Source organism: Bufo bufo, chromosome 5 (assembly GCF_905171765.1).
Source record: "Bufo bufo chromosome 5, aBufBuf1.1, whole genome shotgun sequence".
Classification (NCBI taxonomy): Eukaryota; Metazoa; Chordata; class Amphibia; order Anura; family Bufonidae; genus Bufo; species Bufo bufo.
This window is the reverse complement of record NC_053393.1, coordinates 517,821,567-518,109,924: the sequence shown is the minus strand read 5'-3', so window position 1 is coordinate 518,109,924 and position 288,358 is coordinate 517,821,567. Positions and strand designations below refer to the sequence as shown.

The 288,358-nt window shown below is 44.9% G+C and overlaps 3 protein-coding genes across 4 annotated transcripts; 1 reads left to right on the top strand and 2 right to left on the bottom strand.

Moving 5' to 3' along the window:
* Positions 1-15,481: 15,481 nt before the first annotated feature.
* On the top strand, positions 15,482-32,968 carry PTER (phosphotriesterase related). Its single transcript, XM_040434517.1, is given in 5 exon segments — positions 15,482-15,928; positions 23,182-23,394; positions 23,396-23,448; positions 25,799-25,943; positions 32,161-32,968. Coding segments are annotated over 5 exon segments (1,053 nt in total). The 5' UTR covers positions 15,482-15,496; the 3' UTR covers positions 32,371-32,968.
* Positions 32,969-44,289: 11,321 nt separating this feature from the next.
* Positions 44,290-76,902, bottom strand: C1QL3 (complement C1q like 3). The gene is made up of 2 exons (XM_040433047.1): positions 76,309-76,902; positions 44,290-44,616 (listed from the first exon to the last, which is right to left on the bottom strand). The coding sequence occupies exons 1-2, from the start codon at positions 76,900-76,902 to the stop codon at positions 44,437-44,439; spliced, it is 774 nt and encodes a 257-aa protein (XP_040288981.1). The 3' UTR covers positions 44,290-44,436.
* Positions 76,903-147,494: 70,592 nt separating this feature from the next.
* On the bottom strand, positions 147,495-287,818 carry RSU1 (Ras suppressor protein 1). 2 transcript variants are annotated; one of them, XM_040434512.1, is made up of 9 exons: positions 287,739-287,818; positions 287,351-287,467; positions 284,028-284,078; positions 257,835-257,955; positions 256,892-257,010; positions 254,320-254,402; positions 253,189-253,303; positions 219,425-219,557; positions 147,495-148,327 (listed from the first exon to the last, which is right to left on the bottom strand). In XM_040434512.1, the coding sequence occupies exons 2-9, from the start codon at positions 287,457-287,459 to the stop codon at positions 148,225-148,227; spliced, it is 834 nt and encodes a 277-aa protein (XP_040290446.1). In that variant the 5' UTR covers positions 287,460-287,467; positions 287,739-287,818; the 3' UTR covers positions 147,495-148,224. The 2 variants fall into 2 exon arrangements, with proteins under 2 accessions (XP_040290446.1, XP_040290448.1); XM_040434514.1 differs by lacking the exon at positions 287,739-287,818 and adding an exon at positions 287,602-287,640.
* Between the last annotated feature and the right edge of the window lie 540 nt (positions 287,819-288,358).

Below are 288,358 nucleotides of genomic sequence, written 5' to 3'. Positions count from 1 at the left end.
CACAATTATACTGCCTCTCCGCTACAATATTGTTTCTCTTTTTGAAAGCATTAAGGGAGGTTTGGGAGAAACACTTCAGATTTTGTAGCAGTTTTTTGAGCCAAAGCTGAATCCAAAAGGAAGGATAATTGTAAAGAAAGGACATATATTTCTCCAGAAAAAAAAAATACATGTCCAAAATGTGTGACCGCACAAAAACCCCCCACAAAAAAGGCTTGTAAAAAAGAAACCAATAGAAACTACCGCAAAACAGGACGGAGGCCTTAGCGTGAGACCACATGGTCCGATGTTGTGCGTATTAATGGCTGCATGATTTTGCTACACTGTATAGGCATGAATTGCATTCGGTTTTTGCCACGGAAATGTCTGTGGATTTCACCCTATCCCTTGTAAAAAGTGAAATCCGTGGTGGAGGACCGTTGACATGCTTCAGAAGTCAAATCCGCACCGCAGATCAGTTTTCCACTGCTGATTTGTTACAAATTTTCTGGGACTGTATAACACTGAAGATTTGCTGCATATTCACCAGGTGTGAACCCACCCTTAGGCCTCTTACTGAATCAGTGAATCGGTCTCCATGAACAGCATACATATCTATTGATTTTAATGTGAGTATTCACACATGAGTGGTTTTCCACGGACCGTGGGTCCATGGTAACACTGTGGAAGCATGTCCCTTGTTTGTCTGTGATTATGGATCCCTCATGCACATTATAGTCATGGGTCCATAAAAACCATGGACACAACACGGATGCCATCCATGTTTGGTCTTTGCTTTTCATGGATCTTTACTAGGAAATAAATTTTCAGCCCATGATTGTCGGGGAATACAGATGACACATGGAGAGCAAAAAACAGATACATGGCTCCTTCACAGACCTCTTCATGGATGAACCACTGACCTTCTTGCCATGGATGTCATCAAGGACATGGACATGTGAACGAGGCCATATAGTTATTTACTTGCTGATAAGAAAAAGTATGTTAGTAGAGATGGGATTTTTAAAGAACTACTGCTCGGAATATATGATCCCTTTCTTGACTCTTGTATTTTTGTGGGACAAGTTGTACTTTATAAAGTGGGTTTGAAAACACGCGATCCGATAGTTAATTCTTTTTGTTTGCTTTTACATTTTTTTAAACTTTTTAAACTTTATTATTATTTCCTCCCCCCCCAGGGGACTTGAACATGTTCTCATTGGATTGCATATGCCATAGACATCATTACTTTACTATTGCAGTCTATGACAAAATCCCTATGTTCCTATTAAGCTCTGCCTGAGACAGGGCTTAATAGGAACTTTACAATGGCAGGCCTGAAAGCCTTCTGAAGGCATCTTGTTGCAAAAGTAACCAAACAGCTCCTGTGATCTTGTCGCAATGGGGGCGTTAGGTCATTAAATAAAGCCCCCTACCTCTAAGCAACAGCTCAGATGGCATGGTTGCAATTAACCATTTCATCTGGGGTTAAATGTGCCTGCTCGGAATAGTCTAAGATCACAGACACTGCCAGCAGGCTATGGCGCCCGCTCAGCTCCTGTACAGACGCCGTATTTAAAGACCCAACTTCTGCCGTACATGTATGGCGGATGTTGGGAAGAAGTGACAAAATTACTGAAGGCTTCCTTCAAACATGGGGGCAGGTTTAACAATGAAGATGCGCTGGTATGCACACATGCCTTGTGCCATATCTGTTAAGTGTCTTGAAAAATTAATTTTAAAACATTTTTTTTTGTCATGTTGAACATTTTTGCACATTTTTTCTGGCATTTTTCCCTTCCTTGAGAGAAGCTTATGGGAAAATTTGCTGAAAAATTGGTCAGCCAAAGAGAATGGGTGGTGGCAGCAGCGAGGATGGTGGTAGTGGCAACTGGCCCAAGAGGATGCGAAGTGTGACAGCAGTGAGGATAGTGGTAGTGGTAACCATCAAAATAAGATGGGAGTGGTGGCACTAGTGAGGATGGTGGTAGTGATAACTCACGATGGCAATCTTTCTCCAGCTCTCCCTGAGCTGAGCTTCTAAACTGAAGAGAAGAACACACCCTTTCTTCTATCTGGGACACACCCTACTTTGGGGCTCTCATGGTGCCCCTGGTGTTGGTGGGTGTCATAGGGTGCAAAGAAGGGATCCCTTAAAGGGACTCACCACAGTGGCAATGGTGGTACTGGGGGTCCAATGAAGAAGTATTTTTTTTTTTTTTTTTCTTAATAATTTTATTTATTTTTTTTTTTACCTTTACCTGTAATTGAGGCTGCATGTTCCCTAGACAAAGGCTTTATTCACACACCAAGGTCATGTCTAATTTTTTATTTTTTTTTGCTGCAAATTTTCCTAGAAAAATCAGCAAATCGTAGCAAGCACCGCAACATGCTTGTGACATGTAAATAAACCCTAAAGATGGCAAAAATCTGACATTGCAATTTTCCCATAGATGGATTACCACACAATAGAACAGGGTCCGGAATGTTATGGCCAGAATGCAAAGTCTACAGTGTGGCCATATTATAAATCCGGTCATAAGCTAAATTTCTCTGTACAGATACCGAAATATAATAGCATTCCATGACTATTTTACAGTTGCTTGGTCATCTGGCCATTTATCAATGTCCTAGTCCTGCTGGTTCCTAAGGGAAGATGTAAAGTTACAGTACCTGTATTAAAACTTTAAAAGTTGTAAAAAAAAAAAAAAAAGTTGGTCTTCTAACTTGCGGACAGTTTCAGATACATTCGGTCTACAAGACTGGTTATAAACACATTCATCTCAGGCTGTAAAATGTTCAGCTTCTCAGAATGAAGTCCTCTGGCTCAGTGATAAAACCTTATTCTGACTCGTAAACATTGACGACATGAAGAAGTAGAGCAATATTGTAAGGGGGAAAAAAAATCACTTTCACGTTTCTTTTTGACATTTGCAGATTGGAAAATTCTGCAAATTTATCAATACTGTAAGTGCAGGCCTGGTGGATGTATTTTAGGGAGCGCACAATAAATGTAATATTCTCTTCTAATCTGGATTATTTATCAGTATCGAGCGTTGTTTTCCTGCTGGCAAATTTGTCTGAAATCTCAAGGGTACGCGGAAAAACATAGCCGGATTAAATGGGACCTTGTGAAGCTGCTTTCTTAGAGTCACAGTATAATATTGTATCGTAAACTTAAAGCCATGGGGAAAAAAAAAGATTAAACAAAAAGATTTAAAAAAAGAAAAAAAGAATCCTGGGTTATCTCATGACTAATGTAAACAATTAATATCAGACATCATATACAGTAGTACATGACAATCTCTTTCAAACAAAGCTAGAACCAGCTCTGTACCTCACTAGAGATGTCCCGAACTATTCGCCGGCGAACAGTTCCCAGCGAACATTTTCTCTGTAATATAATTGCAGTTGCCTGCCAGTGTGTGTCAGGCCCATAGACTGTACTGTGCCCACTGCCCACCACTCATATAGGGTGGCACAGCACCTTGCAGATAAAAAATTCATTTACTTTTTCCTCTGTAATATAATTGCAGTTGCCTGCCAGTGAGTTTTAGGCCCACAGACTGTACTGTGCCCACTGCCCACCACTCATATAGGGTGGCACAGCACCTTGCAGATAAAAAAGTCATAAATTTTTTCCTCTGTAATATAATTGCAGTTGCCTGCCAGTGAGTGTCAGGCCCACAGACTGTACTGTGCCCACTGCCCACCACTCATATAGGGTGGCACAGCAACTTGCAGATAAAAAAGTAATTAAATTTTTCCTCTGTAATATAATTGCAGTTGCCTGCCAGTGAGTGTCAGGCCCACAGACGGTACTGTGCCCACTCCCCATAACAGTGCATCATCCACAGATCCCCCCATAACAGTGCATCATCCACAGATTCCCCCCCATAACAGTGCATCATCCATAGATCCCCCCCATAACAGTGTGTCATCCACAGATTCCCCATAACAGTGCGTCATCCACAGAGCCCCATAACAGTGTCATCCCCAGACCATTAGTTCAAAATCCACCAGAAGCACACCTTTTTGTTCAAAATATTTTTTTTCTTATTTTCTTCCTCAAAAACCTAGGTGCGTCTTATAAAGCGAAAAATACGGTAATTAGGCTTTCAACCCTGTATTATGGAGCTATAGACATTCCATGTGCCACCATACGTTGCCTCCATACTATGGAGATATTCTGCACTAGAAACGTTGGGGGTAATTTATTAAGACCGGCGTTTTAGACGCCAGTCTTAATAGCCCCTTTAGCTGGCGACGGATCTACCGAAGTTATGAAGAGGCGCCGGCCTCTCCATAACTTCGGCGTATCCATCGCCAGTCTAAATGTAAGCCAGCTTCCTTGCTGTCTTACATTTAGACCATTTTCTACGCTTAAAACAGGCATAGAAAATGATGAATGAGACGGGCCTGTCGACCCATCCACTTCCCCGGCCACGACATGCCAACTTTTTAAAAACCTTAAAAGGTAACTTTTGCGCTGCAAGCTGTGCCAGAAATACACCAAATATAGGCATATTTCTGGATAGTAAATGACCCCCTATGTATTTAGCAAAGAATGTTTCCTTAAATAGTACCAACATGATCAACCCTATTAAACCAGGCATATTGCCTGGTAGAGTTGACCGGCATAAAGACTTTTATCCTTTATGCCGATGTCGGCTTCAGTCCACCGAGGGGAGGTGGGCCTAGCCTCTCGGTGCTCCTCAGCTTTCCAGTGCTGGTCACATCTCATTGTGAACTGTATAAAGAATAAAAGTCTATTTTCTCAGGAATGCCTGAACTGATTTTCATAAGACAGGATCAACCCTACCAGATATTATGCCTGGTTCAGTAGGGTTGATATAGTAGGTCCCCATAGTCTGCTGCGAGTGGCACATTACAGCTCTGTATAACCCAGTGGATGTACAGAATAGGACTGTATGTATGATTCTGAAGCCTAAGGTATCAAGGCAGCTTTCTTGAGTACAAAGAAGGAAATAACACGTGGAGCTCCCAATCATAACGGTATTACAAACGTCTACAGTTGGAGTTTTTTAGCTAACATCTCCAAAGATTATGATTATACAGAATTTGCCTTTGAGGAGCCTTTGAGTTACCTCCTTTAGTTGCAATAGTCACACTGAGAAGACAGGTTGGCATTAGCAGGAGGTACTCAAACCCACATGCAGTTGTGCATATATATAGGGGAGCAAATCCTGCACTTGTGGCCCGTTGCTAATGGCAATCCCCAGCAAAATGCAGGATGCCCGCGGCGAACCACAAGTACCACAATAGACATCCTACACAAGGTAACAAGTGCGGATGTGATAATTAATATAACAATATAACAAAATAACAAAGACAGGTGCACTCTGCAGTCTCACTAAACCCTCAAACTGATTTTAAAATTGAGAGATTAGTCAACATGTCCTACAGTGTAGAACATGTCTAAGCCCGGGCACCACGCCAAGGTTTCTCAAGTAGCCCGGGACCTAACACTCTCCTACCTGAGCCATATGGGCAATACCAGGAGCCAGTGGGCAAATTACAGGAGCATCAGGCCGACTCACAAACAGCTCACCTTGTTACCTCCAGCATGTAGCCATGCTTGCAATGGGAGGAGGGAGGACTCTGCGAGTCCCACTCAAGACTGGCTGATATGTCCCAGGCCTAACAGGTGCACCTAAATGTGGCCTGTAAATAGAAAACAGGGGTTTTGAGGGTTTAGTGAGACTGCAGAGTGCACCTGTCTTTGTTATTTTGTTAAATAGTCACACTGGTCAATTTATTACGAGGTTGCCATTACACAAATATGAGCCTCCATCTCCTGCTAGTTGACCCCCTAATTCAGTCGATGTAGAGGAGACTTTCTTCTGGTGTTCTCTTTGATATACTGTAATTTTGGTGGGAACACATTTCCTAATACATTAGCAGAAAATGAAAAAAAAAAACACCTTGAAAACGTTAAATGAACTGGGACCCTGCAAAGGGGACCAGGTAAGATTGCTTCCCTCTACAGGTGAGGCCACAAGAAGGGGGTCTGCCAGAAAACCCCAAGAAGATGAACCGCGTCATTTAATGCAATTGAGCTGAGCTTGACAAAGTATTAACTGCCACCGGTGCTTGGTCAATGATCACACACAAGGTGGTGCCCCTTTATTTTGGGTTCTGCAGCAGGATATATCATGAGGCAGGGGCACATTAATACTGGGTGGCATCTTTCCTTGCTGTGATACAGGCGGCCACTCTGGCTGGATATCCTCCTGGAGTATATCATTACAAGCTCTTGCAACTTGGACCCGTAGTTCAGCCAAGGTGGTTATTGGCTGCTGTGTTGCCTCATCCAATCCAAGATTTTCTCCATAGGGGAGATATCTGGTCTTCGAGCTGGCCAAGAGAGGTGCTGGATACCCTGAGCATGCTGTGTGGTGCGGGCAGTGTGTAGCTGGGCGTTATCTTGTTGGAACAACACATCTACTAACTGAGTAAAAAAAAGGCCAGTATGACTGGTTCCACGATGTCCTGAACTTACTAAAGACTTGTCAATGTTCCCTCCTTGAATATCAGAGGGATACATGCATTGTAGCTGATGGCTCCCCACATCATGACACCTGGTGTTGGTCCTGTGTGTCTCCACACAATGCATGATGGAAGTAGGTGCTCTCCAGCCCTCCTGGGAGTTTTGATGCTGCCTTTATTTGTGCCAAAGCAGAACCTTCTTTCATCACTGAAGACTATCGTTTGCCATTCATGCCACCAATGGGCTCTCTCGGCGCACATGAAGGTGCTCTTGGCGATGATGAGGGGTCAGTGGCAAACAAGCTATCAGAGTGCATAAATGCAGTCCTGCATCAAGATGTTTTCTTATGGTCCGGGCAGTCACTACACAGGCTACTAAACTTATGATGAGCTGTCCTTTGTGTTACAGCAGCTCTTATACCACCATCTTGGTATGCATCTGTCTGTCTTCACTGTCCAGAACCCTCTCTATATGTGTGGGTGCCTTCCTTCACCACTGTCTACACCACCGATACAGAAGCTTCTCATCCAACTCTTTATGACATTTGATGGATGGACCATCCAGCTTTTCGAAGTCCCCTTATTCTGCCCTTTTCACAGTCCTGTAAGAGAGAAGGTGAAAAACAGTGCTGTGAGACAAAATCAACAGTGATGCCAGACACAAAAGTCTGTGGAGCATCTGTATGTAAAGTAAGGATCTTGGAAGTTTGATCACTACATGTAAGGCTACTTTCATACTAGCGCTTTTGCTGGATCCGGCAGGGTTTAGCAGAAACGCTTCCGTTACTGATAATACAGTACAACCATCTGCATCCATTATGAGCAGATCCGGTTATATTATCTGTAACATAACCAAGACGGATACGTCATGAACTCCATTGAAAGTCAATGCGGTACGGATCCATTTTCTATTGTGTCAGATTGTATCAGAGTTAAACAGATCCGTCCCCATTGACTAGCATCGGGGGTCATGCTGGATCCGTCTTGCTCCGCATCCCAGGACGGAAAGCAAACTACAACATATTGCGGTTTGCTCTCCGGTATGGGAACGCAACTAAACGGAACGGAATGCATTTTGGTGCACTCCGTTTTGTTCAGTTCAGTTTTGTCCCCATTGACAATGAATGGGGACAGAACTGAAGCATTTTTTTCCGGTATTGAGCCCCTATGACGGATCTCAATACCGAAACTAAAACGCTAGTGTGAAACCAAAAGTCACCAATGCCATATTGTAAAATTGTATCTGTCAGCAGTTTTGTGCCTATGAAACTGGCTGACCTGTCACATTTGTGCTTGGTAGCTGAAGACATCTGTGTTGGTCCCATGTTCATATGTGCCCGCATTGCCGAGCAAAATGAAGTTTTAATATATGCAAATGAGCCTCTAGGAGAAACGGGGGCGTTGTCATTACACCTAGAGGCTCTGCTCTCTCTGCAACTGCTGTGTCCTATCCACTTTGATTGACAGGGCCAGGCAGGGGAAACATCATAATGCCTGGCCCTGTGAATCAAAGTGGAGAGGGCACGGCAGTTTTACATCAAGACACGGAGACTCCTATTGCTTTCCCTTTCTTTACTGTCCACCAATAGCAGCAAAGAATACATTTCACAAAATTAAGAAAAAAACATGTAACCATGGTAACAAGGTCCCACCCCTGACAGCCCCCTATAATAGGCAGCTCCTCCTCTGGACCTTCTTCTTTCTTTGCTGCTACCACCAGATAAGTACACCTCTGTTTGATACCTCTTGAGGTGTCTATTGTCTATTGCCTTGCTTGGCTGTATTATCAGTATTGGGGAGGTTTTTATTCGCCTCCCTTCCTGATTTGGCCCCTTGCTACCCATTTGCTGACGCCTCCCTTGTTCCCCTAAACTCCGTCACCCTTTACACCGGCTCTGCCCGCCCCTCTTATCTTGAGTGTGCTCCGATACCCTCTTCCTCGCTGCGCTTACCCTGTTGGCGCTACTCCTTTATTCCTCGTGGCCGTGGGATCTCGCGAGATCTCGGCGGCCATCTTGCTCGCCTTTTTTCTCCTTGCCTGCGGCCCCGAAGTCTCGTGAGATTTCGGCGGCCATCTTGCGCCATCTCCTTCGTCTGCCCCGAGTTCTCGCACCGCCTTCTCGCGAGATCTCGGCGGCCATTGTTCTTACACCTCGCGGTTAGTCAGGTGCGAGCCCCAGTCTCCCGCTACTGCTGCGCCGTTTAGGGTGATTAACCCTTTTGTTATATTAGGTATTCCTGGTACCCTGTTGTTCTATTCCTATTCCCCTTGCGGCCATCAATTAGTGTCATGCCTCTCTCAAACCCCCCCCCCCCCAATACAAATAGCCCTCCCTCATCCCCTGAGGGCACTCTGCAGTCTGGAGGAGATGCCCAGGCACTGGCTTTACAGCGCTCTGTGTCTAGTGCCATCATGGCACCCATGGGATCCATGTCCTCTAACTTGTCCCAGAGTATTTCACAGGCCTTATCTGCTCACCCTCCTGGAGGGACCCTACATTCGGACCCCTCTACTGCTCGGCAGCCTACCAATTTGAACCCTCCTGTATCTCAGGAGACAATGACTGGTGTGCATACGGCCACCCTTGAGAACGTGCTGAGATCACGTAAAAGAGCCTTACCGCGCCAGGCAGAACGGTACGGCTATGGAAATGCGCTAGAGCGCAACATGATAGTGAGTCTGACTCCGAAAAGGGTTCAGATGAGGAGGCTTTCGCGGACGCTAGTCACGATTCGGAGGTGGAGACCCTTGATCCACAGTCGGCCCATAGCTGCCCCACTCCGTCCACCTCCCGGGTCAAGGATTCTGCTTCCTCCTCCGCCAATAATTTATCCACCTCTCTGGTAGACCCAGCGGGTCAACCCATGTTTGATCCGGATGCCCTCCATCATCCTAGATCGGCGGAGTGGCTTCCGGCCGATCACGTGGGCAAGTACTTAGAACATTGGGTTCGGCGTCCCCTCAGTAAGGAGGCACGCAGTAAACTCAGATCGGAGTGCCCCAGGCCTTTAGTCCCCAATAAAGTATGCGACACTCCTGTAGTTGACCCCAAGGTCACCCAGTTTCTCTCCAAGTCCGGCTGGAACCCCCGTAAAGTGTTGGATTCCACGCTACGCAGTTGCCAGGACAATGCTTGATATCTTTGGCCCCTTGGTCAAGTTGTTTGAGCTAGCCGAGGTTACCAGAGCGGAGAACTCTCTGGTAGATCCGGAAGAATTAAGGGGCTGGGTCTAAAGAGCGTTTTGCATCGCAGCTAACGCTAATACCTCCCTAGCCATTGAACGGCGCAAAGCCATCTTATTTAAGATTGACCCAAAATTGGCCAACCTTGCCCTAACTGAGTCAGGCAAGGACGCCCAGGGCCCCTTATTTGGGGACTCTTTTATCAAAGACCTGAGTGGTTGTGGGGGCCTTTACGGCACTAGATAAGGCCCAGTCCTCTATGAGGAGAGTTTTTTCAGGACGGGTCTCCACCAGGGCCGGCAGTAGCAGGGGCCGCCTGTCCGGCCGATCCAGTTTCCACGCCCGTAGCACGGGCCGAGGCTCCTACAGCCAGAGACCTCCATTCCAGGAGCAGAAGAATCCATCACCCTTCTTCCCGGCCAGAGGGGGCCAGTGGCGCTCCAGGTCATTCAGAGGAACTCCCAACTCCAGGAGACCTTACGGAAAGTCCTCCCCCAGTAGAGAGTTTTTCGGATCCTTACATCGGGGGCAGACTCCGTAATTTTTTCCATGCCTGGTCAGCCATCACGTCAGACCCCTGGGTCTTGACCACGGTCAGGGGGTTCCATATCGAGCTCATAGACTCCCCAAACCTAGTCCCTCCTCCTCTTGTTCTGTCGCGACCCGATTCTGCGCTCATAGACTTAGAACTTTTGTCCCTCTTTCGCAACCGGGCGATAGAGAAGGCTCCCCCGGCTCCCTGGGGAGTCATCAGCAATATCTTCCTGGTGCAGAAGAAGGGTGGTCAGATGCGCCCTGTCATAGATCTTCGGGCTCTGAATGCAGTGGTTCGCTATCGCCACTTCAAGATGGAAGTGATTCACCTACTCCGAGATTTACTCCTTCCGGGGGACTGGATGGTGAAGTTGGACCTCAAGGACGCTTACTTAACAGGTCCAATTTCGGCTCCATCCAGAGACCTCCTCCGTTTCCTATGGAGAGGAGAGTGCTGGCGTTTTACCTGCCTTCCGTTCGGCCTATCATCAGCGCCTTGGTGCTTCACCAAGCTGATGCGTCCCGCCATGTCCTGGCTACGCAGTCGGGGCGTACGGCTGATTGTATATCTGGACGACATCCTCCTCATGCATCAATCCCGGACGTCCCTGCTAGAACACCTTCATTGGACTTCGGATCTCCTCTCATGCCTCGGATTCCTCCTCAGTCTGGAGAAATCTTGCCTTACCCTGTTACAAAGGATAGAGTTTTTGGGCTTCACCGTGGACTTGATTGCCGAATCACTCAGTCTCCCGACAACCAAGTTACGCTCTATACGCAAGGAGCTGAGGCACGCGCTATCCGCTCCCCATTTGTCTCTATGCCACCTAGCCCGAATCATCGGCCTATTGGCTTCCTCAATTTAAGCCGTGTTCCCAGCTCCATTGCATTACCGCGCACATCGCACACCTTCGTTCCGGTGCAGCGTTTGCGGATGCGGTGGTTCTGGATTCGGAAACTCGAGAGGAACTCCATTGGTGGATCAACAACCTGGAGGCGTGGAACGGCAGGGCCATTTTCAGTTTCCAGCCCGAATTCACCGTAGAGTCGGATGCGAGCCTCCAAGGCTGCAACGGGATCTCTACAGGCGGCCGTTGGTCGGAAGACGAGGCACTTCTCCACATCAATGCTTTGGAGCTTCTGGCCGGCTCCTTTGCCATTCGGAGCGTCACCAATGGGATTGCCCACGTGTGCATCAGATTACGTATGGACAATGTCTCGGCTGTACGGTACGTCAACCATTTGGGCGGTACTTGCTCTGCGACACTGGCACGTTTGGCAAAGGAATTTTGGTCTTATTTCCTCTCCAGGGATATCATGGTTCAGGCGGACTACCTTCCGGGTCTCCACAACAGTCGTGCAGATTGGAGTTCCCGATACTTCATAGACGGCAGCGATTGGAGACAGGCTCCGGAAATCTTCTCGGCAATATCACACCTTTGGGGTCCTTTGGTCATAGACCTATTCACCTCGCGTCTCAACACTCAGCTTCCTCGCTTCTTCAGCTGGCGCCCGGACCCGGAGGCGGAGGACACTTTCCTTCAGGACTGGTCCGATCTTCTTCTTTATGCGTTTCCACCTTTCGCAATGATCCCGAGGATGCTGCTGCAGACACGTCGCCAGTTGGCCGACCTGGTGGTGGTGATCCCGTTTTGGGGGACTCAGGCTTGGTTTCTGGCCCTTCTGGAACTCATCGTAGACGTACCTCTTCTGCCGAGTCACGTAGATCTTCTCCGCGACCCTCAGGGGCTTCACCACCCGCTTCTGCTGGACGGATCCCTTCAGTTGCTAGCATGCCGGATCTCAGGACACCCGGAGAGGTCGAGTGCATTTCTGATACAACTAGACGCCTCCTGGACAACGCATCGTCTCCCGGCACCAGAAAATCTTATAGGGCAGCCTGGAGAACTTGTGCTAGCTGGTGCGTGGAAAGAGACCTGGATCCCGTTTCGGCACCTGTTACTCACCTGTGACAGTTCCTCAACTCCTTATTTGAGGCAGGAAAGGCTTATCGGACGATTAACCTCTTTAGGTCTGCCATTTTCTCTACACATCAGGGTTTTGAGGGCACCCCGGCGGGTCAACACCCTTCGGTTTGTCGCTTATTGCCTGGCGCTCGCATGGCTCCCCCTCCCCAGCCTCGATTTACTACGACTTGGGATGTTTCGTTGATATTATCCTTCTTTTCTTCTTGGCCAAGTAATCCGGAGCTCTCTTTGCGACAGCTCTCGGCCAAATTATTGGTGCTCTTTTGCCTTATTTCTTGCAAAAGGGTCTCCGACGTTCGAGCTCTCGATCATGACGCCAGGTCATTTACCCCTGAAGGCGTCACCTTCAACATTTCTCGACGTACCAAGGCCAACATCAGGTTGGTTTCTTATGCCAGTTTTCCATCTTTGCTGGCTCTCTGTCCGGTCGCCTGTCTACGGGAGTACGAATTCCGGACGAGGACTCATCGTTCTCCTGCGGTTTCTCAACTTTTCCTTTCCATTCGCCATCCTTTCGGCCTGGTTTCCAGCCCTACTTTCGCTCATTGGATGAAGTGGGTTATGTCCCTGGTTAGTGTGGATACTTCCATCTTCTCCGCACATTCGGCGAGAGGTGCGGCCGCCACCTCTTTGGCGATTTCGGGGGCGCGTTTGGAGGACATCTTACATTTAGCTAACTGGTCTAGGGTCACGACGTTCAGGGAATTTTACTTTCGTCCTCCTCCTCATGTGTTTTCCTCTATTATTGACCAGCTTTGAACTTGCAATAGGAGCCTCCGTGTCTTGATGTAAAACTGTATGATTTTCCTAGTCTATGACGTAAAGTCATGGTTTTATTAAAGACAAGGAGGCGAGTATTGCCCACCCATTTTTGCCCTCCCTTATTGATGCTAATGGACATTTTGTTTTGTCTTAAGATAATTATCTGTCTTATTTGTTATGCCTGCATTTCTATGATTTTGATTGGCCAGCGAGTTTGGTGTCTGCGCACTATTTATGTCCCTATATTCTCCGTTTTTTCTCCTTTCAGGATGAAGTTTCTTCTGAGCTCGACATACCGCATCTTTGTTCTTCTTCTCACAAGTTGGCCAAGTTGGCTTTGTGATGCTGTTCTACTGGTTCTGAGACTTTTTTTTAAAAAAATTTCCTCCAGTGACACGATTCCAGTTCAGGATTCGGTTCGTGGTTCCAGTTCGTAGTTCCGGCCTTGGTGTCAGGTTCAGAAAAAAAGAGGAAGGTCCAGAGGAGGAGCTGCCTATTATATATTTTCTTAATTTTGTAAAATGTATTCTTTGCTGCTATTGGTGGACACTAAAGAAAGGGAGAGCAATACTCGCCTTCCGTGTCTTTAATAAAACCATGACTAGGAAAATCATGCAGTTGCAGAGAGAGTGGAGCCTCTAGGTTTAATGGCAATGCCCCTGTTGCTCCTAGAGGCTCATTTGCAGATGCACTTTAATCTTAACTATTTCCTGGTGTTCTTTTTTTATTTTCTGGTAGTGCTATTTTGCCAGAATTTGAATTTTAAGATTGTGGAGTATGTTGAGCTGTGTTATAAGCAAATATATTCTCAAATATATATATATATATATATATATATATATATATATATATATATATATATATATACTTTACCTTTAAATACCTATAATCAAGATTACAAGTTTGGTATCAGTTGGATCTGTTAGACATTTTTATTGAAGACCACATCAGGATTGTACAGTACATGCATATACATCATACAGATTCAATGTGTCATTGCACCATGGAAAAATATTTCCTTGACTCTCCAGTTCTACCTTCCACATTGTCTTCCTTTCTATTGTATTTTTAAAAACCATGTAACAGATGAAAGAAAATGAACACAGCTTCCCTCTTCCTCAGGGGACCGCACAAAGGCCCCCCCCCCCCCCCCCCCCCCAGCTACATCTTCAGTCTTTCCAGTATAACTTTAGGATCATTGTGTTATAACAAGTCGTGTATTCAAAAGAGCTCTTGAGTGCCCATATTTCATCCTGTGTAAAAGAATGTACAATATATTTTTGTTCCATTTTTTTAAAAATCCCTTTTTTTGTTTGAGTCTTTCTTTGTCCACTTTGTATATCAGCAGTAAATGGTTGTGTTATTATCTCTCTCATTGCCAGTGTTGTAACCGGTGCCACAGGAAACATTTTTAGGAAATTGTCCTATGTCATGCGGGCAATAAGGAAAAAGTTGTGATAAAGTAGAGTGCCACCTGCTAAGACTCATGTGGGCAGACCCGGTTTCCCAAGGAGTCATGCATTCCTATACCAGCTATGCACAAATCCAGACCTGATTGCATGTTCCTGCACAGAGGTGTGCTAATTAAATTTCCAGGAAGGTAAATAAATTAGTTCAGGTGACCAGCAAGAATAAAATGTCGTTTGTGAATTGCTATTCTGACCTGGGTGCTAACAGAGGGATATGAGACATCCGCTCTCCAAATCACATGGGGTGTATATGGTGTAGCCATCTGTACTAGACAAAAGAACATGTAATATTTAAAACCCCAGGCATAATTCATATTTGGGAATAATTCACCAAGATATTCATAATCAAAAGAATCAGACACTTCTCTGTTTGCAAGTCCCAGAAGTTTCGGCTTTGGGGAACCTGATCATCAAATATCGGTTCCAGTTCTTCATATTCCATAGGCATGTGTGATATCCCTAGACTGGTAAAAATATGATTGGAAATCTGGTGGTTATAGCATCTTTCTAGGAGATATCTACCAAACATTATGGCTCAGTCTACAACTGAAATATAGCTGGGGACTTTTGTGCATATAATTACTCAGCCTCTAGCCGCATAACTAAGAGGAGGGCTACGTGGGCTGGGCCTGGACCCTTTAAAAATATCTCAAGAACTAACACACAGTCATATCCCAGATATACACCTAGCTTGTAGATCTGATGACCATCTGTGGTCATCGTGACAGTGATGACAGGTTCCGTTACGTTTGGATCATCTACTGTCAAATCTCTGTGGTGTAATGGTATCTCGATGTGCCAAATATCATGTATACATTTTTGTACTTCTTTCTACAAATCCTGAACATCTAAACATTCCCAGAGATAATTTTTAATTGTTTTTGTGTTCATTATCCTTTTGCTATCATGAAATAATAAGACATAATAAAATGAAAAAATAAGACATAATAATTCTTCATAGCAAATGCATATAATGAGATAAAGCTTTAGTTACAGGCGATTGTATTGACTAGATGTTTCTTACTCATTGCATCTTCACTTTCTCTTCTAGTCATTTTGGAGTAAAGAACATGTCATCTTTAAGCGGCAGAATACAGACCGTTTTAGGGCTCATCCCCCCAGATCAGCTTGGATACACCATGACTCACGAACACTTGACAATGACTTTTGAATGCTGCTATTGTCCACCACCTGCACATCAAGCCAACTTGTCCGATGGACCCATCATTATGAAGAACTTGTTCTGGCTAAAGCAAAATCCATACAGCAATAAAGAGAACCTTCTCCTGAATCAGGAAGTGGATGCCATAAAAGAAGAGCTCATTGCTTTTAAGGCCGCCAGTGGAGGCTGTATAGTGGAAAACACCACTACTGGAATCAGCAGAGACGTAAAGACGCTTAAAATGCTTGCGCAGGAGACTGGTGTCCACATTATCTCGGGGGCTGGATTCTACGTGGATGCAACTCATAGTCCTGGGACTCGGTCAAATTCTGTTGAGCAGGTACATAAAATAATTGCTAGACATACTGTATGGCTAGACTAGACATATGGCTTATTATTATCATCATTTTTTACCTTAATAATTGCTTGCTGTGAATAACCTTCTATCATTATTGTATTGCTATCAGTGAGATAACAAATCTTTACCTATGTATGATGCCTATTGGGACACTGTGTTGAGTGTCCCCTGATGAACCCAAATAATTACTTTGGGCGAAACGCGTTGGTATTATGGGGCCTAAAGCTATGTGCTGTCAACTTTTATGGCTTAGGTGACCGCGGCAAAGAACCTAAACTGGTGAACAGTGTACTTGGCATCCACTGGATTATTGCTATATATTTTGAGTATTTTTTATTGCATATCTGTACATCTCAGAATTGATTGGAACAACATTATGTATTCAGCATTTATTATTTTATGTATCTAAAATAGGCCACTGAAAATACGCATTGGGCACACTATGAAAGTTTGCCTGTGTCACCTGTCTTCAGGGCCATCCTAGGGCGTACAGGAGGTTACTGAATACGGGATTGCCCCTATCGGGGCGGCCATTCCGTTCTTTAGGCAGGGATATATAGAGCACAGGGTGAGCACTAGGGAAAGGTCCCTAATTGATTGCTATTACCCTACCTAACGAACAGCCCCTTCCAGTATCTTGGAGGATTTAGGACTACCGTGTCCCGATTGTATTTATCATTATTTGATTTTTGTACTTGTTTATTTGTTTGTGGGGTTGTTTTAATGAATGTATTAAAGGCTACATTTTAGATTTGGGTGGTACTCTGTGAAAAATGTAGAAAAATGTGTCATACTTTTTTAATCTTTGAGACAAATTTAATTAGCTTGCTGAATGTACATTAGAGAGGTTGGAAAGCTGAAAAAGAAGATTTTTGTGGCACAAACAAGAGTCATATGCCATGAAATGGGAGGTATCCATCGAAATGTTGATGATGATGATGTCATCACACTCGGTGGGATCATATGATTTTGCGCAGGATCTTCAATCAAGACGGTCGAGGAGGCCTCTTCGTGCTCAAATGGATGAGGTGAGTATGAATTTTTTTTAAATCGCCATTTCAGGGAGAATTGATTCGTTACCATGAAGCACGAGAAAATTCTGAATAGAATTTTTCATAAAATTTGGATCAAAGTCCACCTCGGATACTTCGATTCGCTCGACACTATAAACTATTAATGAGAAGTTGTTCTGAATTTACAAACTTGTGTTGTATAGATCTGTACTACAGTGTCCACTGAAATCATTAGTCCCCTAAGTTCCTCCATACGCCTCTGAAGGTATACAGTACTATGATGTACAAAGGGGTTTTTATGACAAATGGAGCCACGTTTAGTCATAGATTGTCTTATGGAAGTATTCTGGTCTAGAATGGTGTGCTGTATAGAGGCGCTATATAGCAGCACATTGAACGTCTATGGCTACCTAAAACAGAGCAGTGCACATAAGGCCTTTTGGTATAAAGTTCATGTGGATCTCCTGTGCCACTTGAACAGCTTTGGCTTGGGGCTTCTCCGAAGGGCATTATCTAAGTGGAGACCTGGTATTCACCCTTTTATCCATATCTGGACTGGGATCTGAACTTTGCTGCAGGGTAACCACCAGGCCATTACTTCAAGTGGCAGCTGAATGACAGAAGTTCAGGAACACTGATGTGGAGCACCAAGGGATCAGGCAAAACTGTAGTCAGGGACAGGGCAGGCAGTTTGTGCTATCTGATAAATCTGAGATCCAAAATAGGGTGAGAACGGAGATCAGGCAGCTAAGGGTCAAATTCAGAAAACAGGCAGATGTTGGTACACAGGCAAACGTAGAACAGCACACCTTTGCTGGACGCTAGCAGACCTGTGGGAAGTTACCTTAAGTACCCGAAGGTGGCCAGCCATGTATTGATGGCCTTTCCTAAGTATAGGTCATCAATATTATACTCTCTAAAAAGCCCTTTTTATCAGATTTCAGAAGACAAATCCTTTTTGCTGTAAATGGAAAGGGAAAATGGGAGATCTGTTACTTCACAACTAGGCTCCAAGAACCCAGTGGGAGCCCTAATGCCAACCATATTGGTTGTCACTCATCAGTTTTTTTCCCCATAAACAGATAAACACATTTGCCATTTGTTTTCAATTTTAGACAGAAATACTTATTATGAGTGGATTGAAGAAAAAAAAACAAAAAACAAAAAAACACTGCATTGTTTGATGCAGTTTTTTGAGCAAATGTCAGAAGTGAATCCAGCAGGACGGAAAAGTATAATACCTTCCTTTATATTTCCTATCTCTTATGTATACAAGAATACCTGCACTAAAAACTATGAGGTACACAATAGCCTGTAGAAGTCCGGTGTGCATTTATACCCCTCCTAGTAGCTAAACGGCACTCAGAAAAGTTATGTTGCACTGCTAAGCTCTGCCCTCTCACACGCTAAGGTCTGCCCTGTCACATGGCTATGCTCCGCCCCATCACACTGCTAAACTCCACCCATTACACCGCTAAGCTCCACTCTCAGCTCTTAGCATGGCAGCCTAGGCACTTCTGTTAATGCATACATCTGGAAGGGGCCCTTTTACCCTTGGGTCCGTCTGCAGTTGATCCAGCTCCACAGACGGTATTTTATTTTTATTTTTTTCAGATAACCACTTGTGACCAACAGCAGCCCCCCTGATCTCTGGGTCTTGAAGCCTGTGCTTGGTTTGTGTTGTGGTAAAGTCTACCCCTGAGGGCACTATTATTTTTTTCCGCTGTTTTGGCTGCTGTGGTGCTGTGCAGGGCAGCATACTAAGCTGACAGATCGGCTTGGAAGATTAGTAACACCGTACTTGGATTCCAAGTCTTAGACACGTTCATTAAAATGGTTATGTGGATTTTATGCTCTATAATTTGAGGAACTTCTGTACTTTCAGGGCTCATTCAGGCTGACAGGATCTTCCTTGTTCTTCATTTCAGCCGGTAACACAATGAGTCTCCTATTAGTGGGGAAATATAATGTCATATGCAGAGCAAATTTCCCGGTCGCACCTCTCCCTGCCATTAAATGTCAGGTTATTAAGGTATACTCTGCGTTAGCGCATCCTTTTAATTAATCTTGGCAACACGGTATTAAAAAAAGAAACAGGCAAATCAGTTTTCCTTCCAAAAGGACCAAAAAAATGAGTGTTACACTAACAGCTATCCTTTTAACCCTTTCAGGACCAGGCCTTTTTTCTTTTTTAATTTGACGTGTCACTTTATGTGGTTATATCTTTGGAATGCTTTTACTTATCCAAGCTATTCTGAAATTGTTTTCTCGTGACACGTCGTACTTCATGATAGTGGAAAACAAAACTTCAATCAAAATATTTTATTTTTATTTATAAAAAAAATAAATCCCAAATTTGCCAACAAATTGGACAAATTCGCAACTTTCCAAATTTCAATTTCTCTACTTTTAAAACAGATAGTGATACCTCATAAAACAGTTATTACTTTACATTCCCCATATGTCTACTTTATGCTTGGATCATTTTGTTGTAAATTCCATTAAAAAAAAATTGAGGACGTTAGGAAAATTTCCTAAACCCACTTTTTTAAAGGGGTTATCCAATGTCATAAACAGCCCCCCCATGTGCCAGGCCCCTCACACGGAATATACTTACCCCACTCCCTGCGCCGCTCCTGGTCCCCACACCACCGCTGCTGCTTCTCCCTGTACAAGCCTCCCTAGCGTCACCCGCTCATCCCAGTCACCGCCTGACATTGGCTGCTCCCCCCCCCCCCCCCGAAACCGGATGTTTTCATCCATGTACAAGGAGAAGCAGCAGCGGCGGTGCGGGGACCAGGAGCAGCGCAGGGATCAGAGAGCGGGGTAAGTATATTCTGTGTGAGGGGCCCGGCACATGGGGGGGGGCTGTTTATGACATTGGATAACCCCTTCAAGGACCAGTTTAGGTCTGAAGTCACTATGTGGGGCTTACATAATAGAAACCCCCATAAATGACCCCATTTTAGAAACTACACCCCTCAAGGTATTCAAAACTGATTTTACAAACTTTGTTAACCGTTTAGGTGTTCCACAAGAATTAAGGAAAATGTAGATGAAATTTCCGAATTTCACTTTTTGGGCAGATTTTCATTTTAGTCAATTGTTTCCTGTAATAAAGCAAGGGTTAACAGCCAAACAAAACTCAATATTTATTACCTTGATTCGACAGTTACAGAAAACACCCCATATGTGGTCGTAACTGCTGTATGGGCAGAAGAGAAGGAGCGATATATGGTTTTTGGATGGCAGATTTCACGGAAATAATTTTAAGTTGCCATGTCACATTTGAAGACCCCCTGATGTACACCTAGAGTAGAAACTACAAAAAAGTGACCCATTTTGGAAAACTACGGGGAAACTACGGGATAAGGCGGCAGTTTTGTTGGTACTATTTGGGTTACATATCATTTTTGATTGCCCTGTATTACGCTTTTTGTGAGGTAAGGTAATAACAATTGGCTGCTCTGGCACTGTTTTAATGTTTTGTGTTTTACAGTGTTCATCTGACAGGTTAAATTATGTGCTATTTTTATAGAGAAGGTTGTTATGGACGCAACAATATCAAATATATATGTCTACTTTTATGTTTCTTTGTTTCAGTTTTACATAATAAAGCATTTTTGAAACACAAATCATGTTTTATTTTCACCATATTCTGAGATATTCTTTTTTATTTTTTGGCCGATTGTCTTATGTAGGGGCTAATTTTTTGTGGGATGAGATGCTGGTTTCATTGGTACTATTTTGGGGTACATATGATTATGCGATCACTTGGTATTACATTTTTTGTGATGTAAGGTGACAAAAAATGCTTGTTTCAGAGCATTTCTTTTTTTTTTTTTACGTCGTTCAAGTGATTGGGTGAATCATGTCATATTTTTATAGAGCCGATCGTTACGGACGCGGCAATACCTAATACGTCTGTTTTTATTTATTTTTTCTATTTTTTTTACAATTTTATGTGTTTTATTATGGTAAAGGGTCAGTTTTTTTACTTGAAACTTTATTTTTTTTATTGTGGAAAACGCTTTTTTTAAACTTTTATTTTTAATTTTTATTTTTGTCCCACTCTGGGATTTCAACTTCTGGAGGTCTGATCCCCATCTTCTGTAGAATGGAAGGCATCGGGCTGCCTTCTCTGCCATTGGATCCCCGTCACTGCAGTGCAGGGACCCGATGGGGAAGTGGAGAGAACCTGTACCCTCTGTAAACCACCTGCATGCTGCGGTCAGTTTTGACTGAGGCATAAAATGGGTCAATACGCCGGCATCAGTGTTTTCATCGATGACGGTGTATGCAGCAGGAGCCCAGATGTCAGCTCCTGCACCCGCCCGATCAGCCTGCAGTACATGTACGGCACTGGTCCTTAAGTCACGTCCACCAGCACTGTACATGTACTGTGGGGGGTCCTCTGCGGTTTAAACAGGCTATAAAGCATTACTTTTCCAATAGCTAAGTTAACATCCCATCTGCAAATAGATCTTTTTATGGTCATTACCCTAGAGCAGAAGAAAATTGGCTTAGCTAGCTGAGAGGCCTTTATTGGGGTTTAGATGTACTCTTTCTCATTATGGAGAGAGCCTAGTATGCCTGAGGAGTATTGTAGGTCAGGTAACACTGCTCTGGGTTTCTGAGAAAATGTATGCAAATTAGCATATATGACTTCTGCTGACATCAGAGAGACTTAGCTTTCTTTTATTTTTGGAAGAAAAGCTAATTTGCATATATTTGAGTTTGTCAAAAAGATGTTCAAATTAACCTTTCCTCCAAAAAGAAAGCTAATCAGATGTAAGATATGCTAATTTGCATATACTTTTTCCAGAAACCCACAGCAATTCTGCCTGGCCTACACACGCATACTAGGTACTCTTTCATAATGAAAAGAGTACTCCTCCAGACATTGGACAAAGGTAGCTAGATATTTTCTCGTGCTCAATGGTAATTGCCTGAAAAGAGCTATTTTCAGATGAGATCCTGGCTTAGCTATTAGCAGAGTTATGTTTTACAGCCTGTTTGAAAGGCTAAGCATTGATTTTGATAACTATGTTACATCTGCTGGTATAAATCACGCAGGTTTTCCTCTCACTTTGAAAGTAACATTGATTTGCACATCTCTTTAAACATGAGCATTCCATTGGGCCTCTCTCTTATTCATCTAAAATAAATCTCAAGAAATTAGATTTGTCAGAATCTGAATTTTTTTGAAAATTCAGGATGAATTCTGAATCAATGGATTCTGTTTGCTAGTAGGAGCCTTGATGCTGTTGGGCCACCAGCGATCTTGCACTTTAACCTCATGCACACGGCTGCAGTTTTGGCGGCTCGGATACGGAACCATTCACTTCAATGGGGCCGCAAAAGATCCGCATCCGTTGATCTGTTCCGTGGCCCTGCAAAAAAAAATATAACATGTCCTATTCTTGTCATCGCTTTGCGGACAAGAATGAGGCATTTATATTAAAGGCTGGCTGTGCCGTTCCGCAAATTGCCCTTGCATTTTTCTGTTTGTGGGTCATTGCACCTGATATTTACAAAGAAATGCGCTTCATGACAAGGTAATTCGTCATGTAGCAAATTTTTTTGTACAACTCGTCGAAGCAGCCAAATCAAATTTAGAGAACTTTGTTCATCTCTACATTTGACCACTGGCAGCCAATCATTGGTCTCAACAGTGTGCCTTTGAAGCCAGTGATTGGCTGCAGGGGCCATATTGCTGCTGAGGTTATATCAAAGCTGCCCTAAAATCAATGACCAGTGTTAAGGACTGGAATAGCAGGGAATAAACAGGTAAGTAATGCTTATTTATTATTTTACACCACCATCTGCCGCAGTTTTTTATAATTTTGGGCAAACCCTTAAACTGGACCTGACAAGTACTGGATTATAAAAATACTGTGGATTATCAGATGTTCACACAAACCTAGAAACATAGAATGTGTTGGCAGATAAGAACCATTTGGCCCATCTAGTCTGCCCAATAGGTAGTTGGACCATATGTGAACCTCCGGGGAACACAGGTCCAAAACGTATTTCTGATCTAAAATCAATCATGACCACTTTTGCTTTTTATTTGAAGAGGTTTCATCATTGTGGGATTCCAGATACTTAAAAAAAAATGCTGGACTATTGGATGCCCGGTTGAAATGTGACAGTATTAACAAATTTCTGCTGCCTTCGTTCTAAGATGCTCTTCTCGTTCTGTCTCCATTTCCTCCTCAGCTGACTGAGGTTTTAGTTGATGAAGTTCTCCAAGGAGCAGATGGGACAGATATAAAATGTGGAATAATCGGAGAGAGTGGATGCTCTGGCCACTAACTGACAGTGAAAAGAGAATTCTTTCAGGCGACGGCTGAGGCTCAGACACAGCTTGGATGTCCTGTGAATATTCATCCTGGCAGAAACAGCGAGGCTCCCTTCCAGATTGTGCGCATTCGTACAGGAGGCAGGGGCTGATATCTCCAAGACTGTGATGTCTCATCTTGATAGGTACTGTAGATGTAAGCAGTGCGTTCCCTTGTGGTAGTCATGTTTTTTTCTCAAGGCGCTTCTTGATATAAGGCTGATTATTTGTCTATGGTAAGGACAGTAACTGTATGTACTAAAATGCCCATATCAGATGCTTTAAAGTTCTAAGAAGACACAATGTGTGAAAGTCACTGGAAGGCCCAAAAAAACGATACTGTATAATTGTAATATTTATTTGCATGGTAACCCTATTTACTGAGTTCTCTGCACCAGCCATATAAACAGCTCTGTGCCTAAACACTAAATGAAACAGCTCTGCCTGTCTCTCTCGAGAGCAGAACTCCCAGCATGATCTAAAGCTCCAATTAGCAGACTAGTTACCCTACATATAAAAACTCAGATGACTAAAACCGCTTCTTAGCAGTCCTTAAAGGCGGTTATTCTATCAAACAACTTAACCCCCATCCCGATCAAGGATAAGGGATAAGTTTCTGATCAGTGGAGATCTGAATGCTGGGGACCTCGCTAATCAAAAGAACAGGGACCTGTGTTCCTCCCTCCTCCCCATTTGAACAGAGTGGGTGGCACAGACTACAAGTGCTTGGCTATCTCTGGCAGCCCCATAGAGCTGAACGGAGCGACTGCACATGTGTGACCACAAATGAGGGAGCATGGACCCCTGTTGTTGTGATTGGCAGGGGGCCCAGCAGTCAGAGCCCTGCTGATAAGACACTTATGCTGCGGATAGCGGATAAGTTATCTTAATGAAACAACCCCTTTAACCCCCTAAGAGGCTTGCCCAAGCTCATCTAAAGGTTTGAGAAAAGGACCTAACAGTTCAGCCCTTGCTGAGTTCATGCAATAGTGTGAGGGCTGCTTTAACTCTTCATATCTTGAGCTCTGTAGAAGATAACTTTATGCAGCACGCCAGACCTGCAGGGTATTGCGATTGGGAGGTCACGGTTATGGGCAAGCGAGGGTTACTCACAGTTCTGAAGACGAACCCTGGGCAGGCATGCGACAGTGAAGGAGAGGCTGGCACAGTAGTCCTCTGAGGCACTCTCTGTATTTAGGGACCAGGCCTGGTGGTGGATGAGGTGCCCTGGATGTTGCAGGTGTTTTATGTGCCTAGTGCAAGGTCCCTTTAAGATTCGTGACGCCAGTGCCTGTAACGGTGGCACACCGATTTATAGCAATAATAAGTGAGGTACACAGATGGTATGGTGAACCAAACTTTGCTTTACTGGAGAACAGTCCAACCTGGTACAATAAGATGGTAGTACGGTCCCTTACATCAAGTGCTTCACAAGCAGGCTCATTTCAATACTGGCAGGTATAATCTTTGCAATATACTCAGAGGGCAATAATAATCCACACTCAGACTAGGCTGTACCTTCTCCTCAGATAGTGTACACTGTTCCTTAGAACTTCTGTCTGGCTTTTATCCCAAGGCCCGGATACCTCAATGCTGGCTTTTATCCTTGGTAACAATCTTCCTCCCGTATTTATCCTTGCATTTACTTAATGATTCTTCTGCCCCTCAGCTTACTTGTCTTAGCTGGACACACTGGCTCTGCTTGGCTTGTGGGTACTGCAGGTTTCTCCCAGGAGGAACATCTCTTCTACTGGGGTATATTCTTCTTGTGCTATCATGGGCTCAATGATACTTCAGGCAGGCTATAATCCTTCACTAGCCTCCTGGTGGCAACTAGAAGCCTGGACTATCTAGCTGCATGTCAGGAGGAGGCCCTCAGCATATCTCTGGCTGGTGCCTTCTCACTTCTGTCTCCACAGACTCCTGACTACAGACTAACCCCTCCCTGTCTGGGCCTGAACATTTATACTATGGGCTCCCTATCTCCCTCTAGTGTCTAGGATGCCTAACTACACCCTCATAGGCCTGCTATGCATGACACAGGGGAAACAATACACACAAAAGCACATAGAAAATACATTAAAATGCATGTTGGTCTGGAACTCAGTGCAGCAATCATTTAGTACTGCAGTTGGAGCCATTTTGCCCATGGTAGGACAACCATGCAGGACCCAGTAACCCAGGCCTAACAATGGCCTAACAATGCATACAAATGGAAAAAGTAACTTCATTATATTTTACTCACCCGTTAAGAGTAAAATTACCAGGGGAAATTAAATCTCCTGTATATCCAGTATGAAATGTATTATGGAGATCCCGCTCGAGCCTTAATTGTCCTGGGTAACGATATCCATGTAATTAATCTGGGCGCGAGGAAAATGACCACCTTATATAATCACTACCTGGCTGTTTATATAGAGAGACTTAATCCTTCTTAATAGAAAATACCTAATGTCAACATGTAAGTAATAACACCGTCACTTCTCTTCGTCCTAGGACTATATTTGATGAGAAGACGCTGCTGGAGTTTGCCGCACTGGGGTCGTACCTGGAATATGATTTGTTTGGAACAGAAATGCTGAACTATCAGTTTAATACAGCAGTGGATATGCCCAGCGACAATGACAGGATCAGAACGTAAGTACGGGCACCAAAACTGCCACCGCCTGATAGCTTTCTAAAAATATATTACTCGCAATGTAAATGGAACCTTTAAAAGAAGGTTTACTGCAAGCCTGGGAGGAGCAGAACGGAGGATGGGGGTGGTAGTGGCTCTGGCAGCGACAAGGCAGGAAATGTAGATGCTGTGGCGAATGATGCTAGAGGAGTGGAGGTACATTCAACCAGGGCCGGCGTCATAACCCGGCATCCCCGGGCAAGTGCCGGGGCCCAATGCTCCTGGGGGGGCCCACTGAGCTGCTATGAGCACTTCCATCAATACAGATGGGAGCTCTCACTGCTGTCATTTCACATACGCAGTACCCCTCTGGTGGGCCCTCTGAGCTGCAGAGACTCAGAACACGCCCCCTCTACACAGGACACACCCCCTCTACACAGGACACACACCCTCTACACAGGACACGCCCCCTCTACACAGGACACACGCTGCCTGAGGAGACTGGAGAGAGACCGCACGGCTGGAGCTGGAGCAGAGAAGTGTGGAGACAGTCTGTGAGTGAGTCTGCACTGTGACTGTCTCTTCTCTGTGGGACAGAAGGAAAGGGGGGGGGGGGGGGACACTGCTGCTTCATTCTATTTAGTTGTGTTACTGTTTTATTAAGCTGATTGTCTCCATGACACCTGCCCCCCCCCCCATATCCTGTCCTATATCACCCTCATGGAGCCCCTTCTGTCTCCTTTCCTCCCTCATGTATCCAGAGCTCCTGTTTCACCCTCCTATCTCCTATTGCTGCCCTGCACAGACCTCCTGCCACTACTTGTATGAATCCCCCTCAGAGCCCCTTCAACCTACTTGCTGTGTCCACCCCTCCTGTCCATCCAGGGCCCTGTCTTACTCCTCTGCCTCTCATTATGGTGGCATCTGAACCGCATTCACCATAAGGACCTTCTAACATCACAGGGTCATGTGACTGTGCCCCCCCCCCCGTACTGTGCCCCCCACCCCGTACTGTGCCCCTTTATACCCTGCATTGTGCCCTCTTACCACACTCTGTGCAGTGCCCATAGTCATTCCCTGTACTGTGCCCTCTTATACCCTTTTATCCGGTCACTGTATGGCGGTGTTATCACTATATGGCGGTGTTATCACTATATGGCGGTGTTATCACTATATGGCGGTGGTATCCAATAACTGGATGGCCATAACTGTATCCCTTTCTGCCCACACCACTTTTTATAGACCTGGCATGAGCGGGAAAAGATACAGATTGCGGTGTTAAAGACCTTTGCGCCACATCTGTGTCAGAAATACGCCTAATATAGACGTATTTCTATATAATAAATGACCCCCTAATCGTATGATTATTCGGGGGTAGGGCTAATATCTTTATATTATATAGATTCTAGTGTATTATACTGTGCCCTGTATTTTCCAGTAGAAAATGATCCTTGGGAAGCACAGTCCTCATCCCTGACCACCAGGACCAGGTAGCACTCTGTCAGTACATGGCGGCCTCCCCTCTCCGCCACGCTGCTCCGCTGTGTACTGGTGCTTATTCTGACACTAGGGCTGGGTTCACATCACATTTTTGCCATCCATTTAATGCATACTGAAAATGTATGCGTTCACAGATGCCTCAGACTGATGCCGTACAGTGACGTCCGTTCACCACACAGTTCCATGGTAAAAAAACATATACGTTAACGTATGCATTTTTTACTTGACTCTGCAGGATACAAAAACGTGGAGTGCTGCACATGTGTATACATCAAACCGATAGGAAAAACGTAATGTGAACACACATTGGGGGGGAGGGGGGCGTACTAAATTTCGCTGTGGGGCCCAGTCAGTTCTAGCTCCATCACTGCACAGCTCCTTCTCTCCTCCAGGCCTGGCTCACTGCTGCAGCGGGCCGGAGGAGAGAAGGAGCACAGGGAGCTGCGGTTAGTGAATGACAGGACCACCAGCTCCCCTGCAATGATAGGTATGTGAGGGGGCCACTGGGGGGTCATTCATTACACTGTGAGGGTCCCTTACACAGTATAATGACTCCCAGTGCCCCCCATTTAGTATAATGATCCCCATTGACCCTCCATTTAGCATAATGACCACCAGATCCCCCATTAAATATAATAACCCCTCGTGCCCCCTCCATACAGTATAACCCCCAGTGTGGGGGCGACTGGGGGTCATTATTCTGAATGGAGGGTCACTGTGGGGTCATTATACTGTGAGGGCCCTTTACATAGTATAATGACCCCCAGTGTCCCCCATTTAGTATAATGATCACCAATGACCCTCCATTCAGTATAATGACCCGCAGAGCCCCCTTCATACAGTATTCCCCCCGTGTGGGGGCTACTGGGGGTCATTCAGGGCCGGCTCCAGGTTCATGTGGGGAGCTGGGAGCTGCGGTTAGTGAATGACAGGACCACCAGCTCCCCTGCAATGATAGGTATGTGAGGGGGCCACTGGGGGGTCATTCATCACACTGTGAGGGTCCCTTACACAGTATAATGACTCCCAGTGCCCCCCATTTAGTATAATGATCCCCATTGACCCTCCATTTAGCATAATGACCACCAGAGCCCCCATTAAATATAATAACCCCTCGTGCCCCCTCCATACAGTATAACCCCCAGTGTGGGGGCGACTGGAGGTCATTATTCTGAATGGAGAGCCACTGTGGGGTCATTATACTGTGAGGGCCCTTTACATAGTAAAATGACCCCCAGTGTCCCCCATTTAGTAATGATCACCAATGACCCTCCATTCAGTATAAATACCCCCAGAGCCCCCTCCATACAGTATTCCCCCAGTGTGGGGGCTACTGGGGGTCATTATTCTAAATGGGGGCGACTGGGGGTTATTATTCTGAATGCAGGGCCACAGGTGGTCATTATACAGTGGGGGGGGGGGGGAATTGGGGGTTCATTATACTGTTTGAAGGGCCACTAGTAGTCATTATACTGTATTGGGGCCACTGGGGGTCATTATACCGTGTAGGAGCCACAGGGGGACATGTCAATGTAAAAAAATGCCTCATGGGGGCCCACTGGATTTATCGCCCCAAGGGCCCACATGAAACCTGGAGCCGGCCTGCATTCAACAGTTCCAAACTGTTCACAGTGCAAATCTTCGCTGATGGCAATGTATAGACAGCAACAACGTTGGGGGTTGTAGTATGCCTTCCCTCTCTTTCTCTCTCTCTCCAAACTCTCTCTCTGCAAAATTTAAGATACTTTGACACTAGCATTTCTCTTTCGGTATTGAGATCCGTCATAGGCTTTTGCTTAAGTTGTCTGTACTTCTCAGGGTGAATGGTACAGGATTAAGGGATGGTGGGTAAGGCCCTGTCAAAATGTGGAAAGCAATTCCTACTCTGCAAGCCCTCACCAATATCATTAATAAGTAAATTAAAACGAAGAGGGCACAACACCAATACTGACTCCTGTGGCAGCCCACTGGTAAATGTGACCTCTCCAATACTAACCCCCTGTGACAGCCCACTGGTAAATGTTACCTCTCCAATACTGACCCCTGTGACAGCCCACTGGTAACTGTGACCTCTCCAATACTGACCCCTGTGGCAGCCCACTGGTAACTGTGACCTCTCCAATACTGACCCCTGTGACAGCCCACTGGTAACTGTGACCTCTCCAATACCAACCCCTGTGGCAGCCCACTGGTAAATGTGACCTCTCCAATACTAACCCCTGTGACAGCCCACTGGTAAATGTTACCTCTCCAATACTGACCCCTGTGGCAGCCCACTGGTAAATGTGACCCCTGTGACAGCCAACTGGTAAATGTGACCTCTCCAATACTGACCCCTGTGACAGCCCACTGGTAACTGTGACCTCTCCAATACTGACCCCTGTGACAGCCCACTGGTAACTGTGACCTCTCCAATACTGACCCCTGTGACAGCCCACTGGTAACTGTGACCTCTCCAATACTGACTTCTGTGGAAGTCACTGCTGAATGTGAACCAATTTGAGACTGTGCTCTTAAAGATGGCCTTGGTAAGCTGCTCTTAGAAATTTTATTTTTTGTTCTAGAACAGGGATCAGCAACCTCCGGCACTCCAGCTGTTCTGAAACTACAACTCCCAGAATCCTCCTTTCACTTCTATGGGAGTTACAAGAACAGCAAGAAAGTGTGCACACTGGGAGTTGTAGTTTTACAGCAGTTGGAGTGCCGGAGGTTGCTGATCCCTGTTCTAGAATGAGCACATGGTGTTAACCATAGCACGCATTTTGTGTAATTCCCTTTAGACAGTTGGTTCTTAGTGGCAGGGTCCTCTCTCTTTTTGCCTCATTACTGATTTCCATTTGCTTTCATAATTGATTATTTTGTATGATGTTAATGCACAAAAAACTCAATCAGCAGATTTTTTTTTTTATATTTTCTACTTATTTTTGCAATTTGGTCAACATGATTTGCTGCTTCTTGAAACATTTACTGCCATAGACTCTTGTCTATATTTTAACGGTATTGAACGCTCTGGTTAATTGAAGGGTTTACAGATGTTAACCCATCAAAGCGCCTGGCAGTCAATTCCAGCACTTATTCTGCTAATTAACTTGATTAATCGCAAGATTCTTCCTTCATTGACTTGTTGGTATCTTTCAGAGCAGCTACCGACTGTATATTTATCAATAACTATTGAGTCACCAACCGTCCGTAATCTACCCTCTTATTATAACCATTGTACTGACAGTTCTCTGCTTGCTAAACTTGAAATATAGCCATAACTGTAAATAAGTATTGAAAACTGCTGCTCTTCTACCTAAGTATCAAAAAGCTTTGCGACCATTGCAAAGGATCTGACATGGTTGATTGTGATGGTCTTAAGGTTGCTTGTGACTTTTCCCATACTGTAATTCACGGTTGGCGCTGTGTTGCCCTAGCTAGTAACAAGATCCACAGTAACAGTTGCAAAATTACCAGTAAGAAGTGAGCATTGGTGCATTTTTAAGTGGGTTCTCCCTGAATGATGTACCTCTGTTGAGGTTAAACAATTTCTGAGTGGTCCTTATGCTGGGCCAGCAGCCTAACAATCCACCTGAGGTTTCACCAGAATCGGGTTGTGCCAAAGTGATTATTACTGCTTGCCCGTGCTATGTGTCTCTGTGGGTCTCTGGGGTCATTACCATAGTCTGCCCCTATATTCCACAGGGTTGCACCAGTCACTTAGTAGGGATGCTGCACTGTGCCTGCTGCTGCACAACTTCACACTGTTGACTTTGTCTCCATCTCACCGGCTAGTCTCATGGTGGCTTTAAATTGCCTCTCGGCATAGCTCACTAGCAGTAGATCCCTCTGCCATCAGACTCAATCACTGCCACATGCCACTACTCTGATGTCAACTCTATGCTTTTATCAACTCTTCTGCCACCTCTTCTCAACGTACTAGCACAATGCTCAGAGTCAGAACATTTGCCAGTTAACATAGTAACATAGTTTATAAAGGCGGAAAAAAGACATCTGTCCATCTAGTTCAGCCTGTGTCCACCTAGTTCAGCCTGTAAAAAAATGGAGTTAATGCTTGCACCTCGTTGTGCATACTATGGTGCCTGGTGCTCAACCATATTGGCAGGGTCTGGAGGCCCTCAACAGTGCATGGGGCTACCAGAGGCACAAGATGCAGCACAAAAAAATGGAAAAAAGAAAAACAATAAGCTTTAACGGAGAACAAACACAATTTACCATACGGTTGAATTATGAGGATTACCCTTCTCCTACCATTGGATCGGAAGTGCCACAGTTCCTGTGCGAGAAAATTCTGCGTCTTGCCCAAGTGACGTGACATGAGGCATGAGTTCTCTATTCCTGGTCTAGGTTACTGTTGGATCATACCAATTTTCCATCTTGATACTTAGATGCCATTATTGCCCCTTCACTTTCTTATTGTTGAATCTTAGATTCTGACCTTAGCCTAAAGCTCGAGAGGCCTGTCTTTGGAAGTTCTTCTAAGACGTATAAAAACTTTTTAGAGGAGTAGTTTCAAACTCCTTGGAGTAAATTTGTCATTCTGGCCCTTGTGGTAAGACCTTCTGAGATGTTTCCTCTTAGTGGAGTGCCGATGGAGTCTAGAACCTTGGGCTTGCTTTGCAAAATTTTCAGACTATTATTTTTTAACGCTTTCTCCTCATTTCTTAACTCCTTTTGATTGTGTCATATTTCTCTTCATGTTGATGAAGTAATGTGACCACTAGTGTCTTTTTGTTTTCAGGATCGGCTCCTGGTCAATGAAGGCTATGACGAAAGGATTGTCATCTCTCATGATATACATACCAAAAACAGGCTGGTAAAATATGGAGGACACGGATACTCACACATTCTCAACAATATTGTACCCAAAATGCTTTTGAGAGGCATAGCCCAGCAAAGCATCGATAAAATATTGTTAGAGAACCCCAAAAGGTGGCTGACATTTAAGTAAAGGCTCATGATTGGGAGAATTTAAAGGTTTTAGATATTTCAAAAAGATTTCTAAAAAGTTCTTCACTTACATTTAGAATTACCAAAGTGATTCATTCCTATGGCAGAATAGAAAGAAGTGTGGCTTGAACACCGCCAGGCTCCCTGGCTCATCCCTACCTCCTTTAAGATATGTTTTCCACCGACCGTAAGTCATCTGCAAAGAGGTTGCCAAGTAGATGCTACCTGACAATGGCTCTAGCTGTTCGACAGTTTAACCCTAGTAACCAGTCTGTCTCAATTGAGTAGCATCATGCTGGGCTGGTATTTTGGTGGCCTAGGCAGACTAGGCAATCTGTGCCGCTAAATGTACTCTATAGTCCAGTAATACCAATTCAATTTCTATTTGACAGCCTGACACATGTTCCGTTTGGCAGGTCCTTTTGGCATGTGCCACACATTGTTGTACCCTTAAAGGGGTTGTAACATGAAATATATTCTATATTGTTCAAACCAGGACCTAGATCTGAATACTTTTATAATTGTACGTAATTAAAAATTTAGTAAAGCCACTGACTTATTCAATATAATGTATCTGTATAGCGCAACCTGTTCGTCATTTTCCTTATTTCTCTGTCAACCTGGTTGAGGCGGTCGCACATGCTCAGTCCCATCCTTCAACTGCCACCAGCTTTATCTACTGTTAAAAGCTGAGACACTAACAGAGAGAGAGAGATCTGCTGCAGAAAGGACATGGCCCTGAGCTATGATAAGGAGAGAAATGCAGCAGAAAGGACATGCTGTCTGAGCTGTGATGGGGAGTGAGCTTCAGCACAAAGGACATGCTCCTGAGCTGTGATAGGGAGAGTTATGCAGCAGAAAGGACACCCCCGAGCTGTGATGGGGGGAGAGCTGTAGCAGAAAGAACACACCTGCTGATAAAGGACATGCCCTCTTAGCTGTTAGCTCGAAATAAAGTTAGCAAAGCAATTAGAGGAATGAATGTGGAGATCTCTGGACCCATGCCAGGTACAGGGCTGGTTCTAGCTTTTTTTTTTAGAAAGAGGTTGTCATGTACAGATTTTCATGTCTCACATTAATCATGGGAAAACCCCTTTTAAAGGAAAGTGTAGCCTGTTGTGTTTTCCTGTACAGTTGATCAACTTCTTGATGAGATATGTCTGTGGTGTTCAGTCATGGCCAAAAGTTTTGAGACTGAAACTCATTTTTGGTTTTCAGAAAGTTTGCAGCTTCAAGTTTTATGTAGCAATTTGTATTAAAATCTATGTAGACCTTTGGGCGCAATTTTATATGATTGCATTTTACTCATTTGGGGCTAAAAATCATTTTTTTCAATTGGTCTTTACTAAAAATATTGAGCTATTCTGTCACAAAAGGTTAACTGTTTTTCTACAGTAGCTGTGTGCATCTTACTTTCACTTTGTGCCGGTCATCTAATAACTCTTATCTTTAAAGGCTATGTACACCTTTGGAGTCATTTTTTTTCTATATTTGCATTTAACTTATTTTTGGCTACAAATCATATTTCCAATTGGTCTTTATTAAAAATATTGAGCTGTTCAGTCACAAAGGGTTAACTGCTTTTCTAACTGTGTGACTGGTACTTTCACTTTCACTTTGTACCGGTCATCTAATAAGCCTTATCTCTAAACTAATGAAAGGTCATAAACACTTATTTAAGCCACATTCTTATCAGTAAGATACGATTGAGCTTTGATGAGTGTTTATAGGGTCTGAGAGCAGAGATAAGGAGCCTGTCAGCTCCCTGCCTGATGCAGCAGAGAGAAAATTCAGATGCTAGTAGGCATCTCAGCTCTGTACAGAGAAAATTACTCCATATTTTTAATAAAGACCAACTGAAAAAAAATATTTTGTACAAATGGAATGATAAAAAAAATTGCCCCCAAAGGTAGTACATAGCCATTAACTCAGAATGTTATCAAGAGTGATCCGATGAATTGCAATTAATTGCAGTCATTCCTTGCCATGAAAATTAACTTAATTTTAAGAAAACATTTTCACAGCATTTCAGCCCTTCCAAAAATGATCTGCGAACATCATTTCAGTGATCTTCTCATTAGCTCAGGAGAAAGTGTTAGCGAGGACAAGGCCGCTGATATCACTCTATCATGCTAATTGAATCAGAAGAGCAGTCTGTTTAGTTTAAAATGGGTGATGATGCTTGAAATCTTTGTTTTCTTCTGTTAACCATGTTTACTTCCAAAGACACATATGCATTCATCATTGCTTTGCACCAAAGGGGCTTTACAGGCAAGGACACTGCTGCTTGTAAAATTGCAATTCAGTCAAACATTTATAGGATCATGAAGAACTTCAAGGAAAGAGGTTTAACTGCTGTGAAGAAGGCTTCAGGGTGCCCAAGAAAGTCCAGCAAGTGGCAGCTGTCTCCTAAAGAGAATTTAGCTACAGGATCGAGTCACCACCAATGCAGAGTTTGCTGAGGAATGGCAGCAGGCAGGTGTGAGTGCATCTGCCCGTAGAGTGAGGCAAAGGCTTTTGGAGGATGGCCTAGTGTCAAGAAGGGCTGCAAAGAACATCAAGGACAAACTGATATTCTGCAGGAATTACAGGGATTGGACTGCAAAGAATTGGGGTAAAGTCATTTTCTCTGATAAAGCTCCCTTCACACATCTGGAAAAATTATTGTCCGTAGAAGAAAAGTGAGCGCTACACGAGTGCTGTATTATGTCAACAGTAAAGCATCTTAAGACCATTCATACGTGGGGTTGCCTCTCATCCAAGGAAGTCAGCTCACTCACAATGTTGCCTAAGAACACTGCCATGAATAAAGAATGGGATCAAAACATCAACTTCTCCCAATGATCCAGGAGGAATTTGATCATGGAAAATGCTTTGTTCAGCATGATGAAGACCATGTCACAAGGCAAAAGTGATAAGTAAGTGGCTGTGTGAAAAAAAAAATTGACATTTTGGGTCCATGGCCAGGAAACTCCCCAGATCTTAATCCCGCTGAGAACATGTTGTCAATCCTCAAAAATTGATTGGAAAAACAAAAACACAGAAATTAAGATAAACTCCAAGCACTGATTAGACAGGAATGGGTCGCATAATTTTAGGCTACTTTCAGATGTGCGTTTTTGCTGGATCCGGCAGGGTTCAGCAAAAACGCTTCCGTTACTGATAATACAACCGGCTTGCATCTGTTATGTCATGACCCTACAATGTAAGTCAATGGTGCCGGATCCGTTTCTTTGGACACAAAAGAAAACGGATCCATCACCCATTGACTTACAATGGTTTAGAGACGGATCAGTTTTTCTTTTGTGTCCAAGAAAACGGATCAGGCACCATTGACTTACATTGTAGGTCCGTCTTGCTCCGCATCCATGTCTGACCAAAAACGCTGCTTGCTGCGCTTTTGTGTCCGGTATGGAATTCACAACCAAATGGAACAGAATGCATTCTGGTGCACTCCGTTCAGTTCCGTTTTGTCCCCATTGACAATGAATGGGACAAAACGGAAGTATCTTTCCTCTGATATTTGAGATCCTGTGATGGAAAGGAAAAAATGCTGATGTGAATGTAGCCTTAGAATTTGCATGCCAGGATAAAATTTCGGAAGTCTTGAAAAAGAAGGGTCAACACTTGAAATATTGAGGTCTTTGTATAAACACGATTGAATTTGTCAATAAAAACGTAAAAAACTATTAAAATCCTTATAATTGTACTTCAGTATGCCACAGAACATCTGACAAAAAGATCCAAAAACACTGAAGCAAAAAACTTGCGAAAAGCAAAACTTTTGGCCACGACTGTACATTTTCATATGTCAGGGCATATCGGGTAAATTTTCCTGTTTGCCAAATGTAAACTATACAAGAGCCTAAAAAAACCAAATGAAGACAATTCTTATATCAGGATTACAAAAATATGGATGTTTTCCCAGAAACGGTGCTATACCTGTCTACAGGTTGTATGTGGTATTGCAGCTCTGGACCATTTCACTTCGGTGGAGCCGAGTATCTATACCAGACACCCAACCGTAGTCAGTTGTGGTATTGTTTTTAGAAGAAAGCAGCCATATTTTTATAATCTCTGGACAACCCCCTTAAAAACTGAAAGAAGAACACTTCAGTAATTTCTATGTATTTTATTCTTCTTTTATAGTTTTTTGGACGACACTACCACTACTGTATATCAAGCTTTGTTTGTTTTAGTTCTTTATTTTTGTTGTTGTGCTTTCCAAATTTTCTTCCTTTCTTTCTACTCCCCATTTTGTAGATGAAATCTTAATAAATGCTGAAAAAAACAATGCACAAAACCACACACAAAAATACAGTACAATACAAGCACAAAGAAAAGAAAAGAAATGGCTTTGGATGTTTTAAAATCTGGATTTCTTTCCAGGACAGAAATAAACACTTGAAACAATTGTCTTGTAAAAGAATGAATTGAATTCCTATGAGCAGCGATAACCGCGGCTACTCTGAAGCAAGTAATAATAATAATGCACAAGTTGTAGAAAAGTAAAGTGATTTCAATTAAATGACTCCCCTCTGGAACAGTTTGATGTTCTTGTAATATTGATGATGCTTGTAATTACCCCCCGCTGTTCTTTAATTAATGCTTGATATGGAGCACAGCCATTTAAATTACTTTCTGGCAAAACCTTAGGACACTACCTTTTATTTAAAGACTGTGGACAAGTCTACAGCGTATGAGATATATGTACACCCAAAATTATTTTTATAAAATACGGGGGATGGACATATAACATGTGCACAGGGGAGGAGGAAGAGGGGACTGTTCTAGTTATAGGAAATTATAGCAAATATCTGCTATTCCCTGTCCCTGCTTTCATACTTCTCATCTGCCAAACAAGGATATTGTATTGTGATATAGTTATGGGGGTTGCAGCAGTTGCAAGCAGATCCTACAGGCCCACTCTACTGACTCTCATCAATCAGGCAGACCACTCATGAATTGCTTTGCCAGATAATAGAGAGGACTGTGCAGCTATACACCTTACAGCTGCACGGTCCTCTCTATTACCTCATTGCTTTTCTATCTATGATCAGTGCGAGAGGAAATGGAGGACATTACAACCTGGGCAAAACTGGAGCCTCTACTGCTCTCCACCAAGGGATATAAACATTATACCTTTTGTTGCCCCTAGACCACCAGGGGGTTTTACATTAACCCATTCATTTCCCTAGACCACAAGAGATACCGAATGGAATTCCTCACTACTCTAGACCAACAGGGATTTATTAACTTGATATTGACATGAACTTCCTTGCTGCCATAGATCACCGAGTATACTGACATTAACTTCTAATACGAACGACTCTGCTGTTTTAATCTGTGTACGTTCACTTGTGGTTAGTTACTGATTAGGATGTTATCACATCGAAACGCGTCAGTTAATCTGGCTGTATGTGTTTGAAATCTTATTAATAAGCTCTTTTCATATGATTGACGAGCCCTACAATGCTGTTAATTTGGGGAAATGGTAAGAAGAGGATACATGATGATGATCAGTAAGCAACACTGCATGGTGCGACCGCAGTCTAGGGGGGACTCTGGAATAGTACCGTAAGTGTGGTCCAATGGGAACTTTATAAAGACAGACTGCAAATTATCTCCTATTTATAGTCGGGTGGAAGAACAGGAAATTACCATTCATTTAATTATCTTAATCATGAAACTTATTTAGCATACGGTTCGTCTCGCATTTCTGACAAAGTAAAACTTAGTTACATTAATCACATTTCAATCATTAGGGAAGTAAAGTGTCCTCAGGGGCCTGAGGATCAAAGGGGCACAATAGTACTGAAGAAAACCACAGAAATAAGATAATAATGCACTTAGTAAAGTAGATGCAAGCATTATATATGGACAAAGTCCTCACTCTGATATGATAATATCTGAGACACTTAGTCAATATATTTTGATCAAAACACATCTAAGCCCGCCTACCAAGCACCAAGGTGGTCTCAGGTCAGGCGGGTCCTACGCTAAACCTACCTAAGCCATTGGGCTTCTATGTTCAAGAGCGCAGACGCCGCACATATGGTGTGCTGCTCCTAGTCACCTCCATATGCATCAAGCAACCAATGGGAGGAGGAGTAAGCACATCTATATGTGCGGCGTCTGCGCTCCTGAACATAGAAGCCCAATGGCTTAGGTAGGTTTAGCGTAGGACCCGCCTGACCTGAGACCACCTTGGCGTTTGGTAGGCGGGCTTAGATGTGTTTTGATCAAAATATATTGACTAAGTGTCTCAGATATTATCAAATCAGAGTGAGGACTTTGTCCATGTATAATGTTTGCATCTACTTTACTAAGTGCATTATTATCTTATTTCTGTGGTTTTCTTCAATAATATGGCCAGGGACATCTGCACATTTGTATATCATATCGTGCAGGATGTTTTTAGCTTAGTTTTTTCTGTGGACTTTTTTTGCACAATAGTACTGGCCTCAGAGACTACCAGAGAAATGATGTTGAGGTGCTTTAAAATAGGTATATTACCATTTACCCTTTGACTATTCTAGACCTCCAATTATTATTTGTAATCTTTTCACTACTCTAGACCACCAGGGATATCATGCTTGAATGTGACATCTTAAAGCCCTTCATGACCCTTGACCACCAGGGTTATTACCATAACTCTGTTCACCACTCTAGATCACCTTCAATATTACTATCAAAACCTTCAGTACTCTTCACTACCAGGGTTATTACTCAAGGGCTTTTTTCTATTTCTTATTCACGGTTGAGATTGGAATACCCGTAGTATGAGCCGCCCAGAGGTATCAACCAAATGGGCAATGCTGTTTCTATATTCACTTCTATGGGATTTATGGAAACAGAGCAGCACAGCCCAATTGGTTGTTTCCGTAACCCTAGCCATCTCATAGGATGGATATTTTATCTCAGCCGTGAATGACTGAGATGGGAATCATCCTTTTAAAGGGGCTTTCCAGAACCAACCTATTGATGACTATCCATAAGATAGACCCTCTCTGATCTGATATCGATGACCTGACACCCAGCACTACTAATGATTAACTATTAGAGGCAGATACGGGTCTGGAAGTGTACAGAGCTAAAATACCACAGCGTCGTCCACTATGTAGTGGCCATTCTTGGTACTGCAGCTAATGCTCCTAAGTAAGTCGATGGGAGGTTAGTGGTCACTACACAGTGTCCTGCTGCTTACTTCCGGAACCATAGCTGCTGCTAACATCTGATCGATGAGGGTTGCTGGGTATCAGACCCCCACCCATCTGATATTGATGATCTATACTGTGTATAGCTCATCAATATTGATGTCTTGGAAACACCCTTTAACAGTAGACCACTAGGGAGATAACTCGAGATGAACGAATTTCAGGTTATGAAATTCACTCACGCTTCGTTTACTGGTAAAAGGTGAATTGCGTTATGGATTCCGTTACCACGGGGCATAACGCAATTCTATGACAGAATGCATAACGGAATGCCTTTAGAGGCATCCCGTTATTCATTCCGTCATAATAGAAGTCTATGGGCTGCAAAACGGATCCGTCCCGTTTCCGTTATGAAGGGATAGTCCTCTCCTGCATAACGTAAACCGGACGGATCCGTTATGCAGCCCATAGACTTCTATTATGACGGAATGAATAACGGAATGCCTCTAAAGGCATTCCGTTATGCATTCCGTCATAGAATTGCGTTATGGTCCGTGGAAACGGAATCCATAACGCAATTCACATTTTATCAGTAAATGAAGCTTGAACGAATTTCAAAATATGAAATTCGCTCATCTCTAGAGATATCCAATAACCCCTTGACTGCCCTAGACCACAGATTATTAACAAAAAAGTAGGGGATAAGTATCTGACTGGTGGGGGGTCTGACCTAGCCTGTAGATAAGTTAATAACAGTGCAAGCTGGGCGAAAATCTATATGGTCACCATGGCACAGAGTCACCCTACTTTTTACGACATCTCCCAGTTCCTATTCCATGCAGTTGTCATTGGGGATTCTAGAAAAGCTGGGTGATATGCTGACTCTTATTCTGAGATATCTATTACTAGCTCTGTCTGGAAAAGAATAAGAAAAACGGACAAAGAACTCTTGGTCCCGAATCAGTGAGACGCCGGGCGTATGGCAGCCTGCATCTTGCCCTCATTAAACACTGAAAATAACTTAGGCTAGCTCCTCTGTAGTTTGGAAGTGTAATTTTCGGCTGCCCTTCTGGAACCGTATTATAACTCTGCATCATCTCCTACCATGACAGTGGGATATCGATCTAAGAACTGTACAGGCATGAAAAATTCACCAAAGCCTTTGCATCCGAGCCTTCTATCATAGCCCTTCCTTTATAGGTTTTCATTCAGTAAAATATATTAACACCGTCTTCGGTGAAATTTGTTAAAGTGATGTCCTACATGGATATCAGACCCTGGATGATGTATATGTTGTAATAGCTGCCATAACAGTGCCCATACGCTTATAATCCAGCAATCGCAGACCCCATAGTTATGCTCAGTTACACCTTCCCGCCACTCTACTACTATATTGTTATGCAGGTGTCAGTCTTCACTGTAGTTCTACCATTCTGTTCATGAATCAGGCGACTCACTCTGTGTCATGCTGTTTGCCACCCTGATTACATGTGATTTAAAAGGTTGACATCAGTGATGGCCAGTTCGCCGAAGAACACTGCGAACTGGCCATCACTGGTTGACATATCGATGACCTTTCCCTAGTAGATCATCAATATCAGGTCAGCAAAGGCCAAGTCCTGCATCCTCCACCAATCAGCTCCGGAGTCAGGTATCAACCACTGTTGTAGTGGCTTGCCTGGTTACTGCAGTGAGATGCAGGGACATTTTTTCATAATGATTTTCACTAAATTCCAGAACCCAAAATCAATTAAGATCTGAGACCAGACCCCAAATTTAAGACAGAGCTTAGACCCCAAAATTAATTCGGACTTCAAACCAGACTCCAAAATTAATTTACACCCCAGCCCATGCCCCAACATCAATTTAGACCTGAAACCAGAACCCAAATACAATGAAGACCCAAACCCCCAAATTAATTTAGACTCACTTCCAGACCCCAAAATTAAAAATCAGATCACCAGCCAGAGCCCAGAAACAATTTAGACCCCAGCCCAGACCCCAAAATTAATTCAGACCCTAGCCCATACCCCCAAATCAATTTAGACCTGAGAGCAGACCCCAAATATAACACTCCATTCCAGACCCCTAATTTAGACCACCAGCCAGACCCCAGAATGAATTTAGATCCCGCCCCAGACCCTAAAATTAATGTAGACCCCTGTCCATACCCCAAAATAAATTTTTGACGCAAGTCCGACCCGTCTCTCTCTGACCTCTATGATCCGGGGCTGCTGCGGGCTCCCTCTGCGTCTGATCTGAGTCCTAACTGCTGCATTCCACACTGGCCAATCAGCTTTTAGCAGAGCAAGGATCCTGCTGCTGATTGGTCAGTGTATCGCTGGCAGGCAGCAGGGCAGGAGGCTGGAGCAGGCTCAAGCACAGCACAAAGGCGCGCACCCGCCTGCGCTCACGTGCTGCCCGCCATCTGCTGCCCCCATGACAGTCAGCCAGCTAGTGCATTTTTTGCGGGAGAAGTTGTACTTTAATATGGCATACAATGTAGTGTAAAGCGGTCAAAAAAAATTCCAAATAGGGTGGAAATTGAAAAAATAAATAAAAAATTCCACCGTTTTACGGGTTTTGTTCCTACGCCATTCCCTTTGCGGCAAAACTGACCTGTGCCCTTCATTCTCTGGGTCAGTATGATTACAACGATACCACAAATGTATAGGTTTTTTATGTCTAAATAGCGTAAAAATAAATTAAGACTTTGAAAAAAATGTTTTATTTACATTTTTACATCACCATATTCTGACACCCATAACTTTTTTATAGTTATATCTACTGAGCTGTGTGGGGGGCAAATTTTTTGCGGGATGAACTGCATTTTTTGTTGATACCATTTTAGAGTGTGTGTGACTTTTTGATCGCATTTTATTACATTTTTTGGGGTAAGAGAAGCGATGAAAAAATGGCGCTGTAGCAAAGGGGTTTGGGTGCGGGGGATGGGCTATGACTGGCTTTAGCACAGTGCACACAGGCAGGAGGAGCGATGTGTATGCGGGCTCCTGCCCTGCACTCGTTCAGCATCCACTGTCCTGTGCCCGCTCTGCTAAAGCCTGACATTGCCCATCTATGCCCGGCTTTACCAAAGCAGACAGGCCTGAGCAGTGATGTGTGCTGTACATGGCTCCCATACAGCACTGTCATATCAGCGGTGTATCAGAGTAAGGATAATACAGCGCTATACGCACTTGAATTCCTTTTTCTTATAAGTTTCTAACGGTTTCAGTAGAACAAACCCCTTGCATTTAATCTAACGTGTGCCCAGCTTTCACTTTGTATTGTAATTGTCAAAATGTACACTTTGGGGGTCATTTATTATTTGATATATTAGATTATTATTAGATAGACCACAATTTTTGGCATACTGTATATCTGTCGCAGATTTGGTCGCAAGGGGGATTTGCGGCCGGACCTGCAACTTTTCCCCGCTCATGCCAGGTCTAAAAAAGGGGGCGGGCTGGTTGGCCCATCTCATTTATCATTTTCTACACCCGTTTTAGGCAAGGGAGCTGGCGTACATTTAGGGCGGCGGTGGATGAGCATAAGTTATGTAGAGGCGCCGGCACCTCTACATAACTAAGGTGCAAGGGGTATTAAGACCGGTGTTTTAGACCCCATATCTGGAACGCAGTCACATGACCCCATCCACTCTTCTCCTGCAATAAATTGTAAATGGACAGATGGGCACACATTAGATTAAATGAAAGAGGTTGATAGAAACTAGAAAAATCTGGTTTGAATCATAATCCTTAAAAAATAATCAATCATGAAGGTCGCTGTAATTGTGTCATGTATTTCTTTTACCATTGTTGCTCCTATTTTCTGTTCTGGACTGTGGTCACATGACCGTGTCCATGCAGCTGGAGAGAGGGGAGTGTCTATGTAACTAGCTGGGTGGGAGGAGCTATAAACTAGCTTGGCGTTGTTAGGGGCGGTACTGGGGGTGTGGCAGAGAAAGGAGAAGTGCATCATGGGTTTGGTTGTATACAGGAACAGGAAGTGCTACATACAGGATGGAAACAACCAAAGGGATTAGTTTACATGGTCAAATTGAAAAAACAAAAAGCATGGGGAAAATGTACATGTACATGAGGTAAGCAACTTCACAAGCCTATCTATTAAACACTGTGGAAATCCTTTAAAACCCCTTTAAGGCCGAACAGCTGCAAGTTACTCTTCTGGACTCAAGGGCACATATTCATTCAGCCAATGAAATCTTATCCCCTATAGAATAAATACAATGTGCTTTCTGAGTATTAAATATAAACTTTATATGAACAAGTGTAGACGCTTCTCATTTCTTCAATATATGCATTTAAAATGTGATTTAGGAGCTTCACAGTTTCATCATGGCTTCTCCCATCAGTCTCTCCAGCTCTTCCAACCTTTACTAAATATTGGCGCCGATACCCAAATGTGGCCATTATCACGTTATCATAACAGTACCGGGGACCGTCCCCGCACCATAGCACTCATGAAGTCCAAGCATTACACTGGCAGGCAACTCACAAAGTCCAAAGCTGACACATGGGTATAACAGCAAGGATATAGGATATTGATACCATATAGTTACGGGGGTCTTCTTTTTTTTATAGATATATATATATATATAAAATCGGTATTGTATAGGATTTCATTCGCACAGGCACAGACAGGGAATTTCGGCTTTGGTGGTAAAGGGTGTCACATCTGTGTAACTTGTACGACATATATGTATATATGTATTATGTATAGACTTTTGAGGTGTATAGAGGTAAGTCAGGTAGCAGTGGATCTCCATACTTTATAGGGTCCATAATAACAAGTGTCTTTCCAGCACTATCGAGTCTGCAGCCCAAAGATTTTGCCACAACGGGGCTACATATGGGAAGATACAAGTCTTTGCCATAGGCGAAATATCCTCAATCAGCGTAGATGATAAATCCTGAGAATGTGCTATATTTGTTATTGTTACCGCCATGAGCTTTGCCGCCATCCAGTTTTATATATACTTCGTCGCCAGGCTCTAGGTGCAGGACTACGCTGTTGCTGGCATAGTCGTAATTCTGGTCGGCATCCTGTGCGATTGCGCTAGCCCGGACCTGTGCAGGAGAAGAACAAGAATGAATCATTCATATACAGGATTGGTTCACTGCCAAGATACAACACCATATGAATGCTTGAAAAGACGGCACACACCGGCTGCCAAGGAGCTGGCAAGCTGGAAGGCATCTTTTCAGAAATTCAGAAAGTAGTGTTAAATTTTTTCAAGAGGAACAAAAAGCATAGATCCATTGTACAGTGATTCACTATGTTATGCTTAGTGCAGGGCTTGAGTGGGTGGAGCAAAACTGTAGATAGAATTCCTGTTTCATGCTCCGCCCCTCAGACTCTGCAACAATTTTTGCAAATGTGGTAAATCAGAGAGAGAATACCAAGAGAATGTAAGTTCTCATTACAAATTTGAAGGATCATGGACCACCAGTCAGACTTTTATGGTATATACAGGATGCTTCTAACAGGGCAGGGGCAGATTGGCCATAAACCCTACAGGGAAATTTCCCAGTGGGCCGATGCCTAGGAGGGACACCCAGCCGGGTTCATAATGAACTGATTTTCTCTTTTGCACCTGACCAGCAGCCGCAGGTTCCCTCCTGAATTCAACTGTGTTGAAGTCCTCAGGACAGTGATACAGTTGAATACTGTGGCACAGATAGCAGTATTTTTTGCTGCACTGTGGTATTTGGTTCAGCTGGGGCAGTATATTGCTCTGCATTATGGTATTGCTGGGCCTGGCTACTTGTGTTGTCCTTGCCTAATTATGTTGCTCTGTCTTCTGTCAATTTGTCCCCACCTGCAACATAGGGCCACTTTTAGTTCCCAGTCTGCCCCTGTAAAAGGGAACATCACTTGTCCCTATGGAATGGGGGACCACAGGCCCTAATTTCTCATGCACTTCTCACCTCCAAATCCCAAACGTGTACAGTACACTAGATCCAGCTACATTCCCTAGAATACCTGCCCATGATACCATTGTATTATTTGGCTGCTATATACTGTAGTATGCCAAAAGAGTGGCCAAAATAAAAGGTAGCTTCCAACCTAATGCTGGTCCTGGGTATAATTATATGTGTTTTCGAGTGTCTGAAGATAAGAGAATATCTGGAGGAAACTCACACAAACTCAGGAAGAACGTTGTGTCAGATCTTGCATTTGGTTAGAATCAAACTCAGAATCCCTGGATTGCAAGGCAACAGTGCTAACCACCGAGACACCTTATTATCCAGTGTCAATATTTCACGCATCCCTGAAGACCACCATACTTTTCTCAGTTGTAACTTTGGTCTTACTCCCAGACCTCGAGACTGCATAACATGTCAGAGTTTTGATAATGAGCCTTTCATGGAGTCCTGGCCCAACAGGAATCCATATATATTTGTCTATAACAAGTTTCAAACCAAGGTGGTAACCCTATAACTTAACTAAAGCAAACCAAGGTAGGATCCCATACCCTAACTAGAGAAAACCATGGCTGAATCCCACACCTTAACTAGGGCAAATCAAGGACTAATACCACCTTCATTACAGCAAACCAAGGCAGGATCTCCATACCTCTGAACCCGGACATCCCTCCATTTTCACCCAGGCAGCCCCCCTAACTTGAGCATCTGAACAGTTCATGCTCCGATGCTCTTCTTTGCCCTGTGCTATATCGCGCAGGGCAAAGGCATTTTCAGGACTTCCGGTGATGTACCGGGGCTCTCCATGGGGCTGCCAGTAAGCCCGGTGACATCACTGGCACTGATGGGCGGGATTTAGCGCTGCCCTAGCCAGTAAAACAGCTAGGGCAGCGCTAAAGCATGGCCATCAGAGCTGGTGACGTCACCGAACACACTGCCGGGCGGAAGCTTCCACCCGGCAGTGTGTTGCTGTAAACAAAAGAGCCCGTGCCCTGCGCGATGTAGCGCAGGGCAAGGGAGCGCATCGGACCATGAGATGTTCCGATGCTAGCATCAGGGGGGCTGGCTGGGTGAAAATATGGGTATGTCCAGGTTCAGCTCTGAACCCAGACAACCCCTATAAACAGAACAAATCAAAGGCAGAATCCCACACCTTAACAATGGCAAACCATGTACTAATTCACACCATAATTAAACCAAACTAAGGTGGGATCCCATACCTTAACTAGGGAAACCAAAGTAGGATACCATATCCTAAGTAGGACAAAAAAAGGGTGAATACATACTGTCGCTGCAATTTAGGAGTCCCAAACTAGGGGACTACACCTTGTACGTCTGTGAGATTTAAATTGGTTAATACTTTTCCCCCATATGCCAGGGGATGTGGTCAACCTAAGAATCAAAGACCCAGAAACTTTGCTGGTTAAATGATTCTCTGCCAGGCAACCGCCGTAGAGTCAATTTTATTAGTTGTACATTGTGGGTCTAGCCCCCCCCCTCCTCCCCCTCCCCCTTTAGCCATCAATTTTAATATGTCCAATCACAAGTATTTATTAAAGCAACCAATCAGAAGCATAATAGTATGGAAAAATACATTAAGCCAAGGTGGGATCCTATACTTTAACTAAGACAAACCAAGCCAGGATCCCATATCTTTTTCTAGAGCACAAACAAGACAGAATCCCATACAGTACCTTAACTAGAGCAAACAAAGCAGGATCTGCAGTACCCCAGAACAGGATCACTGCAAATGGTAATTGACATACTGGTATATTATTAAATGAAATGTTCTGATTTATTACATTTGTACACCTAATAGCATTGTATGGACAGTTTAGGGTTAACACCTTGGCTCATCCTGTTAGGTTGCCAGGCGATGGACTAACTGTTCATGTCATAAAGGCACTCTGTTCTCAGCTGTGCCACAGTGAAGAGCTATATGTGCAAGTTCCTCAGAGCTAAACCCGAGCTCAGAGAACCTTCATCTCTGAGACTTCTACAGCCAAGGAAGCAATTTTATCCTCAAAAGTGCTCAAGATAGAAGGAAGTTAGAAGGTCCATAACCTACAATTCTGTCCATTGGAATCAGTCAGCAAGGTATAGTGCACGTTTATTGCAAAGAGACTTTACTGCTGTGACAGGGAACATTGCAAATGCATCCTTCCACACTTCGAGATGGTTTTGTCAGCTGTATCTCAAATCTTCACCCTTCAGTCTGGGAACTTGCAGAAGCATTTAACAAGAACAGGGAGAAAGAATACTGCAACCACCATCATTGCTGCTGTCCGCATGCTGCTATTGGGGAAGAATTGCACTGCGTTATATGTCTTGGAACCGTTCCTTGTTAGTTTCAGATATACTACTACTCCTATTCTGCACTTTAGTAAAGAGAGACTTATTTATTGATACCAACTGGCCTGGTTACTGACTCCACCATTCGCTGGGCATTGCACCTGCTCTCCTGCCTTGCACCCAGACCAACTAACATCAAGGGCACCTCAACTACCACAAGGCAGGAGCCCCAATACCAGGGTGCGCCCAAAGGACAGAGAGGGTGCACCTTCCAGCCACTGCACGGCTCTAGGGAGAGCCAGAAGTGCTATGAGAATTATGGACTACAACCACCCTCATGGCCACAACCACCACTCCTATCCTCCATGCTCTACCCAGCGCGTCGTTGCAGATCCCATACTTTACCTAGGACAAATCAAGGCAGGATCCAGTATTTTAACTAGAGCAAATACTTGGCTGATCACATCTTTTATGCAGGCATGCATTTTCCGTAATTTTGTCAGCAACAAATGCCCTTGGGAAAACAGGACATGCATGGGGATGAAAAATCGTACAAATGATGACTCATCCCTATACAGTCAGATGAGCAGTTCAGCTATTGTAGCTATAAGCCTTCACAGCATAAAGTCCAAATAAATAGCCATAAAGCCACAAAATACACAGTGCCATATGGCATCCAGATAACAAATTATATACAGCATTTAAATAAATAGTTTTACAGCACATATGTCAATATCTCTTGAGCTTAGTGAAAGGGCAATGGTGAGATTCTGGGGCAGAAATGGGATTAATAATAAAATCCCTGCTGGTCTAAGCCAGTGAAGAGATTAATTTCAGCATCCCTGGTGGTCTAGGGTAGGAATACTGTCAGCGTCCTTGTGGTCTAGGAAAATGACGAGGATACCTCCAGGGTCCCTGGTGGTCTAGTAGGTGATGCTGGGATTATTATTTCATATCTGGTGTCCAATACTCAATGAATGTCCCTGTTCCCTCCCTGCACTTATCGTGGAGATAGCCAGCGAATACACACTGCCATATAGCATCCATGTAACTGATTTTATACAGTGTCTAAATAAATAGTTTTATAGTATTTATGCCAATATCATTGATGTTTGAGGATAGTGAAGTGGTAATGGTAAGATTTCTGGTGCTCTAGGGCTGTGAAAAGGTTCATAGTTGAATCCCTGGTGGTCTAGGATAGTTAACAGGCAAATGTCAGCATCCCTGGTGGTCAAGGGAAGGGGCTACTGCCAGGGTCCTTGGTGGTCTAGGAATGTGAAGGGGCTACAATTTCATACTGGTGTCCAGTGGTTTATACACCCTCTAGGCTCCAACATTTCACTTGTAAAGGGAAGTTGAATACTGATTGTTTAGCTTCCTGTTCTATCCCTGGAAAGGGGCTACTGTTAGGGTCCCTGGTGGTCTAGGGACTTGAAGGGGTTGCAATTTCATACTGGTATCCAGTGGTTTATACACCCTCTAGGATCCAACATTTCACTTGTAAAGGGAAGTTGAATACTGATTGTTTAGCTTCCTGTTCTATCCTTGGAAAGGGGCTACTGTCAGGGTCCCTGGTGGTCTAGGGACTTGAAGGGGTTACAATTTCATACTGGTGTACAGTGGTTTATACACCCCTCTAGGCTCCAATATTTTACTTGTAAAGGGAAGTTGAACAATGATCATTTAGCTTCCTGTTCTATAAGATAATCAAACCTCTTCAGAGTGTTATACATAAAGTACAATGTATTATGGAAAAAACTGTCTCCAAATCTGTCACGTTCCATGTCACATGGATTTATTCACTGTCTTTTTGCTATCATTGCAGTGTGTTTGTTTTTTGAGGTTTATCACTGCTGTCTCCCTGTAGCCAGGTTCTGATGTAACCCTTCTCCCTGTTCCTTATTGCTATTTTACATATGTGTTTTAACATCTCCTGTTGAACCCTGGCAAAAAAACAAACCCTAATGTTAGTGCATAAACAGCACTGGTCGGTAAAGACAACCATCCATTGCCGTATTGTCTTATGAGGCTCACATTCCAGCCTGGATACGGAATCGGAACTGAATCGCTTGGATCAGTAAATGCATTCCAAAGATATTACCACATAAAGTGACACATGTCAGATTTGAAAAATGGAGCTACTATAGGTTCTGGATTTTGATATCGGTTGAAAAAATACATAAGTCCATCAAGTTCAACCAAGTGATAGGTGGGGATGTGAATTTTGGAAAAAGAGAGTAAGACTCAGATTTCTACACATTTTCATAAGCATTAATGTCATTTACTTTTAAGAATTCATCTAAACCCTTTTTAAAACTGTCCTCTGTTCCTGCTGTGACCACGTCCTAAGGTAGACTATTCCACAGATTCACAGTTCTCACAGTAAAGAATCTTTGACGCTTCTGGAGACTGAACTTTTTCTTCTCCAGTCGGGGGCAGTGCAGTATACTTGTATAGGTTAATCATGTCCCCCCCTTAGATGTCTCTTCTCAAGACTAAATAAATGTAATTCTTTTAATCTTTCTTTATAACTAAGACCCTCCATGCCCCTTATCAGTTTAGTCGCTCTCCTTTGTACTTTTTCCAGCTGCAGTGCATCCTCTCTATGTACTGGTGCCGAGAACTGGACTGCGTATTCCAGATGATGCCGCACCAGCGCTTTGTAAGGTGGTAATATTACATCCCTGCCCCGCGAGTCCATGCCTCGTTTAATGCATGACAATATCCTGGTGGCCTTAGAAGCAGATGACATTGTATGCTGTTATTTAATCTACAAGTACACGTCTTTACTAATGACTCTCCCAGTGTTACTCTTCCTGGGAAATATGAAGCACAGGGATTATTACTACCCAGATGCAGAACTTTACATTTACCCACATTGAACCTCATTTGCCAAGTTGATGCCCAAACTGTCAACTTGTATTTTATGGACATCTTCCATATATAGCTTGTTATCTGCAAAAATAAAAACTGTGATATTAATCCCATCCTCGATATCATTAATAAATAAATTAAATAATAGGGCACCCAGCACTGACCCTAACCAGTTTTCAATCCAATTTCAAACAATACTTTCTAAGCCTATATACCTTATTTTACCTATTAAATGTCTATGAAGGATAGTATTTAATAGCTTTGCAAAATCCAAGAACACTACATCCGCAGCCGCCCCTCTGTCCAGGCTTCTACTCACCTTCTTATAAAAACAAATTAGGTTAGTCTGACAACTTCTGTCCTTGGTAAACCTATACTGGTTGTCACTTATAATATTACCAGTTGCATACTCCTGGACATAGTCCCTTAAGAGTCCTTCAAACATATTCCCCACAACAGAAATTAAGCTTACTGGTCTATAATTACCTGTGAAAGACCTAAAACCTTTTTTGAATATGGGCACCACTGCAGTGATCACCTCCATCCACTACACAATGGACAGAGCTGAGTAGTTCTGGTGCCAACTTCCAGCAACAAAGCTACAAGGAAACAGTTGATTATGGGGGGGGGTGATTTTTGGGATCTCGCCAATTTGATTTCAATAGCCTATCCCGAGGCTAGGCTATCAGTTTCAAAATCCTAGAAAACCCCTTTAACGGTATGGCTACACAGTCAAGTTTCTGCATTCAGTTTTGGAAGCCAAAATCAGGAGTGGATCATAAAAGGAGAAAAAGAACAGATACGACTTCTCCTCCTTTTTGAATTCACGCCTGGTTTTGGCTTCCAAAACTGCTTGAAGAAACATGACAGCATGACCGTACCCTAAAAGTTTAAAGGGAACAGATCATGTGTGAACTATAATGGTGGCCATATTGGTTGTCAATCCAGTTCCTTTGAAACTAAAAGACATCTAACATTTAGCTGTATCTGTGATCACTGTTCTGAACTCAATACCTAGGTTGAAATGTGATCTCCTTAGACAATATGGCTGATCAGTTTCACCTGATGTCTATCAGACAATGTTCAACTCCACTGATCAGGCATGTATGAAGAATCCAAATTAGGTTTATTCCAGGCAGAATCCTTGTAATTATGCACAAACAGTACATTAAAAAAATATTTTTGGCCAGGATTCAACAAGACATGTGGACAGTGCTGTAGCTTGAACTACAACGGCTGCCAGCACAGCAGGAAGGGAGGGATCGGTTACATCAGAGCCTGGCTACAGGAAGCTTGGAGGGACAAACTTCACAAATAGCAATAAGATAGCACATATCAAACCATGAAGACACGGGCCATGACAAGCATTTTATCAGAATGTTTCCTTTACCTTTAAGGCTTTAGGCACACAACCGTATTTTGTATCCTTGTCCGATCCGCATTTTTTTGCAGATTGGACATAGATCCATTCATTTCTATGGGTCCACAAAAAAAAAAGGACCGTACATGGTCGTCCTCCTTGTTCCATCGGCATTTGTGTGTCCGTTCTGCAAAAAGATGGAACATGTCCTATTCTTGCCCGCAAAAAAAAATAAATTGGCGCAATACGGACATCTTGGGCGCAATACGAACATCGTGTTGTGCGGATCTGTGTTTTGGGGGTCATTTATTAAGACCGGCATTTTAGACGCCCATCTTAATAAAACCCTGGTACTGGCGGTGGATCACTGACGTTATGAAGAGGCGCATCCAGCGCCAGTTCTAAACACAGGACAGCTTTCTTGCTGTCTTACATTTAGACCATTTTCAATGCCTAAAACAGTAGTAGAAGATGATGAATGAGACGGACCTGCCGTCGTGTCCCCTTGCCCGCCTATGCCACGCCCACTGTTTTAGACCTGGCGTGAGAGTGGGTAAAAGTCGCAGACTGTGGCACAACTGACCGTAGCGCCGCAATCGGCGCCTGAACTACGCCTAATATAGGCGTATTTCAGGTTAATAAATGACCCCTCATATGTTTGGTCCACGACGTCCGATCCATATTTTTTGCAGATTGGATATAGACACATTCATTTCAAAGGGTCAGCAAAAGATGAGTATGGTGTCCGCAACCAGGCGGCCATTCTGCTGTCAGGCAATAGAACATGTCCTATACTTGTCTGTTTTGTGGACAAGAATAAGACATTTCTAGAGGAGATAAAAAAATACAAAAATGGTGGCATGCACACGCCTGGGCTTCGTGTTTTGCCGTTCCGTGATTTGCAGACCGCAAAATGCATACGGTTGTGTGCATGAGCCCAAATAGTGTGAATAGCTAGAGAAATACATCTTACATATACATTCACAAACAAGGCCAATTTCTGGTAGTGCGGCCGGAGCAGACATGGCCGGAAAAGACATGGCCGGAGCAGACATGACCGGAGCAGACATTTAACAAGTAATTTGGTCTGTTGAATGAAGGGATCTAGAAAAAATCCAAACAACTCGACCCTTTAATACTAAATTTAGAATGTCTGATAAAAGTATCAGGATTCTGAGGCTTTTTCAAAAACGATCTCATGTTGTGAGCGCACTTTAACATTCCTAGCAGTGTGCAAGTCAAAGTAAGAAGAGAACAGTTCAGAAAAGACTCAGCTGAGATGTATCGGTACCTCCAGCTTTCATCCCCCTCCACGTCTTCTGTGTTACCCACACTGCAAATGGAAGAGTGCGCTCTGTAACTAGGTCACAATTCAGACATGTGCCTTTCATCGCTCCTGTCCAATATCAGCGGTTGTGATCAAAACTAAAGAGAATCTGCTGTATTTCCGCAGGTGAGCTGGTAAGTGTGCAACACCCCAGAGGTGCATTACAACCTTTACGCCTCTCTACTATCTCCTCTGGTTGACCTAATGTCATCTATGCACTTATTTCCAGATCCTGCAAAATGTGTATTCCCATTTCCTTGTTTTGTAACTGTTTAAGTGTAAAATACCTGGTTTACCAGCAGATGGCGGCATACATGGCATAACTAGTTTACCTAGAATGGGACCCCTCTTTCCATTCTAGCTCTCTCTAAGAGAGGGAGGAGTTTAGTTAGTTAGGGAGAGTTAGTTTTAGCTTACTCCCTGCTAGGGGAAGGCTGTATTTAAGCCGCAGAGCACCTTTAGCTCTGCTGCACATACAGGTGAAACTCGAAAAAATTAGAATATCGTGCAAAGTTCATTTATTTCAGTAATGCAACTTAAAAGGTGAAACTAACATAAGAGATAGACTCATTATATGCAAAGCGAGATATTTCAAGCCTTTATTTGTTATAATTTGGATGATTATGGCTTACAGCTTATAAAACCCCAAAGTCACAATTTTGAGGTACCCTTTGCTCAGGGGGTATGGATTGATCACCTGACTAGAGTGTGACACTTTGAGCCTAGAATATTGAACCTTTTCACAAAATTCTAATTTTAAGTTGCATTAATGCAATTCATTTTTAATTTGCATTACTGAAATAAATGGACTTTTGCACGATATCAAATTTTTCGAGTTTCACCTGTAGAGGCAGAAGTCTTAAGCCTCCGAAGCCAAGGAGGAAGTTCCCTGGATAAAGTTAGAGACTGACCAGATTACAAAGTTAAGTTGCAGCATACAGCAGAAAGGAAAGGAAAATATTCCTATTTAATCCTGTCACCACAGCGGAGCCAGAGAGCAACAGACGTAGCAGAGCCGAGTGTGTTTGCCTGCCAGAATTAATGCCAAAACTTGCTGGTGACCAAGACAAAGCTGGAAGGTTGTTTCCTGATGAACGTTTATGCAAGTAAAGCTGTTGTTCAATGTTATACCAAGTCTGGACTCCATTTATTTCTCCATCCCTTCCACCAACTACCCATTGATTTGCTTCGCACGACCGCGCCTGGGATTCCAGCGTATCCAGGTAGGAGCACCGTGACACGTGCAACACCATCAAGGGACATTTAGGCCACCAATCACCACTCTGGCATTCCTACGCTGGGTACCACCATATCACTAGAAGGGGCCCTGTGCCCTTGTTGCTTCAATGCAACTGGCGTCATGACAAACACTTTTCTCATCTTAAAGAGATCCCATGGACATTGACCCCAGTGCGCTGCAAGTGGGCCCTGCTCGTGGATCTGCATAAATTTGACCTAAAATTACATCAGATTTTTACACAAGGTCTGAAAGTTGATAAAGATAACCAATTCAAACAAATGAGTTAAAAATATTAGACTTGGTCATCTATTTATTGAGGAATATGATCCAATACCACAGGCTTGTGAGTGACAAAAGTATGAGAAGCTTTGCTTTCAGTAACTGGTGTGACCTTCTTGTGCAGCAATAAATGCAACAAAATGTTTCCAGTAACTGTTGCTTAGTCCTGCACATTGGCTTTGAGGATTTTTTGCTCATTCCTATCCGAAATAGCTTCAACTTCAGGTCCTTTAACAACATTTCTATTAGATTAAGGTCCAGGCTTTGACTTGGCCATTCTAAAACCTCAGCTTTATTCTTTTTTAACCATTCTTTGGTAGAACAACTTGTGTGCTTAGAGTCGTTGTCTTACTGCATGGTCCATGTTCTCTTGAGATTCAGATAAAATTTGCTGGCACAATTCATTGTTCCATCAATGATGGCAAGCAGTCCTGGCCCAGATGCAGCAAAACAGTCCTAAACCATGCTACTACCACCACCACTGTGTTTCACAGATGGGATGAGGTTTTTATGCTGGAATGCAATGTTTTTCTTTATCCAAACAAAACTTCTCATTTAAACCAGAAAGTTCTGTTATAGTCTCATCCACCCAAACCTTTTTCGATAGCCTTCTGGCTTTTCCATGTGATCCTAGCAAACTGCTGATGGACAGCAGTGTTCTTTTTGGGAGAGCAGTGGCTTTCTCCTTGCAATCTGCCTGAGGGACCTTCTTGCTCAATGTCCTCCTGATCGTGGACTCATGAACATTGTCAATATCTAATGTTAGAAAGACCTTTATTGCTTAGGCTTGGTTCACTGTTTATCTTTCCGTTCTTCTGATCTGTCCACCTGAGGACACCATGGAGTTTTTTTATTTACTTATTTACGTTTTATTTTAAATTCAAAGGCACTGGACCTATTGAAAATGTGTTACTGATGCTGAGTATGACTGATGCGCTAGAACGGAAATCTAAACTGTGATGTGAACTCGGCCGTAGAGGTTACCTTGGGTTCCTTTGTGACGTTGTGGACTACTATACACTTTGCTCTTGGTGTGATTTTTGTTGGTCAAGCATTCCTGGGAAGGGTAAAAATAGTCTTGAATTTCCTTCATTTGTACAGTCTGTCTGACTGTGGATTGATGGACTTCAAACTCTTTAGAGATGGTTCTATAACCTTTTCCAACCCGATGAGCATCAATAACTCTTCTTCTGAGGTGTCATAATACACTACAAATATGTGAAGGTCAGACTTTGATAGATCCCTGGTCGTTAAATAAAACTATTCACACCTGGTTGTTGTGATACCATTGATTGATTTGATCAATACGTTTGGCACTTATAGATATGTGATATTAGATAATTTTCCTCAACTCATTTGACTAATTTGTTTGATATTGTTATTTTCATCTACTTTTAGGACTTGTGTTAAAATCTGATGTAGTTTTGGGTCAAATTTATGTAGAAATATAGAAAACTCTAAAAGGTTCATAAGCTTAAAGCACCACTGTAGATCTTTGGGCCTGTACTGTACCTCTATGTCTTTACAATCCTGCAGAATGCTGAGGGCCAAATTTACTAATCCTGTAAAATCCTTGCACCAAATGGATGAAATTATACTGAAAGCCCATCCACCATTTATACAGTGTATGTGCACATCCATTACAGAGAAATTCAATTAAGAATAATATAAAGAATAAAATTGAGTGGCTCCAAAGTCACTGTTTGCCCATACATGCACATCATTTCTACATAAGTTCCAGAGACAGCCGAGTACATTTCTGGCTATTTCCAGAACTGAACTGGAGATGAATGGAGCTGCAGTGTGCATGCTCATTTCAGGGGGCTCCAAGGGGCACAGGGTCTCTGTTCTTGTGATCGGTGGTGGCCGCATCTAAAAGTTATCCCCTATCCTTCGATTTCCTCTATTGAATGGACACCATGTACAACTATAAATCTGAAGCAGATATCTTCAGATTTCAGTCAATGTAGGATTGGCACACTCAAAACATGCGGAGCCCCACGGAGTTGAAACAGTTTATTATAACTACGTTTGATAAAATATGATAAAATACAATAAAATACATAAAATAAATTAAACAATGGTAGTAGTTTTGTAATATTCGAATCAACTTATTGCAGACAAAGTATCCTGGATGTTCTCAATAGTGGATGGGTCTGCAATGACATACAATAGATGCTTAACTGCAGATCCTAACAACAGGGTGTTGTCTTGCAAATAAAACGCACTCTAGGTCACTACAGTCCATATGTATACAAGTCACAAATATCCAGGAGGTTGCATCAAACTCCGGTTATATTCATATGCAAGAAAAACGCACTGAGAGACTCTACATGCAGAAAAGCGCATACAGTGATTTCCTATGCAGGCACTATATTCCAACATATAGTTAAAAAAAATATAATTTAACTCACCTTAATCCACTTGTTCGCGCAGCCGGCATCTCTTCTGTCTTCTTTCTTCAGGACCTGGGTAAAGGACCTGTGGTGACGTCACTGCGCTCATCACATGGTCCATCACATGATCTTTTACCATGGTGATGGATCATGTGACGGGCTATGTGATGAGCGCAGTGACGTAATCACAGGTCCTTTACCCAGGTCCTGAAGAAAGAAGACAGAAGAGAAGCCGGGCTGCGCGAACAAGTGGATTAAGGTGAGTTAAATTATATATATTTTTTTTTAACCCCTCCAGCGCTATTTTACTATGCATTCTGTATTCAGAATGCTATTATTTTCCCTTATAACATGGTTATAAGGGAAAATAATACAATCTACAGAACACCTAACCCAAACCCGAACTTCTGTGAAGAAGTTCGGGTTTGGGTACCAACCATGCCGATTTTTATCACGCGCGTGAAAAACGCATTACAATGTTTTGCACTCGCGCAGAAAAGTCACGCATTTTCCCGCAACGCACCCGCATCTTATCCGGGCAAAAAACATGACGCCTGTGTGAAAGAGGCCTTAGAGACCTATTATTCTGCCAGATTTTGGGGGTCCACTAGGGGGTCATCTAGGATTGAGAATGGGAATTTATGAATGGTGTTTGCAACCAGGAATGAGCGAATTTCATATTTTGAAATTCGTTTTCGGTTCGTGTTGTGGTATTTTCTGAATTGCATTATGGATTCCGTTACCATGGACCATAATACAATTCCATGACAGCATACATAACGGAATGCCATTAGAGGCATTCCGTTATTAATTTCATCATAATAGATGTCTATGGCCTGCATAACGGATCCGTCCGGTTTCCGTTATGCTGGAATCCTCCCCTGCATAACGTAAACCGGATGGATCCGTTATACAGGCTATAGACTTCTATTATGACGGAATGAATAACGGAATGCCTCTAAAGGCATTCCGTTATGCATTCCATCATGGAATTGCGTTATGGTCCGTGGTAACGGAATCCATAACGCAATTCAGTAAATACCACAACACAAACCAAAAACGAATTTCAAACTATGAAATTCGCTCATCCCTAACTGCAACCTTTCCACCTCAAATTTGAGACTCAGAAATTTGTGCAGACATTTGTGCTCAGATATTTTCAGGAGTTCAATAGCAGTTAATGGAGAAATATGTACGTGCATCGTATGCTCTACATTCATGGCGGGACCCCGTTCTTGAGATTGGGAGTTGGTCCCACTGGTGAACCACACTGTTGGACAAATGACCCAGATGGGAATACTCTTTTAATAATGGAAGACAGAGCTATACTAAGTGACCACTAGTCTTGCCATTAGCTGTAAATACAGTGCCCCAGAGAACCACTGAAAAGGGTTAACATTTGCTATTAAGGATTAATGTATTTTCACTGTTGCGTAATGTGATTCCAAGAGCTGAAATTGGAAAACAGGTTTGTTATTGTGCCATACTCAGAAGGAGGCTGACTGGCCACGCCCCCTCTCAGGGAGAGCTGTGTCATTTGATTTCATCAGCCACAGAGTCTCGCCTAAGCATCCAAAGTGTGAGGAGCTGCCTGGATTTGTGCAGTGTGAGGCCTACTACAGTCGTGGCCAAAAGTTTTGAGAATGACACAAATATTAGTTTTCACAAAGTTTGCTGCTAAACTGCTTTTAGATCTTTGTTTCAGTTGTTTCTGTGATGTAGTGAAATATAATTACACGCACTTCATACGTTTTTTATCGACAATTACATGACATTTATGCAAAGAGGCAGTATTTGCAGTGTTGGCCCTTCTTTTTCAGGACCTCTGCAATTCGACTGGGCATGCTCTCAATCAACTTCTGGGCCAATTCCTGACTGATAGCAACCCATTCTTTCATAATCACTTCTTGGAGTTTGTCAGAATTAGTGGGTTTTTGTTTGTCCACCCGCCTCTTGAGGATTGATCACAAGTTCTCAATGGGATTAAGATCTGGGGAGTTTCCAGGCCATGGACCCAAAATGTCAACGTTTTGGTCCCCGAGCCACTTAGTTATCACTTTTGCCTTATGGCACGGTGCTCCATCGTGCTGGAAAATACATTGTTCTTCACCAAACTGTTGTTGGATTGTTGGAAGAAGTTGCTGTTGGAGGGTGTTTTGGTACCATTCTTTATTCATGGCAGTGTTTTTGGGCAAAATTGTGAGTGAGCCCACTCCCTTGGATGAGAAGCAACCCCACACATGAATGGTCTCAGGATGCTTTACTGTTGGCATGACACAGGACTGATGGTAGCGCTCACCTTTTATTCTCCGGACAAGCCTTTTTCCAGATGCCCCAAACAATCGGAAAGAGGCTTCATCGGAGAATATGACTTTGCCCCAGTCCTCAGCAGTCCATTCACCATACTTTCTGCAGAAGATCAATCTGTCCCTGATGTTTTTTTTGGAGAGAAGTGGCTTCTTTGCTGCCCTTCTTGACACCAGGCCATCTTCCAAAAGTCTTCACCTCACTGTGCGTGCAGATGTGCTCACACCTGCCTGCTGCCATTCCTGAGCAAGCTCTGCACTGGTGGCACTCCGATCCTGCAGCTGAATCCTCTTTAGGAGACGATCCTGGCGCTTGCTGGACTTTCTTGGACGCCCTGAAGCCTTCTTAACAAGAATTGAACCTCTTTCCTTGAAGTTCTTGATGATCCTATAAATTGTTGATTGAGGTGCAATCTTAGTAGCCACAATGCCTGTGAAGCCATTTTTATGCAACGCAATGATGGCTGCACGCGTTTCTTTGCAGGTCACCATGGTTAACAATAGAAGAACAATGATTTCAAGCATCACCCTCCTTTTAACATGTCAAGTCTGCCATTTTAACCCAATCAGCCTGACATAATGATCTCCAGCCTTGTGCTCGTCAACATTCTCACCTGAGTTAACAAGACGATTGCTGAAATGATCTCAGCAGGTCCTTTAATGACAGCAATGAAATGCAGTGGAAAGTTTTTTTGGGATTAAGTTAATTTTCGTGGCAAAGAAGGACTATGCAATTCATCTGATCACTCTTCATAACATTCTGGAGTATATGCAAATTGATATTATAAAAGCTTAAGCAGCAACTTTTCCAATTTCCAATATTTATCTAATTCTCAAAACTTTTGGCCACGACTGTACATGCCAGAGGACAAGTGCCAGAACCCTGGGCAAAGAAAGCAAAGAATATTTTATAGACTGTCTAAAGGGCATCCAGGTTTAATGGCAACACCCCCGTTGCTCATAAATCATTTTTCTCAGCAATGAGGACACATTTGAACATGGGACCAACACAGATGTCTTCAGCTGCCAAGTGCACATGTAACAGGTCAGCCAGTGTCATAGGTACAAATCTGCTGACAGATGCCCTTTAAAGGGGTTGTTTCATCTCAGACAATGGGGGCATATCATTAGCATATCCAACTCTGGGACCCACACCTCGTAAACGAAGCCGGCAAAGTCCCGGACGGCACACTGCTCATGTGCGGCTGCCCTCCATTCATTTATATGAGGCCCACCGTCGCTGGCTCAGATATTTCGTCGGCCTGATAAAAATGAATAGGACCGGTGGTCGTGTGCTCCCATTCATTTCTATGGGGATTCCGAAAATAGCCGCTCGGGTATTTTTGGTCGGCCAATAGGAAGGTTTGGTGGTGGCCGGACCCAGAACCACCGGCCAAGACTTTGCTGGCCTCGTGTTAGGCTTCGTTTTAGAGATAGGTGATATCCTAGCGATATACCCCAATTGTAAGGGATGAGAATACCCCTTTAAGTAATAATTTTTTTGCCAAAATCAAACCAAGCAGACACTCCAAAAAATTAAAAAAAAGTAGACAAAGTCACATATTGATACATTACCCACTAAGCCATCTGTAGAATTAGTAAATCTGCTCCAGAATGTCCATTAGATTACAGACTTGCTCAATTCATCCTATAGCAACATAGATATTTACCGACTTCCCAGCATGCTCTGCTCTTCTCTTAGCGTAGATATTTTCTGATGTTTCCAAACCTCCATAATTTAGCTTTTCCGTATAGCATTAGCATAAGTGTAGGCTATCACTTCCAGCCGGCGTCTGTTATCCTGTAATGGTCATGAAGCGCGGCAGCGCTGTACACTGCGCTGCGCTGAGAGCATCGAGCTTTGTTGCTGTTATTTTATATATTACCAATTCTGCCCTTCATGCATAATAATGAAAATTTTGAGACGCGAATTCCTATTTACTCTCACACTAAGAAAACAAAAGTTCTAATTTTGCTGTCTGGAAGGTCATTACATCGCCTGGCAAAGGCTGCAGATATCAGCAAAACGCTTTATACTCCTTCCCAGTAAAAATGCCAGGAAATGATTTCGTGTTTTTTATTGTTTAAGAAATAAATATTATAAGACGTGATTCACCAGCCACTACCGGTAGTGTAGGCACCACAACTCCTTAAAGGGTGCAGATCTATATTAAAGGTTTTCTCTGGTAATTTTATATCCATGTCCTATCCTTTAGGGTGCATTCAAATTGGGTATCCGCAAAACATGGATGCCAGCCGCGTGCATTCCGTATTTTGTGTCCTGCTCTATGATAGAAATGCCTAATCTTGTCTGCAAAATGGACAAGAATAGGACATGTTCTATTTTTTGGCTGCGAAACGGACATCCTGTCTGCATCTTTTGCGGCTCCATTGAAATGAATGGGTCCGCATCCGATCCACAAAATTGAAAAGTCATGTGAATGGGCCCCATCAATATAAAAATCCCCAAGAACCCCTTCATAGGGGCTGAATATTTGGCACCCAACCCCTCTTCCCCCGTCCCTGCTAATCCTAAGGATAGGCCTTCAATACTAAGATCCTTGACAACCCCTTTAAGGACTTTCAACAGGCTATTGTCATATATAACACTAATGGCTCATCCTTTAAAGGGGTTGTCCAACCTTTCGACCTTTTTTTCACCTGCTCCTCAACTCTCCATTCTGCGATCATCCTGTTTCCAGTTCTGTAAACCTCTGGATGGACAGGGTGACGTGCTTCACTGCCACAAATGATTGGCCTTAGCAATAACGTACGCCTAAGCGGCACAGGATCAAGCTGTGGTGTGACCACTGAGGCCAGTCATCGGCTGCAGCTGTGCAAGTGAACCTGTCTGGAAGCTTACAGTCTGAGGACTGGAAAATTGCAAAACAGAACCAGGGAGTCCGAATAAAAACAGCAGGGACCAGGTGAGTATGATTTTTTTTTATACTAGGTACAATACGCTGCAGGGGCTAGTTAAAACAGGAATAAGGCTGGACAACCCCTTTAAAGGCTATGGACACCTTTAAGATGGTTTGTACCTATGTGGTTCCCTTGAGCCAAAGAAGGTGCACTACACAATTACAGGTTGTAATCTTCATGTCTTCATTCATTTATTTTCAGCCCTCTTGATATTAAGTTTACAATCTGCTTTTAGTTTCAGACTTTTTAACATCTGGACGTGTCCCTCCCAGGATTACATGCTGGATCTGTGTGTCCAGGATGCTTCTGCCTCCACCCTTCAAACTGCCTTATCCATGTTTTCATTCCCATCTACAGTCTGTGTGAGTTATCCTCCTTGGATCCTCTCCGCCTGCTTCACATTCTGATGTGCTGTGTACAACCTCTTCCCCCCTCCTTGCTGCTATCTCTAACATAGAGAGAAGGGAGGGGGAGAGCAGAGAGAACTAGTCTTCAATCAAATCATTGGTGGCATAAACATTAATCGCACAACAGGACCACAATGGTGCAAAAACGTTGATACCCCAACACCTTTACAAGAGCACCAGGAGTTGGACCCTGACAGATTTCACACTGATGGGATATTATAAGCACAGGCCATTAATGTTTTCTTCATCCAAGAATGCAATCTTGGACGTGACCCTTTGACCATGTTCGTGACATGTAGCCATCCGAAACCGAAGCTGAGGGTTTAACCTCTGCCCCCTTATCTCTGCTTTGGCCGCTGACAGAGATATCGCATTCAGGTTCTATGCTACAAACATGCTAATAGTTATAGTAAATCCGTTAGAGATTTGGAAAGACTGCAATATGGTCAGAGATTGACTGAAAAATGTCTCGGTCCCTGGTCAATGAAGGTCGCCATGTCCACTGCTATTGGAAGACACAGCCAAATGATAGGATGCAATGGAACTGGGGCCTGGCAATGACATCAGAATGCCAGAGACTGACAAGCAAACATTTTCTAATTTATCATGGTATGCTATGTGTAAAATAATGCTTGGAAATACGTAGGAGCTCTGTATAAGACACTATGGCTTGTGGCTTTGGGCCCCTTAGGTACTGTCTAATTGCCCAAAATCCAGCAAACCCTGGTAATGGTTCTTTACAATGAAGAACTTTGCACACCTGCCACTGGAACCAGAGTTTGGGGGCCAAATGAAAACATACATGAGGTACGGTATATAACAAAGTTTACAAAGGATAACCATCTGGTCTCATGGCAGTACGTAGATTGTCTATAGGTCCAACCCCAGGGAACATATTCTCCAAAATAATCTTCACTAACTGAATTATTAGTAACCAAACACACAATGTAAGTATATCAGGGAATCACACATAATGCAATCTGTTAATATATTAGCCACGGTAATTCTAACCCAAGTCAACATTTAGCGTATGTCAGCTCATTATGATTGTGGGTGGTTGACCTCCATGACTGCCTCCCCCCTTAACCTTAACCATGAAGGTCTTATCACATACTATAGTAGAAAAAATGCCTTTAAGAACACTTGGTGGGATAAAGATAGGATATAGAGAACGACTAAGATTAAACACTCGTATCTCTTCAAAGACACGTCAACAGTAATTCACACATTTGCATCTCCTTAGTCAAAATCCTCCAGACACCTGTATGAAGAGGAGAAACCACATTTACACCAATGACAGACCGGGCAGAGAAATTACAAATTATATAAAAGCATTGCGCAACGTGCCAGAGGCATAACGAAGCTTCAGGGCCGCAATACAAAACCTGTAACAGGGGCCCTGACCCCTGAGGAACCTCTACACCCCTTAGAACTAATCCTCTGCAATCCTCTCCCAAAACGAGAATGGTTTACTATATCTTACCAGTAAATGCCATCAAGCTCGTAACCTCATGTGGACCTTTCTCCTTTTTTTGTTTTTGCTTTGCTAGTCTTTGCTCCACTCACCCCACCCCGGTGTTATGGTCGCCTTGAACCTAAAGTAACAGGATCTATGAAGCTGAGGTCATGAGCCTCATACTCGTGCTAGGACTTGTGGTCACAATACAGGTGCAGAAATGTGCCTGTATTGAACTTATTGAATTGGCCTAAGACCTCCATTTAGTGAGCAAAAGGGCATGATGAGCCCCATCAACTCAAGCATCTGCAAGGTCCGTTGACCCCAACCTTCTGTCTCCCCTGTATTGTCTTCTGATATATATCGAAAATCAGAAGATGAAATTTAAAATCATATCTCCATCTTTTAATACAATGTCATTTTCAGGTCTACAATTTTGAACAAAAAGTTTTTTTAAGACAGGGTGATTCACAAAGAATGGTGCAAAACTATAGCCTCGGCATTCATAACTTAGAGAACGTAACACAAATCTATTAACATGAGAAGACACACTATCTCTCTGAGTGTTATCTATACACTACAAATGTTTGCTGTGAGCTTCAATCCTGATCCAGCCCTTTGTAGGAGGTTGGGTGGGAAGCTAGGATCCCCCCCAGCTCTGCTAATCTAGACTAGAGTTCAGAGAGGAAGGAAGCTGTGCCTTCTTCTTAGACCTCAAGTTTCAGAGACTAACCGATCTCTGTGTGAAGTACAGAAAGAAAGATAAAGGAGAGAGAGAGAGAGATAATTGGAGAACTTGGAATCTGTGTGGTCAACCATAAAAGTCAGCAAGGTAATCTGCTACTACAGCCATTTAGACTTTGCTGCAAGTGAGGGACAGCAATAAGACTTCTTACCTGTATATGTTCTGGCCAGATATGCCTTCAAGACCCCACAGTGGACATTACAGCCATTATTGCCAGAGTACTATTTCCAGCCACAGACAACTTTAGCCCAGATTCTAGGGTTCATGTAGACTGACCTTCTCAGTGAGAAGAAAAGTAGATTTATCTTAAACCTGCCCCTCGTGTAAAGGTTTAAACTAACGAAAGGGAGATTCATGAAAACTGTCAGGGCTTTACATTTGCACCGTCCTTTTTGAATTACCCTGTATATATTTATAGTTGTTTTTCTGATACAGAGCTCTGCATTCCCTCCATACACAGAGTTATGGCTAACTGCTGACACAAAAGTCACCAAATTTTGGACAAATGGCTCTTTCCGCACACAACCTTTTGGAGATCTCCCTAAATTGACAGATTAAAATGAAACATTCTGTTTTTGTTTGCTTTTTGTTATTAATAAGGCCTCTTTCCCATTTGCTCTAATGATTTCCATTATAGAAGCAGAACAAAAAAAATAATGAAAGTGACCCGAACGGTGCCAAACAGATCCCATTGACTACAATTTTTGTTCGGCAGTGCGCTGTTTTTTAGTGGAGAAAAAGTCCTGCATGAAGAAATTTTATCTCCCTTGTCTTTGATGGAATCTGCCTTGGAGGCTCCAAATGGAACCTCAGACAGGTGTGAACAAGGTAAGATCATGAATGTTTGACCTAAGGATCCTTGATTTCTTGACCAGTGATTCTGTGTCAGACACATTACAGGGCCCCATCGTCACAGTCTGCCTGCCGCTTTATTAAGCAGGGTTCAGACATGTCTTTTTCATATAGGTTTTCACCTTTTTCTTCTCATGTGAACATGTGGATGGATTTATATGTGGGATCTCTATTCATTCACATAATATTGTACAGGGGCTCTAGAAGCCGTCTATACATTCAGTATATAGTAAATAGTAGAGGGGAGAAAAACCATGAAAAATACATTATAGTGCCTGCAATTCTTTCTGAACCCAGAACCACTTCATAAAAAATAAAAGCTTGGCAACAGTCCAGAAATTATGGTGAATAAATTTGTGTCTTTATACAGCCGAGGCCTATCTATCTATCTATCTATCTATCTATCTATCTGTTATCTATCTAACTCTCCATTGTGTTATGTTCCGGCCTTGTGCTAAAATAAAAAATAAAGTTTCCCCCATCTATTTCCCCCCTTAAAACAAATGAAATGTTTGCAAATTTATTAAAAAGGAAAAACTAAAATTTTGCCTGGACATAAGTACTCAGACCCTTTGCTGTAACACTTGACATTTAGCTCTGGGGTCTCTCATTTCTCTGGATCATCTTTGAGATGTTTCTACAGCTTGATTGGAGTCATATCAGAGCAAAAACCAAGCCATGAGGAGGAAAGAACTGCATGTAGAGCTCAGAGACAGGATTGTGTGGAGGTACAGATCAGGAGAAGGGACAAATACATTTCTGCTGCACTGAAAGCTCCCAAGAGCACAGTTGCCTCCACAATTCTTAAATGGAAGAAGTTTGGAACAACCAGGACACTTCATAGAGCTGGCCGCCCCTCCAAACTAAGTAAAGGGCCTTGGTCAGAGAAGTAACCAAGAACCCAATGGTCACTCTGGCTGAGCTCCAAAGATCCTGTGTGCAGATGGGAGAAACTTCCAGAAGCTCAACCATCACTGCAGCCTCCACCAAGCTGATCTTTATGGCTGAGTGACCAGAAAGAAGCCTCTCCTCAGTCAAAGACACGAAAAAGCCCATCTGGAGTCTGCAAAAAGCACCTACAGGACAGTGAGAACCAAGATTCTCTGGTCTGATGAAACCAATACTGACCGTTTTGGCCTCAAGTCTAAGCGGCATGTCTGGAGGAAACCAGGTACTGCCTATCACCTGCTCAATAACATCCTTACAGTGAAGCATGGTGGTGGCAGCAGGAAGACTGGTCATGGATGAGAAGAGCTGAATGAAGCAAAGTACAGAGATATTCTTAATGAAAACCTGATCCAGAGTGCTGTGGACCTCAGACTGGGCTGAAGGTTCACCTTCCAACAAGACAATGATCCTAAGCACAAAGCTTAGACAACACTGGAGCGGCTTAGGGGCAACTCTGTGAATGTCCACGAGTGGCCCAGCCAGAGCCCCAAACCCAATCGAACATCTTTGTGGAGATCTAAAAATGGCTGCCCACCAACCTGACAGAGCTTGAGAGGATCTACAGAGAAGAACGGCAGAAAATCCCCAAATTCCAGATGTGCAAATCTTGTGGCATCATCCCCAAGAACACTGGAAGCTGTAATCACTGCCAACTAAGTCCTGAGTAAAGGGTCTGAATACTTATGTCAATGCAAGATTTTAGTTTGTCCTTTTAAATAAACCCTGGTCTTGTGAAAATCAATGGTGGTTTTCCTGATAAAAAATACTGTAATTCTTTAAGCAAATGAGAGCTTCAGTGCACCAAGGGGTTGGGCCACACTGGAACCCCTCGGTGCACTGATTGGCTAGGCCCACCCCTCGGTGCACCGGAATGAAAGTCTTTTTTTTTCCCCTCAGGAATGCAGTCACCAATATTCACAAGACAGGTATCATTTTAATCCACAGGGTCAACCCTACCAGGCAGTATGCCTAGTTTCATAGGGTTGACCCTGCTGACAGATGCTCATGTTTGTTTTAAAATGTTTGCCCCCAGAACACCATGTTGCGCTTCTTACAAAACCGACTTCAACCTTCCCCTCGTCCATCCCTTATGGATACACATCATTTACATGTGAATTACCAGTGTTCAGAGTATCCATATGTGAGTCCATTCACAGGATGCCTCTAGGCGCAGGCCTACTGTGCCTACAGACAGAATCTAAGCTGTAAATGATGAGAGTAAGTCGTCATAGACTCGGTGACCTGCATACATGGACTCAGTCGTGATTTTATATGGCCCTTCAAGATAATATTCTTATCATTTACAGTAGGGGACACTATACTGTATATTATGATCATGATAAATGTGTCCTACTAATATCCTCTTATATAACTTCAGAAATAAGTCTATGTGATATCTGATGTGACACCGCAGAGCGGTAATGTAACTCTGTCTATTCCCTCTGATACAATAGACATCTAAGGGCTGAGATCTCGGTTTGCGGCGCTGACTACAAAAAACGCTTGTAGCCACTGGGTCACATCATTATTTATACAACCTGGTTTCTGAGAGCTCCGACCTCATCCTGTCTCATCGCCGTCAATCCTGTCCGCACAGCAGCATGTAGTCGTGCCCATTCCCATGCAGTGTTGCAGGCAAAAATAGTCATTTTATTCCCATTTTTTTTGCAAGAATAAATAAATAAATAAAAAGATTTAGCAGAGCTGGGTTTGTCATTTGGCACTCATGATCTATTGTTTTGCATAGGTCCCCAGGTAAACAAACCACAATGACAGGTTCAGCTCTGCTACATCTGTATTAGGTTCACCTTAAAATCTTGCGCTAACAGTGTGGCATATTAACCCTATAGCTGCTGAATTCTATTGATGCAATTAGAACACAACGAGATCGATACACTTGCGTCGTGGTGTGCGTTCATCCATGATAATATCTATAGTATAGTAGAGCTCGATACGGAATAACGCTAATTACCGGATTTCATTAAACAAATGATTATCTTAAGTTATTATGGCAATAGTTATTATTCTACCGCAAAACGTGATGCCATATAGTGACAAGTGGAGTCTGTATATTCAAGTCCTGTCTTCTCTGGGTTCAACCCACACCCGGCTGGGGACCAATGAAGATGCATTTTCTACAGAGAGCAGCGGAATAAGGTGTCACCATATGTCAAATGATATGCAGTATGTCATCGCTAAGTAAAATACCGATCGCTGATGTACGTCCATGCTATGCATAGGTCTGCAGTAGCGCCGCATATGGCAGTATTTTACATAGCTACAACATACAGTGACAATTATCATTATCCAGAGCAACAACATATAGCTTTGATAATACTATATGGCGGTGACATATATGAACAATAATTCTATATGGCGGTGACATACACAAACAATAATTCTATATGGCGGTGACATATACGAACAATACTTCTATATGGCAGTGACATACACTAACAATAATTCTATATGGCGGTGACATATATGAACAATACTTCTATATGGCAGTGACATACACTAACAATAATTCTATATGGCGCTGACATACACGAGCAATAATTCTATATGGTGGTGACACATAGCAAGAGTAATTCTATATGGCGGTGACATTTAGCAACGATAATTATATATGGCAGTGACATATATACGAATATATACGAACAATACTTCTATATGGCGCTGACATATATGAACAATAATTCTATATGGCAGTGACACATAGCAACAGTAATTCCTATATGGTGGTGACTTATAGCAACAATATTTCTATCTGGCGGTGACATATATGAACAATAATATTATATGGCGGTGACATATTCGAACAGTAATTCTATATGGCAGTGACATATAGCAACAATAATTCTATATGGCGGTCTTTAAGCGACGACATATAGTAGTAATTATTATTATTCTATATTCTATGTAGTGACGACATATAGCAACGATTATTATCCTATATAGTAATGAGATAAATGGCAACAATTATTACTCTATACACTTTTAATTATTATTCTATATGGCGGCCACATATAGCAGAAATTATTATTATATATAGCGATGGGATATAGCCATTATTATTCTACCTGGCGACGACATATAGCAGCGATTATTATTCTACATGTCGACATGTAGCAAGAATTATCCTATATGAAGATGACATATAAGGAAAAATATTATATATAGCGACGACCTATGGCAACAATTATTATTCTACATAGCAAGAACACACAACAATGATTATTGCTGTATAAAGCCCCGACATATAGTAAGGATTATAATATATAGCTGCTATCACTGTACTATATAGCTCAGATTATTAGTCTACATACAGCCATGTAGCCGGGATTATTATACCGCACATCGCAACCTATAGCTAAGATTATTAATGTTCTGCATAGCGACGACATATAGCAGTGATTATTATACTTCATCGCAATGATGTAACAACGATTTTTATTCTACGTGGTGACGACATGCAGCAGCAATTAGTATTCTGCAAAGCGACGACATATGGAAGCCACATATTCCACCGCTCTGTATGGAGAATGCATTCTTATTGGTCCCCAGTGAGGTGGGGGAGGAACCAAGAGAAAACATGCGGAGAACATACAGGCTCCGTGCAATACGTACCGTCCAGGTAAACCCAATGGCTTCTTATTACATCACATCGCACATTACCGTGGTGTACGGCACATATTATGCAGCCTGAATGAGCTGAGTGACAAAGTCAGCTCTGCTGCATTTGTAATAACACACAAAAAAAAAAGCGGAGTCCTATTTTTTTTCCCGAAGATTGAAGCAGATTCTACTGAAATTGTACAATTTGGAGGCAGAATGAAAGCAGGCACAGATTTTGCTGCTTTTCTATAAAGATGTATCATTGATGAGTTCAAGTGTAGCAGCGCTAAATTGGCCTGGAGTAGCAGTATTGAGCTTGTCTGCTATGGTAGCTCTAATTTTTATGATGTAGCAGTGCTGAGTTTACTTGGAGTAAAAATGCCGAGTTTGTCAAGTGTAACAGTACTGGGTTTGTCCGATGGACTAGAGCTGAGTTTGTCATGCAGCACAAGTCGTTCATTCAAAATGGGTGAATGCATCATATGTGGTTTTACACAGGACTATAGATAGGAATATGTATGATACAGAAGTAAACTGAGCCATAGTGCATGAGATGCCAAATTATACATTCATCTCTGCTACATCTCTCACCACTATTTTTCCCGTTCATTTTTAAAGGGAACCTGTTACATTGAACATGGTGTCTGAGCTGCAAGCAGCAGGTTGTAGAGCAGGAGGAGCTGAGCAGATTGATATATAGATTTATGGGAAAAGATTCAGTAGAACTTGTATTATATACATTTATATCTCTGCTCATTCTGGGCTGTGAAGTCCAGGAGGCGGACCTATCAGTGATTGACAGGGGGCGGTCCTATCAGTGACTGACAGGAGGCGGTCCTATCAGTGATTGACAGGAGGCGGTCCTATCAGTGATTGACAGGGGGCGGTCCTATCGGTGACTGTGTATACAGAGATAGCTGTCAATCACTGATAGGACCGCCTCCTGGACTTCACAGCCCAGAATGAGAAGGAATATAAATGTATAAAATACAAGTTTTACGGAATCTTCTCCCATAAATCTATACATCAATCTGCTCAGCTCCTCCTGCTCTGTAACATGCTGCCTGCAGATTATTTTGCATTTTCATGGTGATGGGTTCCCTTTAAGCCTTTTCACACCCCTCCCTCACCCCTGAGTCTAAGGCCCCTTTCACACGAGCGAGTTTTCCGCGCGGGTGCAATGCGTGACGTGAACGCATAGCACCCGCACTGAATCCGGACCCATTCATTTCAATGGGGCTGTGCACATGAGCCTTGTTTTTCACGCATCACTTCTGCGTTGTGTGAAAATCGCAGCATGTTCTATATTCTGTGTTTTTCCCGCAGCCCTGGACCCAAAGAAGTGAATGGGGCTTCAGTCAAAAACGTATTGCATCCAGAAGCACTGATGGTTGCTAGGAGATGTTGTTTGTAAACCTTCAGTTTTTTATTACGCTCGTGAAAAACGCATCAAAACGCATTGCACCTGCGCGGAAAAAACGGAACAACTGAACGCAATCGCAGATGAAACGGACTGAACTTGCTTGCAAAATGGTGCGAGCTTCACTGAACGCATCCGGAGCTAATCCGTCACGCTCGTGTGAAAGAGGCCTAACAGAGGGAGTCCCAGAGCAGAGCAGAAGGACGTTCCTGTGTGGTCCCAGCTATTTCACGTCCTCAGCTCTGATGACTCTTCATCCCTGACACCCAGCGATTCAGGGCTGATTACACTGCACATAGCGGTCTGCGCTACATCTCACACGGGACCCGGCCGCACAGAGTGTATATACGGTAGTACTATAAGACAGACAGCGTAAGGGCTTATGCACATGACCGTTGGATGTTTTGCGGTCCCCAATGCACGAGCAACGTCCATGCGGCGGCCGGGACGGATCCAGACCCAGTCAACTTAAATGGGTCCGTGATCTGTCCGCACTGCAAAAAAATAGAACATGTTCTATTTTTTTTGCGATGCGGAGGCACGGAGAGAAACACCACGGACGCACTCCGTAGTGCTTCCGCGAGGTTCCGTGCCTCCGTTCCGGATTGTCAGGATTGTGGACCCACTCAAGTGAATGCGGAGTGCACACACGGGCCGGTGCCCGCATATTGTGGACTCGCTGTTTGCAGGCTGCAATATGGCCACGGCCGTGTGCATGAGACCTAAGTGTGGACAGCTACACAAGTGTGAACAGAGCCAGATAACGCAACACAGCGGAAATATACAGGGAGATGCTACATTGGTATAGCAGAGAGGAATCTGTAATGTAACCGCATGTGTTGTGTAATTGCTCAGAATAATAATTAGGATTATCTATAGTCATACAGAAAAAGTGTGATATCTCATAACCACATTAACTATGTATATAAGATATATCTGTGGATAGACATAGATAACAGAGATATAGATAAATGATGCATGATAGATAGATAGATAGATAGATAGATAGATAGATAGATAGATAGATAGATAGGAGATAGATAGATAGATAGATAGATAGATAGATAGATAGATAGATAGGGGATAGATAGATAATAGATAGATAGATAGATAGATAGATAGATAGATAGATAGATAGATAGATAATAGATAGATAGATAGATAGATAGATAGATAGATAGATAGATAGATAGATAATAGATAGATAGATAATAGATAGATAATAGATAGATATAAGATAGATATAAGATAGATAGATAGATAGGAGATAGATAGATAGAAGATAGATAGATAGATAGATAGATAGATAGATATTAGATAGATAGATAGATAGATAGATAGACAGACACATGTTAATAACTCCTTGCAGGGCCCTTGTGGGGGTCGATATCAGGGATAACTTCCCCGATGTTCCTGCGTTATTGTGCAGATGTAGCAGAGCGCAGTGTGTACTGGGTCCTGTGACATCTCCTCATACACGATGCCAATTTGTCTGACTACTGCAGCTCTCAGGGAGACAAATGGCCCTTCTGCCTCTTCTGAAGAAACCAAAGGGAGCTGGATAATGGGCGGCAGACATGGCAGAGAGCAGAGATCAATCTTCCAACATGGAATTACTTACCCAAAACAAGGTGACCTGAAGGACAGGAGCTCCTGATGAAGTCCCCTATCTGCTGATGGCTTCACATCTCCTGACTTATTTCATAAACTTTTGCAACTTTTTTCCTGGCTGAAAGACCCCAGATGTGTCCTATTCTGTGTTTGGGAACAGATCATCATCACTAGGATGGGTAGACATGAAAGGGTTAACCCGCTGCCATGTTCACCCTCTGTTCCCTCCAAGCTGTGTGCTCTGGAAGTGATAGTGTTAAACATTCCCAAGCCTGTAGACATGAAGAGCTGCTCCTGGACTGGTTGACCTCATCAGAATGCTTCTCAACTCTTTCCTATCCAGAATAGACATTAGCGCCAACATATTCCATGGCGATGTACAGAGAGGTCTCATAAAGTCTAATTTCCCTAGAAAAGTGTTCTCCTAGCACTACAACTCTGAGCATGCCCTGAAATCCATGGCTGTCCGGGAATACTGGGGGTTGTAGCTTTGCACAGCTGGAGAGCCACGGGTTGGTTGCCACAGCTCTACAGTAGGTCACATTCAAAACCAGACATGGGCCACTTAAACATCTTAGCAGATTCTTATTATTTTTATTAAGGTGATACTGGCAGGTTTTAGTGGTGGACTTGTGGTTCCATACCTAAAGGATGTCAAGGCATGTTGGGAGTTGTAGTTTTATCAGAGTGCTACAACCAGTGGTATCCAATTAAAAACTAGAATATCTGGAGGAAACCTAAGAAATCAGGTGGAGAACATACAAACACCATTGCTGAGGTTGACTAGGAACTCACTCCTTACCACTACAATGGTATGCTGAGGGTTGTAGTGTCAGCTCAGCTGGTTGACCACTGCACTACAGCCTACAGCAGGGATGCTCAACCTGCGGCCCTCCAGCTGTTGCAAAACACAACTTCCAGCATGCCTGGACAGCCAACAGCTATTAGGGCATACTGGGAGTTGTAGTTTTGCAACAGCTGGAGGGCCGCAGGTTGAGCATCCCTGATCTAGAGTATTAAAAAACAACAATGTTCCTAGAATGAGGAGGACAAGAAAGAATCTGGAGAACATCCTCAAAATCATGTGCAGAACACGCAAACTGTTCACAAGATGCATCTGGTTGGTTGTGAACTCATTGGTTGTCGCTGCCATTGGATGATGAGGGTTGTGGTGCTATCACAGCTGGATAACTAGTGCTCCAGAGCCAAGAGCATAAAAAAAAAAAACTATGTTTCTAGAATGAAGAAGAAATCAGAGAACACCCAAAAAATCAGGTGGAGAACATACAAACTCCATTCAGAAGATGCCCCTAGTTGGTTATAAATGCCTTGCTTACCACTGCCATGTTATGCTGAGGGTTGTAGTTCTTTTACAGCTGAATAACCACTGCACTAGAGCCAAAATTATCTTTAAAAAAAAATGGGCTTCTAGAATGAGGAGTAAAAGAGAGAATATGGATAACACCCTAAACATTATGTGGAGAACCTGCAAACTCCATTCAGAAGATGCACCTAGTTGGTTATGAACTTATTGCTTGACACTGCCATGGTATGCTGAGGCTTGTAGTTCTATCACCGCTGGAAAAGCACTGCTCTAGAGGCAAAGTTATCTTTAAAAAAATATAGGCTTCTAGAATGAGGAGGAAAAGAGAGAATATGGATAACACCATAAAAATCAGGTGGAGAACATTCAAACTCCATTCAGAAGATGCACCTAGTTGGTTATGAACTAGAGCCAAGAGTATCCTGCAATGAGGATGAAAACTGAGAACCTGGAGAACATCCCCCAAAACATGTGGAGAACATACAAACTCAATGCTGAAGCTGCACATGGTTTGATATGAGCTCCTAGATCCGATGTCATTACCTTAATGATATTAGTTGGGAAAATAAGAAGCATTGAAAGGACTTTGTGCAAACAATACCGTATGAAATGACAGCAGGTTATATAATTGTGCAGATACAAATGATAATTAGGACAATTATGTAAAGTGCATTATGGCAGAGTGAATGCCCTCTAAATCGCAGTTATGTCACATGGTGAACACCTATCTCCACTGGATCTATTTGATAATGAAATGGACACATACAGTACAGATATAGCAGAGCCCAGTTTGTCACTTAACCCTTTTGGCTCAATGATATCTGCTATACCATACAGTCATATCAAAAGGAGTTACAAACTATACCCATCTCTGCTACATCTTTTTCTGAATGGATTCAGCTCCTGCAGGTCTTTAATTGATGTCCTATGTCTTACATTCTATTTATTAAGCAGCAATTTTGCATAACTTTGATCCATTAACAGTAGTGGCTGCTAAATCTACAAATGAGGGTCTACCATTGATGGAGAAGTTCTCGCAGTTGCCCACATGCTATAGAAGAGCAATGCACAAACCAGAAATAATACTGATTCCTCCATCAGGGTCTTCTATGAGGAACTCAGCTAGAAATAATACATTTTTAGTTCTTCAGACCTATCACCCATTAGACTAAGGTAGTGCTAGGGACTGAGCTATGGACCGGGGCTGAGAGTTGTAAGGAGCCACAGGTTGAAGAACACTGCGCTCCACCAACGGGCCACCTAAAAATCTAAGCAGCTTGTGGAATCACAAGTACCAAAACAATACTGGCAAGTCATGGGTGGGCTTGAGGTCTCATAACTGGTTATTGTCAAAAGTTGAGTGAATCTGGGTTCACAGTACATGCATCGAATTGCAAACTATCCCTGGTGTTCCCTCAGGCAGACCTTGTTACCCAAATCCCACCCAAGGTTCTCACCTGGTTGTTCTTGCAGAGATCTGCCCACATGCTGGTGCCATCTCCACCCCTCATCAGGACATGGTAGGTGAAGAAATAAATGCCAGGGATGGAGCAGGTGAATTTGCCGGTGGTTGGGTCGTAATGATTGCCCAAGTTGGTGACCACATCGTCAAACTTAAGCAGCTCATAGCCCTCATGTTGCCTCTTGAGCCCGGCATAGAAGGCGATCTTGGGTACTGTGCTGTAGGTAGCGGCGCTGATAGCCCCAGCAGCATTTAGCCCAGGAGCTCCAGGAGGACCTGGAAGACCAAGTCTTCCCGGCTCCCCTCTCTCTCCTGGAGGTCCCATTGGTCCAGGAGGTCCTGGCTCACCCGGAGGTCCCCTAGGACCAGCCTTTCCTGGTCGCCCAGGTTCTCCTTTGGGTCCTTGGATGAAGGTGGGCAAGGACTGAAGAAGGCTATGATCCCGCACCGTCTCTGCAGTAGCAGTACTGGGGGGCTTGGTCCCATAGGGGTCGCAGACCATGCGGCAGGTGCCCAGCATCTCGTAGTGTGCAGATGTCCCAGCAGAGTTGACAAGAACCGGGATGAGAATGACCAGCAGGAGCACCATGACCACCCCTAGAGCCCCGGCGGCCACCAGCCGCTTTCTGGCCACCAGCCGGCTCAGAGCTGGCCGTTCCTCCTGCCTGCTTTTCGACGAAATCTTGAAGCCTTTCTGAGCACCAACAATGAATGAAAAATAAGATGGACCAAGGGACTGACCGATGAAGGCTACTGAGGACCAGCCTGTGACTAGGACAGTCCTGAACTCAGGAGCTCTCCAAGGTGCCGAACCTCAACTGACTCCAGTTCTGGAGCTGGCCACCGGGTCTCCACTTCTCTTGTCCAACTTTGTCGTCTCTCCTCTGTGTAGTCTCTAGGGGGTTCCAAGAAGGGCAGTCTCTTCTCTGCTTGTCTACAGGACAGTCTCCCTCCTCCCTTGGTGGTCCTAATTAGACTTAATGTACTCTGTTCAGCAGTGTCTCATCCCTCACCTCCTCAGAAGAATGGGAAAAGAAGCTGATGTAAGCATCAAAGGCAATGGTAAGACTTCTCCCACCTCCAAGAACCAGAAACCCACGTGTAGCCCTTCACAGATCTGCACCTCCCAGCTTCTTCTTCTTTAGATTTTCCTAATTGCCATTGACTTTCCCCTTTTTTTTTTTTTTGCAAACTCTTGCAATTGCAATGAACTTTCCTGCTGCTCTTTCTGATAGTTCTCTCTGGTCTTCTTCCTAAGGAGGTGACAGCAGCTGCTCTGAGCTGGAAGGGGGGTCTCCTGCAGATTGATGGTGAGGGTGGAACCCTTAGCTCATTGCCCACTCCAGCTTGAAGCATATCAATGCCTGGCAGCCATGCACAGGGCTTTCCTGTAATCCTCAGATTCAAAGAGAGCTCAGAGAACCAGGGATCCAACACCTGTAGATCAAAAGCCTGGCAGCCCCTGTACCCAAATCCAGGGAGATCTCTTTCCTTCATATCTGCTCCTTGGAGATCTGCCTGTATTATGAATGCTTCAGAAGGGAAGCTAGAATGGAAAGCAATGCCTCATTCATACAGAATATAGTTTGCAGCCCACAGTCACAGCTCAGTGCTTCAGTATAGTGGAGCTTTACATCAGCCAAATGCTAAGTAGAAGATCTGCTCCTACCTCCAGCTCCATGCAGCAGTCTCTGTTTTCACAAGAGGGTGGCATGTATTGCACCAGGGTGGTATAGATAAGGCCCCTGGTGCAGAATATATCAGGTATTAACATCATGGGTATAAAGTTTTCTGTAAAATGTAAGTATGTGTCACTCATGGCTTTGAAGATTTGTGGAGACTAAGTTCTGGACAAAGATCCTGTAGATCCAGAATTCTAGAGAGAAGTCGCATTTAGCCCAATGGGAATATGGAAGGCGCAAAAGGGCGCTCCATGGTGTAAAATTCTTTTTTACAATATGTAAACAGTTATTCCTTGAATAATTAAAAAAAATATGAAAATCTAGTAGATGACAACCTCTTTCTAACAAAGCTAGAACCAGCCCTGCACCTCACATGGATCCAGAGACCTCCCCATTCATTGCCCCAGTTGCTCTGCTGGATTGATTTCAAGCTGTCAGCTCAGGGGAGCGTGCCCTAACTCAGAGGGCATTTCCTTTCTGCTGCAGCTGGTGGCAGTTGAAGGATGGAACTGAGCATGTGCTTCCAGCTCAGTGATCAGGACAAGAGAAATTAGAAAAAGAGTAAACAGCAGGTGGCGCCATTGAGATTGATTTCAGTGACTAACTCAGTGGCTATACTAAATATTTCATTACATGTAATTGCAAAAGTATTCAGATCCAGGTGCTGGTTTGAAAACTCTTGAATATTTTTGGTGGGACAACCCCTTTTAGGCTACTTTCACACTAGCGTTCGGAGCGGATCCGTCTGATGTTTCATCAGACGGATCCGCTCCGATAATGCAGACGTTCGCATCCGTTCAGAACGGATGCATCTGCATTAAAACTTAGAAAATTTTCTAAGTGTGAAAGTTGTCTGAGCGGATCCGTTCAGACTTTACATTGTAAGTCAATGGGGAACGGATCCGCTTGAAGATTGAGCCCCATTGTGTCATCTTCAAGCGGATCCGCCCCCATTGACTTACATTGTAAGTCTGGACGGATCCGCTCGCCTCCGCACGGCCAGGCGGACACCCGAACGCTGCAAGCAGCGTTCAGGTGTCCGCTCACTGAGCGGAGCGGAGGCTGAGCGCTGGCAGGCGGATGCATTCTGAGCGGATCCGCCTCCACTGAGAATGCATTGGGGCCAGACGGATGCGTTCGGGGCAGCTCGTGAGCCCCTTCAAACGGTGCGCACGAGCGGACACCCGAACGCTAGTGTGAAAGTAGCCTAATGCAGTGTGTTCCCCAGAGGTGTTGGTGCAAGTGCCAGGCACAGCTGTGATGTTCTCTGTAGGGATGAGCGAATCGACTTCGGATGAAACATCCATGCTGCTGGTAATGTAAAACTATTAGAATAAAATATAGGGGTAAGGCATGTGTAACGCGTTTCGGACACAGTTTGTCTCCTTCCTCAGTCACACGAAAGAGGACAGAGACCATCTCTGAAATGCCTTGCGCATATCTCGCCCTTACATTTTATTCTAAGGGCCAGTTTACAACACCGAAAAATGAAAAAATGTTTTCAATGCAGTTTTATTTACACATCTTTTTTTTAACCAATGGGTGTTCAATACAAAGCTTCATTTTCAGCTTGAAGTTTTTGACGTTGATCTTCAGCAAAAACTGCAGAGGAACACAAAAAACACATGGACACGAATGGAGCTGTTTTTTTTCTTATGCTTCCTATTTATTTCGATGGGAGATTGAGCGCTGATTCTGCCCCAACATAGCGCACACTGCTGCTTTTTTTTTTTTCACTTTAAATAAAAATTAAAAATTAAGTGCTGCTTCCCATAGAAATGAATAGGAGGCTTTTCTGCAGCTGATTTTGAGACAGAAACGCTCCATAAAAAAAACTCTGTGCTTTTTTTTATTGCTTTGTATTTATTGCTGCACTTAGCTCAATCGGATTCAGTGCGGGTGATAACACAGGTGGCCACAGAATACATTGGGGGAGATTTTCTAAGCTAAATGCGCCAGAAATATAACTTTAACCCTTTGCCTACCGGAGGTTTTTTGCGTTTTCATTTTTCTTCCCTATTTTCCGTGAGCCATAACTTTTTTATATTTCCGGTCACATAGCTGTATGAGGGCTTATTTTTAGCTGGACAGGTTGTACTTTCTAATGCCACCATTAATTATGGCATAAAATGTAGTGGGAAGCAGGAAAAAAAATTCCAAATGGGGTGGAATTGGATAAAAAAAAAGCAATCCCTCCACTGTTTTACAGGTTTTGGTCCAACGGCGTTTCGTTTACAGCAAAACGTACCCATGCCCTTCATTATATGGGTCAGTACGATTACAACGATACCCCATAATTCTTTATGTCTAAATAGTGTTAAAATAAATGTGAACTTTGAGAAAATTAATCTTTTTTTTACATCCCCATATTCTAAACCCCCATAACTTTTGTCTACTGAGCTGTTTAGGGGCTCATTTTTTGCGGAACAATCTGTACTTTTAATTGATATCATTTTGGAGTATGCGTGACTTTTTGATCACATTTTATAAAAAAAATTTGGGTAAGAGAAGCAATGAAAAAATGGCAAATCGACCATTTTCACCCTTTTTTCCATTATGCCATTCGCCGTATTGGATTTTTTTTTCTATTTTAATAGTATGGGCATTTTCGGTCGCGGTGATACCCATGATGTTTATATTTATTGTTATTTAGTTATTTATTTTTTAATTATACGGAAAGGGGGGTAATTTAAACTTATATATTTTTTATATATTTTTTTACATTTATTTTTTAATTTTTTGTGATCATTATGTGCCTCATATATGAGTTTATTATTATATTTTTTTAAATTTTTAATTTTGGTTTATCAGAAATTTTTTATTTGCTTATTTTGCTTACTTTTGCTCATTTCTTATCCTGGCCTGCCATCTGGTGGCCAAAATAAGAATTGCAGCTTGAATACTGTTAGCCTCATCAGTAAGGCTTACAGTATTCAGCGCAACTGCCAATGCCCGGATTGGACACAAGGGGCATCGGTTTTTGTGCATCACTTGATCACGGCATCTAAAGCACTTAATTTCCGCAATGTATGAAACAGCAGAGATCTGCCGGCCACACGTGTGAGCGGGCGTCGTGTTTACACATCGCACCAGCGCTGTACATGTACGGCGCTGGTAGTGAAAGGGTTAAGGGGTTGTGCCACAAAGAATATTCAGTGTTTTTCAAATTAGTCCTTAGATCTGAATAGTTTTGTAACTGCATGTTATTAAAATTTTAATATAGCCAGTGAGCTATTTAATAAAATCTATCTGTATAGCGCCACCTTTGTTCTTTTCCTCATTTCTCCGTCCACCTCTCTGCAGCAGAAAGGACACTCCCCCTGATAGAGGACACATGCCCTGAGCTGCCAGCATGAAATAAATCTAGCAGAACAATTGAAGCAATATAACCCCTTTAATTTATAAAATATATCAGGTTTGTGCCTGATTTATTACTTGTGTCTATGAAAAGGGACAGTGACCTAAAATGTAAAATAAATTGTGCTAAAATGTTAGCACAAACTGTCAACCAAAAGATGGCATAAGGAAAATTCTAGCCCCAAATCTATTACACGGCATGATCAATTTGGCTTAATCCAGTTGACTTGTAAGCTGTCGAAATTTAAATGGGTTGTCCTGCCTAAAGGCTGACAATCCCAATGGTGGGAATCCCTACCCAATAAAAAAAAAAGACAAAAACAAAACACTCGCCTGTCCACAGTCCTGCTGCTCCTTTCCTAGCTGCTTCTGGTCCTTAGCAGACTGGAAGTGGCATGGTCCCTTGACCGCTGCTGCCAATCATTGGCCTCAGTGGTCACATGTGCTAGAACGGTATGGCATTAGCAGCTCTAACACATGTGACCATTGAAGCCTGCTGATGGCTGCAGCAGTCAAGGGATCAAGCCTATGCCTGGCTACCTTGGGGTACTTTAAGGCACCCTTCCCTTAGTAACACATACGGATCTTGTCAGGGGCGGACTGGGAACTTAAAGTGGCCCTGGAAAAAATACTAAAAGTGGCCGCCTTTTGTAGTCAGGTCCAAACTGATGGAAGGCAGGGCCAGCAATACTATATTGTGGCACATTATAGCACCCCAACAGACCACAGTACATAAGAAAATACATCCCCAAAAACATACCTTGGCAGGCCGTGAGGAGGGATCAGGCGGCCCTCTGGGCATCGGCCCACCGGGAAATTTCCCTGTAAGGTCTAAGGCCAATCCACCGTTGGATCTTGTGGATAAAGTGTTATGGGATAACCGCTTTAAGGAAAAGCTGCCAACTTCGTAAGACCCCCTTCTATCCTGGTTACATAGAGTTGGCCCACTCTTCTCCAGATGGTACCTTCAAACCAAATATGTACATTTTGTAATTCTAAAATCAAAGCTGGAGCCTCGGAGTAGGTAATATTCCCATCATCTCCTCATCTGAGATCAATTCTACCTTTAATGACAAGGGAGATGTAGCTAAAGAAAACAAATTGATCCTCCAGTCACACACTCCTACTCCTGGGCCGAGCCTGACAATCAAAGGCATCTGACATTTCCTTGTCCATATGTGAATGATGATTGCCCTGAGGTGACTTATTACACCAGGTTCAGAATCTGAAATGAGCTGCAACAACAAGCTACAAAAAAAAAAAGCAACAAACAAAAATTCCTCCACTTCTGACGGGCTTTACGTGCCGCCACTTGGCATTTTATTATCACTGACTGCTTTTATTTATTTATTTATTTTTTTACTCTACAACACAATAAGGTCAAAGAGGCCTGACACCACGGAACAAAGATTTATTGATTCCTCCATTTAAGGAGAAATGTCAGATACGGGTAACGCCGCTTCCTGGGAGAACAAGCCGTAAACTTACAGGAGAGAAAATATGCAGGCAAAGTATTCTTCTTCTTTCATGCTATCGTTTCCATCAGGCTGATAAGGTTGGACTGATGCTTTTCATCTTTTCACTTGTAAATATTGTATTTGTCCCATCCTGCCTCTGTCACTTCTTGAGGTATTATCTGTCTCAGACACATCAAGATGCTTTGGTCACCAGAGCTATTCAGTCTGGGAGGGATAGAACATATGGCGAGGACAGAACATTGTTACTTTTGTTGGATGGAACTTGAATTTCAGCAGATAAAGGACCAGGGGGCTCGAGACCTGAATATGAAATCATTTTCAAACTTTTGACAAGTATTAGATTAAACATGATCAAAGAGACAGAAGTTATCATTTATTCTTCAGGTTTTTAATGGCAGGCAGATGAGGTGAGGTTTCTTCCTACCGTTGACTCTGTCAACCTGAAAAATGGTCTTTAATACTAAAAAAAAAATTTTTTACCACCAAAGTCAGATAAAGTCTTGTTGGGACCTCTATCCTGGACCCCAAATGACCCCCTATATCAGACACACAAACACCAGGGTCTTTTCAACCAATAATCACAGTATTTTTTTTAATGTTCCCCACCACATGTGTTATGCAACGTTTAGAGTGACCATGAGCCCTTCTTCAGGCTTCTTTAGGATCATTTGAATGTTACAAACAGTCCCTATTTGCTTTAGTGTAGGGGAATGTGGTGGGAATGCACTACTGCTGTGTTCCTCTACACTACAATTAGGACAAGTGTCCTACATAGCTATGATCCGGATTCTGCACATATAACATTCACATGATCATAAATTTACAAACGGAAAATGCAAATGTGATCGCACACTACATCCAGCACTCTGCCCTGCCTCCATGCTGGATGAGACATTGGTGTACATTTTGGCCAAAGCGTAATAAGCCACTCACCGCGTCAAGGTCGCCTCATTTGAGTGGTCCCTAACACTAGTTCCTACCTGTTTATGGGCCATGACAGCCACACAAAATCCAGGGAATGCAGGTCAGCATGCAAGCCAAGCACACTCTGCTTTTAACCCCGTCCGGTGCCATTACAGCTTTCATCGGATCCAGGGATGCAAGTACCAACATGCACGCTGAGCCCACCATATACTTCTCCTGGAGCCAAATGGCTACTGGTAGGTTCTATATAAGCAGACTCAGTTTTATACTGACTTTAAAACCAGCCTCCAGGACAGATTGACTGGTCAGGTGTGCATGACTCCAAGGAGATCGCCATGCCTCCAATATATACTACAAAGAAAAAATGTGGGGGATTGGGTCAGCACAACCTGTATGTGGTGCACATCACCTACATATGGAAAATGCAAATGTGATCGCACTCTACATCCAGCATTCTGCCCTTGTGTGGCTGTCATGGCCCATAAACAGGTAGGAACTAGTGTTAGGGACCACTCAAATGAGGCGACCTTGATGTGGTGAGGGGCTTATTACGCTTTGGCCAAAATGTACAGCAATGTCTCATCCAGCATGGAGGCAGGGCAGAATGCTGGATGTAGAGTGCGATCACATTTGCATTTTCCGTTTGTATATGTATTTCGCCATAGTGATGTGCACCTACATACAGGTTGTGCTGACCCAATCCCCCACATGATAATAAATTTGCCTGAAAACGGGCACATGGTGGCTCGAAACAAATCAAATTCTACATGCAAAGAAGCTCTCTTAAAGGCTGCCTCTCCTTTTTGCTAATAGTTGGTTGCACATGTGCATGGACATCTCTACTGAAGTCCATGGAAGTTATTGAGAAAGCCCAGCCAGAAACTCCCTTAGACATTTAGTAAGAAAGCTGGTAACTTCTCCACCTCTTTTCAGGTGAATAGACGCAATGAAAGTTGTTCAAGAAGGTTTCTGGTAGTGGCCCTCTAGATTCCCAAGGTGGTCGAGATCCCCACGTCCTTTTACCTCCTTGAAATCTGACCTTGCACCATTATGAGTGAACCAAGACCAAAACTACCATGGTTATGGGTTAGAAGCGTGTCTCAACACATTGAAGCTAGTACATGGAAATGGCATATGTGAGTGCCTGGTCCCATCTCTATGGACCTTACTGTGTGGCATGGTCTGAAGCTTGTGAAGCTACACCACTGTTCCTGATATACACCCTGGCTGTGATCAATAAGGCTTCATATATTTCATCCATATATGTGTCTGTATGTATGTGATAGATATGTCCAAAAGGTCCAGACATACATTGTTAAGCTTGCCTTCATTTTTTATAGCAGTCATGAGAGTCTAAAGCAGTTCTCACCAGAGTCCTCCACAGGGTATCATCAGTATTGCTTTCTGGATCAATAGATATCACAGAAAGGACAAGGAATATGGGTGAGGACAAGTCAAGATTTTCTGGTTCACAGACAAACCACAAGGCCACAGTCAGGGTCATTGTTACCGGTGTGGGGTCAAGATACAAAATTGATCATGATCATGGACACAATCAGAAGTCATGGATACAGGTGAAGGTACAGTAACAAAACAAATCAAGAACACTAAAGGGATATAAAATTTAATGGGGAAAACCAGGAAAGCGAGAACAGAAGAACGTAACATCTCTAGAGGTCCCCTCTGCTCTGGACTGAAATTTTCTGTGGTAGCTTTTTAATTACATGAGGGGAGAAAGACAAGACAGAAAAGGGGCCAAGGGCAAAGGGACCCCTATTCGAAACTGCAGGAAAATACGCCAGTCTGAGGAAGTACCTTCCAGGTAGGACAACCACGGCCGCTAGACCGATTCAATTTTTTCCTAGTTGGTCACAATACTTGTTAAACTATTGTTCATTGTTATCCACCCAAATTTGTTCTTGACCAAATCTCAAGGTATGGGATATTTTCAAATCCTGATGATGGTCAATTTGACTTTATCAAAATAGACAGTCGAGTCACATTATTATGACCACTTCCTATTTTTGACATCAGCAGATCGTACAGTAGCTCATGGAGGAAACTACATGTGGTGAGCTGGCTTGGTGGGTATATAAGTTGCGTGATAGGCTGTCTGCACACATATATATTTCTCAAACTGTGCAGTTTGTGATCTGTCCCTGCACTCCTGTGGTGAAAGTTTATTGGGTTGAGTTGCATCGGCAGAAAAAGCTTAAATTTTCGCGGCAGTATCAGAATTGGCCCTCTGCTGATTGGCAAAGGATTGTCTTCTCCAATGAGTCACCTTTTTCTACTTCATTGACCGGATGTACGTTGGCATGTCAGGTGAGAAACATCAGAGAACAAACACCCCGCAACCATTGATGGAAGAACACAAGATAGTGGCAGTGTTATGGTCTGGGGAATGTTTTCGGGGAATTCTCTAGGCCCAATCATCCATGTGGAAGGCACTCTTAACCGATTTGGATATGAATCCATCCCTGCAGATCACGTACACCCATACATACTGATTGTCTTTCCTGGGGGCGGATTGGATCTTCCAGCAAAGACAATGCGACATGTCACATGGCTAGAAATTTAGACTCTGGTTGGAAGAGCATGACCAAAACTTTAAAGTACTACCCTCGCCCCCAATTTCCAAAGAGTTGAACCCAACTGAGCATGTGTGGGACCACCTTGATCACTGTGTTCGCTCTATGGATCCTACCCCAGCATCTGTGGGATGCACTGCAGTCAGCATGGCTCCAGATACCGGTGACAACCAACCAGGACCTTATGGAGTCACTCCGGGCCCATCTAGCTGCTGTCCATGCTACACATGACGGTCATTCTGGATATTAGCTAGTGGTCATAATAATGTGACTCGACTGTGTAGATGGCTGACGATGATAATTTAAAATTAAGATTTATAAAAAAAAAATAGTCGGTCATGTTAATTCTATTTGCCTAAGACTTTTATGAAAAAAGAAACTTTTTTAAAAAATATCCATTTTTACATTTCACATTTTTTATGTCATTGTAACAATAGATCCAATCTTTCAAGTTTTGCCATTTGTATTTCTGTAACAGCCATTGTGAATTATATAATCGGTGATGACTCTTGTAATAAGCAGAGAACGGTTCATTTGTTTTAATGTTAAAGAGCGCGTCCTCCTCAAAAATAGAAAAATAGAGAGAAAAATGCAGAAACTGGAATTATAAAGCAATCAGCTGTCCTATAACTGAGATTCTTTTAATCATCTATTCTGATGTAGACACTAGCGGATTCACATTTCAGGAGTCTATAGCTATGGTGTGGTGCACGGCGTCTGGCGCCCTCTACAGTCCTCCCCTGGGCGTCCACTGCCAGCACTGTGATCTTGTACGGTAATTAAAGCGATTGTCGGCTTTTATAATGGTAAAGGTAAATCTTTTTTAAGAAATAAAAAGTTCTACGAATTTCTAATAGACTTTGGGGGTCACTTATTAACCCTTTAAAGACCGGGCCTATTTTCATTTTTTGCACTTTTTTATTTTTCAGGGCTTATTTTTTGCAGGACAAGATGTGTTTTTTTAATGCCACCATTTAATTTACCTGGTCTTGTATTGGAAAATGGGGAAAAAAAATCTTTCTGGGGTAAAAATGAAAAAGGTTTTTGGGGTTTTGACATCAAGGCGTTCACTGTGCACTAAAAATGACCTGACGTCCTTATTCTGCCGCTCACTACAATTGCGATGATGCCAAACTTGTTTAGTTTTTATATTGTTTAATTACTGTAAAAAAAAAGAAAACCTTTGAAAAAATCTACATTTTCTTTGCATCGCTACATTCTGACAGCCATAACTTTTTTATATTTTGGTCTACGATAGTTTTTATTGGTACCATTTTTGTGGTATGTATGACTTTGTGATCACTGTTGATTGCGCCACCTGAGGGGTTAAATGACGGAGGCGATGTGATCGCCGCTCCCTGTCAGTGCGGTCGGGCACTGGCTGTAGGATACATGTACAACCGTATGTGTTTTGTGTTCCGCAGATTGCGGATCTGCAAAACACGGTTACTGCCCATGTAAATGTAGCCGGCCCTATGATAGAAATGCCTATTCTTGTCCGCGGGTCTTTTTTGCGGGCCCGCGGATCAGATCTACCGATGCGGACAGCACACAGTGTACTGTCCACATCTTTTGCGGCCCCATTGAAATGAATGGGTTCGCACCTGTTCCGCAATTTTGGAACTGCCTGCGGGATCCGGAAATCTGTATGCAAACGGATATCTTTTTTTTTCGGATACGGATCCGTTAGACTTATTCATTGAAATACCAGATCCGTCTTTCCGGTATCATCCAGAATAACGGATCAGGTATTTATTTTTTCTAAAAGCTAGAAAGAACTGCGCATGCGCAGACCGAAAAAACAGGATCCGGCAATTTCCGGAACACTTGGTACCGGATCCGGCATTAATACATGGTACCGAAATCCGGCAAGTTCGGTAGTGTTCCGCAATTTTGGTCGGAAAAAATACTGCAGCATGCTGCGGTATTTTGTCCGAACAAATACCGTACAAGGGACGGAACAGAAGACATCCTGATGCATCCTGAACGGATTGATTTCCATGATTTCAGAATGCATTAGGACAAAACTGGGGGCATTCGTATGTCCGTTCCACAGCCCCACAAAACAAAATAGAACATGTCCTATTCCTATTTTATTTTATTTTTAAACATGTTTTTATCTAATTTTGATGGGAAACGGGCTCACCTGTCTTTCTTATAAAGAGATTATCAAGTACAGAAAACCCTATTTCATACTCTCTATTAGGGAATTCTGACTTCATAGAGGGGGTCTTCAGTCCAGGAGTGAAGAGAGGTTACAAAGATTATCTCTGTCTCTGGAGGACCTTTCCTGTCCTGGATCACACACACTACCCATTGATTTGAATGGACACTGTGTAATGCTTAGTTTGCCCCGTGGTGGCGCTGCAGGAAAATTGAACACTTTGCTTAGTTTCCCCACAGACTACATCTGATTGCCAGAGGTCCCATCAGGCGGACACTTTATGATTCCCTTTTAACCACTTTGTGACCGAGCAATTTTCCTTTTTTTTTATTTTCATTTTTTACTCCCAGCCTTCCTGAAGCCATAACTTTTTATTTTTCTGTTCACATAGTCATATTGTTTTTTTGTGGGTTAAGTTGTACTTTCTAATGGCACCATTTAATTTCGTACACAATGTAGCTGGAAAAAAATCTATATGGGCTGAAATTGGGGGGGGGGGGGGAACTATTACAAAAAAAAAACCTATATTATAAAAAAATATGTTCCCTAAAAACTGACCTGTTCCCTTCATTCTCCTGGTCATTCTGATTACAGCGATACCACATTTTTAGAGTTTTTCTTGTAGTTTAACATTTAAAAAAACAAAACTTTGAAAAATATTTTTTTTTCTTTGCATCCCCATATTCTGACCCCCTTTACTTTTGTTATAGTTACATCTTCAGAGCTGTGTGAGGGCTCTTTTTTTGCAGGGTGATCTGTAGTTTTTATTGATACCATTTTGGGGTGTGTATGATCACTTTTTATCCAATATTTTTTGGAGGAGAAGCAACGAACAAACAGATTTTTTTTCCCCATTACTATTGGAAAAAAAGGTGAGAAAGGTGAGTTCCTACATAGGGACGTATCACAGTGGCAGTCTCCACGCTACAACAGGGGATGAACGGCTTCCTTGATCTCAGATCGGGGTCGCTGTTCTGGCCCCAGGAGAACAGCACTCTTGGGGAATAGTCTCTTCAGCCAATGGGAGGCAGGGTTCAATATTGGAGAGCCGTGGTTAAAGGCCACGGCAAGAACGGACATGTACCTACTCGTCCCAACTGCGGCTGTAAGCCACCATTCTGTGATACTCAGTGTCGCCTCCCATTGAAATGAATGGGAGGAAGAAACCTGTGTCAAAATTCCACAGCAAAAGACGTAGTGTGAACATATCCTTATTTTTGGACAAATGGGTAAAAATGAAATCTGAGGATTGCTAACGGCAGGCAAAACTTACTATGGTACCGTTCTGTGTGTGTGTCAGTCTTTACTGCAATTCTGGCATTCTATGCATGAATCAGGAGGCTCAGGCTGAACAAATTTCAGATCCTGCCCAGGCAAGCAAGGGTTCGATATTATGCTGCGATGCACTGAATTGTGAGAAGCGGCAGAACAATCTGCGTGGCCTCCTGCAATAGGTGCATAAAGATGAGGAATCCAGGACAATACTGTGATTTGCATCCAGCTCTCGCACCCTGGAAACGTTCATCGGATCAGCTAATCTTTTCCTGCATAAAAAACCATCAGGAAAGTGTGAAGCCGCTTTTATTATGGAGATATTCTCAATCCCCATCAGATGTTCTCAGCAATAATAAGGATGAGTATGGCGTGCCACCGAAGCTCAAGAAAATATTGGAAGAGTGTTTGTCTCTGAGCGTAAGAGCAAAGACTAGTTCTGAGCAGGAATGTAGGAGGAACATCTGCTTTCAGATAAGACACTATCATTTCCTTAGAGAGAACACATACGATCTCAGAAACATGACAGCACCGGGGACAGAGACATCGAAAACAGTGGAACCTGCGGCAAAACGGCGCACACAAAATGAACAAGTTGGTGCGACAGGCTAGACGCATATTTTGCAAAAAATGGCGCCTTTTGGAAATGTAAGAGAAGAAAAAGACGTCAGTTGCGCTTACCCTCTAAGGTGAAATAAAGCTGTGTCCCTAAGGGGTTAAAAACGCCTATACAAAGAGCACCTTGTGTACACAGGAGAATTGTTTACAAGTCGCAAAAAAAAGAAAGAACACAAATAGAAAGCAGTATCAATTGTATTACTCAATATAATATATCAAATAAAACTATACATGCAACATTGGCTAAACATTGGCACATTCTACTCCAGGACCTCTATTTGGCTAGGTACACCGTATTTGCCCTGTGTCACCAAGATGATCTATAGAAGGGCTCCAACTATTAGAAATATTTTGGCCCCTAGTAAACCAAAACACCATACCAAGGCCCATCGAGAAGGTATATGTGAATCCGAACGGTGCCTATGTTGCAAAATAATCACACATAATCAGACCACTTTTTCTTCCAACAGAAATGGGTCCACCGCTGCTATAAAACACCACATGACAAGTCAGTCCATCATTTATCTTATTGAATGCGAGTGTGGCCTTCAATATGTTGGGCGCACGACACAAGCACTACATTGTCGTGGAACCAACATAGGTACAACATCCAGAGACGATATCAAAAACACAGACATTGCACGTCCATGCCCGACAAAGAGAAACATCTGTTAAAAATTACTCCTATTGATTACATACCCGAAAACCCAATTTAGTAACCTCCATAAACGAGAGGTATACTACATCTACCGATTGGATACCCAGAGAAATTACACTGCTCAAAAAAATAAAGGGAACACAAAAATAACACATCCTAGATCTGAGTTAATTAAATATTCTTCTGAAATACTTTGTTCTTTACATAGTTGAATGTGCTGACAACAAAATCACACAAAAATAAAAAAATGGAAATCAAATTTTTCAACCCATGGAGGTCTGGATTTGGAGTCACCCTCAAAATTAAAGTGGAAAAACACACTACAGGCTGATCCAACTTTGATGTAATGTCCTTAAAACAAGTCAAAATGATGCTCAGTAGTGTGTGTGGCCTCCACATGCCTGTATGACCTCCCTACAACGCCTGTGTATGCTCCTGATGAGGTGGCGGACGGTCTCCTGAGGGATCTCCTCCCAGACCTGGACTAAAGCATCTGCCAACTCCTGGACAGTCTGTGGTGCAACGTGACGTTGGTGGATAGAGCGAGACATGAGGTCCCAGATGTGCTCAATTGGATTCAGGTCTGGGGAACGGGCGGGCCAGTCCATAGCATCAATGCCTTCGTCTTGCAGGAACTGCTGACACACTCCAGCCACATGAGGTCTAGCATTGTCTTGCATTAGGAGGAACCCAGGGCCAACCGCACCAGCATATGGTCTCACAAGGGGTCTGAGGATCTCATCTCGGTACCTAATGGCAGTCAGGCTACCTCTGGCGAGCACATGGAGGGCTGCGCGGCCCTCCAAAGAAATGCCACCCCACACCATTACTGACCCAATGCCAAACCGGTCATGCTGGAGGATGTTGCAGGCAGCAGAACGTTCTCCATGGCGTCTCCAGACTCTGTCACGTCTGTCACATGTGCTCAGTGTGAACCTGCTTTCATCTGTGAAGAGCACAGGGCACCAGTGGCGAATTTGCCAATCTTGGTGTTCCCTGGCAAATGCCAAACGTCCTGCACGGTGTTGGGCTGTAAGCCCAACCCCCACCTGTGGACGTCGGGCCCTCATATCACCCTCATTTAGTCTGTTTCTAACCGTTTGAGCAGACACATGCACATTTGTGGCCTGCTGGAGGTCATTTTGCAGGGCTCTGGCAGTGCTCCTCCTGTTCCTCCTTGCACAAAGGCGGAGGTAGCGGTCCTGCTGCTGGGTTGTTGCCCTCCTACGGCCTCCTCCACGTCTCCTGATGTACTGGCCTGTCTCCTGGTAGCGCCTCCATGCTCTGGACACTACACTGACAGACACAGCAAACCTTCTTGCCACAGCTCGCATTGATGTGCCATCCTGGATAAGCTACACTACCTGAGCCACTTGTGTAGGTTGTAGACTCCGTCTCATGCTACCACTAGAGTGAAAGCACCGCCAGCATTCAAAAGTGACCAAAACATCAGCCAGGAAGCATAGGAACTGAGAAGTGGTCTGTGGTCACCACCTGAAGAACCACTCCTTTATTGGGGGTGTCTTGCTAATTGCCTATAATTTCCACCTGTTGTCTATCCCATTTGCACAACAGCATGTGAAATTGATTGTCACTCAGTGTTGCTTCCTAAGTGGACAGTTTGATTTCACAGAAGTGTGATTGACTTGGAGTTACATTGTGTTGTTTAAGTGTTCCCTTTATTTTTTTGAGCAGTGTATTTTTTTTATGTATTTTCCAGAGACATCTCCATAGCTTTTAGCTTGTGGAGACCATTTATCCTTGATCTGTGCAGCTCTTGAAGGAATGGAGAATAGCTTGGGACCCCTTTCTCCTTTTGAAGAGGGAGTGTAGTAGATCAGCTCCAGAAGAGCACTTTTTTGTGTCACTTGGATGGTGAATGCAAGATCTCAGGCTTTCTGGGGAAAATAATGACATCATAGACATTTTTCTAGAGGGGATACATTGTATCAAACGTGTCTTGTAGACATTCTAGTTCATGGATTCTTTTTTCAACTGTATTAACCATTATCTAGATGGGCCAAATGGTTCTTATCTGCCGACACATTCTATGTTTCTATGTAATAGTTGTCATCCGCTAAAACGAAAACAAATGTTTCTATTCAATTGCAGCCATCAGAGGTCTTGCATCTGCGATAAAAAACCTGACAGTAAATAAGAAAATGACTTAATTACATAACTGTACATAGTTACATAAGACTTGACAGCCCGTTTAAGACGACTACATCCAGTATCTTACAGTTCTGATATCTGCGGCCTGTAGCCGGAGGAGGTGATACCTCAGACACAGTGACGTCCCGTATACAAGCTGAAGGTGGAATAAAAACCGAGTATCAGGATCAGACGCAGGGAAGTGTCTGAGATACAAACCTGCAGCAGACTCCCCCAATGGATTGTGTTGGCCTCAGCTCTAAGTAATGGCCGGGAGCAAAGAAAAGCAATAAGACAGAGTGTACGAGCCGCAAGAAGCTCACCCCTCCAGACAGGAGAGTCCTCAGAGGGCGAGAAGATGCCCAAAACTTACTGCAAAACTTCTAATCCTGTAATTGTGCAAAAATACAACTACACTGCAAAAAAGGACGGTCTATCATCTCATATCTATCTATCTATCTATCTATCTATCTATCTCATATCTATCATCTATCTATCTCATATCTATCTATCTTCTATCTATCTATAATCTATCTTATATCTATCTATTATCTATTATCTATCTATCTATCTATCTATCTATCTATCTATCTATCTATCTATCTATCTATCTATCTATCATCTATCTATCAATTATCTATCTATCTCCTATCTATCTATCTATCTCCTATCTATCTATCTATCTATTATCTATCTATCTATCTATCTATCTATCTATCTATCTATCTATCTATCTATCTATCTATCTATCTCTCTATCTACCTACCTACCTCCTGCCTAATCTCCCCCGATGTCTATTTCATTAGCTCACTTCCAATGTTTTACATTTATATTTTTCTTCCGTGTCAAGAATATTCCTCCCTAACATAGAACCATCTTCCGACCTGTCTAAGTGATTATTTCCTGGCTACAAACCCTCACTTTTCATTATCTAATACCATTTCCATCTGTTAGATCTGCGCAGCATGTGTTCTGCAATGGAAATGACTGGAGGATTTAGTTGTGTAGGCTGCTAGATAAGGGAGGTGGATGGTACAGGTCTAAAATCAATAAAATCCGTCCTCCTCCGCCCCTCGCACGATTAATAAACATCTAAATCCCCCGAACATCAATCGTATCCTGATATGTCATATGATCACCAAAAGTCCCTAATCCCAACCCGGATGCTGCAGGACGTGCTCTTCAAGCAGACACAAGGTGGCGGTCTATCTTGTACATACAGCACTTGGGGGCATGGTGCAGACCACCAGTCACTGGATACTTTTGGGATGATCGTGGCGGTGCCCTAAATGTAATATTTCCTTAAAAGAAAAAAAAACATATTTCATTTTTGTCGTAGGTGCAATTGTGAAGTTGTGAAGCTTTGCCATGACTCGCAGGCAATGCAATGTCTTGTTCACATTTCCGTGTCAGTATTATGTATGTGAAAAAAGCTTCCTTATATAATCAGTGAAAAAGTCAGTGAAGATGTCTGTGAAGGGTCCGTGTGTCCATTTTTACCCTCCATGTGTCATTCGTAATCCACAGACGTTGCTCAGCTGAAAATTTCAAGAGCATTGGTCTCCTGTGAAAAACTGATGCACCACGGATGCCGTCCGTGTCGTGTCCGTGATTTTCATGGACCAATAGACTTCAGTAGACGTGCTTGGTCCGCATCACAGACCAAAGTAATGCATGTCTCCATGATTTTTTTTACTGACCCACGGTACCCAGTTTTTCTGAGACACAGCGACTTTTGTGTTTTAATTTCTGTGTGCGCAACAAGAAAATGGCGCCGGCTAGTAGCTGAAAAACAATGTTAGCATCCATGTGTGTTAAGATAAGATAAGTCGTGTGTAGGTGCTAATAACTAAGTCTGCATTTTGTAAGAAAAAACATAATCTTAGCAATTAACCCGTTAGTAGAATATAGAAAGCTCATAGAATACTGACCAATCAATGATGGATTCAGTTCTGACCAATCAGAAGTTATTGTTGAAATATTTGTAAACCAATCATGTCAATACTTTAAGAGGTAACACCCTTGGAAGGGGACTAAATAAAGGGCCTCGGACACTCCCTTTTTGGGATCCTGGCAGAGTTGTGAACTGTGCGCTGACCTCTGTCATTTTCCTCCGTCGACGTCATTCACCTGAACACATGGGATCGATCCTCACGTGACTGACCCTTGGTCTGCCACAACAGTAATAAATACTGATGCGAGAACAGACACATCCGTGGAAAATTAATGGCCTATCCTAAGGATAGATCATTCCTATGAGATCAGTGGAGATCTGACTAAGTTGTTTTGAAGAACCCACAGTGCTCACCGGAACTTGCATCTTACCAATCACAGCGCCATCTATTGGATAGCGGCTGCACAGCTCAGGCTCATTCACTGGCCTAGGAAAAGGCCTAAGCCCTCAAAGAGCATGGTGGCCTCTTCATATAGCTTAAAACTCATATAGGATTAATCTTTTAACCTGCTGAAGAGAGCTTGAGATGCCCCGAAATGTGTTGCTTTACAACTGATTCGGGCTGAGCGAACCCGAACTGTAAAGTTTGGGTTCGTACCGAACTTTAGGATTTTTGGACCCCAGACCCGAACCCAAACTTTTCAGTGAAAGTTCGGGTTCGGTGAGTTAATGGTGCTTTTTAAAAGGCTGCAGAACAGCCAATCAACAAGCGTTTAAGGCTACTTTCCCACTTGCGTTCGGGGATCCGCTTGTGAGTTCCGTTTGAAGGCTCTCACAAGTGGCCCCGAACAGATCCGTACATCCCCAATGCATTCTGAGTGGATAAGGATCCGCTCAGAATGCATCAGTATGGCTCCGTTTCGCCTCCGTTCCGCTCAGGAGGCGGACACCCGAACGCAGCTTGCAGTGGTCGGGTGTCCGCCTGGCCGTGCGGAGCCAAACAATGTAAGTCAATGGGGACGGATCCGTTTGACGTTGACACAATATGCTGCAATTGCAAACGGATCCGTCCCCCATTGACTTTCAATGTAAAGTCAGGAGTCCCTATTAATATACCATCGGAGTTTTCTCCAATCCGATGGTATATTTTAACTTGAAGCGTCCCCATCACCATGGGAAAGCCTCTATGTTAGAATATACCATCGGATTTGAGTTAGATCGTGAAAACTCAGATCCGACAGTATATTCTAACACAGAGGCGTTCCCATGGTGATGGGGACGCTTCAAGTTAGAATATACTAAGAACTGTGTACATGACTGCCCCCTGCTGCCTGGCAGCACCTGATCTCTTGAAGGGGGCTGTGATCCGCACAATTAACCCCTCAGGTGCCGCACCTGATGGGTTAATTGTGCGTATCATAGCCCCCTGTAAGAGATCAGGTGCTGCCGGGCAGCAGGGGCCAGACCCCCCTCCCTCCCCAGTTTTAAATTCATGGGTGGCCAGTGCAGCCCCCCCTCTCTCCCCAGTATTAAATTTATTGGTGGCCAGTGCGGCCCCCCCCTCCCTCCCCAGTATTCAATTCATTGGTGGCCAGTGCGGCCCCCCCTCCCTCCCCTGCATTAAATTCATTGGTGGCCAGTGCGGCCTCCCCTCTCCCCCCCTAATTAAAATCACCCCCCCCCATCATTGGTGGCAGCGGAGAGTTTCGATCGGAGCCCCAGTTTAATCGCTGGGGCTCCAATCGGTTACAATGGCCGCCAAGACGCTACTGCAGTCCTGGCTGCCATGGTTACTTAGCAATTTTAGAAGCATTATACTTACCTGCGCTGTCTGTGACCGGCCAGGCGCTCCTCCTACTGGTAAGTGAAAGGTCTGTGCGGCGCATTGCTTATAGCACAGACCTGTCACTTACCAGTAGGAGGAGCGCCCGGCCGGTCACAGACAGTGCAGGTAAGTATAATGCTTCTAAAATTGCTAAGTAGCCATGGCAGCCAGGACTGCAGTAGCATCTTGGCTGCCATGGTAACCGATCGGAGCCCCAGCGATTAAACTGGGGCTTCGATCGGAACTCTTCGCTGCCACCAATGATGGGGGGGGTGATTTTAATTAGGGGGGGGAGAGGGGAGGCCGCAATGGCCACCAATGAATTTAATACAGGGGAGGGAGGGAGGGGGGCCGCACTGGCCACCAATGAATTTAATACTGTGAAGGGAGGGAGGGGGGCCGCACTGGCCACCAATGAATTTAATACTGTGAAGGGAGGGAGGGGGGCCGCACTGGCCACCAATGAATTTAATACTGGGAAGGGAGGGGGGCTGCACTGGCCACCAATGAATTTAATACTGGGGAGGGAGGGGGGGCCGCACTGGCCACCAATGAATTTAAAATTGGGGAGGGAGGGGGGTCTGCCCCTGCTGCCCGGCAGCACCTGATCTCTTACAGGGGCCTATGATACGCACAATTAACCCCTCAGGTGCGGCACCTGAGGTGTTAATTGTGCGGATCACAGCCCCCTGTAAGAGATCGGGTGCTGCCAGGCAGCAGGGGGCAGTTATGTCCACAGTTCTTAGTATATTCTAACTTGAAGCGTCCCCATCACCATGGGAACGCCTCTGTGTTAGAATATACTGTCGGATCTGAGTTTTCACGATGTGAAAACTCAGATCTGAAAAAGCTGTTTATGCATACGGATCCGTTTTGAACGGATGCAAGCGTTTGCATTATAGGTGCGGATCCGTCTGTGCAGATACCAGACAGATCCGCTCCGAACGCAAGTGTGAAAGTAGCCTAAATCATGTGCCCTTAGAAGCCATCACAGCCATGCCTACTAATGGCATGGCTGTGATTGGCCAGTGCAGCATGTGACCCAGCCTCTATATAAGCTGTAGTCACGTAGCGCCGCATGTCACTCTGCTCTGATTAGTGTAGGGATAGGATGCTGCTGCTGATGTGAGGGAGAGAATAGGATAGAATCTTTAATCTGAAGTGCTTGTTAACTCAGCGATCTACCTAGATTTTGTTGTGTGGGTGCCAGGCAAAATCTTTTTACCCTGCCCTGAGCCCAGTGACCCAGAAAAATAACTTTATCCGTCTGTTAGTTAGGTGGGCGGCGGCGGCCATTTTATGCAAGTTCTGTGCACCTGCACAGCATATGTGCATTTGTGACAGTCAAATACAAGGTTTAAATAATGCAGTTATATTCTGGGTTTAAAAAAAATCACCCATTTTTGGCAAGACCCTACATCTGCCCTTTGCAGCATTTGTCTGTGTGCAATTTAAGCTTGAAATACAGCAATAATTTTCTGGGTTTTAAAAAACACCCTTTTTGGGCAAAATACTAAATTTTACAGGCCTGGTTGCATCCATCGGTGTGAAATACAGGGAGTGCCGAATTATTAGGCAAGTTGTATTTTTGAGGATTAATTTTATTATTGAACAACAACCATGTTCTCAATGAACCCAAAAAACTCATTAATATCAAAGCTGAATATTTTTGGAAGTAGTTTTTAGTTTGTTTTTAGTTTTAGCTATTTTAGGGGGATATCTGTGTGTGCAGGTGACTATTACTGTGCATAATTATTAGGCAACTTAACAAAAAACAAATATATACCCATTTCAATTATTTATTTTTACCATTGAAACCAATATAACATCTCAACATTCACAAATATACATTTCTGACATTCAAAAACAAAACAAAAACAAATCAGTGACCAATATAGCCACCTTTCTTTGCAAGGACACTCAAAAGCCTGCCATCCATGGATTCTGTCAGTGTTTTGATCTGTTCACCATCAACATTGCGTGCAGCAGCAACCACAGCCTCCCAGACACTGTTCAGAGAGGTGTACTGTTTTCCCTCCTTGTAAATCTCACATTTGGGGTTCAGATCAGGTGAACAAGGAGGCCATGTCATTAGATTTTCTTCTTTTACCCTTTCTTGCCAGCCACGCTGTGGAGTACTTGGACGGGTGTGATGGAGCATTGTCCTGCATGAAAATCATGTTTTTCTTGAAGGATGCAGACTTCTTCCTGTACCACTGCTTGAAGAAGGTGTCTTCCAGAAACTGGCAGTAGGACTGGGAGTTGAGCTTGACTCCATCCTCAACCCGAAAAGGCCCCACAAGCTCATCTTTGATGATACCAGCCCAAACCAGTACTCCACCTCCACCTTGCTGGCGTCTGAGTCGGACTGGAGCTCTCTGCCCTTTACCAATCCAGCCACGGGCCCATCCATCTGGCCCATCAAGACTCACTCTCATTTCATCAGTCCATAAAACCTTAGAAAAATCAGTCTTGAGATATTTCTTGGCCCAGTCTTGACGTTTCAGCTTGTGTGTCTTGTTCAGTGGTGGTCGTCTTTCAGCCTTTCTTACCTTGGCCATGTCTCTGAGTATTGCACACCTTGTGCTTTTGGGCACTCCATTGATGTTGCAGCTCTGAAATATGGCCAAACTGGTGGCAAGTGGCATCTTGGCAGCTGCACGCTTGACTTTTCTCAGTTCATGGGCAGTTATTTTGCGCCTTGGTTTTTCCACACGCTTCTTGCGACCCTGTTGACTATATTGAATGAAACGCTTGATTGTTCGATGATCACGCTTCAGAAGCTTTGCAATTTTAAGAGTGCTGCATCCCTCTGCAAGATATCTCACTATTTTAGACTTTTCTGAGCCTGTCAAGTCCTTCTTTTGACCCATTTTGCCAAAGGAAAGGAAGTTGCCTAATAATTATGCACACCTAATATAGGGTGTTGATGTCATTAGACCACACCCCTTCTCATTACAGAGATGCAGATCACCTAATATGCTTAATTGGTAGTAGGCTTTCGAAATACTCATTTGCCTAATAATTCTGCACGCATGGTACAAGCGTTAGATACTGCTTGTTAAATACAAGCTTGAAATACTTCAATAATTTTCTTGGTTTTAAAAAACATCCATTTTTGGCAATACCCTCCATCTGGGGCCTATGCCGCATTAGTCAGTGTGCAATTTAAGCTTGAAATACAGCAATAATTTTCTGGGTTTTAAAAAACACCCTTTTTGGGCAAAATACAAAATTTGACAGCCCTTGTTGCATCCCTCAGTGTGAAATACAAGCGTTAGATACTGCTGTCATATTCTGTTATTAAAAAAAACACCCATTTTGGGCAAAACACTAAATTTGCAGCCTTTGCTGCATCTGTCAGTGTGAGATACAAGCTTAAAATACTGCAATATATTCCGGGTTTAAAAAAACACCCATTTTGGGCAAAATACTAAATTTGCAGCTTTTGCTGCATCTGTCAGTGTAAAATACACTCGTTAGACACTGCTGTTATATTCTGTTATTAAAAAAACACCCATTTTGGGCAAAATCCTAAATTTGCGGAGAATGAGGAGAGCGTCAAATAAGAGACGTGGCCCCGGTCGTAGTGCTGCTGGTGGAGCTCCTGTTGCAGGGAGAGGACGTGGTCGATCTGTGCCAGCTACACGCACAAGTGAAACCCCTTCCTCAGGTGCGAGTAGCGACAGAACCTTCAGTGTTATTTGGTCGGGCCTAATGCGGCTCTACGAATGGTGAGGCCAGAACAAGTACCGGCGATAGTAGATTGGGTGGCTGACAGTGCCTCCAGTTCCTTCACATTGTCTTTCACCCAGTCTCCTGCAGAAAGATCAGAGTTGGCACCTGCAGCCGTGTCCATCAGTCTTTCACCTCACCCCTTGCAAATCAGCCAAGCCCCAAGTCATGCAGCAGTCTCTTCTGATTTTTGATGACTCTGCTAGCAGGGTTTCCGTGGGCCATCCACATAGCCCTGCCCCAGAAGTGGAAGAGATTGAGTGCACTGATGCCCAACCACTTATGTTTCAGGATGAGTACATGGGAGGACCACCGCAGCATGTCTTGGATGATGACGAAACACAGGTGCCAACTGCTGGGGCTTTCTGCAGTGTGCAGACCGACAAGGAGGGCAGGGGTGAAGACTGGGTGGAAGATGATGTGGAGGACGATGAGGTCCTTGACCCCACATGGAATCAAGGTCATTCGAGTAACCTGTGTAGTTCAGAGGAAGAGGCGGTGGTCGCACAGAGCCACCAGCACAGCAGAAGAGGGAGCAGGGTGCAAAAGCGGAGCGGCCGTCCCCTAGACAGTACGCCTTGCTACTGCCCAATGCAGCAAGGGACCGAGCACACCAAAGCCAGCTCCAAGGAGTTCCCTAGCGTGGCAGTTCTTCAGACAATGTGCTGACGACAAGACACGAGTGGTTTGCACGCTGTGCAATCAGAGCCTGAAGAGAGGCATGAGTAGGGTTATTGGCTATGCTCGGGTCCACTACCCCATCATTTAGCTAACTAACCATCCCCCCTTCCACTCCCAATAACCACACACAGCCACTGTTTGGATTAAATCGGCCACAGCAGCCGTTTTTTATTAAATAATATAAATATCATGAATAAACATAAACAATTGATATAACAATGACATATATAAATATATATATATCTAACTGACGAGGGAGGTCCTAGAAGCCGCCTAACTGCACCTTAAATGACCACAAACCACCACGGCAATTCCATCTTGCCCCCAGCCGCGTACCACAAGCTCGGGGACACCAACTGACGGACGCCATACCAAGCCAACCAGGTGCCCCAACTCTGAGAGTCCAGCCCCACCATTGAGGCCCTCTCATTCACCGTTACCATCCAGTAGCCCCAGCTTCTATGACCTCCCCCCGCCACGACTGCTGCGACAAACGCAACACCTAAAGAAACACCCCTTCCATAACCCATTGTCCACTTTTTTTTTTTTTTTATATATTTATTTATTTACATATTTTTTTTATATATTTTTATATATATATATATATATATATATATATACATACGCTCTATAATATAACGTTGCCGCCCTGAAACGTCCAACTGTAAACACTAGGGGTGGGAGGGAGGGAGATGCCGGCTCTCTGCTCCTAAAATGGCGGGCGCTAACCTGCCTCACCACTACTTAAGCCTGCCGATCCCCGCCCCTTCCTGGCTCCTCCCCCTTTCCCTGCACGCTTCCAGTTAACCCTTGCCCTACTCTAACCCTCGCTAACAAAACCCCTCATGCCGGCCTCCCCTGAAGTGTACCGCTTCGTCCGGCCTCACTTGAGTAGGGTTATTGGCTATGCTCGGGTCCACTACCCCATCATTTAGCTAACTAACCATCCCCCCTTCCACTCCCAATAACCACACACAGCCACTGTTTGGATTAAATCGGCCACAGCAGCCGTTTTTTATTAAATAATATAAATAACATGAATAAACATAAACAATTGATATAACAATGACATATACAGTGGGGGAAATAATTATTTGACCCCTCACTGATTTTGTAAGTTTGTCCAATGACAAAGAAATGAAAAGTCTCAGAACAGTATCATTTCAATGGTAGGTTTATTGTAACAGTGGCAGATAGCACATCAAAAGGAAAATCGAAAAAATAACTTTAAATAAAAGATAGCAACTGATTTGCATTTCATTGAGTGAAATAAGTATTTGAACCCTCTAACAAAAAAAGACTTAATACTTGGTGGAAAAACCCTTGTTTGCAAGCACAGAGGTCAAACGTTTCTTGTAATTGATGACCAAGTTTGCGCACATTTTAGGAGGAATGTTGGTCCACTCCTCTTTGCAGATCATCTCTAAATCCCTAAGGTTTCGAGGCTGTCTCTGTGCAACTCTGAGCTTGAGCTCCCTCCATAGGTTTTCGATTGGATTAAGGTCCGGAGACTGACTAGGCCACTCCATGACCTTAATGTGCTTCTTCTTGAGCCACTCCTTTGTTGCCTTTGCTGTATGTTTTGGGTCATTGTCGTGCTGGAACACCCATCCACGACCCATTTTCAGTTTCCTGGCAGAGGGAAGGAGGTTGTCGCTCAGGATTTCACGATACATGGCTCCGTCCATTTTCCCGTTTATGCGAATAAGTTGTCCTGTGCCCTTAGCAGAAAAACACCCCCAAAGCAAAATGTTTCCACCCCCATGCTTGACGGTGGGGACGGTGTTTTGGGGGTCATAGGCAGCATTTTTCTTCCTCCAAACACAGCGAGTTGAGTTAATGCCAAAGAGCTCTATTTTGGTCTCATCAGACCACAGCACCTTCTCCCAGTCACTCTCTGAATCATTCAGGTGTTCATTGGCAAACTTCAGACGGGCCTGCACATGTGCCTTCCTGAGCAGGGGGACCTTGCGAGCCCTGCAGGATTTTAATCCATTGCGGTGTAATGTGTTTCCAATGGTTTTCTTGGTGACTGTGGTCCCTGCTAATTTGAGGTCATTAACTAACTCCTCCCGTGTAGTTCTAGGATGCTTTTTCACCTTTCTCAGAACCATTGACACCCCACGAGGTGAGATCTTGCGTGGAGCCCCAGAGCGAGGTCGATTGATGGTCATTTTGTGCTCCTTCCATTTTCGAACAATCGCACCAACAGTTGTCACCTTCTCTCCCAGCTTCTTGCTAATGGTTTTGTAGCCCATTCCAGCCTTGTGCAGGTCTACAATTTTGTCTCTGACATCCTTGGACAGCTCTTTGGTCTTTCCCATGTTGGAGAGTTTGGAGTCTGCTTGATTGATTGATTCTGTGGACAGGTGTCTTTTATACAGGTGACTAGTTAAGACAGGTGTCCTTAATGAGGGTGACTAATTGAGTAGAAGTGTCTAACCACTCTGTGGGAGCCAGAACTCTTAATGGTTGGTAGGGGTTCAAATACTTATTTCACTCAATGAAATGCAAATCAGTTGCTATCTTTTATTTAAAGTTATTTTTTCGATTTTCCTTTTGATGTGCTATCTGCCACTGTTACAATAAACCTACCATTGAAATGATACTGTTCTGAGACTTTTCATTTCTTTGTCATTGGACAAACTTACAAAATCAGTGAGGGGTCAAATAATTATTTCCCCCACTGTATATATATATATATATATATCTAACTGACGAGGGAGGTCCTAGAAGCCGCCTAACTGCACCTTAAACGACCACAAACCACCACGGCAATTCCATCTTGCCCCCAGCCGCGTACCACAAGCTCAGGGACACCAACTGACGGACGCCATACCAAGCCAACCAGGTGCCCCAACTCTGAGAGTCCAGCCCCACCATTGAGGCCCTCTCATTCACCGTTACCATCCAGTAGCCCCAGCTTCTATGACCTCCCCCCGCCAACAACGCGCAGCTTGACAGACCTTAAGCTCGCGCGTTCCGCCACACCCGGAGGGCTCTTTCAATACCTCCCTGTAAATCAAGTGACCACAAATCAATGCCCACCGCATTGAGGTGGACCCCATCCTGTCTCCAAAAGCCTCCTGTTCCTGCTTCCAACTCGGGGTGCCGCACCACCACTGCCCCATGCTTGGCACAAAACCGCCCAACCACCCTATTCAGCTTAATCCTAGCCTTATTCAGCTTGTCCACAGATCTCGCCTCCCTCCAGGCCTTCCTGGGGACAATGTCAGACCAAACTGTGACAACGGACGGGAAGAGGGACCATAAACGCAAAAAAATCAAAACGAATATCCCTGATCAATTCTCTGCAAGGACGGACCCCAAGGTCGTTTCCCCCAACATGTAACACCAAGACATCTGGGACTCTATCCAACCTGGCCTGCCGATGAACCTCCTGCAAAACACTACCCCACAACATACCTCTATGTCCGATCCATCTCACTATGGCCATCCCCCGATCAAACCCCAACTGACGCCCATTCTGCCGTACATCCGCCCGCAATGCCCCCCAGAACACGAATGAATGGCCCAGGATCCATACTAACAACGGGGCGTCACCTGAAAAAAGAACGAGACAAAACAATGGTTAGACACAGCCTTAAACTGCCCCTAAACGCACATACAGCCGAAAACGCTCCGACTCCCACCTCCCAATACGTTTAATCACTTCATCTCGCACCCCTAAGCGAGCAGCCTCCGTGGCAGCACCTATCCTGAAGGAATGACCCGTAAACTTGCCAGAGTCCATTCCCAGATTACGCAAACATTTCTTGAATACCGCTATAAATTGAAATCGCGATAACATAGTAACATAGTAACATAGTACATAAGGCCGAAAAAAGACATTTGTCCATCCAGTTCGGCCTGTCATCCTACAAGTTGATCCAGAGGAAGATAAAAAGGAGCCATCGACTTCCAGTTCCGGCGCTGGGATGCGGGCGGCAGCGTGAAGGAGCTCCGGTGACTTCTCACCATTTACTAAATCCCGCTCGTTGAAAATCGGCAGTAGGGGGCCGAGACAGGTTCGTCCTGGTCCCTGAACATCCAGAGTCCATAAGTTTATGGAACGCTACTTACTACGGAGCGGCAAAAGGAGGATCTCCAGAGGACGGGGCAGAGTCATTAAGGACATGCTCGACAAGATGGCGGACTCGCGCTCTTCTACTCCATCTCCGCTGACACAAGTACTGCTGGAAAGCTGTAAGATTGAAGAGCAAGTTGCTCAGTCGAACCCCTCAATGGACATTGACTACAAAAAGTTGGCTATAGAGGTGGCCAGACATTTAGCCCCTGATATAAGAGAAACACTCACTATAACTCTGTCTGCCTCGTTACAGCAGTTGCATGAGGCGGTCGCCCAGCATGATCTGAGACTGGAGGAACTTGAGCAAAGAGTGTCTAGGGCTGAAAATGAATCGGCTGCTTTTACTCAAAAAGTTAATGAGCTTTCAAAGCAGAATATGATTTTATATGATCGGGTTGAGGACCTGGAAAATCGGTCCAGAAGGAGCAATCTGAGACTGTTGGGGCTACCTGAAAAGTTCAAACCGCAGACTCTGCTGGATATATGTGAAAAAGATTTACCCAGGGCTCTGGGATTAGAAGGGCGCTGTAAGATAGAAAGGGCTCACAGAATTGGCCCAGTAATAGAAGATCAGCAGGACCAGACGGGACCGTCTAGAAATCAGGGCCCTAAACCGTGTCAGGTTATTATGAAATTTCTGGACTATTGCGACAAGGAAGCCCTGCTGAGAGCATATAGGGCTAAGAAAGGTCCATTAAAGTTGCTGGGACATTCTGTATTACTTTTTGGTGACTATTCTGCAGCCGTGGCTAGGAAGAGGAGGGAATTTAGTCACGTCTGCACTTTACTACATCAAAAGGGGCGCAGGTTTCAACTGCAATACCCAGCAAAGTTAAGGGTGTTGCATCCTAATGGGTCAAGCACGATTTATCATGATCCAACAGCAGCAGAAGAGTGGATTAAATCCGTACAGAATCCAGGGGAGCCAGCGGGAGAAGACAAGAGGAGAGGAAGAAGCTCATCTAGAGTGGAGAACCCAAGGGATCGGGAACGGAGAAGGGAGAGAGAAAGAGAGTATCCAGAGCCTGGAACTAGGGGACGAAGATCTCCAGACCGGAGAGAAGATCCCTACCCAGGGAGATGACTTGCGTTTCCAATCTAATCAATAGGGGGTCTATAAGAGATCTCAAAATGCATGCGAGACTGGTACATCTGCTGGTTTAATATGGCAGCACTGATCTGTCACTGCATATATGTTGAAAAGGGTTATGGTTCAACCCGCCAAGTTATGTTAATGTCCTGTATTAAGTGCAGTGCCAATGAAATGTCATGTGTGGGGTAGATGATACCAGATGCAATATAGAAGGATACGGGTAAAAGTCTAGCATGTTTAACGGAGAGACCTCAAGAAGATACAGCAGGAGTGCTTTCCTAGATATCTTGGTGGGAGGTAACCCGCAACTCTGAAAAAAAGGGAAGTTATTATAGTAATTAAAGGAGTAGTATTAGAGGAGGAAGACGATAGAGAAGCTAAAAGTTTGTGACAGTGTCACACAAAGTTGTTGGTAATCTAACATTTCTCTGTTTGTTCGCTTGTTTGCAAGGGATCTCTCTGGGCGCTTTCGGTGAGTGACGTGGACCCCAGGCTCGGTAGGTTATAATAGCATATATATCAGCTAAATAAAAAAAAAAAAAAAAAAAAAAAAAAAAAAAAATCTAGGGGACTGACATGAAGGTGATAACGTGGAATATCAAAGGTCTAAAATCACCCCAGAAAAGGTGGATGGTTTTAAGGCACCTTAAGAAACTTAAACCAGATGTGGTTTTCTTACAAGAGACCCATCTCGAGGCACATGATTTTGACAGAATGAAGAAGTTGTGGGTGGGCAGAGTTATTGGGTCCCCGTCACTAGACCGAAAAGCGGGGGTAATAATGCTTATCAATAAGCAATTGAACTGCCAGATTATATCACAAACTACCGATTCACAGGGAAGATGGGTACATATTGTAATGCAGGTGCAGAATACACAGTATAGCCTGTACAATATATACTGCCCTAACACAGGGAATCCTGCCTTCCTAAAGGACCTGGAATTGAGACTGCTAGGAGACTCATGCATAAATAAGGTGGTTGGAGGTGATTTCAATGCGGTTCTAAATGGGGTGGTGGATAGGAAGAGAAATGAAGGAAGATTAGGAGGGGAGACTTCCCAAGATAAAGCACTACAGCAGTTACTGGTGGGTGGTGGATTAGTAGATGTCTGGCTGATAGTAGTTTTACTTTCTATTCCCACTCCCAAAACTCCTGGTCACGCATAGATTATTTATTAGTGGCTCACAATATGGTACATAGGATAGAATCATCAGATATAGGAGACTTAGTGATCTCGGACCATGCACCAGTGACAATAGTGGTGAGGGATGATTTCCCTAGGGGCCCTGACTTCATATGGAGATTCCCCTCGCAACTCTGCGCAAGGGAAGAGTTTATGGAAAAGCTCTCTATTTGGTGGGAGGAATATAAAGCAGATAATGCGAGCCACATTGACACACCAAATCTTTTCTGGAACGCTTCTAAAGTAGTGTTGAGAGGCAGAATCATGGGATACCTGACAGGTCTTAAAAAAAAGGCTCAAGCTCAGCTGGATATGGCAAGCCAAAAAGTGAGGATTACTTATACAGAGTTTAAGCAGGATCCCACAGATTCAAATAGGAAAAAGTGGTTGAAAGAACGTCAAGGTTTTGAACAGTGCATGAAAGAGAAAGAACTACTACGTAGTTCTGAATTTGAGGCCAAGATGTTTAAATATGGCAACAAGTCAGGGAAACTTTTAGCCAATCTGGCGAAAGGATTGAGACAACCGCAGTATATAAATAGCTTGAAAAACTCTGTAGGGACCACTATTCATGACCCTGCAAAAATTAATTCCATTTTGGGAAAATACTATGAAAATCTGTATAGAGATGGGGATAGTGTTGACTTAAGTAACACACTTCTTGACAAAATTAGACTGCCTAAGATGACTGAGGAACAACGACATACTTTGAATGCAGAGGTCACAGTGACAGAATTGCAGGGGGTGATAAAAGGGCTGGGTAACTCCAAAGCTCCTGGACCAGACGGTTATACTGGAGAGTACTACAAAGCCTTATGTACTCAGCTCTTACCGGTATTGGTGGAGGTTTACAATGGCATGTTTAGGGGCACACCGACCCTGGATGGAACTAGCCTCTCCTACATCAAATTGTTACCCAAACCTGAGAAAGACCCTTTATTGCCGGGTTCATATAGACCCATTTCTCTGATAAATGTAGACGAAAAAATCCTGTCTAAAATTATTGCAGACCGCTTGGCTAAAATGATGCCATCATTGATAGGACAGGAGCAGGTGGGTTTCATCCAGGGTCGTGCAGCGGTGACGAACATTAGAACAGTACTTACCGTTATGGATAGGGTGCAACATGATCCGGAGAAGGGAGAGACTCCAGCCATGCTCACACTAGATGCTGAAAAAGCGTTTGACAATGTTAGGTGGGCATGGCTGGAGGCGGTCCTGGATAAAATGGAGATTACAGGGGCCTTTAGGGGAGTCTTGGCACGGATGTATCATAGGCCGCAGGCAAGGGTCTATACGCAGGGTCACTTATCCAAACCATTCGACCTACAAAAGGGGACTCGGCAGGGGTACCCTCTTTCCCCATTACTATTTAATCTGTCACTAGAGCCACTGGCTAGAGAATTATGCAAGTCTAACCTATTTGAAGGGATTAAAGTCGGAAAGACACAAGTGAAAGCGGCATTGTTTGCCGACGATATTATTTTATTTATGTCAAAGCCGCAGGGACAAATAGATAATATCTTTAAGGCATTGGAGAGTTTCGGGAAATATTCTGGATACAAAGTGAACATGTCAAAATGTGAACTTCTACCGATAGGCCAAAAAAATAGGTTTGAGGTAGATAAGAATATGGGCATATTGGGCTCCTTGATAAAATCCCAAATCAAATACTTAGGTATAAAGATTGGACGGACACCGCATTCCATCTATCAACTAAACTATCCACCTTTGCTCAACAAAATTAAAGATGATTTAGCCAGATGGCAGAATCTACCACTATCGCTAATCAAAATGCTAGCAGTATCCAAATTGATGTACCCACTCCAGACCATACCAGTGCTTCTAAGACACGTAGATGTGAGGAATTTTGAGGGATGTTTTACAAAATTCATCTGGAATGGTAAAAAACCAAGGGTCTCATTGAGGAAGCTGAAATTGCGAAGGGAAATTGGAGGACTTAATGTTCCTGACATTAGGGGATATAATTTGGCTTGTTTGAGTAGACACCTGATAGACTGGTTCAATGAGACTTCCCATTACTCTAATTTGAGGTTAGAAAAGCAGTTGGCGACACCCTGGGATTTAAAGGCTTTGGTTCATACCAAGCTATCTCAGCTACCACGCTTAGCTAGATGCTCGTTAATACTACGGGATTCCATAATAGCGTGGAAGAACCATAGAAAGGTGTATAGATTGACGTATCAGATCTCAAAGCACCTTCCTTTGCACAATAATCCAGCCTTTAGCCCAGGGCAGTCGGAGAGGTCGTTCCGGGAGTGGAGGATCAAGGGTGTGAAGACGGTGGGCGATTTGTTTCATATCCAGGAGAATAGATGGGCGACTCTACAGGAACTAATAGATAAGTGGGGGCTGTCGGGATCTGATTTGTTCCCATATCTACAGGTCAAGCACTATTGTAAGAGCCTGGCTATCAACATGGCTGGTGAATGGATTAGGAATAAATTTGATACACTCATTACCTCTGGCAATAGACAGTCCATATCGCTTTTGTATGGTGGTCTGCGGAGCCATTGGGAAGACCCTTTCGCCAAGGGAGTGTTCGGGAGATGGGGGAACAAATTAGATCTAGAGGAGGTTTACCCAATCGTGAGAAATGGTATAGTAGCTTTGCACAGGACAGTGGTGAATGAAACAATGAGGGAAACTCACTTTAAAATTATACATCATGCCTTATATGGTTTTGACCTGCCGACCAATAGTGCAAAACCAGATAGGATAGTGGCATGTCCTAGATGTTCCACCCCCAAAACTGACCTGTTACATGGGTTGTGGAGCTGCACAAAATTAGAAGATTATTGGAAAATGGTGAGACTGATCTTACGAAATGGCAGTAATTTTAAGGGGGAACTCGACATCCAAATAGCAATGCTGCATGCAGGAAAACAGATGGAGTCGAATGAAGGTGAAAACGGGCAGAATAAGGGCCTCACAGCAATGGGACATAGGATAGTTCTGGAAGCTAAGAGATGTTTGTTGTCTTCATGGCTTGAAGCAGAGGTACCATCAAAGGCAGAATTCTTGAGACGTCTGAGACATATGCTCCACTTGGAGTGGCTAGAAGCAGTAGGTAGAAAGGAAACGGCTGGGAAGAAATTGTACAAGATATGGAAAAAATTCATGTTAAACTACATGGAGGAGGCAGAATCAGCTAGGATCATGAGACCATTTATCCTAACAGCTTGGTACTTGCAGGAAGACATCAAAGGACGGCTAGGTAGGCTTAAAATCTGTGATCGGTAGAGATATATGACGGGACAAGCAGGAGGAGACAAAGGGGTGTCAGGAAAAGGGGATTAATGGTGATGGCGAACAAGATAGTGCTCAGAGAGATGTGTTTATTCTTGGCAAGGATGATTGATCTGTTATCATTATTTGTTGGATTACATGGGGGGGGGGAGGGAGAAGGAAAGGAGGGAAAAAAGAGTGTAAAAATGCATAGTATTGTGTTGTCAGCTCTGAACTAGGATATGTCACCTAATATGTATGTTATAGAAGACTATGGAACTTTACTGCATGTTGGATGACACTGTATTGTTATCTTTTTAAGATCATGACACAATACTAATAAACATCTTTGTTAAAAAAAAAAAAAGGAGCCATCCTCGTGTCTGAGAAGCGGGCCAGCCGCGACCCCTGACCTTCCTTGGAAATCCCGCAAACACCGTACTGGACACAACAAACATCCCGGCACCTCAAACAATGACACTAAATGACCCCTCCCCTCCTGATCCGTCTTTGAAAATCTCAGAGAAATCACCACCCTGTCGTCATATAAAGTTACATCCTCACTCCTCAGACCCCCTTCCCGCCGCACACTCGCACACACTAATTCCCCTAAACGAAAGGCCCCGAAAAACGCCAGTGCAAAGGCTAGTCTAAACAATCTAACCTCCCAAGCCGAATGACACACTCCAGATACCTGCTCCCCTAACTGTAACAACAATGAAAAAGACACCGGTAGGCGGGAATTTTTGACGCGCTGAAACCTTCTATAACCCTTTAAAACTTGTCGGACCAAAAAGGACTTAGTAATGTCCGGGGAACTCCGAAACTTGAATCCAAAAGCCAGGCCTGCCATGCACCCATTGATCTTGGCCACCGACCAACCTTGTTCCTTCACGTGGTCAATGAAAAGCAACAACGGAATTTCCCCGCCCAGTACCTCGACCCCCAGGTCATTACACCACCGCTGCCACATACTCCAAGCCTTATCATACATCCTCCAAGTGCCTTCACTCAATGACGCCTGCAACAGAAAGGCTACGGTACCTCCAGGATCTCCCACAACGACTCTGGACACACCAATCCTACCTGACTCGCCTCCGGGCCCAACTGGCGAAACCGCTCCCACTGCAAACGAGAAAGTGCGTCAGCTATACAATTAGAGGAACCAGGCACATGCACCGCAAACACCCAAGCATTAAGGGACAAGCACCGAAGGACCAACTGTTGTAACAGGCAAATAACCGGGGGGGAAGAAGCCGTTACACTATTGATGGCTTGCACAACTCCCAAGTTGTCACAATGGAAACGAACCTTCTTGTGCCGAAACTTCTCCCCCCAGAGCGTGACTGCCAACACAATGGGGAAGAGTTCCAACAATGCCACGTTTTTTACCCACCCTTTTAGTACCCAGGACTCAGGCCACCTACCCGCACGGCACTGCCCTTCACAGTACGCCCCAAAACCCGCTCCACCCGCAGCATCTGTAAACAATTCGAAATCAAACGCATCAACAGCCCCTCCCATAACAAATGCTCTGCCGTTAAACTGCTGTAAAAAGGAATACCAAACCTTCAAATCCCCTTTCAACTCACTGCCTAGCCTAATAAAATGGTGGGGAGACACCACACCTCCTGTCGCCGAAGCCAACCTCCTACTAAAAATGCGGCCCATCGGGAGGATCCTGCATGCAAAATTTTTTTTGCCCAACAATGACTGCAGGTCCCGCAGGCGAATCTTTTTTGCCCTCAATGCAGCCGCCACCCCTGTTTTTAAATCTGACACTTTGTCTGCTGGTAGCCTACACTCCATCTGCTGCGTATCGATGACAATACCCAAAAAGCTTAGTTCAGTAGCCGGCCCCACCGTTTTATCCACCGCCAAAGGGACTCCGAAACACTCAAAAACAGACTGCAATGTGGATAACAGCAACGAACAAACCCTAGATCCTCCCGGCCCCAAACACAGGAAATCATCCAAATAGTGAATGATAGAGTGACAACCTGATTCCTGAACAACCACCCACCCCAGAAAAGAACTGAAACGCTCAAAATATGCACACGATATTGAACAGCCCATTGGCAAACACCTATCCACAAAATAAGCGCCATTCCAAAAACAACCCAGTAAATACAAACTATCCGGGTGAACTGGCAACAATCGAAATGCCGCTTCAATGTCACATTTTGCCAACAGGGTACCCGGACCCAGCTTCCTTACCCATTCCACAGCCGCGTCAAAGGAAGCATAAACCACGGAACAAAGTTCCGGGTCAATGCCCTCATTGACCGACGCACCCTTAGGGAATGATAAATGGTGGATAAGCCTAAATTTGTTAGGCTCCTTCTTAGGGATTAAACCCAAAGGGGAAACCCGCAAATTACTGATGGGTGATGTAACAAACGGACCATCCATCCTCCCTAGGGAAACCTCTTTAGCTAACTTCTCTGCCACTATGTCCGGGAACTGCAATGCCGAGCGCAAATTCTTCCGCTTCTCCATGACTGGTAACGGGTGTGAAGGAATATGAAAACCAAACTGAAACCCCAAACACAAAAATTCGGCTAACTCACGGTTCGGATATCTATTTAGATGACCCACCATCATTTCCACTCGCACTGGGGTCCGCCCCTTTTGCAAAACTATCCCCACCCCTTTGTCTGCCCCCTCTAAAACATCTGCTAGCCCCATGGCCCCCGCCACACACGGAACATTCATGCCTAAATTTGCATTTTTGGCCGAATTTGCAATTTCCCTCATTGAAAAGGAAGCAGTATCCTCTTCCAACTGGGGGCGTCCCTGTACCTTGCTGTACCCCAACCCCTGACTCACTCCGAAAGGACTGACCACTCCTACCTGGCGCTGTCACCCTCATCCATAACGCAATGTCTTTATGGTCCCATCTCATATTAGGACGGACCGCTTTCCTCTGACGAAACTGCTCGTCATACCGTAACCACCCTGAACCCCCATACACCCTATAGGCTTCCCCAATAGCATCCAGATAGCAAAATAAAGGGGAACAGCATTCCGGACTCTTCTCCCCAATTACACTTGCCAAAATAGCAAAGGCCTGCAGCCAATTACTAAATGACCTAGGGATGAGGCGATAACGACGCTTTTCATCATCTTCCTTCCTTACTCCATCCTTCTTGACCACATCAAGATTGAAGCGTTCCAAAGGAAGCAGCGAAAAAATTTCTATATACTCTCCCTTCCAAATTTTTTCACGCACCTCCGTTTTCAAATGCGCTCCCAGGGGACCCTCAAAGCAGACATACACTTCCCCTTTTGCGGCGTCATCTAACCTGGGCCTATCCTCATCACCTCCCGCCTGCGTCTGCACTGACACTGATTCCGCTATACCTGTGCTAGCGGTCACTGTTACATTGCTATTGCTAGCGGTCGCCGGTACATTGCTATTCTCTGTCCCCAACCCCCACGCTGCTAAGGGGGTGGCCCCAATTCCCCCCCTATCCTGACTAACCCCAGCTAAACCACACAGCAAGCGCCCCAAACCACCGATAATAGCACTATTGTTCCCACCCGCATCAGGCGCCCCATTAAATAAAGATAACAATGCTCCCAGTGATGTCTCACCTAGCTGCCCGGGTGCTGTGAACCTGGCAGCCGAAGATCCTGATTCCTGACGGACGACTCCTGGATCCGCGACGGTCCTTTAATGGGTACTGGCACTGTTCGTCGGCAGCACCCCAGCCGGCTCACTGCTGGGCGCGTTAGGGATGGCTCTGGGAAGCCCTCTGTCCTCACCGGTGTCAGGACCAGTAGCAAACTGTCCGCCCTCAGGAAATGGCCTGCGCAACTCCCTGTCCTCCACATACGCATCTGCGCGCCGGTCTTTACGCCCAAGAGGCCTGCTCTGGGAAGGGGAGCCATCCAGAGCAGCCTCGTCCTCCTCCTCTGAAAGAAGTGAATCCTGGCAAGGCCTGCGCCCGTCCCTGGCACCTCCAGGCGCAGCCTCGTGTGCCAATGAAAGGGGCTCATCCTGTAAGGGCCTGCGCCGGGCCGCCCTGGCCGACCGCGCAGCCCCGCTGCCGCCTCTGCTGCCGCCACCGCTCCCACGCTGAGCAGGCCTCCGCCTCCTGAGGACAGGAGGGGATCCTGCAGAACCCGGTCCTGACTCCCCTGATGCTGCCGCGCTGGGCTGAGGGGGAGGCCCCACAGCCTCCACAGGGTCCCGCCGGACATATGGATTCCTCCCACGCCGGGAGGCCGCAGGAGCATTGGAAGGCCCCCGGCGTGGAGGGTCCCTTGTGGGGCTCCTGACACGGCGCCGGACCCGGGGGGGTAAATCGGGGCTAAGGCGCGCCGGCGGCCGTACCCGCCGCGGCCGTGTAGCTGCTGGATTAGGGCTAGACGTACCCACCTCCGCCCCCCCCTAGCAATGCGGTCACCTGCTGCTCCAGCCAGTCGGTGCCCCTGGTGTTCGCCGCTTCTCTCAATCGCCGCAGCATCGCCTCCACTGCTTCTGCCATTGCAGTATGCGATGCTGCAGATCAGATGCCGGCTCTCTGCTCCTAAAATGGCGGGCGCTAACCTGCCTCACCACTACTTAAGCCTGCCGCTCCCCGCCCCTTCCTGGCTCCTCCCCCTTTCCCTGCACGCTTCCAGTTAACCCTTGCCCTACTCTAACCCTCGCTAACAAAACCCCTCATGCCGGCCTTCCCTGAAGCGTACCGCTTCGTCTGGCCTCACTTAAACGTTCTCAACCTGAGCACAACCTGCATGACCAGGCATCTAAGTGCAAAGCACGAGCTGCAGTGGAGTAGACACCTCAAAAACCAAGAAAGGTCTCTTGCTCCTCCTGCTTCCTCTTTTGCTGCAGTCGCGGCCTCTTCATCCACCTTTGGAGTGACAGTGCCACCTGCCACCCCGCAAACAGAGGATCTGCCAGCTACACCACCACCTGGGTCACCAAGCATCTCCACAATGTCAGTGTTCAGCTCTCCATCTCCCAAACACTGGAGCGGAAGAGAAAGTACCCCCCTACCCACCTGCGATCCCTGGCCCTGAATGCCAGCATTTCTAAATTACTGGCCTTTGAAATGCTGTCTTTCCGTCTGGTGGAGACGGAGAGTTTTAAAGGCCTTATGGCAGTGGCTGTCCCACAGTACTTCGTGCCCAGCCACCACTACTTTTCCAGGCGAGCCATCCCTTCTCTGCACAACCAAGTAGGGGTCAAAATCAGGTGTGCACTGCGCAAGGCCATCTGTGGCAAGGTGCACCTGACTACGGATACGTGGACCAGTAAGCACGTCAGGGCCGTTATATCTCCCTAACAGCACACTGGGTAAATGCAGTGGCGGCTTGGCCTGAGGCGGATAGCAGTTTGGCACATGTCCTTTCACCACAGAGGAATGCAGGGTGCTTCAGTTTGCCTCCTGTTGCTTCCTCCTCCTACTCTGCTTCCTCATCCTCTACCAGCTCCTCATCCGGTCAGCGTAACACCTTCACCACCAACTTTAGCACAGCCAGGGGTAAACGACAGCAGGCAGTTTTAAAACGTATCTGTTTGGGGGACAAACCCCACACCGCGCAGGAGCTGTGGACGGGCCTTGAACAACAGACCGATGAGTGGTTTGTGCCAGTCAGCCTCAAGCCCGGCCTGGTGGTGTGCGATAACGGGCGAAATCACGTAGCAGCTCTGGGCCTAGCCGGTTTGACGCACATCCCTTGCCTGGCGCATGTGCTGAATTTGGTGGTGCAGAGGTTCCGTAAAAATTACCCCGATATGTCAGAGCTGCTGCAGAAAGTGCGGGACGTCTGTGCGCGCTTTCGGCGTTCTCACCCTGCTGCTGCTCGCCTGTCAGCGCTGCAGCGTAACTTCGGCCTTCCCGCACACCGCCTCATATAAGACTTGCCCACAAGGTGGAACTCCACCTTGCACATGCTGGCCAGACTCTGCGAGGAGCAGCATGCACGGGTGAGTCGCTCGGCGGAACAGCACCACTTCACCACCAATGACTGGGCCTCCATGCGAGACCTGTGTTCCTTGTTGCGCTGTTTCGAGTACTCCACCAACATGGCCAGTGCCGATGACGCCGTTCTCAGCGTTACTATTCCACTTCTATGCCTCCTTGAAAAACACTTCTGGCGATGATGGAAGAGGATGTGGCACAGGAGGAGGAAGAGGGATCATTTCGTAGGGTTTCTGGCCAGTCATTCACAAGTGGCTCCGAGGGTGGGTTCCTGCACCCACAAACGCCAGGTACACAATTGTCCAGCCAGGGCACAGTTCTGGAGGATGATGAGGTGAAGGATGAGGAGGAGGAGATGGAGGAGGAGGAACCGTGTTCGCAGCAGGGTGGCACCCAAACCAGCTCATGGCCATCACTGGTGCATGGATGGGGGGATATAGAGGACACAGACGATACACCTCCCAAAGAGGACAGCATTTTGTTGCCTCTGGGCAGCCTGGCACACATGAGCGATTACATGCTGCAGTGTCTCCGCAACGACCGCCGATTTGCCCACATTCTAACTTGTGCTGATTACTGGGTGGCCACGCTGCTGGATCCCCGTTACAAGGACAACGTACCGTCCTTAATTCCGTCACTCAAGCGTGATCGTAAGATGCGCGAGTACAAGCGCACGCTGATAGATGCGCTGCTGGTGCTATTCCCACCTGACAGCGGGGGCACAGTGGAAGCACAAGGCAAAGGCTGAGGAGGAAGAGGTCGCCATCGCAGCTGGGGCACCACCAGCACCTCAGAAGGCAGGGTTAGCATGGCCAACATGTGGAAAAGCTTTGTCAGCACGCCACAACAACCAGCACCACCAGCTGATATGGAACGTCTTAGCAGGAGGCAGCATTTCACCAACATGGTGGGGCAGTATGTGTGCACACGCCTACACGTACTGAATGATGGGTCTGCCTCCTTCAATTTCTGGGTCTCCAAATTGGGCACATGGCCTGAGCTTGCCCTTTACGCCTTGGAGGGGGCGTCATCACAGACAAGCGCAGCCGCCTGTCCACAGCCAATGTGGACAAGCTCACGTTCATTAAAATGAACCAGGCATGGATCCCACAGGACTTGTCCGTACCTTGTGCAGAATAGACATGTATACCGGCACTAACCAGCCATTGTTATACTGTAGCACAATTGCTCATTGTTGTATTTTTTTATATTTCCCACTCTTTTGGGGTGTACCCTAATAACCTAGTAGACAGGTAAACAAATTTCACTAATTTGTCCGTTAAATTTTCGGGTGACAGTCACCAATTTTTGGCTGTGATATACCTCTGCTCTACCTAGTTGACAGGTTAATACATTTCACTAATCTGTCTGTTACATAGTTGGGTGACATTCACCAATTTTTGGCTGTGATATACCCCTGTTCTACCTAGTAGACAGGTTCATAAATTTCACAAATTTTTCTGTTAAATTCTTGGGTGACATTTTACCATTTTTGCCATGAATGCTCTGCATAAGTGACAGGGACTGAATTTTTTTTAAATCATCTGTTCCATTGGTGGGTGACATTAACCCATTTCTGGTGGTGAAAAACCCCTACTCTGCATAGGTGACAGGGACTTAAATTTCTAAAATTTGTCTTTAATTGGCCCTTTCATTCGATCCTTCTGCTTAAATAATTTGTCCCACATTTCCGCTCGATCACATTGGAGCCATTGACCTTTCCTTGGATGTGGTATCTCTTTCTCATGCTCCCTCTCCGGCATGGAACCCTGATTCCCCGCCACCTGTGATCACCATGGTAGGCGCAGAAAAGAACATCGAAAGTTGATAGAGCAGATATCCAATTGGATCGTGGACATCACGGGGACGTGCGACATGGTGGGGCAGTAAGTGTGCACACGCCTACACAAACTGACTGACGGGTCTGCCCCCTTCAACTTCTGGATCTAAAATTTGGGCACATGGCCTGAGGTTGCCCTTTACCCCTTGGAGGTGCTGGCCTTCCCTGCAGCCAGTGTATTGTCTGAACGTGTGTTTAGCACAGCCTCCACCGCCGCTTCCACCTACATCGCCACATCCACCGCCTCCTCAACCTCCTACTCCATATGGACCTCGTCCTCCTAGATCAAGATAATTATTTTATATTTTTACGTATTTTATGTTATTTAAAGTCATTTCCCTATCCACATTTGTTTGCAGAGCACTTGCCATGCTCTTAACCACATTTTGCTGACATTTTCAGCCCTCTAGCCCTTTCCATTACTTTTTTACAGCCATTTTAGTGCTCAAAAGTTCGGGTCCCCATTGACTTCAATGGGGTTCGGGTTCGGGGTCAAGTTCGGGTCCCGAACTCAAACTTTTTTGTGAAGTTTGGCCGAACCCGTCGAACCCGAACATTCAGGTGTCCGCTCAACTCTATAACTGATGCGTAAATTACTTTGAAACAAAGAAGACTTCACAAATTGCCTATTCAAGTGTTTTGCGCCGAAGCAGGGACTCATTTTAAACCTCTTCATATTTCGTAGCTGATCAGAACCCCACCGATCAGACATTGATGACCTAGACCATCAACATCAAAATCCTTGAGAACCCCTTTAAAGGGGGTCTGTCACTAGAAAATTCGCTGATAAGCCAGGCACAATCTCTTGTAGGACTAGCTTAGATGAATGTAATGATACATATTTCTTACTGATCTGTTTTAATCTGGAGAAAGATAACTTTTAATCCATATGCAAATGAGCAGTTAAGTGCACTGACGGCGGACTTAAGCCACATTGTGCACCCTTCCTCTTCCCTCTGCCAGACCCTTCCTCTCTTTGATTGACAGGACCAGGTTCATGCATGGTCATCTCACCTGGACCTGTCAAAAAAGAAGTAAAGGGGTAGGAGGGAGTGGGCAGAGGAAGCAGGGGGAGCAAGGGTGCATAGAGTGTCCTCAGCCCGCCCTCAATGCACTGTGGCAGTTTAACAGTGAATTTCATGGTCACAGACTCCCTCTAAAACAGGGGTGGCCAACCTGTGGCTCTTTGCTTCTTCAAGTGAGGCTCTAGCTGTGGAGCCGGGAAGCAGTCCGGCGGCTTACTCTCCATCCCATGCTCAGATCTCTTTTCCTGATCGGGCACTGTTACTACTTTGCAGCTCCAGCTCAGTCTCCATCATGTCCTGATGCACACAGTGTGAGAACGTAGTACGTGGAGACACGGACAATGACCTGACGTTGTGCTCATCAGGTCACAGTGGTGAGCGTGTCAGACTTGCAGAGTAGCAGGTGCCCGAGCAGGAGCCCAGTGCTAGAGCAGGAGAGGGAAGAGATTTTTTTAAATGATAGAACTGAGCATGAGGTTCTGATCTGAGCATGGGGGGGGTTCCTGATCTGGCCAATGGGGGTCTGATCTGAGCATGGGGGGGGTCCTGATCTGGCCAATGGGGGTCTGATCTGAGCATGGGGGGGGTCCTGATCTGGCTAATGGGGGTCTGATCTGAGCATGGGGGGTCCTGATCTGAGCAATGGGGGTCTGATCTGAGCATGGGGGGGTCCTGATCTGAGCAATGGGGGTCTGATCTGAGCATGAGGGTTCAGATTTGAGCATGGGCGGCAGATCTGAGCATGGGGGTCTTGTTTAAGCATGAGTTGGTCAGGTCTGAGCATGGGGGGTCAGATCTGAGAAGGGGGGAGATCTGAGCATGGGGGGGATCTGAGCACTGAGGGTCTGACACTGGGAGTATGATTTGTGTTGTTTGATCCGAGCATTAGTGGGATTACAGGTCCAGGCAATAGGATGATGCTGATGCCTGACCCTGTCAATGAAGGGTAGGTGGCAGCGGGCAGGACATGAAAGCAGAGAGCTAGGGTGCACCGAGAGGCTGCTGCCTGCCTCCTGGTGCACTGAAGCCCTCATCTGAATAAAATTAAGACATTTATTTTTTCAAGAATGGCACAACGGATTTCAACAAAAGAGGTATGATTTTGGTCAACAGCCTTAACCCTACCAGACATTGGGGGTCAATTATCAAAGACCTGCTCACGCCCCTGCCACACACCCCTTTTTAAAAAGAGGCGAGGATGGTGTAGAAGCAACACTTGCATCAAAATTCTGGAGCAATGGCATATTCAAATGTTTAAATGTTTTTTTTTTATGCCAGTTTTTGGTCAAGAGGGACATATGTAGTGTGCGGGGACTGTAATGCCCGTCACTACAAAAGTGTCACTTGGTGTGCTGTCGTCCCTCCTTAATCATGGGAAGTTGGTATATGTCAGTTTTATAAAATGTCATGTAATGTAATGCTATGTATTTCCCTGTTACTATGAAACTTGCATGTACAGGCCTGCTAGGGGTGTCATTCCAGCTTCTAGTCACTAGAGGGAGCTAGGGAGCCCTAGGTTATATAAGGCCCAGTCAGGGAAAGGAAGGTCAGTCTAAGCGAGTCTAGTCTAAGTGTCTGTCTAAAGCTGCAGCCTGTAGTCTGAAGCTGGAGCTTAGACTATGTCAGAGACAAGTCCAGGCCTGAAGCCTGCGGACCAGGAGAGGGTATTGCAGTCCCTGTAACCGGGTTCCAAATCCAAGGAGAAGGTTCCCCTCCTGAATATATATATATGCAGAAGCAGGAAGACCACTGTTCAGAAGCTTCTAGAGTCTGAGGAAGCAGAGAGAGAGAGACAGAGGCAAAGCGCAGAAAAGCAAGAGGTACTCAAGATAACAGAGGAGGTACTTTATAAAGAGAGAACCAAGGATATACGCCAGAGTTAAGGTATTGGGCCTTGGAGAAGATTTTCTATGTCCCAGGATCAGTCAGAGATAGAGTGCAAGCTCCTGTACTACAAGTCCTGTGTGTTTAACACTCTGTAGTCACCTTGCTCATTCTGTATTGCCTGCATCGACCGTATTGAAAAATCAACTGTATGCAAAGGAACTGTGCTTCCATTAATGTCTCTATATGAAAACTACTAAAGTTGGAGTTCTGTTTTAACATCACGTGGTTCCTCAGTTATTCCTGCTATCAGCAAACGGCGTGCCACCGTTTAATTGGCACTGGCGTCACGAACATTTTCCTACCATCACCTGCCTATGCAGAGAGTCAGCCGTCTCAGGTTAGTGTCTATTGCACTACTACACCCAGAAACACTATTAAACACAACTTGAGTACGCTGCACCTCTCTTTTGGCGTCACGAACAGGATACGCACGCTTTCTAGTGCAAGAAGCGTGAACTTTGTGCCTTATACATTTGCCCTGTGACCAAAGTGACAAATTGCCTGTTTATTTAAAGTGGACTTTGTGAACTGAAAATCATACCAAAAGTGTTCCTAAAACCTCTAAAAAGCGCTGTGCAGTGTTGCGCTACCAAGAGGAAGAAAATCGCCACATTGGAGTGTGGTTTTGTGGACTTTTTACAATCCTGCTTGCTGTCAGTGAATAGACAGCGTTTATACCCAAAGATGGCCGCTGAGGCTGCTGAAATAGCTGCTGCGTCATCTTCATCCCGAAAAGGCGGGAAAAATTGGCGCCTTTCTGAAGAAAAAGCGGGAAGGAGTTCAAGGTCAGGCGCCACTGCTTATCTGGACATTTGCATGTCTGCCAGCATGGACACCGCCTTCCATATACTGGAATACCTGGGGGGCGGCCTCCCAGTGCAATGCAATTGACGCGACCCTATCGCTCTCCAGAGAAGGATCGAGCATGTTGGAAAGTGAACAGAGCGTTGCTGCAACGTCCGCACCTGAGATTACAAAGATGTCTGATATTGGTGTAGAGCCAGAGGAGGCTCCACCGGCCTACTCTCCGGGACCGGAGAAACCCGCCTGCCGCCCAAGGGAGAAAGAACCAGAGCCCTGCTATGGCTCTTGGAGAGACTTCTTTCAGCCCTCTTTCAAATGGTCCTCACTAATGGCGGAGATCCGGGAGGCCGCTATAAAGCGGAATACCAAGACCAAGATCTACTATGAAGAGTTGACTAAGACTATCCATGAAAGACACACCGACACCCAACCCCGCCTGGAAAGGAGAAAGGGAGTGGTGGTGTCCTTTGACAAAACCCGTGGCTATGGGTTCATCCAAGACTATCTGACTGGCAGAGACCTATACGTTAATAGAAGGTCTGTCAAGAGAGACTACCTCCCTTCCTATCAACACAGCCTCCGCTAGGGAGAGGAAGTGGAGTTCACCCCTGCCGAGAGCCTGAGAGGCCCTTATGCCACTGCCGTGACCCGTCCCAAGCGAGTACCTGAGGACTGGGAGACAGAAGAAGAAGACTACTCTGGCTGCGAGCGGGAACCGGAACGCTCTCCAGAGCCGGCCCATCACGCCTTCCAGGAGCGGAGCTCCTTCATTGGGCCTAACGTCTTCTGGCAGCCAACCGTGTTGGAAAAATGGGTGAGCCCTTACCCTTCCCCCGAGCTGCCTCGTCGGGAGAAGACCATACAAGAGATGGAGAATTTAAAAGGACTTCAAAATACCTTTAAGAACATCCGGAGGGGTCGGAGACCAGATGCATCGCCAGAACCTGCAGAGGCCGAGTCCGCACCATCGGTGACTGTACCTGCGCCGGCGGCGCCAGCAGATGACAGCGACTCTGACACAGGGAGCATCGGTGAACAGATTGTCCGGCTGGAGGAGAAGTTGCGGGAGCTGCGCAAGATCGCGACCGCCAGGATCCAGACGCCGCCGAAGAAGGATGAGGTAAGGGTGCCTGTCACCACCCGTAGACCACCTTCTGCTGCCACCGCTCCGTCAGTGCCCCAAAGAAGGCCTCCTGTTGCTGTGAATAGCTGCGCAGAGCCCACCGGACCGCTTGAGGCGGCGGTAACCACTCCATTCCATCCCACCATTATCATGCCGGGACCGGTACGGTCCACCCAAGGGTTTACCCCTAGGCCCAATGGGCCAATACCTATTAGGGGCCCCTTCACCTTGCAGCTGCCCCATAATGCAGTTATGTGGGCCCATCCTCCTGTAGAGGACTACTACAGGCCGTATTTGCCAGCGGAACCAAGTGGTTATGATATGCCACTGTGAATCAGCCTGCTAGGCCTTTGATTTATTTTGCTAAAAAATGATGTTGAAAGCTTAACCCTTCCAGGACAGGAGTCCTATGTTTCCTGGTCGTTTGTTGCTGCTGCCAGTTCATCCACGGCTCAGTGGTAGGTGTTGACCACTGAAATCACAAAGTCAACAAAGCCAAGTTTGTTTTCAGGACCTCCTGCCTGCTTTAGCTACCCCACGCCAAGTTGTGCCTGTTCCTTAGTTGCACCTTTTACCCTTCACCCCCTTTTCAGGTTGATCAGGGGTATTACAGCACTTGTCTTTGCTGTCCTTTTATTGTGCAACTTGATACTAAGGAACCGTGCCCGGAGACAGACTCAAAAGAACCTGAGCCTCTGAGATTTTTGCTCTTTTAAAAGGAAATGTGCCCAGAGATGGACTCCACCGCATGAGAGCCTCTGTGATTTAATAGGAAAATAACCAGGGTACGGACTCATGTTTGTTCTTTGAGCCTCCAAGAACTTTTATACTGTTTTATCTATTTTGCTGTTCTATTATGGACTTATTCATTGTCATGGACTATCCTGGTTATAATGTTACGCTGTGCCAGGTCAGCGCCCCAGTTCCATTCACTATCCTGAGGAGAAGAGAACGACGCCCCTTGTCACCACCCTTCATCTTTTGCCAATTGGACCTGATATGAATGTAAATGCAGATGAATTACATATATGTATGCCTGCATGTGTCTTTTTCTATTTCAGGTAGAGATTCCAGTTGGGCCAGCCCTGATGGAGTACGAGGTCGTACTCAGCTTAAAGCAGTGGGGTATGTAGTGTACGGGGACTGTAATACCCGTCACTACAAAAGTGTCACTTGGTGTGCTGTCGTCCCTCCTTAATCATGGGAAGTTGGTATATGTCAGTTTTATAAAATGTCATGTAATGCCATGCTATGTATTTCCCTGTTACTATGAAACTTGCATGTACAGGCCTGCTAGGGGTGTCATTCCAGCTCTTAGTCACTAGAGGGAGCTAGGGAGCCCTAGGCTATATAAGGCCCAGTCAGGGAAAGGAAGGTCAGTCTAAGCGAGTCTAGTCTAAGTGTCTGTCTAAAGCTGCAGCCTGTAGTCTGAAGCTGGAGCTTAGACTATGTCAGAGACAAGTCCAGGCCTGAAGCCTGCGGACCAGGAGAGGGTATTGCAGTCCCTGTAACCGGGTTCCAAATCCAAGGAGAAGGTTCCCCTCCTGAATATATATATATGCAGAAGCAGGAAGACCACTGTTCAGAAGCTTCTAGAGTCTGAGGAAGCAGAGAGAGGGAGACAGAGGCAAAGCGCAGAAAAGCAAGAGGTACTCAAGATAACAGAGGAGGTACTTTATAAAGAGAGAACCAAGGATATACGCCAGAGTTAAGGTATTGGGCCTTGGAGAAGATTTTCTATGTCCCAGGATCAGTCAGAGATAGAGTGCAAGCTCCTGTACTGCAAGTCCTGTGTTTCACACTCTGTAGTCACCTTGCTCATTCTGTATTGCCTGCATCGACCGTATTGAAAAATCAACTGTATGCAAAGGAACTGTGCTTCCGTTAATGTCTCTATATGAAAACTACTAAAGTTGGAGTTCTGTTTTAACATCACGTGGTTCCTCAGTTATTCCTGCTATCAGCAAACGGCGTGCCACCGTTTAATTGGCACTGGCGTCACGAACATTTTCCTACCATCACCTGCCTATGCAGAGAGTCAGCTGTCTCAGGTTAGTGTCTATTGCACTACTACACCCAGAAACACTATTAAACACAACTTGAGTACGCTGCACATAGAAAATGACCCCCATTATGCCTAGTTTAAAAGGGTTGATCCTGACAAATGCTCATTAACCACCTCCGGACCGCCTAACGCAGGATCGCGTTCCGGAGGTGGCAGCGCTGCGCACAGTCACGCATATACGCGTCATCTCGCGAGACGCGAGATTTCCTGTGAACGCGCGCACACAGGCGCGCGCGCTCACAGGAACGGAAGGTAAGAGAGTTGATCTCCAGCCTGCCAGCGGCGATCGTTCGCTGGCAGGCTGGAGATGTGTTTTTTTTAACCCCTAACAGGTATATTAGACGCTGTTTTGATAACAGCGTCTAATATACCTGCTACCTGGTCCTCTGGTGGTCCCCTTTGTTTGGATCGACCACCAGAGGACACAGGTAGCTCAGTAAAGTAGCACCAAGCACCACTACACTACACTACACCCCCCCCCCATCACTTATTAACCCCTTATTAGCCCCTGATCACCCCTAATCACCCCTGATCACCCCATATAGACTCCCTGATCACCCCCCTGTCATTGATTACCCCCCTGTCATTGATCAACCCCCTGTAAAGCTCCATTCAGACGTCCGCATGATTTTTACGGATCCACTGATAGATGGATCGGATCCGCAAAACGCATCCGGACGTCTGAATGAAGCCTTACAGGGGCATGATCAATGACTGTGGTGATCACCCCATATAGACTCCCTGATCACCCCCCTGTCATTGATTACCCCCCTGTCATTGATTACCCCCCTGTAAAGCTCCATTCAGATGTCCGCATGATTTTTACGGATGCACTGATACATGGATCGGATCCGCAAAACGCATCCGGTCGTCTGAATGAAGCCTTACAGGGGCATGATCAATGACTGTGGTGATCACCCCCCTGTCATTGATTACCCCCCTGTAAAGCTCCATTCAGATGTCCGCATGATTTTTACGGATGCACTGATAGATGGATCGGATCCGCAAAACGCATCCGGACGTCTGAATGAAGCCTTACAGGGGCATGATCAATGACTGTGGTGATCACCCCATATAGACTCCCTGATCACCCCCCTGTCATTGATTACCCCCCTGTCATTGATTACCCCCCTGTAAAGCTCCATTCAGATGTCCGCATGATTTTTACGGATGCACTGATAGATGGATCGGATCCGCAAAACGCATCCGGACGTCTGAATGAAGCCTTACAGGGGCATGATCAATGACTGTGGTGATCACCCCATATAGACTCCCTGATCACCCCCCTGTAAAGCTCCATTCAGATGTCCGCATGATTTTTACGGATGCACTGATACATGGATCGGATCCGCAAAACGCATCCGGTCGTCTGAATGAAGCCTTACAGGGGCATGATCAATGACTGTGGTGATCACCCCCCTGTCATTGATTACCCCCCTGTAAAGCTCCATTCAGATGTCCGCATGATTTTTACGGATGCACTGATAGATGGATCCGATCCGCAAAACGCATCCGGACGTCTGAATGAAGCCTTACAGGGGCATGATCAATGACTGTGGTGATCACCCCATATAGACTCCCTGATCACCCCCCTGTCATTGATCACCCCCCTGTCATTGATTACCCCCCTGTAAAGCTCCATTCAGATGTCCGCATGATTTTTTACGGATGCACTGATAGATGGATCGGATCCGCAAAACGCATCCGGACGTCTGAATGAAGCCTTACACGGGCGTGATCAATGACTGTGGTTATCACCCCATATAGACTCCCTGATCACCCCCCTGTCATTGATCACCCCCCTGTCATTGATCACCCCCCTGTCATTGATCACCCCCCTGTCATTTATCACCCCCCTGTCATTTATCACCCCCCTGTCATTTAGCACCCCTCTGTAAGGCTCCATTCAGATATTTTTTTGGCCCAAGTTAGCAGAATTTTATTTTTTTTTTCTTACAAAGTCTCATATTCCACTAACTTGTGTCAAAAAATAAAATCTCACATGAACTCACCATACCCCTCACGGAATCCAAATGCGTAAAATTTTTTAGACATTTATATTCCAGACTTCTTCTCACGCTTTAGGGCCCCTAGAATGCCAGGGCAGTATAAATACCCCACATGTGACCCCATTTCGGAAAGAAGACACCCCCAGGTATTCCGTGAGGGGCATATTGAGTCCATGAAAGATTGAAATTTTTGTCCCAAGTTAGCGGAACGGGAGACTTTGTGAGAAAAAAATTAAAAATATCAATTTCCGCTAACTTGTGCCAAAAAAAAAAAATTTCTATGAACTCGCCATGCCCCTCATTGAATACCTTGGGGTGTCTTCTTTCCAAAATGGGGTCACATGTGGGGTATTTATACTGCCCTGGCATTCTAGGGGCCCCAAAGCGTGAGAAGAAGTCTGGTATCCAAATGTCTAAAAATGCCCTCCTAAAAGGAATTTGGGCACCTTTGCGCATCTAGGCTGCAAAAAAGTGTCACACATCTGGTATCGCCGTACTCAGGAGAAGTTGGGGAATGTGTTTTGGGGTGTCATTTTACATATACCCATGCTGGGTGAGAGAAATATCTTGGTCAAATGCCAACTTTGTATAAAAAAATGGGAAAAGTTGTCTTTTGCCAAGATATTTCTCTCACCCAGCATGGGTATATGTAAAATGACACCCCAAAACACATTCCCCAACTTCTCCTGAATACGGCGATACCACATGTGTGACACTTTTTTGCAGCCTAGGTGGGCAAAGGGGCCCATATTCCAAAGAGCACCTTTAGGATTTCACAGGTCATTTACCTACTTACCACACATTAGGGCCCCTGGAAAATGCCAGGGCAGTATAACTACCCCACAAGTGACCCCATTTTGGAAAGAAGACACCCCAAGGTATTCTGTGAGGGGCATGGCGAGTTCCTAGAATTTTTTATTTTTTGTCACAAGTTAGTGGAAAATGCTTATTTTTTTATTTTTTTATTTTTTTCATACAAAGTCTCATATTCCACTAACTTGTGACAAAAAATAAAAACTTCCATGAACTCACTTTGCCCATCAGCGAATACCTTGGGGTCTCTTCTTTCCAAAATGGGGTCACTTGTGGGGTAGTTATACTGCCCTGGCATTCTAGGGGCCCAAATGTGTGGTAAGGAGTTTGAAATCAAATTCTGTAAAAAATGACCTGTGAAATCCGAAAGGTGCTCTTTTGAATATGGGCCCCTTTGCCCACCTCGGCTGCAAAAAAGTGTCACACATCTGGTATCTCCGTAATCGGGAGAAGTTGGGGAATGTGTTTTGTGGTGTCATTTTACATATACCCATGCTGGGTGAGAGAAATATCTTGGCAAAAGACAACTTTTCCCATTTTTTTATACAAAGTTGGCATTTGACCAAGATATTTATCTCACCCAGCATGGGTATATGTAAAAAGACACCCCAAAACACATTCCTCAACTTCTCCTGAATACAGAGATACCAGATGTGTGACACTTTTTTGCAGCCTAGGTGGGCAAAGGGGCCCACATTCCAAAGAGCACCTTTCGGATTTCACAGGTCATTTACCTACTTACCACACATTTGGGCCCCTAGAATGCCAGGGCAGTATAACTACCACACAAGTGACCCCATTTTGGAAAGAAGAGACCCCAAGGTATTCGCTGATGGGCATAGTGAGTTCATGGAAGTTTTTATTTTTTGTCACAAGTTTGTGGAATATGAGACTTTGTATGAAAAAAAAAAAAAAAAAAAAAAATCATCATTTTCCACTAACTTGTGAAAAAAAATAAAAAATTCTAGGAACTCGCCATGCCCCTCACGGAATACCTTGGGGTGTCTTCTTTCCAAAATGGGGTCACTTGTGGGGTAGTTATACTGCCCTGGTATTCTAGGGGCCCAAATGTGTGGTAAGGAGTTTGAAATCAAATTCAGGAAAAAATGAGGAGTGAAATCCGAAAGGTGCTCTTTGGAATATGGGCCCCTTTGCCCACCTAGGCTGCAAAAAAGTGTCACACATCTGGTATCCCCGTACTCAGGAGAAGTTGAGGAATGTGTTTTGGGGTGTCTTTTTACATATACCCATGCTGGGTGAGATAAATATCTTGGTCAAATGACAACTTTGTATAAAAAAATGGGAAAAGTTGTCTTTTGCCAAGATATTTCTCTCACCCAGCATGGGTATATATAAAATGACACCCCAAAACACATTCCCCACCTTCTCCTGAGTACGGAGATACCAGATGTGTGACACTTTTTTGCAGCCTAGGTGGGCAAAGGGGCCCATATTCCAAAGAGCACCTTTCGGATTTCACAGGTCATTTTTTACAGAATTTGATTTCAAACTCCTTACCACACATTTGGGCCCCTAGAATGCCAGGGCAGTATAACTACCCCACAAGTGACCCCATTTTGGAAAGAAGAGACCCCAAGGTATTCGCTGATGGGCATAGTGAGTTCATAGAAGTTTTTATTTTTTGTCACAAGTTAGTGGAATATGAGACTTTGTAAGGAAAAAAAAAAAAAAAAAAAAAATCATCATTTTCCGCTAACTTGTGACAAAAAATAAAAAGTTCTATGAACTCACTATGCCCATCAGCGAATACCTTAGGGTGTGTACTTTCAGAAATGGGGTCATTTGTGGGGTGTTTGTACTGTCTGGGCATTGTAGAACCTCAGGAAACATGACAGGTGCTCAGAAAGTCAGAGCGGCTTCAAAAAGCGGAAATTCACATTTTTGTACCATAGTTTGTAAACGCTATAACTTTTACCCAAACCATTTTTTTTTTACCCAAACATTTTTTTTTTATCAAAGACATGTAGAACTATAAATTTAGAGCAAAATTTCTATATGGATGTCGTTTTTTTTGCAAAATTTTACAACTGAAAGTGAAAAATGTCATTTTTTTGCAAAAAAATCGTTAAATTTCGATTAATAACAAAAAAAGTAAAAATGTCAGCAGCAATGAAATACCACCAAATGAAAGCTCTATTAGTGAGAAGAAAAGGAGGTAAAATTCATTTGGGTGGTAAGTTGCATGACCGAGCAATAAACGGTGAAAGTAGTGTAGGTCAGAAGTGTAAAAAGTGGCCTGGTCTTTCAGGGTGTTTAAGCACTGGGGGCTGAGGTGGTTAAAGGGAACAGTGATCCTAGAATTGAATGCTACCAGGAATCATGAAATGTGGAATTCCTCATTATTTGTTTGCATGATCTGGAAACAAAAAGACTTGTAGAAATCATGCTGAAAAACAAAGGGGTTAATATCCGGATACTCTGCTCCATCTTTGGCTGGAGACCAACTGAGGAGGACATAGTCAGGGGGACATGGTCAGGGGGACGGACACGACCATTTAGTGCTGGATTTAATAGGCAAATCCCTGAGACAGAATGACAATATCTCCATCCAGATCAATGCTTCAGAAGGACCCGGGCTCCCGCTCAAAGCCGCGCTCTTCATCGATGTTCACTTTCCATACACTCAGTGAGGTCAATTCACCGAGGATCCATATTGACAACATGTAAAACCTACTGTCAATAAGATAAGATCTGATAATGAAGACGCTTAAAGGGGTTATACATCTGGAGTAACGAGGTCCATTATTTTAACTATTTCAATGCTTTCCAGTGCCATTTTCAGTTTTCTCCCCCCTCTTTTTTTATATTGGAAACTTGTCTCTTCCCTTTCTGTGGGTGGGAAGCAGCTCATAAAGCACCTGCAACCCCAGGAATGCACGGCTTTCAGCTCTTGTTAACCCCTTCCTCTCCTGCATAAAAAATGCCCCAGCGATTCTAATAAATTGCACCATGATATATAACGCCACCCAAAAAATAAAAAATCCTTCTGCATTGTCTAAAGATAGATATAACTACATATTTCTATGATTTTACAAATCAGGTTGAATGAATGAAAGGTGTCTGAACTCCTTCACCATAAGATTAATACGTCAGCACTGAGAGGAAGGAGGGACCACGGAAGCAACTGAGCAAGTGGGTCCACTGCCGAATGCACGAGAAGGTGGACCAGAATTTTGGCCGCATGAGAAACAGCAGGGGGGGCTACCAGAGAGGAAAACGTAATGTACATAAAAAATAAAAAAAGAACAATATTTTATTGCATGTATAGTAAAATAATATTACATTTGAAATGCCCCATTTATTGCTTAATAAAACTTTTTGTGGGATAACCCCTTTAAGCTGTCTTTTAGAATGATATAAAACGCTCCATCTATTAAAGGGGGTTGTCCCATGAAAAATATTCTACAGTTTTCAAACCAGCACCTGGATCTGAATACTTTTGTAATTACATGTAATTAAACATTTTGTATTGCCACTGAGTTATTCAATAAAATGTATAGTGCGACTTAATTTCTGATTTCTTTGACCGGCTCATTAAGATGGTCGCACATGCTCAGTTTCATCCTTCAGCTGCCTCCTGAGCTGTGATAGGGAGATAGCTGCAGGGGAATGGACACGCCTCCTGAGCTGCAGCAGAAAGGACACTCCCTTGAGTTGCCAGCTTGATATAAATCTAGCTGAGCGATGAATGTGGAGATCTTTGGATCCATGTGAGGTACAGGGCTGGTTCTAGCTTTAGTAGAGATTATCATGTAGTATATGATGTCTGATTTTCATTTCTTACATTATTTATGGGATAACCCCTTTAAGAGAAAACTCTTGTCTTCAATGATTCACCTCAGATCTAAACCTTCCAATACTCCTGCAGATATTGGCAGAACGCCTTTGCTTCTGACTCCCCCATACACGTGCATGCTCTGCTCCGTCCATTGTTCACGCTGTCAGACTCCTCTAGTCAGGACTAGGCTTGTGCGAACCCGAACTGCAAAGTTTGGGTTCGTACCGAACTTTGCGAGTTCGGGTACCCGGACCCGAACCTGGACTTTTTCACTGAAGTTCGGGTTCGGTGTTCGGGTGATTTTATTATTTTCCATTAAAACTGAAAATAATAGCATTCATAAGACAGAATGCTAAATAAAATGGCCATTGAGGGGTTAAAAATAAAAAAAAACTCACCTCATCCACTTGATCACGCAGCTGGTATCCTCTTCTTTCTGCAGGACCTGCAAAAGGACCTGCAATGACGTCACCGCGCTCACCACGTGGTGACATCATCGTAGGTCTTGCTGAATGAAGATATACGGTCCTTCGTGGTGAGCGCGGTGTCGTCATCGCAGGTCCTGCAGAAAGAAGAGGATACCGGCTGCGCGATTAAGTGGATGAGGTGAGTTTTTTTTTATTATTTTTAACCCCTCAATGTCCATTTTATTTATCATTCTGTATTAAGAATGCTAATATTTTCTGTTATAACCATGTTATAACAGAAAATAATAAAGTGAAGTTTGGTCCCCATTGACTTTAATGGGGTCCGGATTCGGGGTCAAGTTCGAGTCCCGAACCCGAACTTTGAGTCCCTGGATTCAATGGAGGCCATTTTGGCACAGAAAATGATAAAAAAAACAAAGGGGGCCCAGCAGGGGCGTAGCTAGAAATGACTGGGCCCGTAGCAAAAAAAAATTATGGGTCCCCCCCTCCCGGATCTCCCACGCCCACATACCTATCGGACCTCCCACCCCACACTATTAAAGGGATTCTGTCATCCGATTTAACCCCTCTAACCTAAACATATGCTCATGTCCAGACTAATAAGAAGAATCCTAAGCTGGCCTTATTAAACCTCACTGTGGCTCTATTTGCCCAAAAAATTGGTTTTAACAACCTGTCAATCACTTACTTAAGGTGCCCAAGGGGAGGTCCGTTAATACAGGGTGCCCGGCCGCACCCCTCACCTTCCGGTGCCCAGCGCCGCCTTCTACAGCTCAGCGCCGCCTCCGCAATCCTCCCCGTCCCTCTGCCAGATCCCGAGCCTGCCGCTGCCAGGAGTCCGCACGGGCGCATAAGGCTGAGCCTAGTGCGCAGGATCTGGCAGAGGGACGGGGAGGATTGCGGAGGCGGCGCTGAGCTGTAGAAGGCGGCGTTGGGCACCAGGCGGCGAGGGGTGCGGCCTGGCACTCTGTATTAACGGACCTCCCCTTGGGCACCTTAAGTAAGTGATTGACAGGTTTTAAAAACCTGTTTTTTGGGCAAATAGAGCCACAGTGAGGCTTAATAAAGCCAGCTTAGGATTCTTCTTATTAGTCTGGACATGAGCATATGTTTAGGTTAGAGGGGTTAAATCTGATGACAGAATCCCTTTAAATAATGGAGCTGCGCCTCCCAGGCTTGAGCAGGTATATGTGTGAATATGGATTAGGGAAGATGCTGAGATCCGGCTGTACCTCACTGATAGGATTAGGTGGCTGTGTCTTCGCCAATGCCATTAACCATTACTACACCACACTATTAAATAATGCGGGCGCAGTTGCACCTGCCAGGCTTGAGCAGGTATATGTGTGAATAGGGAAGATACTAGATCACACAGACAGATGAAATAACTCCAGTAATACAGACCCCTCAGATAGGATTAGGTGGCTGTGTCTTCGCCAAAATGCCATTAACCATTACCACACCACACCATTAAATAATGCAGCTGTGCCTGCCAGGCTTGAGCAGGTATATGTGTGAAATTGTGAATAGGGATTAGCAGGGAAGATGCTGAGATCCGGCTGTACCTCACACACAGATGAAATAACTCCAGTCTCCTCCACTACACTAGTCTCCAGAGTGACTCCAGTTACAGTACTCCAGTCTCCACATCTCTCCACTGACTGACGCTGCCGCTTCGGTCAGAGACTCAGTCCCACTCCCAATCCAGCCCTCACCTCAGCCACTTGAAGTTATACCAACCGAACTGTACCCCGTACTGCGCATGCGCCGCCAGCCGAGCCACCGACACTCCAGCAGCTCAACTCGCAGCTTCCTAGTACGTGCCGCTCCTAGTCTGCGACCCCGCCTCCTCCACTTCCGGCGAACCGCCGCCCAGACTGCCTCTCTACCTCCGCCGGCTCCGAGTCCGACCACCCCCTATCACAGCGCCACGCTCAACCCACTCATTTTTTATTTTATTTTTTTAATCCTCAGTCGGTGGCGGGCCCCCAGTGACGTAGGGCCCCATAGCCATTGCTATGGCTGCTATGGCGATCCCTACGCCACTGGGGCCCAGCATGCATGTGGAACCTACATCCCCTGAACTTCATGGTCGCTGTCATGGCACTTAACAGGTTGAACCTAGTGTTAGGTTCCCGTCTTACAGAGATCGCCTTGACGTGCGGCAGACGGGCTCAACTAAATTTGTACAAAATGATTTGCCAAGCATCTCTAATTTATAAGCATAGCATTAGCAATTAAAATGCATTTTTGTAATTTATTTGGTTTGCAGAGAGCTGTTGCATTGTATGTTTTGTTCTATGTTGTGTTTTCAGCCATAGGCAACGTGCACTTGCGCATTGGGATGTGCTGACTGACCCCCTTTTTTTCTTCCCTTTGACTTTAATGGGGTCTTTGACCTGAAGTTCGGCCGAACCCGGCGAACCCAAACTTCCACAGGTTCGCTCATCCCTAGTCATGACTTATTTCACCTGAGGACTCAAGGATCAGGCATGTTGAAATCCAATTGCCCAATCCTTTTTCACTTGACATCTGTCGGATAGAAACCACATACACATTAGATGCATTTGATTCTTGACACTTATGACATAGCCACCGTAAATGTTGCAGGTTCCATCTCCAGAAAGAGGGTCTCTCCACCCCATCTCTCCTGGCTTGGTGGTCACTGGCCTTCACTTCTAGGCAGAGAATGAATGGAGCTGTGGTTGGGAATGTGTGCCGATCCCTCTATTCACTTCTAGGGAAATCAGGACAAAAATCAAGCACATCGGCTTAGTTAAAGGGGTTATCCGTTAATTAATTTAGAAAATGAAAATCAGACATCATATAGAACATGGAAAGCTAGAACCAGCCCTGTACCTAACATGGATCCAGAGATCTCCCCATTAATTTCTCTGCTAGATTTATATCAAGCTGACAGCTCAAGAGGTCCTGAGCAGGGGGCATATGCCTTCTCAGGGGTTGTCCTTTCTGCTACAGCCCTCTCCATATCGTGGCTCAGTGGGCGTGTCCTTTCTGCTGCAGCCCTCTCCATATCGTGGCTCAGTGGGCGTGTCCTTTCTGCTGCAGCTCTCTCCATAGCGTAGCTCAGTGGGCGTGTCCTTTCTGCTGCAGCTCTCTCCATAGCATAGCTCAGTGGGCGTGTCCTTTCTGCTGCCGCTCTCTCCATATCGTAGCCCAGGGGGCATGTCCTTTCTGCTGTAACGGTCACAACTTCTAACAGTAGATATGATTGGTGGCAGTTGAAGGATGGTGTAGTGAGCAGGGGCGACCCCCGATGCCAAATGTGCATAACTCATGCTCAGGATCCGGTGATGTGAACCCGGCCTAATAACGGCACACATTGTAGTCATGCCATAAACATCTAAGATGTGGACCAACCCTTTAAATAATAAAATTCTGCCTGTCACTAGGGGGAGCTTTTAGGCCATCGGTATGTGATCGGCGGGGTCCGATCTACATTGAGGAACGGTAGCGTTACTTGGGACTGAGTCTGGCACTGCGGCTCGGCTCCTTGGTTCTGCTGATCGTTGCTCCCCAACTAATCAGACATTGACAGTTCGGCGATGAATATGATTGCTGTAATACTGCCCCCTATGGGGAAGCAGCTGGTAGTGAGCAGGTGGAATTTTTTTTTTTTTTACGTGAAGCCTGTGCAGTTTATTCCTCATACATTTATCGGAAATGATTAAACTGACATCAGAGCAAAACGTGAGGAAAACAAGACAATACCTGGGCCCGGCTCGCCCCGTAATGACATCTTCCACCCTCTTTAAATGCCATTGAATGAACTTCTCCGGTAATATCTGGAGGAGCTGCCAATTTATTGTATTATAGGTCCTGCAGCAGCGAAAGGTTAATTGCTTAACTCGAAGGCTGAAAGATAGCAAGCGACGAGGATGTATTGAATGTGAGCGGATTGATCCGTGAATCTATAGAGGGAATTGTTCAATGACACTTCTGCCGTCTTTAATAGGTAATCCTATCAGGTATGCGCACGACATAAATCACTGACACACCGCGCCATCGTGCCCCTGCTTTTTTTTAATTTTAAGGTTTTATTGCAGAATGGTGGACGTGAAAATCCATATCACAACGTAAAACCGTATAAAACACCATATAAACAAGCAGGCTTGTCGGTAGAAACACAATCTTCATATTCAGTCAGAGGCTATCAAAAGGATTGATCAGTGGATACCGCCTGTGTGTGCGCTGCATGCGCGGAATATTATGTATTATACAGCACCACCGTGCTCCATGCTTTAGACATTGGCCTTAGGGTTGAGTGACCTTTGTGGTCACACAGGGCATGTCTCCATACTTCGCAACCGTCCCGGATCCAGCTGGACCTTAGGATGCAGAGACATGTGATTGCAATGGTGAAGGAGGGAGCTGTCCATTGCTTGCTTTACCATGATTCAACTTAAAAGCTGGCGCGTCCCAGCTGGCACAATGCGGTCACACATTGCGTCTGCTGGTCTGTGTAGGAGGAGCGTCTACCGGTCAGAGACTCAGCCTGTGCTACTCCTACACAGCCCAGAAGGTGCGATGTGTGACCGCATCGTGCCTGCTGGGAAGCGTAGTTTGTGCTCCGATCATCGGGGGAACGGCCTAGATAAGTATTTAGGGTTTCACTACTAATAGCGGGGCATAACTACTGTGGGGGCACAGTATGGGCTTATCTGAAATCTCAGCCGAGCTCAAAACTAGATAGGTAGAGGTTTGTACCCATCAGGTTTGTACTCCTATCATCGGGGAACGGCCTAGGTGAGTATTTAGTTATTTTTTTGTGTTTCACTACTAAAAGAGGGGCATAACTACTGTGGGGGCACAGTGTGTGCTTACCAGGGATCTCAACCAAGATCAAAACTAGATAGGTAGAGGTTTGCACCCACAGGTTTGTACTCCTATCATCGGGGGAACAACCTAGGTGAGTATTTGGATATTTTTAGTGTTTCACTACTAAAAGAGGGGCATAACTACTATGGGGGCACAGTGTGTGCTTACCGGGGATCACAGCTCAGATCAAAACTAGATAGGTAGAGGTTTGTATCCTTCAGGTTTGTGCTCTGATCATTGGGGGAACAACCTAGGTGAGTATTTCAGTGAATGTAAACAAGAGCTTTCTCATTCACTGACAGAAAGCAGAGATCTTGAGAAACAGTAAGTTGTAGAAGCTTTCATTAATATAGTTATTAAACATGATTTATATAAATCCAGAAATCTCATTTAGGATGGAGTCGGACGTGTTTTTTTTTTTTCCATACATTTTTTGGTGCATTTTTAGGCAAAAAAAAAAAAAAAAACACCAGTTCCAGGACACACAGGCTTTTTTTCTAGCAGCATTTTCCAGTCTTGAGGTGCATCTTTTTGAGGGGGGGGGGGGGGTCAATTATTTATTTATTTTTTTACAAATCACGACATGCTCTGTGTGTGACATTTTTCAGGCATTTCCTATAGATTTCTCAATAAAAAAAAAAATGTCTGTATAAAAGGCCCCCCAAATAACATAAAAAAACATACATTTTACACAGTTTTTTTTTTTTACAAGCCAAAAAAAATCCCCCACCCACCGACTCTCAAAGGGAAACTCAAAAAACAACTGTTTTCCGTATTCTGTTAGCGCACCTGAATGTGATGGATGGGAATCCATATAGAGTTTTTATATACTCCGTTATTCCTCCTGCCGCACGGCATCTGATCCGCGGGGACTCATCACTCAGTGACTTGTTAATGTGTTGTGTCTGAATACAACTAAACGATAAATACCCCAACAGGTAATAAAGTAGATGGTTTAATAGCCACTGTGACACCCCGGGGACCGTGCGATGCTGTATGCTACGTAATATAATGTCAGCCCTTCAATTACCACGTGTGTGTGAACAGTCAGATATTTTACCTAGAACTTATATCCTACGGGCTCATGCACGCGGCCGTAGGCGTTTTTGTGGTCCGCAAAACACACATACTGGCCATGTGCATTCTGCAGAATGGAACGTCTGACCCCCTATAATAGAACAGTCCTATTCTTGTCCTTAATGCAGACAAGAATAAGACACGTTCTATATTTTTGCAGATGAGACGGAACGGGAATACGGATGCAGACAGCACACGGAGTGCTGTCCACATCTTTTGCAGCCCCATTGAAGTGAATGGGTCTGCATCGGACCCGCAAAAAATGTGGATCGGATGCGGACCCAAACCACAGTCGCATTCATGAGCCCTAATCCACAGGATAGGGGATAGGTGTCCGATTGATGGCGGTTCGACCACTGGGAAACCTGTCGATCACGAGAACAAGGACCCCGTGTTCCCGTTTGAAACGGAGCGGGGGTCACGCATGTTCTCTGCCCCTCTCCATTCAGCTCTGTGGTCATTAATGAGCTGTATTCTAGGACACCACCTTTTCACAGGAAACCCAGGCAGCCAAGAGAAGGGGTCTCGGCTCTCACACGAGAGCCTAACCGATCCAAGCCATTTAACCCCTTAGATTCTGCAGTCAATAGAGACCGTGGCATCTAAGCGGTTACAAAAGGAGTGCACTCCCTCACTTTACCATTGGCACCCCATGAATGAGATAGTGGGGTGCTGATGTCTTGGCATGGCAGCCTAGGGCCTAGTGAAGGACCCCAAGGCTGCCCTTAGTGTATGCCTAGCACTCTGACAGCATAAACAGTACAATGTATTATGGAAGCGATCAAAAGTGTGCCCATTAGGCCCCTTTCACACGGGCGGGTATTCCGCGCGGTTGCGATGCGGGAGGTGAACGCATTGCACCAGCACTGAATCCTGACCCATTCATTTCTATGGGGCTGTGCACATGAGCGGTGATTTTCACACATCACTTGTGCGTTGCGTGAAAATCGCAGCATGCTCTATTTTGTGCGTTTTTCACGCAACGCAGGCCCCATAGAAGTAAATGGGGCTGCGTGAAAATCGCAAGCATCCGCAAGCATGTGCGGATGCGGTGCGATTTTCACGCACGGTTGCTAGGAGACGATCGGGATGGGGACCCGATCATTATTATTTTCCCTTATAACATGGTTATAAGGGAAAATAATAGCATTCTTAATACAGAATGCTTAGTACAATAGCGCTGGAGGGGTTAAAAAAAAGAAAATAAGAAATGTAACCACCTCCCGTCCGCCCATAGGATATAAACGTCTGGGAGGTGGATCTCTATTTCTGAATGGACGTTCCAGAACGTCCGTTCAGAAACTGCAGCGGCATGCTAATCGTGCAGCTGCTGATCGGGTTGCCCGCGGTCAGTGACAGCAGGGCAACCCAGAGAGAAGGCAGGGACAGTGCCCAGGTGTCCCTGCCTTCTGGATCGCTGCATACACAGGTCTGTGTATGCAGAGCAGGAAGCGATATGCGCTTCCTGTTCCGGCCCGGCGGTCATGTGACCGCCGGGACCGGAGAGTGCAGGAGCTGTGTGAGGTCTCTCAGAGACCTCGATCAGCCCTGCTGTGAGGCTGTACAGCGCAGGATTGCTGCTGTACAGCCTCTCTGGGGGGTGCATTTGTCCTGTAACTGGGGCTACTATGTCAGCCCCAGTTACAGGAGAAATCAACAGTGAAAAAAGAAAAAGTGAAGTAAATGTCCCCCAGAGGTCTTGTATGACCTTATGGGGGACGAAAAGTAAAATAAAAAATAAAAAAATAAAGTGTTAAAAAAATTAAATAAAAAAAGGTTTCACATGTAAAAAAAAAAAAAAAATCCCCAAGTAAGGAATAAAAAAAAGTTAAAAATAGAATTTTTTTAAATAAAATAGACATATTTGGTATTGCCGCGTCCGTGACGGGCAACTCTATAAATATATCACATAATCGACCCAGTCCGATAAACAAGATAAAAAAATAAAAATAAGTGTCAAAAAAAGCCATTAATCAAATGTAAAAAAAAAAGTGTTTTATAAAAAAAGGCAAATAAACGTTAACAGTAAATGTTTTCCCTTCATCATGCCTTTAGAGGCATTCCGTTATAATAGAAGTCTATGGGCTGCAAAACCGATCCATCCCATTTCCGTTATTCATTCCATCATAAAATTGCGTTACGGTCCATGGTAATGGAATCCATAACGCAATTCTGCTTTTACCACCAAACGAAGCGTGAACAAATTTCATAACCTGAAATTCGCTCATCTCTATTTGTGACCACATGTGGGGTGTTTCTGTAAACTGCAGAATCAGGGTAATAAATATTGAGTTTTGTTTGACTGTTAACCCTTGATGAGTTACAGAAATTTTTTATTTAAAATGGAAAATCTGCGACAACAACAACAAAAAAAGTGAAATTTTGAAATGTCTACTCTATTTTTCTTTAATTCTTGTGGAACACCTGAAGGGTTAACAAAGTTTGTAAACTCATATTTGAATACCTTGAGGGGTGCAGTTTCTACAATGGGGTCATTTATGGGGGGCTTCACAACTGAACTGAAGTGGGTTTTGGAAATCTTCTTAAAAATTGCATCTAAAATCTGACATCCCAAAAAAATAAAATAAAATGACATTTACAAAATGACACCAACATAAAGTCGACATATGGGAAATGTAAAGTACTTACTATTTTGTGAGATATCACTATCTGTCTTAAAAGCAGAGAAATAGAAATTTAGAAAATTGCAAATTTTTTTAAAAATTTTGGTACATTTTGGATTTTTATAAATAAAGGTGAAATATATTGATTCAAATTTACCACAGTCATGAAGTACAATGTGTCACGAGAAAACAGTCCGACAATGGCTTGGATACAGTGTTCCAAAAATATTATCATATAAAGTGACAAACGTCAGATTTGCAAAAACTGTCCCGGGGTAGAAGGGGTTAAGAAATTAGACTACTTTCACATCTGCGCTTTCCTTTTCCGCTATTGAGATCAGTCATAGGAGGAAAACGCCATTTGGTTGCGTCCCCATCGCGGACAGGATAACGCTGCAAGCGATGTGGTGCGGAGCAAGACGGATCCATCATGACACACAATATAAGTCAATGGGGACGGATCTGTTTTCTCGGACACAAAAAAAAAAAAACTGATCCGTCCCCCATTGACTTAGGCCTCATGCACACGATCGTTGTTTTGGTCCGCATCCGAGCCGCCGTTTTTGCGGCTCGGATGCGGACCCATTCACTTCAATGGGGCCGCAAAAGATGCGGACAGCACTCCGTGTGCTGTCCGCATCCGTTGCACCGTTCCGTGGCCCCGCAACAAAAAAAATAGCATGTCCTATTCTTGTTCGTTTTGTGGACAAGAATAGGCATGTCTACAATGGGCCGTCCCGTTCCGCAAATTGCGAAAGGCACACGGGCGGCTTCTGTTTTTTGCGGACCACAAAAAACAGCACGGAGTACATTCCGTTTTTCCGTTCCGTTTAAAGATAGAACATGTCCTATTATTGCCCGCAAATCACGTTCCGTGGCTCCATTCAAGTCAATGGGTGCGCAAAAAAAGGAACACATACAGAAATGCATCCGTATGTCTTCCGTTTCGGGCATAACATTTTCAATAGATGGTTCCGCAAAAACGGAACGGATAAGTAAGACATACGGATGCATTTCCATGGAAACGTGATTTGCGGGCAATAATAGGACATGTTCTATCTTTCAACGGAACAGGAATGTATACGGAGTACATTCCGTTTTTTTCGCGGAACCATTGAAATGAATGGTTCCGTATACGGGAAGCAAAAAACAGCCCGTAAACGTTGTGTGAAAGAGGCCTTATCCTGATGGAAGCGTTTTTGCTGATCCATGACGAATCCAGCAAAAACAATGGTATGAAAGTAGCCTTAGGCTAGGTCTACATCTACACGACGACATTTGTCGCGCGACAGATAGGGCACAACTACACTGACACTACGCGACAATTTTTATAATGGCAGTCTATGGTGTCGCACTGCGACATGCTGCGACTGTCGCGGAAAAATCCATCTCGAATTGATTTTCTGCATTTGTCGCGTCGCAGTATGTTGCTTTCCTGCCGTCCTATCTGCACGCGTCGGCTCCATATCTCAGGGCGTGACCTCTATTAACGCCTCCCGCTGTATTCATGGAAACCATTTACCATAAAAGACGACTTGTCTGTGTATCCAGGAGGCAGGCGGGATTTCCTTCTGCTGCCGCCATCATTAGTGATCAGAAGACGAGCTTTTATTTAAAAGATTTGGGCCGAGTAAAGAAAAAATAAATAACGAGGATCTCAGGATTTCCAGTTGAAACCAGCACAGGCTATTATCCCAGTAAGAATGGGGCGATACAATACTGCGCACAATTTAGCGGGTTTACTGTTGAACCCTTTGTATTTTAAAGAGCGGCTCACGGACGGAAATATCTGGAAATGAAAACCTCTGAGTCGTCGTCCCGGGGAAAGTCTTTTAATATTCGTCGCGGCCGTTTCTGAATGATCTTTTCTCTGGTCTCCTAAGACTCGTCCCTTCCACAGACCCTGAATGACGTATCGATCTTCACTGAGATTACTTCTCTACCCAACTCTAAGGCCTCATGCACACGACCGCTGTGTGTTTTGCGGTCCGCAAATTGCGGATTCGCAAAACACGGATGGCGTCTATGTGTGTTCCGACGGCACGGACAGCCATTGATATAACTGCCTATTCTTGTCCGCAAAACGGACAAGAATAGGACATGTTATATATTTTTTTGCCGACCACGGAACGGAGCAACGGATGCGGACAGCACACGGAGTGCTGCCCGCATATTTTGCGGCCCCATTGAAGTGAATGGGTCCGCATCCAAGCCGCCAAAACCGCGGCTCGGATGCGGACCAAAACAACGGCCGTGTGCATGACGCCTAAGTGTCAGTCTTCACTGTGGTTTTGGGATTCTATTCATTAACCAAGAAAAAGCAGCTATAGATCGCAGTGTTTGATGCAAATTGTGGTCAAAGAACAATATGAATACTTCACGAAATATGTTGTTATCTGCAGGGCCTCCCAGGATCAGGAAAATAATTATTAATTGAATATAAATTACCGGCAGATGCTATAAAAATTCCTGTTTACAGTAAAGGCATAGTCACGCTGCAAAATCGTGAGAAAAGCAATCAACGCAACGTGTGCGTTTGCATGGATGGGCATTCGTCGGCTGCCCATGACTTCTCCCGGAAAAATTAGCCGATTGCCAGGGGAGGGACCGGAGGAGATCAGGTGACTGCTGCAGCTGCCACATTCTGAAATGAGTCCCCTTTAGGCTACATTCACACGGCCGTATCCGTTTTTCGGTCTTTAAAATGCAGATACCGGTCGTGTGCACCCCGCACTTTTCGCAGGCTCCATTGTCAAAATGTCTATTCTTGGCTCCAAAATGGACAAGAATAGGACTTGTTCTATCATTTATCATTCAGCCCCGTAGAAACTAATGGGTCCACGTGCAATCTAGGGATCGACCGATATTGATTTTTTAGGGCCGATACCGATAATTTATACCGATATTCTGGGAATTTTCTACACAAATCTGCTGAAAATTAATGTTTATTGTTAACGTGTATTTTTATTTGTAAATCTTTCTTTTTCATTTATACTTAATATTTTAGTTTTTTTTTTTTTTTACTAACTTTTAGCCCCCTTAGGGACTAGAACCCTTGTCCTAGTCACCCTGACAGATCTCTATCAGGGTGAATAGAATCTCACACTGTCCCTGCTGCTCTGTGCTTTGTGCACACAGCAGCATGGAGCTGAACATGGCAGCCAGGGCTTCAGTAGTGTCCTGGCTGCCATGGTAACCGATCGGAGCCCCAGGCTTACACTGCTGGGGCTCCGATGGGAGGAGGAGGGGACCCTGTGGCCACTGCCACCAATGATTAATACTGGGGGGGGGGGGAGCACTGCGCCACCAACATTTTTAATACTGGGATGGGGGTGGGGGGCGCACTGCGCCACCAATGAAGATAAGTCTTTCATTAATTCATATACAGGAGGCAGGAGCTGGCTGCAGAATCACATAGCCGGCTCCCGACCTCTATGAGCGGCAGCTGCGATCCGCGGCACCTAAGGGGTTAACTACCGCCGATCGCAGCTACCGCTCAGAGGTTGGGAGCCGGCTATGTGATTCTGCACCCAGCTCCCGCCTCCTGTATATGAATTAATGAGAGACTTATCTTCATTGGTGGAGCGGTGGCCACAGCCCCGCCCCTCCTCTTGTCCTCCCTCCTCTAATTGGCGGGAGCACAGGGGGAGGAGACACTGCTTCCTTCTCCCCTGTGCTGCGGAGGGAACACAGAGAGCGCTGAGAGCAGCGCGTCCTGTGTTCCCAATACGTTATCTGTATATCGGCAAAATAGATGCCGATACCGATAACGGTCAAAATACTCATAATCGGTCGATCCCTAGTGCAATCCGCAAAAAAGAGAGGATTGGACGCGGACCGAAAATATGGTTGTGTGGATGAGGCCTTAATGGACTTCTCTGTACACTCGCCCTTCTCAGCTGTTGGCAATCTGATCGTTGGTACCTGATCAAGTTAATAAGCTGATCATGCACAAAACCGTGTTTTTGGTCCGTGCTCGAATATTTTATTTTAAGGGATTGCACACAGACCTATTCATTTCTTAAGTTGAACAGCACGGTCTGCACCTGTGTGGCCATAGGCCTATCCTGAAAAAATAAATAAATAAATAGGACATGTCCAATTCTTGCCCATTTTGCGGACAATAGGCATTTTTGCAATAGAGCGGTATGTGCCGAATGGGAACGTGTGCATGAGGTTCATTCATTGGAACGGAGTTGCTTTGGCGGGGAGCACAGGGATTTCTGCAAGCCCCATTCAGACGAATGAAGCCGATTCTGCAACGTAATCTGCCGCGTGTGAAAGCACCCTTACAGAACCTTCTGTCGGAGGTTACGCCAGGTAATCCTCCTAAAATAGGACCTCGGATGGAAGTAAATATTTTTTTTTTCCCGACATCTGTCACTCAGAGGCTGGACAATCTCCGTACACCACTGTTTTGTAGTGCGGCCTTATACTGCGCTGCTGAAGAAGTGAGCGCCATAGACACATTCTACAGCTGTGGTTAAAGGGGTTGTCCACTCCTGAGGACCAGCAGGGGTACCGCACACCACAAAGATCCTTCTACAGTAGCTTATGCGCCAGAAGTTGGCACTGAAACTACGGTATATTAAGACGGGCAGATCTTCTGCCTGATGATCGGTAACGATTGTTCGTAGTAACACTCGTTGGCGATCATCTGGCAGTCTAATACTGACGCCGATTGCGCGATGAAGGAGCAAATGCTCGTTTATCAGGCAAGCCAGATCCTTCAGCAGGCTTCAGGATTTGCCGGCGGAAGATCGTGCCGTCGGCAAACCACTGTAGAGCATGGGGATGAGTGATGGCATATCGATCGCTCCGAGCAGACGATTGCCAGGAGGGAACACTTCCCTCCTGACAATCCTCTGTGTGACCAGGGTGTCTAATACACCCCTAACCCAAAAACAGCTGATGGGTAGCAGTGCAGGTTGTCAGACCCCCGCCAATCAGACACTAGTAAGGGAGTGGACAAACACTGCCAAGGACACCTCTGTGTCCTTGGCAGTGACAGGGTTAAACAGAAGGGGGGGGGGGGAGCAAGGAAATATTGGAAAAATCATCTCCACATAGAGATAATACTTTATAAAATGTACAATATTGCAAACATTATTCTTTATTGCGTATATAATATGTTTTTTCGTTACACAGGAGCACCGCAGAGTTCTCACTTTCCATAAAAATAAAATAAAATCCGTGTCATCGTGTGTGGGTTTATTACTCATGTGAAATGATGGTGTAAGCAGGTTATATAGAAATGTCATATATATATATATATATATATATATATATATATATAATGGAAAATACATGGACACATTGGGGCAGATTTATCAAAACCAGCGATGCAATTGCCTGTGACAACCAATCAGATCACTCCATTCACTTAAGGCTACTTTCACACTGGCGTTTTGGCTTTCCGTTTGTGGGATCCGTTCAGGGCTCTCACCAGCGGTCCAAAACGGATCAGTTTTGGCCTAATGCATTCTGAATGGAAAAGTTTGCCTCCGTTCCGGTCTGGAGGTGGACACCCACCTTGCAGCGTTTTGGTGTCCGCCTGACGATGCAGAGGCAAATGGATCCGTCCTGGCACACAATGTAAGTCAATGGGGAGGGATCCGTTTTCACTGACACAATAGAAATCGGATCCGTCCCCCATTGACTTTCAGTGGTGTTCATGTTGGATCCGTCTTGGCTATGTTACAGGTAATACAAACGGATCTGTTCTGAACGGATGCATGCGATTGTATTATCTGAACTGAAGCCTTTGTGCGGATCCATGACGGATCCGCACCAAACGCGAGTGTGAAAGACAAAGAGGTTTTCAAAACAGAACAAGAACCCGATTGGCTGCTATGGGTAAAGGATGTAACTTAAAGAGGAGCTCTCGCCTCTTCTGACATGTCTGTTTTAGTAACTACTTGCATCCCCCATGTAATAACAATTCTGAATCGGCTTCGGGAGCAGCCACTGCGCATGCGCTGCTACAGTTCCTGATAGTGGCGCATGCGCAGTAGCTCCCAAAGCTGAATTTCAGCAGTGGCGAAGCAAGGCGATTGACAGGCGACAGCCGCTCACAGGTGAAGTCTGGCTAACCAGACAAATTGATTCCAACCCATCTCTATTTTGGAGCATCTATTCTTATGACTCTGTGTTGCGCCATTCCTTTAATATTCCTTCTAGAAGTTTATAAAATAATTGCCAGCAGGTGTGCAATAAAGGTCCAGCTGGGTGTTACCAGTTGGCAGTGTGTCGCTGCACAGTCTGACAGGGACCCCCCCCCCCCCCCCAACTGGACCTTCCCTGCTGGAAATTCATTCATAGCTTCTAGCAGGAATAATAAAGGGATGACACAACACAGAGTCATAAGATTAGATGCTCCAGAATTACTAAAGGACTAAAGTTACTAAAACACAGGTCAGGAGAGGCGAGAGCTCCTCTTTAAAGTCCCTGGGCCCCAATGCAAACGCCCCTACCATTTATAATACTCAGGTCTTCTTGCAGTATGTGGCCTATGGGCCCTGTAAGGCACCAGAGCCCGGGTTTGACTACTACTGCTGCTGAACCCCCCTACACACCTCGGAACAGGCACTTCATGATATAAAACCATCTGGGACAAAAAAAAAAAACATATATAAAAAATATTGTAATAGAAAGATAATAAAAAAATGGCAGATTACATCTTGTCCGCAACTCATAGACCTGAGTGACAGGTTAGCGATATATTACAGGTGGATGTACAGAAACAGTATGACGATGGTGAGCAGCAAGGGTTAATGCCGGTGGATGCAGACACAGTATAGAAGGGTAACCGCTATAAATGCACAGCTGGTAATGCGCCGTCTTCTCCTGCGGTATATCAGTAAGGCAAACAGGGTCAGTACCAGAGCGGCCTTATACGCGTCTTGGCTTCTCCCTGATGTGATAGATCAGGAAATAAATAGAAATAATTAGGCACATGCAGAAACCGGGCGTGAAGGGCGAGCGCCTATCGATAATCTATTTATTCTTCGCTGCCAGAGGCTTGCGGCTGATCTTCTTAGACTTGTCATTGTTCTTCTTTGGGGGCTCTGGGTTCGCTTGCATGTGTCTTCCGTAAAGGCTAAAAGGACAAGAAAGAGAATGTAACGGATTACACACAAAGAAATGATATATCATGTGACGTAAAATACACTAAGAAATTATATGTCATGTACACAAAGCAATTATATCATGTGACGCAATATACACAAAGAAATTATATATTATGTAACGTAATACACACAAAGCAATTAGATAGCATGAAATGTAAAGTACACAAATAAATTATACACCATGTAAATACGGTAGGTACAACATACAAAATAAAAACATAAAAGGTGTATAAAACTAACATCTATATAACACACATAATAAAAGTATAAGGCGGATACAACATAGCAAATATAAATATATAACACAACCCATACGTATCCAAGTTGTATTCAACATAAAACATTTATATAACACATATCTACACAAAAACATACACAACATAAAAGGTGTATACAACATATAAACGCACATCCACACACAACAAACACCACATACCGTACATGTTGTATACACCTTTATGATGTGTGCATCTATATAACACACCACATGCCGTATATGTTGTTTACACCTTTATGATGTGTACATCTATATGAGGCTACTTTCACACTTGCGCTTTCCCTTTCCGCTATTGAGATCAGTCATAGGAGGAAAACGCTTCCGTTTTGTCCCCATTCATCGTCAACGGGGACAAAACTGAACTGAACGAAACGGATCCGTCCCCCATGACTTACAATGGTTTTAGAGACGTCTTGGCCATAACGGATGCAGACGGTTGTATTATCATGACGGAAGCGTTTTTGCTGAACCCTGACGGATCCAGCAAAAACGCTGATGTGAAAGTAGCCTAACACGTCCATGCACAACATAAAGGTATATACAATATATATATAACACACGTCAACAGACAACATACACACAACATCCGGCCTCATGCAGACGGCCATATGGTCTGCATCCGATCCGCATTTTTTTGCGGATCAGGTGCGGACCTACTCATTTCAATGGGGCCACAAAAGATGCGGACAGCGCACAGTGCGCTGTCCGCATTCGTATGTCCGCTTCACGACCCTGTAAAAAAGATAGAACATGTTGTATTCTTGTCCGTTCTGCGGACATGGATTTTTTTAGCATGCACACGGCCGGGACCTGTGATTTGCGGACTGTACCTAGAAGTATACACAACACAGAACATACATCCACGCACAACATATATGTATTAAAGCCGGATGAAGAATTTTCCTCCAGTTTGGAGATCATCTCCTGGATCACAGCCTACCAGGAGACAACGTTCTTAAAGGGCACCGTTATTCAATGTTAATATGAGTGCACATTATAATTATAACAACCATCATTACCACTACTATCACCACCATCATCCTCGATACACATGTAGGATCTGGAATATGGTTTTACTCCAGCTGTAAGCAGGCAGCAGATGCAGGTCCCGGCCATTGGACAGCCACAGAAAAGCACATCTGACAGGCCCGGCACACGGCGAGGACACTTAACAGCGCTGCAAGCAGTAAGCCTGGGACCCCAGGGCTCGGGCACGTGACAGAGCAGTGCTGTCAGAATCTTCCCCGGCTCTCCCCGCGTGATTGATGGTCCAGACACGGCCACCAACACATCAATGCCACATTAATAAGTACTACTGATTACATGTTGACAAACTATTCTACAATTAGAACAGCGGGCACCAGGGGCAAACACTGACAAACGGTAAATGACGGATACATCTGTCATGGGTGACTGCCCGGAAAGACAAGGAGGTGGTCCGAGGAAACAGTCACAGCCTCTCTAATTCTAGAAGAAAACCTCACAACTTCCATCAGAAACTGACATTTCTGTAACAAAGGAGAGAATTCTTACCAACTAAGAGTATTCCTACTCATGGGAGGCAGTATTATAGTAGTTATATTATTGTACATAGGAGGCAGTATTATAGTAGTTATATTATTGTACATAGGAGGCAGTATTATAGTAGTTATATTCTTGTACATAGGAGCAGTATTATAGTAGTTATATTCTTGTACATAGGAGCAGTATTATAGTAGTTATATTCTTGTACATAGAAGGCAGTATTATAGTAGTTATATTCTTGTACATAGAGCAGTATTATAGTAGTTATATTCTTGTACATAGGAGTAGTATTATAGTAGTTATATTCTTGTACATAGGAGGCAGTATTATAGTAGTTATATTCTTGTACATAGGAGCAGTATTATAGTAGTTATATTCTTGTACATAGGAGCAGTATTATAGTAGTTATATTCTTGTACATAGGAGACAGTATTATAGTAGTTATATTCCTGTACATAGGAGCAGTATTATAGTAGTTATATTCTTGTACATAGGAGCAGTATTATAGTAGTTATATTCCTGTACATAGGAGCAGTATTATAGTAGTTATATTCTTGTAGATAGGAGCAGTATTATAGTAGTTATATTCTTGTACATAGGAGACAGTATTATAGTAGTTATATTCTTGTACATAGGAGCAGTATTATAGTAGTTATATTCTTGTACATAGGAGCAGTATTATAGTAGTTATATACTTGTACATAGGAGCAGTATTATAGTAGTTATATACTTGTACATAGGAGCAGTATTATAGTAGTTATATACTTGTACATAGGAGCAGTATTATAGTAGTTATATTCTTGTACATAGGGGCAGTATTATAGTAGTTATATTCTTGTACATAGGGGCAGTATTATAGTAGTTATATTCTTGTACATAGGAGGCAGTATTATAGTAGTAATATTCTTGTACATAGGAGCAGTATTATAGTAGTTATATTCTTGTACATAGGAGGCAGTATTATAGTAGTAATATTCTAGTACATAGGAGGCAGTATTATAGTAGTAATATTCTTGTACATAGGAGCAGTATTATAGTAGTTATATTCTTGTACACAGGAGGCAGTATTATAGTAGTTATATTATATGGGTTAGCACTCCAGCTATTAAAGGGGTTGTCCCACTTCATTAAATATGGATACATTAAATAAATGCCCCCCACTGAACATTTCTTATAATACATGTCATTAAAAAAAAAACTAACATTCGTCCTAAAAAACCTCCTTTGACTCCTCATTGTTTATTATGGTATCCAAGGGATACGGCCTCATCTCGGCCGCATCGATGTGCCGCGCCTGCGCACAAAATCCTAACCTTTCTAACAGCGGCCGGCCTATGCTGTAAGACGTGAACGCGCACGTCTTATCTCTTTCAGGGTTCCGCGCATGTGCAGTATATCAATCGCGTCTGAGATTGAGCTGCGCATGCGCGGGCATCTGAACAGTTCGGGCGAGTCAGCGGAGTGGACGGACGTCGGAGGACCGGGATGCTATCTCCTAATAATAGGTAAGCATTATTTCTACTGCCCCCACTAATCCACCAACGATTATTGAATATGTGCAAATAAAGGGGGTTCATCCGGAATTCAAACGGGGGTAACTGTATGCATTTTATGTACACTGGGGGCAACTGCATGAATTTTATTGAAACTGGGGGCAACTGCATGCATTTTATGGAAACTGGGGGCAACTGCATGCATTTTATGGAAACTGGGGGCAACTGCATGCATTTTATGGAAACTGGGGGCAACTGCATGCATTTTATGGAAACTGGGGGCAACTGCATGCATTTTATGGAAACTGGGGGCAACTGTATGCATTTTATGTATATTGGGGGCAACTGTATGTATTTTATGGAAACTGGGGGCAACTGCATCCATTTTATGTAAACTGGGGGCAACTGTATGCATTTTATGTAAACTGGGGGCAACTGTATGCATTTTATGGAAACTGGGGGCAACTGTATGAATTGTATGGACACTGGGGACAACTATATGCATTTTATGGAAACTGGGGGCAACTATATGCATTATATGCACAATGGGGGCAACTATATTATAGCTATGGACACTGGGGGCAACTATATTATATGTATTGAAACTGGTGGCAACTATATTATAGCTATGGACACTGGGGGCAACTATATTATATGTATGGAAACTGGGGGCAACTATATTATATCTATGGGCACTGGGGGCAACTATATTATAACTATGGACACTGGGGGCAACTATATGAATTTTATGCACAATGGGGGCAACTATATGAATTATATGCACAATGGGGGCAACTATATTATAGCTATGGACACTGGGGGCAACTATATTATATGTATGGAATCTGGGGGCAACTATATTATAGCTATGGACACTGGGGGCAACTATATTATAACTATGGACACTGGGGGCAACTATATGAATTTTTTGCACAATCGGGGCAACTATATGAATTTTATGCACAATGGGGGCAACTATATTATATGTATGCACACTGGGGGGCAATTATATTATATGTATGCACACTGGGGGCAACTATATGAATCTCAGATATTATCACTGACTTATTACCCAGCTTTCCCGGTGTCTTATATTATCACTGACTTATCAGACACCGGGAAAGCTGGGTAATAAGACAGTGATAATATCTGATACCGGGAAAGCTGGGTAATAAGTCTGTAATAATATTGTACACCGGGAAAGCTGGGTAATAAGTCAGTGATAATATCTGATACCGGGAAAGCTGGGTAATAAGTCAGTGATAATATCAGACACCAGGAAAGTTGGGTAATAAGTCAGTGATAATATCAGACACCGGGAAAGCTGGGTAATAAGTCAGTGATAATATCAGACACCGGGAAAGCTGGGTAATAAGTCAGTGATAATATCAGACACCGGGAAAGCTGGGTAATAAGTCAGTGATAATATCTGAGACCGGGAAAGCCAGCAAGTTACTACATTAGTTCACTAGCATTGGTCAGTGGTCACTGAGTGATTCCCCAGCAGGGGGATGGGCTTTACATACTCTGCAGGCTCCAGAAGGATGACTCATCCACATGAACGAGCACGCAAGGACTGAGCTCTCAGGCTGAGTCATGAGGAGGCGTGGCCGGCCTTCACTCAACTGCCTGAGCCAAACCAGGAAGTTATCAGGACATCTACTGCTCGTAAGATTGAAAAAGCAAAGTGGGACAACCCCTTTAACTCAAATTTCTTAACTCATTGCGTTATCTTGAGACAAAAGCCATTGAATAGCAATTGAAGGTGTTTGCTTAGATTAGATAACACAACTCAGAAATCTCCGAAAACAGCAGTGTTAGCTCTACTCCATCCATAGGAGCAGTATTATATTAGTTATATTCTTGTACATAGAAGCAGTATTATAGTAGTTATATTCTTGTACATAGGAGCAGTATTATAGTAGTTATATTCTTGTACATAGGAGCAGTATTATAGTAGTTATATTCTTGTACATAGGAGCAGTATTATAGCAGTTACACTGTATATTCCTATACATGCGGGCAGTATTATAGTATATTCCTCCATATATTCTATAGTATTTTATTAGTTATATTCTTGTACATAGGGGCAGTAATATAGCAGTTATCTTGTACATATGGAGCAGTATTATTGTAGTTATAATTAAGTTTATGATGAATAGAGACACTTGCGCTGCCGTTCGGTATATCTCTGAGGTTGATGTTATCACCTTGTTTGCTGCTGCCTAGTATTGGGGTGAGTGTCCAACCTGCTCTCACCGATAATGGATGGCTGATAGCTATATATATATATAGCTCTCACCTAAAGAATTATTAGGAACACCATACTAATACGGTGTTGGACCCCCTTTTGCCTTCAGAACTGCCTTAATTCTACGTGGCATTGATTCCACAAGGTGCTGATAGCATTCTTTAGAAATGTTGGCCCATATTGATAGGATAGCATCTTGCAGTTGATGGAGATTTGAGGGATGCACATCCAGGGCACGAAGCTCCCGTTCCACCACATCCCAAAGACGCTCTATTGGGTTGAGATCTGGTGACTGTGGGGGCCATTTTAGTACAGTGAACTCATTGTCATGTTCAAGAAACCATTTTGAAATGATTCGAGCTTTGTGACATGGTGCATTATCCTGCTGGAAGTAGCCATCAGAGGATGGATACATGTTCTCATTCTGTTTACGCCAAATTCGGACTCTACCATTTGAATGTCTCAACAGAAATCGAGACTCATCAGACCAGGCAACATTTTTCCAGTCTTCAACAGTCCAATTTTGGTGAGCTCGTGCAAATTGTAGCCTCTTTTTCCTATTTGTAGTGGAGATGAGTGGTACCCGGTGGGGTCTTCTGCTGTTGTAGCCCATCCGCCTCAAGGTTGTGCGTGTTGTGGCTTCACAAATGCTTTGCTGCATACCTCGGTTGTAACGAGTGGTTATTTCAGTCAACGTTGCTCTTCTATCAGCTTGAATCAGTCGGCCCATTCTCCTCTGACCTCTAGCATCCACAAGGCATTTTCGCCCACAGGACTGCCGCATACTGGATGTTTTTCCCTTTTCACACCATTCTTTGTAAACCCTAGAAATGGTTGTGCGTGAAAATCCCAGTAACTGAGCAGATTGTGAAATACTCAGACCGGCCCGTCTGGCACCAACAACCATGCCACGCTCAAAATTGCTTAAATCACCTTTCTTTCCCATTCTGACATTCAGTTTGGAGTTCAGGAGATTGTCTTGACCAGGACCACCCCCCTAAATGCATTGAAGCAACTGCCATGTGATTGGTTGACTAGATAATTGCATTAATGAGAAATAGAACAGGTGTTCCTAATAATTCTTTAGGTGAGTGTATGTATATAATACCGGCGCTGGCATACAGAGAGGGTATGGGAGGTTGAGGATTATTACATGTATATGCACAGGACACTAATTACGAGATCTCTACCTGTTATCTGATGAATAGTCGTTCCGTGATGTGGTGTGATCCCGTTGTTCCAGGAAGCGCTGTATAGATCTGATGAGACGCTTCTTGCTCTAACTCTCACCTAGCGCGCTGCCCCGGCCGGTAGCTAGCGCACACGTGGAGGAGCCTGCAGGGATGAGTTCAGGAGCGTCTTCGTGTGACGTCACAACTTGCATTCAAATAGAGACATGGACCCTATATAACAATGGGCTGGGATAGCGTAAAGTGAATAGTGGTGTGCCCCTAGGTTTACTGACCAGATACTGCAGGAAAGATAATGGGAATGGAAAACCTATTTAACCCCCAGGACCTGTACCATGAACTATCTCTGACGAAGGAACCCGTAGGTTCTGAAACGCGTTGGATGGAAATTTGTCCCTTGGAGGCACCCAGAGCGAAGTTGCGACGTCACACGAAGACGCTCCTGAACTCATCCCTGCAGGCTCCTCCACGTGTGCGCTAGCTACCGGCCGGGGCAGCGCGCTAGGTGAGAGTTAGAGCAAGAAGCGTCTCATCAGATCTATACAGCGCTTCCTGGAACAACGGGATCACACCACATCACGGAACGACTAATCATCAGATAACAGGTAGAGATCTCGTAATTAGTGTCCTGTGCATATACATGTAATAATCCTCACCCTCCCATTATTGTAGTTATAGTCTTGTACATAGGGGCATTATTTATAGCTGTATTATTGTATGTATGAGCAGTATTATAGTCATTATAGTCTTGTACAGAGGAGCAGTATTATAGTAGTTATATTCCTATACATAGAAGGCAGTATTATAGTAGTTATATTCTTGTACATAGGTGCAGTATTATAGTAGTTATATTCTTGTACAGAGGAGCAGTATTATAGTAGTTATATTCTTGTACATGGGGAGCAGTATTATAGTATATATTCTTGTACATAGGAGCAGTATTATAGTATATATTCTTGTACATAGGAGCAGTATTATAGTAGTTATATTCTTGTACATAGGAGCAGTATTATAGTAGTTATATTCTTGTACATAGGAGCAGTATTATAGTAGTTATATTCTTGTACATAGGAGCAGTATTATAGTAGTTATATTCTTGTACATAGGAGCAGTATTATAGTAGTTATATACTTGTACATAGGAGCAGTATTATAGTAGTTATATACTTGTACATAGGAGCAGTATTATAGTAGTTATATACTTGTACATAGGAGCAGTATTATAGTAGTTATATTCTTGTACATAGGGGCAGTATTATAGTAGTTATATTCTTGTACATAGGAGCAGTATTATAGTAGTTATATTCTTGTACATAAGAAGCAGTATTATAGTAGTTATTTTCCTGTACATAGGAGGCAGTATTATAGTAGTTATATTCTTGTACATAGGGGCAGTATTATAGTAGTTATATTCTTGTACATAGGAGCAGTATTATAGTAGTTATAGTCTTGTACATAGGACCAGTATTATAGTAGTTATATTTTTGTACATAGCAGACAGTATTCTAGTAGTTACACTGTATATTCCTATACATGGGGGCAGTATTATAGTATATTCCTCCATATATTCTATAGTATTTTATTAGTTATATTCTTGTACATAGGGGCAGTAATATAGCAGTTATCTTGTACATATGGAGCAGTATTAGAGACATATGCTTGTTGTACATATGGGGCAGTATTATTGTAGTTATATTCTTGTACATAGGGGCATTATTTATAGCTGTATTATTGTATGTATGAGCAGTATTATAGTCATTCTAGTCTTGTACAGAGGAGCAGTATTATAGTAGATATACTCTTGTACACAGGGGACAGTATTACAGTAGTTACATTCTTGTACATACTAACAAGGCACTATACCCTCAATCTCCATGACCACTGATTGGCACCCCATGATTGCAGGATGCAGGCAGCCCCCTCACTCTGTCTAACCACTAAGATGCCACACTGTTGACCGTGGGATCTTAAGGGCTAAATGACTGAAGGCGGGTGTCATCTGTATGCAGTTATGTCATAGGTTGTTAAGGGGTTAAGGGCAGTGTAGTATTGGGAAAGGTTTGCTACACTACTAGCCCAAATGGCACTGTTTGGCTAATAGCAGTTCTCAACCAATAAACAGTCACAAGTCTGCTGTATAACTACCATAGACAGATGTAGCAGAGCAGAATAGGTTACTTCTAACATAGGGTTTCAGGTAAATCTACTGTATTAATTGAAGTCGCAGTAATGAGGGTACACGCAGTAAGAGGCATTTAGGAGTATAATAACTATTTCAGCCCTGTTACATCTGTAAATAAAACTACATTGCACTGAGCCTTAATTTGGTAGGTTAAAGAGTCAACTGCACAGCAATTGTCGGCAGGGTAGACTGCAGGTCCAGGCTACGAGGACTTCACATCCCACTGGAGCAGAAACTGGGGCAGGTAATTGCTTATCAAAAGTTATTTGACAAATCAAAGAAATCAGAGCCCACGGTGACATGTACACGTTATACCCTTATATACTCAGATGTCAATCACACAATGGCTTCAAACCACTGAGCGTAAGATATACGGTGGATTTCTTCTTCATGCGGCATTACTGGCTCTTGATAGGCGATTGCACGGTAAGAACCAGGGTATAATACCTTTATATTAAATCTCCAGCTTTATTCATCATGCTGCTTTTAAGGGCAACAATTGTGCCGATTATTTTCTTACTATTTCTTAACAGCAATCTGAGCGTCGTTTCTCTGGCACAGAGCTCCAAATCCCATGTATAGCCATGGAATTAAGAGGTTGTTCCGGGACCCAGCAGGTTCTGCAAACCCACCTTATTACATATAACTAGCCTGCAGAAAAAGTTTGTAATATCCTAAAGTTGTGTAGATCGGCCGCTCGGGAACCCAGTCACATGATGCCTCTTTTCTGAAAATCCTGCTTCAGCCGACGTCAGGTCCTTCATCAGGTTTCCATCCTGGGCAATGGATGGAACGTCACGTCCACTGTGGACGGGGCCGAGACTACTCCTTTCCCTGGTGCATACGCAAACTCCTGAATCCACCTCATCTGCGCATGCGCCAGAGATAGAAATAGTTCTACCCCGACTACAGCAGAAATTATATCCCGTCTGATAAAGGACGTCACACCAGCAGAAGTGGAATTTGTAGAAGAGGACCATCACATGAGCCAGTTCCCGGGAGACTGATCTGCGTAACACCAGGCTGGGAAGAATATTACAAAATTTCTTCTACAGGTACACTGTAAGCAATTAAAGTGCATTTGTAGGACATACTGGGTCCCAGAAAACCCTTTTAAATGATTGAATTCTGTCTGCCTGCAGCCACCACCAGGGGGAGTGTGGGAGCTTAATGCATACTGTGCTGTGAGTTGTATGCAGTAAGCCCCTGGGCACACTCTAGTGGTGGCTGCAGGCAGTCAGGAATTTATCAGTTTATAGGAATTTACCATGAGGGTAATAACGGAAGTCAGTTGAGCAGCAGTCTGCATTGGGAGTGCTTTGAACCATATTAATAAAATGTTGCATGGTGTATGTTAAATTTGGCGCATCTTTAAACATAGTACTTTAATGTTTCCCCAGTTTTCCTACACCGCCCTTGTACTGGAGAGAGTTTACAACTTTTTAAAAAGTCTTGGTGAGAAATCTGGAGTGAACCTCATTAATATCGACGATTGGATGACTGAGAGCTCTCTTAAACTCAACGGTTCCAAAACAGAAGTTCTTTTCCTCCATGCAAACCGAAACAAAAACTCTAGCACGACATACACGCCACCCACCATCCTCGGACAAACCATCACTCTCAGCACCAAAGCCAAAAGCCTCGGAGTCATCTTTGACTCAGACATGACAATGGATGCACAAATAGGATCAGTAGTCAGCGGAACCCACCATCTTCTTCGCCTGCTGCGCAGACTCATCCCCTTCATCCCTGAAGGAGACGCAGCAGCAGTAGTTGGAACAACCATCAATTCCCGACTTGACTACGCAAACTCCCACTATCTAGGACTTCCCAAATACCAAATTTCACGTCTACAAGTTGTCCAGAACACAGCCGCCAGACTGATAACTGGAAAAAAAAACTGGGAATCTATCACCCCGTCCCTGAGGACCCTCCATTGGCTACCTGTGAAGGATCGGATCACATTCAAGACCCTCTGCCTCACACACAAATGTACTTAAGGGAAAGCACCCCAATACCTCTATGACAAAATAAAGCACTACACCCCAAGGTCGCCCCCTCCGGTCAGCTAACCAGAATCTCCTCCATATCCCCAAGACCCACTACAAATCTAAAGGCGAACGAAGGTTCGCAGTCCTAGGACCCCGGCTATGGAATACTCTACCCGCGGAGCGGAAATCCGCTCAGAAGACAACCATCTGGCCTTCAGGAAGAAGCTCAAGACCCACCTCTTCAATGGCTGCAAAAAGCGCCTTGAGGCGATTTAGTTCGCAATTGTAGCGCTATACAAGTTATTCATTCATTCAATATAGCTAACCATACCCACTTAGGAATTGTAGCAGACCGTAAACTTAAAGAGGCTCTGTCAGCATGATCAGGGCTCATCTTGCTGATTAAAATGCTACCTTGCTTTTGTTTGTATGCTAAACAGCTGCAGAGATATCTGTTTTTATTCATATGCAAATGAGAAAGTTGGAGCACCAGGGGGTGTGAATGAATTCTTGGAGCACTGCTTTTGTAACATGTCCTGTGCTCTGCACACTCCCCCCTCCGCTTGATTGACAGGGCTATACTTCAGCATACTGAGAGCAGAGTTGTGTTCTAGCATGTACATATCATATACACTACTTACTGTAGCCTTACCACATTGAGAAGAGTGGATTTCTATGCTTAGACAGTTAATACGTATTGCTGCTTTCTTTATAATCATATATTGCGCCTGTGAATAAACCAGTAATATGTTTTAGGTTTCTAAGCATATAAATACACTGCTCAAAAAAATAAAGGGAACACTTAAACAACACAATGTAACTCCAAGTCAATCACAGTTCTGTGAAATCAAACTGTCCACTTAGGAAGCAACACTGAGTGACAATCAATTTCACATGCTGTTGTGCAAATGGAATAGACAACAGGTGGAAATTATAGGCAATTAGCAAGACACCCCCAATAAAGGAGTGGTTCTGCAGGTGGTAACCACAGACCACTTCTCAGTTCCTATGCTTCCTGGCTGATGTTTTGGTCACTTTTGAATGCTGGTGGTGCTTTCACTCTAGTGGTAGCATGAGACGGAGTCTACAACCCACACAAGTGGCTCAGGTAGTGCAGCTTATCCAGGATGGCACATCAATGCTAGCTGTGGCAAGAAGGTTTGCTGTGTCTGTCAGCGTAGTGTCCAGAGCATGGAGGCGCTACCAGGAGACAGGCCAGTACATCAGGAGACGTGGAGGAGGCCGTAGGAGGGCAACAACCCAGCAGCAGGACCGCCTTTGTGCAAGGAGGAACAGGAGGAGCACTGCCAGAGCCCTGAAAAATGACCTCCAGCAGGCCACAAATGTGCATGTGTCTGCTCACACGGTCAGAAACATACTCCATGAGGGTGATATGAGGGCCCGACGTCCACAGGTGGGGGTTGTGCTTACAGCCCAACACCGTGCAGGACGTTTGGCATTTGCCAGAGAACACCAAGATTGGCAAATTCGCCACTGGCGCCCTGTGCTCTTCACAGATGAAAGCAGGTTCACACTGAGCACGTGACAGATGTGACAGAGTCTGGAGACGCCGTGGAGAACGTTCTGCTGCCTGCAACATCCTCCAGCATGACCGGTTTGGCATTGGGTCAGTAATGGTGTGGGGTGGCATTTCTTTGGAGGGCCGCACAGCCCTCCATGTGCTCGCCAGAGGTAGCCTGACTGCCATTAGGTACCGAGATGAGATCCTCAGACCCCTTGTGAGACCATATGCTGGTGTGGTTGGCCCTGGGTTCCTCCTAATGCAAGACAATGCTAGACCTCATGTGGCTGGAGTGTGTCAGCAGTTCCTGCAAGACGAAGGCATTGATGCTATGGACTGGCCCGCCCGTTCCCCAGACCTGAATCCAATTGAGCACATCTGGGACATCATGTCTCGCTCTATCCACCAACGTCACGTTGCACCACAGACTGTCCAGGATTAGGCAGATGCTTTAGTCCAGGTCTGGAAGGAGATCCCTCAGGAGACCGTCCGCCACCTCATTAGGAGCATGCACAGGCGTTGTAGGGAGGTCATACAGGCACGTGGAGGCCACACACACTACTGAGCCTCATTTTGATTTGTTTTAAGGACATTACATCAAAGTTGGATCAGCCTGTAGTGTGTTTTTCCACTTTAATTTTGAGTGTGACTCCAAATCCAGACCTCCATGGGTTAAAAAATTTGATTTCCATTTTTTTATTTTTGTGTGATTTTGTTGTCAGCACATTCAACTATGTAAAGAACAAAGTATTTCAGAAGAATATTTAATTAATTCAGATCTAGGATGTGTTATTTTTGTGTTCCCTTTATTTTTTTGAGCAGTGTAGTATTCTCAATATGATGACATTATAGACTTTTATTATTGGTTAAATGAGGGAGAAAAAAATATCTGAAAGTCTCTCCCAAGATTCAAACCTGGGATCTCTACATGCAAGGCGGACCACTTAGGCCCCTTGCAGACGAGCGTGTCCGGATTAGGTCCGGATGCGTCCCGGTGCATAGCGGCAAACCCGCGCGAGTAGGTACTCAATTGCAGTCAGTTTTGATTGCGATTGCGTTCCGATGTTAAGTTTTTATTGCACGGGTCAATGTGTTTTGCACGCGCGTGAGAAAAAAATGACTGTGGTACCCAGACCCGAACTTCTTCACAGAAGTTCAGGTTTGGGTTAGTTGTAGTGTAGATTGTATTATTTCCCTTATACCATGGTTATAAGGGAAAATAATAGCATTGCGAATACAGAATGCATAGTAGAATAGGGCTGGAGGTAGGGGTGGGCGATATAGACGATATAGGCGATATGCGATATAAATTTGTGCCACGATATGGATTTTGAGCATATCGCCTATATCGCCGGACCGCGATATGATCGCGCTCTCTGCGCGCACCATCTTCTCCTGAGCCGGCACACTGGGCACAGTGGAGAAGGAGAGAGTCCCTCCCTCCCCACTGTGCGCGGCTGCCGCTGACCACCAATGACAAAAGAGGAGGAGGGGAGGGACTGACAGTAAATCATTGAGTTTTCACGATCTCAGTGAGCGCGTGAAAACTCAAATCCGATGGTATATTCTAACCCCCAGGCGTTCCCATGGTGACAGGGACGCTTGCCTTGGGGTTAGAATATACAGGGCCACGCCGCTGACAGTAGAACATTTAAAAACTAATCAGTAACTGTAACTTTATTAATTGGTGATCTCTTTACTGTATACCTTACTAGGTCTTAGCTCCGGTAACAGCAGGCAGTGCGGGTGGGCGGCGCTCACTCACTGACGTCACGCGCCTGCTCCTCCCACTAGGCGGCGCAGGCGCGTGACGTCAGTGAGTGAGCGCCGCCCCCCGCACTGCCTGCTGTTATCGGAGCTAAGACCTAGTAAGGTATACAGTAAAGAGATCACCAATTAATAAAGTTACTGATTAGTTTTTAAATGTATTCCTGTGAGCGTCGGGGGGATCTGTGGATGGCACCGTTTAGGGGAGGGGGGGGGGGATCTGTGGATGGCACCGTTTAGGGGAGGGGGGGGGATCTGTGGATAGCACCGTTTAGGGGAGGGGGGGGGATCTGTGGATGGCACCGTTTAGGGGAGGGGGGGGGGGGATCTGTGGATGGCACCGTTTAGGGGAGGGGGGGGTCTGTGGATGGCACCGTTTAGGGGAGGGGGGGGTCTGTGGATGGCACCGTTTAGGGGAGGGGGGATCTGTGGATGGCACCGTTTAGGGGAAGGGGGGGGATCTGTGGATGGCACCGTTTAGGGGAGGGGGGGGATCTGTGGATGGCACCGTTTAGGGGAGGGGGGGGGATCTGTGGATGGCACCGTTTAGGGGAGGGGGGATCTGGGGATGGCACCGTTTAGGGGAGGGGGGGGGATCTGGGGATGGCACCGTTTAGGGGAGGGGGGGATCTGGGGATGGCACCGTTTAGGGGAGGGGGGGATCTGTGGATGGCACCGTTTAGGGGAGGGGGGATCTGGGGATGGCACCGTTTAGGGGAGGGTGGGGGATCTGTGGATGGCACCGTTTAGGGGAGGGGGGATCTGGGGATGGCACCGTTTAGGGGGGGGGGGGGATCTGGGGATGGCACCATTTAGGGGAGGGGGATCAGCTCCCTGCTGCTGTGTGCACAAAGCACAGGGCAGCAGGGAGAGTGTAAAGTCCTATTCACCCTAATAGAGCTCTATTAGGGTGAATATGACGAGGGTTCTACGTTCTAGCCCTTAAGTAGACTAATAGTTATTAAATAAAAAGTAAAAAAAAGTTTAAACACGCCCCCCCAAATATACAAAACAATATATAGCAATATATATCGCATATCGCACATGCTTAAAATTATATCGCAATATAGATTTTAGGCCATATCGCCCACCACTAGCTGGAGGGGTTAAAAAAAATAAAAATAAAATAATTTAACTCACCTTAGTCCACTTGATTGCGCAGCCGGCATCTCTTCTGTCTTCATCTGTGAGCAATAGGACCTTTGATGATGTCACTGCGTTCATCACATGGTTCATCACATGATCCATCACCATGGTGATGGATCATGTGATGAGCGTAGCGACATCATCAAAGGTCCTATTGCTCACAGATAAAGACAGAAGAGAAGCCGGCTGCGCAATCAAGTGGACTAAGGTGAGTTAAATTATTATTTTATTTTTTTTAACCCCTCCAGCCCTATTGTACTATGCATTCTGTATTCAGAATGCTATTATTTTCCCTTATAACCATGTTATAAGGGGAAATAATAATGATCGGGTCCCCGTCCCGATCGTCACCTAGCAACCGTGCGTGAAAATCGCACCGCATCCGCACTTGCTTGTTCACCGTGATGCATTCTGCCCGTGAGCTGCAGTTCCTTGACGTCCGAGTTCAGGTGCTCAATGGAAGGATCTGTACTGATCTCTTCCAAAAACCTACAGACAAGAACACCTTGTTAATGTATGACAGTAGTCACCCTCAGAATATGGTAAGCTCCCTTCCGTGGAGTCAATTACTTAGAGTACGTCGCATCGTATCAGATGACACCCTCTTTGAATTCAGAGTTGATGAGATGTGCGATAAGTTTAGTAAGAGAGGTTATCCCACCAAATTGATTAACCGTACCAAGCATAGGATTACATCTATGGAACGTTGTTCCACTTTGGTAAAGAAACCACAGAAACATGAGACCCCCCGAATTCCATTTGTATCCATCTTTGGGAGTGATAGCGGCAATATAGCCACCATCCTACGTCAGGAATGGCAGATCCTGCAGAAAGGATTGCCTACAGTCACTGAATTTTCAGTTCCCCCAATGATGGCATACAAACGGAGCCCCAACCTACGGGATAGATTGGTGAAAGCGGATATAGGGGGTAAGGACATCGAAAGACAGAAAAGACTAGCACCAATGAGGAATGGTAATTTCCCTTGCCTTTCCTGTTGCAACTGTGGTGGCATCATGAAAGGCGACGGTTTTACACATCCCTATAGTGGTAAACGGTTCAAAATCAAGGGTCACTATACATGTAAGTCCACAGATGTGGTTTACATGATACAGTGCCCATGTAGCTTGATCTATGTGGGGGAGACTACGATGGAATTGAGGGAAAGAATTAATAAACATAAAAGTACAATAAGAACAGGTGCACTCGACAAACCGGTTGCCAAACACTTCATTGATTGCAAACATTCTATCAATCAATTGAGATTTCGGGCTATTGATAGCGTGGGATATTTGAGAAGGGGTGGGGACAGGAAGGGAATCCTGAGGAAAAAGGAACTTAAATGGATCCATACCCTTAGGTCCCTTCAACCCTTTGGTTTGAATCTAGAGTTCAATGTCTCATCCATCGATTGATGTGTGTCATTGTTTTGTCCTCTTAGTATAGGGACATTATGATTTTAACCTATATGTAGCGCATCCACCGGGGGATTGGTCCCCAAATTTATATGTCAAAGTGCTATGATGATGATCCATATGTGAAGTATACATGGGATACACTGTTTGTATTGCTATCTGTACTTGCTATGATATGTTTTTGCCCTATACCTGTTATGATCATGAATATGTACAGTCCGGCTTGATGTCCCTCTGTAATCGGGCTATTATCTGTGTTGTCTATATGTTGCACAAACCAGTTCATTTTGGATACGGATAGCACATATTTACTCCACAGTAAGCAGCGTGGATCGTGGCGTCTTCGTTGTCATGGCGCCGGTACCTGCGCGATGTTGTTACTGGCTGCGTACCTCATGTGACCCACGCCATCGACGCACGGATGTGCGCTCTTGGGTGAGTGTTACGAGGTTGACGCGCAGTCTGTGACGTCAGTGAGGCCCTCTGGCAGCTCATTGGCTAGAGACACGTGCGCCTCCGGGCGCCATGGCGACGTATGATACTTCCGGGTTTTAGATGGGTTGAGACGCGACTGCGCATTACAGATAAGGGAACGCCGAGGAGAACTACACGAGTTCGTTGGACATGTCGTTAGCTGTGAGTTAAAGTATGAACATGTGTATCCTATTGTGTAGTGATCTGCACTAATGATGTAACGGGGTGTGTATTTTATATGAGGGGGGTATATATATGCCTATCAGATTTTGTGTCATTAGGCTTGACAAAGACTGTTACACAGTCGAAACGTTCGTTGCCATCTGTGTCTGGAGGTACGATTAAAGTATTTTTGATATTGCGGAATGCTGCCGAAGCCATCTTCTTTTCTACACGTATACGATTTGGCCTGATGGATCAAGGGCCTACGGTTAGGCTGCTGCATTGACATAGACGCATTATCCTGAGACCGCACAGTGCTGCTTCTACACTACTATTTGTCTCTGCATACAGCTATCCGTCAGCCAGGAAGAATCCTAAAAGTGCTGTCCAGGGGGCCGACAAACCTGCGAGGTGACAGCTGCTTTATTCCATCTCTATTCATTGTTCTGCTGATGGGGTTTTTATAGGTTTTGCGCCGTTATAGGCGGAGGACACAGATCCAGAAGTTTGCTTTCTGACTACTTTCGGAGAGATAAGGGCATGGACTGATGCTTCAGATAAGTGTCTCAGCAGCTACAGCCTTCAAATGACATGGTCGTGCCTGCAGGTGGATATCCTGAGAGGCAGCCGAGCATGCACTGATGTACCCTGACTACCGCGCGCTGACTATTCTGAGGCTAGGAGATGATTACGCTCTGCCATCTGGATCCAAGTGTAAGCTTCATGACAACTGGAGTTTGCCGTGAAGAAGACCGTGCCATATAATCATCTGTTACGTTCATCCGTCATCTTAACCCCTTCAAGACCAAAATTATTTATTTGTTTTTGCCTTCTCATATCATGACCGTATTTTTTTACATTTTTATTCCGATGCAACTATATAAAGCCTTGTTCTCTTAATTTATTTCCAGGAGACTATGTACTTAGGGCATCATTTTGGGGTACATGTGCCAGCTTTCAAGGTGTTTATAACTGAGGTCGTATCCTCAGGATAGGTCATCCATACCAGATCAGTGGGGGTCCGACTCCTGACACTCTCGCCGATCAGCTGTTTGAAGAGGCCATGGCTCCACATTGAGCGCCATGGCTCCACATTGAGCGCCATGGCTCCACATTGAGCGCCAAGCACGGCGCCGTACATTGTATAGCGGCTGTGCCTGGTATTGCACTTGAATGGGAATGCGATGCGCCTAGGCCATGTGACCGATGAGCGTGACGTCACCGGCCTAGGAAGAGGCCACAGCACTCACTGGAGCACCGCAGCCACTCTAAACAGCTGGTCAACATAGGGTGCTGGAAGTCAGACCCCCCCACCGATCTAATATTGATGACCTATCCTGAGGAAAAGCCACCAATATCAAAATCTCAGAGAACCCCTTTATTTTCTGACGAGTCTATAATATAGGGATCATATTTTCACTTCACCAATGATCTTAAATGTGCACAATTGCAGATGGCCTTCGGGTACATCCTCAGGCCAACCCGTACAAAGCAGAGGAATATGATAAAGTTCAATCTTGGTTCAAGCTAACACTGCACAACATAATATATATAAAGCAATTTTATATATATTACTTCATATTGTATACATGTCAATAACAGATATATGGACCATAACTCACACAATCCTTATGGTTATGGGAATATAATATATGTCTATACCGTCACATTGTAATAATAACAGTAATAAAAACAGAATTATACATAAACAAAAATAAGCAAAAAATAAGACAAAAAAAAAAAAAGCCACACACCAACCATGCCCGCTCAAACCAGGTTACAAGTTTGACGACTATAAGAGAAATTTACCAAAATGTGCGTTTTCTATGCTAGTCTTTTTTTTGTTTATCCCCACGCGTTGCAGTAGACTGTGCCTAATTTATGATGAGGTGCGATTCAAAATTAACCCCTTCAGGACCCTGCCATTTTTCACCTTAAGGACCAGGCCATTTTTAGCAAATCTGACAAGTGTCACTTTATGTGGTAATAACTTTAAAACGCTTTTACTTATCCAGGCCATTCTGAGATTGTTTTCTCGACACATATTGTACTTCATGACAGTGGTAAATTTGAGTCAAATTATTTCATTTTTAATTATAAAAAAATACCAAAATTTAACAAAAATTTGAGGAGAAAAAAAACAAATTAAAATAATCGCGATTTTCTAAATTTCTATTTCTCTGCTTTTCAAACAGATAGTGATACCTCCTAAAATAGTTATTACTTTACATTCCTCATATGTCTAATTCATGTTTGGATCATTTTGTAAATTACATTTTCTTTTTTTGGGATGCTAGAAGGCTTAGGCCTCTTTCACACTTGCGTTGTCCGGATCCGTCGTGTACTCCACTTGCCGGAATTACACGTCGGATCCGTAACAACGCAAGTGAACTGAAAGCATTTGAAGACGGATCCGTCTTCAAAATGCGTTCAGTGTTACTATGGCAGCCAGGACGCTATTAAAGTCCTGGTTGCCATAGTAGGAGCGGGGAGCGGGGGAGCGGTATACTTACAGTCCGTGCGGCTCCCGGGGCGCTCCAGAGTGACGTCAGAGCGCCCCATGCGCATGGATGACGTGCCATGTGATCATGTCATCCATGCGCCTGGGGCGCCCTGACGTCACTCTGGAGCGCCCGGGGAGCCGCACGGACGGTAAGTATACTGCTCCCCCGCTCCCCACTACACTTTACCATGGCTGCCAGGACTTTAGCGTCCCGGCAGCCATGGTAACCATTCAGAAAAAGCTAAACGTCGGGTCCGGCAATGCGCCGAAACGACGTTTAGCTTAAGGCCGGATCCGGATCAATGCCTTTCAATGGGCATTAATTCCGGATCCGGCCTTGCGGCAAGTGTTCAGGATTTTTGGCCGGAGCAAAAAGCGCAGCATGCTGCGGTATTTTCTCCGGCCAAAAAACGTTCCGGTCCTGAACTGAAGACATCCTGATGCATCCTGAACGGATTTCTCTCCATTCAGAATGCATTAGGATAATCCTGATCAGGATTCTTCCGGCATAGAGCCCCGACGACGGAACTCTATGCCGGAAGAAAAGAACGCAAGTGTGAAAGAGCCCTAAGTAGTAAATCTTAAAATTTTTCAGAAAATTTCCAAAACCCACTTTTTAAAGGACCAGTTCATGGCTTACATAATAGAAACCACCCAAAAATGACCCCATTTTAGAAACTACACCCCTCAAGGTATACAAAACTGATTTGACAAACTTTTTTAGCCCTTTAGGTGTTCCGCAAGAATTAACTGAAAATGTAGATTCAATTTTAGAATTTCACTTTTTGGGCAGATTTTCCATTTTAATAATTTTTTTCCAGTAACAAAGCAAGGGTTAAGAGCCAAACAAAACTCAATATTTATTGCCCTGACTGTGTAGTTTACAGAAACACCCCATATGTGGTCGTAAACTGCTGTACGGGCACACGGTAGGGCGTAAAGGGAAAGGAATGCCATACGGTTTTTGGAGGTCAGATTTCACTGGGATAATTTTAAGTTGCCAGGTTACATTTGAAGACCCCCTGATGCACCCCTAGAATAGAAACTCAAATATACTAAATAGGACAACTTTTTTGGGTTGTTTGTTTCAGTTTTACATAAAGCATCTTTAAAAAAACTATTTTTTTTGTGTCTCGATATTCTGAAAGCCATATTTTTTTTATTTTTTGGGCGACTGTCTTATGTAGGGGCTAATTTTTTTCGGTATGAGATAACGGTTTAATTGGTACTATTTTAGGGTGCATATGATCGCTTGATATTACTCTTTTTGTGATCTAAGGTGACAAAAAATGTCACCTGAGGGGTTAGATCATGTGATATTTTACATGCAGCAGGCTCTTACGGATGCGGCGATACCTAATATGTATACTTTTTTTATTTATTTAAGTTTTACACAATAACAGCATTTTTTAAACAAAAAAATAATAATCATGTTTTAGTGTCTCCATATTTTGAAAGCCATAGTTATTTTAATTTTTTGGGTGATTGTATGAGGTATGGTCTCTTTTTTGCGGATGAGATAGTTTGATTGGTACGATTTTGGGGTGCGCATGACTTTTTGATCGCTTGGTATTACACTTTTTGTGATGTAAGATGACAAAAAATGGCTTTTTTGACACTGTTTTTATTTTTATTTTTCTACGGTGTTCACCTGAGGGGTTAGGTCATGCGATATTTTTATAAAGCAGGTCGTTACGGATGTAGAAATACCTTATATGTCTACTTTTTATTTATTTAAGTTTTACACAATAATATCCTTTTTGAAACAAAAAAAAATCATTTTTTAGTGTCTCCAGAGTATGAAAGCCATAGTTTTTTTTTTTTTTTTGTGCGATTGTCTTAGGTAGAGGCAAAATTTTTGTGGGATGAGGTGACTGTTAGATTGGTACTATACGCCTTTTTGATCGCTTGGAGTTTTTTAGCACAGACTTTATTTTATTTTTTTGACTGTGTTCATCTGAGGGGCAGGTCATATTTTTTTTTTTGAGCCGGTCGATACCTAAAATGTCTACTTTTTTTTTTTTTTCCTATTTTAAAAAAATATATATTTTACTTTATTTTGGGAAAAGGGTGCTTTTTTTTTTATTACTTGAAACTTTACTTTTTTTTTTGTAAAACTTTATTTTTTTAACTTCTTTTTTCACTTTATTTTTTGTCCCATTAAGATTTCAGGGTCTGATCCCTGTTTCAATACAGCACAATACATCTGTATTGTGCTGTATTGAACTGTCAGTGTCTCACACTGTAAAACGCAAACAGTTGCCTAGGAGACCCAGCCCTGAGGCTGGATCTCCTGGGCTGCCATAGCAACCATCTAGTCCCCGTCACCGCAGCATGGGGACCCGATAGGGATGCACAAGCTGCCGCAAACCCCCTGTATGCCGTGGTCAGATACAGCAGGGGCCCGGCTGTCCGTATCAGCGTGTTAATCCTAGGACGAGAATGCTCGTCCTAAGGCCCCTTTCACACGAGCGAGTTTTCCGCGCGGGTGCAATGCGTGAGGTGAACGCATTGCACCCGCACTGAATACGGACCCATTCATTTCTATGGGGCTGTGCACACGAGCGGTGATTTTCGCGCATCACTTGTGCGTTGCGTGAAAATCGCAGCAAGCTCTATTTTGTGTGTTTTTCATGCAACGCAGGCCCCATAGAAGTGAATAGGGCTGCGTGAAAATCGCAAGCATCCGCAAATCGCACGGTTGCTAGGAAATGATCGGGATGGGGACCCGATTATTATTATTTTCCCTTATAACATGGTTATAAGGGAAAATAATAGCATTCTGAATACAGAAATGCATAGTACAATAGGGCTGGAGGGGTTAAAAAAATTAAAAAATAATTGAACTCACCTTAATCCACTTGTTCGCGCAGCCGGCATCTCTTCTGTCTTCATCTGTGAGGAAAAGGACCTGTGGTGACGTCACTGCGCTCATCACATGGTCCATCACCTCCGCGATCAAGTGGATGGGGTGAGTTAAATTTGTTTATTATTTTTAACCCCTCAATGGACATTTTACTAAGCATTCTGTATTAAGAATGCTATTATTTTCCCTTATAACAATGTTATAAGGGAAAATAATACAATCTACACAACACCTAACCCAAACGCGAACCAGAACTTCTGTGAAGAAGTTCGGGTTTGGGTACCAAACATGCCGATTTTTCTCACGCGCGTGCAAAACGCATTAAAATGTTTTGCAATCGCGCGGAAAAAAAATAAATAAAAAATCGCACATTTTCCCGTGACGCACCCGCATCTTATCTGGGCCAAAAGAGTGTGAAAGAGGCCTAACTGGCTGTTACTTAACGCCTTAGGACAAGCATTCTCATCCAGGGTCGTTAAGGCGTTAAAGAGGACCTGTACAATGCAATCTGAAAACACCAAGTTATAGAGCAGGAGGAGCTCAGCACATTCATATATATTTTTGTGGGAAAAGATTCAGTAAAACCTGTAATATATATATATAGGACCAGGCTTCGCACGGGTATCTTTCATTTAATGTTTGTGTGTGCTGTTGAAAATATCGACAGTATCCACTATAACAGTGACATCTACAGTACCCCGCCCCTTTAACAGTGACCTCCACCGTGGCCGTCCCTTTATTAGTGACCTCCACAGTACCCAGTCTCGTTAAAAGTGACCTTCACAACATCTCGCCCCCTTAATTGTGAACTCTACATTACCCCGCCCCTTAACACTGACCTCCATAGCGGACTGTCCCCTTAACTGTGACCTCCACAGTTTCCTATCCCCTTAACAGTGACCTACACAGCGCCCGCCCCCTTATCAGTGACCTCCACAGGAGCACGCCCCTTTAACAGTGACCTTGACAGCATCCCGCCCCCTTAACAGTGACCTCCACAGCAGCCCACTCCTTTAACAGTGACCTCCACAGCGGTCGCCCCTTTAATAGTGACCTCCACAGTACCCCATCACCTTAACAGTGATTTCCACAACACCCCGTCCCCTTAACAGTGGCCTCCACAGCAGCCTGCCCCTAGAGTGGCCAGAGGTCCGGTTTTAGGCCGCAGGGCCTGGACAGACACAGGGATGTTCTTTTGCAGCACTGGGCTGTCTGAGTGTGAGCTGCAGGGAGAAAGTCATCCTCCCTCCCACCCCTGCAGCTGACACAAGTTGATTTTTACCTTAATTTTTTCAATCCCCGTTGGATGCGGAGTTGGCGTGGCTTAGTGGGCATGGGGGCAGGGTTTTTAAATCTGTCTTTTGAGGGTGGTCTGAATGGCCTCCCTACCTGCCCCTGAACTGTGACCTCCACAGCACTCCGCTCCCTTAACAGTGTCATCCACAGCGCCCTGCCCCTTTAAAGCTGACCTGCAGCAGTGAAAAAAAAAAAAAAAATGGCCGGGTTGTTATGGAAACCTGTAAAACTGTGTGTATGTTGAGACTATGGACCTGCGAGCTTCTACTGGCTGATAAGGGTCATGTGACCGTGTGTATGGCAGTTGGGATATGAAGAGAAAGACCTGCAGGCTTCTATTGGCTAATGTAGGTCATGTGATGTGCAATATTAGCATTTTTTTGGGAATATCTCAGGAACGGTACATGTTAGAGAGCTGAAACCAGATACATCAGGTGTCCGGGGAGGTTTTAGATCTATGTGCCAAATTTCGTGATTGTAAATGCTTTATATATTACAGATATATATATATACTTTTTCCACTTCCTGTGAACAGCTATCGGTACAGGAGGGAGGAGGGGTTATCAGTGACTGACAGCTCTCTCTCTATGCACACTTATACATAGTGCCATTAATTACCGATATCACCTCCCCGCTGTACCGATAGCTCTTCGCAGGAGGTAGAAAAAGCAAATCTATAAATGTACAAGTTACAGGTTATACTGAATCTTTTCCTATAAAACTATATATCAATCTGCTCAGCTCCTCCTGCTCTATAACATGCTGCTATCAGATTGCATTGAATTTTGTGGTGACAGGTCCCCTTTAAGTGCATCCTCCTGCAGTCCGTGTGCCTAGACTGAAATCTAAGGGTACTTTCACACTAGCGTTTTTCTTTTCCGGTATTGAGTTCCGTCCTAGGGGCTCAATACCGGAAAAGAACTGATCAGTTTTATCCCCATGCATTCTGAATGGAGAGTAATCCGTTCGTGATGCATCAGGATGTCTTCTGTTCAGTCTTTTTGACTGTTCAGGGCGGAGATAATACCGCAGCATGCTACGGTTTTATCTCCGGCCAAAAAAGCTGAACACTTGCCTGAATGCCGAATTTCCATTGGAATGAATTAGGAATGCATTCAAAATACCGCAATGCCGGATCCGTCCTCATGCGCAGACCGGTAAAAACGTGAAAAAAATAAATAGAATATAACGGATCAGTTTCTCCGGATGACAAACGGAGAGACGGATCCGTTCTTGCAATGCATTTGTAAAACGGATCCGCATCCGGATCAGTCTACAAATGCTGACCGTTTGCATACAGATTGCCGGATGCGGCAGGCAGTTCCGGCGACGGAACTGCTTGCCGGATCACTCTGCCGCAAGTGTGAAAGTAGCCTAAGCCAGTTCGTAGCTGACGTAGATTTCAGTTATCACTACCCCAGAAATTGGCTTAAATTATAGCAGATCTGCCAGGACCAATGTCCCCGCCCCCTCACCATGTCCCGTTTTCAGAAAGTGGCAAGGGTGGCATAGAAACTGGATTTGTGTAAAAAAAAATAAAAAAAAAATAATGGGGTTCACAAATTTTTTTTTACACCATTGGAAGCATATGGCCACTGGACCACCAGCAGGTCTTTACTGGTTTTCTAAAGATGCTTTGCGAAACCCGGTCATTACAGGAAAAAAAGAATTAAGAATCTAGTGGTGGCGAGTCTAGGACTCCTCAGCGGCATGGGCTTCCCATCACCTCACATTGGAGATGAGTGAGCGTGCTCCCCTATTTTAGGCAGTGCCGTAGAAATGAAAGAAGGGAAACTGAGCATGCTCACTTCAGAGGCCCATTGTGGAGATAGGTGCGGTTCCCAGAGATGGGACCTTGCACCTATCTGACATTGGTGGCATATCCTAGTGATATGCCACCAATGCCTGAGATGAGACAACCCCTTTAATAAAAGTTTATCGATAAGTTATAGAAACCCATAAGTGTGGCACTTAAAATCACAACTCATCCTGCAAAAACAAACCATTGTAAAAGATGCGTTTTTGGGACACGGAGACGAAAGAATGAAGAAAATTGCTGCATCCTGAAGCTCAAAATAGGCCACATCCTTAAATGGGTGGACCAGGATTTTGATACCGATAGTAATAGCCTAACCTGAGGATAGACAATCAGATTGGCGGGGATCTGACAACCTGTTCTATCGATGCTGGGACTCCACAGCTCCACGCATTGTGTAGTGGACGGAGCTGGTAACTGCAGCGCTGCTCCCATTCACTTCAATGTAACCACTACACAATAGATGGAGCTGAGTAGTTTTGCCACGGAGCTACTGCAGAACGGCTGACCGTGGGGGTTTGGGGTGTCCGACCCTTGCCGATCTGATACTGATGGCCTATCCTGAGGATGGGCCATCAATATAAAAAATTTTGGACAACCCCTTTAAGGGGTTAACATCAATTGCTCTTAAAGCCAAGAGCCGTGTTGGGATTTTAGATGCATCTGTCCGACGTGTACCACCAGTGTATGATACGAGGGGAAGACTATCCAGTTAAACAATGAGACAGCGGACTCCTCGGCTGCCGCGCCGCAGTTGACAAATGAGCGGCCAGTGCCAGCAAACTACCAATATCATGTGAGGAAGACGCTCATTAAACTTCATCATCCTGTCGCCTTTAATGGGGCCTTTACTTAATAAAAATTCCCAGAGCCATTGAAGAGATATTAGGCCGAGTCCTTGCTTATGTATCAGGTGGTCTCAGCTGCCACCAGTAAGTGCACATTTCATGCAGCGGTCTCTCTGGAGAGCGCCGCGAATGAAGCCTCTGCGTAATAAATGCGGAAGGAAATCAATAACTGCAGCCGGGCGCATTACTTAACCGTTTAAGAAATTAGGCGATCTATTCGCGGTAAATGACATTGTGCTTAATGCTCTAATTTCCCACTTAAGATTTTGCATCGCCACACAGAAAAATCCGAATACACTACCAGATTTTATTTTATTTTTTACTTTTACTTAACAAGTACAAGAGCGGCCGCACAGGGGACTTCGGTGTGATTTCTGGAGAGTGTATCTGATCCGTATTAGAGTGCATTATTATACGGTAGCATTCATTTGTTTATGGACTACTGTGTAATTTTCAGCCATACCTTATTTTGTGTTTTTATAGGGGTTTTTTTTCCCCCCATACTCGTTAAAAATGTTTTACATTAAAATACATTTTAAAAAATCCCATGGCGACAGAAAATCCCAGAATTGATGCATTTTCTGACGTCAAATATGTCAATATAATAAAAACAACCGCAACGGGAATGGCAAATCTAGACTTGGCCTGTACTTCCTACAAGGTTCCCATACAGGAGGTTCCAGGTTCTGTGGGAGCAAAATTGGAACATTTATCAGTTACTTACAGACAATTCAAGGTTAATAGAAGGGGATCCCTATTTAGGAGCCGCAGAAAAAAATGCCTACAAAAGAGCCTCTCTTGGTCTGGAGGACCCGTCCTGTCCATGTCTTACATCAACATCCCATTGATTTCAAAGAAAAGGGTGTAATACTTAATTTCTCCAGTGGTGATGCTGCAGGGAAACTACCCACTTTTCTGCTTCCCAAACCCCCTATACACATTCACACTTGGCCGAGCATGCATGTGCTGTAAATAGGGGAGGGGAATAAGCCATAAGTCAGATACCCTTTCTCCCGGAAAACGAAAAGATCAGGTATATTAAAAGGCAACATGCCCAACACAGAGACCTGCTCTTCAGAGAGAGTCGGGAAGCACAGTAGATGGTCAGCCAGCCCAGCTGACATTCATCTAATGTGTATGGCCGCTTAATTTAAAGGGGTTTTCCAGGGTCCAACACAATTACACATAACCAAACCTGTAGGAGAATGTTTGTAATATAATTATTGTTCTGAAGTGGCGTAGATGAGACACCCAAGAACCCGGTCAAGGGACGCTCTTGAAAATCCAGCTTCTGCTGGCGTCATGTCCTTGACCAGGTTTCTGGCCTTTGCTATGACCGGCATGCCGCTGGGGTCAGGACTATTCCTCTACCTGGCGCATGTGCAGAGAAGGTGGATTCAGGTGTTTGGGGAAGGAGAGGAAAGGTTCTGGCTCGGTCCACGGCGGAAGTGACATCCCATCCATTACCCAGGCCGGTAAACCTGGTAAAGAGGAGTGTCAAATGACCAGGTTCCAGAAGAATCCACACAACTTCGGAACGATAAGTATATGCCAGGCATGGTAAGTGCAATAAATGTGGGTTTATGTGACCTGAAGAGCAACTCCTATTCTGGCAGACACAGCCCATCCATATATTACATAGTCAGCATGTAATACCCCATTTCCCCTATAGTGGTCACTAAAGGGGAGGGGGATGGAAAGTTAAATAAGGCTTCCAAGAGCCGATCTAGGAAACATTAGTAAAACTATTCGAAGCTGCTCTACAATGTGCAATGCACCAATAATGACATTTTTCTACTATGGATTTCCGCAATGCATCCGGCTGCACACGATTAACCATTCGTACACCCTCATATTAGCAATGCTCCATAGTCCCCCCTCTCTTACTTAAGTACGGTGTATAAAGCTGTGGATGGCTTCCAGGCTCCTCAGCAGTAATAGAGGAGATCAGTACAGGGGTCTCGTAGATGGACCCGCTGCTATCCGCAACAACTCTGTCTTTCAAATGGCTACCTGGCTGCTACTAGCTGACTCTGCCGTACCGCAACGCTACTGCTGTCCACATAGATTCCCAAATGGTCAGACAGATGCACTTACCTCCCGTCAGCCTAATTCAGGCACTGGCAGTAACCCACCTAGCCCCAGTGCTTTTTCTCACCATCTTATTTAAATCCAATGAAATGGCGGTTTTATGAGGGGGGGGGGGGGGGACGATGCACCTTCTAATCAAACTCCTATGCGGAATATGACCTAGTTTCATATAGGTTCATATAGGCAACCATGCCTTGGGTATGTTTAAAGGGGATGTGCAACATTGGGGGTTTTTGGCAACCCCCTCTTGGGCTGACCTAAGAAGGGAGGCATACTTACCCGTTTCCCGTTGCTGGCTCCCCGCTCCTTCTCTGCCTGGCGTTGGCTACTGTGCGGCCATGCTGAAAACTTTTGACGCCGCTGCAGCCAACTGCCAGCCACAGCGGTGACCTGCTCCCCTGGTGTAGAACAGGTCCCCTCTGCGGCCAGTGATTGGCTGCAGCGACATCTACATGGAAGTTTACATTACGGCAGCGCAGAAGCAGAGGCCAGGGAGAGAAGGAGCGGGGAGCCAGCGCTGGGAAGCAGGTAAGTATGGCTTAACTTCGCAGGTCTGCCCAATGGGGGGGTTACCAAAACCGCCCTAAAATTGGGGTCCCTGTTCCCTGTCGAGCATGGGCGCTGCTGTTCCATTCAGACTCTATGGAAGTGTGTGACTGCCGAGTGCTGTGCTGCAGCAGGACCACAGAGATGAATGGAACAGCAGTGGGCATGCTTGACTGCATTCATACAGGGTGAGAGAGAACCCCCGATCTTGTGGCGGCCCAGCATCCAGTGGATAGGGGAAAACTTGTTGTTACTAGAATATCCCTTTAAGTGACCTCTAGGTTGCCAACAAGTCACCGCTCACATGTGACTCCTCCAGTTCTGACTTTTTAGCCATTTATTCACACGTCACGGCCATGTGAGTAAAAGCTTAAAATGAATATCCACTTTTCCGCTCCATTTTGGCTCCAAAATTGGATGTATATTTCCTACTGGTAACTTTATGCTTGGGCCGTAGTATTTCGGACACAGATTTGCAAATCCCCAGCATAAATATAGAATTAAGTTTTGAAGTTGTGACTACAGTCACCACTAGGGGGAGCTTACTGCATACGGTTTTATTATCAAGGTCTGTGCATAAACGGCTCCCTCTAGTGGTGGCTGCAGGCAGACACATCTTTATCATTTCATTCAATGGCCATGCAGGGGATTTGGAGGTCTGCATCAGAAAAACTTAGCGCGCTGACCATAAAAGATATATTAAAACGGATATATCGACACCACAATCTTGGATCTAAGGTGATGTGGTGTCAGCAGGCGGACGGACATTCCCTTTACACTTGTCATTTTCTACCTGAACCTTTTTCTACCTTTGGCAATTTCCACTGAAACATTTCTGCAGCTTAACTTCTACTTCTTCAAACAAAATGACATCAACGGCTCCGGTGACGTCCTTAAAAAGCCGCCTCATCAAGCCGCCTGCCTTTGTTCTTGGGCTACTTTTTAGATCTAAAGATGAAAAGAAACGTGAAAGATTGTTTCCCTGCTCCCTAGCTGCTTGCACAACACGTCTCTGATCGCCAAGAGAAATAAAAGATGGATTTACTTCCATGTGAGAAGTTAAACAGGAAGCGGCTGTAGTGTTATATATATATATATATATATATAGAAGATCCTCGGGTCGGGAGGCTTCTATCACAGAGCGCTCCTATGCCATGCATAATTCATGATCTCTCGGACATCACAGGGTAATAAACGGTTATTAACTAACAGCGGGATCATCTTATGTTGACATGCTCCTCTGCGGACGCTGACTTATACCCGAAAACAACTTTCATGTCTAACTAGCAATGCATAGAAAACACAAGGGGCGAGTATTTCACTTCCCGTAAAGTAATACCTACAGATCCCTGTATACTCACCCCTGAGGTCCAATCATCACCCTGCTCCTGCACTATTACTGCTGGACCATGGCCTTGTCGTCTTCCACCATACAAACTGTAGCTAGACGTGAAGCTACACATTCCACACACATTGCATACTCACACATGACACATTCCACTCACGTATATACACGAGACACAAACATACGCAAAATATATGCACATAACACAAGAAACACTCACATAGAGTACTTACCTCTCCTTCAGAGCGCCGTCACGTACCAGCAGAATACAGCATGCCTCCCGCCAGACCTGCTCTCTGCATTTCCTTCTCTGCCATCTTCTGTCTGTCCTAACAGCGCCGCTGCCTTGATCAAGTTACAACAGCCAGAAATGATCTCTGGCTGTTGTAATGCATAGAAAATGGAGGGGAAGGCAAGACTTCCAGAGATACTCCCAACCCCCTCCTCATCTCTATCTAATTGCACCCAAGTCAAGTGCTTCTGCTACCCTCGTCTCCCCTTGCTACAACGTACTGCTACCAAAGTAGTTGATGGGCCAAGTGATTGCCACATCACCATCCCGCTGACCGGTGGGGGTTGGAATTTGTGACGAAAGGTTAGTGCCACATAACTATACCACCAGGCATACGTTCAAAGGGGTTTTTCGGGACTTAAGTATGCTCAGGATAATTTAGGGCTGAGCGAATCGATTCTAACGAATCGATTTGTCTCATCACCAAGAGTTCTTCACCTGTGAGGGGCTGTCCCCGCGGGTGAAGAAGCACCCACCTACCACTTGATTGACATGGCCAAACATCACATCCAACCCTGACAATCTAGCGCCTCCGCCACCGCTTCGAGAAGCGGCGCAAGCGCGAAGCAACCAGGCAGAGCCTCTGCACTTGCGCCGCTAATCGCAGCAGCAGCACAGGCGCCAGATTGTGAAGGCCAGGTGAGATGTACAGCTCATTCAATCAAGCGGCAGATGGCTGCTCCTTCACCTGGTGGGGGGGACAGGTGAAGAACTCTTGCTGATGAGACAATACCTGATGGTAGAAGGCCTGTTGGAGTCACATGATCAGATATTGAAGACCGGTCCTGAGGATAGGTCATCAACATTTAATTCCCAGTCATTTTCAGCAGTCCCACAGAAATTAATGGAGTGGCAGCGTGCATGCTCGGTCTGTTGCTCCATTCATTTTAAGGGGCCCTTATTCTCGTGATTTCTAGGGGTCCCACACCGATCTAATAGTTATTCCCTATCCAGTGGATATCTTCATCTAACCAGAATACTTCTTAGTATCCCACAGCTTAAGAGATCATGCAGACGACCGTATGTATTTTGCGGTCTGCAAAAAATACGGATGACGTCCATGTTCATTCTGTATTTTGCGGAACGGATCAGCTAGCCCCTAATAGAACAGTCCTATCCTTGTCCGTTATGCGGACAATAATAGGACATGTTCTATTTTTTTTTTGCGGAATGGAAATACGGACATACGTAAACGGAATGCACACAGAGTATCATCAGGATAGGTCATCAATATCAGACCGGCGGTGGTCTTACACCCGACACCCCCCACCGATCAGCTGTATGGGGAGACGGCGCGCAAGTGCCATCTCCCTTCTCTCTGCTGTTGTCCCATAGACCTACAGCAGCGAACAGGAAGGGAGAAGGGAGATGGCACGTTTGAACTGCGCGCGCTGTCTCCTTATACAGCTGGTCGGCCGGGGTGCCAGGTGTCGGACCCCCGCCAATCTGATATTGATGGCCTATCCTGGGGAACCCCTTTAACTAGTCTTGCAATATTGTCAGAGGGATTAACCTGGGCCCCACATTGCACTGGTCTGTTTATATGGGGCAGAAGGATCTTTTGGGCCCTCTCGGATTACAGACTGCAGCTGCACAATTCCAATCTCGCTTGCCGTGAACAGGTTAACGACTGAGCGGACGATACAATCTTCGCCGCAGTTCTCAAGTCTTTTCGAATCAGTCTATAAAGACTTCACCGCGGACAAACACACGACATAAAATAAAACAAGATTATGTCTATTTTTTTTTTTTTAAAGAAATATGTGACATGTATATTGGTTTAAAAATGAGAAAGCGCAGGGCGAGCGCATGAAAGGCTTGGTTATAAATTCAGAGGGGTACAAACGTTTCCTATATTTCCGCCATACATTAACTAACCCAACGGCGCGGTCCTTGATATGTCATGTGCTGATGGATGAGCCCAAACAGGTGAGACCCGCACATAAAGCTTTATTGCTGGAGACATTTTCATCTGTGCTAAGCTCTCCGGAGAGAAAATCTGTCAAACAGCTTCATCTCTCATAGATGCTATATGGCGGTAATCTTTACCTAGGATCGGGCTGCTAACCACGTATCCTACCAGACACCTCCTGGTACGTGTATACGCAAAACGCCAATGAAAGTGTCGCTGACATTTCACCCAATCAATTATTGCTTTCACCAGCTCTCCAGACGTCAACTTTTTTCCAGCTTTTTAAGATTCCAGCGCAAGCGACACTGCCATAGCAGAGTCAGGCATTGCCGCAGTGCCTAGGTCATGCTTTTCTCATGGTGGTCCAATGGCTCTGGTTGAGGAGACCACCCCACGTTGAGATGGGGATTGAAATTCATTGTCTGGGGCCTGATATTAACATAGGAGTCTGGCCTGGGGTCTGAAATTCATTTCTGGGTCTTGACCGGGATCGGATATTAATATAGGCGGCCTGACAATATGTTGCCCCCCCCCATTTATTTACGCCACCCCCCCCCCCCTCAAAGGAGCACTTAAATTTTATTTACTGTGGTACTGAGGCTACTTTCACACTCGCGTTTTGGGCGGATGCGTCATGGATCTGCAAAAACGGATCCGTTACAATTATACAACCGCATGCATCCGCCATGAACGGATCCGTTTGTATTATCTGTAACATAGCCAAGACGGATCCGTCATGAACTCCATTAAAAGTCAATGGGAGACGGATAAAACGGATCTGTTCCCATTGACTTACATTGTCAGGACGGATCCGCTTGGCTCCGTTTCGTCAAGCGGACAGCAAAACACTGCAAGCAGCATTTTGGTATCGGCCTCCAGAGCGGAATGGAGGCAGAACGGAGGCGAACTGATGCATTCTGAGCGGATCCTTATCCATTCAGAATGCATTGGGGCAAAACTGATCCGTTTTGGACCGCTTGTGAGAGCCCTGAACGGATCTGACAAACGGAAAGTCAAAACGCCAGGGTGAAAGTAGTCTTACTCACTGTATCTTCATATACACATGCAATTTTTATATATATATATATAATTTTTATTTATTTTTTAATTTATGCCCAAAATATTTCTACTACCGTTTTTTATTCTTGGCATCTGAACAGTTTTATATATTCGTCTCCCGATTTCTCCCGAGCTGGACATTTACAGGACAAATAAAGGCAGAGCAGCAATCTGATATTCTCAATCCGACTGCGAGTAAAAGACGGTATACGTATTTTATGCTCTACACATACTGAATGTACAGCTATTGTGGACCACTAATAAATACACAAGGAAAGAGGGAAGAAATCACTGCAAAAAATAATAAAAATCTGCTTTTCAGAAATGTATATTATAACTTTTATGACTAGTAAAAACTAATAAAAAAAAATAAAAACCTGTTTATACAAATGCAAGAGCACATTTCTCTAAAATAATCGTATAAATTATTTTTTGGCATGCAAGTTCACATTCATATAAACTACAACATCTTATAAGCTAAAAAAAAATAAAAATCTAACATTATGCAAATCTACAAAAATCTATAAAAACAATACAAAATAGAATATAATAAAAAAAAAGGGGGAGGAAAAGGTTGATTACTCTTTAAAGTTATGTGGATTTTCTGTTGAAAGCTCAAGAAATGATTTATTTCTTCGATAAAGGACGACTGGCTAGCGGTGTGTCTGACAGAAGGTCATAAATGAAAAAAAAAAAAAAAAACAATAAAATAAAACTAAATAAAAACACAGACAACAATTTACATAGTGAGATAGGATTTTAGCCATGTAGACGTGGATATGAAAAATAATGACTTATTCATGACATGTAAATCAGACGTCATCCGATCCCATAGGATATAAAGCAGTTGCTTAGTTTTTTCCCACATAAATATCTGCACGTACTATTACACGCAACGCAGCGTATAGAAGAGTCGGGTAATCATCTGTGCTTTGCATGTAACATACTATTATTTATAAGATTACTAATATTTCATTTCCGTTACAGTAAATATTTGCATTCCCTATGAATGTGTTGAACAATTCCTCTGTTATTCCTCCTGGAAATGTATGAATAAATTGACAATTGGGTGTTACAAGGCCCTAAGTCAAAGGGACATGCTTCTCCATACACACTGACACTGTCCAGCCAGTGCTTACAGTGTAGGACATACACTCACCTAAAGAATTATTAGGAACACCATGCTAATACGGTGTTGGACCCCCTTTTGCCTTCAGAACTGCCTTAATTCTACATGGCATTGATTCCACAAGGTGCTGATAGCATTCTTTAGAAATGTTGGCCCATATTGATAGGATAGCATCTTGCAGTTGATGGAGATTTGAGGGATGCACATCCAGGGCACGAAGCTCCCGTTCCACCACATCCCAAAGATGCTCTATTGGGTTGAGATCTGGTGATTGTGGGGTCCATTTTAGTACAGTGAACTCATTGTCATGTTCAAGAAACCAATTTGAAATGATTGGAGCTTTGTGACATGGTGCATTATCCTGCTGGAAGTAGCCATCAGAGGATGGATACATGTTCTCATTCTGTTTACGCCAAATTCGGACTCTACCATTTGAATGTCTCAACAGAAATCGAGACTCATCAGACCAGGCAACATTTTTCCAGTCTTCAACAGTCCAATTTTGGTGAGCTCGTGCAAATTGTAGCCTCTTTTTCCTATTTGTAGTGGAGATGAGTGGTACCCGGTGGGGTCTTCTGCTGTTGTAGCCCATCCGCCTCAAGGTTGTGCGTGTTGTGGCTTCACAAATGCTTTGCTGCATACCTCGGTTGTAACGAGTGGTTATTTCAGCCAACGTTGCTCTTCTATCAGCTTGAATCAGTCGGCATAACATAAACAAATACAGGTGCACTCTGCGGTCTTACTAACCCTCGTACTGGTGTAAAATTGAGAATTAGCCAACATATCCTGCTTGGAGGACATGTCGGCTAGATGCACCACTGCATACGGGGTTGAGCACTTCCTGCTTTTTAATACCACGCCAATTTGTAGTTTGTATTTTGAATTTTTGGAGGTGTAGAAACTCCTAGTCTGAATGTGCCTTCATTTCCATCCACAGGCAGCATTCTGGTGCACATGTGAGGCCCGGACTATATCAGCCAGTCTTGGGTGGGGCTCAGAGCTCTCTGCCTCCTCTCATTGTATGCATGGCAACATGCTGGAGGTTACTGGGAGATTGCTTTGAGTCGGACCTTGCGCACCTGTAATTCGCCACTCGCTCCTGGTATTGCCCATACGGCCCAGGTAGGTTTAGCGTTAGGTTCCCGAGCTACTTGAGAAACCTTGGCGAGGTGCTCGGGCTCAGACATGTCCTCCAAGCAGGATATGTTGGCTAATTCTCAATTTTACACCAGTACGAGGGTTAGTAAGACCGCAGAGTGCACCTGTATTTGTTTTTGTTTTTTTTATGTTATTTTGACTGTTTATCACATCCACACAATTGCTATCCTGTGTAGGATGTCCATTGTGGTACTTGTGGTCCGCTGCAGGCATCCTCCATTGTATGCATTTTTGCTGGGGATTGCCATTAGCAACGGGCCACAAGTGCAGGATCTGGGGTTACGTCTAAGAACGCATCATCCCTGCGCCACGCCAAGTGGCTTCTGGTTCCCGTGGGCTTCTGTCGGCACTCAGGAAATTTGCCAACTCTTCTGGGAGGTCTCCCGTTTTTTTCAGGGAACCTCATGGACATTCCAAGAAAAGTGGCAAGTGTGGTGTAGGGACAAACCCTATAGGCAAGGAATACGACAATAGACAGGTCAGGAAAGGTGACTAGCCCCGGCCACCGCGTCTGCCACAGGGGCGAGCGATGCACAGAATCAAAGAACATCAAATAGGAGTCTGTACATCACTTCCTTGGCTCTTCAAGAAAAGACATTCAGAAACGAGAAAGCCCAGAATCCGGCCCCCCCACCCCGCAGGTGACAAAGAGAAGATATCCGGAGATTAGAGCCAGAAACGTTTGGCCCGGACCCAGGCACGGCTCCACCGCTTGATAACAGAACACTACAAATGGTTCCTGCCTGGTTTCCGCGTGATGTATGTTCCCTCATTTCTCTTGCATTATGGAGACAAGATTTATTGCCCTGGTGGCCGCCAGAACATTTATTACCGATGAGTAAGTAGAACCGTGTAGCTTTACTCTGTACGATTCCCAATACTCACTAGTCCCTGCGGTCAGGAATAACCCCCCAGGCTTTATAATTCCCTATATGTACTGTATGACAACTGCTCAACTAGCAATTCCACAATCTAGGATTTTAAATGGAACGGGTGTTTCAATAATATAACAGCCCCGACAATTTAAAGGGGTTACAAAACATGGCTGCCATATTGCAAAAACACCACCACACCTGTCCATGGCTGGTGTCTGATATTGCAGCACAGCTCTTGTCAAATGAGACTGAGCTGCAATACCACACACAACCTGTGGTGAGGCGAGGCGCTGGTTTTGGAAAGAAAGCAGCCACGGTTTTCTAACCCTTTTAACCCCTTGAGCCCCAGCGCCATACATGTACGGCGGGCCCGGGGCTAATGTCTACGACTGGCAATAATGCTGATCGCATACATGTAATCCTTTAGATGCCATAGTTAAGCATGAACGCAGCATCTAAATGCCGAATAACCGGAAGTGCGCGCTTCCAGGTTAGGATCTGCTACCCCATGCAGCGATTGGGGGACCCGTTCCTTCTCTCTGAAGAGACCCAGCATATCAAAGCTGCAGTTTCTATGGAGGAATGCAAACGTAAAAAACGAAAATACCTCCGGGACTCATGGGGGGGGGGGGTTACTTCTGATAGTAAGAAAAAAGACCGTCCCTGCTGCCATGTGAGCTTGAAAGCCAACACAATCCACTAAAACTAACAAATGCCAAAAACAGGAAGAAAAATAAAACACAAAATCCTATACAACCATTCACCAAATCTGAACTCCTCTAAAAAGCAGTAATGAATGGGTTAAGGGCTAACCGAAAACGTATGTACTGCGGCTAATTGAGGTTAACGGCCCTTTCTATCGACTTAGATAAACAATAGCTTACCCTATTCAATTTCTTAAAATACACACAGAATCGTGAGAAAAAAAACAAAAAAAAAGGAAACAAAAAGAAAACAAAAAGCACAAAAGAAATGAAGACAAAACGTCGAGTCCGGCTCGGATTACCGTGAGGGAACTGCAATTTAGCAAAAGGCGTAAGAAAATGCAAACAACCGATGAAACAAACCGCACAACCTCGGGTTAGTGGATTATCGTGAACCCTTAATTAACTGCCTGTTGAAAAGTTAGCGAGCTCTCCGCGTGCAGAGAATGAACTGCTCCTGTTCCTGTGGAACGCTGCCATCTGATTCCATCTGGCACGGGAGCTGTACAGCAGCAGGACGCTCACCTGTCTGCAAATAATCATTACGGGCCATTAGCTGGAAAATTACGAGAAGCTGTCAGTAGGGCTACGATGGGCAGGATAAAAGCGGGATGGAAACTGCGGCTCAATGTCACGGCCGGGGTACTGTGTGACTGCTACTAAACCGTTATAATACCCAAATCTGCTCGACAAACAGAAATATATCTGATAGGAAGGGTGGTGCTCCAAGTTCTTAGGGGCTCAATCACACTTGTATATTAAGGATCTGTATTAATTCAGTTTTTCACTGAAAAAAAAAATATTACACTGCGGGTATATTTAAAGAGGACCTGTCCCCTCCCCTGACGTGTCCGTTTTAGTAACTACTTGCATTCCCCGTGTGATAACAATTCTGGAGAATCTATTCTTATGACTCTCTGTTCCTTTAATATTCCTACTAGAAGTTTATGAATGAATTGCTAGCAGTTTGCAATGAAGGTCCAGATGGGTGTTACCAGTTGAGGGGGATGGGGGGGGGGGGGGTGTCTCTGCACTTGACACTATCCAATCAGTGCTGCCAGTGTCAGACTGTGCAGGGACACACCTAGTGTCGGACTGTGCAGGGACTAGAGCCCACCATTAAAATTCATTCTGGGGACCCACTGTACAGCGACATGCAAATATTACCGCCCTACACAGATGCAGAGAGCAACAAGACGCTACAAGATGATTGATTATGGGGGGTCTCTGCAACAACTTCAAAAAGGTGGGTCCCAGGGAAGAGAGGATACTGGCTGGCCTGCTTCTATTCCTAGATTGATATAGGTTATTTGAGATGCTTTGCTGGTGGACTGGGGCCCACCGGGGGACTCCCCTGTGGGCCAGTCCGAGCCTGGACACATCCCCAACTGGTAACACCAAGCAGGACCTCATTCATAAGCTCCTAGTAGGAATAACAGAGGAATGGCGCTTGCATCTGTCTGCCAGTCCTGTGCTCTGGTGAAATCTCGCGCCATTCAGCATTCGGCACAGGGGCGGTGAGGGAAAGACGCTCGCAGGCTGCCAGCTTCCTCGCCGCGCCTGCGCGAGATTTCACCAGAGCACAGGGCTGAACGGCGCAAGAATTCACCAGAGCACAGGGTTGGCAGACGGATGCGAGCGCTGCCTGGCCCTGTCAATCAGGACTTGGAGGGAGGCGACAAAGGTGGGAGATCGGAGCCTCTAGGAGCAGAAACAGCGCCCCCCCCCCCCCAGGGGCTAATTAGCATATTATAAAAGTTCGATTTCTGGCGTAACGGGGGCATCGATAAAAGTAGGAATAGGCTAGTTTGGTTTAGCTGACTTTAGCACATCGCTAATGTCAGCTAGCTTAATAGGGTTAAATCTGGTGACAGAAACCCTTTAAGCAAAATTACAAAAACAGCCAAAAAAATCCTTTAATAGAAAAATGGAACAAATCAGAAGTTATTACGGAACAAAACAAAAATAATAATAATAAAAAAAAAAGGATAAAAACACAGAAACAAACTATAAAAAAATTATATATATCCATCCATCCATGTTACCCATCGACATGTTTGCAATACAAGGTTTCCCTGGCTGCAATAGCTGAATGGCGGCGGCACGGATAAAAGTTTTGTGGACATCAAACAGTACTCGCTGTTGGTACACAACGGACAAGAGTGTAAGACGAGGCAATCCCCACACGAGATGCCCTTCATCAGGCTTCTGAATAATGAATGAACCCCCAGCCCCATCTTACACTGAGCAGCCCTACACATCACACGGTTGCCTCAGCACATGGATTGCCCTGTCCGATGCTTGATCTCTTCGCTGTATTGATGCCGCTGATTGCAAGTTTCGGGGGCAGATGCAGCTAGGAATTAGTGACAGCGTGACTTTCAGGTGGCAGCATCCCCTCATTAAAGGGCATCGGTCAGCAGATTTGTACAGTACCTATGTGCTCAGTTTAAAGGGAACCTGGTACCTGGTTTGGGGCCCCCAATCAACTAGCATGCCGTTATGCAGCTTTGGTTTGGGATCCCATCTGTCCCTGGAAAAAGTAAAGAAAATTCAAACTTCCAGGGAGAAGAGTCCGGGACTCTATTCCAGCGGCACAGGCCACATGCACACTGTGCCAATTAAAGGGGTTGTCCCACAAAACATAGAATACATTTTTTCAAACCAGCAGCTGGATCTGAATGATGTTGCAATTGTATGTAATTAAAGATGTATTACAGCTACTGTGATATTCAATAAAACGCATCTGCATAGCGACATCTGCTGTTTGTACTTTTCCCTCATCTCTCTGTCCACCTAGCTGAGGTGGTCGCACATGCTCAGTTCATTTTTTACATTAATCAGGGGATGAACCCCTTAAGTTACATCTCGCCTTACTGCGCATGCACTGAACATCGAACACTTGCAGTGAAGCGCGGTATACCACCCTCAGCTTCATCGGCACAAGTAACTTTGAAGGGACAAATAAGTTTGCTATGGGCAGATTTGGGAACTTATATCCCAGCTGTATAACCACAAACTGGTGGTTAGGTGACCTCAAACCAAACGACATGTTCCCTTTAAGGGCTCATACGCCCAGCCATGACTTGCGCACAAAGCCTGTAGGCCTGCAGTTCTGTGTTATGGAGTCAAGCATACACCAGTGTGCTTCTGTGAGGTCTCACATTTTCCCTAGAAGAAATATTTTTAAGAAAGACTACATCATGCCACAATTTTCTTCTTGTGGACACAGATCAGTATGAGGCCGCCCCCCCCCCCCCGACCTATCCATTACAGTTAGGACTCTTGCACAAGACTGTATGCCCTCCGAGACATACGGTCCGTTAGCGGGCCATATGATCGTGCTCACGGTAGTACACAGCATCATAGATTAAAATGATGCTGTGCACGTCGGGCCGCCCGCAGGGCTATTGTCCCGCACTCATATGATCTTATGAGTGCAGGACAATAGCCTACCTGGCGGCCCGATGTGCACAGCATCATTGTAATCTATGATGCTGTATACTACCGTGAGCACGATCAATGCCGCTACGGGACATTTGGCCCGTATGTCTCGGAGGGCATACGGTCGTGTGCAAGAGCCCTTAATAGCATGATGCTTTCTCCAGTATCGCAGGTCCGCTGCCTGGGGATAACATTTGATTCTGTCCTGTCCTTCAAGCTACACATCCAAACCCTCACCTCCACCTGCTACTTTCTGAAGAACATCTCTCATATTCACTCCTTCCTCACCCCTGAGTCAACTAAAATGGTAGTGTAAGCCCTTTTAATTTCCCACCTAGACTACTGCAACATTATCCTCTGTGGCTTTCCATCTAGCTCCCTCACATCCAATCTATTCTCAACTCTGCTGCCCGGTTAATCCACCTCTCCCCTTGTTTCTCCTCTGTCAGCCCCTTCACTGGCTCCACGTTGTCCAGTGAATTCAGCTTAAAATACTAACAACTGCATATGAGGCCGTCCACAATCTGTCTCCTCCTTACCTCTGACCTGCTTTCCGGTTACATCCCCACATGTAATCTCTGATCCTCAGGACCTCTTTGTTGTTCTTCTCTTCTGTTCTTCACACAACTGTCTACAAGATTTCTCACGTGCCTCTCCCCTACTCCGGAACTCTGTACCCCAGCACATCTCCCCCAACATCCAAACCTTCAAAAGTAACCTGAAAACTCACCTCTTCAGGAAAGCCTACCATCTACAATGAGCATGCTGCCACCTCACAGCCAGATGAGGAGCTTTTACCCTACTGTCTACTGGGTCCTTCCCTTTCCCTTGTAGATTGGAAGCTCTCGCGGGCAGGGTCCTCTACCCCCTCTGCACCAGTTTGTTAATAGTTTCATGCTTATCGTATTTTTTGTATTTATGCATGTGTAACCCCCCCCCCCCCCTTGATGTTTAGTGCCATAGAATTAATGCGCTTTCAAATAAATAATAATAAAATAAGATTAATATTGTACATAGAACTGAGTGAATGAGCAGTAATCAGACACCCCAGGCACTGCGAAAAAACAGAACTGAACCGACATACTGAGAAAAGGTCCTTCATGTTGGTTCCTTGCAACATCCAATACCAATCCTTGATGGACAGTCCCCCAGAAGATGTGGACTCTGAATCTACTATCTATGGTTAGCATAACGGCACTTTTCACACACAGTTGTGGGCATGTGCGATATGTAGGCCACCATGTAGTGCCTGACAACCATGTCAGTGTGGGGAGAGCTCCGGAGGAACTTATGATGCCCATTGTGGACAACCCCTTTTTAATTTGCAGTTTCCTGGAAATATTGTGATGCTCAATGGACAACTTTTTGCTCAGCCTCCAGCCATAAAAATTTTTAAAAAAATGGGAAAACCCACTGAAGGTGGCTCAAAGCTGCTGCTGGGAAGGGGCATGTCACAGGATTCCACCTTTGGTGCCTTTTGTCATGCTCCGCCCCTCCACCTGCACTGGGCCCAGAATATTCCAAGACTGTGGTAAACAACTTGCAGGACATGCCCTCCTTGGATGTACTAAGAAACGACAGCAATAAGCCACCGGTGATATATTTAGTCTGTATTTTCTTGGCAAATAACAACTAAAATCAGCATGATATCGAATTCAAAAGATCACCATATGTATACATTTCATGCAATGGAATTATTTTAGGAAATATTATAATATGAAATCTGGAGAGATTTGTGTGTAGTCATGACAGCAGAAGACAAAAATGTGTAAGAGGCATTCAGATAAAAGTTTAATAATCTTTTCCAAGCAAATCCAACCTAGATTCTTATGACAAGTATTAGATGTTTTATTAAAAATCTATAATAATCACCAGCGAATCAGTTATCAGCATTAGAGACGAGCGAATCAATTCGAAAATCTGGAAACAAATCAACCTGAATTTTTCAAAAAGTTCTGATTCTACTAAATTTCAATTTTGCACGATTTGAGAGAATCAAGGACAGAGAAGAGAGATACATATATACGTTTCCAGGCAATCCGAACACTTGATTAAGGCTACATGTACACGACCGTATGTGTTTTGCGGTCCGCAAATTGCGGATCCGCCCAAAAAACGGATGACGTTCCATACGGCATCCATTTTTTTTGCGGATCAGTTTTTTTTTGCGTATCCATTGTAATAATGCCTATCCTTGTCCGCAAACTAGAAAAAAATAGGACATGCACTATTTTTTTCGCGGGGCAACGGAACGGACATACTGATGCGGACAGCACACAGTGTTCTGTCCGCGTTTTTTGCGGACCCATTGAAATTAATGGGTCCGCATCCTATCCACAAAAAAACACGGAACGGACACAGAAACAAAATACGTTCGTGTGCATGAGGCCTTAGGCTGAATTTATCCAGAGCCAAATCGGACCAGAATCAAATATTAAAGGGGATGTCCCACGAAAAATATTTAAAAAAATTCAAACCAGCACCTGGATCTGAATACTTTTGAAATTGATTGTAATCAGAAATTTAGCATAGCCAGTGGGTTATTCAATAAAATGTATCTGCAGAGCGCCACCTGCTGTTTTTTTATTTTCTTATCTCTCTACCCACTACGCTAAGGTGCTTCCTTCAACTGCCTTCTGAGCGGTCATAGGGAAAGAACTGCAACAGAAAGGACATGATCCCTGAGCTGCAGCAAAAAGGATGTGCCCCTGAGCTTCCAACTTGAGAGCAATTGGAAGAGTGAATGGGGAGATCTCTGGATCCATATGAGGTACACGGCTGGTTCTAGGTTTGTTAGAAAGAGATTGCCATGTACTATGTAATGCCCAATATTTTTTTTATTTTTTTTTACAAGAATCATAGCATAACCCCTTTAAGTGAATGGGGCTAGGCTACAATAACAAGCACATGCCATAGACAAGAGTGGACAAAGTGGACCCTCTTTTTTCCTGGACATCTTCTATGAGGTGACCTAATGTATTTAAAGGGGTTATCCAACCCCTATAATGACCCCCAAATGCCTGGGCACCTCATATAGATACTTACCCAGCTCTCCGGCATCCACATTGCACCTAATGCCCAGACGCCCGCCGCATTTCCCGGTCGCGCGGCTCAAAACATCTGGCGATAGGGGGAGCAGCCAATAGTAGATGCAGTGGTGGCCATGTGGGGATCAAGAGCGACGCGGGTGCTAGGGAGCGGGGGAAGGTATAATCTATATGAGGTGCCCGTGTATGGGGGGGGGGGGGGGCATTATAGGGGTTGGATAACCCCTTTAAGGTGCCCAAAGATGTGCCAATCTGACAAGCAATCAGAATGAGTGGTGAACTGAAAATGTATTCCCGTTCACTATTTAGCATGGCTACAATTATAGATTATAACAAGAAAAGGCAAAGGATTTTTCCAACAAAGAGAAATGAAATTCAGAAAAAAAAAAGAAAAAAAATAATAAAATATATATATATATATATATATATATATAATATTTTTTTATTTTATTTTTTTGATCTTAGGATCACAAGATTTTGCCAAAAGAAGGGAGGGTTAAAAAACAGTGATGAAAAATTCACAGCCACATACAGTCAGTGCCGTCCCACAAAGCACATCTACTGTATAACAAACAATGCATTCATTTATAATTGTGCCCTACTGCAAATAGAGAGATTTATCAAAACTGGAGTGAAGGAAAAAATTGGCTTAGTTGCCCCTAGCAACCAATCAGATGCCACCTTTTACTTTCCAAAGGAACTTTGAAAAATGAAAGGTAAATCTGATTGGCAACTAGGCCACTTTTCCTTTTCACCAGTTTTGATAAATCCCCCCCAAAATGTCTTTATATAGTAACCTAAAAATGACTAATGTAAAATAATGCTAACATAGATTACCAAAACAGTAATGACAATGAGTAGTGAAATAATATCGCCAAGGGGGAGCATTACTGTTTTACTAACTTTGTTAAATATCTATTCAGACACAGCTCACACCGGCAGCACATGACACAAAACAAAGCAACCCCTAAATAAATTCTGTTCCCATACCAGACGGCTAAATTAATCAGACCCCAGACCAGACGGCTAAATTAATCAGACCCCAGACCAGACGGCTAAATTAATCAGACCCCAGACCAGACGGCTAACATAATCAGACCCTAGACCAGACGGCTAACTTAAATTTATACCTCAGACCAGGCGCTCAAAATTAAGAGAGTTTTTCTAGGACTTAAATACTGATGTTCCGTCCTAAGGTTATCAATATCTGATCGGTGGGGGTCCAACTCTAGGAACTGCTGCAACTCAGCTGTTTGAAGCGGCTCCCAAACTTCCTAAGCCTATCATGACATGTCCATCAGTCACATGGCGTTTGTGCAGCGGAGTTCGATTCAGTTGAATAGGACTATGCTGCAATACCAAGCAAAGCAAAGCAAAGCTGTGGTCTCTCTAAACTACAGGCTTGGGGAAGTGCAGGGAGTCGAACCCCCACAGATCGGACTTTGATTACCTATTCTGAGGATAGGCCATCCATTTAATTCCCAGGAAACCCCTTTAATCAGACCCACAAAATAGACCACTAAATTCAGACCCCCAACCAAACAACTAAATTAATTCAGACCCCAGACTAGACCACTAAATTTAGAATTCAGGTCAGAGAAAAAAAAAATAAAAATTATATATATATAACCTCAGACCAGATGCCTCCATATTACAGCTCCTTGCCCCCTGGGTCCTGCTCTGCTCTGGCACCTACATCACCCATCATCAGGACGTTGCGTTTGCTGCCAAAAACGACATCCTGAGGCTACACAGGGGATCCTTGGTTTTCCTATTAGGACAATCCTATTTTCGTAGATAAGGCCCCTTAATATAAGCTAACCACAGGGTGTCCAACTGCGGGAACACCGTAGCATTCTGTGAAGGAAACTAGCAACAAGAGTTCAATTCCCCTGTAGCTCCACCACAGGGAAAATGAAGCATTACATGGTGATTACTGAAATCTATGGATGTGAGGATGCGTCAAATCCTCTAGATACCATGTAGCCTCCATCTTCTCTGGCTAATGATGCAAATGGTGGACACCTTCTCTCAACCTAGGATTCTCTAAAACAGTACTTGAGAATGAGTTTTGTGAAGAAGACAACCCCTTTAAGAAGTCACAGAAAATAATGCACTATAATAATAGATGCAAGCATAACATATGGACTAAGCCCTCACTCTGTTGATAAAATCGGAGACACTTGGTCAATACATTTAGATCAAAACACATCTAAGTCCACCTACCAAGCGACAAGGTGGTCTCAGTTCAGGTGGTTCCTACGCTAAACCTGACCATACCGTTATGCATTTATGTTCAGGAGCGCAGACCCCGCACATTAAGGTGATTAAGGTGGTACATATAGGTGTGCCGCTCCTCCTCCCACCGGTTGCTGCTGCACATGGAGGTAACTAAGAGCAACACACTATATGTGCGGGGTCTGCGCTCCTGAACATAAATGCATAACGGTACGGTCAGGTTTAGCGTAGGACCAGCCTGAACTGAGACCACCTTGTCGCTTTGTAGGTGGGCTTAGATGTGTTTTGATCAAAATGTATTGACCAAGTGTCTCAGATTTTATCAATAGAGTGAAGGCTTAGTCCATATGTTATACTTGCATCTATTATTATAGTGCATTATTTTCCGACTGTATAAATGTAGCCATGTACATCCACAACATTCATGGTCATATCGCGCAGGATGTTTTATATATTTTTTCCCCGTGATTTGTTTAACCCCTTTAAGAAGTCATTCAAGATATAATCTACAAATGTGGCTGAAATAAATCCTATTACTGATATTTCTGATGCTATTATACCTACAAAGGTTTAGCCCTGTTTAGATGGTAACTATTTGGCATCTGTTTTGTTCTCCCTCTCCTTCCACTCCCGTCTAGTGCTAGCATGCCTATCCCAGGACCTGTAGCCATCAGCTGTTATCCCAGGACCTGTAGCCATCAGCTGTTATCCCAGGACCTGTAGCCATCAGCTGTTATCCCAGGACCTGTAGCCATCAGCTGTTATCCCAGGACCTGTAGCCATCAGCTGTTATCCCAGGACCTGTAGCGATCAGCTGTTGTCCCAGGACCTGTAGCGATCAGCTGTTGTCCCAGGACCTGTAGGGATCAGCTGTTGTCCCAGGACCTGTAGCGATCAGCTGTTGTCCCAGGACCTGTAGCGATCAGCTGTTATCCCAGGACCTGTAGCGATCAGCTGTTGTCCCAGGACCTGTAGCCATCAGCTGTTATCCCAGGACCTGTAGCCATCAGCTGTTATCCCAGGACCTGTAGCCATCAGCTGTTATCCCAGGACCTGTAGCCATCAGCTGTTATCCCAGGACCTGTAGCCATCAGCTGTTATCCCAGGACCTGTAGCCATCAGCTGTTATCCCAGGACCTGTAGCCATCAGCTGTTATCCCAGGACCTGTAGCCATCAGCTGTTATCCCAGGACCTGTAGCCATCAGCTGTTATCCCAGGACCTGTAGCCATCAGCTGTTATCCCAGGACCTGTAGCCATCAGCTGTTATCCCAGGACCTGTAGCCATCAGCTGTTATCCCAGGACCTGTAGCCATCAGCTGTTATCCCAGGACCTGTAGCCATCAGCTGTTATCCCAGGACCTGTAGCCATCAGCTGTTATCCCAGGACCTGTAGCCATCAGCTGTTATCCCAGGACCTGTAGCCATCAGCTGTTATCCCAGGACCTGTAGCCATCAGCTGTTATCCCAGGACCTGTAGCCATCAGCTGTTATCCCAGGACCTGTAGCCATCAGCTGTTATCCCAGGACCTTTAGCGTTCAGCTGATTCCCACACTGCATTTTATTTAAAAATAAAAACTACCTACCAGTCAAATCACAAGGAATTCACTAAAACTCTCAGAAATTAAAATAAAAAAGTAAAAAAAACATATTGAAGTTTTTGAAATATTCTGTGTTTGTCGTAATGTCTCAGTAAACACGGAACATTTTTAATTAATGTTTGAAACTGTTATAAAATCATAAAACTCCCACAAGACCGTCTCACTGTAGAGTATTTTTATCACCTGACAGAGGAGCGATGTGCTCCTTGTTGTATCTCCTCACACATCAAGTCTCCTTCCTTATTAACACCTGTCCAGACGCATGCTACACATTTCAACACGTTCGCTGCAGTTATGAACTGTAATTAGTCTCGCTGTCAAGAAAGCACTAATAATTTTGCGTTAAGGCCCTTTTAATACTGTGTGATTGATTTAATGAGTAGATGCCCTTTTTTAAAAATGTTTTATTTGGGTTCCGTAAGTGACATAAAAGAACCTGTTGGCGAATTCATAGATAAGTCGTGATTCTTTTCCATGAAAACATAGCTGCGCGTCAAACGTTTAAGAGAAGGATTTTCTATTTAAAGGGAACCAGTCACCGGGATTTTGGGTATAGAGCTGAGGACATGGGTTTCTAGATGGCCGCTAGCACATCCACAATACCCAGTCCCCATAGCTCTGTGTGCTTTTATTGTGTAAAAAAAAGGATTTGATACATATGCAAATAAACCTGAGACGAGTCCTGTACGTGAGATGAGTCAGGGACAACAGGACACATATCAGGTTAATTTGCATATGGATCAAATCGGTTTTTTTTACACAATAAAAGCACACAGAGCTATGGGGACTGGATATTGCGGATGTGCTAGCGGCCATCTAGCAACCCATATCCTCAGCTCTATACAGTTCCCTTTAAGCGAGCGATAGCCCAGAGAAGGAGGCCTACAGCAAAACATTAGCAGATGGATTAACTATTTGCATTGTTTTTCAGCATAAAAAAGCTAAAGTGCCCAGACATGATGGATTAAGTGGAATCTGTCACCATTCTTATTCTGCCCTTCCTGAGGTAGTGACCGACATGCTGATTCCAGCGCTGCCTCGCTTACGTATTTACATAAGTTTTTTGTAATGCACTTTTTATGAGCTAAAAGGGTTGGAATCCCACAAGGAAGAGTCTTCATATTTAAGAACCCATTGATGATCGACACCTTTCCACCTATTAGGGTCCATTCACACGTCCGTAGTGCATTGGGGATCCGCAATACACCCGGCCTGCACCCCCATAAAAATGCCTATTCTTGTCCGCAATTGCGTACCGGAAGATCGGGGGCGCGCTCCGGAGAAATGCAGATGCTGAGAGCACATAGTGCGCTCTCGCATCTCTTCCGGCCCTATAGAGAATGAATGGGTCCGCACCAGTTCCGGATAATTGCGGAACGGATGCGGACCCATTCTACGGGTGTGTGAATGGAGCCTACTGTGTATAAGGATGCCTGTCGCCACCTTATGCTGCCCTCCCTGAGGTGGTGAGAAAACTCCCTTTAAAGGGATTTTCAAGTTATACTAAATTATCCCCCATCAATCATGAGAACGGGCGCCCCATGGAGCACCCCCAAAATGAATGGAGTGGCAGATTAGGCATGTGTGCAGCCGCTCATTCATTTCTATGGAAGTTCAGCCACCGTCACATCTGTAGCATACTGTATCTGCAGCAAGTGAAATGACATTTGCTTTTATTCTGATGTGGACAAGTTTGGATTGTGATTAAAGCAGCTCTCTCTCCATCTGTCACAGCAGGAAGTCCTAGCACAACCTTAAAGGAGTTGTCTCACTTTTGTGATTGTCCATGCTGCCTACTGTGTGGGATAGATTCATTTTTCCATCACATTATATACTGCTTGTTTCCATGGTTACGGCCACCCTGCAATCCATCAGCGGTGGCCGTGCTTTCACACTATAGGAAAAAATGACGGCCTCTCTAGTAGGGATCGACCGATATAGATTTTTTAGGGCCGATACCGATAATTTGTGAACTTTCAGTCCGATAGCCGATAATTTATACCGATATTCTGGGTATTTTTATTTTTGATTACACAAATCTGCTGAAAATTAATATGTTTATTGTTAACGTGTATTTTTTTTGTAAATCTTTTTCATTTATACTTAATATTTTAGTGGGGTTTTTTTTTACTAACTTTTAGCCCCCTTAGGGACTAGAACCCTTCTCCCATTCACGCTGATAGATCTCTATCAGGGTGAATAGGAGCTCACACTGTCCCTGCTCACACTGTCCCGGAGCTGAACATGGCAGCCAGGGCTTCAATAGCGTCCTGGCTGCCATGGTAACCGATCGGAGCCCCAGGATTACACTGCTGGGGCTCCGATCGGAGGAGCAGGGGAGAGGGGATCCTGTGGCCAGTGCCGGTCTTCTGTTCCATAATGATTAATACTGGGTGGGGGGGCGCACTGCGCCACCAATGTTTTTACTATTGGGATTGGGATGGGGGTGGGGGGCGCACCGCGCCACCAATGATTAATACTGGGGGGCTTGGGGGGGCGCACTGCGTCACCAATGTTTTTACTATTGGGATGGGGTGGGGGGCGCACTGCGCCACCAATGATTAATACTGGGGGGCTTGGGGGGGGGGGCGCACTGCGCCACCAATGAAGATAAATCTCTCATTAATTCATATACAGGAGGCGGGAGCTGGCTGCAGAATCACATAGCCGGCTCCCGACCTCTGAGCGGTAGCTGTGATCCGCGGCACCTAAGGGGTTAACTACCGCGGACCGCAGCTACAGTTCATAGAGGTCGGGAGCCGGCTATGTGATTCTGCAGCCAGCTCCCGCCTCCTGTATATGAATTAATGAAAGACTTATCTTCATTGGTGGAGCGGGGGCCACAGCCCCTCCCCTCCTCTTGTCTTCTCTCCTGTCATTGGCGGCAGCAGCATCACAGGGGGAGGAGACACTGCTTCCTTCTCCCCTGTGCTGCGGAGGGAACACAGAACGCGCTGAGAGAAGCGCGTTCTGTGTTCCCAATACGTTATCGGTATATTGGCAAAATAGATGCCGATACCGATAACGGTCAAAATCCTCAATATCGGCCGATAATATCGGTAAAACCAATAATTGGTCGATCCCTACTCTCTAGTGTCCAGAAACATGGGGGCGCACATAGGCTGGTGCTTTTTCTATAGTATGCAAGCACAGCCACCGCTGATGGATTGCAGGGTTGTCGTAACCATGGAAACGAGCAGTGTATAATGTGATGGAAAAATGAATCAAGCCAGCAAAGGAGGCAATATGGACGATCACAACACATTAGTAAGTGCCTGGTATTCACTTTCGCTACATAATAAATGTTATTTGCTGAAGAGGACAACCCCTTTAATGGGATACTTTTGGTAAAAAAAAAAGTAAGGGAAGGGACTGACAATACAAAAAAGGACATCGAAGAGAAAAACAAATGTTAGGCTATTTTCACACTGCTGGCAGGAGTTCCAGAACTGAACAGCCTGCTAGATTTCTCTGGATCTGGCATTGCCGGACAGTACCGGAATGCCCACCGGCACCACTGACTATAATGGGGTCCGGCAGAGCTCCAGCAGCAACCTAAATATGGCAGCTTTCAGCCGGACAAATACTATTTTCTTGTCTGGCCAATTCCCGGCATTGTCTGCCAGACCTACTGGCTGAAACACCTGGACTCGCAGGTGTGAAAGAAGCCTTACTACACAGTACAGTTAAAGGGGCTGTTTGCGATAGTCTAAAATCTCAGACAAGCCTGCAAACTGTCTAAAAAAAATAATAAAAATAAAAAAAAATATGATGCTATACTCCCCCCCCTTTCAGTTACCATTCTCCACGCTGCAGATCCGATCCTTCTGCCGCTGCAGCTGTGACTTGCAGGTGTATTGCATGTGACCCCTGTAGCCAATCACTGTCCCTAGCGGCAGGCAGCGCGGAAAACGGCGCCAGATAAAGAGGTTAGTACAGCATCATTTCTGATTTTCAACTGCTCAGGGGCTCGGCCGAGATTTTTAATTATCTCTGACAACCCCTTTAAATTCTAAGGCTTTTTTTTTACATTTTTTATATTTATTATATTTCCATTTTCTGCATTTCAAAACTAGCCTGTCATGTATTTATAGAGTTCCAAGTATTCCATCTTGTTAATAAACATAATTGACTTCTTGGAATATCTCAGCGGCGCTGAACGCACCGTTCTAATCAATATTCCAGTTAATGCCCTCGAGTTGCTAATTGGATCACTGTCATCTCCACCTTGATTGACTGGAGCCAAAATATAATACGGACTCTTCGTTTCGTGCCGCAAATTGTTTCCAAGCGGCGAAAAGAAAACATCCAAGACCCCCAAATTTAAAGCGTTCTTCACACGCCGCGTTGTGCAGCCTATTAAGGAGACTGCTGTTTCGTTGATTTATTACCTGATGCATTTTTGATGACTGGTAACTCCTATAAAATTGCTCGGGTGCTGACTACTTTGATGAATAATTCCAGAGCATCGAAACTGTCGAGAATTCAAGCATCGGAGTAAATTACAGCTAGATGTAGATTAGATATTCCATGTAATAAAGAGGAAAAGGGTAGGATCTTTTATCCGGCTTCCATTTAGTTATTTTCATTTATATTCGGACATAATCATGCCGAAAAAACACAGATTTTTTTTAAAAAAAATCTAATAAAAAAAATAAGACAATAGTGAGCGGGGTTGTTCATTTTCTCTTCAATGATTTACAGATGTTTTAGTTATTTTGAAGAGGTCTGAAAATCACATTTAACTTACTTCACGTGGTTCTTGCTCCTTAAAAGTGATCTGTACGCTTCTCCCACCCTTCGAATCCGCTCTGAAGTTTGCAGAATTGTGAATGCAGCTCTGGAGTATAATACAGGATGCAACACAACTTGCGGAGATCGTTCAGCTACGCCGTTTGCGGAGATCGTTCAGCTACGCCGTTTGCGGAGATTGTTGCTCTTACAGTGGGTTATTCCCACGTTAGCAATGAAAATCAAATATGGGACATCCACCATTTTTGCAGTCTTAAGGGCAATGATTACAATATTGCACTTATATTAGGGCACTATTAATTATGTCAGCTGCTAATATGATTTTTTTAAGCATGTCCCATGATTTCACAATGTCTCAGTTTTGTGTCTCATCAGACTTCTTAAAGGAGTTTTCCATGACTTACAACTAGGGCTGAAACGATTACTCGATTGAATCGAGTAATTAGACACCAAAAAATCCTCGATGCAAATTTTTCTGCATCGAAGATTCGTTTGTGTCATGTGACCACGGAGAGGGAGTGAAGCGCTTGCTATTACTCCCGCTCCGTAGTCTCCCGCTGCGCTTGGAATACTCACCTTTCTAGCAGGAGGCCTCTGGACACTTCACAGGACGTCCATGGTCCCGCACTGCACTGATCTCCTGACGTACGCACGCCGTGACCTGACACGCTGTGTGACGTCAGGAGCAGAGAAGTGCGGAACGATGGAGTGTCGGAGGCGCCCCTGCTGGAAAGGTAAGTTGGTGAAACCGAGGGGGTAGGGGCGCGACTAAGGCCGGGCGCCCGGAGTGCACAGCATCATAGCAACCAATGACACTGTGCAACCCGGGTGTCAGGAAGAGCAGGACAGCAGAGACTATGGCACAAAGGGGGTGGGGGGAGAGCTGATGGCACTGGGGGGGTGGGGGGAGAGCTGATGGCACTGGGGGGGTGGGGGGAGAGCTGATGGCACTGGGGAAACGGACCTGATGCCACTGGCCACTGGGGGATAGTGGAGCTGATGGCACGGGGGGGGGGGGGGGGGGACTGATGCACTTGGGCTGATCGCACAGGGGGGAACATAGGGTGTTGGGGACTGATGGCAGGGGGTCTGATGCGTTTTTATAAAGGAGAACAGTCAATTAATTTTTTCTTATTAGATTACTCGATTAATCGTAAAAATAAATCGATAGATTACTCGATTACCAAAATAATCGTTTACTGCAGCCCTACTTACAACCCTTGTTTTGTTAAAAAAGGCCTCCTGAAACAAGCTGATCAAAGAGGGTCATGCCCGCTGAGATCCGCTGTAATCTGTAGGGGCATCCTAGCAGGAAAGGTTCAATTTCACTACAGCACCACCACAGGACAAATGTACAATTACATGGTGCTCATCAATGAGAAGATGTGGAACCAGGGCACCAGGTCCATGTAAAATATAACATTTTTTTGGGGTTAGTATACATAAAAATCAACAAAACAGATAAGTATTAGCCACAAGATCCCTTTTTCAAGCCCCTGTGGCCAAAATGCTGCTTTCTTTAATTACTTTTATGAATGCTGACAAAATAAGTTCTGTTTTAAGTGGACCTGGCGCCTTGGACCTCCAGCTTTTCATTGGTAATACCTGTGGCAGTGGAGGAAGACTGCTCCAGTGTACTGGACGGCTGAGGGTTCTAGTATGTCTTATGGGGACCACTGAAATCAGTCTCCGTAGCACACGGACATAGTGGTTCTTCCAGAGTTGCCATCTGTAGCTGCTCTGTCCAATATATGAAGGTCCTGAATAAGGGCACTCCCTCCTCTATTACCGTAACTCATAATGTCTTGATATGGGATGAGAAAACGAGACAACCCCCTTTCAGAATGCAGCCCCACGGATCGATCAGCTGGTCGTTCCGGATCCTTATTCAGGCGCCGTGGAAAAACAGTTGATTTTTGCCAAGGGAAGCCGTAGTCAGTCAGACCAGGCGGTGCGACGTGGCGGCCATTCCTATAAATGGTCACAACGTAATTGAAGAACGGCTTGAGACAGCCAGCATGGAAGCCCCCCATACAGAGTGGCTCTGTTCTAGCTCACAGAATGGGGTTCCTGAACATGTAGGAACTTCAAGTTTAAACTTTTAACACGTTCTTACATCAACCCATACAAAACATGCCTTCCATAAGTCGCACTCTCTTAAAAATGCACCAACTCTAAAACAGTAAAAAAAACAAAAAAACTAAGCAACTGGTTAAAATAAATTCAGGCGATTTATCTGCTCGAAGCTCCTTCCTCAGGCACATCAACTAATTACTTGAGAAAACTAAACTATGGCTTCCAGGACGAGCCGTCTAGTTGAGAGGAGGATAAATTGATTATGTATGTATTCCGATGTAGACATGTTGGCATGTGTCCACACCTAACGTGGAGAAAATATTTAGCGAGACCCCCCCGGGGACGAATGGCCAATATGTTATTGCCGGAGCATAGCAGAGAAAGCCATGCCGAGCATAATGTGTATAAATATGTGAAATCAGCATGGAAAATAATTTTACAATAAAATAAAATAAAAACTTTTAGTTTTTTTTAATTTGAGGACTTCATCTGTTGCTTTAACCATATAATGTGATAAAATGTGGGTCAGAATCCCTAACGAATAATTTTCTGGGAACGTTGCGCTTACCCAACATTATCTGTATTCTATACAAAGTCGGAGGGATACAGAGGCACAGCAAAGCCCTCACAGACCTCTATGACAGTGAAAATGTATCTGTCAATGCATCAATACTGAACAATGAAGCCATTTTGCAAATAATCTTAATAGAAAATCTATCACTTTTTTGTCTACAGCTACCATGTATCTCCATGACATCAGACATCTGCGCCATATTGCTTGCGTGCCCACTAAATGTAAGCTCGTAAGAAGCTTGGGGACATATGGAAAATAGTACAACTACAGAATAAGACTACACAAGGCTTGCTTGTAGTCTGTAACCATGGAAACACATAGGTCTCCAAAGAAGCTGTAGGTGTCAACTGACTTTTAAATAAGCCCATTGGCAAAGTTGCTTTAATTTTCACGTCAGATGCATCGGAATGACGGAAAAAAAATTGGTTGCGATGACAGAACTTCCTTTTAACCCCTTAGTGACCAGCCTGTTTTGGGCCTTACTGACCAAGCGTTTTTCCTCCTTTTTTTCCACCATCGCCTGCCAGCGGCTATAACGTTTTTATTTTTCCGACTATGTAGCTGTATGAGGGCTTGTTTTTTTACGGAACAAGTTGTAGTTTTTAATAGTGTCATTTTGGGGTGCACATAGTTTTCTGATTAACTTTTATCAACTCTTTCTGGGAGGAAGACGGGAAAAAACAGCAATACCGCCACAGATTTTTTTTTTACATTATAAATTTTACGGCATTCATTTTTCAGTATAAATAACATGATATCTTTATTCTCTGGGCTAGTGCGATTACACCGATGCCAAATACATACAGTTTTAAGTTTTACTACTTTTGTGCGATAAATCCAGTTTTTTTTAAAAGGATGAAAATATTTTTGCATTACTGCTTCCCAAGACTCATTACTTTTTTATTTTTCTTTCTATGGAGTTGTGTGGGACTTCATTTTTGTAAGCAAATGACGCTTTTTGATCACTCGTTATTTTGTTTTTTCGGTGGCGACTAAAAATAAATTAGCAATTTTGCCATTTTTGTTCACCGTAGGGGATTATGTATATCATATTTGTGTAGCGTGGGTCATTACGGATGTGGCAATACCAAACATGCGGGGGAAATTTTATTTTTCTGATTTTTTTTCATTGGAAAGTGTATTTTGAATGGGGGAAAAAAAGCATATTTAATTTTAATTGGAATTTTTTTTTTTTTTACTTAATACATGTTTTAATTAGTCCCACAAGGGACTATAACAGGCAATATTTTATTTGCTGTTAAAGTACAATGCACTATCCCTATAGTGCATTGCATTTTAATGTCATTGCTATACTAACACTGACCAGCAGGCTGCGCCAGAAAGGCACAGCCTGCTGGAAAACGCTCAAGGCTGGCTTGGGGCCTAAACCAGGCCCCAGCTAGCCTTTACACACATCGGCACCCCGCGATTGCATTTGTGGGGTGCCGATGGGAGACAGAGGGTGCTGCTCCCTGTGTCACTACTTGCATGCTTTGGCGCCAGGTGAGAGCCGAGCCCCACTTCCCCGTGCAGCGCTTAGACCAGGCCATTGTGAAATGGTGGCGACCCAGCCTAAGGCCCCTTAGTGACCACCAACAACCTCCTTATCAAACTTTCTGCATAGACACGAAGCTTTGGTTCATCTGTTTAATGCTCTGTTTTCTTTTGTTGATCCGAGGCTCCATTCCTGAGTTATACTTTTTCTTAATATGCAAATTAGGCCTTTGGTGCAGTGAGGGCATCACCATCTCTCTTTTTGCACCCAAGCTCCGCTCCTTCCTGTGGCCAGCCGCTTCCTCACTGCTTTGATTACTAGTGCCAGGCAGAGGCAATGCACTAAGGGTGGGGCTGGATGCAAGAAGAGCAATGGTGATGCCCTCATTGCACCAAAGGCCTAATTTGCATAGTAAGAAAAAGTATTATAACTCAGGAATGGAGCCTCGCAACCACAAAAGAACAACAGCATTTTAGATCAGGAGAATCACAGCTATGTGTCTATGACAGGGGGGTCGCTGGTGACAGATTCCCTTTAAAATCTCAACTACAGCCAAACATAGTAACAAAATGATTTCAACAAGGCAGAAGCGGAAAACAAAACTTGAGATGTCACTTTATAAGAATAAAATATTCCTAACAGCCACCTGTCTCTCCTGTCGAATATATGAAAAATTTATTTAATTGGAGACCTAGACCGACTACTGAGGGGGGAAAAATTCCTAGTTCCTAACAACTGTTGAGTTTTCCATCATGGTGCGGCCTCCGGTAGAAGGGAGGTCAGGCAAGGAGACAAGAGTCGTTAAGAAGTTGTTGTCCGGCTGCTGTTGGACTTGTCAGCATTCAGTACATTATCCGGCTTCCTTTATGACTTTCTCAATAATATTCAGATTCCACCGATTCATCTACTTCCCCAGAAATTTAAATCAAATTGACATGAAATGATGATGGATAACGACTCGTTCTGGACAATGAGAAGACAGCAGCAGAATATATATTTTTTTTTTTCTCCCCTCTCGTCTCCCTCGACCAGAGACCACAAAGACGGATTGCCTCTTTAGAACAGATAGGGGAGCAAGATTAATACAAAAAATGTACCGGGGCATCAATCTTCTTTACTGGTGTCAGGATACAAGCGGAGATCTGGAGCTGCTGCTCTACAAGTCTTTAGATACGGTAATAAACAAGGATTAATTCATCAACTCGCTGTGCCCAGTCACGACCTGCGGGCAACATTAACACCGATATATTGCATTGAGTCAGAGGTGCAAGAATCACAAGATTTTCCAACATTACTGTCGTTTTTGCTATATAAGATGCACTTTTTCTCCCCAGAAGTGGTGGAAAAATGGCAGTGCGTCTTATAAAGCGAATACTAATATGCACTTTCATTATGAAAGCACTCATTAGTATGCGGGAGGCACGAGGAGAGGTGAGTGTAGCACTGCTAGTGCTGGCTGTACTCACCGATCCCTGGTCATCTTCCTGCTGTGCTGTGTTCTCACTATATATAACGCAAGAACATAGTGCACACAGGGGTGCACTATGACATGACACTGTGTGACGTTAGGTCACAAAGCAGCGTGGCGCCGGCAGAAGACCATGATTGCAGGAAGAGCGCGGAGGTAAGTTGTTTTATTTATTTTACTGTGTGATCTGAGGTCTGATGAAGATTGGGGGTCTGATCTGAGGTCTGATGAAGATTGGGGGTCTGATCTGAGGTCTGATGAAGATTGGGGGTCTGATCTGAGGTCTGATGAAGATTGGGGGTCTGATCTGAGGTCTGATGAAGATTGGGGGTCTGATCTGAGGTCTGATGAAGATTGGGGGTCTAATTTAAGGTCTGATGAAAAATATTGTATATGCAAACTACAATTTTTTTAAACTTTATTTGTACTTTACAAAAGAAGAAAAAGATGGGTGTAAAAATAAAATAAAAATTCATAAAAAGTAAAAAACTAATAAAACACAAGCTGGCAACTTCTCACTTTGCAGAAAAATAATCAGCATTAGGGCTCAAGCACACGAACATATCTTATTGTTTATGGGTCGGGTGTGGACCTATTCACTTCAATGGGGCCGCAAAAGATGGGGACAGCACTCTGTGTGCTGTCCGCATTCTTTTGTCCGTTTCCGTTGCATCCACAAAAATATAGAACATGTCCTATTCTTGTCCGTATTATGGAAAAGGATAGGACTCTTCAATTATGGACTGGCTGTTCCGTTCTGCAATACGTAGAATACACACGACCGGTATCCGCGTTTTGCGGGTTTGCAATTTGCTGACCGCAAAACAGGCAGCGGTTGTGTGCATGAGCCCTTAAACCAGACTTCTAACTTTTATTAAACTTTGAAACTAAAACCCTTTGAAGTTCACGCTAACCATCAAATTGCCATATTATGGCATATCTATGGGGCATAATAAGGCAGCACGAGTGCTTACAGGTCCGCCACCATACAGGCTATAAACATACATACAGTATCTCTATATGCTGGCGTGCATACAAGGCTTTGTAGTTATCAGCCCCTCCACCACACATATTATTATTGGCTGGTGCCAGTGGTGCCAACAATGCACCCATCAATCAGAGCACATGCTCCCTATGCCCTTGCTGATCTGTTATGCATTGGAGCAGAGGTCTACAGCTTGTAGCCCCCTACTTATTGCCCAACTACAACTCCTAGCATGCTCACACACCACTGGCCTGAAAATCCCAAAACTCATCTTGAATTGTCCCTTACTGTCCAAGGTGCCTAGCTATGCAAGAACGTAAGAAAAATAGAATGTGTACCTAAAATGTACTATTTAATGTGGAAAAAGTTGTGCAAGAAACCCTTTTGGCATTGTCGTGGTGGCAATTTTGTCAGTCACCAATTTTTTCCCCAAAATTTGACAGATTACATTTTTATGCTTTTCACTGAATTTGCCTTTACTTAGCTAGTTTCCCTAAAGTCAAACTCTCAGACCTTCATGAATTTGTGATGGGGATTGATTGAATGGTTCTTCATACTAAGGCTACATTCACACAAATGTATTTTGTTTCCGTGTCCATTCTTTTGCGGATTGAATGATGACCCATTCATTTCAATGGGTCCGCAAAAAAATGTGGACAGCACACCGTGCGCTGTCCGCATCCGTATGTCCGTTTCGTAGCCCCACAAAAAAAATTATAAACGTCCTATTCTTGTCGGTTTACAATCGAGCCATAAAAAAAACCACAAAAAAAAAAACACAGATGCCATATGGACGTCATCCATTTTTTTTTGCGGACCGCAAAACACATTTGGTCAAGTGAATCTATTCAGTTTTTTTGGGGGATTGGATGAGGACCCATTCAATTCAATGGGTCTGCAGAAAATGTCCGCATCCGTATGTCCGTTCCGTAGCCCCGCAAATAATATAGAACATGTCCTATTCTTGTCTGTTTTGCAAAAAAAACAGATGCAATACGAATGCCAAAAGGAAGTCATCTGTGTTTTTTGCGCACCACAAAACGCATACGATTGTGTGAATGTAGCCTAAAAAGGAGACTTTCGTATTACTTACCAGTAAAGTCTCTTTCTCGCTCTTCCTTGGGGGACACAGGAAACCATGGGTATAGCTCTGCTCCCTAGGAGGCGTGACACTAAGTGAAAGCTGTAAGCCCCTCCTCCATCAGCTATACCCTTCAGCCTGGAGAAGAGACTGCCAGTTGCGTGTCCAAGTAGTGAAAGATAACCACCAACCGGAAAAAGAACTGTCGAGCCCCAACGGGGGCAACCAAGCCGGAACCACAACTGTAACCCAAATGAAGGGCGGGTGCTGTGTCCCCCAAGGAAGAGCGAGAAAGAGACTTTACTGGTAAGTAATACAAAAGTCTCCTTTTCTCGCCCATATTCCTTGGGGGACACAGGAAACCATGGGACGTTCCAGAGCAGTCCCAGAAGGGAGGGACCAGAACAAACTAGACCAACACCAGAGGCATCAATCAACTGCCGCCTGCAACACCAGACGGCCTAAAGCAGCGTCAGCCGACGCATGAGTATGCACCCTGTAGAACTTGGTGAAGGTGTGCAAGGAGGACCAAGTGGCCGCCTTGCAAATCTGCTCCGTAGAAGCCCGATTCCTCTGAGCCCAGGAAGCCCCGACCGCTCTAGTGGAGTGAGCGGTAACACCAAGGGGCGGAACCTTGCCCTTGGTGAGATAAGCCTCAGTAACAGCCATCTTGACAAAACGGGCGATAGCAACTTTGGATGCCGCCATCCCTCTGCGCGACCCCTCCGGAACCACAAAGAGCGAGTCAGTATGCCTGAAAGAGCTGGTTACCTCCAGGTAAACCTTGAGCGCCCTGACAACGTCCAGGCGATGAAGCTTCCTCTCCCGCGGGTGGGAAGGGGAAGGACACAAAGAGGGGAGAACGATGTCCTCGTTCAGATGAAAGGCGGAGACCACCTTAGGAAGGAAGGAAGGGACCGGACGAAGAACCACCTTGTCCTGGTGGAACACTAGGAAAGGTTCCAGACAGGAGAGTGCAGCCAATTCGGACACCCTCCGAAGAGAGGTGACGGCTACAAGGAAAATAACCTTGCAGGACAGAAGTCGCAAGGAAACCGTCCGCAGAGGCTCGAAAGGAGAAGCCTGGAGCGCTGAGAGAACCAGGTTCAGGTCCCAGGGCGGTACCGGAGGGCGGTACGGGGGAACCGTGTGAGCCACGCCCTGAAGGAAGGTCTTGACAGGACCAAGGGGGGCCAGTGGGCGCTGAAACAAAATGGACAGCGCAGACACCTGACCCTTCAAAGAACTAAGGCCCAGACCTTGGGCAAGTCCGCTCTGCAGGAAGGACAAAACGGTGGGGAGAGAAAAGCGGAGCGGAGGAATCCCCAGATCGGCACAGAACCCCAAAAAGGTCCTCCAGGTCCTATAATAGATCCTAGAAGAGGACGGCTTACGGGCGCGGATCATGGTGCGGACGACGTCCGCAGAAAAACCCCTACGTGTCAGGACGGTGGTCTCAACAACCACGCCGTCAAACGTAGGGACCCTAAACGCGGGTGGAAGATCGGTCCCTGAGAGAGAAGATCTTCCCTGGCGGGCAGCGGCCAGGGCGCGTCTGCCAGGAGCAGCATGAGGTCGGCATACCAAGACCGGCGGGGCCAGTCCGGAGCGACCAGAATCACCGAGACGCCTTCCGCCGCGATCTTCCGAAGGACCTTGGGCAGGAGTGGGATGGGAGGGAATATGTATGGGCGCGCGAAGCCTCGCCAAGGAAGAACGAGGGCGTCGGCTCCGCAAGCTCCCGGATCCCTGGCCCTGGACAGATAGGCGGGGACCTTGTGATTGAATTTGGAGGCCATGAGGTCCACGTCCGGTATGCCCCAACGAAGGCAAATGGCCTTGAATACCTCCGGGTGAAGAGACCACTCGCCGGGGTCGACGGTGGTGCGACTGAGGAAGTCCGTCGCCCAATTGTCCACCCCTGGAATAAAAATTTCAGATAGGGCCGGGACGTGGGCTTCCGCCCAACGGAGAATGCTGGTGACCTCCCGCATTGCTGCAGCACTGCGAGTGCCCCCCTGGTGGTTTATGTACGCCACAGCCGTGGCGTTGTCCGATTGCACACGAACTGGATGACCCTTCAGCAGATGAGTCCAGTGTCGCAGAGACAGAAGGGCCGCTCTCAGCTCCAGGACGTTGATCGAGAGTTTGGACTCCGATGGAGACCAAATGCCCTGGACGGATCGGGGAGGAAACACGCCTCCCCAGCCCAAGAGACTGGCATCGGTTGTAACCACCAACCAGTTGAGTGGCAGAAAGGACCTGCCCAGAAGAGGGGACTGTAACCACCAGCGGAGAGATGACCGCACCGGAGGCGATAGATGGAAGGGATGATCCAGAGACTCCGGCGATTTGTCCCAGGAGGAGAGGATCGCCCGTTGGAGAGGGCGGGAGTGAAACTGTGCAAATGGGATCGCCTCGAAGCAGGCAACCATCTGCCCCAAGACCCGCATGCAGAAGCGGAAGGACGGTCGACGGTGGAGAAGGAGACCCCGAACCGCCCGACGGAGGATAAGTCGTTTTTCTGAGGGAAGACGTACCTCCGCCGCTCCCGTGTCTAAAAGCATTCCCAGGAAGACCAGTTGTCTGGAGGGGGGAAGGGAGGACTTGGGGAAGTTGATGACCCAACCGAACCTCGCCAGAGTCTCTAGAGTGAGATCCACGCTGGCAACCGCTTGAGAAAGGGACGGAGCCTTGATGAGGATATCGTCCAAGTACGGTAGCAGAAAAACACCCCTGGAACGGAGTAAGGCCAAAACCGGGGCCAGGACCTTGGTGAACACCCGGGGGGCTGTTGCCAGCCCAAAGGGAAGGGCGACAAATTGGAAGTGGAGGTCCCCCACGGCGAATCGGAGGAAGCGATGGTGACGCCGGGCTACCGGAACATGGAGGTAGGCATCCTGTATATCGATGGAAGACATGAAATCTCCCTGCTCCAGGGAAGCCACCGCGGAACGGAGGGACTCCATCCGAAACCGTCGAAGGAGGAGAAAACGGTTGAGCTTTTTGAGGTCCAAAATGGGCCGCACCGAACCTCCCTTCTTGGGAACTACAAAGAGGTTCGAGTAGAACCCTTGGAACCTTTCCTCTAGAGGAACGGGGGTAATCACCCCCCTGTCCAGTAAGGCTTGAACAGCCGCGGAGAACGCAGCCGCGCTTTTCGGGTCCCGCGGCGGGCGGGAGCGAAAGAACCGATCTGGAGGGAAGGATGCAAATTCGATTTTGTATCCGGAGGACACAATTTCGAGAGCCCAGGCGTCGGAGACGTGAGCCATCCAGACGTCCCTGAAAAGGAGGAGCTGGCCCCCCACCCGGGTGGGTGGGGGCGCGCCTTCAGGCAGAGGACTGCTTTGCTGCGGGTGTGCGGGCAGCCTGTGGCCTGCGCCAGGAGGGCTGCGCCCGAAAAAACGGCTTCCTACGCTTATCCTGGGGAGGAGCCGAAGCGGCAGCTGTGGGGGGAGCCCCAGAGGCCCTGCGGGAGGACCGAAAACGAGACGCACCAGGGCGTCCGCGGGGGGCGCCCCTGGCTTGGGGTTGAGGAAGATGGGTGCTTTTACCACCCGTGGCCTCCGAAATAAGCTCGTCTAGGCGGACCCCGAAAAGGCGGGAACCCGCAAACGGTAGCCCCGCCAAGGAACGTTTGGAGGCAGCATCCGCTTTCCAAACCTTCAGCCAGAGCTCCCTCCTGACGGAAACTGCCAGGGCGGAGGAGCGTGCAATAAGGGCTCCCGCATCAAGGGAGGCCTCACAAACAAAATTCCCGGCCCGAATAATAAGCTGGGCCAAGGAACGTAGGTCCTGGATGGGGACGTCCGAGTCCAACTCCTGTTCCAGCTGCGCGCCCCAAGCAGAGATTGCTTTACCTGCCCAAGCAGAGGCAAAAACCGGTCTGAGAGCAGAACCGGAGGCAGCAAAAATGCCCTTGGAAAGGGTCTCCATGCGACGGTCCTCCGCTGACTGAAGAGAGGACCCGTCGGGAACAGGGATGGCCGTGTTCTTTGACAGCCGGGCCACAGGGGGGTCCACCTTGGGTGGGGACGACCAGGTGGCCACGACATCGGCTGGAAAAGGATAGCAAATGTCCAGCTTCTTGGGGTTGACAAAACGGGCGTCCGGGCGAGCCCAAGCCTTAGACACCACGGAGGAGAAATCAGAGTGGATTGGAAAGACTTTTGAGGCCTGCCTGGGTCTGATAAAGGAGACGCTAGCTGCGTCAGAGCTAGGGGGGTCATCTTGCACCTTAAAGGTGTCACGAATATCGGAGATGAGTTGACCCATTGCTGAGGCTAGCTTGGACGGCAGGGCCGAGTCCATTTCCAAATCTGAAACCGCCAATTCACCTTCAGAGAGCGAATCCTTTGGAGAGGAGAGGCCCGTCTGGGTGCGCACGCGTGGCGGGGAGAGGGAGGCTCGCTCTACTCTAAGACGCTTCTGAGAGTGCCTAGCTCTGGAGGGGTCACTAAGAGAGAGTGAACCCGCTGCAGCGGCAGAAGCAGTGGACCCGGAGGGCGCGACAGTAAGAGTGGCGTCCTGCGGGGTAGGCGGCCTGTCTATTAGGCGGCCCACGACATGAGTGAGGCTTTCCACGGCCTGGGACAGGGATCTAGCCCAGTCAGGCGGGTCAGAGGAAGCAGGGAGCGACACAGCGGGCGACTGAGGCTGCGGTGGAGCTCGGCATGCAGTACAGTGCGGATCAGACTGCCCCCGGGGAAAGGGTTCCCTACAAGCAGTACAGGCATGGTACCAAGGCTTGGCGGCTGCAGAAGGGTCTGACATGGTGGAAAAAGATGTTGCACTTAAAGTGGGAGACCCCAGAGAAAAGCGGAACGGGGATTACACCCAAGCAACAGTACTGGTGGCACGGAGGGGGTTAACAGTCCTACCAGACCCGGATGATGCAAGCGGCAGCAGCAAGGGGAACAGACTGAGGAGGCTGTGGAGGAGAGGCAGCAGCACGGAGATGAATGGCTTCAGGATCGGACGGCAGAGAGGATTCCACGCAGCACTATGAGAAGTGGAGCCCGACGAAACCGGAAGTAGCGGAGCGCATGTAGGAAGCTCCGCCCCCCTCTGCCGCGCTGAAGGAGAAGCCGAGCCGCGCGCGCGCGGCAAAATGATTTTAACCCCCAAGGTGATGAAGTGCCGGCCAAGATGAAATGGCGCCGTTCGCGCCAAGTAAGTGGCCCCCGCCACGCCTGGATGTGGCAGACGGCCTCCTTGCCTGCAGCCGTCCCCTGAAGGCAGCGTCCGCGCCAAGGACTTGCCCAAGACAAAGTCCCCCCCAAATGATGCCCGGTAACGGTCCTGATATGCCCGGGGGGGGGGGGGGGGGGGTGTAGCAGCGGTGGGAGGGAGGAAGGGGAGGCTGGAGCAGCCACTCTCACCATACGCTGTCTTCGCCCTCAATCCATCCAGCGGGGTCGCCCCTTCAGCTCCTGGCACCGCAGTGGCAGGAAGCCGGGGGAGGGACTTGGCGTGCGGGCGACCCTGAGCTGGCGGGACGCAGGGGAGCGAGGCTGCCCTGGTCCACCTTGTCTTCTGTGGGGGAGGCGGCAGTGCGGAATTACCGGCACTGGCGCAACTCAACCCCGGGAGAAACAGAGGGGTCTAATGCGCCTCTGTTGTCCCTGTAAGTAGAAAAAAATCGAATTAAAACAACAAATAACGCAAAAAATAAAAAAATTATAGGAAAACAACCCTGCATAAGCAGGGGGTGTCTTGCCTCCTTGGACACTAAGCAAAAACTGGCAGTCTCTTCTCCAGGCTGAAGGGTATAGCTGATGGAGGAGGGGCTTACAGCTTTCACTTAGTGTCACGCCTCCTAGGGAGCAGAGCTATACCCATGGTTTCCTGTGTCCCCCAAGGAATATGGGCGAGAAAGCAGTTTTAGGTGGTCCTGTATCTACAGTGTTTTCTCCAAGTCACAGGGAAATTGAGAAGCTCCCAGTGTGTGGGAAACTCACCCAACAGCACCTCATATTTCAGCACCTTTAAAAGAGGACTTGTCTTAAATTAGGCACACTGCCCAATGGGGTTCATCTTGCTGATTAAAATGATACCTGGATGGTGAAAATCCGTCAAGCCGTTACAGAGAATTCTATATAAAAATGATATCTACAGTGCATGGAGGGGCGGGGCCTTTCCTCTTTGCTTTCCTTCATTAGCCACGCCCCTTGCTCCACTGAAGCTACAATTTGCACGTAGAATCAAACACGGTTTTCTCTGGAATGGCGCAACGGATTTTCGCCATCCAGCTATCATTTTAATCAGCAGGATGAACCCTAATAGGCAGGATGCCTGGTTTATAATAGAGTTCATCTTGATGACAGCTCCTTTTTAACCTTGTCTATGTGACACAGAGGCTGGGAGAGGAATATTGGAGTTAAAAGGATTGACCCAGAAGGACAACTTCTGTCCATTTCCCCAAATTGTAGGTCACTGCTCAGGGTCCTCCGCTACAAGCCAGAAAACAGCCTGTAGGGAATAGCTAAAAATAAAAAATAAAAATAATAAAAAAAAATACTAAAATGTGTTACACGTTATAAAGAAACAAGAAGCATAAATAAGAAGCAGCAGCGCTGTCACTACAGTCTTATACGATGTGGGTGGGCGCGTCACTTTCCCAGCTGTTAATTAATTTTACATGTAAACAGCCTTCAAAAAAATTCTGCCTAAAATAAAGACTGAAAAAGGTGCACCTCTTGGGGCGAGGGGCAGATATTAATAGGATTAACAAAAGCTCCAGCTGTCATTCACGAACACAGTACTTTTTAATGTTTTTTTTTATGTCGCTGAGCACTCGCTTCTGTGAAGGATCAGTTCCTGAAAAACAGCTGGGGATACATATCTGGGTTAAACCCATTCTAACTCATAGAGAGGCGTCTCCCGAGTGGGGACCCTTTCTATAACTTCCACATGACCAAGTATAGTGTATGGATAGGAGTTCTCTTCACAAGACATCCACATTAACAGTGCTGAAACAGCGCCACTGTAGTCCATGGGGTTTTCCTGGTACTGCAGTCCAGTCCTATTTAAGTGAATGGCCAAGAGTGGTGCTGTTTGGGGAAGGAAGGGGGGGGGGGGCAAGCCCATTTTTTCTAATCTTATGCAACCATTCAAACTTTATGCATTCCAAAGGAATCCTTCATCAGCTTTATGGTCGTCTATCGGAGGGCAGCAAACTAGTGACAGAGCCGGATTCATTCAGCAGATTTGTACCTATGACACTGGCTGATGTGCGCTTAACAGCTGAAGGCATCTGTGTTGGTCCCATGTTCATATGTGCCTACATTGATGAGAAAAATGATATTTTAATATATGCAAATGAGCCTCTAGGAGCAACAGGGGCGTTGTCATTACACCTAGAGGCTCTGCTTTCTCTGCAACTGCCGCGTCCTCTACACTTTGATTGGCAGGACCAAGCAGTCTAAATGTGATCACACCTGGCCTTGACGACTTCTCCTACACAGTCAAAGTGCAGAGGGTGCTGCAGTTGCAGAGAAAGCAGAGCCTCTTGGTGCAACCGCAACGCCCCCGTTGCTCCTAGAGGCTCATTTGCATATATTAAAACATAATTTTTCTCAGCAATGCGGACACATATGAACATGGGACCAAACAGATGCCTTCAGCTGCCAAGTGCACATGGAACAGATCAGCCGGTGTCATAGGTACAAAACTGCTGACAGATGCCCTTAGATAGAGCAGCATAAAACTAGTGACCGATTTCCTATAAAAGGGGTTTCCAGGACACATCCACCTTAAAGGCTATGTACATCTTTGGGGACAATTTTTATTATTGCATTGTAGTCAATTTAAGCTAAAAATATTTTTTTCAATTGGTCTTTATTAACAATATGGAGCCCTTTTTTCTGTACAGGGCTGAACTGCTCTAAAACAGGGATCAGCAACATCCAGCACTCCAGCTGTTCTGAAACTACAACTCCCAGAATCCTCCTTTCACTTCTATGGGAGTAAAAAACAAAAACAAAAAAAAAAAAAAAAAAACAGCCAAGCAAGTGTGCATGCTGGGAGTTGTAGTTTCACAGCAGCTGGAGTGCGGAAGGTTGCTGATCCCTGCTCTAGGAGTAGCCTTTGGACTTTCTCTCTTTTCCATCAGTTGGGGAGCTGACAGGCTCCTTATCTCTGACATTTTAGCTCAGTTCTTATCTTACTGATAAGAATGTGGCTTAAATAATCTTAGTCTTAGTAATTAAGAGATAAGGTTTATTAGATGACCAGCACAAAGTAAAAGTACCAATCACACAGTTAGGAAAAACCGTTAACCCCTTGTGTCAGAACAGCTCAATATTTTTAATGAAGGCCAATTCAAAAAATGATCTTTGCCAAAAAATTAGTAAAATGCAATCATAAACAAAAAATGCTTCCGAAGGTGTCCATAGCCTTTAATTACACATATCTCGCCTGGAGGAGAAAGCTTGTCATATACATATTGTTCCAAAGTTGCACGGATCGACCTCTCTTTAACCCAGTCACGTGAAACTCCAGGTAGTAGAATAGTTCTGGTCCTGTCCACAGTAGAAGTAAAGTCCCGTCCAGGACGGAAACACGTTGACGTTGGTGAAGGCAGAAGTTTCATGCAACCTTAGAACGGTAAGTGTATTATAAACTTTCTCCTACTCGCGAGGAATATGTAATTAAGGTAGGTTTGCGGAACCTTATGGACTCCGGAAAACCCTTTTACTACTGGTCAACCCCACTGGGACAGTCTACATCTAGTAAAAAGAGTAGGTAAATCAAAATATTATTAGTAAAGGAGTCAACCAAGGTATGTAGAATCACTAACGACAACCCCTCTAGCAAAAAGAACAAGCTTGGCCCTCAGATTTCTAAACGTCTGGAGAGCCACAGGTCGTCCAAGCCTATTAACGAACACTTCGGCTCTCCCGACGTAAGAAGTCGATTTAAGAATCATCTCTAAAAATAGCCGTTTCCTTCCTTCATAGCGCCGTATTTAAAAAAAATAAAAAATCAATAAATCCAGCAGAACTCCTCCAGGCTGTAAACCGGGTCAAACATCTACAGCTTGATCTTGCTTGGCTAATTCCGTTGCATGAAAGCGCTGAATTTAGTACGAGGTTAGCGACTTGTGAAAGGATTAAAGGAGCGACTGGTGATTTGCTTAATGAGAAGCTTGCTACCGTGACTCCCGGTAGTCATTGATGAGAGCTAGGGGTCACTTTAGAAGACCACACATGAAAAAGACTTCCCTCCGACACTTTACAGAACTTTTTACATCTCCTGAACTGAAGCTTTGCCGGGATAATAAATTATACACAACCTGATCAAAGAGCGATTAGCAGTCATTAACTACAAAGCCACAAAACGCGCACGCAGGCAGAACAGAGGAACGTGGCGGCGCTGACAGTACTTGGAAAGATCTGCTGGTGCCTGGTATGTGTGTGGTGAAGATGGGAAAGGACATGGGAGAACTGCTTAAAGGGAATCGGTCACCAGGTATAGCCGAAACTAGTGACAGATCCCCAGAATCCGGCGGAGTCACTTACTTTTTATCTTGCAGTAGTTTCCAAAAAAATCACACTTTATTAGATGAAGCTGCAGAGGAGTGCTCAAATCTAAGAATGCTAACCCGCCCTCTCACTGCGGATTGACAGCTTTCTCCCTCGAGGGCTCAGCTCCCGACAGCGCTGGAATCAGGGTCTCTGTCACCACCATAACATAGGGTACCAGGTAACAGCGTCCCACACTATTGTTTTACAAGTCAGAAAGTGGTGTCACCCCAAATATCTAAGAATGAGGGGGGGGGGGGGGGGGTTGAATGACTCCTGACTGTTCATGGAGAGGAGGCTGTTTCTGCATGGATCCTACAGGACGGCAGGGAAATGAAACCTCAGGTCAGTGGATGGAGGCAGTTTTATGACCGTAATGTATTGGAAGATACTATCTGCCATAAACAGCGGCAAATAGTCTGCTGACAGATTCAGGGAAACCAGTGCTTTCATGGACTACAAGTCATAAGATTGAAGTGAAGAATACTTGACTCTACCTAACCCCCCATTGAAACTGCACCTCAATTTCAAAGGCAGAAGCCGGTGGGTCGCACTACATTTGTTTCGGAAGAGTAATAATACTCCTCTTAGCATTTTTGCTGAGTATTATCAGCCAAGGAGGAATACGAAATAAGACGCTGAGAGAATATGAAGACTAGGATGCATATCCCACATATACTGAGGGAACTGGGCCTCAATAAGGGGGATTCTGGGGTTCCACTTTAACTGAAAGAAGCACAACGTATCAATAAAGTCAATGGGCAGGACCAGTAGAGCGAGATGTTTGTTAATGACTCTCTGCTCTGCTCCCCTCTCTATAACTTCCATATCTCCTGACAGGGCATACATAAAGAGGATCTCCTCATCAGACGACCCCTTTGATTCAACCATAAAAATTTAATGCATAAGACGAGAACGCATCTCACTATAAAGCAAGCTACTCACTATTTGTAGGTTTCAGAGCGAATGTATTCAAAGACGTGAGACACTCCAAGTTGGAACTGATCAGCGATAGGCGTGACCCAGGGGTTATTCTCGGCTTTGAAGACCTGCTTTTGACCAGTGAGATCCAAATTTCCTGGAAAATTAAACAATAAAGATGAGTTGCAATACGCATGGCCTGCAAGATTATACGTGAACGGGCTATCCGAGAACAAATGGTAAAAATGTGTATGATATGAGAAAATAAAAACTGTCAAAAGGTCTCAACGCTGAATGAAGCAGCTCTGCGTGCCCCTCTATGAGCTGGAAGTCGCTGCAAGATCTTGCAGCCAATCAGCTGCTTACCCTTAGGAAAAATTCTTCCAGGTTCCTCATCCCCTCCAGCACCAACTATTACACTGACACATATTTTAAAGGCATTTAATGGGTAAAAAAAAGATAAGAAAAGTCAAGGTTAAGAAAGCAAACACCCTTCTTCATCCTAGCACAGCACCATAGTACTAAATAGAGTAATCCCCCAAAAATTAAGGGGGGGAATTATTTTTATTATTGCATTGTACTCATTTAAGCTAAAAAGCATTTTCTTAATTGGTCGTTATTAAAAATATGGAGCCCTTTTTTCTGTACAGAGCTGAGATGCTCTAGTAGCTGGATTTTCTCTCTTTTCCGTCAGACCAGGAGCTGACGGGCTTCTTATCTCTGACCTTATAAACACTCATTATTGCTCAGTTCTTATCCTACTGATAAGAATGTGTCTCGGCACAAAGTTAAAGTACCAGTCACACAGTTAGAAAAACAGTTAACCATTTGTGACAGAACAGCTCAATATTTTGAATAAAGGCCAACTGAAAATATGATTTTGAGCAAAAAATTTGTAAAATGCAAATCATAAACAAATATGGACTCCGTAGGTGTACATAGCCTTTAAAGAGGTTGTCCACTTTGGACAATACCTTCTCCTACAGTATATGGATACAAATACACGGATCCCCTGACGTTCTGATGGTGCTTGGGCCCCCACTGTGCTCCTCTTCCTGTTATTGCTGCTCAACCAATGACAAGCCTCAGCCAGTGTTTAGCTAAGCGGCATCCCCAACCACTTTCAGCTGCGTCGGACATCAGCAGGAAGTGGAATGCAGCAAGGCCCCCACCACAGTGGATGAAGGATCGGTGAAGTGAAGATAAGCTGTTATTTTTGTACACTTTTTATTTTTATTTGGCTGGAATACCCCTTTAAGCATGGGTTACATTTTTATTAGTCAAATATTATAATGCCATTTATTTACGTTATTTGTTTTTGCAACACATTTAATGTAAAAATAAAATAAAATGATCCTTCTGCCTGCAGGAATTCTTAGTAAGATCTCTACCGTATCAGCCGGGTGTAAAGTAACAGATGTGCATTAATAGATGCGGCTTCCCACGCACACTACAAATGTCCCCGCTCTGCAGGTAGCGTCAGCTCCGTCATACCACTCACAGTCAGACAAGAGGCGCACACCTGACTCACAAATTTCGACTTCCACATTTGCCGGAGCAGAAATTTTAACACAAAACTTTTAGGGAACTTTGCTAAAAGTTTTTGTTAGATGACATTTCTTCCCATACCAGAGTTATAATATTATTTATTATTATCATGATACAGATGGTAGGACGCGTAAAATATTAACCACTTCCTGACCGGGCCATTTATCCCCTTCCTGACCAGGCCTAATTTTGAAAATCTGACATGTGTCACTTTATGTGGTAATAACTTTGAAAAGCTTTTACTTATCCAAGCCATTCAGAGACTGTTTTCTCGTGACACATTGTACTTCAGGTTAATGGTAAATTTGAGTCAATATGTTTTACCTTTATTTATAAAAAAAAAAATCCAAAAGTTAACGAAAATGTGAAAACATTCACTGTTTTCTAAATTTGAATCTCTCTGCTTTTAAGACAGATAGTGAGGCCTCATAAAATATTCATGAATTACCATTCCTCATATGTCTACTTTATATGGGCATCATTTTAGTAATGTAATTTTATTTTTTTAGGATGCTAGAAGATTTAGAATTTTAGAAGCCATTTTTGAAATTTTTAAGAAAATTTCCAAAGACAACTTTTTTAAAGACCAGTTCAGTTCTGAAGTCAGTTTGTGGGGCTTACATAATAGAACCAATCCATAAATGACCACATTTTAGAAATGACACCCTCAAACTATTCAAAACTGGTTTTAGAAATGTTCCCTTTAGGTGTTCCACAGGAATTAAAGCAAAATAGAGGTGAAATTTCAAAATTTCACTTTTTTTTTGCAGATTTTCCATTTTAATACATTTTTTCCTGGAACACATCAAGGGTTAACAAAACAAACCTCAATATGTATTACCTTGATTCTGCAGTTTGCAGAAACACCCCATATGTGGTCGTATACTGCTGTTTGGGCACACGGCAGGACACAGAAGGCAAGGAGCTCCATATGGTTTTTGGAAGGCAGATTTTGCTGGAATGGTCTTTGGGCACCATGTAGCATTTGAAGAGGCCCTGAGGTAACCCCAAGTGAAAACCCTGAAAAAGTGACCACATTTTGTAAACGACACCACCCAAGGAATTTTTAAGAGGTGTAGAGAGCACTTCACTCAACAGCTGTTTCATAGAATTTTTAATACTGTGAAACAGAAAATGATGCTTTAGGCCCAAACTTTATTTTTCACAATTTGCTACCCACTTTCTCCTGAATACAGTAACACCCCAATTGTGGTCATAAACTGTTATTTGGGGATACGCCAGGGCTCAGAAGGGAAGGAGTGGCATCTGGATTTTTCAACATGGAATTTTCGGTCATGGTTTTTAAGAGCAATAACTTTTTTTTTTTTTTTTATGAGCTGCGTGAGGGCTTATTTTGTGCCAAACAAGCTGTAGTTTTTATTGGCACCATTTTGGGGTACATTTGGCTTTCTGGCTGCTGTTTATCTCATTTTTGGGAGGTGAAGTCACAAAAAAAAAGCTGTTTGGTGTCATTTTTTCTATTTTATTTTATACACCGTTCACTTGATGGGATAGATCATGTGATATTTTTATAGATCCGATCATTACGGACACAACAATACCAAATATGTCTCTTTTTATTTTACTCAAAAACATTTTTAGAAAAAAAAAATCATGTTTTTGTGTTGCCATTTTCTTAGAGCCATATTTTTTTCATTTTTCTGGCTATAGTCTTTTGTGAGGGCTTGTCTTTTGCGCGACGAGGTGAAGTTTTTATTGCTACCATTTTCAAGTGAACAACCTGTTTGAATATATGCAAAGCACTTTACAGGAGAATTACGGTCCTTTCACACTGGTGGCCTGTTTACAGGATCTGGCAGGGTACCGACATCCTGCACCTCCCCTGATCAACTGTTCTGCAGTAGCGCCGGCACCAAAACCACAATCCCATTCATTGTGTGGTGGACAGAGCCGTTTTCTGCAGGAGTCACTTCAATGCGGGCAGAGCTGCAGTTACCGGATCAGTCAACTGTACAAAACAGACGGAGCTGTGGTTCCCCTGCCGAAGCTACTGCCGAACAGCTTTGACCCCCAGGATCAGATGTTCTAAAACAATCATATTTGATGACAGTATATTAGACAATGCCAGCATTCAGATTCCCGACAACTTAAATAGTGCGTTACACAGTGGCTGTCCCCTACATGACAGGTGCAACCTGCTTCCAAAGGGCAATGCGGCAGACAAGAGAACGCCCTCTGCGCAGGAACAGGTTAAAAGACGCACTTCACTCTCTGCCAATCATGCAGCAATTGCCCTAAGTGTTGAAGGTCTCAGTGGTCCTGCCTGAGACTTGTCTCCTTTATTAGAGGGTTCAGAAGCAATAGTGTTTAACAAGGATCAAGCAGCAGGCAGACAGATTAAGCAGCGTGACAAGGAGAACCTAATAAGACGGGAGCCGGCGAATCTCAAATGATGCTCGCTGGCTGCAGGAGAGGCGCACTGATTCGGCTTTCCAGGCACAGACCACTGGGGAGCGGGGAGCTCTGCGATTAGCAGTCACCTCCTGACCGCCTCCGCCGTAAAGATATATATCACTCACAGGTCGGCTCTGCAATCGCAAATTGGATTTTGTGTTTATTGCTTTAAAACAGAACAACATGTCTTTGTTTGCAAAGTCATATAAAAGTAAGACACTCCATCCTGCAAAAAAAATAAAATCTGCATAGCAGGTGCAACGAATCGCTGTGGGCGCACAAGGATATCAGCCCCAGGTGCTGATCACATCATGGCTGCGCATGGCTGAGAAAAATGATGTTTTTTCCATTTTAGTTTTTCTTCACCATCTTCCCGGAGCCATAACTTTTTTATTTCTCAGTTCACATAGCCGTATGAGAGCCTGTTTTTTGCAGGACAAGTTGTACTTTCTAACGCCACCATTGAATATGGCATACAATGTTGTGGGAAACAGGAAATAAAATATGTAAATAAAATAAAAAAATTCTGCCACAGTTTTATGAGGTTTTACCATGTTCCTTATGTGCTAAAACTGACCCGTAAGCTTGATTCTCTGGGTCAGTACGATTACAATGATAAGAAATTTATTTTTAGTTTTTCTTGTCTTTTAATACTGAAAAAAAATAAAAACTTTAAAAAACAAAAATATATTTTTTTTCATTGCCATATTCTGACCCTGATAAACTTTTTTATAGTTATATCTAAGGAGCTGTGAGGGCTTAATTTTTGTAGGACAATGTGTAGTTTTGCGTGACTTTATTTTATAAAATTTTCTGGGGTAAATGAAGCAATAATAAAAAAAAAAATTGATATTTTTTTCCTGTTATGCCAGTCACCGTACAGGATAAATATTTTAATATTTTAATAATTCAGGCATTTTGGGACAGAGAGATGCCCATGATCATTATGTTTTTTATTTCAATTCTAGATAAAAGGGGAGGGAGGAAGATTTAAATTTTTATAGTTTTTTGTTTTATATTATTTCAAACTTTTTTTTTTTTTTTACTTTTTCTTAGTCCCCCTAGGAGGCAACAATATGCAACATTCTGATTTATTTCAGCTTAGACTGTAGTTCAATAGAACTACAGTGTAAGCTTCATTGGCAGTTATCCTATGGAGGCCTGCCACACAGCATCAGAAGGAAGGAACGGCTCTGCCAATCCCCACATGGGTGAACCGGTCCTAACCCAGAAGCGCCCGCTTTAGTTTTGATTTGGCATGTACAGGGAGTGCAGAATTATTAGGCAAGTTGTATTTTTGAGGATTAATTTTATTATTGAACAACAACCATGTTCTCAATGAACCCAAAAAACTCATTAATATCAAAGCTGAATATTTTTGGAAGTAGTTTTTAGTTTGTTTTTAGTTTTAGCTATTTTAGGGGGATATCTGTGTGTGCAGGTGACTATTACTGTGCATAATTATTAGGCAACTTAACAAAAAACAAATATATACCCATTTCAATTATTTATTTTTACCAGTGAAACCAATATAACATCTCAACATTCACAAATATACATTTCTGACATTTAAAAACAAAAACAAATCAGTGACCAATATAGCCACCTTTCTTTGCAAGGACACTCAAAAGCCTGCCATCCATGGATTCTGTCAGTGTTTTGATCTGTTCACCATCAACATTGCGTGCAGCAGCAACCACAGCCTCCCAGACACTGTTCAGAGAGGTGTACTGTTTTCCCTCCTTGTAAATCTCACATTTGATGATGGACCACAGGTTCTCAATGGGGTTCAGATCAGGTGAACAAGGAGGCCATGTCATTAGATTTTCTTCTTTTATACCCTTTCTTGCCAGCCACGCTGTGGAGTACTTGGACGCGTGTGATGGAGCATTGTCCTGCATGAAAATCATGTTTTTCTTGAAGGATGCAGACTTCTTCCTGTACCACTGCTTGAAGAAGGTGTCTTCCAGAAACTGGCAGTAGGACTGGGAGTTGAGCTTGACTCCATCCTCAACCCGAAAAGGCCCCACAAGCTCATCTTTGATGATACCAGCCCAAACCAGTACTCCACCTCCACCTTGCTGGCGTCTGAGTCGGACTGGAGCTCTCTGCCCTTTACCAATCCAGCAACGGGCCCATCCATCTGGCCCATCAAGACTCACTCTCATTTCATCAGTCCATAAAACCTTAGAAAAATCAGTCTTGAGATATTTCTTGGCCCAGTCTTGACGTTTCAGCTTGTGTGTCTTGTTCAGTGGTGGTCGTCTTTCAGCCTTTCTTACCTTGGCCATGTCTCTGAGTATTGCACACCTTGTGCTTTTGGGCACTCCAGTGATGTTGCAGCTCTGAAATATGGCCAAACTGGTGGCAAGTGGCATCTTGGCAGCTGCACGCTTGACTTTTCTCAGTTCATGGGCAGTTATTTTGCGCCTTGGTTTTTCCACACGCTTCTTGCGACCCTGTTGACTATTTTGAATGAAACGCTTGATTGTTCGATGATCACGCTTCAGAAGCTTTGCAATTTTAAGAGTGCTGCATCCCTCTGCAAGATATCTCACTATTTTTGACTTTTCTGAGCCTGTCAAGTCCTTCTTTTGACCCATTTTGCCAAAGGAAAGGAAGTTGCCTAATAATTATGCACACCTAATATAGGGTGTTGATGTCATTAGACCACACCCCTTCTCATTACAGAGATGCACATCACATAATATGCTTAATTAGTAGAAGGCTTTCGAGCCTATACAGCTTGGAGTAAGACAACATGCATAAAGTAGATGATGTGGTCAAAATACTCATTTGCCTAATAATTCTGCACGCACTGTAGATGCTGTGGTCACCCTTGACCACGGCATCTAAAGGCTTAAATGCATGAGATTGGCATTATTGCTGGTCGCAGACATAAGCCCTGGAAACAGCACTGGCTATGGCGCTCGCGTGTGGGCGCCATAAATTAAAACCCCTCCTTCTGCCATACATATACGGCGCTAGGACTCAAGGGATTAATACATGAAAATGAGCCTCTAGGAGCAACGAGGGCGTTGTCATTACACCTAGAGGCTCTGCTTTCTCTGCCGTGCCCTCTGAACTTTGACAAGCCACTCACGATGGTGTTTTCACTGCCTGGTCCTGTCAATCAAAGTGCAAAGGACAAAGCAGTTGCAGAGAGAGCAGAGCCTCTAGGTGTAATGGTAACGCCCCCGTTGCTCCTAGAGGCTCATTTGCATATATTAAAACTTCATCTTTCTCAGCAATGCGAGCACATATGAACATGGGACCAACACAGATGCCTTCAGCTGCCAAGCGCACATGTAACAGGTCAGACAGTGTCATAGGTACAAAACTGCTGACAGATGCCTTTTAAGCAATAAGGCTCCAAACCTTGAAAAATAGGCCTATACGATTATACCTCCTCCAAACTTTGCAGAATACTATACATCCCAGTAGGTGCCATTCTCTGGGCAACCAGTAATGAGAATAGATGCTCCAGAATTGTTATTTAATTGGAATGCAAGTAGTTACCAAAACAGACCTTTAAAAATACCACTATACCCCCCTCCGCCAAAATTTTACCGTAGGCACTATGCATCCCAGTAGGCAGCGTTCTCCTGACAACCACCAATGTTAGATTCAGCCATCAGACTACCAGATGTGAAACATGATGCAATCCTTTAAGCTACTCCACAGTCCACTGGTAAGGTGCTTTACAGATGGCACCTGGCATTGAGCGTAGCGATTGTGTGAAGGACCACTGCTGAACATATTGGGTTAATTTACAGCTCGGTTCTAAGAAATCGGGAGAATTTGTCACCAGAATATTCCTACAAATTTAGAAATAAACTGCCCACTAACATCAATCTTCACTTCCATATGCTTTGCAAGTGAGTTTTCAGTCATACAAAGGAGGTGTTAGGAAGTGTTTAACAAGAGACCGCAGCTAGAGTTAATCAAGCAGATCGCCTCGCTGGGGAATCGCCGCTCCTTGACTATGCAAATAAGAGGAAACCGAGAAAATGTGTTAAGGAGACGAATAAAAACAGTTAAATGCCAGAAGGAATATCTATACAGTCAACCCATGATTTAAAAAAATATATATATTTTTGCAGACCGCACATGATACAAATCACTATTCTTGTCCGTGATTGCGGACAAGAATAGGACTTGCTCCATCTTTCTTGCAGGGCTGCGGAACTACAAATGCGGACAGTTTTGAAATGAATGGGTCTATACCCGTTCCGCTAAATTGCGGTCGTCTGAATGAGCCCTAAGGGTAATACTCGCCTTCCAATCTCCTGCCGCCCCGTGCCGATGCTTTCCTGATTTAACTACTCCTCCCAGCTTTAGTGATTAAAGCATCGACATGACCCGTTACTTACTGACCACAGAGGTGACCTCAGGAGCATAGACACATCACCGCTACAGCCAGTGTCTGGCTGCAGCAGTCACACATTGTGCAGAAACTTTGCTGGACCAGGGAAGCCATGGCATAGGCTGGGGATTAGTAAAGTTAAAAAATAAATAAATAAAAAAATACTCCATTTAAAGGGGTATTCCCATCAGACACATTTACGGAATTTCGACAGGCTATACCAAAAATGTCTCGTGGGGTGGTTCCCGCTACTATCTGAAGACCGCAGGCCCGAGGTGAGCAGAGAGAGCACACCACTCTTGCTCTCCATTGACTGCTATGGGCGAGTGCTGGCTCGGCTAATTCTGGAAGGCCTATAATAGTGAATGGAGAGTAAGCCGTGCATGTGTGGCCAGTGGCCACCCCTCCATCCACCACTATGGGCTTCTGGAAATACTGGTGAATGGAGGAGGAATGGTCGCACACATGCAGCTTGGGCTCCATTAACTTCTATTCCTGAGACAGCAGAGCTGGGGCCCACACCTATCGGACATTTATGGTATATCCTATAAAAAGGCCATAAATGGCCCACATGGGATTACCCTTTTGATACTTTACACCATGGTAAACTGTTGTTTTAAAAAAAATAAAAAATCATAGGGTTGGACAACTCCTTTAAAGGGAACCTGTCACATTATACACAGTGTCCTTCTGCAGGCAGCAGGTTACAGAGCAGGAGGAGCAGAGCAGATTAATGTATAGTTTTATGGGAAAAGATTCAATGAAACATATTTTATTCATTGAAATTCCATGCTTAGGAGTCCGGTGGGCGGACCCATCAGTGATTGACATGCACACTTAAAACAGGGAATTCTGACAGTCACTGAGCAGGCCCGCCCACTGGACTCCTAAGACAGAAAGAGTTGAGCTTTTAATGAATAAAATACATGTTTCACTGAATCTTTCCTACAAAAATATGGTGGTCATTTATTATCCAGGCATATAGTGGGCATATTTCTGGCACAAATCAGATTGTGGCTCAGAAATACTTTTCCTCGTCTAAAACGCAGGCCTTAACTCCTTCTACCCCATGCCAGTTTTCACCTTCCTGCCCAGGCCTAATTTAGAAAAACGCTTTTACTTATCCAAGCCATTCTGAGACTGTTTTCTCGTGACACATTGTACTTCATGATAGTCATTAATTTGAGTCAATATAGTTCACCTTAATGTATGAAAAAAATCCCAAATTTACCAAACATTTAGAAAAATTTGCAATTTTCAAAATTTCTATTTCTCTGCTTTTAAAACAGAAAGTGATACCTCATAAAATATTTACTACTTAACATTTCCCAATATGTCTACTTTATGTTTGCATCATTTTGTAAATGTCATTTTATTTTCTGGGGACGTTAGAAGGCTAAGCAATTCTAAAGATTTTTAAGAAAATTTCCAAAACCCACTTTTTAAGGACCAGTTCAGTTCTGAAGCCACTTTGTGGGGCTTACATAAATAGAAACCCCCCATAAATGACCCCATTGTAGAAACTACACCCCTCAAGTTACTCAAAACTGATTTTACAAACTTTGTTAACCCTTTAGGTGTTCCACAAGAATTAAAGGAATATGGAGATAAAATGTCAAAATTTCACTTTTTTGGCAGATTTTCCATTTTAAACCATTTTTCTTTCTTTAACACATCGAGGGTTAACAGCCAATCAAAACAACATTTATTACCCTGATTCTGAGGTTTACAGAAACACCCCACATGTGGTCGTAAACTGATGTAAGGGCGCACAGCAGGGCGCAGAAGGAAAGGAACGCTGTGGTTTTTGGAAGGCAGATTTTGCTGGACTGGTTTTTCGATGCCATGTCCCATTTGAAGCACTCCCGATGCCCCCTTAAAGTAGAAAATCCCAAAAGTGACCCCATTTTGGAAACTAGGGGATAAGGTGACAGTTGTATTGGTACTATTTTTGGGTACATATGATTTTTAATCGCTCTATATTACGTTTTTTGTGAGGCAAGGTAACCAAAAAATGGCAGTGTTTTTATTTATTTATTTTTACAGCGTTCATATGAGGGGTTAGGTCATATTTTTTTTAGAGCAGGTCGTTACGGACATGGCACTACCTAATATGTATACTTTTTCTTATTTATTAAAGTTTTACACAATAATAGCATTTTTTAAACGAAAATAATGATGTTTTAGTGTCTCCATAGTCTGAGGGCCATAGCTTTTTTATTTTTTGACCGATTGTCTTAGGTAGAGGCTCATTTTTTGCGGGATGAGATGACGGTTTGATTGGTTCTATTTTGAGGGGCATACGCCTTTTTGATCGCTTGGTGTTGTAAATGATGTTAGGTGACAAAAAAATGTCTTTTTTGGCACTTTTTTTTTTTTACGGTGTTCACCTGAGGAGTTAGGTCACGTGACATTTTTATTATAGAGCAGGTTGTTACGGACACGGCGATATCTAACATATCTACTTTTTTATTTTATTTATTTCACATTAACACAATAATAGCATTTTTAAAGCAAAGAAAATCATATTTTAATTTCTCCTCGTCTGAGAGTCAGTTTTTTTTTTTTTGGGGGGGCGATTGTCTTAAGTAGGGGCTCATTTTTTGCAGGATGAGATGACGTTTTGATTGGTACTATTTTGGGGGGCATACACCTTTTTGATCGCTTGGTGTTTTTGCGATGGAAGGTGACAAAAAATTGCTTTTTTTGGCAAGGTTTTTTTTTTTTTACTGTCTTCATCTGAGGGGTTAATTCATGCGATATTTTTATAGAGCTGGTTGTTACGGACGCAACGATACCTAATATGTATACTTTTTTAATTTTATTTCACTTTAACGCAATAATTGCATTTTTGAAACAAAAAAATAAATTGTTTTAGTGTCACCATGTTCTGAGAGCTATATTTTTATTTTTTGGGCGATTGTCTTAGGTAGGGTCTCATTTTTTGCGGGATGAGGTAGCGGTTTAATTGGTATACGCCTTTTTGATCGCTTGCTGTTGCACTTTTTGTGATGTAAGGTGACAAAATGGCATTTTTTTTTTTTTAAACAGTTTTTCTTTTATTTTTTTACGGTGTTTATCGGACGGGGTGCATCATGTGATATATTTATAGGGCCGGTTGTTACGGATGCAGCGATACCTAATATGTGTGTTTTATTTCTTTTTTTATATATAAAATAAGGGGAAAGGGGCGTTTTTTTCTTTTTTAAAAACTTTTTTTTTTTACTTTATTTCTGTTCTACTCTGGGACTTTACTTTTGGGGGTCTGATCCCCTCTGCAATGCATTACAACACATCTGTATTGTAATGCATTGCCTGTTAGTGTATTACACAGAGTAACAGGTTGTCTAGGAGACCGGGCCTGGATCTCCTCGGCCCCCATAGAAGGCAGGTCCCGATGCCGTGCAGGGCATTGGGTAGCCTCTGCACGGCATTGGGCTGCCTTCTCACCCGTCGGATCCCCACCACAGCAGCGCGGGGACTCGATGGGCTCCCTCACCCGCCACAAATCCCTTCTATGTCGCGGTCAGTGCTGATCGCAGCATAGAAGGGGTTAATCCGCCGGCATCGGCTTGTACAGCGAATGCCGGCGGATACAGCAGGGGCCCGGCTATCAGGGACTGCCGGACCCCCGCAGTGATCGGGCGCGCACCGCTCCGGTGCGTGCCAGATCACCATGACGTAATAGTACGTCAAAATGAGCGAACGCACCTGCCGCAGTGAAGTACTATTACATCATATGTCGGGGAGGGGTTAATAAATGACCCCCCCCCACCCCAAATATCTGCTCAGCTTCGCCTGCTCTATAACCTGCTGTCTGCACATCCAAGTGACATGTCTCCTTTAAATGGTATGTACTTTATATTGTAAGCTCTTTGGCTCCCCTAGTGGAAAATGCTTGCAACCAGAATTTTATCATTTATGGCTATACAGTGGATTTAGAGAAAAAAAAAGAATGCAGCGGCACCCTGCAAACCAGATAAAGTACAATAATGCCATAGTCACAAAAAATATTATAGTACTAACTACTTTATAAAGTGAGATGCTTGGCAAATGCATTTTGTACTAAACCATTTGAGCCCGTCTGCCGAACGTCAAGGCGATCTCTGTTAGGCCTCCTGCACACGATCGTTGTGTGCACCCGTGGCCGTTGTGCCGTTTTCCGTTTTTTTTCGCGGACCCATTGACTTTCAATGGGTCCGTGGAAAAAACGGTAAATGCACCGTTTTGCAGCCGCATCCGTGATCCGTGTTTCATGGCCGTGAAAAAAATAAGATCTGTCCTATTTTTTTTACGGCCAACGGTTCACGGACCCATTCAAGTCAATGGGTCCGTGAAAGAACACGGATGCACACAAGATTGGCATCCGTGTCTGTGATCCGTGGCCGTAGGTTACTTTTTATACAGACGGATCCGAAGATCCGTCTGCATAAAGCTTTTTCAAAGCGGAGTTTTCGTGAAAACTCAGAACCGACAGTATATTCTAACACAGAAGCGTTCCCATGGTGATGGGGACGCTTCTAGTTAGAATACACTACAAACTTTGTACAAGACTGCCCCCTGCTGCCTGGCAGCCCCGATCTCTTACAGGGGGCCGTGATCAGCACAATTAACCCCTTCAGGTGCGGCACCTGAAAGGGTTAATTGTACTATCATATCCCCCTGTAAGAGATCAGGGCTGCCAGGCAGCAGGGGGCAGACCCCCCCCCCTCCCCAGTTTGAATATCATTGATGGCCAGTGCGGCCCCCCCCCCCCTCTATTGTAATTATTCGTTGGTGGCACAGTGTGCGCCCCCCATCGGCCCCCCCCTCCCTCTATAGCATTAACAACATTGGTGGCCAGTGTGCGGCCTCCCATCCCCCCCCCCCCCCCCATCATCATTGGTGGCAGCGGAGTTCCGATCGGAGTCCCAGTTTAATCGCTGGGGCTCCGATCGGTAACCATGGCAACCGGGACGCTACTACAGTCCTGATTGCCATGGTTACTTAGCAATAGTACAATAGTAGAAGATTCATACTTACCTGCTGCTGGCTGCTGCTGCGATGTTCGTGTCCGGCCGGGAGCTCCACCTACTGGTAAGTGACAGCCTCAGGTCTGTGCGGCGCATTGCTAAATGAACTGTCACTTACCAGTAGGAGGAGCTCCCGGCCGGACACGAACATCGCAGATCCCAGGTAAGTATGAATCTTTGCTAGTGACCCGCTGCCACCAATGATCGGGGGGGGGGGGGGAGATGGGAGGCCGCACACTGGCCACCAATGTTGTTAATGCTATAGAGGGAGGGGGGGGGGCCGATGGGGGGCGCACACTGTGCCACCAACGATTTATTACAATAGAGGGAGGAAGGGGGGGGGGGGGGGGGGGGGGGGGGCGCACACTGGCCACCAATGTTGTTAATGCTATAGAGGGAGGGGGGGGGGCGCACACTGTGCCACCAACGATTTATTACAATAGAGAGAGGAAGGGGGGGGGGGGGGGGGCGGGGGGGCGCACACTGTGCCACCAACGATTTATTACAATAGATATTCAAACTGGGGAGGGGGGGGTCTGCCCCCTGCTGCCTGGCAGCCCTGATCTCTTACAGGGGGATATGATAGTACAATTAACCCCTTCAGGTGCGGCACTTGAGGGGTTAATTGTGCTGATCACGGCCCCCTGTAAGAGATCGGATGCTGCTAGGCAGCAGGGGGCAGTCATGTACACAGTTTGTAGTATATTCTAACTAGAAGCGTCCCCATCACCATGGGAACGCCTCTGTGTTAGAATATACTGTCGGAAATGAGGTTTCACGATCTAACTCATATCCGACAGTATATTCTAACATAGGGGCGTTCCCATGGTGATGGGGACGCTTCAAGTTAAAATATACCATCGGATTGGAGAAAACTCCGATCCGATGGTATAAAAGGGACTCCTGACTTTACATTGAAAGTTAATGGGGGACGGATCCGTTTGAAATGGCACCATATTGTGTCAACGTCAAACGGATCCGTCCCCATTGACTTGCATTGTAATTCAGGACGGATCCGTTTGGCTCCGCACGGCCAGGCGGACACCAAAACGACTTTTTTTTCATGTCCGTGGATCCTCCAAAAATCAAGGAAGACCCACGGACGAAAAAACGGTCACGGATCACGGAAAAACGGGACCCGTTTTTGCGGACCGCAAAAAAATACGTTCGTGTGCAGGAGGCCTAAGACGGGTCCTAACCCTAAATACTACCTGTTATGCGCCATAAAGGTCAATAAGTGTTGGATCCACATGCATGCTGGATCCACTCTGCCTTTTACCATTTTTGGTGCCATAATGGCCTCCATTACTTACAAGGGATGCAGGTACCAACATGCATGCCGAGCCCACTCTATACCTTTCCGGCAGACGGGCTCAAATGGTTTTGTACAAAATATATTTGCTAAGCATCTCACTTTATAAATAAGCGTAGTATTAGTACTATAATATTTTTTGTGACTATGGCATTATTGTACTTTATCTGGTTTGCAGGGAGCTGTTGCATTGTCTTTTTTCTCCATGTTTTCAGCCATGGCAGCGTGCTCCTGCGCATTGGGATGGGCTGACTAACCCCCTTTTCTTTGCAGATATACAGTGGATTTGTCATAAAAACAGAGCTCTGACTGCTATAATGATATATTAAAAAATTTGCAGAAAAAAGTTACAGCACTATTGAAGATTCTGTTGCTTTGTCTTTATTTTCGGTAACAAATTACATCATGCGGACACCATCTCACACCCCCGCACATTGACGCGTTTTCGAACTATACCGTTCTTAGTCGTAACTTAAAAAATTAGCACAGAATTTGGGACTTTAAAGATTATTCTTGGCTATTGCACATAATACATAAAATTCAGAATCGTTCTCAACCTCACTTACTCCACGCGTTTCAATCCTCTCATTGCATATTGTGTATTACGGGTATTTCCTTATAGAAAGGTTAATGGGCTCAATGATGAATGTTCGGCAGTATTACCCACCACAATGTCTGGATTTTCTGTTCGAGCATCATCAGCGCCCCTCCCCCACTATCTGTTATTTTAGGAGTCATAATTTTTTTTTTTTTAAAAAGGAGATTCCATTTTTTTTTTATTTTAGCTGGTGGGTGACGTTCCCTTTAACCACAATGGGAATAAGAACCTAGACAAACATGATGAGCGATGCTGTACAGGAGTGGTCCGACAAGGGGTGGATTCCGAGATCTCGTCTCCTCTATCGCATGGCAGGAAACAGGGATTTAGCGCCTTAATTAAAGGCAAGCAGCACCGCTGACGTACTAATGTATTATTCCACACCTGTCTAAGTAGCTCAATTCCAACTTTATTAAAGGTTAAGTAAGGGATCAAAGCAAACATGTGTTTCACAACCTAGAAGTAAGCCATATGTAAAATTGGGATGGGGCCGCGTACATCCCTAAATGTTGCTTTTTACCCCGGGGCTTTGAGTTTTCATTACTTCGGAGCTGGGAGTTAAGGCTCAGTGATAAGACTGGTGAATAGGAGGAATATTAAAAATCAGAACAGAAAGGAAAAAATACCTATAACTATCTATTTATTACAGAAATAAATATACATAAAAACCCGAAAACTGCAGCGTAATAACAAACGGATATAATGAGTGTAATCACACATAGTACCGTTACATCTTTTACAGTTCATGTAATAATCAAATGTATTTTTCTATTTTATTCATTTATATAGAGATTGTCACCACACATAGGTCACTGTCATCTAAGGGGGGGGGGGGGGGGGGGAGGGGCAAAATCTAAATTTAATTCTAAACAAACAGAGCAGCAGAGGGTCCCCGTCCGTGACCACCACCAGCAAACTCTGAACCTGCTACTTATCTTCCTTCACAACTCCAGTTAGTAGATCTAAGGCTACCCCTAGGTGTTCACCAGAGCCCGCCAGGTTGAGCTTGGCTTCTAGAGACCCTGGTCACATCTGCGGGGTGGCAGAAAACATGTGCGAGCTTACAGGTAGTAGACCTATGGGATGACAAGGAGTAGCAGGAGAGTAAAACAAGCCAGGAGAGTCAACAAAAGCTAAAAGAACATACAAGGGGTTAAGGCAGGGACAAGCTGAGAAGTGAAAGCTTAATTAGGAGACAAGGGGTTAATGCCGCATCAGCCAAGGTCAATACAAAGAAAAGTCCAACAGAAAATCAGCACTGTTCTGAGCACACAGAATGGACAGGAGCCAGGACAAAAATCACAGGCAAAGGCAGCAGCGAGTGGCGGACTTAAATCCCCCACCGCGCTATGGGACTGGATGCCTGGCTAGGAACCTGAGAGGCTTGGCATTCAGGATCACAGATAAGTTGACCCCCGGGGCTAGGCTGATCAGCAAGGCAACCCTTTTAGACAGCCATAGGCTACTTTCACACTAGCGTTTTTTCTGGATCCGGCAGGGCTCAGCAAAAACGCTTCCGCTACTGATAACACAACCGTCTGCATCTGTTATGAACGGATCCAGTTGTATTATCTGTAACATAGCCAAGACGGATCCGTCATGAACTCCATTGAAAGTCATTGAGGGACGGATCCGTTTTCTATTGTGTCAGAGTTAAACGGATCCGTCCCCATTGACTTACATTGTGGGTCATGACGGATCAGTCTTGCTCCGCATCCCAGGACGGAAAGTGAACCGCACCATGCTGCGGTTTGCTCTCCAGTATGAGCATTTTGGAGCATTCCGTTCAGTTATGTTTTGTCCCCATTGACAATGAATAGGGACAAAACGGAATAGGGACAATCCGTCTCCAGTATTGAGACCCTATGACGGATCTCAATACTGGAAAGTATTAACGCTAGTGTGAAAGCAGCCATACACAGAATTGCGACTGGGCATGGTCCTGAAATCCATACTCGCTAACGCATCCGGACAAAGAGGAGACCTCCCCGACTCCCCGACTCCCAGAAGAGCTGTGCAGTCTTCTCCTGGAAAGCAGCCCTACATGAACTCTAGCTGTACATGAGTAGCATCCCCAGTGCCCACACATTCTCCAAGGCCACCAAAAGAGTTGTGAAGAGAGGGGCATGCCTGGAATAGCGTATCACCTTACTAATTTGCTAGAAAGAAGTGCTGGATTATCAGGCGTTCTGGATTATTAGAGGCTGGATTAAAGAATTTCACCCTGATAACGATTCGATAAACTACACATACAATACTACTGTAAATTCTGAGAAATAAACAGGAGCACAAACACAAGATCAATAAAAATAAAAAAATCAGCTCCGTGAAATACTCAAGATCACAGGAAAGGTCGTGTGACTCGTTAGCGAGCGCCCAGCAGGGCGGGGGTAATACATTATTTCTATAAAACAAGAAGGAGAGATAGATTAAAAAGCTGAAGACCAAGTGGAGACAATCAAAGGGATGTGGAATGGAGCCATCATTTAACTTCTCTAATCAGCCATCAATCACAGCTAAAGAGGCCGTAATGTGGCGACGGAGCGGCCTCTGCATGTTATGGACTCTAACGTTCACATCTTCCGACTCCTGAGCAATGGCGGAGAAGGGAGCGAAGGTGAGAGAGGAGGACAGAACGGCCGTATGCTGGATCATATAGGAGAGAATCGAGGTGGCTCTGCCGGATTAGGAAAGCATGGTTGCCTCCTTCTAAAATCATCCGGTCCGCGGACGGACTGTGTCTTAGAGGGACAAGGGAGCCCCGACCCACGGCCATAACCCAAACTGTACACCTACATATGGTACTTAGGGAGTCCTCCGGGGCTGAAGTAAACTGAGCCCAATTATCTTAAGACTTAGACATGGATTCCGCACCTAAATCCTGACGGAACCCATAGAAATTCCAATACAGGTGAATGAAGTATTAAAACGGGGCTGTCCTGCCTACATATATTGATGACCTTCCTACAGGACATTAACTACTATCAGATCAGTGGGGGTCTATTACTCGGCACCCCCACCGACCAGACAGCTGCCAGCAGTGGAAACTATACAGGATCTGGAAGCCGACGTGTGTGATGAAGGGGCCACCTGTGTCTGGATGGTGAACAACTAAACTGTAGGAGCTGCTCTTGCTTGCCGGCGGATCAAACGACCCTCTCTACTGGCGGTCTGCCTGTTCACCATGTGTTTGTCCTTACGTAACCAATGCTCCCAACAGCTCCTACTAGCTAGATGGCAGGCAATTCATCGAAAGTCCAATGATGCGCTCCCTCTCAAAATTTGTCAACTAGGCAAAATGTCTTCAAGTGCATTGTAGAGGAATGTCTAACAGTCAAACATCTGTCACCAAGAGATACACTACCCAAAAGTAGCCTCTGGGAGCCTTTTATAGAGCAGAGGGGAAGCACTTTTACGCCCTCTTGTGGCAACGAAATTGTTTATTGGCAGGAAGCAGCAAGCTTAAAAACGCAATATGTAAAATAAAAAATAAAATCCAGAACTTTTCATTATGCAGTGTCTGAGCTTTTATTATATAAAAATCAGGGGGAGGGGGACCTTAGCGATCTGGCATTTTTGTGCGGGAGTAGGCGTCTTAAAGGAGTATTCCCATCTCAGACATTTATGGCGCATCCACAGGGTAGATGTGGGTCCTACCTCTAGAACCTAAACCTACTGTATGTCAAGAAAGGGGATCCCTTATTCCCCAACCTGCCTCATTAGGTGGCCCCAACCATATTCCATGGATATTTCATATATAAAGGTTTGCAATGGGAATATCCGAGTACCGACCACATGACGAAGGGGTCCATGCACACAGCCATATTACAGAGCCATGCTGTATGACCTTGTGCCTTCTGATATGCAGAAGTTTGTGGGTTTTTTTTATGGATTCATAGTGAACCTGTCCTGTATCTAGGCCCCACACATCAGCTCCTCCATTGTCTGCGTGCACTTTAATGGATCATGAACGATCGCCGCTTGGAACGCTCAGACTACTCAGCTACGAGCGACAGTACCGCATAATATTACATAATCTGACCAAGCAGCCAGCAATCAAATCATTCCCAATCGCACAGTGGTGTCATACTGTAGCTTGCTGAAAGGCTATGGACGCCCTTGGGGAAATTTTTTTTTCATGGTTACACTTTACAATTTTTGGACTAAAAATCTTTTTTTCAATTGGTTTTTCTTAATCATTTTCAGCAGTATTTTAGATACAGGGGTTAAAAATCAGTCCATTTGCAAACTATCACTTCTGAGCCCGGAAGCCTTGTCTCTGATCTCATAAACACTCATTATAACTAAACTTTGACCAAACTGATAAGATTAGGAGATAAGGCTTCGAGACTCGGTCTTTCTTAAAAAATGTAAGCAGTTGTTGCTATACAGGGGTTAAAAATCAGTCTGTTTGCATACTATCATCATAAGTCCTGAAGCCTCATCTCTGATCTCGTGATTAAAAAACTACTAATATAAGGCTACTTTCACACTAGCGGCAGCCTTCTTCGGCAGATGAACCTCCTGCCAGATCCGTGCTGCAGCTAGTGCACTTGTGCTGTCTTATTCCGTCCGCCTCTCGACATGTTTGCCGTGCTGCCGCCGGAACTCCAGCCCGCCCCCATTATAGTCAATGGGGCCGGAGCGGACCTCGGGCGGCACGCGTGCACTAGCGGCAGTACGGATCCAGCAGGCTGTTCACCCGCCAGAACAGCCTGCCGGAAAAGGCTGCCGCTAGTGTGAAAGTAGCCTAAGCCACAATCCTATGAGTTTGATAAGAGTTTAGCTATTTATGAGGTCAGGAGATCAGAGATAAGCCCGTTCGGGGCTCTCACAAGCGGTCCAAAACGGATGAGTTTTTCCCTAATGCATTCTGAATAGATAAGGATCCGCTCAGAATGCATCAGTTTTCCTCCGTTCCGTCTCCATTCCGCTCAAGTCGGAGACCATGAACGCTTGCAGCGTTTTGGTGTCCGTCTGATGAAACTGAGCCAAACGGATCCGTCCTGGCACAATAGAAAACTGATCCGTCCTCCATTGACTTTCAATGGTGTTCAAGACGGATCCGTCTTGGCGATGTTAAAGATAATACAAACGGATCCGTTCTGAACGGATGCAGACGGTTGTATTATCTGAACGGATCCATCTGTGCAGATCCATGATGGAGCCGCACCAAACACGAGTGTGAAAGTAGCCTAACACTTGTATCTCAAAACTGCTGAAAATTTTTAAGAATTTTTTTTTGAAAAAGTTATTTTTTAGACCAAATCGAGTAAAATGCAATAAAAAAAAAAGATTCTCCGAAGGTGTCCATTGCCTTTAGATTTCATTTTCTGATGCACGGACCACTCCAAATTTATTAGGAGATATAGTCCCAAACTGCCCAATAGCTGCCCTTGTGCAATGCAACACGTCTCCGCTCCTGCCGGGTGTAGGACATATAATTCCGCATTTAGCCCCTTCATAGGGTGACCAAAAATCCTCTATGTACACAGAACTCCGCTTTAACCTCCCTTTAATTATGTGCACATCTGAGATTGGTAGTCACTTCGAAGAAAAACAAACAAAAATGACCCGTGCAGAGGAAGCGTTTCAATGTAAAATTCCCTCAACCCAACCTCATCAAATAGACGGAGTTTGGTGTGGGCTCTGATAGGTAGGTTATGCCATATATGTCTGAAAAGCGCGGGTTCCTTCTTTTTGTGGCCAGCTTCTATCTCAAGAACAGGACTAGCGATGAGCAAAGTTTAAAAAATTTTATTTGAAATTTCAATCGTTTTTCATTGTATGGAGCGGTCACAATGACGGGTTAATGGTGAATGTCCCGCCCTCCATCATTTAAACCCTCAGATGCCACATTCAATACTTATCGGGGCATTTGAGACTCACATTAACGTGCTCAGGGGGTAAAAAAAAACTCACCTCATCCACTTGATTGCGGAGAGACAGCCCGCTCCAGTCTTGATTGAATAAAACCCGCCAAAGGATCTGCGCCGAGTGTGATGACATCACCACGTGATCACGCTGGCCACGCGAGGCGACGTCTTCACGCTCGCTGTAGGTCCTTTGGCAGGTTTTCTTCAATCAAGAAGGGAGAGGACAGCTTCTCCGTGATCAAGTGGATGAGGGTAGTAGAATTTATTTTTATTTTCAGCCACCATTTTAGGAAAAATTGATTCGTTACCACAGAGCGTGACGGAATTCGGCTTCGTGGTGAATCAAATTTTTTTCTAAACTTCGGCCTGAATTACACTTCGGATGCTTCGATTCGCTCAACACTAAACAGGATCTCAAAGTGAAAAGAAAGCAAACCACACGTGCACAACCACCACTCCATTATCGACTATGAAACTTCCATAAATGCCTATGCTGCTATTACCGTAAGTCCTATTTGCTCTTCATTTACTTCTAGGAGACTCTCAGCTATTTTTGGAAGTCCCACAGCACTGAATGGAAGGTGGACGCGCATGTGCGTTGTGCCCGCCATTCCCTTAGGATCCCTGTTTTTCAGATAGGAGCAGATTCACGAGATGGGCCCTGTACCTATCGGACATTTATGGTATATCTTAACAATATATCGTAAATATCCCAGATGGGAAGACCTCTTTAAAGCGTGCCTATCGTTTTAGTTAACTTTTCGAATTAACCTGTCATTTATGTATATGAAGAGTGTATATTATAGGATTTGTATTCTGCATTTATGACCTGTTTCGCCCCCGGCAGGCTCCATCTCCGATTGCCAGTTTTCACTGAGGTAGTGGGAAGAGACTAGCTGCTACGATGTCTCCCACACACAGCACTCAGGAGATCCTGCTTCCCTTTGCTCTTGCTTCAGACAACTTGTAATTGCAAATCCTTAAAATAACTGCAGATGCACCGGCTGGACCCTCAGCCACCAACTAACCACCTAATATGGTTGTTCCTGATGGAGAACCCTTTAAAGGCTGTGAAAATCTTTGAACTGAATAAAAAAAAAATCATTTGCGTCTTGAATGCAAAATTAAGTAATTAAAGAGGAACTAAACTTTTTTTTAATATGTTGTCCCTAACCCACTAAAAAAAAATATTTTTCTAATATACTTTATTTATTATTTTTCTATTTTTACTGTACTTTTTCATCCCTAAAGCGCACCATTCACTGGTGCGCTAAGACTCAGTTCTCTAAGCTGACCGGAGCAGGCAGAAACAGGAGCCCGCTCCGCTCAGCTAATCCTGGCAGAGTAGATGGGTACAGGGTACCCATGTGCAATGCCAGCAGTTAGTAATAGTCCAGGAACCACGGGCAGGAGCAGCAATATGCGCTCCTGCCCGTACTCCCTGCGCTGCTGCAACTCCATTCATAAAATGAGTACTCCGTACTCTGCTGACAGATCAGCGGTGTAGGGAGAACTGAGTTTTAGCACACCAGTGAATGGTGTGCTTTAGGGATGAAAAAGTACAGTAAAAATAGAAAAATAATAAAGTATATTAGAAAAAGATTTTTTAGGGGGTTAGGGACAACATATTAAAAGTTAGTATAAAAATTTAGTTACTCTTTAAGTAGCTGGCATTATAAAAAGTTTGATTCCGCCCTTCAGGGAGATAGTGATACTGCTGAATCTGAAATAAATCTGTCATAGTTCTGCTCCAGTTACCTCTCTGCTCTCCCCAACCCTTCATTCAAGACAGATCAGAGTGTGGAGAGGGGGATAGCGTCCAAATAGGGCAGCTCACACAGGCTGTAGGTAGGAAGGAAAAAACAGAAACCTGGAAGTTTGCAGGGGGAAATCACATACATTTTGTACAAGTGTAGTGAGAAATCAGAGGACCCATGGCAAACTCTACAAAAAGGGAACAGAATCATCAACTTATCAGCATAAGTGACTGTCAGCACAAACGAGAGGAGATCCTTTTAAGATGAGAAATCAGTCCAGGAAAGAAGCTGTGCTGATACACGAGAGCTAATGAAGACAGCAGCATCCTGGGCACACAGATCCAGCATGTATTAAAGGGGAGGGACACATCCACGTAAAAAAAAAAAAAACTCTGATACTAGGAGCAGGCTGCAAACTGAATTTCAGGGGCCTGCAAATGAATCAAAAAATGAAGATTGCAGCCTGATTTTATTCAAAGTGACTACGAACATATGTAAGGCCCCTTTCACACGAGCGAGTTTTCTGCGCGGGTGCAATGCGTGACGTGAACGCATATCACCCACACTGAATCCTGACCCATTCATTTTAATGGGCCTGTGTACATGAGCGTTTTTTCCATGCATCAGTTCTGCGTTGCGTGAAAAACGCAGCATGTTCTATATTCTGCGTGTTTCACGCAGCCCTGGACCCAAAGAAGTGAATGGGACTTCAGTCAAAAACGCATCGCATCCGGAAGCACTGATGGTTGCTAGGAGATGTTGTTTGTAAACCTTTAGTTTTTTTTATCACGCAAATGAAAAACGCTTCAAAACGCATTGCACCCGCGCTGAAAAAACTGAACGCGATCGCAGACAAAACTGACTGAACTTGCTTGCAAAATGGTGCGAGATTCACTGAACGCATCCGGAGCTAATCAGTCACGCTCGTGTGAAAGAGGCCTAAGAATAATTTTGGTCAAAGATGTCCATAGCCTTTAATCCCTATGGAGAAGAAATGGCTGCCAGGTATGTCTCAGGTGAAATGGAGCAATTTTACAAGCTGTAAAAATAAGACAATGAGTGGGAGGTCAATATCTACAAGCCCCCCCCCCCCCCCCCCCCGAGTGTCCAGCAGTTCTAAATAGTATTTCAAAAGAATAATAGGGGACAAAGCTACGATAAGTTATGGGGGGGGGGGATACATTCCATCTTGGTTATTTTCGCGGCAGACAGAGGTCATTGGCGCGCTATCCATTCGGTCCCATAGCCCTCTCAGGAATTCCCTCCGTAAAGCACTGCTGATACAATTCTTCTTCGGAGTGCCGCAGGAGGAAACTTTTCAGGTTTTTACAATTCAAAAAGGCAAGAAAAGAGAGCGAAACCTCATTAAGTGGAAATCTGCGCTCTCATGTGTCATTCACCTCGGAATTATTTGAGGAAATAAACAACTTGTACTAAATAGTCATTTTTAACCCGACTGTCATTTTTTACCCTGCATTCAATTGTCCCAGAAGCGCCATTGAGAGATGCATCAACGTGCACATCACTTCCTTGGGAAATTCATTGTCCCGGAAAAGTGCCGATTCGGAGACGGACAATAAGCAAAATAAAAAATAATGAAATCTGGATGTGACTCTGTGGATCGAGAGTGTGTCAGGGCCTATAACACTGGTATTCGTTTTTCCAAGTGAATTTACTGCAGACAAGATGGATTATGGATGCGCTGGGGTGGCGGCGACGCGCGGCAGAGATAGAGGGGTTCTGATGCTATGTATTCTATACAGAATCAATGACAACTGCCTACGATGCTAAATGAGCCACACCGATCAAACTAATTGCACCTGCAGTTTCCTTTGATTTCATGGTCTCCGACTTGACTTGACATCAGATAGTGTTCTAATTGTTTCACAGTAAGAAGGCAAAATGAGGCCGCTTTAGTGATTCTCAAATGATTTACACGTACAGCATGTCAGGGACGGGTTTCTCTACAAAGAACTGGGATTTGGCATGCATCACTTTACTGGCGATTAGATTACATAGGCTGAAAGTGGCACTGAACCACTGCATTAATCAACTGTACAGTGTGTGTACATGAGGAATAAGACTATTTCTGGCCCTTACGACACCTGTATCTGGCATTTTGTAGCAGTTTTCCCCTGTGCTTGCTGAATATCTTGGTTGCAGTTCTCTCAGACAGACTAGCTGCCATCCACTGCACATACAGTACAGACCAAAAGTTTGGACACACCTTCTCATTCAAAGAGTTTTCTTTATTTTCATGACTATGAAGGCATCAAAACTATGAATTAACACATGTGGAATTATATACATAACAAACAAGTGTGAAACAACTGAAAATATGTCATATTCTAGGTTCTTCAAAGTAGCCACCTTTTGCTTTGATTACTGCTTTGCACACTCTTGGCATTCTCTTGATGAGCTTCAAGAGGTAGTCCCCAGAAATGGTTTTCACTTCACAGGTGTGCCCTGTCAGGTTTAATAAGTGGGATTTCTTGCCTTATAAATGGGGTTGGGACCATCAGTGGCGTTGAGGAGAAGTCAGGTAGATACACAGCTGATAGTCCTACTGAATAGACTGTTAGAATTTGTATTATGGCAAGAAAAAAGCAGCTAAGTAAAGAAAAACGAGTGGCCATCATTACGTTAAGAAATGAAGGTCAGTCAGTCAGCCGAAAAATTGGGAAAACTTTAAAAGTAAGGGCTATTTCACCATGAAGGAGAGTGATGGGGTGCTGCGCCAGATGACCTGGCCTCCACAGTCACCGGACCTGAACCCAATCGAGATGGTTTGGGGTGAGCTGGACAGCAGAGTGAAGGCAAAAGGGCCAACAAGTGCTAAGCATCTTTGGGAACTCCTTCAAGACTGTTGGAAGACCATTTCAGTGGACTACCTCTTGAAGCTCATCAAGAGAATGCCAAGAGTGTGCAAAGCAGTAATCAAAGCAAAAGGTGGCTACTTTGAAGAACCTAGAATATGACATATTTTCAGTTGTTTCACACTTGTTTGTTATGTATATAATTCCACATGTGTTAATTCATAGTTTTGATGCCTTCATAGTCATGAAAATAAAGAAAACTCTTTGAATGAGAAGGTGTGTCCAAACTTTTGGTCTGTACTGTAGAAAGCAGAGGAGAATCTCCTTTCTAACCTTCTCATACTTAGTCCTCTTGCACACAAACGTTTTTTTTTCCGTTTACGTTCCATTTTTTGCGTTCCGTATACCGAACCGTTCATTTCAATGGATGCGCAAAAAAAAAAACTGAAGGTACTCCGTATGACTTCCGTTTTCGTATTTCCGTTCAAAGATAGAACATGTCCTATTATTGTCCGCATAACGGACAAGGATAGTACTGTTCTATCAGGGGCCAGCTGTTCCGTTCCGCAGAAAACGGAATGCACACAGACGGCATCCGTATTTTTTGAGGATCCATTTTCTGCGGACCGCAAAATACTGAAAAAGCCATATGGTCGAGTGCAAGAGGCCTTACTCAGAAAAAGCCCCATGGAGGACAGTACAGAAAAGGTACTGACTTTGGACATCAGTCCTAACCCAGATTAATCTGGTTACGGGTACGAATCTCTCCTTGCTTCCGGAGATTTGCCCGTTACACTTCTTCCCCGAGAAACTACTTATACATACACTGAAACTAATAAAACACCTCCTTGCAGCTGCCAGAACACTGGTTCCTACTTATTGGAAATCGGACTCCCCTCCAACGCCCAGACAATGGTCGGAGAAGGTGGATTCTTTGTTTCGTCTGGAGGAGTTGGCGAGTTGGGAGACTAAGACTCACGCCTCCTTCCAGAAGATATGGTGTCCCTGGGCAAAGTATAGACACTTCCCTACCCGAGACCTGATTAGCCGTCCAAACACAGAGAGAGAAATACTTACATATATGTCCTTTACTTACTTATTATCAGCCTGCAGTTTACCTTCTCACATTCCTCCCTCTAGTCTAGACTATATACACAGTAGTCTTCAGGTATTGGGTCACAACCTGGTACGCCCTTTATTTCCCCCCCCCCCCACCTTCCTTGCCTTTCCCTTCCCTTTTTCCCTCCTGTTTATATGCAAGTTTACCTCTCAGTACTGATATACATTTACTTCATTAGTCAAAGGTTATGATGTTCATTTATTTCTATCCCCTTGCAAAGGGCACTTTATTGTGTCTCTATTATTTGTAGCACTGATTGTGACATACGTCGCCTCTTCACTATGCATTTTGACATCACTGTAATGCCTCTGTCGCTTGATAATTCAATTGTATGCTTTGTAAGAAGTAATGTACTGACGTTTGTTGCTTCCGTTCTTATAATTATATAAAATAATAAAAAGAACTTTGAAAAGAAAAGAGGGAAGGTGCTGTGAAGCAACTTAAATGCAGAGAGCACTTTACAGTGAAACTGCCCTGGGTACTTTCAGGAGCAGCACCTAGTAGAATAAACTGTTATATTCTCACTACTCCTGATACAAAAAAAAAAGTTCCACAAAGGGCATATTTGTACTGCTCTCCCCACCCCTAGCATGGTCTAAGCGGATGACGGCTCAACAATATAGATGGATGAAATTGTCTGATATAAAAGTAACATGGTGACAAGTCATGTGCTTCTTGGAATAATCATTCAATTGTGGCCACACTTGTCCTATATGATTTTGAAGCTTGTAATATCCAAAAGAAAATAATCAAGAAGGGTACGGAATTTTCCTATGAAGCTGTGCCCTCTGCTTGCCTGTGTGTGTGTTCTCAGCTCCTGCTCACTCCTCCCCCTCCCTTCTCCATAGACATGTGTAATCTGATGCTCCTGCAGAGATGATCCTGAAAAGCAATTAGCAGAGGTGTGTGTATGGGCTGGTCAACAGTTGATAACAGGAGTACTAGAAAACTTCTCACTGATAATATTACAAACTTTCTTGTGGTCGCTTGTACTACTGATTTATGTTGTGTGAAATGTTAATGACCATTTAAAGAGTGTGTGTGTAACCAGAAAATTCACTATATACCAGGCACTATGTCTTGTAGGGCTCAGCTGAATGACAACTTCACTTAGTGATCTGTTGTTTCATTCTAGAGAAAAAATGCTTTCAATCCATATGTAAATGAGCAGTTAAAGCGTACCTTCAGTTATAAAACAATTTTCCATAAATGAATAGTGTGAATATAAGAAACTTTGTATTATACCTTATTAAAGAAAAATACTTCCATCTGCTTTTATTAGGCTGTTTAGCTTTTTTCTGCTTTTAACTTTGATGTCTATGGAGAGAGGAGGAGGGGGAGGCTGCTAGATGACAGACACACAAACTGCACTTTCTTAGCTCTGCTACACTTAGTACTTTATAGCTAGTAATTAAGATACCCCATTAAAGACTCCTGGATTAATAATTACAACAAGAAAGTTTTTCCATGTACTTAAAAAGGGGTTTCCAGGATTTTAATATTGATGATAGGTGATCAATATCAGATCGGTCGGGGTCCGACACCCGGCAACCCCGCCGATCAGCTAGTTGAAGAGAAGTCCACGCTCTAACCTTCCCTTCATTGTTTACCTGCCCGCCGTCGACATTGCAGCGGTGAGCAGTGTCATTACAAAAAGCCGTCCCATTCACTTCTATGGGACCGCTCTGCAGTATACACTTGAATAGGAAGGAGCCGTCCAATAGAAGTGAATGGGACGGCTTCTAGTAATTACACTGCTCACCGCTGCAATGTCGACGGCGAGCAGGTAAACAAGCAAGGGAAGGCTGCGCTTGCACAGAGAGCGGCCTTCTTTTCAACCAGCTCATAGTCAGGGGTGTAGGGTGTCGGACCCCCACCCATCTGATACTGATATTAAAATCCTGGAAAACCCCTTTTAAAGGGGTATTCCAACCAATGATCCATCAAGACGTCCAACATCTTACGTTCTGATCTGACAAGGGCTTTATCCACCATCACATGATAATGATAATATCGCCTCTCAGACACCTGCTCCAGCACTTCTGCCGTGACATGCCCCATCTATATATATATACCAAAAGTTTGGACACACCTTCTCATTCAAAGAGTTTTCTTTATTTTCATGACTATGAAGGCATCAAAACTATGAATTAACACATGTGGAATTATATACATAACAAACAAGTGTGAAACAACTGAAAATATGTCATATTCTAGGTTCTTCAAAGTAGCCACCTTTTGCTTTGATTACTGCTTTGCACACTCTTGGCATTCTCTTGATGAGCTTCAAGAGGTAGTCCCCTGAAATGGTTTTCACTTCACAGGTGTGCCCTGTCAGGTTTAATAAGTGGGATTTCTTGCCTTATAAATGGGGTTGGGACCATCAGTTGCGTTGAGGAGAAGTCAGGTGGATACACAGCTGATAGTCCTACTGAATAGACTGTTAGAATTTGTATTATGGCAAGAAAAAAGCAGCTAAGTAAAGAAAAACGAGTGGCCATCATTACTTTAAGAAATGAAGGTCAGTCATTCAGCCGAAAAATTGGGAAAACTTTGAAAGTAAGGGCTATTTGACCATGAAGGAGAGTGATGCGGTGCTGCGCCAGATGACCTGGCCTCCACAGTCACCGGACCTGAACCCAATCGAGATGGTTTGGGGTGAGCTGGACCGCAGAGTGAAGGCAAAAGGGCCAAAAAGTGCTAAGCATCTCTGGGAACTCCTTCAAGACTGTTGGAAGACCATTTCAGGGGACTACCTCTTGAAGCTCATCAAGAGAATGCCAAGAGTGTGCAAAGCAGTAATCAAAGCAAAAGGTGGCTACTTTGAAGAACCTAGAATATGACATATTTTCAGTTGTTTCACACTTGTTTCTTATGTATATAATTCCACATGTGTTAATTCATAGTTTTGATGCCTATATATATATAGATAGGAGAGAAAGAAAAAGAAAGTCCAGCGGGAGCACCAACCAGGATGTGGGTGCAAGGTCCAACGTAGGGTAACGGCAATACCCGATGATATAGAGACGAAAGAAGTAGGAGTGCACTCCGAAATAGTGGTGAAATGAAGGATTTTAATCACCCATAATATGGCAAACTTGCGACGTTTCGGCTCACAAGAGCCTTCCTCAAGCTTGAGGAAGGCTCTTGTGAGCCGAAACGTCGCAAGTTTGCCATATTATGGGTGATTAAAATCCTTCATTTCACCACTATTTCGGAGTGCACTCCTACTTCTTTCATATCTATATCTATCTATCTATCTATCTATATATATATATATATATATATATATACACACATACACATACACACAAAATATCGCCATTAATCATGACGGATGCTGAATTCATTAAAACCGTCTGAGCTAATTACCGCCGATGATCAATACAGCCGCTCAGTTTTCATCAGTATTCTGCCCAACTACGATACTGCTCACACTAGATGCCAATTCTCCTTCCACATGACATCAGTCAAACTGGTATTAATTCCTGCAAAGGGTATAGAGCCGGGTGACACCCTCTAGGTGTCACAACTGTCATATCGCATCTGTAGGATTTTACTTCATCGGCTGTGATGTGCCTCGTAGAGATCGACCATAAATCATTGCTTTGCAAATCTGTGTTAAAGCCGTAGAGTTTATAGGAAAATATCCACAAGAGGAACCTGTACTGACCCAGAAGTACAAAGTACTAGTGCAACCTGCAGGTAACTACCTGGTTCTTTCACAATAGTGTTTACAGATCCAGCAGGCTTTTGTGTTCAGGAACAGCCTACCGTCTCAGTCACTGCCGGAATGCTGTTTAGCCCCATTAACTATGACTGGGTCCGGTGGACATCCGGCCGAAACCCAGCAAATATGCTGAGATGGCTGGAGAAATACTGGTGCGTTCTATGATAAAACAGCCTGCCGGAATACCGTCCACACCCCTATAATGACTACCACCCCCTTCCCCCCCAATGCGCGGGCCCCTCGCATACATTATACTTATATGCTCCCTGGCACCCGTTTCGTTCTGGATCCCTGCAAAGCCGCCGCTGCATCTCCGAGCTTCCCCTAGCGTCACCCGGGATGCTGGGGACGCTCATCCCAGTCACGGCCTGCTATTGGCTGCTCCCCCCTGTCGCCGGATGTTTTGATCCAAGCGACGGGAAGATGCAGGAGTGGCCATGCATGGATCCGGAGCAACGCAGGTGCCAGGGAGCAGGTAAGTATATTGTATACGAGGGGCCCGGGCATCCTTTTAACTATAATGGGGTCCAGCGGAGAAACCCAGTAAATATTGCGAGATGGCTGGAGAAATACCGGTGCGTTCCTTGAAACCCCTTTAATGGATCAGGAGTTGACTAAGACTTATTTCACACTGTCGGAAGGCCGTGTCAGCAGTGTAAAACAAGTCTTAGTCAACTCCTGATCCATTAAAGGGGTTTCAAGCATTAGAAAAACATGGCTGCTTTATTCCAAAAACAGCCCCACATCTGTCCATGTGGTGGTGCCCGATATTGCAGTTCAGCTCCATTAATGGGGTTCTCCACCGTTTTCTTACTGATGATCTATCCTTTGGATAGGTCATCAGTATCTAATCGGCGGGGGTTTAACATCTGGAGATCCAGGGGGTTTAGGAAGTCCTACAAGCAATGCTCCTTGTGGAAAGTATGCAAATCGGCTCTCCTCCAGAAGGAAGACCACTTTCTCATTCGTGCCGCTGTCAGGTGACTGCCTTGTAAATCCTGTAAGTCAGTGTCTGACCCATTAAAGGGGTTATCCGGGAAATAGTGTTGATGACCTATCCTCAGTCCGGCCGATCAGCGGTTTGAGAAGGCACCAACACTCGCAGTAGTGCCACGGCCTTCCCGCAGGCCAGTGACATCACGACTATAGCTCACGTGGCCTGTGCGCAGGTCAGCCCCATTGAGATGACTGGGGCTGAGCTGTGACCAGGCCACGTGACATAGTCGTGACGTCACTGGCCTGCGGGAAGCAGCGAGAAGGCCGTGACGCTACTGCGAGTGTTGGCGTCTTCTCAAACAGCTGATCGGCGGGACTGAGGATAGGTCATCAACATTATTTTCCGGATAACCCCTTTAATGGGTCAGACACTGACTTACAGGATTTACAAGGCAGTCACCTGACAGCGGCACGAATGAGAAAGTGGTCTTCCTTCTGGAGGAGAGCCGATTTGCATACTTTCCCCAGGGAGCATTGCTTGTAGGACTTCCTAAACCCCCTGGATCTCCACAACAGTAGCTTCCAAGAGATTCTCAGGAGAAGGAAATCCCAAATTCAATACATTCTTGTGAAACCAGCACGACCGGGATCCGGGTGAAGTCGTCAGAGACAGACCATCAGTTGTAAAGGTAAATGTTCATTTTATTTAATTACGCAAATTGGTGAAAAAACAGAACTGTGGACATCGATGTTCAAAACTGTGATGCTTTGCCCTGAGCCACAGTTTTTTATGGCATTTTTCTTGTATGCAATTGTGCAAAGAGGTATCTCCTAAGGAAAGAGAAAAATCTCACTAGCACCACCTTTTGGAGGTGTCACCTTAGGGCACTTTCACATTAGCGGCAGGGGAGTCCGGGAGGCTGTTCCGGCGGGTGAACAGCCTGTCGGATACGTCCTGCCGCTAGTTCACGTGTGCCCCCGGACTGCCACTCCGAAGTAGCATACCTCCTGGTTTTACTTCTTGCCCATTTTCCTTAAGGACTCTTTCGGGGGTCTTGCATATGTTCTGGCATCCCGTTCTCAGCTCTGTACTGGAACTGCTCCATGATCCAGCCGCTGATATTTTCTTTCTGTAGGGTTCTCTTGATGGACAACATGTTCCAGAAAAGCCTCTTCAGCCTCTCAGCCTCCAGCATGTCTTTTGGTGGAAGGACGGCATAGGCCAGACGTGGGAACAGTTTATCGTACTTTCTAAACTCACCAAACAGCTCCTCCGAGTGGTCACGGCCAAATTTCTTGGCTTTTTCTAGGCTTCCTTGACTTTTAGTATCCTCGTTCCCGAATAAGGCAAGATATCTGGCCTGGAAGACTATATTGTAGCTGTAGTTTAACAGTCCATCCTGCTGCCACTTCTTCTCCCCATCTCCAGAGCAGACACTATGTAACATTAGGTTTTGGAGGTTCTCCATCATGGCTTGGGTCATGAGAGCTAGACCATCCCCCATTAGATGTTTTGTACTTGCCTTTTCCAGCAGCTTGAGATCGTTGGTTCCAGAATGGTACCCGAACACTCAGGCCACAAGCTCCATAGCAAATTGTTCAAAGTCCAGCTTGGACCTGGCTTCCTTCACGATGGGACCAGACGATAACGGGTCCGTGACGAAGGCGAAGTAATAGCCCATTGACTAGAATGGGGCCCGGGGCAGAGCTCCGGCAGCGCACGGCGAGAGGCAGCTGGACTAAAACTACGACATGCAATACTTTTAGTCCGGCTGCCTCTTGCTGTGCGCTGCTGCCGGAACTCCGCCCCCATTATAGTCAATGGGGACCGAGCGGCAGTATGGGGGCAGACGTGAACTAGCGGCAGGATGGATCCGACAGGATGACCAGAGAAAATATCCCTCGTCATGTCCTCAAGACTTATTAAAAAGTTGGACTTTGACTCATAGGAAGCCACTTCCACAAGCTGGCGCTAGCGAGATGGTTCTCTTTCCTCTTTGCATATTAGTTTCCCATGGAGCATTGCCACTAAGTCTTCATACCCAGCTGGTCTCCTTAAGGAGAGCCAGTACCCCGCCTAAGTTATACAATTGTGGAACACAAAGACCGCAGAACCGACCCAGGTGAATACACCCTCACACGGCATCTCTTTATTATAACGGATGCTCAGGGTGCCACAGAGCTGCTCTGGCAGGGGATCCGACACCCTTCCATTACCACAAGCAGATTGGCCCTTTACTAATCATATTTGTACCTGCAAAAAGACGAGACTTATCTAACACTTATTGGTCATGGCACCTACCGAGCTCGGGGGGCAACACAGTCAGTCGGTTTCCTTGTATGTGCAGCTCCTTCAGCTGAGACAGTTCACCAATCTCTTTCGGTAAGGAAATCAAGTCATTGTCTCGCAGACTGATCTTCATGGGAAGAAAGAAACAAAAATAAATCACATAAATGAAAAAAACGTGAAAAAATACTCACATCTTCTTAAAGGGGGCCTAAACCGTTACAGATCTGCACCTTTGGCTTGCATCATCGCCTCTGCTCTGCTTTTACGGCATGTGGAGTATGAGTATGGATCCTTCGGCACTCCGGCTGCTGTGAAACTACAACTCCCAGCGTGCTCGGCTGTTTTCACAACTCCCACAGAAGCGAATGGAGCATTCTTGCAGTTATAGTTTCAGAACATGTGGAGTGCCGGAGGTTGCTGATCGCTGGTATACAGGATCCGTACTTCGCATGATAGAAAAGCAGAGCAGAGCCGATGCAAGGCGAAGGCGCAGATCTGAGAGGTGCTGCTGCACCTTCTGTGCTTTCTGTAAAAGGTTATGTCTCCTCTTGGACCTGCACCCATCTCTAGAATGAAGCCCCCAAAAAGAATAAGAGCGGGCTACGCATGGGCCGCTGCCCTCCGTTCATCTCTATGGGAGTGGCAAAAACAGCCAACTGTTGGTTCGGCTATCTCCGGCATTTCCGTAGAAGTGAACGGAGCAATGGCCGTGCTTGCGCGGTGCACTCTCCGTTCATTTCTAGGTGTCTTTGCAAAAAATAGTCAAGCACGCCGCTCAGCTATTTTCGGCGCTCCCATAGTAGTCAATGTAGGACTGCCTTGCATGCATGGTGCACTCTCCCAAACTTTGGGCGCTCCGTTCTAGAAACGGGTGCGGAGGTGGGGCCCGCACCTATCTGACATCACTAGGATGTGCCACCTATTTCTCAGATGAGACAACTCCTTTAAATCATCAAAAGAAGAAGGACCAAGCGTTACGAAATTTAGGCCGCCCTCTATGCCTCCTGACGGATCGGACAATGGAACCGGCGGCGGTAGTTTTATTCCTGAAAATATAAACTATGCCACTTCTCAAATTGACTGCAGTTTACTGCCGGCTGTGAGAGCGAATTGATTTTCCGGGAATTTAGATAAATTACTTACTATCTGCAACTTTGTGAGCTTCCCAATATCGGCCGGCAGGACTTCGAAATCGTTGTCACTTAGATAGAGAGCGCGCAGGGTGGCTGCAAATTAAAGAGCAATATATAAACAGAGTGGCGAGCGGCGGGCTGGATCAATATCACGCGTCAGCTCTGATTAATAACCCCCACTCGCTGAGAAGCCTCTGACATACCCCGGGCTCACAGTAATAACAAGCGGGTCAAAGGCAGATTCAGAGGCTTAGACTCGTGTGCAGAGGAAAGCATCCACAGCTCGGGGACCGACACAATTAATCTGCGCTGTAGTAAAGTGGAGGCCTCTGTGTGGCGCTCACATCGCTGTGTGCATTTTACGCCAGAAGGGGCCCTTTAAAACGGAAAAAGGAGGCTATAAAAGACACAACAGGTGAAGGGGGCGACGTCCATTCTGGGTTACTCCACTGAAATACTCTACGTATGATACATTGTCGACATCAATTTTTATTAAAGGGATTATTGTTGTTTTTTTTCCCGAAACGGCGCCCACTCTTGTCCGTAAGTTGCAATACCAGACATAGCCTTGGTGCAAAGTTGGCGCTGTCAGTGGAAAAAGCAGTACATTTTTCTCATCTGGTAAACTCCATTCATTTAATGGTACAAGGATTTTACAAGCCTCTACTTGTGTTTCAAGACCTCTGCTTGCTGTCAATAGCAAAAAAGAAGTCCAAAAGCCTGTACCTAAGATTTTGCTGTAATTGTATCCGCTCCAAAAAAAAACCTTCAGGCAAGTCTAACAGGTGAAAGTCCAGAGAGCATACGCGGAGATGGGATGAATATTAGTGTCTGTGCCATCTTTAGGCTCTGGTTGTACAGCAAGTTTCCATTCACTGACAGTAAGCAGAGGTGATGAAAAAAAGAAAGCATCTAGGAGTATAAAGCATTTATAAGACAGTGGCAGATGTGTTGACTTTACAGTAATTCCACCTTAGAAGTTCATACTGTACATATTGCCATAATTCGGTTCCCACCCGGTGAGGCGTCTGCTAGGCACCGCATCCAGGATGGAGACTGAAAGGAGAGGCAGACGCCATTTATTCACTTCTATAGGGGTTAGGGAAACAGTCAGCAGGGTGTTCAGAAAAAGTTGGGAATACCCCTTTAAGATTTCTGCACATAAGCTCCTTATTGCTGGGCCAATCACTGGCTGAGAAGGGTCACCGCTGTGGCTAGTGATTGGTTAAAATAGAACTTCAGGGCAATTAAGGGAGCAGTGGGGACCCCAACAGCAGTGGAACAGAAGCGACTGGGGATCGGTGGAGAGCTTCTGACCCTGCCGCCAACTATTTTTGATTAGCTGGAGCACCCCTTTAAAGGTGATATCTGGGCTACAGATGCTGATATCTCATATTCTCCGGATAGGTCACCAATATCAGATCAATCTGTGTCCGACATACCGCACCCCCACCTATCAGCTGTTTCGGGCTGCCCCGTGTACGAAGCTGGAGGCAGACAGCTCCATACAATGTGTAGTGGCCGTGTCGGGGTACTGCAGTTCAGCTCCCCCTCATGTGAATAGGGGCTCAGATTTAGTACGCCGGCGCAGGATACTACATGGGGTTTTCACTCCGTACACAATTGCTTCCGGTGCTGCGGATATTGAGGATCAATATCTGTAGCCCTCAGAACCCCTTTAAAGAATGCAGAAGAAGCAATACAAAAAAAATCCTATTAGCTGGGACAATCAATATCCGTTAGTTATAAAGTAATGTCTTAAAGGGACCCTGACATCACCACAATGCCTCCCCGACCGCCCGCAGTATTTCACAGCTACAGTCAACATGTCTCCAAAGAGGTCTTTGCCTGTTCCTTCCGATGGATAATTTTACCAAAACTCAACCTTAGGGTTCATGCACACGACTGTGTGCATTTTGTGGTCCAAAAAAAAAAAAAAACACGGATTCCGTATTTTGTGGAACGGAACAGCTGGCCCCTAATAGAACAGTCCTATCCGTGTCCGTAATACAGACAATAATAGGACATGTTCCATTCTTTCGCGGAACGGACATACGGAAACTGAATGCATGCAGAGTAACTTCAGTTTTTTTGCAGACCTATTGAAATAAATGGTTCCCCGCATACGGTCCGCAAAAAAACCTAGAAAGGACATGAAAAGAAAATACGTTTGTGTGCATGAGCCCTTATTCATCCCGGGCGGCATATGCAAAAATGAAAAAAAAAAAAGCAGCGAAAGAGGAAGGAATGGGGCGTGGCTGGCGGGATTTGGAGCATCAAGACATTGCTGGAGACATGAGGACTATAGATGAGAGGATCCCTTTAAAATAGCCGACCTCTACATACAGATTCATTGTGGCAGGGCATGCATGCGTTCTGAAAGGGAAGAGGCGTCAGACATCTCTGGAGGCGGCCTATCCGCTCAAGAACAAAAGGATCAGGCATGCTGAAATCCAACGACCCAATCCTTCTCTCCTCAACATCTGCCACAGGTTAGAGGTGAGAGGCCCCCATACCGATCAGTCTCGGGGCCGGCGGCTGGGGTATCATGGCTTCTTAAATAATTGACAAAATGCTCTTACTCAGATAGAAGAAGTTCCCTGGTAAGGAGCCCTCACTCAGGTTGTTGTAAGTCAAATCCAGGACTTCCAGAGCCGGCAAGGACCCAAACCCTCGAGGTAAGGAGTTTAACCTGTTCATGCTGGACGACAAAAGGGCGAGGAACGAGAGTTGTTATTCTCTATAACATCTGTGCGGGATACAAGAAGCTATAACATCTTACATAGAAGTGTCCCGAAGGGCTCATGCACACAAACATATTTTCTTTCATTCTATATTTTGCGGAACGGAACAGCTGGCCCCTAATAGAACAGTCCTATCCTTGTCCGTAATGCGAAATACGGAAAAAGAAAATACGTTCGTGTGCATGAGCCCTATCAGATCAGTGGGGGTCCTACCACTGGGTAAATGATGCATGAAAAATCTCATGTGCACAGAGCCATTGAAATGAATGGGTCAGGATTCAGGCTGTGTGTTCACTACTGACATTGCATCCGGGCGCAAAACTCGCTCTTGAGAAAGGGCCTAAGGGGCAGCCTATTTCACACATTGCGATCTTGTGACAGTTTTGTCTTCGATTTTCTCAAAGGTTCAACAAAAACTGCTGCTTTTGGGTTGTAAATTCTCAAAAACTGCAGCAAAACATGTGTCATGAGTGCAAGGTGACAACATCAGCATTAGGGCTCATTCAACGGGTGCGGACCCATTCATTTCAACGGGGCCGCAAAAGATGCAGACAGCACACCGTTCCATTTCGCGGCTCCGCAAAAAAGATAGAGAATGTCCTATTCTTGTCCACAATTGCGAAGAAGAATAGGCATTTCTATCATAGTGCCGTCCATGTGCGGTCAGCAAAATGCGGAACGCACACGGGCCGGTATCTGTGTTTTGCGGACCGCAAAACACTATGGTGGTCTGAATGAGCCCTTACATGAACGTGGTATGCAGCGAGGCCACAAATCCTACCCCAGGTTCAGATGCTTGAGCTTCTGCAGGCTGCTTATCTGCGTTGGGAGCTCCTCGATCTGGTTGTTGAAAAAGTTCAGCACCTCCAAGTTCTTCAGATCTGCAATGTTGGCCGGAACACCTACAGGCATAAGGAAAAAGCCGGAGAAGTCAGGACTGAGACGAGACCTCAAGGAATGTGTCATCGGAGAATGACCTATGGGTCAAATCACATTTTCAGATTAAACATTTTTTTTTCAGAATTTTTTTTTTTTATTCCATGTCAGCATTTACATGCAAGAAAAAAAATCCTGAAATCTTGCACTTTTCGCACTGACCACCGAGCCTAACAACAGGTGGACACTTCCTGTTCTGTCGAGATCCCTTCTCAGCAGTCATCTCATTATAATCACAGGCAGGCTTACAATGACAGGTAGACATGACACCTATTTATGGATGATACAGGATCTACCATTCACCATAGGGGATGTCACGACTTATCTACTCTCCCTCTCTGCACAGACCACAGAGCATGCCCACAACAACCACCCACAGAAGTAAATGAGTTCCCTCCAGACAGCTGCTGTAAAGCGCATCTCTAAATACAGCTCAGCCAAGATGGCCACCCCATACTAATGCAGAAAAAATATATATATAAAAAAAACGGATACTCTCAAACTGATTTCAGCATATACTTTACGATGAAATCTGCATCAAATCCCCTCCCACTTGTGTGCAATGGGAGCCCACATGGCTGTTCATACATGTCACTGCTTGATGTCATATCACACCATGACGCGATTTCCACACAGAAACCACAGCAGGTTAGCTGCATGCGACATAGCCCCGCTGAATGGGGCTAATATACATGTGGCCCCACGGAAGTCGCAGATGCAAATTCTACGGAAGTAGTCTGACGCCTCAAACTTGTGGCGCGGATTCCATGTCAAATTTTTCCAACACGTATCTCCGCAGTACATTGTGCTGTACATGGAGCATGAAATCTGACCATTACATTGCCATGGGTGCAACAAAAAACTGATTTTGGCAGGTTACATTGAATCTACTGCCAAGTTTCTATGTGGGTGACAAGTGGGGCTTGTTAAACATATATCATTCCTCTGTTAATACTCCTGGAAATGCATGAATGAAAAATCTGACTATAGGATGTTACACTTTCCCTTGCACCTAAACAATCTGACACTGTCACCCTTAAAGGGGTTATCCAACACCTATAATGCTCCCAAAATTCCTGGGCCCCTCACACAGGTTATACTTGCCTTGCTCCCCTGCACCCGCGTCGCTCCTGGTGCCCACACGGGCGCAGCATCTCCCCGTCGTGCAGATCAAAACATCCGGCAGCGGTGGGCAGCCAATAGCAGGCCGTGACGGGAACGAGCCTCCTGACGCTAGGGAGGCTCTTTGCCGTCGCTGGATGTTTAGATCCGCGCAACAGGGAGATGCTGCGCCCGTGTGGGCACCGGGAGCGACGCGGGTGCAGGGGAGCAAGGCAAGTATAACCTGTGTGGGGGGCCCAGGATTTTTTTTTAAGGCATTTTAGGGGTTGGATAACCCCCTTTAACTGAACAGTATCATCCCTATGAACTAGGACAGGAGTCAGCAACCGTTGGCGCTCCAGCTGCTGTGAAACTACAATTCCCAGCACGCTCCATTGATTTCTGCGAGAGAGTTCTGATAGGAGCAGAGCAAGTATGCCTGCTGGGAGTTGTAGTTTCACAACAGCTGGAGTGCTGTAAGTTGCCGACCCCTGGACTAGGAAATGCATACAGTTGTGAACTTCCCGGAGGAATAACAAAGGGACGGCACAACACTGACACCTCACAGAAGATGCTGCAGAATTGTTATTTCTTGGGGAGTACAAGTAGTGACCAAAACAGACCAGTCAGGAGCGGCGACGGCTCCTCTTCAAAAGGAGGCCATTAATGTCTAAATATGCGGATCTGCCCAGATATCAATTAAAAATCTATAAAATTGAGACATTTTTTGGAAGCAGTACTGAAAATGATGAATGGTGAAGCGGTTAATATAATAAAGCAGCAAAACTTCTTATTCACTAAAAACTGACTTTTTGGCCCCTGTCTCCGGAGTATAGACCTGTGATCGATACGCACGTAAGGTCACATCAGATTAGGAAGAGATCAATGCTTTGCTATTATCTGGAAAGAGGAGGACGGCGGCGGACAGCGCGGTGTGAATACCACTCCACAGATCAAAGCTTTGTTTAGCTGGAAGGATTAAAAATCACCCAGACTTTACAGAGGGCACTGGTGTCATTATTCCTGGGCGAGGAGTCCATGCTGGAGTCCAAATTCCCTCAGTAAGAGGGGGAGACAAAGGGTTAAAGGGTTGTCTCATAGATTTGGATGGCATATCACTAGGATATGCCATTACAGTCAGAAAGGTGCGGGTCCCGCCTCCGAGACTCGCACCTATCTCCAGAACAGGCCCCCTAAAGTGACGGGGAGCACACCGCACCTTCGTGGGTGTTCGCCATTCATTCCTGTGGGAGTTCTGACAATAGCCAAGCGAGAGCGCTGCTCACAGAAGCCCCATAGTGGAGAGTACAACGTGCTGAGGGCCCGTTCTGGAGATAGGTCAGGGACCCACACCTATCACTAGGATATGGCATCAAAATCGGATATGAGATAACCCCTTTAACCCTCTCCATTCACCTCTATGGGAGTGCGGGATATAGCCTATTTTATGAACTCCCATAGCGGTGAATGGGGGGTGCGTTCTCCTTCACTTCGGGTGGCCTGTTCCGGAGATAAGTGCGAGTCTCAGAGGTGGGACCTGCCAATGTCTGACTTTGATGGCATAGCTTAGCGATAGGTCATGAAAGTCTGAGGTGAGACAACCCCTTTACGTGATATTACTCACAAGGTCATCGTTCTCACTAGAACCATGGGGACCTGTACTCTCGGCTTCTAAAACTGAATTACGCCTTTCTATGGCGCTGTGGAACAAGGACAGGGCTATATGGTGACTTTGGCCACGTCCGATCGCAATGAAAGTGAATAAAGCTGCGATGTGACATGATAGCAGCAAGGAATCAAAACCTGCGGGATTTCTTGTGACTGTCAAGTTGAAATTGTGGTCAGGTTTGTGGACCAGCATCAGCCCTGTATGAGAGCATAGCTGTCTGGCTCCCGTTGTAACGGTGATCACCTCAGATCCTGACTATTTATCCTATTGATCACTGAGGTCAATGGTGACCATGGAAAGATCAAATGGGTCTCCATAAAGAACTTCCCAGAAAGGTCCCTGGAGCAGTTGTAACACTCCAGCAACAGTCTGTGCCAAATAAACTTTTCGACTCGACCTTTGGGGCCCACTATGGTATCAGAGACTGGAACCACCAGAAGATCCTCTGGTACGATGCTGCCTACGTAACAGAACATTTAGAATCTGAGGGATATTCTTGGTCTACCTTCACAAGGTCAACTGTTTGCCAAAAGTGGGACCTTTGACGACCACTGTGGTGGCCATGTTCTCAACGTCTGATGAGACACTGAAGACTCCCTTCACAGCTTCCTCTGGAGAGGGTATTCCTGGTTCTCGTGACCCAAGAACAAAGGGGATGGGATCAACCTAGACTGGGTCCCATCTCTCCGTGGCCCCATAAGGTCTTACTTACTCTATGGCTTTGCACTCGCCCTTCTAATCATGGAAATATCTCAGTGGTGCCAAAGGGTCTTGGTCTCCCTATGAGTCCTCCAGATGACCGTGGCATGCAAGGAGGTCACTTTTGGGTGAATTTCCTGAGACATGTCAGAGAATGGGGGGGGGGGGGTCTATAAACTGGTACCCACTCCTATCAGAACAGACAGAAAATAAACTATAACTAGGCCAAAAATCCACGCAGAACTTCTCTGGTGATTTTTTATGAAGATGCAATTAAATTTGGATCTAAGGTATTACCCTCCTGACAGGATGAGGGATTATTTCACTCTCCTTTCTAAATCAATCCTGTAATTTTACAGCAGTGAATTATGGCAACTGTGTCCCGGGGCCTGAGAAGCGACACCTCTCACTTCATTTCTCTAAATCACCTGTTAACATCTGCTCGCCATGTAAACTGCCAGAACAGTAATAGGAGAAGCGGCGCCACGCGGTAACCTGGGGCGCAAATACTTATCTCCTGCTAAAGATGGTCTTAAAAGAGGTTTCCCAGTTTTAGTGAATGCAGCTTAAAGGAGTGGTCCGAGTGCTTAAAACTGATGACCTCTCCTCAGGAGATGTCATCAGTATGTGCTCGGTGGGGGTCCGCCTTCCGGCAATCCCGCTGATCGTCTGTTTCAAGAGGCTGCGGTGCTCCGGTTAGTGCTGCAGCCTTTTCCTAGGTCATGTGAGGTCACGTTCATTCCCATCCAAGCGAATGGGCCTGAGCTGCAATACCAAGCACGGCCTCTATACAAGGAACGGCGCTGTACTTGGTAAGCGGTGAAGAGGCCGCAGCCTCTTTCAACAGCCGATCGGCAAGGGGTGCCGGGTGCTGGACCCCTGCCGATCAGATCCTCAGGTTAGGTCATGATCACTATGAAATACTCAGAAACCCAGTTTTAATGACTGTACAACGGAAAATTCTGCAACTTTCTAATAAAATGTGTGCTTCCGTTTTTCATAATTTTTAAGACCTCTGCTTGCTGTCAGTGGATGGTTACATTTTGAAACAACACAGATTTAAAAGAAAAAAAACAAAACACAAGGATATGGATCGCACATCCACATGCTATGCCCTGATCTACTGCTTGTCTGCACAATTAATCGCATATGCCACCATCCACGGAAGGAAGCAAGGCACTAATATCCCAAAAACGTATACAAGAGCCTCGTGTGCAGTATGTAGATTACGGCGCGGTATACTATTAATACACAAAACATGAAAGTGCGATCCACGCTTTCCTCTTTTTTTTTTGGTAATATAATATATTCCCGGCACATACGTCAAAATGGGGCTCAAAGGTGATCTATAAAATACTGGAAATTTGTAATACAAATACTTAAGAGAAAAAGAGCAAAAACACTGGCCGGGGGTCCCAAGGTGTGTGTGGGGGGGGGGGGGGGGGGGGCTACGTGCAGTCCTCGCTACATCGGTAGTTTTTTTTTTCTGCAGCTTACTGTAAATGTATCTGGGCACCACAATATCCTAGTGTCCATAATACCAACTGTCCCAAATATGATGGGGCTGTCCCTTATTTTCAGAGACCGTTCCAGCAAATCTGGGCTGGAAATGGGGCGTTCTCAAGCGGGACAGGGCACCCCTAGGGGCAGGGCTTAGATACCCTGATTCTACAAACCAAGACGTTGGTAAGTATGCAATATACAGTAGGCTATTCAGGATCTGTGGAAAGCCACAACCCATATGGGATCTGGAATGGCCGCCACTAGTGGTTGTCACCACCAACATCATCTGTGAAGGGCACTTCAGAGGACAATGGAGGAGAATTATCAAACTGGTGTAACGTAGAACTGGCTTAGTTGCCCATAGCAACCAATCAGATTCCACCTTTCATTTGCCAAAGGAGCTCTGAGAAATGAAAGCAGGAATCTGATTGGTTGCTATGGGCAACTAAGCCAGTTCTACTTTACACCAGTGTTGACAAATCTGCCCTTAAAAAGTACAAGATGTGCAGATTTTATACTTTATATGTCTACGTCTATATTTAGATGACCAACAGAACTGAAGACAATTAAAGGGGTTCTGCACTTTTTTTTTAAACTGATGATCTATCCTCTGGACACCCGGGACTCCTGCCGATCAGCCGTTTGAGAAGGCAGCGGCGCTCCATTCAAGTGAACAGAGCTTAGCCGCGCCCAGGCCAGTTGATACTAGTCGTGACGTCACTGGGCCTGCGGTAAACAGTGAGAAGGCCGCGGCTCCAGCTGATCGGCGGGGATCCCGGGTGTCGGACCCCCGCCGATCAGATGCTGATGATCTATCCAGAGGATAGATCATCAGTTTAAACAAACTGCAGAACCCCTTTAAAGTGTACTCTCCTGATAGGTCTGATTTACTAACTACCTGCATTCCCCATGTAATAACAATTCTGGAGCATCTATTCTTATGACTATGCTGGCCATTCCTCTATTATATCTATAAGAAGTTTAGGAATGAATGGCCAGCAGTCTGTAATAAAGGTTCAGCTGGGTGTTACCAGTTGGGGGGGGTGGGGGTGGGGGTGTCCCTGCACAGTCTGACACTGGCAGCACTGATCGGATAGTGTCAGACTGTGCAGGGACACCCCCCCCCAACTGGTAACACCCAGCCTGATGTGCTAGCATTTCATTAATAACTTCTAGCAAGAATAACAGGGGAATGGCACAACATAGAGTCAGGACAGGATTGTTATTACATGGGCGATGCAAGTAATTATTAAAACAGACATGTCAGGAGAGCAGACGGGTCCTTTTTAAAGGGGTTTTCCAGGATTCTGATAGGATAGGTCATTAATATCAGATCAGACAATCAGCTGTTCGAGGAGTGCCGCAGCCTCTTCACAGATTACAAAGCAGAGCGCCATCTAGGGGTGGGCGATATAGATGATACGCGATATAAACGCTATAAATTTGGCCAACGATAGAGATTTTGTTTATATAGCCATATCGTTGTAGAACCTGGCATGCGCCACTCTTGGCGCGCACCATGTTCTCCTGAGCCGGCACAGTGGAGAAGGAGGGAGTCCGTCCCTCCCCACTGTGTGCGACTGCCGCTGACCACCAATGAGAACAGAGTAGGAGGAGGGGGGGGGGGGGGACTGTGGCCACCCGGCCTCTATGACTGCACGCTGTGATCCACCGCAATTAACCCCTCAGGTCCTGAGGGGTTATTTGCAGTGGATCACGGCGCACAGCAATAGAGGCCAGGTATGGGATATGGCCGGCACATGCAGGCTATGTCTGTATTCATTGGTGGTGCAGTGGCCACAGCCCCTCCCTTCTACTCTCCCTCTTCTAAGTACTATATTAACTGCGGGCCCCCCCCTCCACACGATTAAATCATTGGTGGCAGTGGCCCCAAGGTGGCAGCTTCTGATCAGAGCCCCAGCAGTGTAATCGTGGGGCTCCGATTGGTTATCATGGCAGCTAGGACGCTACTGAAGCCCTGGCTGCCATGGCCAGCTCCCTGCTGCTGTGTGTACTATGCACAGGGCAGCAGGGAGAGTGTGAATTCCTATTTACCCTGATAGAGCTCTATTAGGGTGAATAGGACAAGGGCTCTAGCCCCTAAGGAGGCTAATAGTTATTAAATAAAAAGTAAAAAAAAAGTTTAACCCCCCCGAAAAATTTTATATATCACGATATATAATCGCACATGCTTAAAATTATATCGCATTATAGATTTTAGGCCATATCGCCCAACCCTAGCGCCATCCATTGTATAGCGGCTGTGCTTGGTATTGCAGCTCAGCCCCATTCACTTAAAGGGGCCCGAGCTGCGCCTAGGGCACGTGACCAATGAACGTCACTGGCCCAGGCAAAGGCTGCGGCGCCCACCGGTCTTTTCTAAGAGCTGATGAAGGGGTTGGGATTAGGGTTGTCACGATACCAAAATTTTGATTCGATTTCTATACTCGATACCACGAGAAAAAAAATAAAACACAAAAAAGCCACATGCATTCCGCTTTTTATGGAACGTCCGGCCCATAATAAAACAGCAGTGCTCCAGATGGCGACCAAAATGGTCGCCAATGCGACTTAGAATTTACACATGGTGCCAAGACTTTTTAGATGATCGTTCTCTGCCCCGCCGCCGATGTTCTTCTCAGCAGCGCAGTGGAGAAGGAGTCTCTCCCTCCCCCCTGTGCTGCCGCCGCCGCCAATAAGAAGAGAGATGGGAGGAGGAGGGAAGGGGCTGTGGCCACTGCGCCACCAATGAAGATAACTGACCTGTTAATACAAATACAGGAGGCGGGTGCCGGAATCAAATAGCCGACACCTGACCTCTATGACAGGGAGCTGCGATCCGCTACAGTTAACCCCTCAGGTACCGCAGTATAATACATTAGTGGCGCAGTGCACCCCCCAAAACCCTCAGTATTAAAGTCATTGGTGGTTCAGTGGCAGTTCCGATCGGAGCCCCAGCAGTGTAATCGCGGGGCTCCGATCGGTTACCATGGCAGCTAGGACTCTCCTGAAGCCCTGGCTGCTATAGTAAGCTCCCTGCTGTCGTGTGCACAAAGCCCAGGACAGCAGGGAGTGTGAAGTCCTAGTCATCCTAATAGAGCTCTATTAGGGTGAATAGGACAAGGGTTCCAGCCCCTAAGGGGGCTAATAGTAAGTTAAAAAAAAAAAAAAAACACAAAAATATTAAGTTATCTAAACTTAATATTTTTGTGTTTGTGTTTTTTTTTTTCCTTTCCCAATTTTACATATAAAATATATATATAAACAATAAATAAACATATTACATAGCGTTCACCGCATAGGAGATTTTTTTTATATTTTGGACTTTTTCGGATGTGGAGATATGTAATATGTTTATTTTCTTTATTGTTTATATATTTTATATGTAAAGTTGGGAAAGGGGGATTTAAACTTAATATTGTGGTGTTTTTTAAATTTTTTTTTTTTTTTTATGACTATTAGCCCCCTTAGGGGCTAGAACCCTTGTCCTATTCACCCTGATAGAGCTCTATTACGGTGAATAGGACTTTACACTTTCCCTGCTGTCCTGGGCTTTGTGCAAACAACAGCAGGGAGATTACCATGGAAGGCTTCAGTAGCATCCTGGCTGCCATGGTAACCGATCGGAGCCCCGCGATCACACAGATGGGGCACCGTTCTGAACTGCCACTGCACCACCAATGACGAGGGGGAGGGGATCCTGTGGCGACTGTACCCATGAAGATAATACTGGGAGGAAAGGGGGGGCGCACTGCACCACCAATAAACATAATTAACCTGTTAATACAAGAGTAGGATGCGGGTGCCAGTGGCAGAAACACATACCCGGCACCCAACCTCTATGACAGGGTACTGCAATCCGTGGCAATTAACCCCTTTAGGTGCGGCACCCGAGGGGTTAACTGCCGCTGATCGCAGCTCCCTGTCATAGAGGTCGGGTGCCGGCTATGTGTTTATGCCGCCGGCACTCGCCTCCTGTATTTGTATTAATGGTTTAAAAACATTAGTGGCACAGGGCGCCCCCAACCCCCCCAGTATTAAATCATTGGCAGCAGTGGCCACAGGGTCCCTCGTCCCCTTCATTGGTGGCAGTGGCAGTTCTGATCGGAGCCCCAGCAGTGTAATCCTGGGGCTCCAATTGGTTACCATGGCAGTTAGGACGCTACTGAAGCCCTGGCTGCCATGGAAAGCTCCCTGCTGCTGTGTGCACTATGCACAGAGCAGCACGGAGAGTGTGAAGTCCTAGTCATCCTAATAGAGCTCTATCAGGGTGAATAGGACAAGGGATGAAAAGATCCCAGGTTCTAGCCCCTAAAAGGGGGAAATTAAATAAAAAGTGAAAAAAGAAATAAAAAAATAACCAAAATATTAAGTATAAACCACCCCCTTTCCCAATTTTACATGATATATAAACAATAAACATATTATATATATGCCACGTCCGAAAAGTCAAAACTATTAAAATATAAAAAAATATCTCCTATGCGGTGAACGACGCTGTAACAGAAAAAAATTTAATAAATACTGCGCGATTTGCCATTTTTTAGTCACCTTGTCTTCCCCCAAAAAATAGGATAGGACTGTTCTATTATGGGCCGGATGTTCCATAAAATGCAGAATGCACGCAGCTTTTTTGGCGTTTTATTTTTTTCGCGTGGTATCGAATGGTATCGAGTATCGCAATACTTTTTCAAATCAAAATTTTGGTATCGTGACAGCCTTAGGGTACAGAGGTGAGGTAACCAGTTGGGGGCGTGTACCTGCACAGTCTGAAAATGGCAGCACTGATTGGATAGAGTCAGTCTGTGCAGGTACACCCCCCCCACCTGGTTACCTCCCCTCTGTACCCTTACTGCAGACTGCTAGCAATTCATTCATAACTTCTAGTAGAAATAAAGGAATGGCATAACATAGAGACATAAGAATGGATGCTCCAGAATTGTTATTACATGGGGAATGCATGTAGCTATTACAGCAGGCATGTCAGGAGAGGGGACAGGTCCTCTTTAAAGGGGTATTCCAGTTGTTACAAGTTTCACAGGATAGGGGATAACTATTAGATCGGTAGGGTTCCCCGTAGCCAGACCGGTAAAGGGCATCTGTCAGCAGTTTTGTCCCTATGACACTGGCTGACCTGTTACATGTGCACTTGGCAGCTGAAGACATCTGTGTCGGTCCCATGTTCACATGTGCCCGCATTGCTGAGAAAAATGATGTTTTAATTTATGCAAATGAGACTCTAGGAGCAACGGGGGCGTTACCGTTACACCTAGATGCTCTGCTCTCTCTGCAACTGCTGCGCCTTCTGCACTTTGATTGACAGGGGCAGGAAGTGTACAGATCATCACACCTGACCTTGTTAAGAGTGCAGAGGGTGCAGCATTTAGGCTAGGTCTACACGACGACATTTGTCGCGCGACATTTTGTTGCACTAATGTCGCGCGACAATTTTTATAATGGCAGTCTATGGTGTCGCACTGCAACATGCTGCGATTGCGACGCAACAGTCGCAGAAAAATCCATCTCGAAAAACTTAATGTTTCTCAGTAATGCGGGCACATCGAAACACAGATGCCTTCAGCTGCCAAGCGCACATGTAACAGGTCAGCCAGTGTCATAGGTACAAAACTGCTGACAGATGCCAGCTTTCTTCCTGCTCTCACTTCCGGCTTCCCCTCCCTCTCCTCCCCTACACAGACACAGAATCAGGCAGTGTTGTCCCTAGAGATTTCAGCCAGGTATCATTTCAAAGTGAAGATTCTGCACTTTTCTATTAAAATGTAGTCCTTTTGTCGAGTTCAGCATTTCCCGGAGATCAGACACCCACCAGCTTTCAATCCAGAGAGCCCCTTTAAACGCTTCACATGAGAACCATTCAGAAGCTTACGATTGGATTTAATCTGCTTGGTCGATCTCTAGACCGCAGAGTCCAGGGAGAGATTGAATTAGGCAAAAAAGGGTAAATTTATTACAGCAGAGAATAAAACACTGGAGTCAAAGTCTTCAGGAATGTTCCCGGTGTTAGGCTGAGGGATCCTCGCGCGGAGAAATCAGCTTGACAGAAACTGCAGATACAGAGCAATTAAAAGTAAAATGTCGAAACTCAGTCGGGTGATACATGTCACCCACGTATAAATATAACCGAGTAGAAATTTTATATATATATAACCCCAGATTTATATATTTTATTTTTTTAGTTCAAGTTCAGTTGCAATTTATATTTTCTGACCTTCTACATTAACAAATTCTCCAGCGGAGTTGTCAGCATCTGACAACTAACCTGTGATATAAGCATCAGGTATATTGTGACGGCCCCTCGACACCACTTCAAGAGGAATTAAAAATAATCTCACCAGCCAGCGGTAAACAATTTCAAGAAATGTAAATTAGTTTTCTAATGGGAAACGCACACAAAAAATTTTTTTTTTTTAAAAATTAGAAATTAAAAAAATAAAATAATCACAAATTATTCAAAAGGGGCACTTCTGATATTTCTTAGGAGTTCTTTTTTTTGTGCCAATTTCCTTGTGGGAAATTACAGCGACCCCCGCAACGCCTACCTACCACGGCGACCCCCGCCACGCCTACCTACCACGGCGACCCCCGCAACGCCTACCTACCACGGCGACCCCCGCAACGCCTACCCACCACGGCGACCCCCGCAACGCCTACCCACCACGGCGACCCCCGCAACGCCTACCTACCACTGCGTCCCCCACAACGCCTACCACAGCGCTCCATAACTATTGTTGCCATGCCCAAATAACTTCATTACATAAAAATAACGTAATACTTCAGCATCTGTCCAAAAGTAAAAGAGAAATGTACAAATTATTAGCATTATTTCCAGCCCTGACGCCGGATATACAGATACATAGATCTCGCAGCACTGGCAGGAATTAAAGACCGGCATAAGTTACTTTTCTATAGTATTGAGGTTTTGCAGGAATGTTTAAGTAACCTAATACAAAACCGTACTTCCCAAGTTAGGGCTGACTATACACATGTGGTTGGTAATCCGCCAGGTAATTTGCAGAATTTGTTAATTTACATCAACATTCTTGTTTTCCGAACAAGCAGCGTCTCATAGTTCTCAATTTCTTCACTGCAACATTAGCACAACAGCGCCCCCTGCTGGAACCAAGCCACAGTGCGAATAGTGAATACAGATATCACTTCAAACTAAGGTTTAATAGTTAACATACCGTATCGGGATTAGACTATCGCCACACAGCGACCAGTGGCCGAATGACATAAGATCGCAACGCTGTGCTGCTAAAATCACAACCAATAATAGTAAAGGTGGTCAAGCTGAAATCCTGCAGATGTGGATTTCTAATAACTGTCGTGCCATGGTTATCTATCACAACACGAGTCCATTCACTACCATTACTTTTGATGTACCGTATTAGCTAATGTTCGACAAGAAATGATAGCTAGGTAAACATAAAAATAACTGCTATGGCTGTGGGAATGCGGGAAAACAATGAAAATAAATCTTAAAACTTTGTTAGTGTATGCAGTAAAGCAGATACAGTTACATGTAATGATGTCACCGGCTAACGATACGTGAAGAATAGCCAGTGCACTTTATAGGCTTTGCACACTTCTGGGGGCAATTATACACAAAATGAGCATGGTGGGGGGTTTTTTGTCCAAACTATTACAAAGTTGCTTAATTTTTTAAATATAGATGCATTAGACGAAGAATAAATTGTAATAATGGTGGAAATGGTAAAAAAAAAGGGAGATTTTTTTTCCTTTTCCAGACTCATTATCTTTACCATACTTTCACTCCATTGGCTATGGAACTAACGAGCATTGTAAAGTCAGTGACTTCATCTAATAAATGACCTCGAGGCCGTAATAAAGCTGTCACGAGAACCTCCAGACGACAGCGACCTTCCTTCCATTAATTGGCTGCACAATTTTTAGCGCAGGTGGGATGAAACCTAGTGAACGTATTAGAAATCTCAATACATTATGACGGCCGTGCGCTAATGGACAGGATTTTGCTCGACGCAGCACTCCGTGGACATTACTGTACAGTCTGATGGCTGACAATATATTTTCCAAATTGCCGACTCCGCAGACACAATGAATTAGTGACGGCACGCGAAGAAAAATTATTTTTATATCCCGAGTGTCAATACACCGCGCACATGTTTTCTTACCGTCAAGCCGACGTATTTATGCCAAACCCCAGACACACAGGGACAAACACGGCGTGAGCTTAAATGCCACAGATCTAAGGGAAAGATGCTAATTTGACCTTAGCTGAAGAGTCCACTCGCCTCTGCCAGGAAGGATCATGTCGCGGGGAGCGTCATCTGCACAGACAGTTAATTAATGCATTTTATTGGATTAGGTCAAATATGTCTGAATCTCTGTTAATGTGAACCTGGACATCCAGGAACAAGCACCATGGCAGCTTATGTAATGTCTGCAGACAGGAGCAGAGCAAACGCTGGCAAGACAAGCAGCCGGAAAACAATCAGAAGGTCTATGACAGGTTAGACGGCAGCCTGAGAAAACCCTGGAGGACAGGTTTCTTTTATTATTTAACTTTAACTCTTGTAGGTTTGGATTCTACTTTTGATAGTTTTTTTGTTATATTTTTAACCCCCATAATATCATTTTTATATTTTTCAGCCTAAACTATGTCTTGTATTATGATGGCATAACGTAGCAGCGTGGACCTCTGAACAGATTGCCTCGCAGCTACCTCTGAGAGTGTTGTCTAAGTGCTACCTGGATCTTCACCCTACACGAGGATCTAATCTTCACTGCAGGAGCCACCACTAACACTACCTCTAGTAGTCTCTGTTCAGTGACTGCAGACCCAGGAGAGTTAAAAGACATAATCATAGGGCAAGCTGAGGTCAGGACAGGCAGAGTTCATGCAATACGGAAAACAGCCAATAGGTCAGGACAGGAGGAGCTCATGCAATACAGAAAACTGCCAACAGGTCAGGACAGGAGATGCTCATGCAATACAGAAAACTGCCAATAGGTCAGTACAGGAAGAGTTCATGCAATATGGAAAACTGCTAACAGTTCAGGACAAGGGGAGTTCATGCAATGCGGAAAACAGGCAATAGGTCAGGACAGGAGACACAGGATCAGGCAGAGGTCAGAACACACAGGAATGGAGTACCCTCGCAGGAACTAGGCAAGCTAGGAACCTAATTGTTCAAGCATCTTCTCATAGCGGACACTGCTATATATATACCCACATAACCTATTAGAGCACACAGGCAAGAGCAGGAAGGAGGCGGGGTGTAACGCCCGTGTGTGGGAGGGAGACACCACACCGGACGAAGAAGGAGAGGGAACCAGTCTTGAAAGCAAGAGAAGAAAGAAGGACACCTTCTAGTCAAATCCCTTGTCACAGTCCTGACTGGATATCAGTATGAACAGACACCCAAAGGTAGGTGAGTTCATACGCAGGAGTACCTAGAGTCCTAACTCACCCTATGAGACCCTGGTGTTAATGACAGGATTGAGACTACCTGTTCCTCCAGAAAGGAAGGACGACCAGGAGTCTCCCTCAGGCCTACAACAAAGGGCAGGGGAAAATCAACACACAGATAAACCAAAACAAAATGCAAAAGGGAAAGCAAACTTTCCAGTAGTTATGGCAGCAACAGGAACTCAGCCGAGAACCATACACCGGCAGACCACAGATACCACTGAAGCTATAAACCGCACAGCATTGTGGGAGAAGCAACTATAAATAACGAAAGTTAAATGACCACAATAGCAACACCTGGAGGTTGAGGGTGTGGCCAGTGCCAGAAACAGACGTCTATTGAACCACAAGGAAACCTGTCAAATCAAATCATGTGTTACCAGTCTCACAGATCTTCTGTCACCCACTGTCGCGGGGACGTCCGTATGTCTCGGTACGTCCGTGACACAGGGGTGGCAATGAGGGGCACAAACCGCCACACAGCAGGCAGGGTAAGTACTTTGGCCCCATGAGCACTAAGAAAGGAAAGATGCCAGCAGACATGGACTGCTGACTTTACAGTGAAAGGGACACCCACCGAGCACAAGAATGGGTGTCCTATGTCCCCTGCAGCAGCAATTGCACATGCATGCTGCCGCTCAATACAAAGTCTATGGAACAGATTAAAGAGGACCTTTCACCTCTCCTGACATATCTTCATGCATTCCCCATGTAATAACAATTCTGGAGCATCTATTCTTATCACTCCATGTAGTGCCGCTCCTTTATTATAACTACTAGAAGTTATGTTGGGGGGGGGGGGGGGGGGGGGGGGGTGTACCTGCACAGTCTAAAAATGGTCTAAAAATGGCAGCACTGATTGGATAGAGTCAGTCTGTGCAGGTACACCCCCCAACTGGTTACACCCCCCAAATGGATCGTGACAGCCCTAGGGTACAGAGGTGAGGTAACCAGTTGGGGGGGGGTGTACCTGCACAGTCTGAAAATGGCAGCACTGACTGAATAGAGTCAGTCTGTGCAGGTACACCCCCCAACTGGTTACCTCCCCTCTGTACCCTTACTGCAGACTGCTAGCAATTCATTCATAACTTCTAATAGAAATAAGAAAGGAATGGCACAACATAGAGCCATAAGAGTAGATGTTCCAGATTAGAAATATTTGGCTACTTTCTTCCCAAAACAGCACCACACCTGGTTGTGTGTGGTATTACACCGCTTCAATGAAGATGAGCTGCAATACCAGATACAACCCTTGGACGGGGTGGCACTGTTTCAGTAAGACAGCAGTCATATTTTTCTAATTCTGTAAAAAGCCCTTTAACACTTAGTTAACTATATTCCTTGTTCACTTCATATGTTTATAGACTTTTCACCTTTAATTTGCATGTATCAGCAGGATGAACCCTTTTAAACCAAGCATAATGCCTGGTATGGCTGATCCTGCTGAATAAAAGCATATCTCTCGTTAAAATCCACTGTGCCTTTATTCAGAAGAAAAAAATGACTTTTATACAAATGAGGGCTTCAGTCCATTAAAGGCTATGTACACCTTTGGGGATTTTTTTTGGATTAGTGCATTGTACTCATTATGAGCTAAATAAATCATTTTTTCAAATTTATTATAAATATGGAGTCCTTTTCTCTGTAAAGGGCTGAGATGCTCTACTAGCAGGATTTAAAGGGATATTCCCATCTGAGACAATGGGGGCATATCGCTAGGATATGCCCCCATTGTCTGATAGGTGCTGGTCCCATCGCTGCAGCCCGCAAACTATATCGAGAACAGAGCGGGCAAAATGGTGGCTGGAGTCCCCTTGTCCGGCCACCACCAAGCGCTCTCCCCATAGAAGTGAATGGGAGCTCACCTCGCTTGCGCGGCCACCACTCCCATTCATTTCTCTGGGGCCGACGGAAATAGCTGAGCCAGCACTTGGCTATTTTCGTCGGCCCCATAGAAATGAATGTAGGACAGCCCCGCATGCGCGCTGCACCCTCCTTTTCTTTGCCGGCTGCGTTTACGAGATAGGTGCGGGTCTAACAGACAATGGGGGCCTATCCTTTAATTTTCTGGGCTCCTTATCTCTGTTCTCAGACCCTATAAACACTCAAAGGTCAATCCTTATCTTACTGATAAGAATGTGGCTAAAATAAGTGGCTATGACCTCTCAGTAATTTAGAGATAAGGCCTCATGCACATGACCGTATGTATTTTGCGGTCCGCAAAAAATATGGATGATGTTCGCGTGCATTCCGTATTTTGCAGAACGGAACAGCTGGCCCCTAATAGAACAGTCCTATCCTTGTCCGTAATGCAGACAATAATAGGACATGTTGTATTTATTTAGTAGCAGAACGGAAATATGGACATACGGAAACAGAATGCACACGGAGTAACTTTAGTTTTTTTGGCGGACCCATTGAAATGAATGGTTCTGTATATGGTCTGCAAAAAAAAGGAACGGACACGGAAAGAAAATATGTTTGTGTGCATGAGCCCTAAGGGTTATTAGAGGACAGTCACAAAGTGAAAGTAGGAAGTTAACCCTTTGTGACACAACGCTCAATATTAATAAAGAAGACCAATTGAAAAAATGACTGAGCCCTACATGAGTAAAATGCAATCATAAAAAAATTGCCCCCCCAAAGGTGTACATTGTCTTTAAGTGGTGGTATGCAGCCCATAGGTGCAGGGCTGTGGAGTCGGTAGATAAATGCTCCGACTCCAACTCAGACTCCTCAGTTTTTGGTACTTCGGACTCCGACTCCTCTGTATTTAATATGCAAATGTATTTTATACATTCCTTGAAGGAAAGAAAGGCAACATACATGTCATTACCACAGAACTAGTGGCCAGGAAGCCGCTGCCTTCTCCTTTGTGTGCGGATCTTCTGCTGAAGATCAGGCAGTGGGGGGATCCAGGACGGGGCATTTATTGTAAAACATGATTTCCCTAGTAGAATCCCATAGTCATGTTTAAAGTTTAAGCTAACAATCTGAGCTTACAAGTTTTTATAGCCTTAGCTGAATGACAGCAGTTTTTCAATGGTTTACAGCTCGTCTTGAACTATTGACTATCCATTCCCTTCCCTTATACAAGTGTCTAGTCCTGCAAAAAAACATATTTACTTGATCAGTTATCAGAGAGAGGCGAGGTTAACCATGTGCGTTGTGTTCCCTGTAGCAGCGGAACACAACACAATGGAAAGTATAAGTATTGCCGCTCCTTAACTGTGCGTTGCGTGCCATATAGTGAAGCATATGAAAAGCGTGCTTCTTCACGGTCACTTAACGTGTTCGTTTTGCGGTAACGTGACGCACTGCATGCATTGGCCTTTATTCTTACAGTAGAGAAGTACCGTATTTTTCGCAAAAGTGGGGGGGAAAATAGCAGTGCGTCTTATGGGGGCGAATGCTGTGACTGTCCGGTGAATAGGCTGAGAGGGAGGAGGGGCTGGGGGCCGGCATCCGTTTGTGTAATGGCAGCGGGGCCCGGTGCAGTCACTGTATTCTACTACACCGGGCCCAGCTCACTGTAGTATACGGTAATCATATCTAACTTGTGGGTATTGTTAAAGTATTCCAATCATCTTAAATCTAGCGCTGTACTACTTACTACTAACTTCTTGGCAGTCAGGAGGCCGGTGGGCGCTCGTAGCGTATCTCACTACGTCACGCGCCTGCTCCACCCACTTTATGAATGAAGCAGGCACCGGGCCCCACTGCCATTACAGAAACAGATGCAGGCCCCCATTCACTACACAGGGACACTGTTATGGGGGGATCTGTGGATGACACAAGATAAGATGCTATATATGTGCCATCCACAGATGCCCCCATAACAGTGCCATCCACAGATGCCCCCATAACAGTGCCATCCACAGATGCCCCCATAACAGTGCCATCCACAGACCATTAGTTCAAAACCCACCAAAAGCACACCTTTTGGTTCAAAATATTGTTTTTCTTATTTTCCTCCTCAAAAACCTAGGTGCGTCTTATATGGAGAAAAATACGGTAATTAAATTATAACTTTTTGTGAATTTATTCCAATTTAAATCGGAGTCAGTTCATTTCTTGCCTCCGACTCCGACTCCACAGCCCTGCCTAGGTGCATCCTATATCCTCCCCCTTCATGTAGTCCACCCCCCCTCCCCCTTGATTAACCTCACACCTGCGCCGTACCACCAAGCATTGGCACATGCGCATACATCTGCTCCAGATGATTACTGTGCATGCGCCGATGATAGGCTGTATGGCACAGGGGTGAAGTTATAGCGCCAGGCAAGAAGACAACACTGATGCCTGGTCCTGTCAATCAAGGTGAGGGGACAGAGCATGAAAGAGGAGCTAGGGTGCACCGAGAGGCTGCGGCCCACCGCACGGTGCACTGAAGCCCTAATTTGCATAAAAATGTTTTTTTCACAAAAAAGGCACAATAGATTTCAACAAGGGAGGTATGGTTCTCACCAGCAGGATCAGCCCAAACAGGCATTAGGATTAGTTTAAAAGGGTTGATCCTGCGGACGCCCGCTCTTTGCATATTTAGTGCAACTCGGCACGTGTCTCGTGACCTACACACTGCGGAGGACCTCTGTCTTAGGGTGCATTGACACAACCGTATGTATTTTGCATACACAGAAGTTCGGGCTTGGGATCGGTGTTCTGTAGATTGTATTATTTTCCCTTATAACATGGTTATAATAAGGGAAAATAATAGCATTCTGAATACAGAATGCATAGTACAATAGCGTTGGAGGGGTTAAAAAAAAAAAATTTAAAATTTAACTTGCCTTAATCCACTTGCTCGCGCAGCCCGGCATCTCTTCTGTCTTCTTCTTTGCTGTGTGCAGGAAAAGGACCTGTGGCGACATCACTCCGGCCATCACATGATCAATCACCATGGTAAGAGATCATGTGACGGACCATGTGATGACCGGAGTGACGTCACCACAGGTCCTTTTCCTGCACACAGCAAAGAAGAAGACAGAAGAGATGCCGGGCTGCGCGAGCAAGTGAATTAAGGCAGGGCTCGACAAATCCCAGGCGCCAGGTCGCCATGGCGACCAGGAATTTGTCCTGGCGCTTGGGTATTTGTCAGCCCGTTTTCAAAGATGCGCTCTCGGCGCGCACCATGGTTTCCTGAGCCGGCACAGTGGAGAAGGAGATGAGTCCCTCCCTCCCTCCCCACTGTGCGCGGCTGCCGCTGACCACCAATGAGAACAGAGTAGGAGGAGGAGGAGGGGAGGGACTGTGGCCACTGCGCCACCAATGAATGCCTGAATACCAATGTGCCGGCCATATCCCGGCTTTTATGACTGCACGCTGTGATCCGCGCGATTAACCCCTCAGTTGAGGGGTTAATCGCACGGATCACAGCGTCCTGTCAGAGGTCGGGTGCCGGGAATGTTTGTCTGCATTGGTGGCAGTGGGCAGTTCCGATCGGAGTCCCAGCAGTGTAATGCTGGGGCTCCGATCGGTTACCATGGCAGCCAGGACGCTACTGAAGTCCTGGCTGCGATGGTATGTTAGTGAGCATCATTATACTCACGTGCGCCGTGGCCGCCGGGCGCTCCTTCTTCTATCTGTGCAGCTCATTGCTAATGCTTATAGCATTAGCAATGCGCCGCACAGACCTATGAGAAGAAGGAGCTCCCGGCGCACGTGAGTATAATGATGCTCACTAACATACCATCGCAGCCAGGACTTCAGTAGCGTCCTGGCTGCCATGGTAACCGATCGGAACCCCAGCATTACACTGCTGGGACTCCGATGGGAACTGCCCACTGCCACCAATGATGGGAGGGGGGGGACCCTGTGGCCACTGCCACCAATGATTAATACTGGGGAGGGAGGGAGGGAGAGAGGGGGGGTGGGTTTGTTACCAGAGGGGGCTGATAAGAGGGAGAGGCTGGAGGGGCAGATCAGAGGGGGGGGGGGGGGCTGATCAGAGGCTGGAGGGGCTGATCAGAGGCTGGAGGGGCTGATCAGAGGCTGGAGGGCACATGAGAAGCTGGCTGCCATGGTCAGCTCCCTGCTGTTGTGTGCACAAAGCACAGGGCAGCAGGGAGAGTGTAAAGTCCTATTCACCCTGATAGAGCTCTATTAGGGTGAATATGACAAGGTTTTTAGCCCTTAAGGAGGCTAATAGTTATTAAATAAAAAGTTAAAAAAAAAAAAAAAAGTTTAAACACCCCCCCCAAATATAGAAAACAATATATCACGATATATAATCGCACATGCTTAAAATTATATCGCAATATAGATTTTATGACGTGGCTCCGTCTGGCTCCTAACTTTTTTAGCTGGCTCCTAGATTCCAAGGAAATTTGTCAAGCCCTGGATTAAGGAGAGTTAAAATTTTATTTTTATTTTTTTTAACCTCTCCAGCCCTATTGTACTATGCATTATGTATTCAGAATGCTATTATTTTCCCTTATAACCATGTTATAAGGGAAAATAATACAATCTACAGAACACCGATCCCAAGCCCGAACTTCTGTGAAGAAGTCCGGGTTTGGGTACCAAACATGCCGATTTTTCTCACGCGCGTGCAAAACGCATTACAATGTTTTGCACTCGCGCGGAAAAAATCGCGCATGTTCCCGCAACGCACCCGCACCTTTTCCCGCAACGCCAGTGTGAACTCGGCCTAACTGTGAACTGTCTAAAACTGGAGCGCAGCACTATTACACCCCTCCCGACATGTTTCACCACAGAGGTGGCTTCGTCAGGAGATGTGGGGTACTAGCGTGCGCGCGCTTGAAGATGCCGACTAATATGCATTACAGGAGCCCGCCCTCTACGTCAGTAACCAATGACCAACTGGCAAGGTTAACTGACTAGCGCATACTGCTGACAAGTGCGGGAGCATCAATGTGAGCTCATTGCATGCGCTCCCGCCCCTTTAACCCTCGCTGGTCTATCCATGTCATGCCTCTGACCTCAGCCGTCCACTCGCTTATTGTAACTTCTTCCTACAGGTATCGCTGGCCTATTATTATCCATAAGGGCCGGACTTGGGCCCATTAAACAGACTTGAATATAATTAGAACTTATTTCCAGTATATCTTGAGAAATAGAAGCACCTATAAATTAGGCATATTAACTGTATAACAACAATATATGGAAACCAGTCACTGGCCGTATAAGAGAACCCTTCATTTAGGCCCTTAGGGCTAAGGGTCTGTACCCTATAGATCCATCTTGCCTCTTCCTGAAGCAATCTTTGATCCAAGTTTCCACCTCTAGAGCCCAATTAGATTTTAGTCAGTCCCCAAAATTTTAGGACATCAAGGTTACTATTCTGGGTATATGTGATGTGTCTATACAGTGAAGTATCTTTTTCTGTATTGATGGCACTGATATGTCCTGATATCCTCCTCCTGAGCTCCAGTGTTGTTTTACCAACGTATCATTTCGGACAGGTACATGATGCCACATATATAATCCCACTGCTCCGACAACTGAAAAGCTCTCTTATCGTGTATTCTCGCCCATCCACCGGATTTTTACATTTCTTGACTTTGGGTATGTACTTACACAATGTACAGTTACCGCATGGGAACAATGCTAGATTTTAACCAAGTTTCATTTGTTTTTTGTGTTCTAGGGAGAAAACTGTGGACCAATTTATCCCTGAGATTGTGTCCTCTTCTGTAGGCGACTCTGGGATATGATGATACGACCGTACTCCATTCTCGGTCACTGGTAAGTATCTTCCAGTGTTTTTTAAGAATATTCATTACTTGTAGGTGATTGTGATCGTACGTACCAATGCATCCTATCATTTTTGGATCCTGCATAGGGCCAGTTCTCTTTTTTTGAGATAATAACTCCTCTCTTTTTTGATTCTTATCGGGGTTGTACGCTCTTTTTAGGGTTTTTCGCGGATCGCCTCTTGCTCTAAAGCGTTTGAATAGTTCGTCTGCCTCATTTTTAAAAGCCTCTTCTGTAGTACAGTTTCTTCTGGCCCTTAAATATTGCCCGACCGGTATCCCATTTTTCAATGTTGTCGGGTGCCAACTTGTCCAATGAAGGAGGCTGTTTGTCGATGTTGGCTTGCGAAAGATATCTGTTGAGATCTGCCCATTTTCATCTTTCTGGATTATTAAATCCAGAAAACAAATAGTATTTGGGTGGATACTATGCATGCCTACGTCATTTATGTTCAGTTTATCTACAAATTCTATAAACTCTTGTTTATCGCCCTCCCAAAATAGCAACACATCGTCAATAAATCTACCCCAAAATAAAATGTGACTTGTGAATTGTGCGTAGGTATCCGAAAAAACTATTTGGTCCTCCCACCACCCCAAAAACAAGTTTGCGAAAGTCGGTGCACAAGGTGTCCCCATAGTGGTACCTTTCATCTGATGATAAAAGGTACCGTTACACAGTAAATAATTATGAGCGAGTATGAACCTCAATAACATTAACACAAAATCATTATGCTCGTGAAAACATGTACTCTTAGTGTCCAGAAAGTATTTTATCGCTTTTATGCCAATTTCATGCCCAATATTGCTATATAATGCCTCGACATCTAGGCTAGCTAAGTACGTGGATGCAGACAGCGTTATGCCGCTAGTTTTGGTGAGAACATCAGTGGTGTCCTTGATGTAAGACGGTAATGATGTTACAAATGGTCTCAACACTACATCCACGCACTCGCTAGCCGGTTGGGCCAAAGCATCATTTCCTGACACTATTGGACGCCCCGGTATTGGGATCTTTTTCTTGTGCACCTTCGGGAGTGCATAGAATGTCGCAATAGTGGGATTTTTATTGTACAGAAATTCGAATTCTTCTTTGGATATCAAACGTTGATCCCTGGCTGTCTTTAAAATATGATGCAGTTCATTAAGGTTCCTATTTGTGGGGTTCTCTTTCAAGGTCTCATATATTTCTTTGTCCATCAATAACCTGTTTACCATCTGATCGTACTCCATTCTGTCTTGAATTACAATATTGCCCCCTTTGTCACTTGATTTAATCACAATATCCTCGTTTGACCTTAGTTCCTCATGTGCAACAAACTCCTCGTTTGTCAAACTTTCCGGAAAAGTTGTTAATTTGTTGATATCTTGAGAGACCAATTCTACAAAGGTCTCAATATTTTTAAACTGTGAAAAAGGTGGGGTCCATCTAGATCTAGGTTTAAGGTCTGTCAATGGAGGTGCGATCTCAGCATGATAACCCTCACTTTCCAGGGTATACGGTGCTTGTTCTTTCTGGATTAATTTGCCCGTATCAGATGACATACTTGCAAATTGTTTGTGCGGTGCTAGTTGCCGTGCAAATAAATTTATGTCCTTCACCCAAGTAAACTTATCAAACCGTGGTACTGGTGTAAAAGTGAGACCTCTTTTTAGAAGTGTAATTTGTGCCTCCGTTAAGGACAGTGCTGACAGATTAATAACTTGGGTCGTGTCTGAGCTTGCCGATATTTTGTCTGTGTTTTCAGCTCCCTCATAAGGGAACCCTGTGTTCACTGGGGTAACATATTTTTCAGGCATCAACTATATTTATTAGTGGCGAAGTGGCCATAGCCCGTCCCCTTCTCCTCGCTTCTATCAGCCCATTGGTGGCAGCGGCAGCAGCGGCACAGGGGCGAGGGAGACACTGCTTCCTTCTCCCCTGTGCTGTTGAGAACATGGGATGCGCAGCGGGTTCCCTGCCAGTTCAACTCCTGTGTGACAGGCAGAGCAGCGGAGGGTCTAGGCGCAAATGGTGACAAGACTACAAAGTCTTGTCGCCATTTTGCAATTCTAAGTCGCATTGGCGACCATTTTGGTCGCAATCTGGAGCCCTGCATAAAAAATAAAATAAAAAAATTATCTCGCAAACAATAAGCCTATGTGAACAGAAAAGTAAAAAAGTTATGGCTCTTAGAATGTGGGGAGGAGAAATAAAAAATGAAAATGATCCTTAAAAAGGTTAAAGGGTCCTCCGGGCTTCTTAATATTGATGACCTATCGTCTGGATAGGTCATCAATATCAGATAGGTGGGAATCAGACACCCGGCGCCCCCACCGATCAGCTGTACGAGGAGACGGCGCACGCAGTGTGCACATGCCATCTCCCTTCTCTCTTCCTGCTTACCACTGTAGCAGCGGACAGGAAGAAAGAAGGGAGACGGCACCTGCGTGCGCCGCCTCCCCGTACAGCTGATCGGCGGGGGTGCCGGGTGTCGGACACCTGCTAAACTGATATTGATCCCGAGGATAGGTCATCAATAGTAAAAGCCCGGACAACCCCTTTAACAACTGATAACCTATCCCTGGGACATCTAGATCTTTAAAGGGAATCTGTCACCTGCTTTTAGCATTTTAAGCAGTGTTGAGCGAACTTCTGTTTTAAGTTCGGCGTCTAAAGTTCGGCTTCCGGTTAGCGGAGAATCCCGATATGGATTCCGAATTCCGTTGTGGTCCGTGGTAGCGGAATCAGTACCGGCCGATTATTGATTCCGCTACCACGGACCACAACGGAATTCGGAATCCATATCGGGATTCTCCGCTAACCGGAAGCCGAACTTTAGACGCCGAACTTAAAACAGAAGTTCGCTCAACACTAAAGTACCTTATTTCCTGCAGTAGTCTTCTTACTTTAGTTCGTTTTGTCATTTTGATTTAAAAAAAGCCCTTTTTAATGATATGCTAATGAAGCTCCAAGGTGCCCAGAGGGGCGTTTTTTCCCTCTCCGGTGCCCAGTGATGCCCCCCTGCAGTGCCCAAGAACGCCTCCTGATCCTGAAATAACCTCCCACAGCCCGGCAAACGGTTTCGCCCCCTCCCCACGTCATCTTCTACCTTCTAGAAATGCCCTGTCCTTCTTCCTGTCGGCGGACAGAAATCTCGCGCAGGCGCAGAACCGCCTGAGGCCTGCACGATCATCAAGCTCCTCAGGGCAACAGCGCTCAGATTACATCACTGGGCTCGGCACATGCCCAGTGAGACTTTTGAGGCTGTTGCCCTCAGGAGGTTGATGATCGGGCAGGCGCAGGCCGCAGGCGGTTCTGCGCCTGCGCGAGATTTCTGGCCGCCGACAGGAAGAAGGACGGGGCATTTCTAGAAGGTAGACGATGACGTGGGGAGGGGGCGGAACCGTTTGCCGGGTCTGTGGGAGGTTATTTGAGAATCAGGAGGCGTTCTTGGGATTCAAATTAAGGCGGGCTGGGCACTGCAGGGGGGCGTCACTGGGCACCGGAGAGGGAAAAAACGCCCCTCTGGGCACCTTGGAGCTTCATTAGAATATCAGAAAAAGAGCTTTTTTTTTAAATCAAAATGACAAAACGAAATAAAGTAAGAAGACGACTGCAGGAAATAAGGTAATTTAGTGAACATGGCGATGGTGACAGCTTAAAATGGTAAAAGCAGGTGACAGATTCCCTTTAATATCAGATCGGTGGGGGGTCCAACATTCCGCACCTCCATCCAGGCCTTGCTCTCTAGACTGGCAGGTCCTCGAGACAATGACTTTCATGATATATGCATGGACAAGTCAGAGTGTTTTCTAGAAGACCCCTGAAGAAGGAACTGTATCCACCGGCAGCATGGGAGCCACCAAGAATGTAAGGAATAAATGTGCGGCACTTACTGGTCAGCTTGTTGTGACTCAGGATCAGCTGGGTGATGTGCGACAGCGTGACTAGAAGAGAAAAGACAAGGTCCTGAGTACTGCGGGCATCCATAACACGGCCTGCCATGTGGAAGACTAGTGCAAAGAAGAGGACTCGTCCCCTCTCCTGACATGTCTGTTTTAGTAACTACTTGCCTTCCCCATGTAATAACAATTCTATTCTGCAGCATCTATTCTTATAACTCTTTATCATTCCTGCTAGAAATTATGAATAAATTGCCAGCAGTCTTCAATAAAGGTCCAGATGGGCATTACCAGTTGGGGGTGTGTCCCTGCACGCTGGCAGCACTAATTAGTGTCAGACTGTGCAGGGACACGCCCCCAACCAGTAACATCCATCTAGACCAGGGTTTCTCAACTCTGGTCCTCGGGACCCACTTACCGCTCATGTTTTCAGGATTACCTCAGTGTTGAGCAGGCGATATAATTAGTGTCCGTGCATCAGGACTTACCACAGGTATCCATTCTGGGGGATATTCTCCAATCCTGACCGGTAGGTGGGTCCTGAGGACCAGAGTTGAGAAACCCTGATCTAGACCTTTATTGCAGAGTGCTGGCAATTCATTCAGAACTTCTAGTAGGAATAATAAAGGAATGGCGCAACATAGAATGAGAAGGATAGGGTCTCCAGAATTGTTATTACATGGGGGATGCAAGTAGTTACTAGAACAGACCTGTCAGGATAGGGGACGGGTCCCCTCTAAATACCGTATACGGGAAATATGTGTTGAAGAGCAAACTATTCTAAAAGACCTATTATAAAGTTTTGTAATATACTTTTTTTTTTAACTGTTTCAAGGACCGAACAGACATCAAGTCCTGGGTGTCTATACGTCATTCGTACACCACTAAGTGACATACGGTTTCATGGATTCCACTGTAAAGGGAATGGTTGGCAGTGAGCACTGTACCGCTCTGCTATTGCCTGTGCCCGCTCCGCTGAGGCCTGCCATAGGACATCAGTGCAGGGTCTCCAATGTGCTATGCAGGGCTTTTAGCGAGGCGGGTGTCCTTTACCTCCTCCGCTCCTGCTTGTACAGTGCTCACTGCCGGTCTCTGCCATCTGTACCGTGGAACGCCTGCACCCGAGCACTGCAGACACTTCAGCAGTCAGTGTACGGATTCTACAGCACTACAGACACCGCCACAGGACTTGGGGTGCCTGTTTAGTGCCTAAGGCTACTTTCACACTTGCGTTGTTAATTCCAGTATTGAGATCCGGCAGAGAATCTCAATACCGCAATAAAACGGATCCGTTTTGGATTTGCACATCAGGGTGCGGTTGTATAAAATCAAAACAGAAAAAAAAACGGATCCGTCACTAAATACATTGAAAGTCAATAGGTGACGGATCCGTTTTTTTAGGCTTCAAAAAAAATTTAAATAAAAAATGGATCCATCACCCTTGACTTACATTGTTCTCAGTGCCAGATCAGTTTTTTCCCCTTTTTATGACCGGACACAAAACCGCAGCTGCAGCGGTCACAAAACGGAATGCTGACGGAATGGAAGACATCCTGATGTATCCTGAACGGATCTCTTTCCTAAGCCCCCCCCCCCCCCTCCAGCACATGACCGGACACACGATTTGAGGACCGCAAAACGGATGCGGTCAGCGTGCATCCCACAATAGAAGAATAAGAGAAGACTAGCACATGGATGCCATCCGCGCGCTGTCCATAGCCATAGAAATGAATGGGTCCGTGTGCGATCCTCAAAAAATGCGGTTGGGACACAGACTAAAAATATGGTTGTGTGTATGAGGCCTAAATCTCCCCGATGCCGCCCATCATACACTGCCTGGACCCCACGGCAGACTGATCAGCCAATCACTGGAGGCGCTGGTAACCCACCGCAGCCGGAGCAATCGCTTTTCCTGATCCTCCCCCCAAACCCCTCTCAACCAGAAAGTACAAAGAACAGCGGGGCACATGGTTGCCAACAGTCCCAAATTTGCAGGGACTGTCCCTAATTGTCAGAGACAGTCCCTGTAAATACAGGGCGGAAAATGGGTTGGGACTGTGCAAGCGCCACCCGTAATTGGCAGGCCCAGCAGGTTTGGGGAGTTCCCAAGGCTAGGATTACACGCCCCAAATTTACCAACTCTCATGTAAGGGCTCATGCACACAAAAGTATTTTCTTTCCATTTTTTTGTGGCCCGAAAGCAGAACCATTCACTTCTATGGGGCCGCAAACAAAAACAAAAAAACGGAATTGACCATGTCCGTATGTCCAATCCGCAAAAAAATAGAACAGGTCTATTATTGTCCGCATTAGGGACAAGTATAGGACTGTTTGATTATGGGCCAGCAAAATGCGGAACGCACACGGACGGTATCAGTGTTTCGCGGATCCGTCATTTGCAGACTGCAGAACAACTACGGTCGTGTGCATGAGCCCTTAGTAAGTATGCTTGCAACGGGGGGGGGGGGGCCTATGAGCGGGATAGCCTACCCCCTCCAATCTTGAGAATAAGGGGAAGCAGAGCCAGTATGGTACGGGATCTGCTTCTCCGTTTTTCCTTTGCACAGCAGCGTCCGACCACCTACTATGCAGAGGAACAGCAGTGCGGACCCCTTCATACGATGGAGTTAGGCTGCAGTCCCTTATTCAGACAGGTGGTGGGGGGGGGGGCGCCACTGTGCATGGAAAACTTAGAAGGAGACCCAGGACCAAACCAGCGTCCCGTGCATTCTCAGGATCAGGGGGCATCCCAGAGGTGCCCGGCCGCAGCGTATTCCTCTACCCCAGTGAAACAAAACATCTGCTTCGAATTGGCTCACGAGTGCGGCTGCAGCAGCGATGTGCATCACAGGGCCACATGTCACTGCTGTGACCACTGACTGGCTGCAGCAGCACTCGTGACATTTACAAGCAGGAACCGGAGCACATCAATGGCAGCAAAGAAGGGACTGACGGAGCCGGAACCCAGGAGCGGGGAGCAGATAAGTATGCTTCCCTCTGCAGGTCCGGCAAGGTGGGGCAGGAGGGGGGGTCTGGCCGAAAGACCCCAAGGCTGGACAATCCCTTTAAAGGGGACTTTCCTGTTCACTGGGATATAGAATCACTATTTGACCTCAGAGACCCCCACCGATCCTGAGAATATGGGGCTGCGGCTCCACTTGAATGGCGCAGTACCGCAGTTCTTCTGCACTGAGAGTGAGGGCGCCACTGCACAGTGGAAACTTTGAAAGGGGCCACCGCTTTAAACCAGGGCTGGGGCCCCTTTGTTGTCAGCTGACGGATCCCATGCCAGTAGGCAGCCAATCACAGCTACTTACACAGGGCGGGGATGTCCAGCATGCTACTGACGCCCCGGTCAGACATGTCGATGTCAGGGATGTTCTTCTCCTTGCTCTCCTCCACTATCTTCTTCAGGGACTTGGACATCTTGATATCTAAAGAAAAAAAAAACATATACAAATCATCGTACAGTGCAAGGGAACTACAAGGCCCAGCAAGTTCAGCTGCTACTCTGGGAGTTGTAGTCCCACCCAGTTATGCTATCGGTAGTACAGTGGAGCACTATTACCCTGGCTATAGACTCCGGAGGAGGAGGAAACCTGCCCAAAACTTTTTTTTACAACACCCGAGCTCCTGGCAGGGAGACACCCGGAGACACCCGCACACACCCGACAGGAAGCGGCCCCGGGCTGTAAAATTACTCACAGTCCTAATAAGGCAAATTCCTCGCGAGCCGCCAGAGCACAGCGCTGCAGAAGCCTCAGCCAATGGCAGCGCGGGGATCGGCAACCTTCTGTCCAATCAGAAGCCGGAGGACGCGGCGGCAGCCAATCACAGCCCAGCAGGAGGGAGATGGATGCGCCGGGCGAGAGGAAGTGCTTCGGCTGCTGCGACTTGTTTTGCTTCCGCTGTACAGATGCGATATTCGGGGATCCAGAGCTTGTTCACAAGCTGCGACTTTTATAAAGTGGCGTTATGGCCGCAATATAGCTTATGTTGGAAGCTGGAGCTTGGTCTGCTGCATTACCCTTTAACCCCTTCCTCCATTTTGCTTTTTTTTTTGTAGTCCTTGCCTTCTCGGAGCAATAACTTTATTTTTATTATTTTTTTTGCAGGATAAGTTGTGCTTCCTAATGGCACCATTCACTATTGTAGCTGGAAAATAAATTCCAACTGGGCTGGAACTGGAAAAAAAAAAAATTCCGCCACATTTGTATGTTTTTTTTGTTTTTGTTGCAGCGTTGCTTGTGCCCTTCATTCTCTGGGTCAGGACCGTCATCGCGATACTACCGGGCTGAAGCTGCTTCATTCACAGCTGCGTTTTT

Bases quoted from the DNA above. Each gene is read 5' to 3' on its own strand.
- C1QL3 (XM_040433047.1), bottom strand. From the start codon at position 76,902: ATGGTGCTCCTGCTGGTCATTCTCATCCCGGTTCTTGTCAACTCTGCT. The intron at 44,617-76,308 runs GTGAGAACCTTG...TCTCCTGCACAG, and splicing joins ATCTCTGCAAGAACAACCAG to GTCCGGGCTAGCGCAATCGC.
- RSU1 (XM_040434512.1), bottom strand. From the start codon at position 287,459: ATGTCCAAGTCCCTGAAGAAGATAGTGGAGGAGAGCAAGGAGAAGAAC. The intron at 257,011-257,834 runs GTAGGATTTGTG...TTTGTCGTCCAG, and splicing joins CTCAAGCATCTGAACCTGGG to CATGAACAGGTTAAACTCCT. The intron at 254,403-256,891 runs GTAAGAGCATTT...TTTAATTTGCAG, and splicing joins AGGGAACTTCTTCTATCTGA to CCACCCTGCGCGCTCTCTAT.